Source organism: Nomascus leucogenys, chromosome 3 (assembly GCF_006542625.1).
Source record: "Nomascus leucogenys isolate Asia chromosome 3, Asia_NLE_v1, whole genome shotgun sequence".
Lineage (NCBI taxonomy): Eukaryota > Metazoa > Chordata > Mammalia > Primates > Hylobatidae > Nomascus > Nomascus leucogenys.
The window spans coordinates 59,458,710-59,701,269 of NC_044383.1; the positions used below are offsets into that span (position 1 = coordinate 59,458,710).

Consider the following 242,560-nt stretch of genomic DNA (forward strand, 5'->3'; position numbering starts at 1 on the left):
ATTCTACTACACTTTGAATCTAAAGTGATAAAACAAGTACTTGAAATCCAGTTTTCAGGGTCATCCTGGCTAGAGAAGGATACAGTCGTTTAGCTCTTTTTGTCATCAGAACTTGGCTATGCTTTTGGTCATCTACTTTCCTTTGGCTTCTATTTGTTTTCCAAACCTGGCTCTCCAGCCTTTCCATCAATTCTGTGAGCTACCTGATCCTCTTCCAATAAATTCTTTTTCTGTTTAGGTTGATCATAATTTTTTTTGTTGTTTGCAACCAAGAACTCTTACTGGTATAATTCAATGAGATTCATTCTCTAAAGTAAGAGTCAATAATACCATTTCAGATCATCGTTTCCTCTCCCCCATAACTGCACCCCATCTCCCACAATCTGAATTTGGAGGTGAATAGTGTGTGGTGGTTTCCCAGATAAATCAAATAAGTTACATTTGTTAGATTTTAAACCATGAACACAGATGTGCTTTTAAAAGTGTATTAAAATAAACAAAAACTAATCAACTATGATAAGAGCAATTTCCACTCAAATACTATTTATATGATTAAGAATGAGTCCTTTGATAAACCTGAAAATTATCCAAACTTTGAATATGCACATTTCAAACTCAGAGCCAAGATATAGGAATATAAAAAATGTGCTTGGCAAAAATATGTGGTGGCTAATTAATATATTTACATTTTCTAGTTATAATGCACTTGGGATATTAGTTTATAAAAATTTTGAGTACTTTCTAAAAAGTAAATAATTATCAATAGCAATCAAAATTATTTTAACTATAATAATATATACAAAAGATATAATTATAAAAATACAAAGGCTACAAGTTATACAATTAGGCTGGTCTATCTTATAAATAAAATATATACACCTCTAGTATTCTGAGAATAAGCAAAGGATTACAAGTGTTGTAGCTGTTCCTCCAGATAGCCATTTGTTCATTTATTAACACCAGGGGCAATAACACAACGCTAAAAATAAACATGCATCAATTGTACAATAAATACTTACAAAAACCTCTGTCTGTCACAATTAGTGAGTGCAAACAGAACTTCTACCCAACCTTAGTGCATTTTTATTTTCACAAGTAAAACAGAAAAGGAAAATAGTGAATTTAATGCTATTCAGCACCTTTTGTAAAGTCAAAAGACTCAACATCTCCATATATCAAAAACATTTGCATCTGTATCACCAAACATGTAAATTATTTTGTTCCATCTTTAACATGATTTTATTTACATTACTTTTTAGTTCAATAAATTTTAACAATATTTAAAAATTATCTAAATTCATAAAAGTATTTCATAAATTTCAACATTTAATTATTATGTACACATAAGGAAGTCCATGAAAAAAGTTAAAAGAAAATGTAGTCATAAAGTTCAAGCAACATTGCCAATTTAGCAAAAATCCCAACCAAATCAAGGCAGAGGCATTCAAACATTCAAAAATCTTTATCTGCTGCCAACATGAACAAGAACATTTCCAGTAATAAAAGTCAGTATGAGAAATAATGTGGAAATCACCAGTAGAAAATATATTTTAATAGGCATGACATATGTTTAAGCAACAGTAATGACTTTATAGAAAACTTTTATGACACTGTCATGTATGAACTACCTGGTTTGATTGTATGATAAAGGTGTATTTTAGAACTACAGAAGTTGATTTCAAAAAATATATTGTAGCAGCCATAATTTTATTTCCAGTTAAAACACAGTAAAACGTGAAAAGTAAAATTTATAATTAACTAAATAATACCCCCAGTATTAGAAAATGTTAAATCCCACGCTATTCTAGCAATAATGGTCTCTAATATAATGTGGTCTGATGTAAGAATTGTGGAAAGCCAATAATAAACAATCAGACATAGGTATGGGCTTAAAGTTTCACTGAATTACTTAGGTAGCAAAATATATGAAAAAGTAATAGAAAAGTAAAAAGATAAAATTAAAAAAATATTGCACAGCCACATTACCTAGAAAGTAAAGTTGATGTTTAAAAAGCACTAAACATGGATGATATAAATTATCTTCCATATAAAAAGTATAAATACTTCTTAGAACTTATCAGCATCTACATTTTAATATAATACATTATTTGAAACATTGTTGAATGAGGTAATTGTCCAGTCGCTAACAATGCTTTTATACTATTGGAAATATTTGAGGGCAGCAACCAGAAAGAATTTCTCTAAAAATATTTCCGAATCAAGAACAGCTATATGTGCAGCTCTCCCAATGAGTGAATCAGCTGTATTGGGCAATGCATTGATGACATTATAGCGAACCAAATTACAGTCCTTGCTTTGCAGAATGGGTCGAAGCAAGTTGTGGATCATTTCTGAATAGATCTGTCCTGTGGAACCAACAGAAAAAAGGAAAATTAATTCACATTAGTAACTGAAAATAAAAAAACTATGCCAATTTTTAGATAAGCTATAAAATTTAGTTACATTATTTCCATATAAAGCAGAAAAATGGCTCTTTTTAAAAAGGTTTAATTTTCCTCCAACTATCATTTTTGGGACTGTTTATAGAAAACATAAGTAATCACATTATCTAGTCAAGTGGAAATAACAAATTTATTATACATTATTCTTGAAATTTGATATATATATATTTTTTTGAGATGGAGTTTCACTCTTGTTGCCCAGGCTGGAGTGCAATGGCGTGGTCTCGGCTCACTGCAACCTCTGCCTCCCGGGTTCAAGCCATTCTCCTGTCTCAGCCTCCTGAGTAGCTGGGATTACAGGCATGCACCACCACATCCAGTTAATTTTTGTATTTTTAATAGAGTTGGGGGTTTCACCATGTTGGCCAGGCTGGTCTTGAATTCCTGGCCTCAGGCGATCCTCCCGCCTCAGGCTCCCAAAGTGCTGGGATTACAGGCGTGAGCCCCCACGCCCAGCTGAAATTTGGTATTTTTAACTCAAAGCAATGCCTATAACAAAGAAATAGTTTTCTTTAACGTTAAGTCACTTATAACTCATTAAACAATTATGAAAATAAGCTAGACATGGTAAGACATTTTGATAAGGCAAAATTATAAACTTGGCCTACAGCAAATACTTTAAAAATGTTTCTGTGGCAGTCAAAATTTCCAAATTATTTTAAGAAAGAACAGCAACCTCCTATAGTCAGATGAACAACGTAAGCTTGGCTCAAATAACATGATCTTTTGTTTGGTCTGTAGGTTTATTTAGTACTTGTGTTCCTCTCTCATTTTTGGCTCTTTTGTTTTGTTTTGTTTTTGGAGACAGGGTGTCACTCTGTTACCCAGTGCAGTGGCATGATCACAACTCACTGCAGCCTCCACATCACAGGCTCAAGTGATCCTTCCATCTTAACCCTCCCGAGTAGCTGGGACGACACAGGCGTGCACCACCATTTTAATTAGCCTAGCTGATTTTTTATTTTTGGTAGAATGGGGTCTTGCTATGTTGCCCAGGCTAGTTTCAGAGTCCTGGACTCAGGTGATCCTCCTGCCTCAGCCTCCCAAAGTGCTGGGATTACAGGCATGAGCCACTGCACCCAAACTATGTTTAGCTCATTCTTACAATGGATTTACTGAGGTCATACTAAGCACATAAAAGATAACGATTAGAATACATCCACATAAATGTATAAACTGCCTTCTATGGGGCAAAACATTGTTTACAATGCTTATGCATTACTATATACTAATAAATGAGTACTAACTGTCCATGGAACGTGTGAGCTTTACAGAGGTAAATATTAAATTTCAGAAGACAGGTAGGATGCTGCCTGAGGAATGACAAGAAGGGAAGAGTATACAGAAGCACAATCAGATATAGGAAAGAGAGGTGTTTAAGAGAAAGACTGACTTAATACATACTCATCAAAAAACTTTTTACTCCCACCTCTCCTCTTAGTTTTCATTGTGAGTCAGGTTGGATTTGTGGTTCCATGCTATTTTAAAAATATGTTAATACAGGAAGAAGTCTAAACATGTCTTCATCATTTGATTCCCCTTGTCCCACAATGTCACAGAACCTCACTGTTAAAATAAGGGACATTTATCTAGTTTCAGCTACTCATCTGAAGGTTAAGACTCTTCTGAATTTTTTCCTTAGGTGGACTCTAGCCTTTGCTAGAACAGAAGTTAAGAAAAGGTTACTTTGATGTCACAAATGTACAATAAAGGAGTACTTACCATGTACCAGGTACCATGTTAGGCATTGTCAATAGAAATGTGCTTAAGAGAGTTCTTGCCTTAAGGAGCTGTTCACCGTCACAATGTAGAAAAATAAAGGATTAAGAGTTTAAAATCAGCCTCATTCCAAAAACGGATCTGAGGCAATATTGAGAGGTAGGAGACCAGGGTTTTTTTTTTTTGAGACAGAGTTTCGTTCTTGTCTCCCAGGCTGCAGTGCAATAGCACGATCTCGGCTCACTGCAACCTCCCCCTCCCAGGTTCAAGCTATTCTTGTGCCTCAGCCTCTCAAGTAGCTGGGATTACAGGTACCCACCACCATGCCCAGCTAATTTTTGTATTTTTAGTAAAGACGGGGTTTCACCATGTTGGCCAGGCTGGTCTCGAACTCCTGACCTCAGGTGATCTGCCTGCCTCGGCCTCCCAAAGTGCTGGGATTACAGGCAGGAGCCACCACGCCCAGAGACCAGGTTCTTGACCTAAGTCTGTAATTAACTAACCGACTTCAGCTAAGCCACTTAGTATCTCTGGGCTTTAGTTATAAAATGAGTAAACAGGACTCAAGTTTCCTTCTGGCTCCAAATGGCTATACTTTAAATTTATTTTGTTATTCACAAATAGCAAAAGAAAAAATAAAGTCTTTATCATTTACTATCAGTGAACAGGGGCAAATCCTTGCTGCCACCTTTGCGTAAAAGTGAGGTACAGCAGAACATATGACAAGGATGACCACAATTGTCAATCCCAATAATTCAGAGGAAATCAAAGTATGAACTACTTCTGAGGCAGCAAAATGGAGAGTTTCGCATTTGTAATTAGATGAAAGAACTACTTCATTGGTAAAGGCAGTTCACGTGGCAGGTGAGAAGAATGGAAGAAGGATAGCTGTTAATATAAGCGGGTGGAAAGGAAGTTAACAGGAAAGAGAAGGGTGACAGATACGAGAGAAAGTGACTACAAGAAAAATTTTGGAAAGAGCTCATTAATACCTATAACTCTTTGAAATACTTTTATTCCATTACCTGACTGTTTGTCCTTTAAAGCTGTTTTACACATTTCAATGCGGGCAGAGTGATAAGGAACATAGCGATCCTGTAGGGATCCCACTAGCACAACATTTTTGAAATAATGAAGCCCTGTGAATAGAATATAATAAATTACAATGCAGTAGTTTACCAGATTTAAAACAAGTTATTAGTATCATATTAAGTGGCCAAAAAATAAATTTCCTTAGCAGTACTAAGTTTCTGACTTTGTCAATACTTGATAATCCTTTCCCCAAATTTCTATATGTTCTCTACAAAAAAACCCACTTCACTGTTATGTAGTCTTGATGCTGATATGAGAATGTGTGTTTGCACTGGGAGCAAGCACTGTTGCTCAGTGGTGTGGAGACAGGCGAGAAACAGAGTATGTGGACTAATGTTCTATAGAAAGTATTCCATGACATTCTTACCTTCCAAAAGGTATTCATCAATATTTAGGACTATTTCCAAAGAAACAAAATTATACTCTTCCATTAAAACAAACAAAACACCTCACAGGAAATCATTTAAAGCTGACTTTTTACTTTCTTTTCATTTATAACACTTGCTTAATATGATTTATATTTACTTTTTAAAAATTATTATTATTATTTTTTGAGATGGAGTCTCGCTTTGTTGCTCAGGCTGGAGTGCAGTGGCGCAATCTCAGCTCACTGCAACCTCTGCCTCCTGGGTTTACGTGATTCTCATGCCTCAGCCTCCTGAGTAGCTGGAATTACAGGTGTGGGCCACCACACCTGGCTAATTTTTGCATTTTCAGTAGAGACAGAGTTTCACCATATTGGCCAGGCTGGTCTTGAACTCCTGGCCTCAAAGTGATCTGCCCACCTCGGCCTCTCAAAATGCTGGGATTACAGAAATGAACCACTATGCCTGGCCTAAGGATCTTAATCTTGAGAAGAGTATGGATTCACACACAGCCAAGTGTGACCATATGATACTATCTATGCCAAAAATAAGGCCATCCTTAGATTATACCACTTTTTTGGGGGAGGTGACATTTTGAATGTATACAATCCTAAGGAGATAAATGAAATATCAAGTATCTATTATAGAAGTTAATTGAACATATATTTAAAATAATATTGTATAAAAATTAAGAAAAAATGACTCCCCCCCTTCATTCTCACATCTCGTGACACAATTCGACACTAATATCTTCATCATTACTAGTGCTACTTTGGGAATCATCTATGTGTCCTAGAGCACAGGTATTCATACATTTACCCCTGGAGTCATCTAAGACTCTCTATGGTGTAGATAGGTGTGTATAGCTTTAAGAAAACTGATTTCAAGGCTGGGCGAGGTGGCTCATGCCTGTAATCTCAGAACTTTGGGAGGTCAAGGGGGGAAAACTGCCTGAGCCCAAGAGTTTGAGACCAGCCTGGGCAACGAAGTGAGATCCTGTCTCTATGAAAATTAGCCAGGTGTGGTGCTGCATAACTGTAGTCTTACTCAGGAGGCTGAGGTGGGAGGACCCCTTGAGCCCAGGAGGTGCAGGCTGCAGTGAGCCATGGCTGTAGCACTGCACTCCAGCCCAGGTGACAGAGCAAGAGCTTGCCCTAAAAATAAAAAAGAAAATTGATTTCCAGATCCCAACCTCCAGATGTGTTTTTTTCTAAAAGTGACTTGACTTTCTCCCACTTTACAAGAGAAAGATATTATCTCTCCAATCTATTTCATATCTTATTAAGGTACATGGCCCTAGGGTATAAAAGTCTCTGGAAAAACCAAGCAAAATATAAAGTCTAACTTTTTCTGACAAAAAGTCAATTTGACTTGACTGTTTATGACAGTGAGAAATGGCTTTGCCAATTGGATTTTATGGCACACATTTCCTATAAATTGAATGAGCTAAATCTGTAATTCCAACAGAATGAGTTGAGATGTTATATTTTATGAAAATATAATTAATGGCTGGGTATGGTGGCTTACTCCTATAATCCCAGCACTTTGGGAGGCCGAGGGTGGATCACCTGAGGTCAGGAGTTCGAGACCAGCCTGGCCAACATGGCGAAACCCATCTCTACTAAAAATACAAAAAGTAGCCAGGCATGGTGGCAGCCACCTGTAATCCCAACTACTCAGGAGGCGGAGGCAGGAGAATCGCTTGAACCCAGGAGGCGGAGGTTGCAGTGAGCCGATATTACGCCACTGCACTCCTGCCTGGGTGACAGAAGAGACTCCATCTCAAAAAACAAAAACCAAAAAACCCCCCCAAAACCAAATAAATGAACCTGTACCTGGACCTTATACTCCTCTATTACCCATTTCTTGGCACAGTGTTGTAGCAAAATTCTTCATGAGTTTTCTATGTGTCTCCCTTCTCTTCCTTTCCTCCTGTTCTTTACCGAACCGATTCTCAGAAGTCTTTCTTACTAATTACTCCATGTAAATTGCTCTTTCAAGATCACCAATGACCTAGACAATGCTAAAAATTTAAGGATCAATTCTCAGGCCTCATCTTATTTGACCAAATTTTAATTCTACCTGGTAGCCTAAATTTGCATCTGAAGTACAATGGTTATTTCAGGCCAGTATGTCTTCTCCAAGTAAGTCCAAATAAAGTAACTGAGAAATCACCTTGTGTTAGTGATTTGAATATAAGGCAGCACTCTCTTTTCTGATGGGTAATTTTAGGAGAGAAAACAAAACTTTGTCTTCAGGCATACATGACATTTTATTCTTTACTCATCTATCTCTCTGCTTTTAATTATCATTTTTATATCTGCTCCTCAAATCTAAATTTCTGGACTGCTTTTCTTGCCACATAACTTGACACAAAGCTTTGTGTCACTTTAATACTCACTATTCCTAACACCAAATTCTATTTCCAAAATTTTGCTTGCTACCTTAAATTCATTATTCTATAAGCCTATTATTATTCTAGTCCAATGAGAAATATTGGCCACCTTTAATTACTAATTCCCTCATATATACTACATCATCAAGTTTGGCTTGCTTCATATGTAGTGTATGTTGCTTTCTCCTCTTACCAGTATCACTGCTATTCTCTACTTGCTGGTCTCATGACTTCCATTATACATTTCTTTCCTGAGAGTTTTATTTTATATGTTTCTTTCAAATTAAATTTTATTTTTAATTTTTTGGAAAAAATTTAAATTTATATCTGCTTCCTTTCTTAAAAAAAAAGATTTCATTGTAACGTTTAGAAAATTTCACATCCATTATAAAACTTCAGTTATGCAATATGTCTGGGAGGGATAAAAAAGTGACCATATCTTTATCTGTCCCTGTTTAAAGTATCGGATTAAATTTTTAAATTATAAAGTGTATGTCTTCCCTCAAAAAATATCAATATTGGCTCTCACATATTAAGGTCCACTCAATTTAGCTAAGTAGTCTATAACATAAAAATCTGGCCCTAACTTTTGGTGGGAACAAGGAACTTACCAAGTTGAGGCAGTCTAGTTGAGAAGAAAGGACACATTGGACTAGGGATCAGGAGACTGATTAGTTTAGGGTTAAAATGCTGTATCTCTGAGAATACCATTTTATTTCAGCATAGTATGGAACTATTGTTAATGAATGTAAACAAATCAACAGGTTGAAGGAGACCTTCCTATGGTGTGCAGTTATAGGTGGGTCCGGAAACTGATCTGGTTAGCTTTCTCAGATGACTGGGCATGGCTGAAGTCCCCAGGCTGGTCTCCTCTGCTGGGGGAGCAACATGGTTGGTTCACTGGTTTATCTAATAATGGCTTACCCAATTGTGCTTTAAAAATATAATCATTTGCTATTGATGCCTGATGTGAAAAAGGTTAGAAGAGGAGGCTGGGTTAAACTATTTTTAGTGCTCTATATTGAAAAAAAGATGTAAAATATTTTACTAATTTCTCTCCAAGTTAAAAAAAATTAAAAATATGTTAGTGCTTAGTGCTGAACACACAGTAGGCTCTCAAATATGTTGACTAACAACAGATTTGATTTTTAATAATCCTGTAAGTGGCTCCTGAAATGCGTATTTCTCAAGGGTTCTGGATAGGTGACATATAACTGTGTTCCCTCTCTCCCTACCCTTTTTTATTTTTAGAACTGAAGCAGTTTGGCTGGGTGCAGTGGCTCATGCCTGTAATCCTAGCACTTTGGGAGGCCGAGGCGGGTGGATCACAAGGTCAGGAATTTGAGACCAGCCTGGCCAATACGGTGAAACCCCGTCTCTACCAAAGATACAAAAAATTAGCTGGGCATGGTGGCGGGCACCTGTAATCCCAGCTACTTGGTAGGCTGAGGCAGGAAAATCGCTTGAACCCAGAAGGCGGAGGTTGCAGTGAGCCAAGATCACACCACTGTACTCCAGCCTGAGCAACAGAGCAAGACTCCACCTCCAAAAAAAAAAAAAAAAAAAAAAAAAAAACTTCAACTATTCCCCCTTTACTACCTCCTCTTGCCTTCCCCCTCGCCCCGCCGCCCCTGCTGCCATTCACTAAGGACACAGCTAACAGTTGTGTACAGGCATGCCTCATTTTTTTGCATTTTTCTTAACTGAGGTTTATACAAAGGGTTTATCAAAAGCAGAAACCAGACTCGATTGTATTTGGATTACTTATATAAGATACATTATGTATAAATTAGTGTCATTGATGTCTGTTCTTTCTGAAAATTCATAGTAATATAATATTTTGCCAGATGTTTGTTAGTATTGTTTACAACTCCAGAAGATTGTACACTTAAAAGGTTTAACTTTTTCAAATTCAGTATTTTGAAAGCAATCACAGTTTTATACAGGTATACCTTGTTTAACTGTACTTTACTTTACTGTGCTCTGCAGATATTATGTTTTTTACAAATTGAAGGTGGTAACCCTGCATTGATCAAGTCCATTGGCACCATTTTTCCAATAGTACATATTCACTTTGTGTCTCTGTGTCACATTTTGGTGATTCTTACAATATTCAAACTTTTTCATTATTTTTATATCTGTTATGGTGATCTGTGATCAGTGATCTTTGATGTTACTATTGGAATTGTTTTGCAATGCCATGAACCATGCCCATATAAGACAGTGAACTTATGGACTATGCTCTGACTGCTCCACCAACTGGCCATTTCCGGTCTCTCTCCCTCTCTCCTTGGGCCTCTCTAGTCCCTGAGACACAACTATATGGGAATTGGGCCGATCAATAGCCCCACAATGGCCTCTAAATGCTCACGTGAAAGGAAAAGTCGCATGGCTCTCACATTAATTATTTTTATTTTTTGAGACGGGGTCTCACTCTGACCCAGGCTACAGTGCAGTGGTGCAATCATGACTCATTGCGGCCACTACCTCCTGGGCTCAAGGGATCCTCCCACTTCAACCTCCCAAGTAGCTGAAACAACAGGTATGTGACAACACATTGGATTTTTTTTTTGTTTTTTTTGTAGAAATAGCTTCTCACTGTGTTGCCCAGGCTGATCTCAAACTCCTAGGATTCAGTGATTCCCAGCCTCGGCCTTGCAAATTTCTGGGATTACAGGCCTGAGCCACCATGTCTGGCTCTGTTTCTTACTTTAAATCAAAAGCTAGAAATGATTAAGCTTAGTGAGGAAGGCATATCAAAAGCCAAGACAGGCTGAAAAGCAGGCTTCTTGTGCCAAAGAGTTAGTCAAGATGTGAATGCAAAGGGAAAGTTCTTGAAGGAAATTAAAAGGGCTACTCAGTGAAAACGCAAATGATGAGACACCATAACAGTTTTATTGCTGATACGGAGAAGGTTTGGATGGTGTGGATGAAAGATCAAACCTGCTGCAATATTCCCTTAGCCAAAGCTTAATCCAGAGCAGGACCCTAACTCTTTTCAATTATCTCAAGGCCGAGAGAAGTGAAGAAGCTGCACAGAACAGCTGGAAGCTAGCAGAAGTTTAAGGAAAGATGTTGTCTCCATAACATAAAAGTGGAAGGTGAGGCAGCAAGTGCTGATGGAGAAGCTATGGCAAGTTATCTGCAAGATCTAGCTAAGGTATATGTTGACAAGACTACACTAAAAAGCAGATTTTCAATGTTGAAAAAATTGCCTTCTATCGAAAGAAGATGCCATCCATGACTTCATAGATAAAGAGGAATCAATGCCTGGCTTCAAAGCTTCAAAGGGCAAGCTGACTCTCTTGTTACGGATTAATGCAGTTGGGGCCTTGAAATCAATACTCATCATTCCTAAAATACTGGAGCCCTTAAGAATTATATGAAATCTACTCTGTGCTCTATTAATGGAACAACAAAGCCTGGACTACAGCACATCTGTTTACCGCATGGGTTACTGAATATTTTAAGCCCACAGTTGAGACCTACAACTCAGAAAAAAAGATTCCTTTCAAAATATTACTGCTCATTAACGATCCCCCTACTGAACCAAGACCTCTCATGGAGATATACATTAATCTCCTAGATTAATGATGTTTCCATGCGGGCTAACACAAAATCTATTCTGCAGCCCAAGTGATCCATTAGTTATTTTGACTTTCAAATCTTATTACTTAAATACATTTTGTAAGGTGATAGCTGCCATAAGTAGTGATTCCTCTGATAGATCTGAGCAAAGTAAAATGAAAACCTTTTGGAAAAAATTCACCATTACAGATGCCATTAAGAACATTCATGACTCATGGGAGGAGGTCAAATATCTACATGAACAGAAGTTTGGAAGAGGCTGATTCCAACCTTCATGGATAACTTTGAGGGGGTCAAGACTTCAGTGAAGAAAGTAACTGCAGATGTGGTGGAAATAGCAAGAGAACTAGAATTAGAAGTGGAGCCTGAAGATGTGACTGAATGGCTGCAATCTCATGATCAAACTTGAATAGATGAAGAGTTGCTTCTTATAGATGAACAGAGAAAGTGGTTTCTTGAGATGGAATCTATGCCTGGTAAAGATGCTGTGAACATTGTTGAAATGACAACAAAAGATTTGGAGTATTACATAAACTTAGTTGAAAAAGCAGTGGCAGGGTTTGAGAGGATTGATTCTGATTTTGAAAGAAGTTCTACTACAGGTAAAATACTATCAAACAGCATCATATGCTACAGAGATATCTTTTGTGAAAGGAAGAGTCAATTAATGCAGCAAACCTCATTGTTGTAATTTAAGAAATTGCCATAGCCACCTCTATCTTCAGCAACCACCACCCTAATTGGCAAAAACATTATGATTAGCTGAAGGCTCAGAAAATCATTAGCATTTTTAACAATAAAGTATTTTAAAGTTAAAGTATGCATACTTTTTTTTTAGACATAATGCTATTGCACACTCTTGACTATAGTATAGTGTAAATATAACTTTTACATGCCCTGGGAAACCAAAAAAATTCATGTGACTCACCTTTTTTTATGGTGATCTGGAACCAAATCCACAGTATCTCCAAGGCATGTCTGTATTTTGTTCCAAATTCCTTTCTTGGTATATACACAATTTATTTTTCATTTTAAAAATATAACTGAGATTATAGTAGTTATACTATTTTATGTCTTTTTTCACCTAATATTTTGGGGACAGCTTTTCATGTTTGTACAAATAAATTTATCTCATTCTTTTAACTACTACATGGAATTACCAGGAATAACTTTTAGTATGTCTCCTATTTCCCTAGCAAAGGACATTTATGTCCATTCCACTTCAGAAGGGAGGGGACATAAAAAAAGTATAACACTGCAATGAATAGCCTTTACCTAATTGTATGAGATTTCTGTAGGAAAAATCCCAAAAGTGGAATTGTTGAGTACATTCTTAAAATTCTGATAAATGTACTCTCCAAAAAGATAATAATATTTCTCCTTCCACCATTAATATATGAAGGTTTCTGTTTCACACACTCATCAATACTGTATAGCATCTGTTGAATTTTACCAACCTAATGGCAAAAATGATTAACTTATTGTTTATTGGCCTTCCATATATATATATATATTTTAATTTTTAATTTTATTTTTTGGTAGCTAACTGCCTCTTTTCTCTTTTGCCCATTTTTTTTCTGTTGGGTTGTTATGTATTAGGAACAGCAGTACACATTATACCACTCAGGCATAAACAATATTACATGTCACCTCCAGATGTGTGCTCTGTGAATTAATTATGTATTTGCCAGATTACATGATCATTAAAACTTCCTCACAAATTTCCCGATTAAGATTTTTAAAAGATTTCTGTATTTGTAAGAATAAAAGGCATTATATATTTCTAAATAAAATTATATTAAAGACATTATTCAAAATAGCTCTTTGCAGAGATTCTGATGTACTTCTCTAGAGAAACAACACTAAGGTGTGGAATTATTGCTTTAGACTGAGATCCCTGCAAGAAGTGTCTATGGCTCCTCATGTTCACGCAGCTCAGTGGAAGCAGGCAAAATCAGTAAAAATTAGTCAGAGGATTTCAAAGGTACCCTTTCACTCTCAGATTCCATGATGATAAAATAAATTTAAAAATTCTGATACTGACTAAATACACTATGTTGTTATACTTCTAAATGTGATTCTTACGACAGTATTGTACTTTAAAAATGCATTTTAAACTTGGTAACCAGTTTTCTAGTTATTCAAAAAAAGTGTATTAATACTGATATTGTGCTTTTGCACAGAAGGTTTGCTTTTTATATTAGCCAAGAACCAAGTTAGTTAAATATACTATGGCCCTTTTTGAACCTTTTGGCTTCAATTTCTTGTCTAGCAGTGTTGGCTACAGAAGGCAGAAACTCAAAGTGAAGCACAGCAAGCTCCAGAGGTGCAGTGCTGGTAGGAAATACAGCAGTACTTCATCTGAGTTTAAGTACAGCCAACAAAAATGTCTGAAGTCTATTTTGGGAGCTAATATTCTAGGTTTATCTTTTCTACACCTACCTTGATTCTAGCTCCTCAAAGACAACGTAGTTAACTAGTCTGTGGGTGAATACTTCACTGAGCCCCTCAAGTGGCTAATTATTTGTTGAACCTTTAATTTGGGAAAGTGACAAGATTTCCCTATTTATAGGATGACATGGTTTAACTAGAAAAATCTGTAAGTACGTTGTTACTTTTTACCAAGAAAAAGATTAAAATAAATCTTCCATATTGCTCTGGACTATATAATAATACGATTGATATATGAACACCTTAATTGAAACTTTCATCTTCATAATCTGAAGTCTTTCCAATTCTTCTGGCTACTCATTTGTTCTAAAACTTCAGAGTTTTAATGCAATTCACTTTGGGTCATTTTGTGTTTACTTTCTGGAACTGGCTAAAGCAGTGGTTCTAAACTGGTGATTTTCTGCTCCAAGGAATATTCTGCAGCATCTGAAGATATTTTTGGTTGTCACTGCTGAAGCTGGAAAAGTGTATGTGCTACCGGCATCTAGTGGGCAGAGGCCAGAGATACTGCTAAACATGCTACGATGTTCACGACAACCCCTGAAAACAAAGAATTCTCCAGCCCAGAATATCAACAGTGCTGAAGCTAAGAAAACTCTGTACTTTTAAAACTGACATATTCTTAACAATATTAAACTATGCTTATTTTTACTCATTTTAAATACATTTGAATGAATTTTCTTTCTAAAATAATGTTAGATGCTGGTTCTTTCCTGCACTTTCAGAAACAAAATATACATATTATTTACATATCAAAAGTGATACCTAAGATTAAATCCCTTTGTAACCTCCTGGATACAGAGTACTTTGTGCCACAGTAGGACAGCAGGAGCTTTAGTTAATTTCTATACATTATTTGTCAGAATTCAACAGCTGGTAAAAAGACTCTAAGCAGGTGTTTTTAGGAAGATCTTAAAATAAGGATATATTGTTTTTGAAATTCCAACAATGAATAGATTCTTTTTTGGCTATTTTGAGCCCTCATTATGGAATGTCAGAGTGGCCATGATTCCTCTCTCTGCTTTAGTAATATAATCTTGACTACTTCAACACTGCTGTCATCTAATGTCTATATATTATACATTTATTTTACTTTCCACATTGCTCTAGCTCCTTCATCTTTCTTTTCCCTGCTATTCAATGCTGAGATGCTTGTATGCCACCTGCAAATTATTTACATATTCTATTAGCAATCTGTAGAATACCATAGGTTTTGTCAAAAGTTGCTATAAAAATTTAATGAATGTTTATAATTGCAATTCTTTAATCAAAATAGATAATTTCCCTTTAAAAGTAACATTTCTGTAACCGTTTACCAGATCTATTGTGTTCACAAAAAAGGTAATTTCTCACCCAATAAATTTATGATTTTTATAAAAAATACAGTATTTCTCAATTGTTTTACAAAACACACAAATTATTTTAGGCTTTTAAAAAGCTTTCTTCATTTTAAAATAATGAACAGCTTTCAATAAAAGGAAAGCTATTAATTAATGATATGTTGCATAGAAAAAGACTGTTTCAAAAGGAAGACCCACAGAAGAGGCTTTGCTTAAATAAAAAAGGCAAAAGGGCAAATGGCTGGATTTTGATTTAGACAAATAATTTTAGGCTTTTCCAAAAGAACAGAAAATTCGCTGTTCAGAAGAAACTGAAGCAATAATCAAACCAGGGCATCCAAGACTGTAGCTTTAGAATAATAAAATATAAAAAAGAAATGATCACTTTTGATTGTTTTAAAACACTTGAGAATAGCATATTGGTTAAGTACTCTTTTTCTTTGTTCTATGTTTTCCTGTTTTATTTAACTTGTTTGCTGTGAATCTATATATTCTATTTTGTGAATAAAGTAATTATATGTAAATATACAGGCATAGCAACTTTCTAGGGATGGACTACTCATTTCTCACAATTCACTAGATATGCTCCCTCCGAAAAAAAACCCCAAAACCCAACACCCCACATGAAATAGTTCGAGAGACTTGTTTCAATCTCTACAACATTATAATTTTAAAATCAATTGAAATACTTGTTGATATTTAAAAGTGCTATTAGAAGTAGCTTTTAAAGTTCCTGAAAATGTATATTATCGGCTTAACATGATGCAGTGTGAACCATGCGCGAATGCTTACTGGCTTTTCATAAAGATAAGTGACCTCAGGCAAGTCATTCAATCTCTCTGTGTTTCAGTGTCCTCATCTGCAAAGTGGGGACAATATTCCTACCCTAGAGGGTTAAATAAGCTAATATGTATGTGTTTAAATCATACCTAGAACGTGGTAAATGTTACATGTGTATTAGCTATTATTATTTTTCCAGTATTTTAGTATTAACCAATGCATTAGTCACAATTACTAGAAAATGGTACTCTTTTTCTTTTTGAGATGGAGTCTTGCTCTGTTGCCCAGGCTGGAGTACAGTGGCAGGATCTTGGCTCACTGCAGCCTCCAACTCCTGGGTTCAAGCAATTCTCCTGCCTCAGCCTTCTGAGTAGCTGGGATTACAGGTGTGCGCCACCACGCTGGACTAATTTTTTTGTATTTTCAGTAGAGACAGGGTTTCACCATGTTGGCCAGACTAGTCTCAAACTCCTGACCTCAGGTGATCCACTCACCTCGGCCTTTCAAAGTGCTGGGATTACATGCATGAGCCACCATGCCCAGCCAGAGAATAGTACTCTTTAATGTTTTTTCCCAAAATGGATATTAATTCAATTCAGATATATACTAATAAACTTGTGAGTACAAAGAGAAATCTTAAAACATAAAAACAATTTTAAGTCATTCGAATAATTTTTATAGCTAGTAATATCAGCATTTAGATAAAGTTGTTAAAAAAATTTTCCTAAGATACATATTGTTTGTGTAAAAGTCAATTTCTATAATCTATAATACTAGTGGTTTGTTTTTTTTTTGAGACAGAGTTTCAGTCTTGTTGCCCAGGCTGGAGTGCAATGGTACGATCTTGGCTCACTGCATCCTACACCTCCCGGGTTCAAATGATTATCCTGCCTCAGCCTCCCTAGTAGCTAGGATTATAGGCACCAGCCACCATGCCTGGCTAATTTTTATATTTTTAGTAGAGATGGGGTTTCACCATGTTGGCCAGGCTGGTCTCGAACTCGTTTCCTCAGGTGATCCACCTGCCTCAGCCTCCCAAAGTACGGGGATTACAGGCGTGAGCCACTGTGCCTGGCACTAGTGGGCTTTATTTTTTTTAAGTTTTTGAGAAAAAGTCTGGCTCTATCCCCCATGCTGGAGTGTAGTGGCACAACCTCAGGTCACTGCAGCCTCCACATCCCTGGTTCAAGCAATTCTTGTGCCTCAGCCTCTGGAGTGGCTGGGATTACAGGTGCGCATTACCATGCCTAGCTAATTTTTGTATTTTTTGTAGAGATGGGGTTTCACCATGTTGCCCAGGCTGGTCTTCTTTTTTTTGGGATGGAGTTTTGCTCTTGTTGCCCAGGCTGGAGTGCAATGGCGAGATCTCGGTTCACTGCAACCTCTGCCTCCCAGGTTCAAGCGATTCTCCTGCCTCAGCCTCCCAAGTAGCTGGGATTACAGGCGTACACCACCAGGCCTGGCTAATTTTGTATTTTTAGTAGAGATGGGGTTTCTCCATGTTGGTCAGGATGGTCTCGAACTCCCGACTTCAGGTGATCTGCCTGCCTCAGCCTCCCAAAGTGCTGGGATTACAGGCGTGAGCCACCATGCCCGGTGTCCAGGCTGGTCTTAAACTCCTAAGCCCAAGCAATTCACCTGGCTCAGCCTCCCAAAGTGGAGAGATTACAAGTGTGAGCTACCGCACCTAGCTTATGATAGTAGTATTATTTTATTTAAGTCACTTCTTCATTTTTTTTTTTTTTTTTACCATTTACCATTTTTTTTTTACCATTTTTACCATTTACTAAACTTAGTAAACTTAGTGATTCTGAACTCTACAGAATCACTTTACACATATTATCTCATTTAATCCTTTTAATAATCTTATGAGATACTACTATTCTCATTTTACCAATAAGGAAACTGGAGTTTATTTAAATTAGGTAGCCTAGTCAGTGTTTGAACTATAACTAATACCTATGTGTGATGTCAGAGTTTGGTTCTTAACAGTTTTAGTCTAGTACAACCAGATCATGCATTATAAGGCAAATAATAAATTAACAACTTAAAAGAAAAAAATCGAACTAATCTTTACAGTTATATTTTCTTTACAGTTTAGATATTCTTATGTTGCTATTACTATTGCTAATTAAATTTTACTTTGTATAATGCTGTATAAAGACATAGACCTCAGGAACACTTACGTTCAGCTTTGCCTTTCACACATTTCCTAACTTGTCAGCAAAGGGTATGAACTCCATAGCTCCACACAATGGTTCTAGCTAATATTGTTTTTCTCACATGAGAAGTATATGCCATGTTTCATTTTGTAGGAATATCTTGTAATTTGATCAATCAAGTATATATTTCTGTATATTGTAAGAAACTTACCATTGATGCTTTGTATCACTACAAACAAAATCATAAAACTCAATCTATAAGACAATTTTCCTTTCACTGATTCTAATAGTAGACAGTACATGTAATAATCATTCCCAAATCTCTTTCTCATATTAAGAACAACATTTAAGGCAGAATCCTGAAAAAGCTAAAACAGGACTCAAAAGCAGTGGTATTTTCAATAACTACATCTATTAATATCAAATATTACAAGAGTAGAATGGAAGACATGGGTGATAGGAATGAGGATAAAAACAGATGTAGATTTAAATGGCCAGGGCTTAAGTTCACAAATTCAAGTAACTTCAGACTTAGAACTACCAGTCGCTGAATATATGGGCTAGATTTACATCTTATTATATAATATTTAAACTGTTTTTGAATATTGAAAATAATATTAAAAATATCATTGATTCATCTGTTAATTCAATCGGTGTACACTAGAAGAGCTATGGTACATACTGAATGTGTATGTGGGAAATGGGAACGAGTAGTCATGACAGATCCTACTTAAGGAAAGAAAGTTAAGACATAAAAATAACTGACATAAGATAAACTATAATGAGTATGGTAAAAGGTTGATATATAATGCTATGGAAGTTCAGAGATAATATTAACAATTTTGAGAATGGGAGGCAAAGAAGTGAGGTCAATCAAAGATGACCCTAAGGTGTTTCAAAGGAGTAATTGAGAGAACAGTACCATTAAAAAAAGGACAACAGGAGAAGCGGCCAAAGAAGACAGTATGTTCAGTTTTGGACATATTTAGTTTGATATGTAAATTGAAATGTCTAGCAGGCAAATGACGACTGAAATTCAATAATGAAATCAGTCCTGGAGACATAAGATTGGGGACATAAAAGCATATATGGGACAGCTACTTAGGAGGCTGAGATGGGAGAATTGCTTGATCCACGAGTTCAAGGCTGCAGTGAGCTATGACTGCGCCACTGCACTCCAGCCTGGGTGACAGCGTGAGACCCTGTCTCAAAAAACCCCAAAGGTATACAGGGAGTATTCTGAAAGTAGAGGAGCATTAAATCAGATAGGGCATCAAGAAAAGCTTTTGATAGCAGGTGGCATTAGAGTTTAATTTTAGAAGGTAAACAGAATTAGTTCTGAAAAGATGGGTAAACACATGAGGAGGTACAAAACACATGAGGTGATACAAAAACACAATACAAAAACACATGAGGTGATACAAAACCACGAGGTGATACAAAAAGCATGAGAAAATGCAAGCAATCAAAAACCATGAATAGCATGACCACAGCAAAGGGTGCGGGTGTGGGTGTGTGTGTGTAAGATAAAAAGAAAACAGAGAATCAGAGACCAGATTATAGAGGACTTGATGCCCTTATCCATGGAATTTAAACTTCACTGTGAATACCACAAAGCATCATGAAAGATTTTCAAATGAGACCAATATGGTTTGATATTAGATGGCCAATATAATCTATGGCTTCATTGGATGATCATTTCATCTAACGAGGAAGTGAGAATGGGGAGAAGGGGGTATACATGTGGCAGGGTAACCAGTTTGAACAATAATTTAAGTAAAAGTGATGAAGGCTGAACTAAGGCAGTGGCAAAGAAGAAGAAGAGAAGCATCCATCAGCCACTAAGAAGGTTAAATGTTTTAAAACTTGGCAATTCCGTAGATATGGGGTATAAATAAGAAAGGAGAGTCAAGAACAGTTTCTAAGCTTCTCACTAGGCAGATGGTGATGCCATTCCAGTAGATGCGGAATCCAGAGAAGTAATCACGGGACAGATGCACTGTCTGAAAACACCAGATTTGAAGCACCCATGAGACATCTCCGTGAAGATGCTAAGTAGGCCTCTAGGTGTGTAAGTCTAGAGCACAGCAAAGGACAAGCTAGAGATACATATTAATATTTGAGAGCTACCAATGGTAAAGATGGATATGGAATGATGCTGTCCAAGAAGAATGTACAGAGTGAGAAGAGCAGAAGACAGAGGCTAAAACACAAGAACAGCTTTCATAAAGGGGCAAGGAAAGAAAAAAAGCCCATATAGGAAGCAGAAAAAAAGCCAAGATGGAAAAAAACCAGGAGAGGTGGATCCCGCAAAAATGGAGAAAGGAAAGTATTTCAAGAAGGAGTTTTCAGTAGTCTTAAATGTCTTAATGTTCAAATAAAAGAAAAGAGATCACTGGATTTGGCAAGCTTCAGTGGAGTGGTGCAGATAGAAACCAAAAAAGTGAAAAAAAGGGGGGAGTAATGAAAGTGACTGTTCTCTTTCAAAAGGTTCAACCCTACCCCCCAACACTCTCAGAAAAAGGGGAAAGGGGGACAAGTACAGAATAAGAGATCAAGAGAAATATTTATTAAGATGGAAGAAATGGGAATAACTTTATCTATTAAAGGATTAATTACTGAAAAGGGAAAGAGTTTAAAGATACTGATGAGAAGGCATGAGTTTCAAAACGGAGAGGGTAATTATTCTTGAACAGATTATAAATCTTTCACTGAACTAAAAGGAATACATAGGTTAATTAATGTTGGTAGGTTGAAAGAAATGTCTTGAATTTCAAAGATAAAGTAGAACGCAAAAGCAAAGCTAACTGTGAGAAATGAAGGGAGCAGTGAAAATCTGAAGTTTGAGGAAAGGTGAAAATTTGGGAGTGTGTCTAAGGGAATAGGTAGGAAGCTAACTAGAGATAACTAGATAGGGACCCCATGGACCTACAGTGCTGCTGATTTTGCGTGTCTGTGTGATCTTTTTTGGAAGAGCTCAAAAGCTAGGTATAAAAACAGTAATACAGATTTGCAAGATGACTAGGATAGAAAAACAAAGAGTAATACATGAAAGACAAAAGTAATCCATGAAGTCTGAGACTTGAGTCAGGAAGGGAGTAAAACCATGAAGGGGAGGGAGACTTATGAAAATGTAGCAGGAATTGGCCAGGTACGGTGGCTCACGCCTGTAATCCCAGCACTTTGGGAGGCCAAGGCGGGCGGATCACAAGGTCAGGAGATCGAGACCATCCTGGCTACCACGGTGAAATCCCGTCTCTACTAAAAAATACAAAAAATTAGCGGGGCGTGGTGGCGGGCGCCTGTAGTCCCAGCTACTCGGGAGACTGAGGCAGAAGAATGGTGTGAACTCGGGAGGCGGAGCTTGCAGTGAGCCGAGATCGCACCACTGCACTCCAGCCTGGGCGACAGAGCGAGACTCCGTTTCAAAACAAAAAAAAAAAAAAAAAAAGAAAATGTAGCAGGAATCATAAATGAGTCTAAAAAGCAGATGAGAAGGGAGTGAGAGAAAAAGAAGGATAAGACATCACAGTAACAGAATGGAATGTTGGCTGAAATTTCAGGAGTACAGTGTAGCCATGGGTATGAGTTCAACATGGAGTGGAATGAAGGGACACTGGAGTTGAGAAAGGCATGCTGATGCATAATGAATTATCTAAAGGGTTGACTCATCAAATTACCAAAAATGATTCCAGATCTAAGTACGTTAAGATCCAAGAGGAGAATCTTTTCCCAAACATAATCATGTTACGAACATTTGTCAATGTCTTTTTTTTTTTTGAGACGGAGTCTTGTTGTGTCCCCCAGGTTGGAGTGCAGTGGTGCAATCTCAGCTCACCGCAAGCTCCACCTCCTGGGTTCACGCCATTCTCCTGCCTCAGCCTCCCGAGTAGCTGGAACTACAGGCACCCGCCAACACGCCCGGCTAATTTTTTGTATTTTTAGTAGAGACGGGGTTTCACCGTGTTAGCCAAGATGGTCTCGATCTCCTGACCTCGTGATCCGCCCGTCCTGGCCTCCCAAAGTGCTGGGATTACAGGCGTAAGCCACCGTGCCTGGCCTTTTTTTTTTTTGAGACGGAGTCTTGCTCTGTCTCTCAGCCTGGAGTGCAGTGGCATGATCTTGGCTCACTGCAAGCTCCGCCTCCCGGGTTCATGCCATTCTCCTGCCTCAGCCTTCCGAGTAGCTGGGACTACAGGCGCCCACCACCACGCCCGGCTAACTTTTTTGTATTTTTAGTAGAGACAGGGTTTCACCGTGTTAGCCAGGATGGTCTTGATCTCCTGACCTCGTGATCCGCCCGCCTCGGCCTCCCAAAGTGCTGGGATTACAGGAGTGAACCACCGCGCCCGGCCGTGTCAATGTCTTTTACTCTCCTGGGATAACCAGGAGGTCATTATATTAAAGAAGAATAGATGGTAGCACAGCTTGGATGATACAAGCCTCAAATAAAGTGGTTTTATATGACAGTGGAGGAGTAATGATTGCAATCAGAAATGGAAAGCAAGAGGGCTATTTTCCTTACTTTAGGTGGTACTTCGTAAACGAGGAACTGAGCTTCTATAGCAGGTATTAGCAAGACATGGCCTGTGAGATTTGGCTACTGCTGTTTTTGAATTAATAAAGTTTGTCTGAAACACAGTCATGCTCATTTGTTTCTGTATTTTCTGTGGTTGTTTTCATACTACAATGGTATTGTTAAGTAGTTGCAAAGAGATTGTATGGCTTACAAAGCCAAAATATTTACTATCTGGCCCTTTTAAAAAAAAAGTTTGCCAAACTCCACTCTATAACCGGGGGAGTGAAGACATCGGGGAGAGGAGGGGGAAAAAAAATCTGTTTCAGTTACGTCTCCACTTTCAGAAGTAAGCAGCGATAACATTCTTTGAAGAAAATAAAGGCAGTCTGTTCCCCTCAAATAAGGATTTCAAAGGACACTGGAAAAAATATGCTGGGAAGATGTATGAGGGTGAATTGAGGGAGATCATAAGGTCAGAAGTAAGGTTATTTATAGAGAGTAAAAATGGCAAAGGAGCAGTTGGGAACTTTAGGTTGTAAAAGCCTGGAATATATATGCAAGATGGGGAACATGTTTAATAATTAGTTGATAAGAAATAAGTAATAAGATTCATCCAGTAGTGAGAACTGTAGAAAGCATAATCATTAATAGTTTAGTTTCTGACACTTTCAGAAATGCTTGCTAGCCATATAATATAATATAATATGATATGATATGATATGATATGATATAATATAATATAATATAATATAATATGAAGGTAGAAAAACGTGGCAGTTTATAAAAAGGGGTAAGGATTGGGGTGGGAGACAGCTAGAACAGCGGGGATAGGACATGCAGAAACATGGTCTAAAAACAGAGACTAACAAAACTGGCACTGAATTACAAATGTTGAAATTCTTAGGGCAATTTCAAAGTAGCTGTGTAGCTCACAAAAGAGAAATACAGTCATGTGAAAAAGACTAAAGAAATCTCTTTCAACTGCTTAGTTTCAGTTGTGAGTTTGCTATTTCATTACTAGGAAATTACCGTAGAATGACACTTTTTTTTAATCACTAGAAAGACATGTTGATAATTTATTTGCTAAATGTTTATTTTTAAAAAAGTTTTCACATGTATATTTTCCAAACTGTTATTATATACTTACCTGCCTTGTTACTAAGCTTATATAAAAAAGTTTGGCGAGGGTCTGAGTGATCTCGACATGTCAGCTGCAAAAGCGAACCTGATTTTTTCCATTTCTGCATAAACCAGAGGCCTAGAGAGTCATATATGATATAGAAGTATGAAATGAAACATATAGAAACATATGCCAAGATTATTAATTTTAATATATATTTCACTTCAAAAGATGACATTGCCTAAATTAGCATTTTTGTTGGCTAATCAAAAATATATTTGGAAAGTATTTCCATGTTCCGATAACATTTATAAACATGCATGCTTAAGTTAATTATGAATTAATGGTGGTTGATGGACGGCTTGCTATTTCTATTTCATTCAGTAATGAAACAGATAATAGCATATGAAGAACAAACTGGAAAAATTATACCTTTCAATATATTTGTTCAAATGATAAAGAAGAAGATGAAGAAAAACTTCAAATACAGTAGTAGGTCAAATGCCTATGCAGAATGATCAGTCTATAATTACAGTTTAGTTATGACATAATAGACTAATTGCAAAGGGACATCTTAGAATGAAAAATTGTTTAATGTTTTCTAATAACAGCTGAATATCATTTGTTTTATATTAATTATTTTTTTATATTATCAGTAACCCATATTTAAATGCATCTTGCTCTTAAGGAAATTAAGCAAAATTTCAATCACTCAAGCTGGTTTTCAAGACTATGAAATATTCCTTTCCATTTTCATTGCTTCTAATATTAGGGAAACAGGAGAAAAGAGTGGGAAAACAATCCTTTAATTGGTTAAATCTGATAGCTGGAAACATATCTGGGAAAAAGTTTAGTGAAGAATGAAATTCAAAATACTACATTCGATTTATGTTGGGTTCTATTACACATTATTTAAGGACTTCATTTTTCTCATTTCCTCTTTTTCAAACTGTAAAAGTCTTGAACTGGCTGTATTTTTAAATCACCAACTTGATATGGGATACAGGAAAAATGGTATGGTTTGTCATTAAAAGGAAGTGGTAAAGGAAATAGAAATAAGATTTTCAGGGATCAGTGAAAAGAGACAGAGTTAAATAAAATTAATTCTCACAGTGGTAATCAATTGACTAACTTACAGATCATTTTTGCAAACATCTAAGGGAAAAACCAAGCCAAACAAAAGGCAAATCAAGGCTGGGTGCAGTGGCTCACGCCTGTAATCCTAGCACTTTGGGAGGCTGAGGCGGGAGGATCACGAGGTCAGGAGATTGAGACCATCCTGGCCAATATGGTGAAACCTCGTCTCTACTAAAAATACAAAAATTAGCTGGGTATGGTGGCGTATGCCTGTAATCCCAGCTACTCCGGAGGCTGAGGCAGGAGAATCGCTTGAACCAGGGAGTCAGAAGTTGCAGTGGGCCGAGATCGCGCCATTGCACTCCAGCCTGGCGACAGAGTGAGACTCTTGTCTTTAAAAAAAAAAAAAACAGAGTACCAAATATTTGCTGACGAGCATATAAATACTAATCAAATTTAGGGTCTTAACTTTCATATTAACTTCTTTAGAAATTCTGAATCACCTTCTTAAAAATTATATTCTCATATCTCTTTACTGTTTTCGAACCAAAATTAGCTAATATTCCATATAAAATGTTATAACTTTATAAAGTATTAAATGTAGGTGTTTGTTATCTGTTCAAGTAATGGGGTGACAAAATTGTTTATAAGATAAAACTTTACTAAAAATATTTAGAATTTAATAAAAAAAAGAAAAAAGTGCCCTTGTGAATTTTGACAAATACCATCTCAATATAAGAAGAGCCATTTTCCAAAATGACTTTTATCAACTTATTTCATGTGCATAACAAAACAGAAAATTAGCTACATTTTTTGTTTCACGAAATTTCCAGTATGTGACAAATTGGTTCTAAAATAAACACCAGAAAATACTAAGTTCATATTTTTCTCTCTATTCCATATTTTTAATACAGAACAATAAAACTTTTTACCTGTATTAACAAGAGCACTGCTGTTGTAGAGTGTACCAAGGTGAGGTCCAGAAAGAGACAGAAAGGTATGAAGTTTGTTGAGGTAATATTTAAACCTTGGCCTTGTAAGCACTGAACGAATTATTAAATTGCCCAATGAATGTCCAATAAAGCTTTAAGAGGAAAAAAAAAATTATTTTTCTCACAGCATTAGTTTTAGAAATAAAAATCAAAGCTGATCCACTATAAAATGGATGTGAATACTAACAATTTGAAAATTTCTAATGTTGTAAAAGTATAGTGATACTTTGAAATGATATACCACATTTTGAAGGAAAAAATGTGAGAATGTATAGAAGATCCTCATTATTACATAATTTAAATGTTTATAGAAACAACATATTAATCTGAAAACTTTTACTCATAGTTTGTAACTGCTTAGATATAAATACGTACTAAAGATAATAATATAATGACTAGATTACATATTTGCCTTCTTAGGTACATACACAAAATTATTTACTTATTAATTCATCATTTCAAACAAAATGATGAAATTGTATTTATAAAGGACAACTTGGAGAAATTATATATCTGTTTCTCTTACTCTCTGGTCTATACTTCAAAGATGGACAGTTTTTGACTAACAATATTTTCAAGGCATAGGTAAAATACGTGCATTTTCCTACTATAAATCTTCGATTATGCAAAAAGAATAATATTTATGTAGCTAGCACTTCACTTTTGTTATGAAATGGTTTAAATCAGTGGTCCCCAACCTTTTCGGCACCAGGGACCGGTTTCACGAGACAATCTTTCCACAAACAGGAGTTGTGGGGATGCTTTTGGGATGAAACTATTCCACCTCAGGCATTAGATTCTCATAAGGAACACACAGCCTAGATCCCTCGCATGCGCAGTTTAAAATAGGGTTCACAAATCTAATGCTCACCGATCATCTGACAGGAGGCTGAGCTCAGGTGGTAATGCTTGCTCACCCGCCCCAGTGCTCCTGCTGTGAGGTCTGGTTCCTAAGAGGCCACCGACAGGTACCAGTCTGTGGCCCAGGGTTTGGGGACCCCTGGTTTAAATCAAAAGAGCCTGTTTACTTACTGTTATTTTACAACAGATGGTATAAGATTCCCTGGGGACAATTAGCAGTGAAAGAAGAGAGCTTGAGAGCTGTCTAAACACTGGCTTACAGGTATATCTTGCGAGAAGCTCAGGACAAATTTCCCTCCCGAACTGAACTTCCTAAAGTAGTGGGGGTGGGAATTCTGATGGTAGCTGACAGTCTACAATCAACCAGATTACACTTTTGGAAAATGATTGATTATAACTGACAATCTAACCTGAAAGACAACACTTTTGAGGAGGAATAAATAAGTTGAAATATTATTTTTCTCATCATAAAATAATAAATGAATAAAAGCTAAACAAGATTTTAAGATCCATAAATGAATAATTACAACAAGAAAATAATCTCTTCTTCCAAACAACAAACCTGAACCTTCTCCCATATTTTAACAGAATTCTGTTTTTTAAAAAATGACTTTAGGTAAAAACTGCTTATCTCCTTCTTATTCCCTATACTTCAAGTTGGAAACAAACTGTCCAAAAGCTTACAGTATGCAGAACCAGCTTCTTCCTCTAACCTAGTTGGGATATGAATATAGTCAGTTTATTCTACCCTTTTTGAAACAAAGACTCTTCTCTCCTACATCTATTAACAAGATCTAATTATATAATGAAACTCATATTGGTGTAATCATCATGTCTTGCTTGTGGAAAACTGACTCACAAAAGTATACGGTAGTCATAAAATCTGGCTGGGCAAGATGGCACATGTCTGTAATCCCAGCACTTTGGGAGGCCAAGGTGAGAGGATCACTTGAGCTCAGGAGTTTGAGACCAGCCTGGGTAACACGGTGAAACTCCCATCTCTACAAAAATTAGCTGGACATGGATGGTGGTGCATGCCTGTAGTCCCAGCTACTTGGGGGGCTGAGGTGGGAGGATCGCCTGAGCCCAGGGGGTTGAGACTGCAGTGAGCTGAGATGGCGCCACTGCTCTCTAGCCTGGGTGACTGAGCAACACCCTGCCTCAAAAAAAAAAAAAAAAAAGTATACAAACTTTGAAAGTATTTTTGTTGCTTCATATACATATATGTAACTCACAGAGCCTACACTTCTTCCATTTAAAGTGTACAATTCAATGTTTTAAAATATATTCAGAGTTGTAACTCTCACTATGATCAATTTTAGAACCTTTTTTCCACCTCAAAAAGAAATCCTGTATCCTTTAGTTATCCCCACCATCCCTCATCTTCCCCAGTTCTAAGCAAACACTAACCTACTTTCTTCTCTACAGATAGGCTTTTTTGGACATTTCATATAAATCTTTCCCTAAAATCTTTCCTTTTTTTCACTGTAAATTAATTTGAGTTGTAGTCTCCTATATTTCAGAATAGGACAACCCTACCACAAATTCTGTTTAACTTTTCTATAATTCATGGAAATATAAAAATAAATTGCATAATATTAAAGAAGATACCTTATTTTTGAGACTGTTAGACTATATATCTGAATATACTGTATTATCTCATCCAAAAGACGATCAGTCATGCTATCGAAATCAGCAAAAGTATCATTCTAAAAAGAAAGCAAAGCACATACAGTATATTTGGGAATATGTATAATCACATGAAAAACTAACAATATAAACATTATTTTTAATTTAGGAACTGAAAATATGGTTAAGTCCAACATTTTTTAGAGAAGTTAGTGAGTAATAATTTTTATATTAAAATGAGCAAAGAGAGTAAATTTCTAGGGGAAAAAAAGGTTCAGTGTTCTTAAAATACTTGCATTGTTTGTTTAGCTCACTACCAGTATGAAACAGAAGATGTTTACAATGGTTTAATTAATGAAATATTTCTATAGAAATGTGAAATTCTAGAAATATTTCATACGTGGAGATCATAAGTCAAAATGTAAATCGGATATACATTTATATTAAATTTCATAAAATCAGAAAAATTATTTCTACTATTATAGGCATTTTGTAGTAAGGCAAAATTTAGGTAGAAACTGGTAAAAAATGTTTGTTTTCACTGAAAACACTGTCATATTGTACCTGATTTCTCTCAGACATAAGAAAATCAATTCTTCCCCCAGGCAGTCCAAGTTCAATGTAAGTTTTTACTAATCGGAGATCTGCACTGTTTCCTAAAAAATGAAAAATGATGTTTAAAGGATGAGATAAAGTAAAAGGTACAAGGTACACCATCATATATTTTTACAGTTTTTAGAGACAAGCTTATGGCCTATGCCATTTGTGAATAGACAACATACAATGAAATAGAGTTCTCAATTTTTACATCAAAGCTGATTTCTATTAGCCAGGCGATGTCAATTCAACAGTTTTTATTCTTTTTTCTTTCTTTTTTTTTTTTTGAGATGGAGTCTTGCTCTGTCTCCCAAGCTGGAGTGCAGTGGCACGATCTCGACTCACTGCAACCTCTGCCTCCCGGGTTTGAGTGATTGTCCTGCCTCAATCTCCCGAGTAGCTGGGACTACAGGTGCATCCCACCACCCCCAGCTAATATTTTGTATTTTTAGTAGAGATGGGGTTTCACCGTGTTAGCTAGGATGGTCTTGATCTCCTGACCTTGTGATCCGCCTGCCTTGGCGTCCCAAAGTGCTGGGATTACAGGCGAGAGCCACCGTGCCTGGCCGACAGTTTGTTTCTTAGGTGGTTTTGGTGGCTTTCACTTTTCTACCTAACAGTGTACTTATTTATCAAACTGTTAGCACATCACTTTGGTGACTCCTGGCTACAGCAGCTATAAATGGTGCCTTACCATCACCATTCTAGGTAATCATACAGCAAACTGTGAATGCATTTTAGATTTAATCCGTTGACCTTCCTTTGGTGATACCGGCACAGACTGAGAAAAATAAAAATCCATTTAATATCTAAGAAAGTTTATTTTAATAATTATTAACTCAAAAGGCATCTACCATATACTTACAATACAGATATAAGACACAAGTGTTTCTTCAAAAAGTTCATGGAAAATGCTTCATTAAAAAAACTACATATGGGTTTCAAAAATTTTTTACACCAAAATAAACACATACTAATTTGTTATAACATGTTTGAATAGAGTCTAGTTTGAGGCACTAAGAAGGATAAGAAATCAGTTTGAGGCCGGGCACGGTGGCTCACGCCTGTAATCCCAGCACTTTAGGAGGCTGTGGCAGGCGGATCATGAGGTCAGGAGATCAAGACCAGCCTGGCTAACACAGTGAAACCCTACTAAAAATACAAAAAATTAGCCGGGCGTGGTGGCAGACACCTGTAGTCCCAGCTACTCGGGAGGCTGAGGCAGGAGAATGGTCTGAACCTGGGAGGTGGAGCCTGCAGTGAGCCGAGATCGTGCCACTGCTGACAGAGTGAGATTCTGTCTCAAAAAAAAAAAAAAAAAAAAAAAGAAGTTTAAAAAGAAACCTTATCAAACAACATGGATTCTGCTAAAATGGAAGCAAGAACAAACATCAAACTTATGGTGAAGCTTCAGTGGAAGAATGGTGAAATAACGGAGGCTTTACAAAAAAGTTTATTGGGAAACGCCCCAAGGAAATCAGCAGTTTACAAATGGGTAACTTGCTTAAAGAAGGGAAAAAACAATGTTGAAGATGAAGCATACAGCAGTAGACCACCCACATCAATTTGTGAGGAAAAACTTCATTTTTTTCATGCCCTAATTAAAAAGGACTGACAATTAACAGCACAAACAATAGCTGACATCTTAGACATCTCAATTGGTTCAGCCTACAGAATTCTGACTGAAAAATTAAAGTTGAACAAACTTTCCACTCAATGGGTGTCAAAACCATTGTGCTCAAATTAGCTGCAGACAAGAGCAGAGCTTTCAATGGAAATATTAAACAAATGGTATCATTTCTTCAAAGAATTGTAACAGGAAATGAAACATGGCTTTACCAGTATGATCTTGAAGACAAAACACAATCAAACCAATGGCTATCAAGAGGTAGAAGTGGTCCAGTCAAAGCAAAAGTGGACCAGTTAAGAGCAAAGGTTGAGGCAACAGTGTTTTGGAATGCTCGAGGCATTTTGCTTCTTGACTTTCTGGAGGACCAAAGAATGATAATATCTGCTTATTATGAGAGTGTTTTGAGAAAATCAGCCAAAGCTTTAGCAGAAAAATGCCTGGAAAAGCTTCACCAGAGAGTCCTTCTCCATCATGACAATATTCCTACTTATTACTCTCATGAAGAGGGCAATTTTGATGGGAAATCATTAGGCATTCATCTTACAGTCCTGATTTGGTTCCTCTGACTACTTTGTTTTCTTATCTTAAAAACTCTGTAAAGGGGATCCATTTTTCTTTGGTTTAATGTGTAAAAAAGAAGGCATTGACATGACTAAATTCCCAGGACCCTCAGTTCTTGGAAATTTACTAGAATGGCTGTTATAATTGCTTACAAAAGTGTCTTGAACTAGACAGAGTTTACACTGAGAAATGAAGTTTCTATTTCTATTTTTATCTTTTAACTCCATTTTTCCACAATTTTTGTTTGTTTGTTTGAGATGGAGTCTCACTCTGTTGCCCAGGCTAGAGTGCAGCAGCTCAGTCTTGGCTCATTACAACCTCTGCCTCCTGGGTTCAAGTGATTCTCCTGCTTCAGCCTCCAAAGTAGCTGGGATTACAGGCATCCAGCACCATGCCTGGCAAATTTATTTTTCCACATTTTTTCTGAATTCCTCTCATATATAAATATAAAAATAATTATCTTCAAAAATAGTTTAGTGGATTCCTTTGGTTTACTAACAATATAAGCATGTCATTATCAAATGCTGAATTTTTATTTTACCTGATGTTTATCTTTTAGAATTTTATGATTTAATGCACTGACAGAGATAATTTATTCTTCATTTTAAAAGGCGTACCTCTAATATTCACCACAAACTCGAAATATATATGTTTAATCACATTAAGGAAACAGACTAATCCTATTGAGATCAAAGTTTTGTGCTTACTTGTAATAATTAGGAATGGATATTAAATTTTATAAAGTTTCTTACTTGATTTGCTGATGTAGGGTATTTTATTACTGAAATTCCTTATACTTACTTATCCTTCCATTCTGGGAAATAAACCTTATCTGTTATAGTAACTTACTCTAATATATTAATTCCAGGTGCTAGAGTTTCGTTAAATATATTTGAGTTCATTAAGTATTTTTTTTTTTTTTTTTTTGAGACGTAGTCTTAGTCTGTTGCCCAGGCTGGAGTGCAGTGGCATGATCTTGGCTCACTGCAAGCTCTGCCTCCCAGGTTCATGCCATTCTCCTGCCTCAGCCTCCGGAGTAGCTGGGACTACAGGCGCCCGCCACCACGCCCAGCTAATTTTTTTGTATTTTTAGTAGAGACGGGGTTTTACCGTGTTAGCCAGGATGGTCTCAATCTCCTGACCTTGTGATCCGCCCGCCTCGGCCTCCCAAAGTGCTGGGATTACAGGTGTGAGCCACCGTGCCTGGCCCATTAAGTATATTTATGTCAGATTGGTCTACTGTTGTTTGGGGGCAGGTGTTGGTGTGATATCTTTATTGGATTTGGTAACAAGGTTAGGTTAACTTTAAGGAATAAAATGGGCTGCTTTGTATCTTTTTCTCCATTGTTCTAGAACAATTTATGTAACACAGGGATAATTTGCTTCTTAAAATTTTTAAAAAAGAATTTGCCAGAGATTCTACTGGGTCCAGAAGTCTTTCTTGGGGGATAATTCTTTGAAAACTTTATTGTTTGGGGGGAGGGAAGAAAAGTTAGCACTGAGAATATTTTATTTCTTGGAAGTCTGGTTATTTTTTTTTTAAAGAAACATCTCCAATTTTATGACAATTTAGTACCATGGACATTTGTTTAATATTTTCATAATCCATAAAAATCTAGTTTGTTGCTATAGAATCTCATTATAATACAGTAATATTGCATTGTTCTAGAGATATTTGGCATCTTCTAACAGTTCCTACATCTAGAAAAAAACTGTTGAGTAACCAAAACAGCTGTCATAAAACCGCAGCACTAAAGCCAGGTACCTGTATTTAGAATTTAATTTTTATAACTTAATTAATGAAATTTTAACTTCTAGAAATACCGATTTTTCTAGCACACAAAGTTTAAAGCAGCTAGGTAAAAGGGAACCAGAAAGACTATCAAAGGGAGACAAAATAACTGCCATGAGGTGGCAGCTGGCAAAACCAACAATAAGAGAGAAGATAAAAAAAAAATTCCACTGAGTTCATGTCCTTTGCAGGGACATGGATGAAGCTGGAAATCATCATTCTCAGCAAACTAACACAGGAACAGAAACCCAAACACCACATGTTCTCACTTCTAAGTAGGAGTTGAACAATGAGAACAAACAGACACGGGGAGGGGAACATCACACACTGAGGCCTGTTGGGGGGTGGGGGACTAGGGGCGGGATAGCATTAGGAGAAATACCTAATGTAGATGACAGCAAACTACCATGGCACGTGTATACCTATGTAACAAACCTGCATGTTCTGCATATGTATCCCAGAATTTAAAGTATAATGAAAAAAAAAAAATCCCAAATTAAACAAAATGTTGGCACATAAGTGTCAGTTCCATGGAAAATTTACTTACGAAGGAATCTAATATTACACTTAGGATAAGTAAAATTAAGCATATTTCTGTTTCAGAATGCATTTAAGATTCAATTAATTTAAGCAATTAAAAAATCTTTTTTTAGTTCAAAGACTAAATGAAAGTAAATGAGATCTGTTAGGAAAAAAATATATTGAGTTGCTCTGGGTTACATCCATAGATGTCACATACCATCTAAACCGTGTACACAGACAATCAGATGTACTCCATCTTCAGAACCATCCTCTTCTTCTACGCTAAAATAAGGTACTGAGGATGCCAGCAGAGGAACTTCACTGTACATGAACCCAGGAAGTTTCAGTAGCTTCAGTTCTTCTTTTGCCTGAAGGAAGCTGAAGTAAAACACAAAAGATACTCTTTACTAAGGATCCTATTCAGTTGTTAGAACCCTCCTGAATTTAGAGAATTGTAGAAGTGGAAACCCAATAATATTTGGTTTTAAAACCATGAAAATATGTGGCATCACCTAAGTGATTTAGAAATCAGAGAGTAATTTTCTTTATTATTTGTAGTACATATTCTATCAAATACAATGAACACTTTAAACCTGAAATCACTTGAAAATATTCTTTTAAACTTGAAATCAACTAAGAAAACATTCTGAGTGAAGTTATACTTTCTGCAAAATTTAATACTGTATGCACAGAAAAGCTGGGAGAGGGACTGGAGAGGTGATAATCTGATGTTTATCCTGTAATGAAATCTTATCCCCTTTGCTCCTTTTTAATCTTGCATAAATGGAAGGGAAGGAGTGATTTACAAAATGTAACAGTGAGAATGGAGTTACAGTATTTAGCAGATTAGGTTATTTGTATTTTTCTCTAAAAATACCAATAAGAAGGAGCAGAACGAAGAGTGGAATGTGACTACATACAATTAGTGGTATATACTCGTTTGCAATGACTGACAATCTAACCAATTTGGGGATTGCAAACATCAAAAATTATTAACTAACATACATCATTTGGACTGATAAAGTGAAGCTGGAAGAGGAACCTGATGAACACTAAACTGAGTAGGATAAGCTAGGCGAAAATATTTGGAGTCTATATTAGAGATCATTGCTTTCTGATGACTCAGACAGTCTCAAGTAACCAGATGGTGATATAAACTTTATTTTCCCTGCATATTACAATTTTTTAATTGGCTATTGTTACCTCAGTGGTTTCACTAGCTTTAGACACTATGTATTTTAATTTCTGTGTATAAATCAGAATAATCTGGGAACTTTAAAAATCTCTATATATACATGCCCAGACCTCTTACCCCAAATATTATGACTCAGTCTGGCTGAGGCAACAGAATATTTTAAGAACCAGTACACGCTGGTAAACCTGTATCATCCCCAGATTTTTCTGGATATTTTACTGGTACATGAAATCTCAATTCTGGAAACCACTGACTTAGCTGAAGGCAATCAGCATCTGGTAAGTTTAAGAAGTTTCCACTACCCTGTTACTCATTTAACTAATATTATCCTTACTTCCTAGATAAACTCATAAAACTTGGCTTTTGTCTGGAAGTTAATGGAGGAGAAATGAGGGACTGATGAAAAAAGGGTTTTAAGCTCAATTATTCCATACTTCTAACACAAAACTACCATTGGAAAATCTGTATCAGGAATGTCTAGCCTGTAGAACAGCACGATCATTCAGGAACTATAGGTCTGTCTGGCCAAGGGTATATATATTATGTTCATTTCTCCATTTCGGATAGTCATCAAAGAAGCACTTTTTGTATTACAGAAACCAGACAACAAAATAGACACTCAATCCTTTAGCACTATCTATGATTTTATATATATGTATATATTTAGCAGCAGGTACTATTATGTTCCATTACTTACGCTTGTATTTGAGGTTTTGGTGAACTTTCATACCAGGAAATTGAAGAAGTGAAGTTGTAAGAAGTACTGCTTGGCTGCTTTGTAATGGCATCAAATTTACTTTTGGAAGAATATTTAACATTACAAGGAGACTCTCGTGGTGCAGATGGGAAGGACAAACAACCAGAAGTACAGACAGTAGGCATATTTATACCATCTCTCAGATAGTCACTGTTTATTTTTTCAGATTTTATAAGTCCTTCTTCCATTAGTTCATCTCTGCTTGTATAGTGAGCATTTATTGTTCCATCCAAAGCTGAATAATCTGTTTCTTCATAGTACCCATTTTGAACCATTTGTTGATCCTGCTCTTCCTCCTCATCCTCTTTATCCTGTTCCTGCTGAAGATTACTAATTTCTTTTTCAGAAGTTTCCTTCTGAGGGCTAAGCGCATTGCTGTAGCTAACAGCACATGTGTCAGAAATATCCGTACTGCTTTGAGAACCAAAATAATTTTCCACAAGCCCTTGCTTTACTATATCAGTACTGGCTGAAAAAGGATCACTTGTACCCAGATGAGTTTCACTTTCAACTGTAGGGATTTCTGAATACATCTGTTTGAGACTTAATACATCACTATTTTTTTTCATAGTTCTATCTTCACTAACATCTGTATTAGTAGAAATGGAACCTGAAACGACACAAGGAGTGCCTAAACAAATCAGTTTTGAATTTAATGTAATTGCTGTCCCTGTAGAGTTATTAGATTTATCAGGACTCTGGAAGCCTTTACACATAGTATCCAAGTTAGGTTTGGAGCTGCAACTACTTTTCACATCACTGGAAGTATCTTCATCTGAAAAAACAAATTGTAAAGGGTCTTTAATGCTTGAATTTAAGGAATGTATTGCTACAGTTTCATTGTCCAAGTTCCCTGAAAATACAACACTCTGCTGTTGCAAAGTGATACTTGACTTTTTAGTATCATCACATTTTGGTAAATCAGTCGTTCCTAGATTTAATACAGTTTTGCTATCATTTAGATGGCATTCAGGTACAACAGATTTCTTAGAATTTTCATCAGGTGACAGTTCATCATCAGAAGGTAGAGAGTTTATGGATGTCAAAGATGACTGTATTTCGCTTATAGCACTTGTACTCTCAGTACAATGATTTCCTAATGAAAATTTTACATTATAATCAGGTTTCATCAAAAGCTGAGGAAATAATCTTTCACTATTGTAAGGACCTTGCCCTTGCACAGTTTCAAAGACTAAATCAGTGTTTGGATGTGTCGCAAAAGAACTTGGTTCACTTTCAACACCTGAATCTGAAAATCTAGATGAGGCATATGTGGCATTAATATCTGGTAACTTAATTGTATCTCCACTTACTACAACATGATATTCTTTTGTAGAAGGGGCAGGTAGATTACTTCTTAATTTAGTTAATGATTCTCCAATAGAAAGACACTTTGCTTCTTGCAACGCTTCCTTTTCAAATGTTATTTCTATAGATTTAGATTTACCATTAGATTCTAAGGACTCAAAGTTGGGTAGTAAATTATCCACAAGCATTTCTTCTTGTCGAAGCTCTGTCCAAGGTCCTAGTTTGACAGTTATTTTCTCTCCACTGAAAGGATCTTTATTACTGGGCTTTATTTCAATTGTTCTAACTCCCAAAGATGGGGTTGTTTGATGATCATGGCAATCGTCTGATGACCTTCTGGATGCCAGATTGTGTTCCATTTGTGTAATTTCACTATCGTCCTGGGAGATATCAAGTTTACCTGAAATGGACAAATTTGCACAAAGATTTAGGTTGCCAGAGTTCAAAGGATCAAACTGGTCTGGTTGCATATTTTCAATATCTGGAGACTTTTGTTCAGTTCTCTCTGTATTAGTTGGCAAACAGCTAGCTTCCTTTTGACTTGTCTGTCTCATGTAGGTCTTTGGGTCAAAATTATATCCACATATTGTGGGATCCAGACCTTCCTTCTGACTATGTGAAGGATTGCCTTCAAAGCATTTAGTGAGATCATTTGATGCTGTACTTTTCAAACATTTGTAGCCTACCAAAACCACAGAATCCTTAGAGTTCTGTTTTATTAATTTTTTTGTGTTTTCAGATTTCATTGTTTTCATAAGCTTAGTAACCTTAACTTTGGATTTATTTGATTCTTCATTCTTTCCTTTTAGAGATTTTGTTAGCTGCTTTTCACCTTCTGTATACCAAATACTGGAGGCACCAGCAGGTCTGACTTTCAACTCTGGGCTAGAAAGTCCTGCTACAGAGCTTTCTTCAGTCTCATATTTATCCATTTTACTGGACTCTGATCTCTGAAGATTCTGAATTCCCATCCAGGGTGCATCTAAGTCTTTTATCCAAAGAAAAAAAGATTCAGGTTTAAAACAAAGTGTGAGAACTCAAATGATTAAGACTTCTTTTTCTAACTATAACTTTCTAATATCCTCAAACATAAATAAAACTAGAGAGGGAAAAAAACTATTCCACATTAGGGAATGGTTTTATGTATATTAGGAAGAATATACTGAAAACTATACACATAGCTTGTATATTTTAGTTAGATTACACTTACCTTCAGTAACTGAATCTAAATACCTATCTTCAAAGATTATAGGTAATGAATTGAGATCTCCATCTAATTCACTACATTCAATAGGTAAGGGTGGAAGAGAACTGCAGAAGGAAGTATTTTTGATAGCGGTGCACATCTGTAGATGACTCTGAGCACTGAAAAATATTTCTTAAGTCAGATTGTAATTTAGAAAAATTATACCCAACTCCCCTTTGTAGAATCTACCCTTTCCCCTTCCCTCTTCAATTCCTATCCCTCATCTGCAAGACATAACCTTCTTATGAAAGAGCTGCTTGGTCAGCGATAAAAACTGGTAAAATGAAAATGATAGTTTGTTGGCAATAAATTATTGACTTATTAAATTACAGACTGCTAATTATTTATAATTCCCATTATATTCTTCCATACTTTCTTATGTTATTTCAAAGTGAATTTCTATGCTTAATGTCTCAACTTCTAAATCTGCTGCAAATCGCATATAAGAGAAATACCAAAAGCTTAACTGCTTAATAATTATTTGATGATAGTGCTGGGAAAAAGACATGTTTCATTTCCACTGTTTCTACTTCACATATATTGACAAATAAAATTAACAGCTATTTTAAAACAAGATGTATAATTTTCTAATATAAAACAGTTAAAACAGAAAACCCTGTCTTATGGAAAATTTCAAACAAATCAAATAATAGTATAAAATACCCCACATATATACCTCCGAACTTCAACAGTTAACATATACCCTTTTTATCAGCACTCTCTACCTACCCTGATACTCTATTATTATTTACAGGATTCTTTTTGTGGTATAATTTATATGCATTAAAATATAAATCTTAGCTGTATGATTTTGACAAATGGATATATGATACAGAACCTTTCCATCTACTCAGATGGTTCCCTCATGTCTTCCCAATCCAGCCCAAGTCAATGCCAAGAAAACCATGTCCTGTCTTTTTTTCATCTTACTTTTGCCTGTTCTATAACTTCATATAAGTAGAATCATACAGTATTCAATTTTTAATGTCTAGCTTTTTTTGCTCAGCATAACATCCTCAAAATATTCTTTAATGCCAAAGAAAACCAGGACTAAATCTACTCAGTAGGAAAGATAGAAGGCATTTGTTCTGGATATTTTAATTGTAAATCATTTACAATTACAGAAGACAGTATATATGAAAATCTGTAATAAAAAAGGATGAACATAAGAAATTCTGACCTGTGAAAATGAAGACAGAATATGGCTAAATGGATGGCTACAGCCAAAGCTGCATGAGACTACCAAGATTATGGTAGATCTGATAAAAAGGGAGGGAGCAATACAGTGGATTATGCTTCTTTATACGTAAAGTATGGAACTTTAATGAAGTGACTAATAAGATGAAACCTAATTTGATTATAGATGGGATTTCTGAAATTCAAATTCTCCTAATTTCTTATATTGTTAATACTGCATATTCTGTCACTGATAAATTCTGAGACAGGTATCTCATGTAAAAGGAAATAATATCATTTTAATTTTGAATGTATACTACTCACTGAAGTTCCTGGTATGCAACGGCAGCTTCTCTTGGGTGCTCAAAACAAAAGAATGCCTCAGAAAATCTGCGTACCTAAAAAATTCCAAGAGAGTATTAATAACATGACGTATTTAAAAAGTCAATCTGGCATCTTATGGTAAGGAGAGAAACTGCCTCCATTAGGCCTTCCATAATCACCCGCCAGAATTAAACTTCCCTTCTCCCTCTTCAGTGTTGCCAATGTATTTTTGTACTACATGAAATAAATCTGGAAAGCATATATAAATATAAGCTATTATGATTACCACCATAGCCTTTACCACCTTTTATCTTAAAATAAATAATCTCCCCTCCTAAAGTGTAATGTTCTTTAGAAGAGAAGCTACGGGCCAGGCATGGTGCCTCACACCTGTAATCCCAGCACTCTGGGAGGCTGAGGTGGGTGGATTACCTGAGGTCAAGAGTTTGAGACCAGCCTGGCCAACATGGTGAAACCTCATCTCTACTAAAAACACAAAAATTAGTGGGGCATGGTGGCAGGCGCTTGTAATCCCAGCTACTCGGGAGGCTGAGGCAGGAGAATTGCTTGAACCCAGGAGGCAGGGGTTGCAGTGAGCCAAGATGGCGCCCTTGCACTCTAGCCTGGGCGACAAGAGTAAAACTCCCGTCTCAAAAAAAAAAAAAAAAAAAAAAAAGGCAAAGCTATGTTTTGATGACCTTTGCATACCCCCAAAACATGTATCTTGGCATATTACAGAATCAAGTACTTGGTAAATACATGTTGAATCTAGCTGAACATTTCTTCCATTATACTTGTATTTTAACTCTTTCATTTTTAATTATGAAATGAAACGCTTTGTCAGCTACTGGAGCAAAATTAGGCAACAGGAGCCGGAAAAGATGTCTTATTTGGACAGTACAGAGAGGAGAAATTTTATTACATCTACAATTATTTTCTAAACAAAGTAAGATCTAGGATTCTTTGGTTTTAAATGTCCAACAAATTAGAGACCTATTTTACTTGTCATCAATATCTGGCCAGGTGAATTTCTGACTTACTAAATTTGTTTCCCTAAGCAGATAAACCTGGGTCTTCAGACAAACAAGTCAATGAGGGAAGTGGGAAAAGAAGATATCAATGAGAAGGATGCATTCTGTGTCTTTACTTTCATATGTGGTCCAAATGCTTTTTTTTCCTCTCCAACATTAAAGGAAAGGTGAGAAAAAAATAACAGCCTGTCTGGCTGTCTATTAAGACGATTTCCTTTGGGGCTATAAAGCATGAAAAAAACGCATCTTTAAGTTATCTGGACTCCTGCAGTTGCAGCTGGACCTACAAAACTGGCGCTAGCTGCTTTTCCTTCTCTCTACCTTCTCTAAGTCCTACAATAATGATCATTTCTTGACAGTACTCTACCTCACAGTCTCCAAACTAAAAACTTTATTCTCATTCTTTGACTTAAACCACATAAAAACTCAATGTCAAATTGAATGATGAAGAAAAACAAAAAAAAACCTCTAGGATGATATTATCTTCATTTAATAGGTGAGGAAACAAAGACACAAAGAGGTTAATTATTTGGCCAAGATGACACAGCTATTAGGCGATAAACCTGTGATGCAAATGAAGACTTGAGAAACTCCAATTCTTGTGCTCCACTTACCTTTTCCTTTCTGCATTTAGACTCCTTGTTATCAGAAATCTTTCCTTTCTTGTATGCACCCAAATGAAGTTCTTTCTAAATTCACTCTCAGCATAATTATCATGCTGTAGCTATTACAACTAAGGGTATTAACTGTAGTGTGTGGCCATAACTAAGGTATGACTGCCAACTGATGGCAATACAGCTAATTTTCAGGCAAAAGTTTGACAGAAAAAAATTTTTAATTTACAAATTTAAACTTCAAATATGGGGAATATATATATTGCTGCTTTGTATATGTATGTATTTTGGTATGCATTTTTTATGTTTATAAAAAATGAATTTTGTGTGCCCAATTAAAAAAAAACTTATTTGGTAACATCACTTATTCAAAAGCTAGGAGGAAGACAGCCAAGCATTCAAAATAAGTATTTGTTAATGCTTCACAGAGTTAAATACTCCTGTATCTGTGTTCATTCTAATAATGCTGTTCAAATTGCTAACACAGTATTTATATTACAATTCTATACGTGTGCATTCAGATTAGATTCTAATCTTGAGTGCAGGGTCTATATCTGACAGATTATCTAATATCTATGTTACCTTGAAAAAAATAAGCACCTTGCAAATGTTTACTGAACAAATGTTTTTTTACGTCCTTGCACTAACTCATAGCAAAATACCATAAAATCGTTTCATTACAAAGCTGATTTATACTTACTAGTTGATACAATTGCACTTGGTTTCAGTTATTTGCTTTCCCAATCCACACCACATTAAAAGAGCAACTTAGACAAAGAAAAATGAAGAATTACAGAGGTAAGTACACAGGCAGTTACAAGAAATGATGAGAACGTGATGAAGAAATATCCATCCTTAAAAGAAAGCCTAGAATTCCCCTATAAAAGACCACACAAAATAAATAAAAAATTAATACTTGAGATCTTTTAATGGATATTCCAATATCCTGGCATTTTTAATAACATGGAATACCAGTGCATTAAAGTTGAGCACATTAAATAAAATTCACAACTAAATCATTATCATATATATATCATATATCATATCATACCTATACTAAAGTATGTTTAGTATAGGCATGCCTTGGAAATATTATGGGTTAGGGTCCAGACCACCACAATAAGGTGAATATTGCAATAAAGCAAGTCACATGAATTTTTTTCAGTTTCCCAGTGTGTATAAAAGTTATGTTTACACTATACTACAGTCTATTAAGTGTGCAATAGCATTATACCTTTTTTTAAAAAGCCAATGTTTATACTTTAAAAATATTTTATTGTTAAAAATGCTAATGATCATCTGAGCCTTCGGCTAGTTTTGCTGCTGGAAGGTCTTGCCTTGATATTGATAGCTGCTGATCAGGGTGGCTGTGGTGGCTATGGCAATTTCTCAAATTACAATAATGAAGTTTGCTGCGTCAATTGACTTCCTTTCACAAAAGATTTCTCTTTAGCATGTGATGCAGTTTAACAGCATTTTACCCAGAGTAGAACTTCAAAATTGAGTCAATCCTCTTGACCCCTGCCACTGCTTTTTCAACTAAGTTTATGTAATATTCCAAATCTTTTGTTGTCATTTCAACAATGTTCACAGCATCTTCACCAGGAGTAGATTCTATCTCAAGAAACCACTTTCTCTGTTCATCCATAAGAAGCAACTCTTCATCTGTTCAAGTTTGATAGTGAGATTGCAGCCATTCAGTCACATCTTCAGGCTCCACTTCTATTTCTAGTTCTCTTGCTATTTCCACCACATCTGCAGTTATTCTCTCCACTCATCTTGATCCTCTCAAAGTTACCTATGAGGGTTAGAATCAACCTCTTCCAAACTTCTGTTCATGTTGGTATTTTGACCTCCTTCCTTGAATCATGAATGTTCTTAATGGCATCTACAATGGTGATTTTTTTTCCCAAAAGTTTTCCTTTTGCCCAGATCCACCAGAGGAATCACCATCCGGGGCAGCCATTGCCTTACAAAATACATTTAAGTAATAAGGTTTGAAAGTCAAAATGACTCATGGATCACATGGGCTGAAGAATAGATTGTTGTGTTAGCCCACATGGAAACATCATTAATCTCCTTGTATATCTCCAGGAGAGGTCTTGGCTGAGTAGGTGCAATATTAATGAGCAATAATATTTTGAAAGGAATCTTTTTATTCTTAAACTGTAGGTCTCAACAGTGGGCTTAAAATATTTAGTAAACCACGCTGTAAACAGATGTGCTGTAATCTAGGATTTGTTGTTTTGTTAACAGTACAGAGTAGATTCAGCATAATTCTCAAGAGCTCTAGAATTTAGGAATGGTAAATGAGTATTGGCTTCAACTTCAAGGCACCAGTTACATTAGCTCCTAACAAGAGAGTCAGCCTGCCCTTTAAAGTCATGTACTGACTTCTCTTTTCTAGCTATGAAAGTCTTAGATGGCATTTTCTTCTACTAGAAGGCTGTTTTATCTCCATTGAAAATCTGTTGTTTAGTGCAGCCACCTTCATCAATTATTTTTGCTAGATCTTCTGGATAATATGCTGTAGCTTCTCCATCAGAACTTGCTGCCTTACCTCACACTTTTATGTTATGGAGACTTCCTGCCTTAAACCTCAACACCCAATCTCTGCTAGTTTCAAATTTTTCTTCTGTAGCTTCCTTACCTTTCAGTCTTCACAGAATTGAAAAGAGTTAGGACCCTGCTGTTGATTAGGCTTTGACTTATGGCATTGTTGTGGCTGGTTTGATCTTCTATCCAGACCACTCAACCTTTTCCCACATCACTACTAAGGCTGTTTCACTTTCTTATCATTCCATTAGAGAAGCATTTCAGTTTCCTTCAATAACTTTTCCTTTACATTCACAAGTTGGTTGTTTGGTGCAAGAGACCTACCTTGCAGTCTGTCTTGGCTTTCGACATGCCTTCTTCCCTAAGCTTAATCATCTCGAGCTTCTGATTTAAATTGAGAAACTTCCAACTTTTCCTCTCACATGAACACTTAGAGATCATTGCATATTAACTGGCCTAATTTAAATATTGCTGTTTCTCAGGGAATATGGAGACCCAAGTAGAGGAAGAGAGATGAAGGGAATGCTAGTTAGTGAAACAGTCAGAACAAACACAACATGTATTAAGTTCACTGTCATATATGGGCACTTCTGTGGTGCTTCAAAACAATTCAAAGAGTAACATCGAAGATTATGGTTAGAATATCTAAAGAAAAAAAATTACCTATTAAAGATCACACTACTGGCTGGGCATGGGGCTCATGCCTGTAATCCCACCACTTTGGGAGGCCGAGGCGGGTGGATCACCTGAGGGGAGGAGTTCGAGACCAGCCTGACAAACATGGTGAAACCCCGTCTCTACTAAAAATACAAAAATTAGCTGGACATAGTGGCGGGTGCCTATAATCTCAGCTAATTAGGAGGCTGAGGCAGGAGAATTGCTTGAACTGGGGAGGCAGAGGTTGCAGTGAGCCAAGATCGTGCCATTGCACTCCAGCCTGGGTGACAAGAGCGAAACTCCATCTAAAAAAAAAAAAAAAAAAAAAAAAGAAAGACGTGCACGCCACCATGCCTGGCTAATACTTGTATTTTTTGTAGAGATGAGGTTTCCCCATCTTGCCCAGGCTGGTCTTGAACTCCTGGGCTCAAGTGATCCACCCACCTCAGCCTCCCAAAATGTTAGCATTATTGGCGTAAGCCACCATCCCCCACCTAGATAGACTTATTTACTGGAAGTGCTGGACATGGTTTGTATATATACACATAAAGGTGATAAAATATTGTTTATGCTTATAGTTATAGTCAAATTGGAAGTCTGCCTAAACCTTGCAAAATATAAAAGTCTCAAATTATATACTATAAATAAGCAATATGTTCCCAGAAAGAAGTACTTTTACTTTATTTAGAAAATAGACATTCACATAGTTATACTCAAAGAATATCAGATCAAGTAGTTTAAGCAATAAATATCTCTTAAAAATGCAAACTTCATAATGTTTTGAGTAGATAATGCATCATTGTAAAGAGGTTCTTTAAGTGGAAAAGAATGGCTATACAAGCTATTCCTAACTTTTTCCCTCTACTAGAATACAAGTTCCATCAATACTGTTGAAAATAAGATTTTATGATATTAAAATCTCAATAAAAGCTAATAAGAATTCACTGACACTATGGTTTCCTTACTGGAAGGTAATGGGTCCACAACAGAATCTAGGATCCTGCTAATCCATATGGCAGCTTTAAAGTATAAATTTCAAAAACATGCTCCTTCTACAGGCAGATGCAACTAGACTCCAAGGAGGACAGGCCAAATTTCAGTTCCCACTCTTTCTAGCACAGTTATTCAGGGAATACCCTAACCCTGTTAATCACTTGCAGAACTTTTAAAAAGTTTCCTAGGTCTGGACCTCATTCAGCACTGATTTAAGTTCCCCAGGTAATTCAAATGTACAGCCGGGGCTGAAAACTTCTATTTTAATGTCAACTGAGACCACGAGAGTAGAATTACCCTCTTCCTTTTGCAAACAACTGTAAAACTGGTTAAAATACATGAAGCGACTTTTTCAAGCACTGAGGAACAAGCACTAGACAGGCAAAGCATCAGGAAAACATAATGTACAATTGAGATAAAATCAGCCAATAGAGAGAGACACCAAGATAATTGAGATGTTTGAATAAGTAGGCAATTTTTTAAAAAGTTACTTAATTTTTTTTTTACAGCAGTTTTAGGTTTACAGAAAAACTGATCAGAAAGTACGAAGTGTTTCCATATTGCCCTTCTTCCCCGCCCCTACACATCCAACTTCCCCTGTTATTTACATCTTGTGTTACTGTGGTACATTTGTTTCAACTGATGAACCAATATTAATATATCAATATTAAAGTCCATTATTTACATTAAGGTTCACTCTTGGTGTGGTACATGGGGCTTGAAAAATATATAATGACATGTATAAACCATTACAATATCATATAGAATATTTTTACTACCCCCCAAATCCCCTGTGCTCTACCTACCTGTCCCTCCCTGTGTCCCCCAGAGCCCCTGACAACCTAGATCTTTTTACTGTCACCATAGTTTCACTTTTTCCAGAATGTCATATAGTTGAAATCATACAGTATATGTAGATTTTTCAGGTTGGCTTCTTTCAGCCTGCAATATGCTTTCAAGGTTCCTCTATGTCTTTTCATGGCTTCACTGATCATTTCTTTTTATTGCTAAATAACATTCCACTGTATGAACGGACAACAGTTTGTTTGTCCAGTTACCTACTGAAGGACATCTTGGTTGCTTCCAAGTTTTGATGATTATGAATAAAGCTGCCATATGTGGAGGTTTTTGTGTGGACATAAATTTTCAATTCATTTGGGTAAACACCAACGGGTGTGATAGCTGGACTATAGGATGAGAATATGTTCAGTTTTGTAAGAAACTACCAAAGTGTCTTCCAAAGTGGCCATCCTATTTTGTGTTCCTACCAGGAATGAATGGGAGTTCCTGTTGCTCCACATCTCACCAACATTTGCTGTTGTCAGTGTTTTGGATTATAGCCATTCTTATAGGTATACAGTGGTTATCTTGTTTTAATTTGTAATCCTCTAATAACATATGATAACAGATATTTTATTTCCCCCATACAGAAGGCTAGAGTTGGATTTTTCTCTTCCTCCCAGGTCAGTGAAGCTCTGGTAAGATAGTTTCTACTGAGGCACATTTTGTTAAGGACAGAATGTTCTGGATGTATTTCAAAATGGCTACATTCCCTCCCCACCATCTGAAAGTATAAGGGCTTTTCTGCAATTGTCACTGAAAGAAATTGGGAAGGCTCTTGGAAGTGAAAGTCATGAAAAAGTATGGGATCCCCTAAGACCCCCCTCACCCCTGCCAGGAGTTTTTGACTCATCTGTCCATACTGAGTCTCCAGGAATTCATCAATTAGAAGTTTTCCTATTGCAGGACTGGCTACAGTGGTGATTTCTGTTCATAGGTTTTTGTTCCATTAAGATGGGATTCTCTGTAATTGGCTATCTGACTCACCAATTTTGGGGACAGGAGTTTGCCTGTGATCCTAATTCTCTGATAAATCTAAGAAGAGTTGTTATTTTTCAGTTCTCTCAGCTTTTTTCTGGTTAGGATGGGAGTAACAACTTCCAAAGCTCTTACATGCTGGCTCAGAAACTAGAATTCTAAGCAAGCACTTTTAAACAATGATTATAAATTGCCCAATGACTGAAAGAAGCTGGTCATAAACAGTAAACAGACAGGGCTTCTCAGCATAAAAATGGAACTATTATATGTGAAGAGAACCAAATGGAAATTTAAGAAGTAAAATATATAATATCTTAAGTGAAATTTTACTAGATGAGATTAAGAGCAGATTAGTCACTACAGAAAAGAGTTAATGAATCTGAAGATAGAATAACAGAAATTATTCAGTCTGAAGAACACAGAGGATAAACTGCTGAAAAACAAGAGTATCAAATGATATAACATACATATAATTAGAGTACCAGAGGGAGAAGAGACGGAAAGAAATGGGGCAGAAAATATATCTGAAGATATAATAGCAAATCTCTTTAAAACTGATAAAAATAACCTAGAGCCCCAAGAATGTCAGCAAATCCTAAGCAAGATAAAGACAAAAAAACCAAACAACAACAAAAACAATAAAAACTGCAACAAGGCATATCATAGTCAAACTGCTGGAAAACAAAGACAAGGAGAAAAATCCTAAAGGCAGCCAGAGGGGAAAAACAGTATAAATAACTGACTTTTTAATCAGACTACAGAGGCCAGAAGATAATGGTACTTTTTAAAGTACTCAAACAGAGGGGGAAAACCGTCAGTCCAAGGTTAAATAACGCTATTGACCAACTTGAGCTGATTGAGATTTATAGAATACTCTACCTAAAAAATTTAGCAAAGCAATAAAGTATAAGCTCAATATGCAAAAATCAATTATACTTCTACATCCTAGTAGCAACCATTTGGAAAACAAAATTTAAAAACCATGTATAATAGTATCAGATAATATAAAATGCTTATGAGTAAACTCAAGGCATAAAAACTACAAAAGCAGGTTTTAGAGAAATTGAAGGTCTAAATAAATGGGAAGCTAGATAGAAAGCTATGTCATGTCCACAAATTGTCTGAATCAATATGGTTAAGGAGGTAATTTTCCCTAAATTGAGCTATAGATTTTACTTAATGTAAACCGAAATCCCAAGAGGATTAAAAAAAAAATTGACATGATTTAAAATTTTCTGTGGAGGAAAGATTTTCCAATAAAAACCAGAAAACCTGCTAGACAAATTCTAAAAGAGCTGTTAAAACTTGATTTAAAATTTATATAGAATTGCAACAGATCTAGAATAGCCAAAACAATCTCAAAAAAGAAGAAAACCTTGGAGGACTTATGGCATTACCTGGCTGCAAGACTTAGTATAATATTATAACAATAAAGTTAGTGTGGTATTTATTAACATAGAGATGTATAACAGGCCAATGCAGCAGGAAAAAAGGTCAAGAAATAGACTCATGCTTATTAGTCAATTGATTTTCAACAAAGATTTTAAGGCAATTCAATAGAGTAAGAAAAGTGTTTTCAATAAATGATGTCAAAAACCTGAACAGAAAAAAAAAAGAAAGAATCTTGACCCATACACCTCAAACCAAATTAAAAAATTAATTCAAGATGACCCATGGTCCTAAATGTAAGATCTATAATTCTAATGCTCTCTAAAGCAAATACAGAATAATATTTTTCATGACTTGGGCAAAGATTTCTTAGGACATGAAAGCACTAAACATAAAAGAAAAAAGATAAATTGTACTTAGATATTCTCATCAAAATATATCACTGAGAAAATGAAAATATAAACCTCAGGCTAGGAGAATTTAATAAATATATTTGACAATGGATCCATAACTAGAATATATATAAATAATCTTAATAAGTCAGTAATAAAATGGCAACTTAATTTAACATTTTACAAAACTGAAGTCATAACAAAAACCCTCAATATCAGGAGTCAGCAGAAAAATGCAAAATAAAGCCATAATGAAATTCCACTTTACCCCTACTATAGTAGTTAAAGACTGACGACACCAAACAATACAAGCATGTGGAGCAACTGAAACTCTCATACATTAAGGTTAGGAGTTTAAAACTGTATAGCCATTTTGGAAAAAAAAATGATTCTTTATTAAGTTAAAGATAAATCTACCCAATGACCAAGCAATTTTACTCCTATGAATGTAAGCAATAGAAATAAAATCCTATGTTCACAAAAAATATCTGTAGAAGAATGTTCATAGCATCTTTACTCAGAAGTGTTAAGGGGAACAGATAAATGAATTCTGGTATACGATACCATAAAATACTACTCAACAATAAAGAGAAATGAACTACAAATATATACAACATGGGCTAATCTAAAAGAAATTATGTTGACTGAAGCAAATGAAAATTCTATTTCTAATCAAGACAGTAGGAATTGACCGAAAAGCAGCACAAAGTCATTTTGTGAAGTAATGAAATAATTTTCTTGAAGTATTGAGTAGTTTTCAAAATATGTTATAATGATAATTCAATAAGTTCATATAGTCATGCTCCACATAATGACGTTTAAGACAATGATGGATCGCATATAGGATGGTCTCCCTTAAAATTACAATACCATATTTTTACTGTACTTTTTCTATGTTTAGATAGGCTTAGATACACAAATACCACTGTGTTGCAACACAGTATTCAGTACAGTCACATGCTGTACAGGTTTGTCACGTAGGAGTAACAGGCTGTATTATCTAGTTTAGGTGTGTAGCAGGCTATGCTATCTAGCTTTGGGTAGTGTATTCTATGATGTTCTATAGTATATTCTATGATGTTCACACAATGATGAAATCATCTAACAAAGCATTTTCCAGAAAGTATCCTAATCATTAACTAACACAAGACTGTATAAGTGTTTATACAACCTAGATCTCCTGAATATAAAGTTTCTGGGCTTTAGCCTCTCTGAGGACTCTCAATTTTTTAAAAAATCAAATATATCCTGATATCAGGCATGAGAATCTATGGTAACATAGATATACACTAATTAAATTGAGATTAGAAATCCTTTTCTCTCCCCCTTACCATGTGGATTTTTTCCATTGCATGTAATAATTATTCCAAGAAAACTGTATTAGTAGCAGATATAAGCACAATAGTTTCTCTCAAGGGTTACATTATATCTTTAAAATTTTTTATCATGACGATAACTGCGGAATATATCTATCTTAATTTACAGGATTTCTTTTACTAGGGGAAAAATAAATTTAAGATTTTTCCTGCTGCCCTGATGTCCTGTGCACCAAAGAACATTATCAACAGAGTTAAAAAGCAACTCATAGAATAGAAGAAAACATTTGCAAATTATGTATCAGATAAGGGCCTAGTTACCAGAATATATAAGTAAAACTCAACAACAAAAAGACAAACGACCCAATTAAAATATGGGGAAAGGACCTGAATATACATTTCTCCAAAGGAGATACACAAATGGTCAATAAGCATATGAAAACGTGTCCAAGGTCACTAGTCATTAGGGTACTGCAAATCAAAGCTACAATGAAAATACCATCTCACCCTTAGTAGGTTGGCCATGATAAAAACCCCAAAACAAAAAGCAAGAATATAACAAGTGTTTGTGAGTATATGAAAAAATTAGAATCCTTGTACATTGCTGGTGGGAATGTAAGGTGGTACAGCTGCTGTGGAAAACAGTTTGGATGTTCCTCAAAAAGTTAAACATAAAATTACCATATGACTCAGCAATTCCACTCCTAGGTATATACCCCAAATAACTAAAAACAGGTATTCAAACAAATATTTGTATACAAATTTCATACCAGCAACTATTCATAGTAAGTAGTCAACAGGTAGAAAGAATTTAAATGTCTATCAATGACAAACAGATAAAATAATGTAGTATATCCATACAATGTAATTTTGCTACAAAAATAAATCATTATATGGATACATGTAAAACATGGATGAAAGTTGGTACATTATTCTAAGTGAAAGAAACCAGCTACAAAATGTTGTATGATTACATTTATATGAAACCTCTAAGATCAGTAAATGAGACTAGCGGTTGCCAGGGAATGGGGAAAGGGGACTTGGGAGTGATTCCTTAATGTGTACAGGGTTTCCTTTCGGAGTGATGAAAATGTCTTGGAATAAGACAGAGGTGATGGTTACACAACACTGTGACTATATTAAATGCCACTGAATTGTATACATTAAAATTGTTAATGGTTAATTTGTGTTACGTAAAATCTGTTACCCTCAAAATTTGTTATCCCCACCCGCCCCCCAACAAAATTAAATCTTAGGAAACAGTTACCTATATATATCATATTACATAACATCTATGCCTTGAATCTTCTACTTTGGTGGTGCTGTCAATAAATGTTTTGATTTCCAAGCTATTAGACCATCGGCAGCATACTTAATGTTCTACAGTATTTTTTTATGATTAATTCCAGTGAATGCAGCAAATGGCATGTTCTCTTTAAATTCAACTGGAAAAAAAATCCAAAACTATATTTTATACCACCAAGTTGACACTGAAAACTATGTTTGAGATTGTATTTCTTTTTGCTTGTAAAACATAAACAGTATAGCAAACCAGCGTCATAATAAACGGTATTCTAATGTTATAAGTTTGTACTACTATTTTGTTTGAAGTCTTAATTTACTTCATTTTTAATACTTTGCAAATTCATGGGAAAGAGATGAAATGTGGAAATATCAGGTCTGCATCTACTGCCTGGGTTCCCATCCAGTCACTACCATGTACAAGTCATGCAACTTTGGCTAAGTTATTTCACCTTTCTATAACCTCAATATTTCTTTTATAAAATGGGAATGACAAAATATTTACTTCATGAGATTATAATGATGATTAAATGAGTTAACATTTATAAAGCAATTAGTGCCTTACACAGATAATAACTGCTATACACATGTTTATTAAGTAAAAATACAAATAAATTACGATGGTCCTTCCATAAACATTCTGTGGGAAAAACAAACAAAACCAAGAGCACAATATAGTCTATCCATCTAAGAAGGTCTCATTTCAATTTTTAGATGAATTCTTGGGCTTATAGGCAGTGGTCCTGGAAGAATCACTGTAATTTCAATAAAGCATTAGTAACAAACCTGTTGCTATGAACTCAAAAACATAAACAGGCAACTACAAGGTGGGAGAGAAGTTAGTCAAAGAATAAAAGAAGCTAACCTCATAGAAGCAGAGTTCCATTTTATAGTTCAAGGAACGACACAATTTTTTTTTTTAATAGAGACAAGATTTCACTATGTTGCCCAGGCTGGTTGTAAACTCCCAGCCTCAAGTGATCCTCCCACATCCACCTTCCAAAGTGCTGGGATTACAAGTGTGAGCCACTGTGCCCAGCCAGGAAAGACATGTTAATGTGATGAATTTAAATGAGCAATATTACAGAATACTAAGTAACTGAATAGCAGAGTCACCATATCAACTTGGATTTTTTTTGCTCTAGGTTAGAACCATAAATAACAGTGCCGGCATTTTAAGTAAAGCCATATGTTTCCAAAAGGCCCTGCTTCCACACAAGCATAAGCTTAAAATTCGTTTTCTTCATGAGTAAGGAATTCTTTTCTGTATCTAAGATATATTAATACTTCACATACAGAAATATGTAAAACACAGTTAAACCCTTTGACGCTTTAGTATGCTATTTGATAGGGTTGCACCAGATACACTTATATTGAAATATCATTTGCTGTTCACCTGCAATCCAAATTTAACTGGGCATTCTGCATTTCATCTGGCAACCCTATGTATTTGGTTTCAGGATCTTTATTTATAAACATTTGGCATGATAGAACTAAAGATTTACATAAGCTGATGGTTAACATGTCTCTGAAAGAGTGTGAACTCAACTTTTACTTTGTCTGACTCCACTAACCCTAACAAAAGCTTGGTTAGGGCGGCAATGCTAGCACAAAGCACAAAATCTGGCTCTCTGATCTGCAAACTGAATATATTATCTCCCTAATATTGGACTTATAATTCCAGACACAAGTTACAATCAATATTAAATATGGCATCTTCGATGTTATAATGGGAAGCATTATAACACAACAAGAAGCATCTTTGGAAGCCCTAGCAATAAAGATCAGTAAAATTATTGAGGAAATAAACTGCAGTGAAAGCAAGTTCTCTATAAGACACAGTGTTGAGAGACAATTCTTCATGTGTCTCTTGCATTTCTGAAAGGCTTTTGAGCAGAAATCCTGACTGTCTTTGTTACAGACTATCTTTTCAAGGATGCTCGTATTAGGGAAAAGCCTGGGGAAACAGAGATATGTCTCCCTTTGGAGCAAAGAACAGGTTCACTTACAGCACTGGTAGATAAAGCTTGCTGTCCATTATAAAATATTTTAGATCCCTAAGCACAGAGTTTTTCTCCTGTATTGCAAGCCACTAGTGTGAACCTGGCCTTTTTTATGTTGAGCTGTGGAAATCTGGGCTCAAGGAAAGAGAACAAATGATAATACTACCATTAATAAGGTCCTTTGTCTCATGTTTTCTGCTGCTATACATGAATCAATCTATGGTAGGCTAACTTGTTAGCATGTAATTAGGAGCGCAAAATCTCAAGATTCTTTACAGTTCTTGACACATAAAATTCAGGATGATTTCAGATTCTTTTTTGCTTTTTATATAAGTTGTCCCACTTGATCATTCCATTTTAGTTTGAAATGACAAAGACATTATTCACTTACCATAAATATATTTTATCTTTTTAATTAGTATGGGTCATCTGTAACTATTCACACACAATAGTCTCTATGATGTAGCACGAATGTGTACGGCATATGACTACAGAAGCTCAACAAGTTTGGATGCCTTTTTGCCAAAAATTTGAAAACCTGAACTTAATATTAAATAATATTAATATTAAATAATATAGTTGAACCAGTATAAAATTAATTTATTAAATTGTTCTTTCCAAGTATGGATTTACATTTCCTCCTTTTAGTCCAACTCTTTGCTTCATAATTTGCTTTCACACCAATAAGGAGACTTCATATCAGAGGTTTATTTCTGCGACTTCGCTCAATTGTGCTGCTTCTGAATTCGTTATCAGACAGCCTACATACTTTATTGTAGCTAAGTCTCTCCCTGTACAAACACTGAATGACCTTTAGACTACTTTAGTTCCTGTAGGCTTAGCACTGTATTCTCAGAAGAATAAGATATTTTATTAGCAAGGTTCCTCTTGAATTGCGTAAATGAGAGCCAGATAACACAGTATGCTACCATGTCCACAGTTTTTGTGATACCCTGCAGGGAAGGGCAAAGCTTATTCCTGCTTGAGTAACATTAGGACATTTTCTTATTTTGTGTTTATTATCCTTCCATGATCCATTTAGGAATTAAAATAGGCCCTATCTTGGTATCTGGAATGGGGTGAGAAAAGGGAAGCTCTAGGTAAAATTCCAAAGTTTATCTTTGGTATTCTAGTTTTCCACAAACCTGATTTTTGTCTTAGTTCCCTTTCTTTGTCCCTTCTTCTCAAAGTTGTGTTCACCAGCTGCTCTTTTAAGTTTACCTTCTTGTTCCTATTCCACCCAGAATAGCTTCTTTCCCATTGAATATCAAGCTATAAAGTTGCCTCTAATCCTTGCAACCATTCTCTTCCCAGAACTTCCATTCAGGTGACACAAACAGAACAATTTAATGGAACTATAATGTTTCTCTAGTAAAACATAGTTTTTAAAAAAAATACCCTGTCTGCTTGCAGGAACTAAATAAAAACATATTAAAAAAAAAAAGAAAAAACAAAATAAAAAAGAGAGAAAAAAAAATACCCTGAAGATTACCTTCCCCATGTAAAACTATTTCTTGCTACTGGCCTTTACTTCTACTGGTCACTAAAAATAACCTTCAAACAGACTTTTATTTTGTGGAAGAGGTATCAGCTCTCCTCTTAGCTTTATAATGTAGGGGTTGGCAAACTACAGACTGAGAACCAAATCTGGCCCAACACCTGTTTTTGTAAATAAAACTTTATTGAAACACAGCCACATTCACTTACTCATATACCGTCCATGGCTGCTTTCATGTTACAACAGAGTTGAGTAGTTCAGACAAAGATGTGTGGCTCCCAAGGCCCAAAATGTTTACCATTTGGTCCTTAACAGAAAAAGTTGATTCTTGTTCTACAGCATAGAAAATTGGGTCGCTGGTTGTGTATTCTGACATACTTTTCAAGAAAACTTTGCCTGAGTTATTGGTATGCATTCACCTCACCTCTCTATAGAGGTGGACTGGCTTTCAAGTCTTGTCAGAATCCTAAATTTCCAAAAAAAGAATGTCAGTGAGATCCTTTAATGCTTATCAATGTCACTTTAATTTACCCTGAAAACTGGCTACCTTTCTGATACTATTGCCATAATTCATTGTTGTTCAAAATCTTGGTAGTGAGAAATGATGTTCCTGAAAATTGCGGAAAAAAACATATTCCATTCATTATGCTATTCATTCTAAATTGCTACATTAAGATGATGCCAGACCATTGGTAAGTTGAATACAGTGATTACGCTATTTTATTCATTGTAGAATCCTTTTTATTTAGCCCTTTAGAGAAGATGATTGACCTTTATTAAAGAAATTCTAAGAAAAAGTCCTATAAAACAACAGTATTTGATACATGGATCCTGTTTACTACAATATAGCAAAAATAATGAAACAAAACAAAACACACAGGGAGAAAATCAACACCAACAAAAATTGCTTTTTCGAAAAGACAAATAAAATAACAAACTTCTGGTGAGACAATTCAAGAAAAAAAGAGTGAAGGCACAAACAACTAGAAACTAGAATGAAATCAGGAATGAAACTAGAAAACATTAGATATTGTAGATATTAAAAAGATAATTGAAGAATACTATGAACTACTTGATCATAAATTAAAAAACTCAGAATGGGCAAACTCCTCGAAAAATAGAATTTACCAAAACTGATAGAAAAAAAAAATGTAGTATCCCCCCAATACTGTGCCATCTTAATCAAATCACTGGGAAATATAATACAAACCCAAACTGAAGAATAGTTCACAAACTTACTGGCCAATACTCTTCAAAAAAGTCAAGGTCATGCAAAGATAAGGAATTAGTCCAGATTAAATGAGTAAAGGAACGTGAAAACTGAATTCAATGTGTTCCTGAATTTGATCTTGGAAAAAGTTGTTATGCAAAACATTTGTAAGATGATTGGTAAACCTTAAATATGGGCCATACATTAAATATCAATATGGTATCAATATAAGAAGATCAGTGTATTGGTTAACTTAAGAGAATGTCCTTATTCTTAGGATATATATGCTGAAGTATTTAATGATAAAAGAATACTATGTCTATAATTATCATATTGTTCAGGAAAAACAATGTATGTAAGTATATATGTATGCATATATTTATATGTGCATCCACCTACAAAAAAGAGGCAATGATAAAGCAAATGTGCCAAAATGCTAATTTGTGATTCTGATGAAAATTATATAGAAGTACTCTGCACTACCTTTTTTTATTTTTTTTGAGATGGAGTTTCACTCTTGTTGCCTAGGCTGGAGTGCAGTGGTGTGATCTCAGCTCACTGCAACCTCCACCTCTACCACCTGCCTCAGCCTCCCAAGTAGCTGGGATTACAGGCACTCACCACCACGCCTGTATAATTTTTGTATTTTTAGTAGAGATGGGGTTTCACTATGTTGGCCAGGCTCGTCTTGAACTCCTGACCTCAGGTGATCCACCTGCCTCGGCCTCCCAAAGTGCTGGGATTACAGGTGTGAGCCACTGCTCCTGGCCAACTTTTTAAAGTCTTCTGTAAGTTTCTGATTATACTTTAGAAGCTTTAGAGTTTTGCCTTTCACATTTAAATCTTCAATCCACTTGGAACTGAATTTTATTTAATATTTACCACATGGATACCCAATTGTCTCAAACATCATTTATGGAAAAATCTCCATCTTTTACACCGATCCACATATGTTACGTCCAAAAATGGCTATGTCCATGTCTGGCCTTTCTCTTAGTTTCCTTCTACTCTAAAATTAAGACCTCCAGTTCATTAAGAAACAATATAAAGTCTGTGGGGTGGGGGGAGGGGGGAGGGACAGCATTAGGAGATATACCTAATGCTAAATGACGAGTTAATGGGTGCAGCAAAACAACATGGCACATGGATACATATGTAACAAATCTGCACATTGTGCACATGTACCCTAAAACCTAAAGTATAATAATAAAAAATAAAAAAAAATAAAAAAAGAACTTAAAAAAAAAGAAACAATATAAAGTCAATGAAAACAATAAACCATGAAATGAGAGAGGATCTGTTAGTAAAAACACATAACAAAAGACAGAAAAGTATCAGAAATAAAGAGGAAAAAGCAATCTTATTAGAAATAGGCAAAACATTAGAACAGGCACTTCATACGGAGCAAACCTACATAACCAATAATCACACAAAGCAGTGCTCAACTGCATGGGTAATCAGAGAAATGCAAATTAAAGCCACAATAATATACCATTTCACATCCATCAGTTTGGCAAAGTTTAAAAAGGTTGCCAGTATCAAGAGTTGGAGAGTGTGTGGGGTAACAAACTGTGCTGGTGGGAGTAAAAATTGGTACAACTCTGAAAACTGTCACATTAGCTAGTAAAATTGAAGTTATGTATAACCTATGACTCAGCAATTTCCCTCACAGGTAAGTATTTCAGAGAAACTGGTATGCCAGGACATATACACAAGAATGTTCATAGCAGCTTGGTTTGTAATAGCCACAAGTTAGAAGTAATCCAAGAATCTATCAACAGTAGAATGGATAAACAAATGAGGGTATATTCAAATGGAGATATATTACAGCAATGATAATGAACAATCTACAGGTACTGTCAAAAAAGATGGATTAATATCCTAACGTCTTGAGTGAAAAAGCAAGATAGAGAAGAATACTACTGTACAATTTCATCTATATAGAATTCAGTAACAGGTGGAAACAACCTCTACTATTTAGTGTGCATACATAGGTGATAAAACTAAAACAGAAGGAACTCATCATCACAAAAGACAGTATAGTGATTACTTCTAAGTATTAGGAAGGGTATGGTAATTGGAAAAGACACAGAGAGAACATCTATAGTGTTGAGAGTGTTCTACTTCTTGATCTGGATAATAACCGAAAGGCTGTATGCTTTAATTATTTGATAAAATGTGCCTGTTTTATGCATTTTCTGACTTTGATTATGTTGTTTTATAATTAAGAAAATTTTTTTAAAAAGGAAAAAAATTAATGATGTTTGGAGGAACTCCTAGTACGTAAAGTAAAATCAGGGTGCATGCAGAGTATATAAGGAAATAAGATGGAAAGATAGTTATTTAACAGTAAACCCTCTTGAGATGCTATACAATAAAATTACATAGAAATACCTGCATAATGTCCACACTAGGTCTATAGTAAACATATATGTGTAATGTGTGGACTGCCCCCTCCATCCTGCTAAGTTTATAATACACATTCCTATATTAGGTCAGTGATAGAAGAAGGGAAGGAAAAGGAGAAGAGGGAGATATAAGTTTGAGATAGCACGCTAGTTCCTGATTCCTGCCCCTAATGAGGCTTGGCTATTAATTCCTATTCTTAGGTTCCAGGGGCTATTCTGTATCATATATTTTCCTATTTTACTTACTTTTAGGTGGTTTTTCTTAGCAGCAGGGATTGTGATTGAAATAGGTCATATGCTTAACTGTATTGTTCCATTCATTCTATTATTAATTTTGGAAGTCAAACAATAACATTATGATAAATGCCTCTTTTCTGATTTATCAATATATAGGTAAAAATCAGGTTTGTTTTCATAAAAATTTTCTAAAGGTAAATAATACTCATTACAATGCTCTAAAATCACTCCTCTTTAACTTACCCTCAAAGTATGGTGCTCTTGTGCTAATAATATTCTTAGTTCTTCGTGTAGCGTTATAACTTCCAGAAACTGTCCCCATAAGGCCATCAAAAGTGAGCAAAGTTGTGCAAGATTCATATTTATAAGTTCTGCCAGTTCATCAGGATTCTCTATTTTCTGAGATGAAAAGAAAAAAAATTTCACTATTTCCCAAGATTTAATGTAACATACTTAAATATAATGTTATTGAGAATATTAATACAAAGGCAAATTTGTGGTTTAAAAAAAGAAATGTGCATTTGTATGTGCATGCAAATGTGTAGAGACAAAGATCAATTGACAATGGTTTTTTACTTACCTGATAGTTACTGAAGGAATTTTCAACAACTTAACCAATATTTCAATATCTAAGATGTCTTGTTAACTGAAATAATGTCAATTGTAAACTAAAATTAAAAATTAGGATGCTACAGAGAATGATCAGCTTCTAACACCAAAATACTGGGAATTTTAAACACAGTGTTCAAGTAATGATGAGAGTTATAATTGTTTTGAAAGATAATAAATTCTTAAGATTTTTCTCCCAATTAGCTAAGAAAAATACTTAAAATATCTATGACTCCTTAGAAAAAATTGTGATACTTTCTGAAGTAGTCCTTTTCTCTCACTCCTATATTCTTAGGTTCTACTTCACTTGTGAGTAATCCTTTTACAGAATTGTCAAACACTTATTTTTCTTCATTTCTAACAATTCACTCGCTTGCTATTTATTGAACACATTTTAAATGCTAATGGCCTAGACTCTAGAGATACAAAAATTAATGTGAGAAGTTCACGGTCTAGTGAGGGGAGAAAAGCAGGTAAACAAACTATTATAAAATACTGTTATTAGGACATGATCCAAAGATGGCCGAATAGGAACAGCTCCGGTCTGCAGCTCCCAGTGACACCATCGCAGAAGGTGGGCGATTTCTGCATTTCCAACCGAGGTACCCAGTTCATTGCATTGGCACTGGTTAGGCAGTGAGTCCAACCCACGGAGGGTGAGTAGAAGCAGGGTGGGGCGTTGCTTCACCTGGGAAGTACGAGAAGCCAGGGGACCTCCCTCTCCCAGCCAAGCAAAGCCATGAGGGCTGTGCTACCCGGCCAAATCACTATGCTTTTCCCACAGTTTTTGCAATCTGCAGATCAGGAGGTTCCCTCATGTGCCTACACCACCAGGACCCTGGGTTACAAGCACAAAACTGGGCAGCTGTTTGGAAAGACACTGAGCTAGCTGCAGGAGTTTTTTTCATACCCCAGTGGTGCCTGGAACCCCAGCGAGACAGAACCGCTCACTCCCCTGCAAAGGAGGCTGAAGCCAGGGAACCAGGTGGTCTCTCTCAGGGGGTCCCTCTCCCATGGAGCCCAGCAAGCTAGGAATCACTGGCTTGAAATTCTCGCTGCCAGCACAGCAGTCTGAAGCCAACTGGGCAAGATCAAGCTTGGTAGGGGAGGGGTGTCCGCCATTACTGAGGCTTTAGTAGGCAGTTTTCCACTGATACTGCTAAGGAGGCCGGAAGTTTTAGACTGGGCAGAACTCACCACAGTGCACTGAAGCAGCTGTGGCCAGACTGCTTCTCTAGATTCCTCCTCACTGGGCAGGGCATCGCTGAAGGAAGGGTAACAGCCCCAGTCAGGGGCTTACAGATAAACTCCCATCTCCCTGGGACAGAGCCCCTGGGGGAAGGGGCAGCTGTGGGTGCAGCTTCAGCGTATTTAATCATTCCTGCCTGCTGGCTCTAAAGAGAGCAGCTGATCCTGACAAAAGGGATTCTCCGAGCACAGTGCACCAGCTCTGCTAAGGGACAGACTGCCTCCTCAAGTGGGTCCCTGACACCCGTGCCTTCTGACTGGGAGAGAACTCCCAACAGGGGTCGACAGACACCTCATACAAGAGGGCTCTGGGTGGTGTCAGGATGGTGTCCCTCTGGGACGACGCTTCCAGAGGAAGGAGCAGGCAGCAATCTTTGCTGTTGTGCAGCCTCCGCTGGTGATACCCAGGCAAACAGGGCCTGGAGTGGACCTCCAATAAACTGCAACAGACCTGCAGCAGAGGGGCCTTACTGTTAGAAGAAAAACTAACAAACAGAAAACAAAAACATCAACATCAACATAAAGGACCCCCACACAAAAGCGCCATCCAAAGGCCATCAGCCTCAAAGATTAAAGGTAGATAAATCCATGAAGATGAGGAAAAACCAGTGCAAAAGTGCTGAAAATTCCCAAATCCAAAATGCCTCTTCTCCAAATGACTGCAACTCCTCTCCAGCAAGGATGCAAAACTGGACGGAGAATGAGACTGACGAACTGACAGAAGTAGGCTTCAGAGGTGGGTAATAACAAACTCCTCTGAGCTGAAGGAGCATGTTCTAACCCAATGCCAGGAAGCTAAGAACCTTGATAAAAGGTTACAGGAACTGCTAACAAGAATAACCAGTTTAGAGAGGAACATAAATAACCCAATGGAGTTGAAAAAACAACACGAGAACTTCATGAAGCATACACAAATATCAATAGCCGAATCGATGAAGTTGAAGAAAGGATATCAGAGACTGAAGATCAACTTACTGAAATAAGGCATGAAGATAAGATTAGAGAAAAAAAAATTGAAAAAGGAATGAACAAAGCCTCCAAAAAACGTGGGACTATGTAAAAAGACCAAACCTACGATTGGTATACCCGAAAGTGATGGGGAGAATGGAACCAAAATGGAAAACACACTTCAGGATTTTATCCAGGAGAACTTCCCCTAACCTAGCATGACAGGCCAACATTCAAACTCTGGAAATACAGAGAACAGCACTAAAATACTCCTCAGGAAGAGCAACCCCAAGAACACATAATCTTCAGATTCTCCAAGGTTGAAATGAAGGAAAAAATGGTAAGGGCAGCCAGAGAGAAAGGTCAGGTTACCTACAAAGGGAAGCCCAGCAGAATAATAGCAGAGCTCTCTGCAGAAACCCTATAAGCCAGAAGAGAGTGGGGGGCCAATATTCAACATTCTCGAAAGAAAAGCATTTTCAACCCAGAATTTCATATCCAACCAAAAAGCTTCATAAGTGAAGGAGAAATAAAATCCTTTACAGACAAGGAAATGCTGAGGGATTTTGTCAGCAGGCCTGCCTTACAAGAGCTCCTGAAGGAAGCAATAAATATGTAAAGGAAAAATGGTACCAGCCACTGTAAAAACACACCAAAATATAAAGACCAATGATACTATGAAGAAACAGCATCGACTAATGGGCAAAATAACCAGCTAGTACCATGATGACAAGATCAAATTAACAGATAACAATATTAACCTTAAATGTAAATAGACTAAATGCCCCAATTAAAAACACAGACTGGCAAATTGGATAAGGAGTCAAGACCCATTGGTGTGCTGTATTCAAGAGACCCATCTTATGTGCAAAGACACATATAGGCTCAAAATAAAGGGATGGAGGAATATTTACCAAGCAAGTGGAAAACAACCAAACAAATAAACAAACAGCAGAAGATGCAATCCTAGTCTGATAAAACAGACTGTAAACCAACAAACATAAAAAAAGACAAAGAAGGGCATTACATAATGGTAAAGGGATCAATTCAACAAGAAGAGCTAACTATCCTAAATATATATGCACCCAATACAGGAGAACCCAGATTTATAAAGCAAGTTATTAGAGACCTATAAAGAGACTTAGACTCCCACACAATAATAGTAGGAGTCTTTAACACCCCACTGTCAATGTTAGAAAGATCAACGAGACAGGCAATTAACAAGGATATTCAGGACTTGAATTCAGCTCTGGACCAAGTGGACCTAATAGACATCTACAGAACTCTTCACCCCAAATCAACACAATATACATTCTTCTCAGTGCCACACAGCACTTATTCTAAAATCGATTACATAATTGGAAGTAAACACTCCTCAGCAAATGCAAAAGAATGGAAATCATAATAAACAGTCTCTCAGACCACAGTGCAATCAAATGAGAACTCAGGATTAAGAAACTCACTCAAAGCTGCAGAACTACGTGGAAACTGAACAACCTGCTCCTGAATGACTACTGGGTAAACAACGAAATTAAGGCAGAAACAAAGAAGTTCTCTGAAACCAATGAGAACAAAGAGACAGTGTACCAGAATCTCTGGGACACAGCTAAAGCAGTGTTAACAGGGAAATTTACAGCACTAAATGCCCACATCAGAAAACTGAAAAGATCTAAAATCGACACTGTAACATCACAATTAAAAGAATTACAGAAGCAAGAGCAAACAAATTCAAAAGCTAGCAGAAGACAAGAAATAACTAAAATCAGACCAGAACTGAAGGAGATAGAGACATGAAAAACCTTTAAAGAAAATCAATGAATCCAGGAGCTGGTTTTTCTGAAAAGATTAACAAAATAGGTACACCACTAGCGAGACTAATAAAGAAGAAAAGAGAGAAGAATCAAATAGACACAATAAAAAATGATAAAGGGGATATCACCACTGACCCCACAGAAATACAAACTACCATCAGAGAATACTATAAACACCTCTACACAAACAAACTAGAAAATCTGGAAGAAATGGATAAATTCCTGGACACACACAGCCTCCCAAGAGTAAACCAGGAAGATGCTGAATCCCTGAATAGGCCAAAAACAAAGTCTGAAATTGAGGCAGTAATTTATAGCCTACCAACCAAAAAAAGCCCAGGACCAGACAGATTTACAGCCGAATTCTACCAGAGGTACAAAGAGGGGCTAGCACCATTCCTTCTGAAACTATTCCAAACAATGGAAAAGTAGGGACTCCTGCCTAACTCATTTTATGAGGCCAGCATCATCCTGATACCAAAACCTGGCAGAGACATAACAAAAAAAGAAAATTTCAGGCCAATATCTCCAATGAACATCGATGAGAAAATCCTCAATAAACTACTGGCAAACCTAATCCAGCAGCACATCAAAAAGATTATCCACCACGATCAAGTTGGCTTCATCCCTGGGATGCAAGGCTGGTTCAACATATGCAAATCAATAAATGTAATCCATAAACCACACGATTATCTCAATAGATGCAGAAAAGGCCTTTGCTAAAATTTAACATCCCTTCATGTTAAGAACTCTCAATAAAGTAGGTATTGATGGAATGTATCTCAAAATAATAAGAGCTATTTATGACAAACCCACAGCCAATATCATACTAAATGGGCAAAAGCTGAAAGCATTCCCTTTGAAAACTGGCACAAGACAAGGATGCCCTCTCTCACCCCTCCTATTCAAGGTAGTATTGGAAGTACTGGCCAGGGCAATCAGGCAAGAGAAAGAAAGAAAAGGTATTCAAATAGGAAGAGAGGGTGGAGCCAAGATGGCCGAATAGGAACAGCTCCGGTCTCCAGCTCCCAGCCCGGGCGACACAGAAGACTGGTGATTTCTGCATTTCTGCTTGAGGTACCGGTTTCTTCTCACTAGGGAGTGCCAAACAGTGGGTGCAGGACAGTTGGTGAAGCGCACCGTGCGCGAGCCGAAGCAGGGCGAGGCACTGCCTCACTCGGGAAGCGCAAGGGGTCAGGGAGTTCCCTTTCCTAGTCAAAGAAAGGGGTAACAGACGGCACCTGGATAATCGGGTCAGTCCCACCCTCATACTGCGCTTTCCCAACGGGCCTGGAAAACGGCACACTAGGAGATTGTGTCCCGCATCTGGCTCGGAGGGTCCTATGCCCACGGAGTCTCGCTGATTGCTAGCACAGCAGTCTGAGATCAAGCTGCAAGGCGGCAGTGAGGCTGGGGGAGGGGCGCCCGCCATTGCCCAGGCTTGCTTAGGTAAACAAAGCAGCCAGGAAGCTCGAACTGGGTGGAGCCCACCACAGCTCAAGGAGGCCTGTCTGCCTCTGTAGGTTCCACCTCTGGAGGCAGGGCACAGACAAACAAAAACTCAGCAGGAAATTCTGGAGACTTAAATGTCCCTGTTGGACTGACAGCATTGAAGAGAGTAGTGGTTCTCCCAGCACGCAGCTGGAGATCTGAGAACGGACAGACTGCCTCCTAAAGTGGGTCCCTCACCCCTGAGCAGCCTAACTGGGAGGCACCCCCCAGTAGGGACAGACTGACACCTCACTTGGCCGGGTACTCCTCTGAGACAAAACTTCCAGAGGAACTATCAGACAGCTGAATTTGTGGTCTCACGAAAATCCGCTGTTCTGCAGCCACCGCTGCTGACACCCAGCCAAACAGGGTCTGGAGTGGACCTCTAGTAAACTCCAACAGACCTGCAGCTGAGGGTCCTGTCTGGTAGAAGGAAAACTAACAAACAGACAGGACATCCACACCAAAAACCCATCTGTACATCACCATCATCAAAGACCAAAGGTAGATAAAACCACAAAGATGGGGAAAAAACAGAGCAGAAAAACTGGAAACTCTAAAAAGCAGAGCACCTCTCCTCCTCCAAAGGAACGCAGTTCCTCACCAGCAACGGAACAAAGCTGGATGGAGGATGACTTTGACGAGTTGAGAGAAGAAGGCTTCAGACGATCAAACTACTCTGAGCTACGGGAGGAAATTCAAAACAATAGCAAAGAAGTTAAAAACTTTGAAAAAAAATTAGAAGAATGGATAACTAGAATAACCAATGGAGAGAAGGGCTTAAAGGAGATGATGGAGCTGAAAGCCAAGTTTCGAGAACTACGTGAAGATTGCAGAAGCCTCAGTAGCAGATGCGATCAACTGGAAGAGAGCGTATTGCTGATGGAAGATGAAATGAATGAAATGAAGCGAGAAGGGAAGTCTAGAGAAAAAAGAATAAAAATAAATGAACAAAGCCTCCAAGAAATTTGGGACTACGTGAAACGACCAAACCTACTTCTGATTGGTGTACCTGAAAATGACAGGGAGAATGGAACCAAGTTGGAAAACACTCTGCAAGATATTATCCAGGAGAACTTCCCCAATCTAGCAAGGCAGGCCAACATTCAGATTCAGGAAATACAGAGAACGCCACAAAGATACTCCTCGAGAAGAGCAACTCCAAGACACATAATTGTCAGATTCACCAAAGTTGAAATGAAAGAAAAAATGTTAAGGGCAGCCAGAGAGAAAGGTCGGGTTACCCACAAAGGGAAGCCCATCAGACTAACAGCTGATCTCTCGGCAGAAACTCTACAAGCCAGAAGAGAGTGGGGGCCGATATTCAACATTCTTAAAGAAAAGAATTTTCAACCCAGAATTTCCTATCCAGCCAAACTAAGCTTCATAAGTGAAGGAGAAATAAAATACTTTACAGACAAGCAAATGCTGAGTGATTTTGTCACCACCAGGCCTGCCCTAAAAGAGCTCCTGAAGGAAGCACTAAACATGAAAAGGAACAACCGGTACCAGCCACTGCAAAAACATGCCAAATTGTAAAGACAATCGAGGCTAGGAGGAAACTGCATCAACTAATGAGCAAAATAACCAACTAACATCATAATGACAGGATCAGATTCACACATAACAATATTAACGTTAAATGTAAATGGGCTAAATGGTCCAATTAAAAGACACAGACTGGCAAACTGGATAAGGAGTCAGGACCCATCAGTGTGCTGTATTCAGGAAACCCATCTCACGTGCAGAGACACACATAGACTCAAAATAAAGGGATGGAGGAAGATCTATCAAGCAAATGGAAAACAAAAAAAGGCAGGGGTTGCAATCCTAGTCTCTGATAAAATAGACTTTAAACCAACAAAGATCAAAAGAGACAAAGAAGGCCATTACATAATGGTAAAGGGATCAATTCAACAAGAAGAGCTAACGATCCTAAATATATATGCACCCAACACAGGAGCACCCAGATTCATAAAGCAAGTCCTCAGTGACCTACAAAGGGACTTAAACTCCCACACAATAATAATGGGAGGTTTTTTTTTTTTTTTTTTTTTTTGAGACGGAGTCTTGCTCTGTCACCCAGGCTGGAGTGCAGTGGCGCGATCTCGGCTCACTGCAAGCTCCGCCTCCCGGGTTCACGCCATTCTCCTGCCTCAGCCTCTCCGAGTAGCTGGGACTACAGGCGCCCGCCACCACGTCCGGCTAATTTTTTGTATTTTTAGTAGAGACGGGGTTTCACTGTGGTCTCGATCTCCTGACCTCGTGATCCGCCCGCCTCGGCCTCCCAAAGTGCTGGGATTACAAGCGTGAGCCACCGCGCCTAATGGGAGGTTTTAACACCCCACTGTCAACATTAGACAGATCATCGAGACAGAAAGTTAACAAGGATATCCAGGAATTGAACTCAGCTCTAAACAAAGTGGACCTAATAGACATCTACAGAACTCTCCACCACGAATCAACAGAATATACATTTTTTTCAGCACCACACCACACCTATTCCAAAATTGACCACATAGTTGGAAGTAAAGCTCTCCTCAGCAAATGTAAAAGAACAGAAATTATAACAAACTGTCTGTCAGAACACAGTGCAATCAAACTAGAACTCAGGATTAAAAAACTCACTCAAAACCGCTCAACTACATGGAAACTGAACAACCTGCTCCTGAATGACTATTGGGTACATAATGAAATGAAGGCAGAAATAAAGATGTTCTTTGAAACCAACGAGAACAAAGACACAACATACCAGAATCTCTGGGACACATTCAAAGCAGTGTGTAGAGGGAAATTTATAGCACTAAATGCCCACAAGAGAAAGCAGGAAAGATCCAAAATTGACACCCTAACATCACAATTAAAAGAACTAGAAAAGCAAGAGCAAACACATTCAAAAGCTAGTAGAAGGCTAGAAATAACTAAAATCAGACCAGAACTGAAGGAAATAGAGACACAAAAAACCCTTCAAAAAATTAATGAATCCAGGAGCTGGTTTTTTGAGAAGATCAACAAAACTGATAGACCGCTAGCAAGACTAATAAAGAAGAAAAGAGAGAAGAATCGAATAGATGCAATAAAAAATGAAAAAGGGGATATCACCACCGATCCCACAGAAATACAATCTACCATCAGAGAATACTACAAACACCTCTATGCAAATAAACTAGAAAATCTAGAAGAGATGGATAAATTCCTCGACAAATACACCCTCCCAAGACTAAATCAGGAAGAAGTCGAATCTCTGAATAGACCAATAACAGGTTCTGAAATTGTGGCAATAATCAATAGCTTACCAACCAAAAAGAGTCCAGGACCTGATGGATTCACAGCTGAATTCTACCAGAGGTACAAGGAGGAACTGGTACCATTCCTTCTGAAACTATTCCAATCGATAGAAAAAGAGGGAATCCTCCCTAACACATTTTATGAAGCCAGTATCGTCCTGATACCAAAGCCAGGCAGAGACACAACCAAAAAAGAGAATTTTAGACCAATATCCTTGATGAACATTGATGCAAAAATCCTCAATAAAATACTGGCAAACCGAATCCAGCAGCACATCAAAAAGCTTATACACCACGATCAAGTGGGCTTCATCCCTGGGATGCAAGGCTGGTTCAACATACGCAAATCAATAAATGTAATCCAGCATACAAACAGAACCAAAGACAAAAACCACATGATTATCTCAACAGATGCAGAAAAGGCCTTTGATAAAATTCAACAACCCTTCATGCTAAAAACTCTCAATAAATTAGGTATTGATGGGACGTATCTCAAAATAATAAGAGCTATATACGACAAACCCACAGCCAATATCATACTGAATGGGCAAAAACTGGAAGCATTCCCTCTGAAAACTGGCACAAGACAGGGATGCCCTCTCTCACCACTCCTATTCAACATAGTGCTGGAAGTTCTGGCCAGAGCAATCAGGCAGGAGAAGGAAATAAAGGGTATTCAATTAGGAAAAGAGGAAGTCAAACTGTCCCTGTTTGCAGATGACATGATTGTATATCTAGAAAACCCCATTGTCTCAGCCCAAAATCTCCTTAAGCTGATTAGCAACTTCAGCAAAGTCTCAGGATACAAAATCAATGTACAAAAATCACAAGCATTCTTGTACACCAATCACAGACAAACAGAGAGCCAAATCATGAGTGAACTCCCATTCACAGTTGCTTCAAAGAGAATAAAATACCTAGGAATCCAACTTACAAGGGATGTGAAGGACCTCTTCAAGGAGAACTACAAACCACTGCTCAATGAAATAAAAGAGGATACAAACAAATGGAAGAACATTCCATGCTCATGGGTTGGAAGAATCAATATCGTGAAAATGGCCATACTGCCCAAAGTAATTTATAGATTCAATGCCATCCCCATCAAGCTACCAATGACTTTCTTCACAGAATTGGAAAAAACTACTTTAAAGTTCATATGGAACCAAAAAAGAGCCCGCATCGCCAAGTCAATCCTAAGCCAAAAGAACAAAGCTGGAGGCATCACCTTACCTGACTTCAAACTATACTACAAGGCTACAGTAACCAAAACAGCATGGTACTGGTACCACAACAGAGATATAGATCAATGGAACAGAACAGAGCCCTCAGAAATGATGCCACATATCTACAACTGTCTGATCTTTGACAAACCTGACAAAAACAAGAAATGGGGAAAGGATTCCCTATTTAATAAATGGTGCTGGGAAAACTGGCTAGCCATATGTAGAAAGCTGAAACTGGATCCCTTCCTTACACCTTATACAAAAATTAGTTCAAGATGGATTAAAGACTTAAATGTTAGACCTAAAACCATTAAAATCCTACAAGAAAACCTAGGCAATACCATTCAGGACATAGGCATGGGCAAGGACTTCATGTCTAAAACACCAAAAGCAATGGCAACAAAAGCCAAAATTGACAAATGGGATCTAATTAAACTAAAGAGCTTCTGCACAGCAAAAGAAACTACCGTCAGAGTGAACAGGCAACCTACAGAATGGGAGAAAATTTTTGCAACCTACTCATCTGACAAAGGGCTAATATCCAGAATCTACAATGAACTCAAACAAATTTACAAGAAAAAAACAAACAACACCATCAAAAGGTGGGCAAAGGACATGAACAGACACTTCTCAAAAGAAGACATTTATGCAGCCAAAAAACACATGAAGAAATCCTCATCATCACTGGCCATCAGAGAAATGCAAATCAAAACCACAGTGAGATATCATCTCACACCAGTTAGAATGGCCATCATTAAAAAAACAGGAAACAACAGGTGCTGGAGAGGATGTGGAGAAATAGGAACACTTTTACACTGTTGGTGGGACTGTAAACTAGCTCAACCATTGTGGAAGTCAGTGTGGCGATTCCTCAGGGATCTAGAACTAGAAATACCATTTGACCCAGCCATCCCATTACTGGGTATATACCCAAAGGACTATAAATCATGCTGCTATAAAGACACGTGCACACGTATGTTTACTGCGGCACTATTCACAATAGCAAAGAGTTGGAACCAACCCAAATGTCCAACAACGATAGACTGGATTAAGAAAATGTGGCACATATACACCATGGAATACTATGCAGCCATAAAAAATGATTAGTTTGTGTCCTTTGTAGGGACATGGATGAAACTGGAAAACATCATTCTCAGTAAACTATCGCAAGGACAAAAAACCAAACACCGCATGTTCTCACTCATAGGTGGGAATTGAACAATGAGAACTCATGGACACAGGAAGGGGAACATCACATTCCAGGGACTGTTGTGGGGTGGGGGGAGTGGGGAGGGACAGCATTAGGAGATATACCTAATGCTAAATGACGAGTTAATGGGTGCAGGAAATCAACATGGCACATGGATACATATGTAACAAACCTGCACATTGTGCACATGTACCCTAAAACCTAAAGTATAATAAAAACAAAAAAAACAAACAAAAAAAACAAATAGGAAGAGAGGAAGTCAAATCAAGTCAAAGACATGATCGTCTATTTAGAAAACCCCATCATCTCAGCCCAAAATCTCCTTAAGCTGATAAGCAACTTCAGCAACTCTCAGGATACAAAATCAATGTGCAAATATCACAAGCATTCCTATACATCAATAATAGACAGAGCGCCAAATCATGAGTGAATTCCCATTCACAATTGCTAAGAAGAGAATAAAAAACCTAGGAATCCAACTTGCAAGGGATGTGAAGGACTTCTTCAAGGAGAAATACAAACCACTGCCCAAGGAAATAAGAGAGGACACAGACAAATGGAAAAACATTCCATGCTCATGGATAGGAAGAATCAATATTCTATCTATACTGCCCAAAGTAATTTATAGATTCAATGCTATCCCCATCAAGATACTATTGACTTTCTTCACAGAATTAGAAAAAACTACTTTAAATTTCATATGGAACCAAAAAAGAGCCTGTATAGCCAAGACAATCCTAAGCAAAAAGAACAAAGCTGGAGGCATAACGCTACCAGACTTCAAACTACACTACAAGGCTACAGTAACCAAAACAGCATGGTACTGGTACCAAAACAGATACATAGACCAATGGAACAGAACAGAGGCCTCAGAAATATCACCACACATCTACAACCATCTGATCTTTGACAAATCTGACCAAAAAAAAAAAAAAAAAAGCAATGGGGAAAGGATTCCCTATTTAATAAATTTAGTACTGGGAAAACTGGCTAGCCATATGCAGAAAACTGAAACTGGACCCCTTCCTTACACCTTATACAAAATTAACTCAGGATGGATTAAAGACTTAAATATAAGAACTAAAACCATAAAAACTACAAGAAAATCTAGGCAATGCCATTCAGGACATAGGCATGATGGGCAAAGACTTCATGACTAAAACACCAAAAGCAATGGGAACAAAAGCCAAAATTGACAAATGGGATCTAATTAAACTAAAGAGCTTCTGCACAGCAGAAGAAACTCTCATCAGAGTGAACAGGCAACCTACAGAATGGGAGAAAATTTTTGCAATCTATCCATCTGACAGAGGGCTAATATCCAGAATCTACAAGGAACTTAAACAAATTTACCAGAAAAAAACAACCCTATTGAAAAGTGGACAAAGGATATGAACAGACACGTCTCAAAAGAAGACATTTATGTGGCCAACAAACATATGAAAAAAAGCTTATCATCACTGGTCACTAGAGAAATGTAAATCAAACCCACAATGAGATACCATCTCACGCCAGTTAGAATGGCAATCATTAAAGAGTCAGGAAACAACCAATGCTGGAGAGGATGTGTAGAAATAGAAACACTTTTACACTACTGGTGGGAGTGTAAATTAGTTCAACCATTGTGGAAGACAGTGTGGTAATTCCTCAAGGATCTAGAACCAGAAATATCACTTGACCCAGCAATTCCATTACTGGGTTTATACCCAAAGGATTATAAATCATGCTACTATAAAGATACATGCACACGTATGTTTATTGCAGCACTATTCACAACAGCAAAGACTTGGAACTAACCCAAATGCCCATCAACAATAGACTGGGTAAAGAAAATGTGGCACATATACACCATGGAATACTATGCAGCCATAAAAAAGGACAAGTTCATGTCCTTTGCAGGGACATGGATGAAGCTGGAAACCATCATTCTCGGCAAACTAACAAAGGAACAGAAAACCAAACACCGCATGTTCTCACTCATAAGTGGGAGCTGAACAATGAGAACACACGGACACAGGACGGGGAACATCACACACCAGGGCCTGTTGGGGGGTGAGGGGCTAGGGGAAGGATAGCATTACGAAAAATACCTAATGTAGACGACGGGTTGGTGGGTGCAGCAAACCACCATGGCACGTGTATACCTATGTAACAAACCTGCACGTTCTGAACATGTATCCCATAACTTAAAGTATAATAAAAATAAAAAATAAAATAAAATATATTTCTCTGTGTGTGTGTGTATCCTCAAAGGCTGCTTAGCACATGTGATACTGCTACTCTCAGTTTATTTTTATTTCTTTTTAAATACTGCAATTCAGCAGGCTTTTCCTCCCCAACTCGAATCACACTTTCATTTACCTTGCCTAACTCAGAGAAGATGCTAAACAAAAATTAAACAAAATTATTAAGAAGGGGAGGAATTATGATCATGTCCTATTCACTTTTGTGACTCTAGTTACTGGTTCACAGTAGTAATTCAATTAATAGTTACTGAGTGAATAAATGAGTGAATGAGAAGTTACACTCTTCAGATAAGAAAAAAACCTTCCAGAATTCATAAAAAACATTTACATGTTTACAGAATTTATGGAAAATATTTACATTTTTATGAAAAAGAGCTCCCATAATTTATGGAAAAGGTTTATAAATACCAGAAGCCGGAATGGAAGCTAACAGTCACGATATAATGAATAAAGATTCATCAACATATGATGAATTTCCTGCTGTGTTTTTTTCCCAAGAGATGGTTTTATATATGTAGCAGAAATGAAGCTAACAAGTTTTTCATGTCTCTTTTAAGAATATGGACTTTAAAATATAAGCTGACATAAGCTGAAACTTGCATTATTATTGTCCCCAAGGAGGGTTTTAATGGAGTTTAGAAAAAGAAGAGTTGGATAAGTATTTGAGAGTAATTAAATAGCATTGTATAAGACATGAAACACTTTACTTAGCATAGTCTATACAAAAGTAGAAACAATTCTCTGGCCTTTAACCCAGACTAATAAATAAATAAATAAAGTATGCAACTCTCTTTTTATTCTTCCTGAGAGCAAGGTTATCTAGATACCTAGTACTTATTAATTTTATTCCCTAGGGATCATGATACCGCAGTTCTGAAAGAGAAAACTTTAGTACTCTCATCGTTGGAAAAGCATCCTTGAAGCACAGATAAACTATTTCTCTGGTTTTCACAAATCTCTTGTAATAAATACCAAAATAAATAATAATAGAATTAAGTTTGGCAAGATCTCTTATATATATAAATGTAGGAATAAGATTTTACATTTGTGTATTTTTCTTTTCTTTTTTTAAACTTGAGACAAGGTCTCATTACATGGCCCAGGCTGGAGTGCAGTGGCTACTCAAAGGTATGAATACAGTCTCAACTCCTGGACTCAGGCAGTACTCCCACCTCAGTTTCCTGAGTAGCTGGGACTACAGGTGTGTGCCACTGTGTCTGGCTATATTTGTGTTTTTTTCAAATCACATTATCTTATATATATATTTTCCCACAACATTCACTGATCTTGTTTGATTGCAAAATGCTGCTTTACTTAGAAAATGTGGGAAAACAAAAAAAGATGAAAAAAGTTCATTTCAGTGTACCGGCTTCAAGTTTTTTTCAATTATATACATAAAGCAAAAGCTAAAATAATATACAGTTTCATACAATTTTCACTGAATATAATACAGTATGAACATTTTCCTACTTCATCAAACACTTGCTTAAAACATCTTTTTTTTTTTTTTTTTTTGAGACAGAGTCTCACTCTGTCGCCCAGGCTGGAGTGCAATGGCGTGACCTTGGCTCACTGCAACCTCTGCCTCCTGGGTTCAAGCGATTCTCCCTGCCTCAGCCTCCCAAGTAGCTGGGATTACAGGTGCCCGCCACCACGCCCGGCTAATTTTTGTATTTTTAGTAGAGATGTGGTTTCGCCACGTTGGCCAGACTGGTCTCCAACTCTTGCCCTCAGGTGATCCACCTGCCTCAGCTTCCCAAAGTGCCGGGATTACAGGCGTGAGCCACCGCACCCAGCCAAAAACATCATTTTTAAGGCTGTATAACTTAGATTACAAGTATCCCATAATTTGTTTAACTATTCTACCATTGGGCATTTATTAAACATTTTTACAATATTATGGATCTTCACATGAACCTCTGTTTAGCTTCTGGTATACACTAAGAAGAGATATTTTTCTGGCCGTGGATACATACTGCCAAACTAATCCCTGAAAAAGATATACAAGGTATGAGAATTTGTATCTCACCACGTCTCAAGAAGCACAAGTTATAGGTTGTTGATGTTAAAGTTTATGACATCCATTTACATACTGAAATTTAAATATGTATATCTAAAAAATTTATTAGCAATACATGGATACATATGTGTTATTTTTAAACATTTAATATAGATGCATATAAAGAAAATTCCCCCTTACAAACCTTATTCTCCATGCCACTTTTTTTCTGTATTACTGTTAAAAGCTTGGAATATACAGATCCTTTCAAATATTTCATATGTAATCACATAAACACAATAAAATACACAAACAGCTTTTTAGTTTTAACATACTATATGAAATCATATTATTCATGTTTATTTTTTTCAATTAATATATCTTGAAGAGTTTTCAGCATGCAAACAGTACCTAGCATCATGGATTAATAAATATTTTCTGAATTAAATAATTCATGACAATTTCATAGAGATCCACCTAATGCTTTTAAATGGCTACATGGGAATTGATAATAATTAACGATGTAATTCCTTATATTTGTGCACATTTATGAGTATTTTTGTAGAACAGATTATCAAATAAAAACTGCTGTGCAGATTTGATAACTGTGCAATATGTAAGTGTTTTAAAAATACATTGATGCACTAATGTTAAAAAATACTGTGCCAATTTATACCATCACCAACAGGGTATGCAGATGCTAGTTTCACTACACTCTTACAAAGAACGAAGATCAGTAGTCACTTTCATTCTTGCAAATTTCATAGGCAAAAAAATAACCTATTAGAATCTGCATTCCCCTGGTTTCCAGTAAGAATGAGTATCATTTCAGGAGCTAAATTATTCTGCTAAGAATTTGTTATTTGTACACTGCCTCATTGTATCCTTTTTTTTTTTTTTTTACAAGGGTGTTGTTTTAAAATTGATACGTGAGAGCATGTTATATATATAATGAGCACTGACCATTAGCCTGTTTTAAATATTGCAAATATTCTCTTCCAGTCTATACTTTGCTTTCAAATTTATAGTATATTTTGTTACAAAGAAATTTCAAATCATCAATGTCTTATTTTGTCCCTTAGGTTTTTATTGGTCTTTAAAAAACTTATCTTTTTGAAAATTGTCTGAGGGAGTGATTTCATATCCCAAGATCAGATTGTTTATATTTATATATATATATATGTAATTTTTTTCTTCCTAATTTCTCTGGACCCTTAAGTCTTCAGTCCACTTAGAACTGCTGCTATAGCATGGCATGACGTTAACTTTACCACAATATTTATAGACCCTGATGTTACTGATATTTTATCATATACTTAGTTATTAAACATAATAGTGACTATTTTAGGGCTGTTTAATTCCACTGACTTTTTATTCTTTTAGAGAAATCCTACCTTATTTCCTTTCATTATTATTATTTTACATATATTTTAGTATCCAGTTGAGCGAGTCTTTCTACATTTGTATTATTTTAAAATTACATTATTTTTAAAAAAAGTTTTTCTTAGCCATCTTTACATTTCTTGAAATGATTTTAAAAACAAGCTTAAATTTCCAGTGGGATTTTGGTTTGGACTCATTAAAATGATTGACTGGAGTAAAATTGGTATCTTTTAGTGTTTATCTACAGGAGTATCGTATGTATATTTATCCAAATTTTCTTTAATAGCTCAGTGAAACACTGCAGATGATTTCATATTAACTGCACACATCTTAAGATTATTTTTAAATATTTAATGTTCTTTTGAGCAATTATAAGAACATTAGTGACTTTTTTAAAGAAAATATCTTACTTGAACTGCAGAGAAAACCTCTAGGACAGTATACAAAACTGATGTATCCTGCATATGTATAATTTTCTAAGGAGAATACCTTTTTGAATAGGTCTAGTCCTCATTCAAATTTATATCCAAAAGTATATCCAAACCAAATACATATTTTTGTTTGATTCACACCTCTGATTTCTTCCGTTAATGTAGCTGACCAAGAGTGAATGCATAGTGAAACATGCATTTAAATAGTTAAAGCATTTAGTTTCTCAGAAAAAGAAAGGCAAATATATCCAATATAATTGCAAGAGTGAACTGAAAAAATGATCTGAGAAGCAAATTGATCTACTGAAATAAAACAAATTTTCATTTTTAAACAGTATCATTTTACAAATTTAAGTGATGTTTTAAAAATGTGTCCAGAAATTGAGTGAACAGAAGAAAATGTACAGTTTCATCAGTTAATTTTCTTTGCTATTTCATTTATATGAAGAATAATATACTTTTTAAAAGGTAAGTTAACTTCATGCTGAAGCCAAATGAATTTTGACCAACAAAGTTGTGGTTCTACCATGATCAACCATTTTATCTTTGCATTTTAGGAACTATAAATACTTTTAAGTTTTCATAGACAAAATATTTAGAATAGGAAACAGAAACCACTCAAATAACTTGATAATGTGAATATAAAAAATCCAAGTACCTTAACTTCTTCACATAGTTCAGTAAGTCGAGCTTCTACATCCATTTCCTCTGGAAGGAGTAAAGAGTAGAGGAAATATTCCAATGTTAGATATTTAATTTATATACATAAAATTCCCATAAAAAACTGAAAATTAAGAATGATCTGGACTGTATTCAATGAATTAAATTTCAAGGTAACATTTTCATAAACATATTAATTACATAGGTAATGTGATTATTAAATTCTACATTCTGATAAATATCATTTTTTAGTTTTCACAAGAGTTAACACTGTCAAGGAAATATTAACTATATACATAAAGTAACTTGCACAACTGTCACAGAAAAGACCAACCATATAATTAGATTTTACTGTATTTCATATAATTTCCAGTACAGTTTATTATTTTGTGTTATATGTACATATGCCTTGCTTTCTTGTGTTTTACAAAAGCTATTCCTAAAATGCTCAAGTAAAATTAATTTTTATAACGGAAACATTTAAAACATACCTGGGGTGTAGGCTATTTAATAAAAATGAATGTCAAGATCCTTTAATAGAATGTTAGTTCCTAATACATTTGTTTTTCTATAAAATATTCTTAAACTGAGGCAGATATTTGCCATACAGTTCTGATTTACTTAATGTATGCTATAATCATCTATAAAGAGGTGCACAAATTTACAATTAAAATGGTAATATTTACCAGGAAAAACAGAAACTAACAAAATATAAAGATTTATAAATTATTTATTTTTGGCAGGGAAGAATTACACTAAGGTCTGAAATATCTTTACATACACTTAATTTTTAAGTAGAAATCAAACAGGTCTTTTAAAAGAACTGTAACAGCATAGTTACAATCATACAAAATTTCCATAATCTTGTTGTGAAAGAGTTTAATTGATCTTTCTCACACAAAGGCAAGAACACATTCTGTAACATCCCTGAATTCACTCATCAGCTGACTAATTTGTAAGACAGACTGAATGTTTACTACATGATAAAAATGATAAATATTTAAATTTGTTTAAAAAAGCAATCAAAATAATATGGTACAAACACAACCACAGTATAATTGTTAGAGTGGGGAGACGGCCAGATGTGAGCAGGCAAGGGAGCCTCCGGGCAAAGAAGTCCTGGAGATGCTGCCCACTGACAGCAAAAAGGACAGTGGCTATATTGGCTATACCTGGCCTTGTGGTTGGGCTCCCGCGACCCTGAAGCATGTGCACTCCTCCAATAACTCACCCTAGAGTGGTCTTTTGCTCATTATAATAGTAAAAAACACACCCGTAGGTGGAGATTTTAAATGCTAACGAGACAAGCAACATGTGTACTAGCATGTACAACTACAGAGCATGTATGCCCAAGGGGATCACCTAAAACATGATTGCAAGTGACACCTCCTCATGCCCTTTCATGAATAATCATGTATTCTTCATACAGTCCCCCAGCACTGACTGCTGCTGGCTCACTCTCTCCAGAAGCTTGCTCTGCTTTATCTTTCAGAGTATGCTACTGTCTCTTTAAATAAATTCTGCTACTTAACCCTTGCTGCGTGTCTCTTGGCTGAATTCTTCCTTCAACAAGAATCAAGGACACTGTACCCCTCCCAGTAACATAAACAACAAATACTCTGTTGTTAACTAAAAATCAGTGGAACAGATACATTTCATAACTCACAAAATATACAAGTAAAATTTTATTTAGATATTGATATATACCAAAAAATAGATCACTAATTTGGCCAACTTGTTGGTAACTAAAGAAATTTGCAATGATTTCACAAATCATTTCACTGTCAGATAAACCAGTGGCTTCTAATATTGGGTTTTCCAAAACTAAAAAACCAGCAACAGACTCTGCATTAAAGCCACCACTCCTATAGGCCAACATCTGTTTTCACATTACTCATGATCTTTTCCTGTGATAGAAAAAAATCAGTAAAATTAGTCTTAGAAATTACATATTCTATCTCTGATTTTTAAAAATTTGAAAATCAGCTTTTGAGAGTTGTGACACATTTTTCTAATGTTTACACAGAAGAACCTAACTGCATAAATGGGTATGTTTGCATTATAGCTACTGAGAGCTACTTCAGTGCAAACAATATCTTTTTTTTTTTTTTGGGACGGAGTCTTGCTGTGTCCCCCAGGTTGGAGTGCAGTGGCGCGATCTCAGCTCACTGCAAGCTCCGCCTCCTGGGTTCATGCCATTCTCCCGCCTCAGCCTTCCGAGTAGCTGGGACTACAGGCGCCCGCCAACATGCCCGGCTAATTTTTTGTATTTTTAGTAGAAATGGGGTTTCACCGTGTTAGCCAAGAGATGGTCTCAATCTCCTGACCTTGTGATCCACCCGTCTCGGCCTCCCAAAGTGCTGGGATTACAGGTGTGAGCCACCGCGCCCGGCCGCAAACAATATCTTAAAGAATGTTTAAAAGCATAATTTAACTTTAAAATCTTAGTACTGAAAATAATTTCAAAATCACTTAGATTTTTAAGGGAGTTTAAAATCCTATTTTAATTATTTTTTCTTTTTAAAGTGTCATATATAACAGACCCGTGAGCAACACAGGTTTGATCTACACAGGTGCATTTATACACAAGTATTTTTCAATAAATATTTTGGAAAGAATATGAAACTTGCAAACTACGTAGTCTAGAAATATTGAAAAAATTAAGAAAGATGACTATGTCATGATTGCATAAAAACATGTAGATACTGGTCTTTTTATGTATTAATCAACTGTTCATGTTATCTGTAAGGCTTTCAGTCAATAGTAGGCCATTAGTTGGTAAGTACCAGAGGAGTCAAAAGTTACAGGTATATTTTTAACTGTACAGGGGTCAGTGCCCCAATTCTGGTGTTATTCAAGGGTATACTGTATATCCATTTATACAATTTTATAGAAATGTATAAATGTGATGATTATCATATTTTTGGGGGGGGCTTGGCTCCTATTACTAATCCAAGGTTACAGTCTAGAGCATATCCTTCCATATTTTTCAAATATAATATACATACACACATATGAGTTTTGGAGTCACTGTTTTATAAAAATAGGATTGCACTTTGCACATTTTTTTGCATCTTGCTTTTTTTTCTCTCAGATTACCCCACAGTATTCTGGTACCTGGCACTAAAGCATTTTTTAAGATGACTACACAGTATTCCTTGATGTGGGTGCATCATGATATATTCTGTATTCCACTCTTTGCCCAAATAATGGGCATTGATCTTTGTTCATACTGTTTTGCCACTAAGAACAATACTGCAATAAACATGCTTGTAGCTGTATCTTTACATACTAGCTAGTATGTTATTTCTATGATACAGGTGAACAGAAGTGGGGATGCTAGGTCAAAGGGTACATGTATCTAATATTTTTTTCTAAATCTATCCATTCATTCAACAAATATTTGTAACACAGCTCAGACAATGGCAATACAATGTTAGGTTTAAGGATAAAAGATATCTCAACAAAAGTGTTAACTAACTTCACTATGTTTTAGTTTTGAAAATTAAGTATTTTTCTACTCAACCAAGATCTGGCCCATTTTTTAAAAATAGATCTTATTACATTAAACTGCATTCTGTAAAATTATTTAGAATGCTCACATGTAAACTGATAGGCTGGCAACAAAATAGTTTCAATTAGAAGTATATTTTAATTGCTAAAAAAATGCTAAAATGTCATAAACGGCCACAGTTTCATACTATGAATTCTTTAATTTTACAGTAACTTTATATGAGAATATAATACTATGTTCCAGAAAGAATGACAATAAATTTTCAACTCTTCTTTTTCCTTCCTGACAAGAAAATTAGTTTCTCTTAACAGTCTTAGTGAAAATTAACATAACTCAAATATTTCTGAGTTAGTTTTCACCTGAGAAATGTTGAGATAGATTTTGGCTTTTTAACTTCCTTCATTTCATATCTCTGAAAATTGGGAAAATAAATATTTTATTCCACTTTTTGATTCCTACAGCTTTTCATAATTTTTAAAAAAATTGTGATGGTTTATTGAATGCAAAGTGAAAACTTTTAATATACTTATAGATAACAAACTATTGCTATTCAAGAAAAGTCTAACATATATATGAAAATGTATAATAAAATAATGAGATCAGAACATTTCCTTTACCATGTATAACATATCCAGAGAGTGGTGATTTGATGTTATTTTGCTTTTTAAATGTAGAATGACAAAAAATAAATGTAAATTGACTAAAACAAACAAACAAACAATACAACCCAGATCCTGATAGGATATTTCTCTTCTCTATTTCTTTTTTTAAAGCTTTTTTTTTTTTTGAGATGGGAGTCTGATTCTGTTGCCCAGGCTGGAGTGCAGTGGCACGATCTTGGCTCACTGCAACCTTCGCCTTCCAGGTTCAAGCAATTCTCCTGCCTCAGCCTCCCATCTCTTCTCTATTTCTGCAGTGCAGAAAACTAGGTTTAGTTTTTTTTGAGGCAGAGTTTTGCTTTTGTTGCCTAGGCTGGAGTGCAATGGCGCAATCTCGGCTCACTGCAATCTCCACTGCCCAGGTTTAAGCAATTGTGCCTCAGCCTCCGAGTAGCTGGGATTACAGATATGCGCCACCACACCCGGCTAATTTTGTATTTTTAGTAGAGACAGGGTTTCATTATGTTGGTCAGGCTAGTCTCCAACTTCTGACCTCAGGTGATCTGCCCACCTTGGCCTCCCAAAGTGCTGGGATTACAGGCGTGAGTCACCGCACCTGGCCTGGTTTAGTTTTAAAATCACATTTCATTATCACTAGGCCTAGCCAAAGATAAAATAACTGAGCAAATTTAAGGCGATGTCATTAAACCAACAAATTGTAGTAATAATCGTGGTTTTGAAAAAGTGCTCTTCACAGAAACATGAAAAAAGCCAGAGAGTTTTGTATTTACCGTTTCCAGATTTAAGTAAAAACTTCAATATTACAAATTAATTAGGAAATTAACCAAAATTTATCTACAAACCAAACTGATTTTAAAGGTAAGTTCTTCAGAATGGTGGAAACATACTATATTATTAAATATCTATTTATGAAATCTGATGCTAATTTAAAGCAAAATTTCATACTAATTAATTAAAAGGGATCATTTACTTAAGCTATTTGTAAACGTACCTAGATGGTTGTCTTTCTGTGTTCGTAGCTGTTTTCTTCTGAGAAGACGCTCATATAGGAGCTGCATGTTGGCCTTGGCTAGTCATAAGGATTGCACACAGCACTAGTTACTATACTCCTTTCACAACAAAACTTACTAGAATTTTCCATCTTGTTAATAATAGACTTAGTGTTGATCTGATAGTGCAGTTAGTTAGTTAGCTTATCAAAATTACAAATGATGTACATTCAAGTATATATTTCTTTGGTTTTTTAATTTAAATGTATGTGCCACTCAACATTTCATAATCCAATATGTTTTAATTAATTAGACTCAGAATTTTAGGTTGGCAGGGATCTCAGTTAACTCCCTGCTGTTACAAGTGTAGATACTGGGGTTCAGATAGGCTATATGACTTGCCCAAACCTAATTCCAGAACTCCTGACTCTCATGTTCAGTAACAGCTCCTTGCACCAAACCAATGTTTAATTATATGTCATCAGAAAATGTACATCATTCATCTAGGAGAAAAGAGAAAGGCAAAAAAGCAGAAAGGAACTCAGGGCGTTATTTTAAAAGAAGGAACATGTTTTAGAAAAGTTTTCAAAGCATAGTCAAGTTTAAGAAGTTTAAATATATGCTTATTTGAAAACTCAATGAAAGTGGTAAGTAATAGAAGGAAATATTCTTTAATCAAGAACTACTCTGTATCCATTTATTAAAACTGGTGAATATAGTGGTGTTTGGTCAATAGTCCATTATAGAAATATATTAGTGTTCACAATTTTATTTTGCTAGAATAAAAATAAAAGACATTGATAGTTTAGAATATGTAACAAATACTTTTATTTTTAATAGTTAATAGTATTTTTAGATGTTTTCTTACAAGATGCATTCAAGAATAAACTAAAATTCACAATAAAGAGAAAGGAAAATAAAAACCGTAAAGTTTAAGAACACCGCAATATATTACCAATATTTATTGAAGATGAATCTTGATTTTAAAAATCCCTAGGAAACTGTTAAGCTTTATGTTGATGCCTATACTTTTTCAAGTAACAATGAAAACTGTATTGTGCTATTTCATTCATTCATTCGAGAAATATATTTTAAGTAAATCTATGTGTAAGGTACTAGTAATTTTATTTCTATCATATACTTATTTAAAACTGAAGTCTGGGTTTGCTTTAGAATTTTATTTTCTGATAAAATATTTTAAGCAAATAATTTGGAATAAAGTCGACATTCATTTTGTAATTAACTTCTGAAATTAAATATAAGGGCACTTTTATTATGATACTTTCTATATTACATCTATAAGCCCAAAGTAATATACACGACATAAAAGCCATCCTCACCAAAGAGAAAGTTGAAAATCTCATGAATACATGATCATGCTGAAGCTAGACTGATAAATTAACAATAATTGCTAACACTGTCTAACCCCAACACCCAGGCTGTGGACTGGTACTTGTCTGTGGCCTGTTAGGAACTGGGCTGCACAGCAGGAGGTGAGCGGCAGGCAAGCAAGCACTGCTTCCTGAGCTCTGCCTCCTGTGGGATCAGCAGCGGCATTAGATTCTCATACGAGCATGAACGCTATTGCGAACTGTGCATGTGAGGGATCTAGGTTGCATGCTCCTTACGAGAATCTAACTAATGCCTCATGATCTGAGGTGGAATAGTTTCATCCTGAAACAATCCCTTCCCCCAATCCCTGGAAAAATTGTCTCCCAAGAAACTGGTCCCTGGTGCCAAAAAGGTTGGGGACTGCTGGTCTAAGCTATTTGAAATAAACATTTGCCTTTAAAAGGAGAAATGTTGTTATTTAATTACTAATTATAAATTTTATCAATAAACATACTTCCTTTTAGAGAGGATTTTTTCTAAGTTAAAATGTGGTTCATAGGTTTTTCTTTGTAAAGACGACATGTTACATCTACTTTAACATTATATGCAGATGGACATCTTCCTTATACAGGTATTTATAAGCCCATCTCATATATTAAAACCCCAAGAAGCCCCATTTTGCTGGGTGAATTTCTCCTTCCTATCCCAATGCTGAGCTGATTTCTTAATACTGTTGCTGCGAGAGGAGAGGGAACAGGAGAAATCAAAGTTCCTTAAAGGCAGGGACCTATTCTTTCCTCAGCACCTAGCACAGTAACTGACACAGGAGGTGCTCATTAAAAGCCCAAGGGAAGTACACTGTTAAGAAGTATTGTTCCTAGAGATCCTTTACACCCTTTTTCTTTTGGATAATCTCACCTTTGCTTCCTGACACAGGTACCACATCTGATTCCCTTCAATCTCCATACCATGTGAATGGAAACCACTCTGTGTTTGTAGGCTCAAAGTAAGTAAGTGACAGAAATGGTTCCAAATGTGCACTCCTGAACATAAGATAATGCCTCCTTGAATCTACTGTAGTATTCCACATCAAAGCTATTAACACGTTTTTGTTTTTTTTTGTAGAAATGACATTACACATGGATTTTAAGCTTTACATCACTACTTTTCATCACACTATTTTTCAGGCACATGATATTGTCCTTCATTAATATGGTAGCATAATAGTTTTGTGGTTTGGTCATTAAACCTAACTAAAATTTGTTTTTGATTTCCAAACCATCAATAAAGATATTTGAAACATAACTTTCCATTAATTGAGGATAAGTGATAGCCTAAATTAGCTCTATTCTGTAAATGATTCATTCTCAAAAGAGAACATTTTTAAAAATTTACATTTGAGGTAGTAGCCTTCTATAGAATTTTCCTAAGGGAAACAGGAATTCTAAGAACATAAAGTAGCAAGGAAAATAGAGACTGTTTCAGAGAATAATAATCAGAAGATTGTCTTTTCCACACTACCATTTTTGTTTTGAGAATGAATACATGGTCAAAAAAGAATAAACACATTTTCCTATTGCTTATCTATGAAACCATTAGGATTACTGAATCAAGAATTTTAAACAGTCAATTTAGTGATACCTATGTCTAGTCAAGAAAGTGTGAGCTGAACTGACTGAATAGTAGACTTAATTAATTAAATGCACTTGAGTAGTTGCTGATAGTGGCACAACAGCCAGCATTTTCTCACAGCTGAATTTAAGTGGGGTAGAAATTCTTACACTTTCTTGCAATTCCTCTGTAATCCAATATAATTTTTTAAGTAGTCTGATTAGTCTCAAACCCAAGAACTATGTTCAGGAACAGTGACTACTTTAGGGAGTGGACTAATATTGTTAAAAGACTGAAATCTTTGAGGAACAAAGGAATAAAGTAAGAATATTGATTCACTAAATTTTAAAAGGCAATTTATGATTTATTGAAAAACATAATTATAAAACAATATATTCTAAAGAAATTAAAATATATTTTTATAAGCCATTAGCCAATATTTGAAAATAAAAGCTAATAAAACTGATATAAAAAGTCTGAATAAGAACTTATTTTGCCAATCCCCATAATTTACCTTCTGTGAAATAATGCATTTAAAGCATTTTGCAAACTACAAATGGCAGACAAAATCAAGGCAATATGATTTTTTATTATGCACTACAAATATATACAGGTATTACTTTTGAATGAAACCTGAAGTTTGATTTTTTAAAACAATTTCAATGATTTTAAAAATGTTAAAATACTAAGTAACGTTATTATTCCCTAAAATAATATAAAAGGAATTTGAGATCTGAGATAACTATTATAAAATCAAATGTAAACAAAAATGCCCTAAGTACCTACAATCTGATTAGACTGTAAAATATTCGGAAGTATGGATTTAATTTACCTTCCTATGATTCTGCAGATAATTACATTTGCTTTCTAGCATGTTTTTGGGTTATATTTTAGGAGGAACAGTATATTGACATGTTTTTTTAAAAGACTCATTTCACATTTAGCACCAAGAAGTTATTTTTTAGTATTCTGAAAAACATTTTTAAATTGCAAAAAGTGATTATCAAGGTAGAAAAAGATGGAATTGAGAGAGAAGTAAAGTGAAGCACACAAACACTGTAGTTTTAGTATAGAAGAACTATGGCAAAGCTGATAGCTAGCAATATAAGACTGAAGAGAATGATTTGAACTGTAGGATAGGTCTTGCTACTTTTAACATACCCAGTTCTAGTTTCTGACAAGAAGGAATCTCTTCTGTTACTGTAATGAAGTAGCTGTGCAATCCCTTGAAGGCTAGCAGCAAAGTGGCACAAAGTGTATAATGAAAACGATAGGCATGATGTAGGAAGGAGTCTGCAATGATGAAGCTACAACCCTAAACAAAAAACAGATGTAGGATACAGAGTGTCAGTAATACAAAATGTTATATTTGAAACTTGGAAAATAAAGAAAAAATAACCATCTGTCAACTAAATTTATTCTAATACATATAAAAAATTTGGTAATATTTGAGAGTTGTTTATACAATAAACTTAAACATGAAATGTGGCCCTAGTAATTTCTGTTACAGTGGATTTTTATAACAAGTAGATTAAATTATTATTTTTGATAGCATGGTATGTAACATTTACACTGAAGGACAGACACTCAGCTTTTATAGTATGTCCCCTTTTCTAATAATAGCTGTACTTGTACCACTCTTTTTTTTTTTTTTTAAATTTCTTTTTTTTAGATATAGAGTCTCAGTTTGTCACCCAGGCTGGAGTGAAGTGACATGATTGCAGCTCACTGCAGTCTCAACCTTCTGTGCTCAAGTGATTCACCTGCCTCAGGCTCCCTAGCAGTTGGGACTACAGACATGTGACACCATTATTTTTTGTAGAGGTGGGGTCTTGCTATGTTGCTCAGGCTGGTATCAAACTCTTGGCCTCAAGCAATCCTCCAGACTAAGCCTCCCAAAGTGTTGTGATTTCAGGCATGAGCCACCACGCCTGGCCTGTGCAACTCTACGCTGGGTCTCAGCTCTGGCAATTGTTCTTTAAAGGCTCCTTTGGAATGATTCTACCAGTTCTGTTGGACCAAGGGGTGACAGTAACAAGTTAAAGGGCACAGGCTCTCGAAGATGTCTATCCACTAAATCTGGTAACATTTTGAAGTATCATGTTAGTTTTCGTAATAGACAATTAGAACCAAATGATTTTTAAGATCATATTTAATTAGATCTATAAGTTGCTAAGCTGAAATAATTAAAAAAATATAACATTCACAGATAAAATAGTTAAAAACACTTCTTTTAAAATAAGGAAAAGATTTATAAACATATTCAGTTCTTACATCTGGTGATAACTGTTTTGTGTAGTTAATACCAAAGACCACACTTTCAAGAGTAGGAATCACGGAATCTTTGTTTTGTGCTGGTGCATTTCTATTTAACCAAGTTGTCTTCACAGGGCGAGGAAAGCTGGAGGAAGAAGTATTATATTATTACTGTCATAAGAGTCTATTTGAATGTAAGTTAAATATTTACAAAGGAAAATCTTATAGGAATAGAACAGCAAGAGTTTTGCAAGTTTATAAGTTCAAAAGTACTCCTAAAGTAATTTTAAAAAATAATTTGAATAATCATGAAAAAATAAAATGAATATTAAAAAATTAGGGCTAGATGTTTGACATTGCTTGCTGTAATTATACTTCTGGAAGTCTCAAAGAACATCAAAGATAAAACATGGTGGGATTTAGAGTAGCTAAACAACAAATGAAAGCCAAGTTTGAATTTGGAAATCCTGATGTCAGAACTGGTTACCAAATTTACAACGTTAACACTTAATCAAATACGAATGCTATTCACAGAAATAAAGAGCTCGCATGTAAATGTAGAAAAAGAAAAATTACTAAATCTACCCGATGCCTCTGTTTCCCAAAAATAAGTTTCTTTCCCTTAATTCTCTTTACTAAAAGGCTATAAGCTCTATTAAAATAATTTTTATTATTCAAGACCCGAGCAGCTAGAACTACAGTCATGTGCCACCATGCTTGGCTAATTTTTATTTTTTGTAGAGGTGAGGTCTTGCTATGTTGCTCAGGCTGGTCTCAAACTCCTGGCCTCAAGCAATCCTCCAGCCTCCAGCTTCAAGGCACCATCAATTACATATTATATGAATTACTTCTGTTAGTATTAACATTTATATTCCATAGAGGAAGAAGCATATTTCTGTTAGAATGTTGAAAAATCATACACAATTATATTTGAGATAAAGTAGGCCAAAGCATTTGAACTGTCTGATAGTTTGGCAAAAGGGAACAGACAGAAAAGAAAAATAATGTTGCCATAAGCAGAGTGCAGGTTTTGTTTGCAAAATCCATTTGCTTTGCAAAAGTAAAATGTCTATATCCCAGCAAAGAAGGGAGTCTCAAATAAGTGGTAAATTCCACTTGCTACAATGTGTTTTTCAGAATTGTCATAAAAGTTGTACTTAAAAAATTCAAATATAAGAACAGTTCAAATAAAAAACAAGCAAAGAAAGAAATCCTAAGCCACTTACTTTAAGTAACTGATATAACGTCTATAGATTGGGTTGATCATAAAAATTGTTTTAAACAAAAATGAAAATTTAAAAGATAATGTTATAAATTAAAAATTTTTCAATGATTGGATAAAAAAACCCATCAATAATAAAACTTCAGGAAAAACTTGTTGAAGAATATAGAGTAGGAAATGTTACACTTAGACATGACCCCTTTATCAGCACACCACCAGCAAAAAGCTTCCCCTTCCCCTTTCCTTGCTTTCCTTTTCCGACCTTTTATTTATAGGTAGAGAAAGGCTGGTAAACATGCTGCTGCTTTTACAGCGAAGTTCTAGCAGCAAGAGAGTGTTAGATATAAGGGCCCATGGCAGCTAGGTAAAGAACAGCAACCTCAGCTGTTACAGGCATATTGTTTTCTTTTCTGGTCACTAACCAGAGCCAACAGTTAATCCTCTTGGCTTCTGATTCTGAGCCAAAAATTTCTTCTTCCAGTAAATGGTCTCTAGGAGATGAGCTGCCCCTTTCTCCTATTAGTCTGTGGCAAAAATTGCTGCATTGCAAGAGGAAGCACATATTTAACTCACTACAATGGTGATGTGAATATCCACTCTATTTAATTAGGGCCTTAAAAAGCAACATTAATAACCTGAGCTAACCTCCTATGAATTGTTTGTGCATTTTTCAGGAGAGAAACACAGCTAGTTTTATGAAGATAATCTTGGTAAGTCTTAAAAAGAAATAGTTAAAACAGTTTAATTAGGGGTTCTTCTTAAAACTACAAAAAGAAGAGATTTAGAAAACTAGAGTAACACATTTTATAAACAGATAAACATTTAGCATTAAAACCAAACACAAAATCATACAAAAGCAATACTGTATATTATTTAAAAGTTATATTTCAAAAAACACACTTTGTTAGAAAAGTTTCATTCACACATTCTATTTCAGAAAATCTTCCAAAAAATTTTTAAGTTTATAATAAAATTACGTATGTAATAAAAAACAGCTTCCTGTTTATAAAAGCTATAATAACTTAGCACAACCTCTCAAAGGCCTAGGAGGTAAGAAAAAGAGAGCAAAACTACCAGTTACAGATCTTTCTATAGAATAAAGAAGGCAAAACAAGTCATCAGGAGAAATGTATGTCTTCCTGGCCTGGTGCTCTAAAAGGAACTAGGTCAAGGTGATCTACATGTAAGAGATGAGAGAGCAACAGAATGAAAGACGTTTTCAATTAGTTTTTAAAACAATGTAAAGATATGCCATAGGAGGTTATCACCTGTGGTCAATATGTTAAACTGTGTTGGGCTTCCATAAATTCTGAGGGTGATTTTGCAAAATGATTTACTTAGTTTTCTGATAAATCAGTTTACCATCATATCCCTTAAGCATCATCCCTAATATCATTTGTCAGAATCAGATGTACATCAGAAATTGTAGACAGTTTAGAAATCAAATAAAATTGGAGACTTTCATATAATTTACTGATTTGAAGCATCCATCTGCTGCCCATACTACAAGGATGATGTTGTAAAAACTGAAGACCTTGTATTGTATTTTTACGTTAACGAAAGAAATCTGTCTACCCATGGAAGTGAACAGAAAAAAATAATTATCTCAATGCATTTATTATGATCCAGAATATTATATACCTTTGAACTAATGGTACATGATATAGTTTTAAAAGGCTGAGTAAAAATTCATAAAATTGGTTAATGACTTGGAAAGCAAGTATCACTGTATGATGTACAGTTAAGCAGATAAAATTAGCCTATCTGGGTAAGAGGCAAAGAAAAAATAAGAAAAAATTCACATACTTTTCCAGAGTAATTATAGTATAACATGGCACAAAACATTGCTACAGAATAAACAATGTTGTGTGGTTATTTCCAGATTGTATTTTTTCTTTGTTAACTTATTTGGGATTGACAAAGATGGCTTCATATTTCTGTAATAAAAAAGTTATCAAGCCAAAGTTCCCATACTCTTGAATTTTACTATAAATTTTAAAAGTCCTTATTATTTCAGTTATCTTTAGCAAAGTACACATTTTCACTATAAAAATAAAAAAACGCTACATTAATAAGGCTCTCATGTTGAATTGTAATCCTCAATGTTGGAACGCGGCCTGGTGGGAGGTGATTAGATCAGGGGGACAGATTTCTCATGAATGGTTTAGCACCATTCCTCTTGGTACTGTCCTCATGATAGTGAGTGAGTTCTCATGAGATCTAGTTATTTAAAAGTGTGTAGCAACTCCCCCTGACTCTTTTGCTCCTGCTCCAGCCATGTGAGATGCCTGCTCCCCCTTTGATTTCTGCCATTGATTGTAAGTTTCCTGAGGCCTTCCCAGAAGTTAAGCAGATGCCAGCATCATGCTTCCTGTACAGCCTGAAGAACCATGACCCAATTAAACCTCTTTTCTTTATAAATTGCTCAGACTCAGGTATTTCTTTATTGCAGTGTAAGAATGGCTTAATACAAAAATATTAGTCAAATTTACCTTATTAGTGGCTGGTGTAGTGCAACCAATGATGCATGAACTGTAACAGACACAACAGAAAGGTGGAAGTAATCAAACATAACATTAACATGATGATGAAGGCCTCTATGGGGGCTAAAGTGCAGCTTCAATGTTCGGCTACTTATTAGTTGCAAGGCATTCAGATCATCTGCCCTGTAAAAAGGAACACTTAGCATGTAAGTATGAAATATTTAGTAAAGGCCAATATATTATACAGTAGTTGAAACTATAAAAACTATTTACTTAATTACTTTTTAAAAATTTCGAATGAGAGTAATTTTTAAAGCATCATATTTGCATTAGAAAGCAATGTGAAACATACCAATTGAGAAAATAATCAGATCCCACCTATTGTTTTCTATCAGTCCATGATATGATCTATTTTTTCACTAATATCCCTATAAAATGAATCCTTTGTGATACTTCAGGAATTAATCTCATCTTAAAATTTTACCCCATAGAGAATACTGTTTATTACAAGGCTGCAGTACAACATAGGTCAAATACTATTATAATAAATCCCAAAGGATATTTCAAATTATTTTTACTCTACAAAATTTTATTAAGTGCTGCTCAAAAATAAACAGGTCATTGCTTATTTTAAAAAGCAAAACATATCTTATTGAAGATATTTAGTATATCATTAGATTTATACATACTAAAAATGTGAAATAATGCCATGAAAATTATATCCAATTATACTTAAAAAAATTCCATCCATACATTATAACTATCTACAGGTAATGAACTACCTACTCATTTCAGCTTATTCCACTTAAATAATTCTGACTTGGTTAAAAAAAGACTTCACAAAATTCTTTGTAATGAGAAGTATTACAGAGGAACAGTAGCTACCATATAGTGAAGAGGACATCTAAAGTAGGCCTTTCAGTAATGTGACTTTTTAGTTACTTATCCCACAAGCAGTCTGAATTTATATATCATTTTTGAGAATTGTTCCTAAAACTACATTTGAGATGGGGAAGAAACCCTGCATAAATAAAATTGTTAAGTGAATCTCTGACTCTTGTTTTAAATGAACACAAGCAAAATTTGTTCATAAAACATATGACTGCATGTCCAGGTGTGTGGGTAAGTTGGAGGTAGCCAATCCTAAAACTTCCTCAAGGGCTCTGGAAATTAATGAACTAGAACAACTGTCAAGTGCACATCATCAGTCTTGATAACTCTCAGAATATCAACAAAGTCCTACCTAAAGAAAGCATCACTGATGCCATCAAGAAAGATTAGCCAGTGATACAGTGGAAAAGAGCCCATTCACATTTAAATGCCTCATGGTAGTGGTATTACATTAACAGTGCAATTTCTAGCAGCTAGGAAAAATTGTTCCATATTTCTTTAACTTGTCTGGTTTTGTTATCTGGAGCTCATGGATTCGGCATGGGCACAATAGAGCTGGCCTAATCATTCTCATGGTTTCCCCAGAAAACACAAGTAGTTCAAGACAAGATAGGGATAGGACGAATTTTAAGAAGAAAATGGGCAATCTAATAATAACAAATAACAGTCATAAGTGCCTAAAGGTTTTTTAATTGATTAGCTACTTACGAATAATCTCCATCTGTGAAGTGCAGATCCAAGGATAATAGAAAATTCATTTCCTCAAGGGTTTCTTCAATCTGAAAAGAAATTACACTATGAGATACTTTTTGAAATTTTATAGAAAGTTAGAAATAACACCTTGAGGCATTACAAAAAATATTTACATAAATAAATATGAAGAGATGTTTACCTTTCTTTCATCCAATAGCATTTTTACTTTGAAGATCATAACATCATTTAAAACAACCTCTTCATTTTTGTACAAAATTTGAAATGTTTTACTGCAAATTAGAGAATCATGAACTGAGGCTGGAAAGGCTAAAGTCATACCTAAAACAGATAAGATATGTAATTGACAGATAAAAGTAAAATATAACCCAAGCAAATTAACACTTGTACTTTAAAATACTATATGTTTGATTATATTACTATAGTGTCATTATCAATTTATACTGCAGTATTGGAACATTTCTGAAAGTTTACTTATTTCTATGATTAGAAAATAAATAAGTACATTATTAGTATTGTAAAATTACTGCATGACATCTTAATCTGAAAGGCAAATGAGGAAATATCGAAGCAGAAATTTTAGAGTGAACAACTGATCTGTATATCACGTTTAAGAGCAATTTAGTTTCCCATAGCTGAATAGTAAAGAATTCGGTTGGCCTTTGTACTGGTTGCTAGGAGTTCAGCTCTAAACACTTGGAATAAAGAATTTGGCTGGCCTTTGTCTCCAGTTTCTGAGAAGTAGCCTCTAAATCCTTGGTGGCCCCTAGTTTATGCTAAAGAGATGACTCAGGATGGGGGCTGGCCACATCACTAAGACCAGCCATGTGATTAGAGAGTTGAGCTTTGAGCCTAGTGATAAAACCTCAATATCCAGAGAGGGGAGAACAGCTAAACACTGAGTGACATGGGTGATGATTCAGTCAGTCATGCTTACATAAGGAAATATCAATAAAAATTCTGAACACTGAAGTTTGGGTGAGCTTCCCTGGTTGGCAATACTCTGCATATCATCACATACTGGATGTTCGAGAGGAGGGAAGTTAACGCGTCCTGACTTAATGGGGAGAAAATAATGGAAGCTTCACCTCTGGGACTCTCTCAGATCAACCCTATACAGGTTCTGATTTGAATCCTTTTGCTGTAATAAAGCTGTAATAATAAGTACAGCACTATGCTGAGTTTGGTGAGTTGTTCTACTGAATTATCAAACATGAGGGAATAATGGGAACCCCCAAATTTGTAGCCAGCTCTTCACAACTGTGGGTAGCTTGCAGACCACTAAACTCATGGCTGACGTGAGGGGAGTCTTGTGGAGGACTATGTCCTTACCATTTGAAGTTTGGTTTTTATCTCTGGGTCATTGATGTCACTCCAACAGCCTACCTGCTGTTATGATTTTATTACCCTGTGCTCCAGAAATAACAGTTGAAACTAGAGAAAAAAAGAAAAAAGAAAAAGAAAAAGAAACTAGAGACCAAGGTGGGTTTGGAGCTCAAAATGGGATATAAGACTCCAACTGGAGTCATGAGGATGTCCACATAAGCTGGTGGATGTCAGTCAAAGGCAGGGTGCCTCTGCAGGCCAGGGAGCGCAGGGTCCAAATGCCCATATGAAATCCACATGGGGTGGTGGCCTGATGTCAGAGCCTGTGTGGAGTGAGGAGGGCAGCCAAGAATAAAGTGTCAGAACCTGAGCAGGATGAGGAGGCAACCTAAGTGCAGTGGTGACTTTGAGTAAGGTATTGGGAGCCCAAGCAGGATGAATAGGGCAACTACAAGGGAAGGCACCTCAGGCTGGGGGGTTGGAACCCAAGTTAGATGGAGAGAGTGTCTTTACAGAGGAGCAGCCTGGTACAGGGTGTGTAGGAATCTGAAAGGGATAAAAAGACTTCATATGGGGGTGGGAGTCAAGAAGGGGGTGGGCAGCAGCAGCAGCTTGACACACTACTGGAATCCAAGTGAAGTGAGGAAAAGGAGCTCCTGGCACAAGGCATTACTGAAGTCAAGTGGGGAAAGGAGGGGGTCCACATAAGGGAGTAACCTTGCATAAGGTGAAGCCCAACTACTTCAAGGAGACCATCTATGTGGGAGAAGAAGCAGTGACAGGAAATTGGCACATATAAGGGACTGATCAAATAAGGAAACATATTAAAGGATAAGGGGAGCCAGTTTTCTTACCTATCAGGGAAAGGATGTACACATATGGAAAGGAGATACAAATACAGAATGAGTCCCATGGTACTGGACTGAAACTGAGAGTACTGATATGAACTTATGGTTTTCATCATATATTTAGATAAAGACATGTAAATTTGCATATGTATGTGTAAGTGTATAGGTGTATACAATGTACTTACTATCTTTGTCCACTCAAATGGCCTGGGAGTAGCCCAACCACAAATGTTAGTCTTTAGTACTATTCTCCACTGAAAGGATCCACGGCTTTGTAGAAATGGTTGGTTCCAAAGCTGGGGCACAGACAAGTCTGGACCATCTTTTTTATACCAGAAAGTAAGGAAGTGATTAGAGAACGTGGGGACACAACAAAAGGTCATAGAAGCTAGTTGGAAGAGAATGCCCCGGCCATATCTGGGACAAAGTGAGCATCAAAATAAATTATGACAGTAGTGGATTAACATCCATTGAGTAAAAAGAAATCTGTAAGTCCATACTGATATAAATAAATAAGTGAACGAAAAAATCTGAAGTTTAAGAAACAAGAGACATTAACTGCAAAGTGAAAAAGAGTAACGTTACAGTGGAGAAGCTGGGAAGAGAGCACCTTAATTAAGTGATCCAAGTTAACATTATTAGGAATTGGACAAATAGAAACCACGTATCACCTAATAGGATGTAACAAGAACAACAAGCATCACTTCTGAGATATTCCTGTCAAAAACACATAAAATGAATCTAATCACAAGGAAATTGTAAACCCATGCAAACTGAAGAACATTCTAAAAAATAATAGGTTTGTAGTCTCCACAAAAGTGTCAGGGTGATGAAAGTCAAGAAAAGACTGAGGAACTGCTCTAGGATGAAGGAGACTAAAGAGACATAACAATTAATTACAATATATGATTTGGAACTAGATCATTTTGCTAGAAAGGACTTTACTGGGACAACCAGCAAAACTTGAACGGGGCTAAGGATAAGATGACAGTAACGTGTCAGTGTTAGTTTCTTGATTTTGATGGGTGTATTGGGGTTATGCAGAAGAATATTCTTTAGAAAAAAATAATGCACTAAAATATTTGGGATGATGGAGCAATCATATTGGCAAATTACTCTTACATGGTTCAGGAAAAAAAGTTCTTTATAATGTACTAGCAACTTTTAAGTTTGAGATGCTTCAGGAAATATATACTTAAAGGGAAACCAAGCAGACCAGAAACTTGACTTCTGAGTATGTTAAAAAGCTGAGAAGGGAAAGAAATTTTCCTCAATAAAAGTAAATTTTGTTGAAAGCACCCAGGTAATGTGAGGTGAGAATCCACTGCCTAAAGGTTTCTCTATTGCTCTTCCCTGAAGATGCTGCATCTCTCTCAATACTTCCATGTAACTTCTACCTCTGGGCCTGGAGCTTCTTTGTTGCTTACTGATGCTTTGAGACATTCTTTGTCTCTCCTCCCTAAAACCACTTATACCACTGGCTTTGAATCTCCTGTGATCAGACAGTACAGTACCACTCACTTTCTTGCCATTTTTGTACTCTATAAACCCTGGGAAGCCTTCATTTCTTGAAGGCTTTATTTCCTAATTTAAGGTCACTTTTTCAAAAACTAGTCTAGCCATAACTCTTGAACTCAATAGCTATGTAGGTAAACCTAATATTTGATCTCCTGGGTTCCTTTTCTCCTCTTTTTAAGTGTTCTTGCTCTCTAACCCTCTTCAGCTCCTCACTCTCCAGACTTTTATATTACCAGTGACTGCAATCCACCTGTAATTTGAATTTCTTCTTTTAAATTTCCAACTTTTAAGTTCAAAGGTACATGTGCAGGATGTGCAAGTTTGTTACACTGGCAAATGTGTGCATGGTGGTTTGCTGCACACATCATCCCATCCCCCAGGTATCAGGCCCAGCATCCACTAGGTATTCTTCCTGATCCTCTCCCTCCTCCCACCCCCTACCCTCCAACAGGCCCCAGTGTGTGTCATTCTCCCGGATATATTCATGTGTTCTCATTATTTAGCTCCCACTCATAAGTGAGAACATGTGTAATGTTTGTTGTAATGTGAATTTCAATCAACCTCTCCTCTCATACTTCCACCTGTCTTTCTAGTTCATACCCTCTGAGACCACAAGTTCAATAATCCTTTGACCACATTTAGGAGTAGATTCCATGAACCCTACTCCTTTTCATTATCCCCTTACTTTCTCTTAATTCTTTTTTTCCTTACCCATCTTAAATCCTATGATCCATCATTATAATACACTCTTGCATACAACCTATTAAGGATATGCTACCCTTGCTTTGTCATATTGACCTGGATAAATCCCAACTCCAGCTCTCTGCCCAATCCATACTTGTACCCACAAACTGGGAGAAAAATAAATAGCTATCTTGACTGGCTATACTTTAAATTCATGACCATTAATTTCAAGTGGGTCATTAGTGCTGCCTAGAAATCATACTGTTATGTTCCAAATCCATTTTATCCCCATATTCTTAGAAGACTATTTCATAAATTATTTTCTCTCCTCAAACCTAGCCTTCAGTCTCACTGATAAATTTGTTTCTTATTTCATGAGAAAATAAAAATAATCAGAAGTTCTGTAAGCTCTACTACTGGATCTACCTGCAGATGCACCTAGACAAACTCCCTATTTCTCTGCTCCCCTTTCAGGCAAAACTCAAAAGTCTTTGCTATTTAGTGTGTTTGATTCATCTCCCATTCTCTCTTCAGCTCACTGTGTGATAGCCAGCCTCTAAAATGGCCTCCAGTGATTCTCTTCCTGGTATTCACACTATTGCACAACCTCCTACAAAGGACCAGGGTTGATCTATGTGATAGAAGTGATAGTAGGGACTGGGCGCGGTGGCTCACGCCTATAATTCCAACACTTTGGGAGGCTGAGGCGAGCAGATCACTTGGGGTCAGGAGTTTGAAACCAGCCTGGCCAACATGGAGAAGTCCTGTCTCTAGTAAAAATACAAAAATTAGGTGGGTGTGGTGGTGGCCAACTGTAATCCCAGCTACTTGGGAGGCTGAGGCAGGAGAACTGCTTGAACCTGGGAGGTGGAGGTTGCAGAGTGAGCCGAGATTGTGCCAGTGCACTTCAGCTTGGGCAACAGGGTGAAACTCCATCTCCAAAGAAAAAGAAGTAATAGTAGGATTTGTGTGAATACAGCAGAAGTAATTGATTATAACCTAATGAGAGATCCTGAGTCAGAGGCATGCAGCTAAATTTCTGACACACAGAAACGGTGAGATAATGTTTGTTGTTTTAAACTAAGTTATGGGATAAATTTTTACATAGCAATAATTCATACTCTAATCAGACTTTAGCCCATATAACTGTTCTTATCAAAACGACTAAAGATTTCTGCTTTGCTAAATCCAAAGGTCAACTCTCAAACCTCATCTTACTTGACTTATAATCAGTATCTAACATAGATACTATGATCCATCATATAATATGCATTCTCTCATTCTGATTCTTTTGTTGTTTTTTTTTTCTACTTTTTTTTGAGACAGAGTCTTACTCTGTGCCCAGGCTATAGTGCAGTGGCACTTATCTTGGCTCAGTGCAGTCTCGACCTCCAGAGCTCAAGCAATCCTCTCACCTCAGCCAAGCTAATTTATTTTTTATTTTTTGTAGAGATGAGGTCTCATTATGTTGCCTATTCTCTCATTCTTGATACACTTCTTAAATGTAGCTTTCTGGACATCACACTCTTCTAGTTCTAATCCTACCTCATGGGCCACCCCTTTTCCATCTCTTTTTTTTGCAGGGGGGTGGGGGTGCTGTTTTTTTCTCATCAAGAAGCAGCATAGTGCAGTGGTTAGGAACATAGATTGTGAAGCCAGACTGGCTAGGTTTTAGTCCTGGTTCTGCCACTTACTAGATCTGTGAACTTTGTTCATTCTTCTTTTCTATGCCTCACAACCAATTCTTCAGTAAACCCATTGGTTCTATCAACAATACTAAAAATGATCTGACAGAAAAAAGAAGGCTGCCTTTAGGAATGCTCTAAAGGAATTCTCATGCCAGATAAGAAGTTGTATACAAAATCAGTAATTTCAAATTGCTGTGAATGATTTCAGTGAAAGTTGCCTATATCCTCAACTGACATCAATATTTTAAGCTTTAAAAAAGAAATACCAGTGACTTACATATAATAAACTTTGTCTTAATTTTATTCTCAAACTAGAAGCAACAGGCAACAGATGTGCAACTTCCTAGTCATTCATTCACTCATCCAATCAACAAATATTTACTGAATACTTACTATGTATCAGGTATTCTCTAGGTGTTCGGGATACACAGTAAAATGAAAGAGATAAAAATCTCCGACCTCATAGAGCTTACATCCTAACGGAGTGGTGTGATAGAGAATAAACATAGTAAGTAAATGACAGAATACATTTGAAAGTTGTAAGTATTAAGTGCTATGGAGAAAAATAAAGAAAGGAAAGAGGGATGAGAAAGATAGCAATTTTAAACAGAAAAGCCAGGCAATGCTTTCTTGAGAAGGGAACCTATCAGCAAAGAAGAAAACTGATTCCTGTGTTCTTTCCCCTACTACATGCCACTAGGTCGCTGTCCCCTCCTTCACCCTAGCAGAAGTCTGGAAGTTTATTCTCTGAAGAGAATAAAAGTCCTCTGAACTAAAAATCACCTGGCAAAACTGAGAGAGCATGAATATACGAGCATAGGCATATTGAATACTAAGTGCAGAGATTCCAGAATTGTTCTCTACTGGGCTCCTAGAAGCCTGTCAGCTAGATTCTTACTCTCTAGGAAGAAGACAGACAAGAGTCTTCTATGGCATTTCAAGAACTATAAAATCTTAGATTTTACCAAACTTGCAACCTAACAAGCTAGCCTGCCACAGTTTCATAGATGTTGGCAGAAGACACAAAACTCTTGGGTCAAAGACAAAAGGTTTGATTATGCACAGCATAGCAAGCAGCATGAACTTCTTGTTCATGTTAGTTTCCCTTGTAGTCACTCTTCCAAGTCCCATGGGAGTGACATGGAGGCAGGCCAGGTGGATACCATGCATGTGGTGGGTTTTTGGTCACAACTACGGAACCCTAAGCTTAGGAAGCCTCTGTCTTTTATAAGGGTAGCTATAAGAAAACCTATGTAACTTTTGCACTGTCTATTATACTGGAAAGTAAATAAATGTACTGTATGTTCTAGACAGAAACACTGTCTATAACTTCCAAAGCTGTTCATTGCACACATATCCTTAAAAAGATGGTCTGTAAACAGAAGGCTTTCAGTGTCTCTGCTCATAAAATGTTTCTCTCTTCTCAGAAACATGAGAAACCACAGAGAAGAATTCTCAATGATATATACAGTATAATCTCAGATTCTTCACAGTTCTTGACATGGGGAATCGAATGAATTCAATGAAAAATAACTATCAATACTGACTTCAAAGATTCCTTAGACAAATGGCTCACCATTGCCCTAAAATGAAGCTCAGACAAGTCCCCTGTATGCTCTCAGAATTTCCCATCAGCCTTCCTTTCAGTCATGTTTAGACAACTGAGGCCTATCAAATATCAGGAGACTTTTAACATGTTTAAGTTAGAGACTAAAACAAAGAGAAAAAAAGTAACATACGAAAAATTTTTTTAAAAAAGAATACTGTTCTTAGAGAAGATATTACATTCATGAAACAGGAAAACATTGTTATAGCAAAGGAACACTCAGACAAAAGAGCACTTGGATTTTAAAATGAAGAGAGAAGCAATGAAAGAGAGGGAAGGAGAGAAGAAAAGGAGAAAAGAAGGAGAAAGGGAGTGGGAGAGAGAATAAGAGGGTAAAAGACAGAAAGCACAAATGCAAATAGCTCAAAAAAGGGTTAAAAATAGAGGTGAAGAAATACCATAGTAGAGCAATAAGAGAACGGGAAAAAGGAGAAGAAAAAAACTAAAACTTAAGAAAGCCAGTAAAGATGATCCACCTTGTAAACAAAAATTCCAAAAAGAAAGAACAAAGAAAACAGATGGGAGATAATTATTAACAAATTAAGAAATTTCTCAGAACTGAAGTACTCAAAGACCCAAGGTACAGCATTACGTGCCATCAGAACCCCAGTTACCAAGAGGATATTCTACCAGATTCTTGGGAAAAACATCACATAGAAGACTAAAAATCAGTCTTTTTTTTATGGAGAAAAAAATAAGATTAGTAACCAGAATGGCTTTGGAACTCTTCACAGCAATGCTGCAAACCAAAAGATAATGGAGTAATATTTTCAAAATTCCAAAGAAAAAAGATTTCCAACCTAGAATTCTATACTTAGCTAAACTTCCAAACAACTGTTAAGGGTAGAATGAAAAGATTTTTAGACGCCGAAGGCTTCAAAATATTTATTTCCCATGCCACTTTTCTCAACAAGTTAACTATTTATAGGCTCTACGAAACTGAGAGAATAAACCAAGAAAGAGAAAAAATAGATGTTAGGAAATAAGAGATTCAACATAGAAGAGACGCAAAGGGAATGCCTAGGAAGATGGTGAAGGAAGATCCCAAACAGATCCTCTTGCTTAGATATACAGTGACCAATGTAGTTTGGATTTGTGTGCCATAAAAGATGGATATGTTAACATCCTTGCTGCTAGGGTACCAACTTTAACCTGAGGACAGATTAAAAGCTTGGCTAGATTTCTTTTCAGTGCTTGGCTTATTTGAAGGTGTACTAATGAAGTTTCTTGCCTAGATCATCTGATGATACTATTTTCACTTCACAGAAGTTTTCTGCTTTGGCCTGCTCCTGAGAGTTGGAGGAGGGCAATGTTAAGTTTAGATGCAAATCAGTCTGTTCCATATGTTAGATATCCAATATTTTATCACATTACAATCTTGCCAGAAGCCCTGAAAGTGGTAAACTCTCAGTTTTACACAATTCACTCTTGACCTTGCCCAAGAACATCTCCAAAGGGAGTCTTAAAACCTTTCAGGTATAAAGAAGCATACCATAACCCAGAGACTATGTTCAACTTTTCTTCTGGGAGACTTCTTTTAATAATAGCAATATTTACGCTATCTTACACAGCTGGGTTTGTGCTTGCCACTCAATTTTTTTCAAACTGAACCAGATATTTCCTTGGAATATATTCATACTGACAAAATACATTCATAATGATAAAACTATAAATAAAGCAAAAGAATAATTAACACAAACGTCAAGAGGGGTATACAGGAGGATTTTACAGTACTAGTAATGTTCTATTTCTTAAATGAAAGGTTGGGTACCTGGGTGTTCATTTTATTATTTAATAAAATAATGTGTTATGTAATCTTCAAAAAATGTGCAATACATTTCACAATACAAAGTTACACATTCATTATATAGCTGCTTTGTGCCATGGATTGTTCTCAGCTAAGTGGACTGAACAAAAAAACCAACCATCTTCCCTGACCTCACCTAATTCTGTAAATTACATCTACAATAAGTGTACAAAAGACAGAGTGCTATACCATCTTACAATATGGGGGTGAACTTAGGCTGTGAAACCAGGAAAGGCTTTGTTGACAACATAGCATTTGAATTGAAACACCATGAAAAAGAGTCAAATGAAGATATAAGGGAAGAGCCTTTCAGGAGGAAGAAATGGAGATTTCTTGAAGGCAAGGACCTTGTCTCATTTATTTCTTACTTCATATTAGTATTATGAACATGATCAGCACTTATGGATGTGGAGAAACTGAAACTCTTGTGTACTGTTGGTGAAAACGTGAAACAGTATAGCTGCTGTGGAAAATACTATGGGGGTTCCTCAAAAAATTAAAAATAGAACGACTGGCCACACACAGTGTGTGGCTCACGCCTGTTATCTAAGCACTTTAGGAGGCCAAGGCAGGAGGAACAGTTGAGTCCAGGAGTTCAAGCCCAGCCTGGGCAACAAAGTTAGGCTCCATATGTACAAAACATATGTGACTCACGGGGCTGAGGTAGGAGGACTACTTAAGCTCGAGATCGAGGGCAGTGAGCCATGATCACACCCCTGCACTCCAGCCTGGGTGACAGAGCGAGACCCTGTCTCAAAAAATAAAAATAATAAAAGTAGAGCTACTACATAACCCAGCATGTCACTTCTAGTTATTTATCCAGAAGAACTGATAAAAGAGGGTCAAAGAGATGTTTGCACACTCACATTCATTGAAGCATTATTCATAATAGTCAAGAGGTGGAAACAACCTAAATGTCTATCTACAAATTAATGGATAAAGAAAATGTGGTATGTACATATTAAAGAATATTATTCAGCCTTAGAAAAGAAAATCCTGTCATAGCTACAACGTGGAACAACCTTAAGGACATTATGCTAGGTGAAATAAGCCAGTCACAGAAAAGCAAATACTGCATGACTCCACTTATATGAGGTATCGAAAGCAGTCAAACTCATAGAAACAGAAAGCAGAATGTGGGTTGAGAGGGGGTAGGAAAATGGGGAGTTGCTGTTCAATGGTATAGAATTTCAGTTATTCAAGATAACAAAATTTTAGGTCAGGCGTGATGGCTCATGCCTATAATCCCAGCACTTTGGGAGGCCAAGGCGGGTAGATCACTTGAGGTCAGGAGTTTGTGACCAGCCTGGCCAACATGGTGAAACCCCATCTCTACTAAAAAAAAAAAAAAAAAAAAAAAAAAAAAAAAAAAAAAAAATTGGTCAGGCATGGTGGTGCATGCCTATAATCCCAGCTACTCGGGAGTCTGAGGTGGGAGAACTGCTTGAACTGGGAAGACAGAGGTTGCAGTGAGCCGAGATCACACCACTGCACTTCAGCCTGGGTGACAAAGTGAAACTGTCTCAAAAAAAATAAATAAAAGAAAAATAACTGAAATACTGTTTTGTTATTCCTTTTTACACTTTAATGTTATTATCAAACTGAAGGGTCTGGGAAACAAGAAGACCTAAACGTGTATGCTAAGATTACTGTCTTGAATCTGAAACTTTGTTTTCTAATATTTGCTAGATGATAACAACTCCATTAAGTCAGAAACCACATTAATCTTTTTCACTGCTTTAATTTAGGACTGAGCACTTAGGTTTCACACATAATAGGCAATCATAAAGTATTTATTTAATAAATGAATGTTCGTCTAACTTCTTAATTTAATACCCTATTTCCTTGTTCAAATGACTTGATTTTTATTTTGCCCATCAGTTATCTGCTAACACAAACATTCAGATCTATAGTTTTAAAGACTTGAGATAATTACAGGCTTCTAAATGCTTACATTCAATCATGATAATTTACATTTTATTTCTATCACTATCTGCATTTCCATTTCCTTTGGTTAAACAGTTAGCACTGGTATCTTTCATTTATTTTGTGAACAAGTGACTATTCATTCAACCATAATTTATTAAGTCTCTCAAGTATTGGGAACTAAGAGACATGAACATAAGTAAGAACTCTGCCCATTTTCAGAGCTCCCAGTCTAGTTTGGATAGAAACATTCAATAAATAATTGCAGTACAATGTGATAATCTCTTAACTGCCTATTTCAGCAAGCCAAAGCAAATGGCAATCTAACACTATCTTTTAAACCAGGTAAAAAGACAATTAAAGGGCAATGACAGAAGCTGTTGAATCTGAGGAAAGCAAAATGGAGGCTTGCCAAATGACTTCCATTTTGTAATCTATGCAGTTTAATTGAAGGACCTAACTTTATGGTGAGTTTTCCATTTATGGCTGTTGAGATTATTCAATTACTGATAACAGTAAAGGATTAGTGACATAATATGAAACGTCTCTAGCTCCTTTTCCTCATTTTTTTAAAGCACTGTTCTTTAATGGTGATTAATGTTTGTTTTAGTAGAATCCCATTTCTGAGAAAAAATTATAACAACATAAGCTAAGAGAGGTACGCAGAAAGTGCTATGGGCCAGGAGTAGTGGCTCATACCTGTAATCCTAGCACTTTGGGAGGCAGAGGTGAGAAGACTGCTTGAGGCCAAGAGTTTGAGACCAGCCTGGGCAACATAGTAAGAATCTCGTCTCTACAAATTTTTTTTTTTTTTTAATTAGCCCAGTGTGGTGGCATGCGCCTGTAGTCCCAGCTACTGTGAGAGGCTGATGTGGGATTATCACTTGAGCCCAGGTGTTCAAGGCTACAGTGAACTATGATCACACCACTGCACTCCAGCCTAGGTGACAGAGCAAGACCCTATCTCAAAAAAAAAAAAAGAAAAAGAGGTATGACAGCAAGGCAAAGGAAACATCTAACTGCTTAGGGGAGTTACCTACGGTTTTAAAAAGGAGGTAATAAGGAGAGGAGAGGAGAGCATGCACAAAATATGAGCAAATAGAACCCATCAAACCTGAGAAACTGAAAGTGGTTCCATGGAATCCACAAGGAGAATGGTGGGAAACAAAATTCGACATGTAGGATAGGATCAAATCATGAAAAATCTTAACACAGCAGAACTATCCCAACATTTCAGTGGCTCTCAAAGGAAGGCCCTGAAAAGCTGGTGGCTGAGCAAAGCTTAAGGAGACAACTAATAGAGGAGAAAGATATGGTTCTGCTAACAGCACTTCAGAATATTTGAAGCTTTATTCCAAGTAGCTAATTAACCACTGCCAAAATAAAGTAACTGGGACAATCTTTCCTTACTTTTATAACTAGCCCTTATTTCCAGCCTTCCTTTCTCCTTGATGTTAACTTTTTGAAACTGCTATCACCTACCTAAAAGCTGGGTGGTAGCATATAGGAAGAAAAATGAAATACATATATACACACACAAAGAATATTATCCAAGACAGAGAAGTGGCCTTAGAAAAAACCTGGTCAAATATCAATAACTGCATTTTTTTTTTTTTTAACCAACCTGGGTTGATTTCTTGTAAGTCTAAATGCTTATCTAGTTGTAAAGCTTATATCAAAATGGAGAACTTTTTTTTATTAAGACCTTCCCCACACATTATCATTTGAATTTTTGTGAAATTTCCCTTTTTTCCTCCATTTCAATCTTATTAGTACTAATACTGGCTACCAAATACTGTGTGCTGGGCACTGTGCTTTATGGAAATCATTATTAATCATTTTGGCAACCTTATATTGTAGGGATTAATATATACATTTTACAGACACCAAGGTTCTGATAATCTGCCCAGAAATCAAATGCCACAGCTGTTTGTGCCACAGCCTGTGCTTGGCCATCAATGTCACACTGATAAGCTATTTCAAACATATGTGTTCTCTCATATACACCACAGAACTCCAACACTAGTAAGGAACAGCTACCTCATCAGAGAGAAAAGATGGAAAGGAGCTATAAAAAAAGTTAAACCATATCATTCAACTAACCTGTCTACATGTAGAGTGAATTATTGAAAACTAAGAAGGAAATTACATATAAATGGCTTTTTCTTAGACTGTTTTTCCTTATATCAAGCTGGTTCTGAGATCCTAGAGTCCACCTTATTTCAGCATTTTAACTACTGGGGCAATTTAGGACAGAAAGGGAGGGCAAGACACAGGGAAAAGATATCTACTGAGCATGGTACTAGATCTCTTTATACAATTTTCTAATTTAGTTTTTACATAAACACTGTGAGAAGGATTATATCTATCACACTGATAAGGAAAGAAAGACTCAAATAAATGAAATAATTTGCTTAAGACCAAATAGTGAGTGGCAGAACAAGATTTGAAACTAGTTATGCCCAAATTAAAACACATTCCACAGATGAAGCTAGCTTTATAAGAATAGAAATGCAGTCCCAGGTACCTAGATTTCCATGATGTATTATATAAATTTAGGGATCTTTCAGGAGTTTTCCTCTTCTCTTCAGTTCTTCCTTCTTGCTCTTGGTCATACTAGTTCATGTTTCCTATCTCATAAATAGTTTTATTGGTTTTCAGAAAAATATGAAATTTTAAAATTATACTTATTAACATGAAATGTTATCCTATGCACTTCATTACTTGCTATATAATAGAAATTATACATAACACAGAAAAATTATGTTTCAGTTCTTTACATAAAATGGTTCATAGCATGAGTCAAAACATGACTGTTTTCCATTATTCCTTGTATCTCTAGAACTCAATATTTAACACATTGAGGTATATAACATAAAAGGTATACAGCCCTTTACAGTCTAAGTACTTTCAGTTATTTAATGCACAACAACCCTGTGAAGCAGGTAATACACTGCACAGGGGAGAAACTGAAGCTCAAGGAGGTTAAGTGAGTTTTCCCAGGTAGCACAGTAGGAAGACAGACTCCTGATTCCAAGTCACTATCAGAGCTGCATCTCTGAATTAACAGTTTCTAAACTACATTAAGATTTATCTATCTATAGGCTTGGCGTGGTGGCTTATGCCTGTAATCCCAGCACTCTGGGAGGCTGAGGCAGTGGATCACTTGAGGTGAGGAATTTGAGACCAGCCTGGCCAACCTGATGAAACCCCATCTTTACTAAAAATACAAAAATCAGTCAGGTGTGGTGGTGCGTGCCTGTAATCCCAGATACTCGGGAGGCTGAGGCAGGAGAATTTCTTGAGTCCGGGAGGCGGAGGTTGCAGTGAGCCAAGATGCCCCCATTGTGAGACTCTACTTAAAAAAAAAAAAAAAAAGATAGCTATCTAGATAGATAGATAGATAGATAGATAGATCTTCTATCTATCTCTTCTTCTCTTAAATTCTTCCTTCTTGCTCTTGGTCACACTAGTTCATGTTTCCCATCTCATAAATGGTTTTATTGGTTTTCAGAAAAATATTCTTAGCTAGCTATCTAACAGTGATCCACATCAATACCAAAGTAACTAGACCTGCCTTAATTGTTTAACTGGACACTTATGATCTTCCTTATTTATGTTGGATAGTCATTTCAATTCTAGAAACCCTTTCCTTCTTGTGTTACCACCAAAGTGCAAATACTTGTTTTCAATCTTTAGAATCAACCAATAGACAACAGACAAAAGATTTAACTAGTTACAAAACAGGATATGAATGTCAGCAACCTTGATAATTCCAACAGAGGTTGGAAAGTAGAAAGACAGAAAATTTGAAAAGAAAAACATGGTAGGACTGTTTATATCCTTATTTCAAAATAAGGAGTCTGCCATGATCACTGAAGTGGAAAATGGAGCTTTAAATATACTGTTTGAAGCTACAGAGACTGGTCAGAAACACATATGAGAATAACAGTATCTCTTTTAAAAGATTGGGGGAGAGGAAACGAGGAAATGGTGTAAATAAGATAAACAGTCTTCTTATCATAACTGGAAGTCCATTGACAATGTCCATATGGAGGTAACCACAAGGACTAGAGACATGGATAAAAGTTGTTACATCTAGAAAACAAGCTACAGTTTTTACTACAAGTCTTTCTGGACTAACTGATCTTTGTTGTTATTGTTGTTGAGACGGAGTCTCACACTGTCGCCCAGGCTGGAGTGCAGTGATGTGATCTTGGCTTACTGCAACCTCCACCTCCCAGGTTTAAGCGATTCTCCTGCCTCAGCCTCCCAAGTAGCGGGAATTACAGGCACCCGCCACCACGCCTGGCTAATTTTTTTTTTGCATTTTTAGTAGAGACGGAGTTATGTTGGTCAGGCTGGTCTCGAACTCCTGACCTCGTGATCCGCCCACCTCAGCCTCCCAAAGTGCTGTGATTACAGGCGTGAGCCTCTGCGCCTGGTGACTAATTGATCTTTTAACCATATGCTGTATATTATTTTGATAAAAAAATTTTTTTCCAGAAAAAAAGATGGATGAATATTAAAAAGCAAACTAAACAAAATACATTTAATCTTAATAATACTATCATTACTAGGATGTCATTATTTAAACTTTTTATGAAAACTGCATAATATTTCAAACTGGAGCCAGATTCCTAAAACCAGCAATGACTTTTCTGTTGTAAAAGTCTATGAATGCTTTTCTTACCAATCAATTTTCAATAGTTCCATAAATACTCATTGTCTTTCACGACTGATGTTATTGCAGATGACAGCTATTTCCTGACTCAAACCTCTCACAAGCATAATCTTGTGCTGGAAATAATTTAAATGTACGGCAATAAGCTGTATCATACCATCTAATTCCCATCCCATTCAACCTGCTCCACTGTAACTCACAGACAGAAATCAATTTTAAACTATTTTTCCTAAAAGTTTTCTCAAAATATACAGAAGGTATATGAATTACGGTAAAATTCAGTGCTGGAAGGAAAAGGTATTAAGATGAAAGTACAAATCAAAGTTAAAAGAAAAATAGAGGAGGTAATAAAAGGCATAGAGAAAAATCCAAGTCCTTAAAAGAAAAAACGAATTTTTAAGGAACAGACGTAAAAAATTAACACAAAGGATAAAAGAAAATTATCCTATATAAAGCTATTCATGTTCAAGGATAAGACTAGAAATCAATGATATGTATTTATTAAAAGTTAGTTAAATACATGGGAGCAATTTCTTGAGGCAGAAAAGGATACCTTTCCTTGATAATTTACTAATAGTAAAAAGATACACACTGTAAGAACTCGTTAGTACTACTGTAAAATGAAATTTTGAGAAGGATATAGAAGGCAGAAACAATATCTCAAAGATTGTAATAAGTTGGCGGCCTTCTTTGCCTTGTTTTTTCAGATTGCTGGGGAGGAAATGCATCTAGACAGAAGAACACTATTTTGGTTCAAACTAACACTTATGAGACTCATGTCATAAGTCACCACATCCCATCAATCACTATCCTCTATAATATTCATATTAATTTAACATTTAACAAGATAGAGGCTATTCTGGGGTAAACTGGCAGGAAATACTTGATACCTTACCAGATTTACCTTATCACAGGTGCCCAGAGGATGAAACAACATTCAAAAGCTATGGAAAACGACCTATACATACAAGGTAATCATGTTGGGAATAGTGTCAGGCAGGGGAAAAACAGCGTGTCTCACAATTTGCTCAGAGCCGCTTTATTGGAAAGGCTTTGCACATATCTTTGCAAACCACAAACAAGAAAAACAAGTTATCATAAATTAGAGAAATAAAAATAAAATACATTAATATAATATTTGAAATATGAAAGATCTTGAGAAGTCATATTTGTTAGCACATTTCAGACATGACAGATAAAAGTTTGCTATTTTGAAAGAGAATGAGAAAAAAGGGTGAAAGAGATTTTATGTATTTCTTTCTTCTTCTGTCCAAAATCTGGTTCTTGTGCTTGCTATTTTGGCTGCTATCATTTAACTAAAAGTATGTAATCTTCTGAAAATCTCTGGTATAATGCTATTAAAAAATACACAGAGATAATGTTTTCACATATGTGAGATTTTCACATATTATATAATATGGAAGCCTATCATTTTCAAACTCAGGCTTCCCTTTTATAGACTGGTGTCTGCCACAAACTATTTATTTTTAAAAGATATTTCCTTTAAATATACTAGTAAACCATCAGATCACTACATTTCATAGTCTATTATATGCAACTGATAGTATCAGAACCTAGAAACTTAATTGGCAGCAGCAATGATTAAATCTAGGCATAACTAAGAAAAAAAAATTAAGTACCCAGGAAAAGGCTAAGAGAAGGTACTCTATTTGGGCATCTCTGGCACAGTTTGTCATGTCAAAATAACATTACTTTGTAAATAACATTAATTATATGTAATATTTCTGCCATACCAATGACCTAGAGATTGAATTATAACTTCTGTTAATTTTTATAAAGATAAATCCTTTCCAACCAGTATTTAGTTGATGAAGAATAGTGATCATGGAACTTGGTTCAAATAGGGTTGTCCATGAAATAAATTCATTTTTATCTTTTCTAGAATATTTTTTTCTCTCAAAAGACAAAGAAGGGACTGAGCAGCTATAAAATGTCCACTTTTCTGGTGAGTAAAACTGACAACGTTGAACAAACATACTCATTTGGAAAATAAAATGTCAGATGGAAGACGTTTCTTGTGTAAGATGAGGCTAAATACAAATATCACAATATTCACATTGTTAATGCACAGATTAGGTGTAACCTAATAAAGGCTGAATGATTTCATGCCCTGAAACTATGTACGGAAAGAATCTTGACTGAGTCTGTAGCACCACCCTGTCACTATCAAATAAAATAATAAATGAACACTCACTAGATCTAAAAGCTCAGTTGCTGCAGTAAATAGTCATTGACAGAAAATGTATCAGTCATGTATTTAGCTCATAAATTACTAAAGACAAAACACTCAAAAAACCTTGGAAAAACATCTGTAAGATGTGACATGCTATGAAAACACAGAAAGGACATTTCCTTGTTGCCATACAGCACATCTGTGTTCTTTAAAACATAGCATCCACTCTGAGTTATCAGGATAAAAACTGTTCTCAAAGGTCCAGAAGTTGCTGAATGACACACCTGACTTTAGATCACTGCAATGAATAGATTCTGAGGTTCCTGCCCAGAGTCATAATTCTAAACTATTGTTAACCAAGATAATGCCACTACCACACCAGAAAAGGTGCTCCTGACTGAACTGTAATACAAGTAGCAGCAAGCACAGTCACTCAAGGGCCACTGGACTAGGAAGAGTAATCAGGGGTTACTGTTAAATCTTTTCACAATTTATTTCTGATGCCCTTCCTTATCCTCAGCTCACAAGTTTCAATAAGCAGAGGTAAAGAAATGTTTCCATAAAGTTAGGGCAAGGTAACTTATTACTGAAAGAGGAAGTTACTTGAGGAGTAAGTTAACATTATGAAGAAAATAGTCTTTAATGAAACACATCAACTAAATTAAATACTGTGACACTTAATTACATCCTTTACACCAACCTAAAAATCTAACCAACAAGATTTTATTTTCAAATGATACTTTTGTCCACCAGTCATTATTCCCAAAGAATAATTCTGACATTCAAAATCTTTCTTGGAATTGATTTGTAATAACTAAGCACAGTTAAAATTTCCAGTCCTCTGAGGTAATTATTTGGAATCTGCAAAAAACAAAGTAGAAACAATTCTCTGTATGATACAGAGAAATGCTAAATGATTAATGATTAACTCAATGATTTAAAATGTTTCATTTGTAAATGTAAAGAATTTCTAAATCTATTCTTTCAGAAAAGCAATAATGAAAGAATGGAGAAATCATGCCTGACATAACAAGGAGATAGTTGGGTTTGATACAAGTAAGACTATATAGTAACTGAAATTTAGAAATCAGCAAATGTTTTCTTCTAGCATACTTCCTTTTGGTCTTTGAATCAATCATTTGCTGAGAACTTACAATTTATCTGGTTTTGTCTGTTTTCTACCATTTCCCCATTTCTCTTTCAAGAATTATCTTTTTTCTCCATTGATTAGATTTTTCTGGGTTAAACTGACTAATTTCACATCCAAACATTTAAAAAGTAATGTTACCTCATTAATTCCATATTAAAATGAAACAAAATATAAAAATCTTAACTTCCGTACAAATTATGAACTCAATCTCAAAAAATCTCTCAGGTTCTCATACAAGGACAACTTTATTGGTCAAGAATCAATATTCAGGCCGGGCGTGGCTGAGGCGGGTGGACCACGAGGTCAAGAGATCATGACCATCCTGGCCAACACGGTGAAACCCCGTCTCTACTAAAAATACAAAAATTAGCTGGGTGTGGTGGTGCACGCCTGTAGTCCCAGCTACTTGGGAGGCTGAGACAGGAGAATTGCTTGAACCCGGGAGGCGGAGGTTGCAGTGAGCCGAGATCGCGCCACTGCACTCCAGCCTGGCTATAGGACAAGATTCCCTTTCAAAAGAAATGAATTAATATTCATAGGTTTGACATTATTTCTCTCGAAACTTTAATAATAAGGAACGAACATATCTTTAAAATTTATTACTTAAAAGTGGTTAGACTATTTAACCTTGCAGAATATATGTCAAGTATCTTGCTATCTTGAAAGATACCTCACAAACTAAAATCTGAGGATTTTCTCAACTGGCAACTTTAGGAGATAAAACTGAGCTAGAAATCTAGTCTACTGGATCCAAGGATGTTCAAAAGAGTACACCAAATCTGTCATGTCATGTCAGCTTGTTTTATTACCTCTATGTTTCCTGAAAGTAGACTTACAAAAGATGATCTGGTATGGCAATAATATATACATTGACATGTATGCCAAGCCAGGAATAAATTCTTTTTCATTTCAAGATGAATGAATATACAAAATATATATATATACACACATATACATGTATATATACGTGTGTGTGTGTGTGTGTGTGTATTTGTCATAAGCAACAGACCTCTGTGAGTATTTTAATAGTCTTCAGGAAGATAAACTCTACACTATATATAATTCATTAAAATTTAACATTAGTCTCAGTATACAAAATCAATGTGCAAAAATCACAAGCATTCCTATACACCAATAACAGACAAACAGAGAGCCAAATCATGAGTGAACTCCCATTCACAATTGCTTCAAACAGAATAAAATACCTAGGAATCCAACTTACGAGGGATGTGAAGGACCTCTTCAAGGAGAACTACAAACCATTGCTCAACTAAATAAAAGAGGAGACAAACAAATGGAAAACATTCCATGCTCATGGATAGGAAGAATCAATATTGTGAAAATGGCCATACTGCCCAAGGTAATTTATAGATTCAATGCCATCCCCATCAAGCTAACAATGACTTTCTCCACAGAATTGGAAAAAACTACTTTAAAGCTCATATGGAACCAAAAAAGAGCCTGTACTGCCAAAACAATCCTAAGCAAAAAGAACAAAGCTGGAGACATCATGCTACCTGACTTCAAACTATAATACAAGGCTACAGTAACCCAAACAGCATGGTACTGGTACCAAAACACCATGGCATTGGTACCAAAACAGAGAGATAGACCAATGGAACAGAACAGAGGCCTCAGAAGTAATACTACACATCTACAACCATCTGATCTTTGACAAACCTGACAAAAACAAGAAATGGGGAAAGGATTCCCTATTTAACAAATGGTGCTGGGAAAACTGGCTAGCCATATGTAGAAAGCTGAAACTGGACCCCTTCCTTATACCTTATATGAAAATTAATTCAAGATGGATTAAAGACTTAAATGTTAGATCTAAAACCATACAAACCCTAGAAGAAAACCTAGGCAATACCATTCAGGACATGGGCATGGGCAAGGACTTCATGACTAAAACACCAAAAGCAATGGCAACAAAAGCCAAAATTGACAAATGGGATCTAATTAAACTAAAGAGCTTCTGCACAGCAAAAGAAACTGCCATCAGAGTGAACAGGCAACCTACAGAATTGGAGAATATTCTTGCAATCTACCCATCTGACAAAGGGCTAATATGCAGAATCTACAAAGAACTTAAACAAATTTACAAGAAAAAAATCAAACAACCTCATCAAAAAGTGGGCCAAGGATATGAATAGACACTTTTCAAAAGAAGACATTTATGCAGCTAACAGACATATGAAAAAATGCTCATCATCACTGGTCATCAGAAAAATGCAAACCAAAACCACAATGAGTCACACCAGTTAGAATGGTGATATTAAAAAATCTGGAAACAACAGGTGCTAGAGAGGATGTGGAGAAATAGGAACACTTTTACACTGTTGGTGGGAGTGTAAATTAGTTCAATCATTATGGAAGACACTGTGGTGATTCCTCAAGGATTTAGAACTAGAAATATCATTTGACCCAGCGATCTCATTACTGGGTATATACCCAAAGGATTATAAATCATGCTACTACAAAGACACATGCACACGTATGTTTATTGCGGCACTATTCACAATAGCAAAGACTTGGAACCAACCCAAATGAACACCAATGATAGACTGGATTAAGAAAACGTGACACATATACACCATGGAATACTATGCAGCCATAAAAATGGATGAGTTAATGTCCTTTGTAGGGACATGGATGAAGCTGGAAACCATCATTCTCAGCAAACAATCGCAAGGACAGAAAACCAAACACCGCACGTTCTCACTCATAGGTGGGAAATGAACAATGAGAACACTTGGACACAGGGTGGGGAACATCACACACTGGGGCCTGTTGTGGGGTGGGGGGATGGGGGAGGAATAGCATTAGGAGAAATACCTAATGTAAATGACAAATTAATGGGTGCAGCAAACCAACATGGCACATGTATACATATGTAAACAAACCTGCATGTTGTGCACATGTATCCTAGAACTTAAAGTATAATAATAAAAAATAAAAATAAAAAATTTAACATTAACCAACATTTTAGTATCCATAGTATGATAAAAAGATAATCCTAAACACTTCAAATACCCAACAAGTTTTTTAAAATTTCAAAATGGACTGAATTATGCTCAGCATAGCTCTAGTGTTAGGTGTATTTTATTATTTTTGTGATGCTTTAAAAACTAGTAATTCATATTAGGCTTACATAATAACTCTTTAGAATGTTTAACTGGTTCATTTTCTAACTACATGTAATGAAACAGCATATATTGCATTGAGAAAGCTGAAAAATGACCACTAATTATGTCAGGGCCACCAGTTTTAACTTAATCTCTTTAATGCTGGTGTCTCTCCTCAGAATATGAGTAACTAACAAAGCTGCTGTAACATGTCTATTTCATACCTTCCTACATTGCCTTTTGGCTCTGTTTCATAATTAGAGAACCTAATCCAGAAAAAAAAAATTGGTTTAAAAAATGTCCTCAAAATGCATACCATAAAACTTTATCATAAAACACCTTTATAAACCTAAGTCAAATTGTATGTTCCCATTTACTGCGTATCTTTTTAGATAGCATCTTATATGATATAATGGATACCAATCCTATGTTTGTTTTCATGAAACTTTAATATACATTCTTTGATGTGCTCATTGTAAGAAATCTAAGAAGGAGACAGAGTATCTATAATCAAGTCTGTTTTACTGAGGCCCCAAATATATTTCTTATAATGGTTATCATAATGATGTTATTTGGTATCTTATATCTATAATGAAAAAAATTTATTAAAAGTTATTGACCATTAAAATGTTGTTTCAGATTATTTTTTAAATTTGAACGTATTCCTTGGCTTACCTGTTGCATGCAACAAACTAGCTTCTACTCTGTGGGGAATTCTTGATGGAATTTTCATAGAAGCACGAATCTGGTAAAAACTAAAGTAAAATAAATAAGGAAGTTATTTCAAAACATATTTAAAAATATGCAATGCCCCAACTTCCACATTTGTATCCGTATTAAAATAATAAAGTTGGCCTAATTATATCAGTCTCTCATAACATTTACTATTGTTGGAAAAAAAAATCAGACTTACATATCAAATATAAGCATGGCATAAAACCAACAGAGAAACCCAGTATATATAAAGATAAATGAAGGAAACAGATACAATACATATAATATTTCTTACTTTGTATGTGATAGCAACCTGTGGAAATAGAAAAGCATCTAAGAACTTCATTGTTTCATTTGGCTCATTCTTTTCTTTTATAAAATAAAAAGATAATTACTTATAATGTAATTTTGAGAAAATATAAGATCCATTATACATAGTTTTTAAAAACTAGACTCTATAAATGACAAAATGAAGATATCAGTTGGTTTAAAGAATTCTGTTTTTCTTTTTCAAGGTCAGAGCTATGTGTTTATGTACTTTTACTTATTTATTCTAAAAGATTTTTGAAATAGCATACATATATTTAAAAATCTACCAAACATTAGTAATAACTTTAAGAAAAAGATGATTATGAGGTAAAAACTATAATATGACTGTCTTATAACATCATCACACTACAAATTTGTGTATGTAATGGAGGATACATACACCTATACACACAAAATTACCAAAAGTTCAATCAACATTATAAATTAGGGATAAGTTTAGATATATACTGAGGAGGTGAATATTTAATGTTTGTTTTTCTTCAATAATATCCTAGAGAGTAGTTTCAGATATTAAATTTGCAAATAATGCAAAGATTAAAAATATAAATATATTAATTACTATTATTCTAGGAAGGTGTCATCTTGGAAAGGATATATCATCAGATCGCAAAGAGTAAATGAAAGGTCAGTCAAATTTGGAACATTAAAAGTCACAATATGGCTTTAAAGGGGCATGAGAAAACTCCATAAAGTTAGATGACTTAAGATTAAGATGAGGACTGCTTGAAAACATGAGAAAACTGTGAAAAAAAATCGAAGCGGAATCAGCGGGAACCTTGAAACCAGGGGAAAGCAAAGTTTTCTAGGAACTCTTCAACTTCCCATGTCGAGGGTTTTGACTAAAGATCAAGCAAAATATTGCTATTTTAAAATATATAGGTATACGATATAAAAGCAAATTAATACTAAACAGTAGTACATGCTTCAATTTAAACTTCCTCCACATAGAGACCATGTCTTATTCATAGCGTACATTCACAATCCTTGGTTTACACACAGTTAAGTGTTCAATATGTGTTTGCCAAAATTTGGAGACACTTAAACAAAAGTCTGCATTTATCTGGCATCATTTTTCACAGAAATAGAAAATACAATACAATACTAAAATTTGTATGGGACCACAAAATACTGTGAATAGTCAAAGCAATCTTGAGCAAAAAGAACAAAGTGGCCAGACATGGTGGCTCACGCCTGTAATTCCAACACTTTGGGAGGCCAAGGCAGGTGGATCACTTGAGGTCAGGAGTTCAAGACCTGCCTGGCCAACATGGTGAAACCCCATCTCTACTAAAAAGACAAAAAATTAGCCAGGCCTGGTGGCATGTGCCTGTGGTCCCAGCTACTAGGGAGGCTGAGGCATGAGAATTGCTTGAATCTAGGAGGTAGAGTTTGCAGTGAGCTGAGATCACACCACTGTACTAACAGCCTGAGAGACAGAGTGAGACTCTGACTCAAAAAAAAAAAAAAAAAAAAACTAAAAGGGTCACACTCCCTGAGTTCAAAATAATATATTTCCAAGCAATTGTAATCAAAACAGCATGGTACCAGCATAAAAACAAACACATCAACCAATGCAACAGGACAGAATTCCAGAAATAAACCCACCCATTTATTGTCAGTTTGTTTTTGACAAAGGTGCCAAGAATACACAATGAAGAAAGGACAGTTTCTTCAATAAATGGTGTGGGGAAAAGTGGATATCCTCAGGCAGAAGAGTGAAATTAGATCCTTATCTCATACCATATACAAAATCGACTCAAATGGATTAAAGATTTATACATAAGACCTGAAACTGTAAAAACCACTAGAAGAAAACACAAGGGGAAAGCTCCATCACATTGTTCTGAGCTATGATTTCTTGGATATAACCCCAAAAGCATAGGCAACAAAAGCAAACATAGACAAATAAGATTATGCCAAATTAAAAAGCTTCTGCAGAGCAAAAGAAACAACAGAGTGAAGAAACAACCCACAGATTGGGAAAAAAATGTTTAAATATTTGCAAACCATACATCTGATAAGGAACTAATATCCAAAATACATAAGGAATTCAAACAACTCAACTTCAAGAAAACAAATAACCAAATTAAAAAATGGGCAAAGTGCATGAATAAACATTTCTCAAAAGAAGACATATGAATGGCTAACAGATATGTAAAAAATGCTCAACATCTCCATTTCTCAGGGAAATGCAAATCAATACCATAAGAATCACCCACATCCGTCAGAATGGCTATTATCAAAAAGAAAACAGAAAAGATAGTGTTGGTGAGGATGTGGAGAAAAAGGAACCATTGCACACTATTGGTGAGAATGTAAATTAGCACAGCCATTATGGAAAACATTATAGAGGTTCCTCAAAAAACTAAAAATAGAGTTACCATATGATCCAGCAATTCCACTACTGGCTATATATTTAAAGAACTGGAATCAGTATATTAGAAAGATACCTGCCCTCCCATGTTCACTACAGCATTATTCACAATAGCTAAGATAATGGAAGCAACCTTAGTGTTTATCAATGGATGACTAGATAATGAATAGCAAAAGTAGTATATATATACAACAGAATACTACACATAACCTTAAAAAATAAGAAAATTCTGTCATTTGCAACAACATGAATGAACCTGGAGGGCATTATGCGAAGTGAAATAAGCCAGGCACAGAAAGACAAATAATGTATAATGTCACTTATATGTAGAATCTAAAAATCTTGAACTCATAGAAGTAGAGAATAGAATGATATTTACCAGAAGCTGGGAGTTGGGGGTTGGGAAAAGAGGAGATGTTAGTCAAAGAGTACAAAGTTGCAGTTGGACAGGAGTAGTAAGTTTTAGTGATCTATTGCACTGCATGGTGACCACAGTTAATAATAATGTATTGTATATCTCAGAATTCCTAAAAGAATAGATTTAAAATGTTCTCACCACAAAAAAAGTAGGTGAGGTGATAAATATGTTAATTAGCTTGATTTAATACATATATCCAAACATTACATTGTACTCCATATATACAATTTTTAAATTGTCAAAAAATTTTTTAAAATATGAAAAGAGAGCCAACTCTCTGTTAGAATGTACCAGGGAAAGCCCATTCTATATTAACCATTTTGAGCGAAGAAACCTGTTGGGAACAGGCCTCCCAAAATCTGGCCATTAAACTGGCTCCAAAACTGGCCATTAACAAAATCTCTGCAGCAATGTGACATGTGATGGCCATAACACCCACACTGGAAGGTTGTGGGTTTACCAGAATGAGGGCAAGAAACACCTGGCCCACCCAGGGTGGAAAACTGCTTAAAGGCGTTCTTACACCACAAACAATAGCATGAGCGATCTGTGCCTTAAGGACATGCTCCTGCTGCAGATAACTAGCCCAACCCATCCCTTTATTTCGGCCCATCCCTTTGTTTCCCATAAGGGATACTTTTAGTTAATCTAATATCTATAGAAACAATGCTAATGACTGGCTTGCTGTTAATAAATACGTGGGTAAATCTTTGTTCGGGGCTCTCAGCTCTGAAGGCTGTGAGAACCCTGATTTCCCACTCCACACCTCTATATTTCTGTGTGTGTGTCTTTAATTCCTCTAGCACTGCTGGGTTAGGGTCTCCCCGACCGAGCTGGTCTTGGCAAGTGGCGTCCATCATGGGGGCTTGAATCCAGGTAGAAGGGTCACTGGAGCAACGGTTGGAGAACGTGGAACGAAGCTGGAGGACACTCGAGTACTCTTAAAGCCATCCCATGGTGAGTAAGAAGGGGAGCTCGGAAGCAACAGGGTAACAATGGCACAAGTGTGGGCTCTGGTTCGTTCCACCTTGGAACATTTTCACACTAATGATGAGGAGGAAGGAGAGTACAACGAAGTAAAAGAAGAGGTTACAGAGCAGGTTTGTTTGCCAGCTAAAGCAGCAAAGGAGGGAGAGGTTCATGTCTACCCTTCTGCATCCCCTCATTATTATTTTAAAGAAAAAGAGTGGCCTGACCCTCCAGATCTTTCTTTTCCAGAGGACACTGGGCGAAAAGTAGTTGCCCCAGTGACTGTTCGAGCAGCGCCTCAAATGACCGCTCTTAGTTTTATTCAGGCAGGAATTCAGCAAGCTAGATGAGAGGGTGATTTAGAGGCTTGGCAGTTCCCTGTTAGAATACACCCCCCACAGATCAACAGGGAAATATTATAGCTACATTTGAGCCTTTTCCTTTTAAATTCGGGAAAGCACATTTAGTTGATTATATCAAGGCCTGCGATGGTATCGGAGGTAATCTGCATAAGGCTACTCTGCTAGCACAGACAATAGCAGGACTGAGTGGATAAAGGAAATACTCCATTTCCTGGAGCTTGTCTTAACTGTGGGAAGCATGGTCATACTAAAAAAGAATGTAGAAAAAATCAGCGAGTCAGGCTGCCAGATAGGTGAAAAAAGAAAACTGCTGAGTCTGAAATATGTCCAAAATGTAAAAAAGGAAAACATTGGGCTAATCAATGTCACAATGGGAACCCGATTTCGGGAAACGCCATGAGGGGCCCGTCCTGGACCCCATTCCAAACTGGGGCATTTCCAGCTCAGACCATTCCCTCACCCCTGTACAATGTCTGTCCTCCACCACAGCTGGTAGTGCTGCAGCAGTAGATTTATGCTGCACAAAAGCTGTGAGCCTTCTGCCTGGGGAACCCCTGCAAAAGGTCCCAATAGGAGTCTGTGGACCCTTGCCAGCGGGGACGACAGGATTACTTCTAGGCAGGTCTTGTTTAAATTTAAAAGGGGTACAAATACATACAGGAGTCATTGATTCAGATTACGATGGGGAAATTCAAATTGTTGTATCTACTTCTGTTCCCTGGAAAGCAGAGCCAGGAGTGAGAATAGCACAGCTCCTGATTGTGCCATATGTGGGAATGGGAAAAAGTGAAACTAAACAAACAGGAGGATTTGGAAGCACAAATAAACAAGGCAAAGGCAGCTTACTGGGTAAATCAAATTACTGATAAACGTCATACCTGTGAAATAACTATTCAGGGAAAGAAATTTAAAGGTTTGGTAGACACAGGAGTGGACATTTCAGTCGTTTCTCTACAGCACTGACTGTCCACGTGGCCAATTCAACCTGCTCAATTTAACATAGTTGGAATTGGTAAAGCCCCTGAAGTATATCAAAGTGGTTATATTTTGCATTGTGAAGGGCCCGATGGACAACCTGGGACTATTCAACCAATTATAACTTCTGTACCTATACATTTATGGAGGAGAGATTTATTACAACAATGAGGAGCACAAGTTCTAATTCCAGAACAATTATATAGCCCTCAAAGTCAACATATGATGCATGAAATGGGGTATGTCCCTGATATGGGACTAGAAAAAAATCTGCAAGGTTGGAAAACCTGTCACAATGAGTAATTTAATGGTACCTATGATAGCGGTGATCACCACTGCCATGAGTATTCCTTCAACAAGGGCTGACACAGAGAACAATTATCCTTATTGGGCATATTTATCAATCTTGGTTGGTAATAATGCCTTAATGTAATCACTCTATGATGCAGTTACACATGCTTTCTGATCTCAGTATTTACAATAAATCTGCTCCTATAATCAAGGCATTCCACCCTCAAAAACCTTTCTGTAAACAAAATTGAACCTGGCCAGAAAAAAATGAACTTACTTGTTTAGAAAGATTGAATTGCAGAACAGGCAGAGGTGCTGCACAACGATTCCTATGGAATCATTATTGATTGATCCCCTAAGGGGATGTTTAGCTTGAATTGCACCTCTCAGTCTGCGTGCCACAGTCACACTATGTTCAGATGGTCTGAACAAAACAGTCAGATGGTAGAAATGATAAGAAGTATGGCAAGAGTTCCTACTATCTGGAATCATGGCGGTATAGTGGCACCTCAATCTCAAATTATATGGCCTGTTGTAGAAGCTAAACATTAAGGATTTGTGGAAACTATTAATGGCTCTTAATAAGATCAAAATTTGGGAAAGAATAAAAAAAGCATCTAGAAGGACACTCTACAAACTTGTCTTTGGATATTGCAAAATTAAAAGAACAAATATTTAAAGCATCCCAGGCACACCTGACCTTAATGCCAGGAACTGGAGTGCTTGAAGGAGCTGCAGACAGATTAGCAGCTAGTAACCCATTAAAATGGATAAAAACACTTGGAAGCTCTGTGATTTCAATGATGATCGTGCTTTTAATCTGTGTTGTTTGTCTCTGTATAGTCTGCAGATGCAGATCCTGACTCCCACAAGTAGCTCACCGTGACAAAGCTGCCTTTGCTTTTATCGCTTTGCAAATCAAATAAGAGGGACATGTTGGGAAGAGCCCCCCCCCCACCCCCCTCAGAATCTGGCCATTAAACTGGCCCCAAAACTGGCCATAAACAAAATCTCTGCAGCATTGTGACATGTTCATGATGGCTGTAACGCCCATGCTGGAAGGTTGTGGGTTTACTGGAATGAGGGCAAGGAACATCCGGCCCACCCAGGGTGGAAAACCGCTTAAAAGTGTTCTTAAACCACAAACAATAGCATGAGCAATCCATGCCTTAAGGACATGTTCCTGCTGCAGATAACTAGCCAAACCCATTCCTTTATTTTGGCCCATCCCTTTGTTTCCCATAACGGATACTTTTAGTTAATCTAATATCTATAGAAACAATGCTAATGACTGGCTTGCTGTTAATAAACACGTGGGTAAATCTTTGTTTGGGGCTCTCAGCTCTGAAGGCTGTGAGATCCCTGATTTCCCACTCCACACCTCTGTATTTTTGTGTGTGTCTTTAATTCCTCTAGCGCCGTTAGGGTTAGGGTCTCCCTGACCGAGCTGGTCTTGGCAGAAACCGTATCTAAATATTCCATACCAATGGTCAACAGCTTTCTTAAAGGGCTTGACAATAAAAACATTTTTACTCTGTGGGCCACAGTCTCTGTTGTGACTACTCATTCCTGCTGCTGAGCAAAAGCAGCCATAAACAAAGTAAGTAAATGGGCGTGGCTGGGTTTGGTCCAGTAATAAGCCAGATTTGGTCCAAAGGCTGCAGTTTTTCCATCCCTGTTTATGTATTCCCACAATTAGCACCATGATAGTATCTCACCTAACATTAGATGAAAAAATATGTCTTTAGTTAAAGAATATGCACACTATGATTTGCTTTCTAATTAGATTTTCTGGTAATTATAATTTTAAAATAGAACATGGAAGGATAAAAAACAGAAAAAGTAAAATGCTTTTAAAGCAGCCTATCATAAAATGTGTGATCACTGATTCTGCAGAATGTTATAAGATGCTATGTCAATAAAGTGTTAAAAATTTTTTTAATCTCCACATTTAATGTATACTACTAGAACATCATATAGTAATTTACATTCCCTGAATACCATTTGTTCATCACTTATTGAAGATCTATGTGATAGGTGTTAGAAATACAGCAAAAGAAACACTAAAAGCAAATATACACATTATTTTAAATAAAGTTCATCTGATATTTATGAAAGCAGTCTACTACTGTAAATACATTTTTAATTAAAATTATTGCTACTTTAAAAGATATAAAATTTTTTAGATAAATAAATTTTTTTCTTTTATTCTTTCTCTTATTGAGACAGGTCTCACTCTGTTACCCAGGCTGAAGTACAGTGGTGCAACCATGGCTCACTGCAGCCTCGACTTCCTGGGCTTAAGCAATCCTCCTGTCTCAGCCTCCCGAGTAGCTCGAACCCACAGGTGTACCAGGTTATCTTTTTTTCTTTTTTTTGAGACAGAGACTAACTCTGTCACCCAGGCTGGAGTGTAGTGGCATGATCTCTGCTCAATGCAACTGTACCACCCAGGTTCAAGCAATTCTCATGCCTCAGCCCCTGGAGTAGCTGGGATTACAGGCATGTGCCACCAAGCCTGGCTAATTTTTGTATTTTTAGCAGAGACAGGGTTTCCCCATATTGGCCAGGCTAGTCTCAAACTCCTGATCTGAAGTGATCTGCCTGCCTCCCTCCCAAAGCGCTGGGATTATAGGCGTGAGCCACTGCAGCCAGCCCAAAAATTTAAAATGTGGATAAGTTAGCTATTTTTAAAAACAAAATATGAAGTAAGAGATAAAAAAATTCAAAAATCAAAGAATAAAACACTTCCATTTTAAGAGCTGTGGTGGGCTAGGTTATTCAGAACAACCTCTTGCTAAAATACAATGTCAGGTAAAGTATAAAAAGTATATCTGTAAAATTACTGAAAAGCTGACAAGATAGTATGGAATTACCAAGGAAAATTTAAAGGAAGGCAAAATTATAGTGAATTAGGCAAAGCAATTAAGCTGCTTTTGTTCTGGGGCCATCTGTTGATATATTCCAGAAAACCTTAACTGAGAAGAAAATTGAGATGAAAAAGACCAATCAACCAATAGAAAGATGAAAAAAAGGTATGATTAAACAGTTTACAGAAAAAGAAATGCAAATGACTCTAAATATGCAAAAAGAGTTCAATTTCACTTATAATTTTAAAAACTATAAATTTCCACTACAAAAATATATCCATTCTCAACTATCAGACTGACAGAAATCCAACAATTTAACAAAATATAGTCAGTCTTCATTCAACAACAGGAATACATTCTGAGAAAGGCATCCTTAGATTGATTTCGCCACTGTGCGAACAATATAGTGTACTTACACAAACCTGCTGGTTATACTACACACATAGACTATATCATACAGCCCATTGCTGCTAAGCTACAAATCTGCAGCATATGTTACTGTACTGCATACTGCAGGCAATTATAACACAATAGTAGGTATCTGTGTATCTAAACATAGAAAAAGTAATGTATTGCACTATGAGGTTACCAAAGCTACTACCATCAAGAGGTGATGGGAATTTTCCACCTCCATTATAATCTTATTGGACTCCTGTCATATTTGCGGTCTGTCACTGACCAAAATGTAGTTAAAAGGCACATGGGTGTAATATGGTGGCAAGCATATGGGCAAACGGGAATTCTACCACAGCACTAGTGAGATCAAAAAATGGCACAACCCCATATGGAATGTAATTTGGCAAAAAAAAGAGCAAAAACAAGTGTCATTTACCCTTTGCCTTAACATCCCACTTTTAAGAAGATATCCCAAAGATAATCTGGCAAAAATACTAAATGATATATGCAGATTGTAGTATTAATTGCAATAGCAACTGCAATATTGTAGTATTAACTGCAATGGGAAAATGGAAGACAAAAACAAAATGTCCAACAGGAGACTCGTTGAATAAACTATGGTACAACTATACAATCGTGTAAAATGCAGTTGTAACAGGGAATGTGAAAGATCTCTTAGATTTTTGTAAATTTAAATTTGGTGGTTTAATCTAAAGGTTTGATTATATACTTCCTATAGCACTGTATCAAAGGACATATAATGTCTGGCTGTCTCTTTTTTTGTGTGATATGATGGATTCAGGTGTTACCACCCGAATACTAATCACTCACACTTAGAGAAGTGACCTCTAAGATATACTTTTAAACAACAAAAGCAGGGTACAGAGTGTATGTATCCTATGCTACCTTTGTGTAAGATGGAAGGGTATGACTATATATTTATTTGCCTCTATTTTCAAAAGAAAAAAATAAAAGGATATACCAAAAACTAATAAAAATAAAATGGTTACCTATGAGATGAGGAGAAAGAAGGGACAGAGATCAAAACAAGATCTATCTCAATATAGTGGACTTTACAGAGTTTTGACTTTGGACCCATGTAAATTTTTTATATAATTACAAAACAAAGAAAACGTTAATCCCTAAACAACCCTAAAACAAATAAACTTTATGTGTATCTACTTGATTGCAATTCCACAGAGAATTACTTCAAGTGATTTTTAAAACACAGTATTTTGACTGCTTATTCCTCATGGGATATATCTTGGCAAAAAAAAAAAAAAACCATGAAGAAATTTTAAATATTTATGGTCTTGGTGGTAATGTCGTTAGTATTATTTTGAAACTATTCTATATAGAAATGTCCACACACATACATAAAGTAAGTAATGATCTACATTACTAGGAACCAAGATTTTTGCTATAAGTAAAAAGAGACACAAACATAAAATTAAAAAAGTAAAATCCTTGTAAACTTAAACTGGAATTGGAAATATCAGTATACATTAATGATGTATTTTCCTTATAAAAATGTATTTGTGGTGGAGCATGGTGACTCATGCCTGTAATCCCAGCACTTTGGGAGGCCAAGGCAGGTGGATCACGAGGTCAGGAGCACGAGACCAGCCTGGCCAACATGGTGACACCCCATCTCTACTAAAAATACAAAAATTAGCCAGGTGTGGTAGTGGGCACCTGTTATCCCAGCTACTCGGGAGGCTGAGGCAGGAGAATCACTTGAACCCAGGAGACAGAGGTTGCAGTGAGCTGAGACGGCGCCAATGCACTCCGGCCTGGGTGACAGAGTGAGACTCCATCTCAAAAAAAAAAAAAGTATTTGCTAATGCTGTTAACTGAAAGGACTTAGAAGAAATGACCCCAAAATGTGTACCTTTAGTATATGCATTATGATTTCTAAGTACTATTTCCTAATAAAAGGAACCAGGGCTCCTTGGCTGACTCCAGATCTGGATCAAAGAATGTACAAGAGTCTGCAACACCTAATTATAATAGAAAACAAGAAAACTATCAAACACTGCTTAGACTGTCCTGTGGGAAATTCAGAGAAACCAACCTGAAGGGCTCCCTCTAAGCATCAGAAAGGATAGTGACACAATATTTTCTTTCTTTTTTGAGACAGGGTCTTACATTGCCACCCAGACTGGAGTACAGTGGCGCGATCTCAGCTTACAGCAATCTCCACCTCTGAGTCTCAAGCGATTCTCCCGTCTCAGCCTCCAGAGTAGCTGGGATTATAGGTGCGTGCCACCGGCTAATTTTTGCATTTTTAGTAGAGACGGGTTTTCACAATGTTGGCCAGGCTGGTCTCAAACTCCTGACCTCAGGTGATCCACCTGCCTCGGCCTCCCAAAGTGCTGGGATAACAGATGTGAGCCACCGCACCCAGCTGACAGTGACACAATATTATCAGCAAATATGTTGAAAATCCATGACTTCATATTGGCACAAAACAAAAAGTGATTATATGTGTAATATGGTACGGCAACAACAAAATATTCTGAATACAAGTAACTAAGGAGAAATAATAAAACATTTATTATGTATTTTCTGTGTAAACTATATGTCAGAATAACCAAATAGTTAATGAGGCAAAATTCTTCACAGAATTCCAGCTAATAAATGCATAAGGAATAACAGAATTTGGATATCTCCATTTTTTTTTTTGAGACAGCTTTCCTGCAAACTTCTGAAGATGTTGTTTCATTATTTCAGCATCTTAAGTAATACTAAGAAAAAGTTTGAGACCAGACTCTTATTTCTTTGTAGGTAAAATCTTTTAAAACTGAATACTTACAGAATTATTTTATTTTTTATATGTAAAAAAAGCTCTTATTGCCCAGGCTGGAGTGCAATGGTGCAATCTCAGCTCACTGCAACCTCTGCCTCCCAGGTTCAAGCAATTCTCCTGCTTCAGACTCCTGAGTAGCTGGGATTACAGGTGCCCACCACCATGCCCAGCTAATTTTTTGTATTTTTAGTAGAGATGGGGTTTCACCATGTTGGCCAGGCTGGTCTTGAACTCCTGACCTCAGGTGATCTACCCGCTTCAGCCTCTCAGAGTGCTGGGATTACAAGTGTAAGCCACCGTGCCCAGCCCTGGATATCTCCATTTTATAACCTCTAGTAAAATAATGACTCTGGGTAAAGATCATCAATGGGTACCATCAATTAAGTGCTAGGGAACTGTTTAATGGGTCCATTAGGTTGATACAACACCTGAATCGATCACATCACAAAAAAGAGAAAACCAGAAATTACATGTCCTCTGATGCAATGCAATAGGAAGTACATAGCATCACTTGAGGATTCGTCTCAAAAACAATTGGAATTTAATCAATCCTTTAGATTAAACCATCAATTTTAAATTTTGGAAAATGTAAGAGACATCCTAACCAAATGCAAGCTATGAATTTTGGGGTGAATATTGATTCAAACAAATAATTAAGAACACACTTATGAGATGACTGAGGGACTGTGTACACTAACTGGATTATTTGATATCAAGGAATTATTTTAAACATTTATTTAAGTACAATAATGATTTTACAAATATGTTGAAAACAGAAGTCCTTATCTGTTGGAGATACATACTGAAAAAACAGCTGGGGAGAACAACAGGTGAAATAGGAAGAAAAAACTTTGATAACTGAGGCTAGGTGATAGGTGTGTGCTTACTATACTTTTATGTTTGAAACTTTCCATTAAAGAAACAAAAGTTAGCTCTAGATTGGTAATGCCCTAAGAGCCTGGCAAAAGTGAATGTCCTCTTGAAGAATAAGCCTGAAATACTGGCAAAGATCAGAACATGAAACAAAAGACTATAGGAGAGCAAATGAAGAGCAGACATAGAAAATACAAAATATGAAATAATGAACATAATCACAAATAAATCAGCCATTACATTAAATATAAATGGATTAAATGTTCCACTTAAAACACAAAAAGTGCCCTAGAAAATGAAAAAGATAAATCCCATTATATGTTGTTTGCAATTAATATAGAATACAAGGAAAGAGAAAGGCTGAAAGTGAAATAATCAAAAAAGGTATATCTTATAAATATTAACTAAAAGAAAGCTGATGTTATAATACTAGACAAAATAGTTCAAAGCAAAAAGCTACTAGGATATAAACAGGGTCTTTTCATAATGATAAAAGGTTCAATTCACTAAATACAATAGTCCCACCTTACACTCAGGTGATAAACTCCAAGACCACCAGTGGAAGACTAAAACCTCAGATAGTACTGAACCTGACTGCCATCAATCAGAACATGTTTCTGGGTTCATGTCTCCCACCTACAAACTTAATAGCTTTTCCATCAATTTTTTTTTTAGATCTTGCTCAGTCATCCAGGCTAGGCTGGTGCAACCATAGCTCATCGCAGCCTTCAACTCCTGGACTCAAGCGACTCTCCCACCTCTCAGCCTCCTGAGTAGCTGGGACTACAGGCAAGCACCACCATGTCCAGCTAGCTGTTTGTTTGTTTTTATAATTTTTTTGGTAGATAGGGCCTCACCATATTGTTGCCCAGGCTGGTCTCAAGCTCCTGGGTTCAAGAGATCCTCCCACCTCAGCTTCCCAAAGTACTGGGATTATAGGCATAAGCCCACTGTACCCTGCTGTCTTTTCCATCTTAAGCACTTATCATGCACTGTGGCTATAACTTGCTATTTGAGGTGCAGCAGCAAAACTAGCATGAATTTTTTTCCTTCTTCACAACGTTACAGATAATTCATTCTTACCACAGATTTTAGCAACCTCTGCATAGGAGATTTTTTTTTTCCTAAAGTCGAGAACTTTTGACTTTTCCCTTAAGGGAAGCACTTTACAGCTTCTCTCTGGTGAATCCAAATTGCCAGCAACACTACTCTTGCACTCTTGGGCCACTATTAAATAACATAAGGGTTACCTGAAACAAGCACTGTGATACTATGACAGTTGATCTCATAACCAACACCAGGTACTAAGTGACTAATTGGCTGGTGGTATATGCAACATAGATATGCTGGACAAAAGAATGATTTTTGTCCTGAGAGGGACGAAGAGGGACGTGTATGATTTCATCCTGCTATTCAGAATGGTGTGCAATTTAAAAACTATGAATTGTTTCTAGAATTTTCCATTTAATGTTTTCAGACTGAGGTGGACTGCGGGTAACTGAAACCACAGAAAGTAAAACTACTTAAGGGAGGATTACTGTAAGTATTTTAAATTTGTAGGCATTTATTTTCAAAATATGAGATATGTCTTTTATGAACAGAAAATTATTGGACTTAAATCCTGCAAGTCTGTCTTTGAACAAGACAACTTAAATTTATGAGTTTTATAGTCAGAATGGTTTTGAATGTTTCTACTTGTCATTGTATTCTGTATTTTCTGTTTTTGCTACTACTCTCTTTTTCCATTCTTCCTTTTGCTATGTTGACTCTGGCTGATTTGTTTCTTTTTTTCAATAACCACATATAATCTCTCATTTTATCAGACAGTAACTAAAAGTTTCTCGAAAAAATGAATATATGGTATAAGTATCTACAGAAAGAATGATTATTTTTCTTGCTTTTTATGAAAGAAATTTCACAATTCCTCCATCATTCTCCTGTTCCATGTTTTATTAATAAATCTAGAGAAATAAAGCAACTCACTAATCTCTTCAAAATGGAAATTGTTTTTCAAAGAGCCTAACATTTACTTTTGTAAAATTTAGTTTTTTGACTTATTTCAATAACTTTAGCAAGTTTCAAAGCCTATTTTCTACAACTTCACTAATTCCAAGTTCTGAATTTTTACTCTCTCCCATCTTGCTCTGGAACATATCACAAGTAATCTATTCAGAATGAGTAAACAGAAAGTACATTTTCTGAGACTCTATTTTCTCATAGTATCTCCCTATTGTTACAAAAAGATAAAATACTTGGGTCACTATAACTTTCCTGCAAACTTCTGAAGATGTTGTTTCATTATTTCAGGATCTTAAGTAATACTAAGAAAAAGTTTGAGACCAGACTCTTATTTCTTTGTAGGTAAAATCTTTTAAAACTGAATACTTACAGAATTATTTAATTTTTTATATGTAAACTTTTATCCCAATATATTCTTTTAAAATCCATTCTTCAATTTTGCCAAGAAAACAACAAGCCCACTTGTTGTTTCCCCAAAAAAGGTCTTTATTAATATGAAGAAAGGTCTATACTTACTGTCTGATTATCTAGCCAATTTATTGGTTACCTCTTTGAGTACATATTGTTATTTACAGGTGGAACTCTAAGATCCATATGGATAGCCCCTGGGTTAAGTACTACTCAACCATAAGTAAATTTATCCTTATGCAAATTGTTTCATAAGTCACATATTGAAGTTACAGAGATGCAGAAAACTTTTCATTAATATAGAAACACAGTATTATATATGTAGTTAATAAATATACAAATTTGTTTCATGTTTCTTTTCCCATTGAGGTTTGCCCTGCATTTAAGTCATGTAATTTATGTTTTGATTTTCATATAGACATTTCTCATAATAACACTTAGTCCTTTAAAGCTAGTTAATTGACAGCATTAAGTAAATACTAAATCTTTTTTGGTTTTCGGTAGTAGTTTTTTTTTTTTTCACAGTTAATTTGATCTCCTCTATTTATTTATACTTTAAAAACATATGTGTTCAAAGCCAGTAATGGCAGACTGTTGGGATATTCAATTACTATTGGCCCCATCATTCACTGTTATGATCCATTATAATGATCCTTCAAAGAGTGCAGACATCCTTTCTCACCTAAAGAATGGTGAAACTAAAAACAAAATGAGTTTCCAGTTTTAAAAACAAAAAGAAGAATACACATTGGCAATTATGATTTTCACAACTATTTTTTTCATATCTCCAACATCAAATTATAAAATCTTCTAGAAAAGCAGAACTCACTAGCCTCTTAAATCCAATACCCTTGTACTCCATTTGTAAACTGCTGATTCAGACTAAATGTACCCCTATACCATAGCACAGATTAAAAAATGAGTAAAGGTCACAGCTAACATAACAAGAAATATTTATATTCCAATAGTTGACATAAATTGTTGTGAGAAAACAAATTGCAGAGTATTGAGAAGGTCTGATTCTTAAAACTGAGAAACCAATTAACTTCTTATCCAGTATTCTCAGTCCTTATCTCTTACTGAAGACAGACAATTTCAGACAGTTTTGAAGGCCTTATGAAAAATTTGAGGTAGTTTCTTGTGAGCGCCAATCACCAATGCTGAATCAGAAGTCCTCAATTCCTGAACTTTTTTTTTTCTTTTTTTTTGAGACACAATCTTGTTCTTGTCACCCAGGCTGGAGTGCAGTGGCATGATCTCAGCTCACTGCAACCTCTGCCTCCTGGGTTCAAGTGATTCTCCTGCCTCAGCCTCCCAAGTAGTTGGGACTACAGGCACCCACCACCATGGCTGGCTAATTTTTGTACTTTTAGTAGAGAGGGGGTTTCACCAGGTTGGCCAGGTTGGTCTCAAACTCCTGACCTCAGGTGATCAGCCTGCTTCGGCCTCCCAAAGTGCTGGGATCACAGGGCGTGAGCCACCACACCCGGCAAATTCATGAACTTTAAGAATACAACACATACATGACATTATAGACAAGGAATCACTTTTTTCAAAAGTTGTAATCAGTTGGAATAAAACAAAATTCAGCTGAAAATTTCTGACTCTTAGCTGATAGTCCTTTTAAATCAAACTACAAATCTTCCATAAGTTTAACAACCTCAGAATCATAAACAAAAGGGATTTAAGATAATTTTGTTAAAAACCGTGTTACAGGGTGTGGTGGCGCATGCCTGTAATCCCAGCTAATCAGGAGGCTGAGGCAGGAGAATTGCTTGATCTAGGGAGGTGGAGGTTGCGATGAGCCGAGATTGCACCACTGCACTCCAGCCTGGGCAACAAGAGCGAAACTCCATCTCAAAAAAACAAAAAACAAACAAAAAAAACTGTGTTGTATCAAACCTGGTTTACAGGGTTCTACAGAGGTTTTCCAAAAGGATTTAAGCGGCTCACACTTGTAATCCCAGCACTGTGGGAGGCCGAGGTGGGCGGATCACGAGGTCAGGAGATCGAGACCACGGTGAAACCCCGTCTCTACTAAAAATACAAAAAATTAGCCGGGCGAGGTGGCAGGCGCCTGTAGTCCCAGCTACTCGGAGAGGCTGAGGCAGGAGAATGGCGTGAACCTGGGAGGCGGAGCTTGCAGTGAGCTGAGATTGCGCCACTGCACTCCAGCCTGGGCGACAGAGTGAGACTCTGTCTCAAAAAAAAAAAAAAAAAAAAAAAAAAAAAAGGATTTAAGTTCCATGGTTTTGTGATGTTACTAAAATTTAAGAATGTAATTTCTAGGCCAGGTGCAGTCACTCACACCTGTAATCCCAGCACTTTGGGAGGCCGAGGAGGGCAGATCACCTAAGGTCAGGAGTTTGAGACCAGCCTGGCCAAGAGGGCAAAACGCAACCTCTACTAAAAGCATAACAATTAGCTGGGCGTGGTGGCAGGCACCTGTAATCCCAGCTATTCAGGAGGCTGAGACAGGCAGAACTGCTTGAACCCACAAGGTAGAGGTTGCAGTGAGCCAAGATCACGCCACTGCACTCCAGCCTGGGGAACAGAGTGATACTCCATCTTAAACACACACACACACACACAAACACACACACATATGTATATATATAATTTCTAAATCTATATCCTTACTTTTCTCCATTTCCAAATCATAATATGTTCTTTATAGTAGCTTATCTTATGACAAGGAAATGGTGGCAGTATATGATTAAGAAAAGTAGGCCGGGCGCGGTGGCTCACGCTTGTAATCCCAGCACTTTGGGAGGCCGAGGAGGGCGGATCACGAGGTCAGGAGATCGAGACCACGGTGAAACCCCGTCTCTATTAAAAATACAAAAAAATTAGCAGGGCGTGGTGGCGGGCGCCTGTAGTCCCAGCTACTCGGAGAGGCTGAGGCAGGAGAATGGCGTGAACCCGGGAGGCGGAGCTTGCAGTGAGCCGAGATCACACCACTGCACTCCTGCCTGGGTGACAGAGCAAGACTCCGTCTCAAAAAAAAAAAAAAAAAAAAAAAAAGAAAAGTAATAGTAGCTACAGGTATTCAATTAACTGTTCTATAGTAATCCAGATAAATAAAGAACAAAGTACCACTTTCAACTTCTGTCTCCAACAGTATTTTCCTCACTACTTAACTTATTAGTAGTAGCATGCTGGATTATTGACTGTTTCAACAATATGTGGAAACAAATCAAACTGATAACATTTCACTTGCAAAGTCTGATAAAAGATTAAAGCATAGCACTTTGTGAAAGTTCTTCTAAATATCTTCTAAATATTTGCTGCTTTTCAAAATGAATGAAACCCAACTCCATTCAAGACGCCATTGCTAATATTCTAAAGCTGTACTACAAATGTGGAACACAGACTGGTGCATTTTTGTGAAATGGTTGTTACCAATCTGCAGTAAAATAAAGTAAATCAACTGTATTGCAAAGCACACTATTTTAGCTGACTTTTTTTTGGTAGCAAAATTTAATGAAGAAAGCAGCATTCATTTCCATTCTGGCAACAGTGCTTCATCCTGAATCAGTCACAAACCATCTGCAGACAAGCTACTGAGAATAGCACTGACCTAAAGCATTTTAGAAAAAGATACTTTAACAATTTTGCAATCATCTCCAAACAAAGAAAAAATTTCCCCCACTTTAAAACCTAATTGAAATTTACTACAACCACAATTTAATTCCATCCTCTTATCCTTTATGCCAATGAGAACAGGTGTTCAAATAGCAATGTTTCTGTATCTATTTAAAGGGCAATATTTCCTTCTCCTTTGGAGTCCTCTTGACAAATGTATTTTGAATGAAGTTATTGGGAAGTCTATTATCTTGTAATTAGATACTCCTAATATAATACAAATCTTAAGAGAATTTATATTACTCATTTATAAGACATACATCATATTTAATAGCATCATATTTATGATCAGTGCTTTACAATTTTGACTTCATTTTCAGAGTTTAAAAATCCACTCTATTAAACAAAATGATAGAATAGAGTAAAATTAAAATAAAACTAGTTTTTCTTTAGATTGTTAGTATCTGAGCTTTCTGTTTACCATTAGGGCAAAACAATGTAATTATAGTAAAAATTAATTATCATGTAAATACGTTAGTAATCTGTTTATTCCTTTCTGAAGGCAAGCACAGATTTTTTAAAATAACTTTTTTTAACATTGACTAACCTATTACACCCAATAAGTCTAAGCAAAAATACAATTTTCTAATTCAATTAAAGCTAAGAGTTGTTAAGCCCAGCCTAGCCTGTTAGAGGATGAGAGATTATGTGGAGGAGAGCTGAGGAGTCCCAACCAAGGCCATCTTGGACCAATCAGTCCACAGCTGATCATAAATGCTTGGACAAGCTTTGATGACATCAGCCAAGCTCCAACCTAGAGACTCATTAGAAACAACAAATGTTTGCTGCTTTAAGTTACTTTAAAAAAAAAAAAAGTTAAGACTTACTTAAGGAATATTTGATTATTACAAGGATGGCCATATGTCCTGGTTTGCCTGAAGCCATCCTGGTTTTCATTTGTCTGGGCCTATTATTAACAATGCCTCCTTTCATGTTAAAAAGTATCTTGAAGGCCAGGGGCAGTGGCTCATGCCTGTAATCCCAGCACTTTGGGAGGCCGAGGCAGGTGGATCATGAGGTCAGGAGATCAAGACCATCCTGGCTAACATGGTGAAACCTCGTCTTTACTAAAAATACAAAAAATTAGCTGGGCTTGGTGGCGGGCGCCTGTATTCTCAGCTACTCGGGAGGCTGAGGCAGGAGAATGGTGTGAACCCGGGAGGCGGAGCTTGCAGTGAGCCGAGATCAAGCCACTGCACTCCAGCCTGGGCAACAGAGCAAAGACTCTGTCTCGAAAAAAAAAAAAAAAAAAAAAAGTATCTTGATTTGGTCAATAAGTTATACGGACATCCTAGCATAACAGGGTGTTTAAAAACTTATTTTTGTAACTTATATTACTTATACCATTTATAAGCTGTATAAGTTTTTAAACTAGATGCTTTATATTGTCCTTTTAACTCTAAAAACAGTCCCTACAATTCAGACAAATTAAAAAGAAAAATTATTATGCTAATTAAGTTATAACCTTAAATATGGCAGTATAAGTACTTCTGAATTGTAGGTGTATTTTAGGATACTAAAGAGAATTATAGGGAAAAAAAGTCAATGTCTTCCTTTATATTTAAAAAAAGTTAGAAAATCTAAGGGAAGAAAATATTTTAATCAGAAAAAACAGAGATATAATCAATTTATCTATAAATAATCCAATGCAATGAGATAAGCACTAAAGCAAAGCAATCTATTTTTCTGTTCTTATTTCATGTCTTATTTATTTCCCATACTCTGTTAAGTACAACACAATTTTAAAGGATCACCTTAGGTAGGGGGCCATAAAGAAGTAAGGATGTCTATTTATGAACAATGTTTTGTTAAGCTCATTATAAAGAATGGTCTTCAAGAAAGACAGAAAGTTGCAAAGGGCCACGAAAACATATTCTCACAGATGAACAGGAAAAGCACTTTACTTAAATTTAATTTTGCTCTTCTATAAGTTATTTTTCAAGTGTAATAATAATGTAGGTCCTTTTCCTGCTTAGATCTAGTTTTTAACATGAAAGATAAAAATGAACTATCATAGTAATAAATCTTTTATAAGTAGTCATAAGAGAGAGATGCTCTTTAGTATCTTTACAGAAGTACAGCAGGTAGAGATTAAGTATACATCTATTTTTTCCATTGTCAGAAAATTTTAATTTATTTTTCTAGAGGAAGAATAAAAAACTGAGGTTAATGGCTAAAAGAATGTGTTTGTGAATATTAAGTTATTACATTTCTATCATTTCTATCCTCTATTCTTTAGAACACATTTATAGCATTGATTGTTAATACACAACACTGTGTTAAAATTGTATGAGGTAAAACTTAACATGACTTTATTGAGCAAGGTGATTTCACATCATGACTTTTTTATCTAAAGAGTAACATTGTTTTACTTGGAAAGAACAATTTTACATGTTGATACTATGTTTATATTACACATTAAAATATTTTATATTATAATTTTATAATGATATATTTTATATATAGGTCAGAGGACACTACATATATTTGAAAAATATTTTATACAGTAGTTAATGGTTTCCAAATAATCATTTTTTTCATGAATACAACTTAAGCAAGCAATGTGTTTTCTAGCTAGTCTTCAAATCTAACTCCAATACTGAATTGCTTTTTACATGTTTAGCTTGTCGAAATCATGCTGTTAAAAACAAACCTATAAAATGTAACCTGTAGATTGATTTTAAAAATGTCACTGATATTTTGCTCCTCCTTACTATTCAGACCTCTTACAATGTGACTCCCATTAAGAAGTGGAGTGTAGTTGCCCACCTTTTAAATGTGGGCTGGCCTTACTTATGACTTGCTTTGGCCAGTATCTTGTGGTAGAGGTAACAGTGCATCAGTTCCAAGCCTAGATGATACGAGGTCTGCTTGCATGGTTTCTCTCTTCTTTGGACCCATGCCTTGTCCATGAGAATAAGCTGCAGGATGACAGACTGTGAAACAGAACTGAGACTGCCCAGCTGAGGTCACTCTGCATCCAGCTAGTGCCCGGCCAATCTGCCATCTGACTGTGCATTCATGAAGTGAGCCCAGCAAAGATGAGCCAAGCCACCCCAGATCAGTAGAACCATTCAGATGATCCACAGACTTAGGAGCAAAAATAAATGTTTATTGCCATAATGCCATTGAGGCTTTGTGTTTGTGGTTAGCTGCATTATTGTGACAATAAATAATACAGAAATCGATACCTAGAAGTGGTGTGTGCCGTAACAAAAACTTAAAATAAGTGGCATTAATTCTGGGGCCAAACTAACAGTTACAGCTACAAATGGTGGAAAAATAATGAGGAAACTATAGGAGACGAGGAAAATGGTAACCATGTTATGGAGTGATGTAATATGCTATCTTACACTAACCTGGAATAATTCAGACAATGTATCTAAGAAACTTTTGGACTTAGCAAATTAATTTCCAAGCAGAATACTAAAAACGCCAACTGCTTGCTCCTAGCTAAGTATAATAAGGTTCTGCAAGATAGAGATGAACTAAAGAAAGAGCTAGTCATTTTACAAGCAGAATCTAGAAGAAATCTAGAGCAACTAGAACTTGCTGGGTTGGAAAATAAAACTGTTTCATCTGTAGTCTCCTGAAAATAAAACAAAGCCCATGAACAAAGATCAACTCAAGGATGTAGCTGTAGCTTCCTTTCTTAAGATCACTAAAAGAATTAAGATGTAAGCAGACATTCTCAGCATGACAAAAGGATTTTTAGAAAGTTGATGGGCATGATCCCACAGAATTCTAATCCCCAAGTAGCAGTGATTGGTAGATATGCTATCTAGTGAGCAAGCATGTCTCAAAAACAACTGTGGCTGTGGGCTTTAAAGCATGGAATAAACTTATCAGCCATATGGAAAGTACACAAAGTTTTTTAAGTGAATTGTACTGGCCAAAAAGCCACCAGCCTGACTCCTGACCTCGCATTGTGACTTGCTTGGCCAATGGAATGCAGTGGAAGTAACAGTGTGTGAATTTAAGGAGACTTGCATCTTCTGCTCTCTTTCTGTTTTTGTTTTTTTAGATAGAGTCTCACTCTGTCGCCCAGGCTAGAGTGCAGTGGCACCGTGTCAGCTCACTGAAACCTACGTCTCCTGGGTTCAAGCGATTCTTCTGCCTCAGCCTCCCAAGTAGCTGGGATTACAGGTGTCCACCACCACACCTGGGTAAATTTTATATTTTTAGTAGAGACGGGGTTTCACCATGTTGGCCAGGTTGGTCTCGAACTCCTGAAGTCTGGTGATCTGCCCACCCTGGCCTCCAAAAGTGCTGGGATTACAGGCGTGAGCCACCGCATCTGGCCTTCTGCTCTCTATCTCAGACTCTTGTCTCCACCATGAGAACAAGTCTGGGCTGGCCTGCTAAGGAATGAGAGACCATACAGAGCAGACCACAGCACAGGCACAGCTGTTTTTATTTTTTCAACAAGATGGCAAAGTCAAGGCAAAAAAAATAGAGAATCTCTTGCTCTACTTCTTCTGTTAGTCCCACTGCCACCAGTCTTTGTATAGATCTCCAGATTTATATCTTGAGTTACTATCAAGTGCTTCTAGACTGTTTCCTAGGTTTCTATTTCTTCTACACAACCATCAGTCTAATGTATCATAATATCCATCGTGTTAGTGCTTATTGTAATAATAGTGATAAAATTTTATCCTTACTTAGAAACTATTGATGGTTACCTAAATCCCTAGTGTCAACTCTTCTCTAGACATTAAAGTCTTCCACAAATACAACCTTGCCATTCTTTACTACCTTTCTTCTGTAATTCTCCTAGAAAATACCCAATTTCCTAAATGTTCTTTTTTTTTAATTTTTATTTTTTTTAATGTTCCTTGAGATGGAGTCTTGCTCTGTCACCCAGGCTGGAGTGCACTAGCACAATCTTGGCTCCCTGCAACCTCCATCTCCTGAGTTCAAGTGATTCTCCTGCCTCAGACTCCTAAGTAGCTGGGATTACAGGCGTGCACCACCACGCCCGGCTAATTTTTGTATTTTTAGTAGAGATAGGATTTCACCGTGTTGGCCAGGCAGGTCTCAAACTCCTGACCTCTGGTGATCTGCCCGCCTCAGCCTCCCAAAGTGCTGGGATTACAGGTGTGAGCCACTACACCTGGCCCCTAATTATTCTTAAAAATAACATGTTCATTTCTATTTCCAACACTTGATTCATGTGGCTGTATTGAATCATGCTGTTCTCTTCTATAAATATGATCTTTCACTTTATACTTTGCCTATCCAAGTCTTAGCCATACTTTGATCTTAGCCCTCCATAATGCCTTTTCTAACATACTAAATCAGAAAGACGTTTTTCTGTTGATTCCTAGAGCACCTCTTACATATACTTATTGATCTTACCCAAAGGCCAAGAAGTTATTAAATTGCTTTATGGGTACCATTGATAAAGATGATTGTTACAGTGTTTTCGTGAAATAGTGAAAAGATGAAAACAAATGAAATACCCAACAGTGAGTGACTGTTAAATTATAACATGTCACAGTGTAATAGTTAATAATTAAAAATGATATTATAAAACTATATTCACTGATACAGAAAAACCAAGTGAAATAAGCTTCATCATGTATGCTTTGTATTTCTATTTAGTTGCTTTGTATGCATGTCTTATTTTTTCCCATTATACTATAAGATTTTAAAGAGCAAAAATTAGACCTTATACATTTACAGTAAAGTCCTCTCAAGGCTCACTACAAATTCATAAACACAGGTTCAGTATATCCAGCATTATCATTAAATTCATGTGAATAATCCCAAAATATCTATTTAATAAATAAAATTTATATGAGAAAATAATTACTTGAATATAGTTCATTGTTTTCCTTATATATGCTGGAATAAAAATATGTAATTAAATTTAAATTTAAACTGTACATCTTATGCAAAATATATCATTTTCACAATAAAGTACATACCCTCTCTGAAACAAATCCACATTGTAGAACTTGTTTAGCTCCACAGAGAATTCTACCATTGCTTGAACTTCAGTCATTTTTAATTTATACCCAGAAGACTATTCTGATAACAGCACCTTTGTTAAGGAAAGGGAAAAAAAAATCATGAGAAGCATAATAAAAATGCCAACTTATAAAAATACTATTATTTATACATATTTTAGAATATGATACACAGGCAGAAAATAAAAACAAATTATTTTACTGTACTTAACAACCTAACCCAACTAAATAGGACCAGAATGTACACTAAGTTGCACTACTCACTATAATTTAAGATTGTCCTGTCAGAATGCTTTTTCTAAGATTTGTTACCCTTGATGACATTTATGTGATAATAAATAATACAACGTATTGCTAAAAGAAACTCAACTTTATCTCTTATAGATAGTAACTTTTTTAAACAATGAAGATATTTAATTATTCTCTTCTTGTGCTACACTGCACATATAAGTAACTCCAGAGTCAAAAAAAAAAAAAGAATTAACACTCTTCAATCCCCAGTTAAGCCGATGAAAGGTTTTTCTTTAAGTGAAGAAAAAATTCTTAAATCACTTTTCACTTTTAAATTTAAAAAGAGAAAGACATTTTTTCCTTTATTACAAATTCTAAATTATTCAATTGCAAAGAAGTTGAAGAAAAGAAAATAGACAAGCACAAATAGAAAACATTCACAATTCCATCCACTGAAATACACACTTTGGTACGTTCTTCATGTGTGTGCATTTGTAAAATTTTTTAATAGTGGGATCAAACCACATGTACATTTTATCATCTGCTTATTTCACTTAATTATTCAGTGAACATATATGTCAATAAATGTAGTTTTACAATATTAATTTTTTTTTTTTTTTTTTTTGAGACAGAGTCTCACTCTGTCACCCAGGCTGGAGTGCAGTGGTGCGCTCTTAGCTCACTGCAACCCCCACCTCCGGGGTTTAAGCCATTCTCCTGCCTCAGCCTTCTGAGTAGCTGGGACTATAGGTGTGCACTGCCATGCTCAGCTAATTTTTGTATTTTTAGTAGAGACAGGGTTTCGCCATGTTGGCCAGGCTGGTCTTGAACTCCTGGCCTCAAGTGATCTGCTCACCTCAGCCTCCCAAAGTGCTGGGATTACAGGCATGAGCCACCGCGCCTGGCCATTAATTGTTAACTATGGCACTGGGAACATGTTATAATTAAACAATCCCCTATTGTTGGGTGATTTCAGTAGTTTCCATTTTTTTACTATTTAAAAAAGTTATAACAATCATCCTTATCAACAGTACATATTTTAAAAATAACTTCTTGGACTGTTAAGAAAGATAAGTGTAGAAAGCAATTTAGAGTAAGAAAGTGTTGGAAGACAATTCTTCACAAACCTCTCATGTTTCTGCACGTCTCACAAGCAGAGACATAGACAGCCTTTGTTCCAGACTATCTTTTCAAGGATGTTTGTATAATGAACAATCTTACAAGTCACAGATAGTGTCTTATACTAGAACAAAGGGCAGATTTGTTTACTGTTCTATATAATACAGATAAAGCCTCCCTCCAGGAAAAAAGTCAGGCAGGTTTATTGTCCATTCTAAAAGACTCAGGTTTCCATAATTCAGGGTTCTTCTCCTGTAACACAACCTACTCACATACAGGTGTCACCTGGTACTCTGGCTAGAGCTATGAGCATAAACGATCCTTGACCTTGATCCATGACTCTCACGTCCTGCCAACATCCATGGCACCGTGGCAGACTAACTTGTTAGCTTGCAAGTGGGGTAAAATCTCAGACCCTTCCCAATTCTTGAATCAGTTCTTCATAGAAATTTGGTAAATATTCGAATCTATTAAGAATTAAGTGCAAAAAAAGTTATATTCTTACCTCTGCTTTTCAAAGCCTCATTTTTAACATTATTAAATAACCAATCTTGTACTTCCAGTTACTGATTCCCGTTGTTAAAAATACACCGTTCCCCCTATGAAAAAAAAAAGTAACATCTCAAACCAAATAGTAGACATAAAAAAGTCTATCTTAAGGAAGCCTATGTTTTGTTACTATTTTCAATTTATATAAAAGATGTATGTCCTTCGAAGGCTTATGAATAAGTTTTAGAGATTTTTTTAATTCACAATTTCAATATCAACATTAACTATTGTATCTCTATTAAAGATTCACTTACATATAATTCGAAGTACAATAACAAATAGAGTACTTTCTTAGTTCAGTAGGAACACTCATGAATACCCAAAACATTATAAGCTCATTAATTTTTAAGAGGTGGAACTCACCATTTTAAAGTAACTCCCTGAGTAGGTATATATGTATGTGTGTGTATGTATGCATATATGTATGTATGTGTGTATAAAGAACTATTTAAAATATTTTGACACAATGATTGCTTCAATGTGCTATGGATAGTTTTCCTCACATTTCAAATACTGCTTAAATTTTAAAAAAATCTATCTTTTGTCCTTGGTATAATTATTTTAAGTACTAAAAATGTTGGAATAAAGACCATGTTCACTCTTTGACACAGTTTTTCTTCTCTCCATTATAAAGATGTAGACTTTACCAGCTCCCATAACTGCTATTTTAAACTTTAATAAACATATCAAAAGATTTTATGGTAACTATTTCTAAGATCACACAATGCTATCTTTATATAAGATATTCCCCATTTTGTGGAAATGATGTCGAAGATCGCTTCTCCTGTTTCTTATGTGCAGGGTTTAGATTATGTTCTGGTTTTGATTCTGAGTAAAGTTTGGCCAAGTCTCTATGCCTTAACTTACTCAGGTATAAAATGGGTATTTGTTCATTCAAACATTTATTGAACACCTACTATAGGCTAGGAATTGTAGTAAGTATGAGGTATAGCTAAGTTCTTGATCTCAAAAGTTAACTAGCCCTCAGGAAGAGGTATACTCTGTGTGTGTGTGTGTGTGTGTGTAATATATATTTTATAAATATATAAATATATATTAGATATATAGAATATATATATGAATAGCATAATGCTTAAAATGTAGGTTTGGGATTTGGGTCCAGATAGCACCCACACCACCTAACTCAGTGAGCTGTCCTTTTCCTTAATATAGAAATTAATATCAGAATTAAGATACTGCTATAACAAAATCCTAAAACATGGTACCAGCTTAGTAATTAGGTAGTAGGCAAAACGAAAACATACTACCACGATACTAATAACCACTGTTATGTGGAAATAAAACAATTGATTAAACTGTTGCCTACAATAATCTGCAAAACTAGTGCCCATAAAAAGCCCATAGCCCCAGAAAAAGTAGATGAAAAAATGCCACAATACCAGGTGTTGGTGGTTCTTTGCTATGTGTAATCAAGCAAGAATTGGCTAGTTTGTGAGCAAAGATGGAAAGAAACAAGGCCGCTTAAATGTGGGGCCTTGCAGCCAATACCCCATATCAGGTTTAGTGCCTTGCTCAAAGGAATTCTTGACAAAACAAAGGAATCCAGCTCCGCAGTTAAGATTAGATTAAGGATTCTGCCATCCCACCAACACTTGTTTCAAATAGTTTTAAGATAGTGACCATTAAAATGAGGGATAAGGATGTGCTTCATTAAAATGAGGCCATCAAAAGATGTTGGGTGCATAGACAGAAATAAATAAGGCAGACTTAAGAATCACATCCAGAAAATAACTTTGGTGTAGTTACTGGCACAGAGAACTGAATGGAGAGAAACGTATAAGAATCCTATTATGTTTCTGACGGAATAGTATTTGTCAAATAAATTATAAGCTAGGGTGCAAAAGCTCGTGACTGTGTAACTTGCAAGCTGGCAAACCTGCAGTAGCAAGAAGCAGGCTATGAAAACTGAATAGCCTTCAAAGTGGGCAAACTTTCAACATCAACTTCAGATGTGGCCATAGAGGTTAATGTAAGGAAGAAACACCCAGACAGCAAAGACAGGGATCTTAATGCAATGAATATTGGCATTCATTCTTACCAGAAAGCAGAACCAAGGATATTAACCCACTGCAAGGGCATGAGATCTTCATCATTCTCATGAAAAGAGTTTTCTCATTGTTTATTTTCCCAAATGGGAGATTTTATTACTGTTTTCCTGTTTCTGATCCACTATAATATGTTGGGTATATGTGGGAGGGATGGAGGAGGAGTAGATAACTGTGATTTGTTTATAGATCACTGGACTTGCAGATCTGAAAGTACTGTGCCTCTCAGTGAGCTTGGATTAATGCAACTAATGGATGTACTATGGGTTGTCTCCCTTGAAGAAGAAATATAGGAATACTACCAATAGGTAAGATGAAGGCCAAAGTGGTAGACTGCTTGTCACGTCTGTTTTCCCTTCTTTTTAGCGAAATGGTCACCCAGCCTGAGACTATATTTCCCAACCTCCCTTGATGTCAAGTGATCCTATCCATGGAATGTAAACTGAAGCGAAACATGTAATATCTGCTTCACTTGTTTAAAAGGAAATTCTTTGCTCTGGACTTCATCTGCTTCCCTTTTTCTTACAGGCTGGAATACCAACTTGACAGTGTCCCTAGTTTTGATCGCATAGATTAGGATCAAGTCCTCAAGAACAGTAAAGCAAAAAAATGGACAAATTCTGGATTACTGAATGTCTTCCCTACCTAGGCTGCTCAGACTTTTATGTCTCGTAACTCTTTGTTACAGCAGCTATACCTACTCTATACCCTAACTAATATATTCCCCCTCTTCAGGCTATTTTCAAAAAACCAGCTTTTGTCTGTCTCCTCTGTTCCAAACCCTCTGTGGCTTCCAATCTTACTGTCTTAAAATGGCTTATAAAATTATATGATGTAATCTGAATCTTCTCTGACTTCATCTCCTACAATTCTCCTCACTCCCATCATACTTATTTCCTTTTTACTCTTTGAACACATGAAATATATTCCTGCCTCAGGGCCTCTGCACTTGTTGTTCCCTGGAACATTCTTCTCTCCAGATATCCACATGACTCACTCCTTCACTTCCCTCTGGCCTTGACTCAAATACCAGCTTCCCAATTAGGCCTTTTCTGGCTGCACTATCAAAAATATTAATTCTCTATTCCTGGCACACCGTATCTATTTAGTCCTTTATTTTTTCCTCAGCACTTATCTCCACCTAACATACTAAATATTTTACTTATTAGTCTTTAATGTTTCTCCTTCACTAAAATGAAAGTTCCATGAAGGCAGGACATTCTGACTACTCTGTTCAATGCTATATTCCTATTGCCTGGCACACAGTACTCAACTTAATATTTAAGGAACAATAAATTAGCATTGAAGATTCCATAAATAGTAACTGTTATTACTTGTCTCCTATTGAAACTCAACCATTATTACACTGATATACTGAAAGCAGAAATATGCATGAACAAATTTTGGTGATAAAATTCCTTTATCAGTATAAGTTCAAGGCCTGTTTGCAGTTTCTTCCACTCCTACTCTTGTATCCTGTTGTGCTTTTTGTTCTGTTGTTGCTGCCTAATTTCCTTTAATCTACCCCCTTTGTATTGATTATCCCCTAAATAGAAACATACATGTACAGATATATACATAATGATGCTGATAAATCTGTTTTCCACTACCTCTCCTCTGCCTAAAAGAAGGAATATTTTTATTTTTGTGGTAGAAGAAAAAATACAAAGACAGGACTAAAGAAAAAGAAGAGCAGGCAAAAGAGAGAAAGGGAAAAAAATTTCAGAGGACTGTTGAAAGGAGTCAAAGGGGATCTGTCTGATCCTCTTCTTATAAACTACTTGTTTTCCAGCTACAGAGAGCAATGGCTACTTATCTCCAGTCAGTTCTTGCTGGCATAACACTATCAGGGTTTTCTAAATTTTCGAGAGGTAGTTGGAAGTTTTTGTCCCTAAAGGTGAAATCTCCCTAATTTTAGATGCCACCAACTAGTTATAAAAACAAAACAAACTGTGTATTTCAAACAAAATTCAACAACAGAGCAAATTCATTCTGTGGACTAACAGTGCAAAATCTCTGGCTTACACAGATTCTTAACGCCACTTTATGAACCAAAAAAACTCAGGTCTGTCCTCTCAAGAAGTTGCAGAAAGAGCTTTTTTCCTTTTACCCAGACGATGCATGGCAGATTCTCCATTGCAAGGAACTCTCTGTACCAACAAGAAGCTAAGAGTTTCACGACCCTCCTGCACAGTCTGCTGGCTGGTTTGGAACCTGTTACTTTAAACCTATGCCTTTGAAACGATTGGAATCAGCTGACTTACTGGAGATTGAATTGTTCATTCTGTTCTACTGGCCCTGGCAAAGTGGCATAACACTGAAATCATCTGGAGGTCTACTCAAATGGGGCTCCTTACTAGGTCATATCCTAGGTCACTAAGAGAGAATCCAGCCAAGTAAACTACAAACACCAATCCAAAAAAGCTAGAGGGGGATCCCAAACAGGAAATGACTCTGAAACTAAGTGAGAAACTTACGTGAAAAGCCCTTAGAGACAAGAAGGGATTTGATTTCTCTCCCAATCAAACCTGATAGGGTAAACAATCTGACAACTACCTTATTAATACCTTGGGGAAAGTTAGCTTACTCTCAAAGAAACAAACTTACTGATTAATCTGAAAGACATCCTTGGTCCTCTAGAGTTGCTCTGTGCAACATGGTGGCCGTTGTAACATGTGTCCACTGAATGAGTGAAACGTGACCACTGTGACTGAAAAACTGAATTTTAAATTTTATTTAATTTTAAATTAATTTGAATTTAAATCCAAACATAAAAGCAGTGTAAAATATTTTTCCATTAAACATAGCTTTATCATTTTGATGGAATTACATTTTACCTTAATTGTTAAAAATGTAGAACACTAAAAAAAAGTAGTGTGGGCCAGGCGTGGTGGCTCACACCTATAATCCCAGCACTTTGGGAGGCTGAGACAGGCAGACTGCTTTAGCTCAGGAGTTCGAGACCAGCCTGGGCAACATGGCAAAACCCTGTCTCCATATAAAATACAAAAATTAGCTGGGTGTGGTAGTGCACACTTGTGGTCCTAGCTACTCGGAAAGCTGAGGTGGGAGGACTGCTTGAGCCCAGGAGGTTGAGGCTGCAGTGAGCTGAGATTGCACCACACACTCCAGCCTGGGCGGCACAGCAAGACTCTCCAAAAACAAACAAAAAAAAAGTAGTGTGTGCTGAGGTATGCTGTGGTAAGTATAAAGTATACAAAGAATTTCAAAGACTTAGTACAAAAAAGAACATAAATATCTCATTAATATGTTTTTAAAATATTTATCACATCTTGAAATAATGTTTTGAAAATATGGATTAAATTACTATTAAAATTCATTTTACTTGTTTATTTTTAATTTTTTAAATGTGGTTATTAGAAAAATTTAAATTATACATCTCACATATTTCTACTGGATAGCATAGTCTAGGAATACCAAGCCATCCCTTTAACTGCTGGAGTGTATAGTTAACTCCTTCAAATATAATACTAAGTACATAAAACCATACAAAGTTCCTAAGACTATAGGGATCTTTGCTCCCATCAGATCAGCTGAGTTACATCCAATATCCACAAAGGAGAGTCCAGGCATGGATATCTGGAAAAATGTGGGAGACGTTCCTGCACCATCCACAGTGATCCTAAAACAACAGCTAACTACCTTGTACATAGTCAAAATTCATGAGTGCTTCAGAACCTAAAAGAGGAAATGGGCACATCCGAAACTAAGAGTCACAGGTCCCTCAAGATGGACTGGAGACCACAGGGAATGATCAGATTCTCTCACAGAAATCATGAAACAGCCTTGACTCCTGAATTACGAACCCACAGATGCCCTGAGGATGTTCTTTCTCCTAAGCTAGAGGGTAAAGAAGTTGAACAAATTGGAGATTCCAGACACTCCCTTTTGTCACTCTAAGGAAAAACGGTACTACTTCCATAAACTATGGAATTTAGCACATCATCAATAACCAAGTATGTACCTGTTAACAACTGCCAATCTTTAAAAATAAAATGTGAACCTACTGTGTTGTTTCACTTTATTTCTTCTGAAAAACCTAGACCTGCCTAATCACTTATGCTTTGTAACTTTTCTGAAAAACCATTGAGTCCATTAAGAATGATTTCTTCTACATCACCATTCTGCTTATTATTCCTCTTTCTTTCTTTTAATTAAGAGAGGGTTTCGCTCTGTTGCCCAGGCTGGTCTTGAACTCCTGGCCTCAAGAGATCCTCCTGCCTCAGCCTCCCAAAATGCTAGAATTACAGGCATGAGCCACCACACCCCACCTTATTCCTAGTCATCTCTAAACCTTCTTTCTGACAAACAACTCATGGAAAAACACTTCAAATCTATATGCCCTCATCTCCATCCATTTATTTAAATGCACACATGTACATATAAAAAACTCAATGTTAAGCACTTTTTCCTCAATACCTAGAATCAAAGCAAAGGAAATCTTTGTCTTTTCTATCCCCTAAACAGCCCTCACAACAAGGATTTAATGTAAACAAAATAAAGATTTTATTTAATGTAAACAAAATAAAAATATAAAACAGAAAATTAAGGATTAACTAAAGATATAGGTGTAACTCTTACATTTCCTTTCAGTGTCAACTCGTGGCAAACAAAAGGAATATCTGTTTTACAAACTGAATGCTGCAGTGTCTGTTTCACTGTGTATGAATATTAACTAATGTTCACACATTAGTTATGTACTAATTAGAAAATTCCAGTACATTAGAACTGCTGCTTCTCAAGGAAGCTTGCACTTCTTCAAAGCCAGGTCATTTTATTTGGTACATCTATCTAGTACATTAGAAAAGTCTAATAGAGTGCTAGTCCACAGTTCACCAGCATTCTACTAGACTTTTCACAGAAGTCTGACATTTAAAAAAGAAATCTGTTTGATTTGGGATTTAAGCACTCAATTATACTCTTACTACATAGTCTAAAATTAAAGAGATAAAAACTAAGTATTTATATAGCAATTTTTGTCTGTGGTGGCCCTAAGCATGTTTAAATGATTAGGGCTTGCTTTGCTATTGAGAGATTACTGGGAGGCCACTTTTATTATCCATACTTTACAGCTGGAGACACTGAGATACACAGGTTAAGTGGGTTCTACAAACTAATGTCACCAGTCATCATAAGAGCTCATATCTTCTGACTAGAAATTCTAGTCTTCTGCCTGCTGTCCACCACAAATCCCTATTTATAAGAGCACAGGAACCAACTCACTAAAAATACCAGCAAGAATTTGTAGGCATTTACTTTTTTTAAATGAATGTTTACCTAAAAATAAAAAGACCTGGCTTTGAAGGAAGTGCAAGCTTCCTTGAGAAGCAGCAGTTTCTCTATTTGCATTTGAAAAATCATTTTTAAAAAGTCTTAAAAGCTGATGAGTGCATCACCTCTTACCATACACAACAATTGCTAGTTCTTCTCAAAGAAGTGTGGTTTGATGACACCAGAGCCTCCTAGCTTTACTTTAAATCACTTTGAATAAGGAACTACACTTTTTTTTTTTGCCTTGGTATTTCCCTTCTTAAAACAGAAACAGAAAACTTAATTCCTACCTGACACAGATAACATAAGGAAGAATTTGTTTGTGGACTGCTTTGAGATTCCAGAACCAAATACATAATCCAGTTGATCTTCAACCCTACAATAAAGACAAACTTCACTAAACATAATTGCTTCAGCAGATGCCTTCAGAATAAGATACTATACCATTATTTATGGAAAGAGAAGTTTTATTTAAGTCAAATCTTGATCACAATGCAATGGAGGAAAAAAATTACAAAACCGTTTAGAAAGTTCTTTTGCTCAATTAAAAAATTTAATACTTCTCACGTATGTCTCCTATAAGCACACTAATTCTAAAGGTAGCAGAAATTGTATGCATTTATTAGAGAACAGAGACTCTCAGGAAAATTATGCAATCAATTGCAATAGCAAATGTATAAAACAAATTAATAATATATTTTATAAAAGAAATTCTGTTAAATTTCATTTAAGATTAGTTCTTGGACAGCTACACCTAATGGAGGACAAGAAAATTTCCAAATTTTAAGTGTATGTTTGTAGGTCAACCTTTAACAAGTCTTAATCCATTATAGTTTCATGAAGTCTGTCCTCAAGTTGCTTTTCCAGGCATGTCAGGTAAACATAATTCTTAAAAATTAAAGCTTTAATCAGTAAGTGTAACCTATTTATTGCTACTGTCACTCTTTTGATGATACTTCCACCAACCGGTAAATAAAGAAGAAATGTTATTAAACTGGAAGATGAACTAGAAATATTGAGTGGATACCTAGCTTAGGCAGAAAGCAGCAAGGACTAGAAGGGTATGTCACAAAGAAGTCTTCAGAGAGTTAATAAAAAGTAAAACAAATGGAATGAAGTTAAGAGGCTTGACTTATACAAATGGGGGGGAGGGTGGAAGAGTTTTGGTGGGGAAAAAATTAAGATTAGAGACTCACTGGGTGCAGAATGTTAAAGGACGTGAGGATAGGGGCCATTAGACAGAAAGCGATGAAGCAGGGTACCAAAGAAAAGCGAAGGGAGTGAGGGTTTCCGAAGGTAAGATGGGGCATGGAATGAACTCCAGTGCAAAGCGATGCTAAAGCAAAACACAATCGGCAACTAACAAAAAGGGAACCAGGAGGAAGTACCGAAAGGAGGTGGATGAGAGGAAAATAAAACCAAGGAAGAAATTATGGAGGTAACAAGAGTGAGAAACCTGGTCGGCCAGGGTAAGGAGCTCCGGACAGGGAAGGGCCAGGCTAGGGATGGAAGCACAGAGATACGCTGCTTCCCAAAGAGGGACCACCTGGGCAAAAAGACACGTGGGAGGCGCGGGATGAAAAAGCAGAACCGCGAAAGCGGGTAAAGGAGGGACAGAGCGACGAAGATGGAGCAGGGGTGAAGGACAAACACGCTAGGCGCGAGGTTCAGGAAGACGGGTCCAGGGAAGCGCGCAGGGGCAGGGGCGGCCACGGGCACCGGGAGAGCAGCGCGCCGCGGCCCCTCGCCTCCCTCAGAGCGCTCCGCACCGCCGTCCCCACCGACCTTCAGCGGGGCCGGGGCCAGGCTCCGACCGCCAGCAGTCGGGTGAGAGGCCGCGGCGGGCGAACGGCGGACGAAGAGGAGGCCGCTTCCTTCCTGGCCCCTGGGAAAGAGGGACGGAGGGAGGGGTCGTGGGTGTCGGGAGCCGGGGGAGCCAGAGGGGACAGTAAGGGGGTTACCTCTCGCCCGGCTCGGCCTCTTCCCCCGCCTGTCGGACGGAGGAGCTCGTTGTCCAGCTCGAAGAAGACGGCCCTAACCGGGTCAGCACCATCCCGCCCCGGGCCCCCTCACAACGCCATCACAGCAACCGCAAACACCGCAACCGCGGAGCCGGTTCGTCACCACGGCTCGGCTACTGGCCCAGCGCGGCCAGCGAGCATGCGCAGTCGCCCCAGTCCCGAGGGAGCCCCGGCCAGCCGGCTATACCTGCGATCAACAGGTCCCCGGCCGCACGGCCCCGCCCCCGGCCTCTCTCACCTCCTCCTCCCGCCTCTTCCCTCCCCTCTCTGAGGCTAGGCCCCGCCCCTTCAAGCTCCGTGCCCCGCCCTTCAGGAGCTTCAGCTGCGCTTCCAGCTCCAGCGCCAACTGAGATTTCGAGAGATTTGTCCGCCCTACCAGGCTCCTGTTCCCAAGTTCCCGCGAGAATGGGAGGTTTGCGTCAATAAAGAGCGCCCGTCAAGAAAAGGGGCTCGCCTGTGGGTTTAAGGGATGGAACTTGGAGGTGGTTGAAAAGTAGGGAGCAAGAAGGGGGCAAAAACACAGAGTTCGAGAACTTTAGCCGTTTTTCTGACAATGTTGTTTCTCCTTTTCTCTCTTTAGCTCCTCCGTGCAGTCCCGGGTAGACAGCCCGGTTCCTGCACTAGTCGATTGTGCAGTAGGAAAGGAGGCTGCAGGGGATCTGCGCTGGGGTAGGACAGCTGCCTTTCGGGACCCAGTGCTTGCATCTTGGGAGATGTGGGTGCTGATCTGGTTGTTTCTCGGTTTATGACGCCAAAAAGGGCGGGAGGGGGCTGGTGAAGTGAAGCCTTTCGCTAATATATTCCATTAACAGAAGCCCACGAAGGATCATTGATTTATTTCACTCTTCCCTGTTTCTGAACCTTATCTGGCAAAAACTTTTGTGGTGCATAAAGTTCAGTATGTTGCTAAAGCTGAGTTAATGAAAGGAAAATTTCAGCTGCGACTCGTGTGTTAAAGATGAATCTAGGATGGATAGTGGTGTTGGTTGCACAACAATGAATGGATGTAATGCTACTGAACTGTGCACTTAAAAATGGTTAAAATGGCAAATTTTCTGTTATGTATATTTTACCACAATAAGAATGAATTAGAAGGGAAAAGCTTTGTGCATTCATTTGAAAGTATTGATGATGTAACCTAGGCCATTTAGGGGACAGGTTTTGAATATATCTTTGTACCAGTTGTGTGTGTGTGTGTGTGTGTGTGTGTGTGTATGTGAGACAGAGCATTGCTCCGTCACCCAGGCTGGAGTGCAGTAATGTGATCTCGGCTCACTGCAACCTCCGCCTCCGGAGTTCAAGCAATTCTCCTGTCTCAGCCTCCCTAGTAGCTGGGACTACAGGCGCACGCCACCACGCCCGACTACTTTTTGTATTGTTAGTAGAGACGTGGTCTCATCATATTGGTCAGGCTGGTTTCGAACTCCTGACCTTAGGTGATCCACCCGCCTTGGCCTTCCAAAGTGCTGGGATTACAGGCCTAAGACACTGTGCCCGGCTTGTACCAGTTTTTACATGATTGGGTGTCCCCTTATCCTGTGAACCAATCTATTTGCATTTGTATGAATGGCCTGCTTTCCTGATTTCTAATTTGTCCCTTCTTTTATAGCCCTATACCATTTTACTGTCCTTGCTAAACAGGCTTTTATTGCTTGTTTTGTGACTTGAACTTTAGCCTCAAAATTGGAAAGGCTTTTTCTGTTTTTTTAGTTCCAGCCATGTCTTAGGAGAATATAGTAAACAACCAATTATTTGTATTTCCACGTCCGTGCATCCCTAAAACACACAGCGTGCCAGGATTCTTTCCCTGTTCCATGTTCTTTTTATTCAAATCACATTGTTAACTCATCTGCTATGTGCCAGGCAGTGTGCTAATCTTGGAAGATACCAACATGAATGAAAAAGAACTTGGGTGGAGTGTTTGCATTATTACCCTATGATGTAATGTGTATAGTGCAGAGATAAATGCACAGGGAGCTACTGAAGCTCAGAAGAAGCATTAATCCAACTTTGGGAAGAGGTCATGGGTCAGGAAAAACTTCCAGGAGAAAATGATTCCAGAGAGTTGAAGTGGGATGTCTTGTGGTGGCGGTTGGGAGGAGTAAAGGGAAAAGGATTGCTTGAACAGAAGCTGTACAGTAAGAAACTGGTCTTTGTGCTGAACTAAAACTAAGACTTCTATGCCACTGTTTGGGGATGTGAGGCTGGAGAGGTTGACAAGGATCATGGTGAGCCTTTAAAAAAGTCAAATCAGTTCAACCATTATATATGTATTTTTATTGCTTGTTAGATGTTTGCCAAATACTGTGCTAGTTACTGAGGGATATAATGAAGGTTAAGGGTCAGTCTAAAATCTCAGAGTTTGCCATCTAGCAGGGGTAGACAAGCATGTAAAAACAAAAACAAAACAAGTTCTCTACTGAGTTAAAATTGGGGTAGGTACAGGGTTGTCTGGGAACCCAGAAGAGGAGCACTTAACTAACCTAGAGATTTAGCAAGACTTCCTGGTAATTATCTATTGATGGAAGAATATAAAATAATCTCTTAAAGAAATAAGAAAATTCACCTGGGGGTGCGGCGGCTTACTCCTGTAATCCTGGCACTTTGGGAAGCCGAGGCAGGCGGATCACTTGAGGTCAGGAATTTGAGACCAGCCTGGGTTTAGTAGAGAAACCCCATCTCTACTAAAAATAAAAAAATTACCGGGCGTGGTGGCAGGCGCCTGTAATCCCAGCTACTCCAGAGGCTGAGGCATGGGAATCGCTCGAATCTGGGAGGTGGAGGTTGCAGTGAGCCGAGATCGTGCCACTGCATTCCAGCCTGGGCGACAGAGTGAGACTCCATCGCAAAAAAAACCAAAACAAACAGCAACAACAACAACAAAAACAATAAGAAATAAGAAAATTTATGGCATCTACTGAGGTACAGACTACTAGAGAGTATAGCACACTGATCTAATTGTCAGATTACCTGGTTCTAATTCTAGAGTCTACAGTATACTGTGTTATCTTGAGAGTCTCTTACCTTCTCTAGGTCTGTTTTCTCTCACATATAAGAAGATAATCACATTATATAGAATTTGAATTCCTTTAGAAATTTGTCTAGAAATTTCCTGATTCTAAATTTACTTCCCATATTTATCTTCCCAAGTTTCATGTCACCCATTATGCTGCTAATAAACAGTTTTGTGTCACATTTAATGTACATTAACATTTTATGTTATATGTGTCCTTTTCAATCTATGTTGTGCTCAAGGAATGTAAGATTTGGAATCCTTTCTATCTTGTAATTGGTTTACATAATTTAACTTTGGCATAGAGTGTTTATGAATGTTTGCTAAGCCCTTCTAACTGTGGAGTATTCTCTTAATCCAAAGATTAGGTTATCTCTCCCTTTCTTGGTTGCACAACATTGATTCAGCTAAAGATTGAGACAGTAGAAGAAATGAATGTTGTAAATTTAAAAATAGCCTCATGAAGGTCGGGCGCAGAGGCTCATGCCTGTAATCCCAGCACTTTGGGAGGCCAAGGTGGGTGGATCACGAGGTCAGGAGTTCGAGACCAGCCTGGCCAACATAGTGAAACCCTGTCTCTACCAAAAATACAAAAATTAGCCAGGCGTGGTGGTGGGTGCCTGTAATCACAGCTACTTGGGAGGCTGAGGGAGGAGAATCACTTGAATCCTGGAGGCAGAGGTTGCAGTGAGCCGAGATTGCACCATTGCACTCCAGCCTGGGCAGCAGAGCAAGACTGCATCTCAAAAAAAAAAAAAGAAAGAAAAAAAATAGCCTCATGAAGGAAGTCTCATATTTGTCAGATGCTAAACATTAATTTACTAAAGAAAAAATAAGCTGGCTTTTTCCTTACTGGGCTTTATGATTTTTAAAATATTCCTGTTGTAAGTATGGTCATTATTTGAAAATTAAAAATGAGATATAGTCAAAGTTATTCTACAACTATATATATATATATACACATACACACACATATTTTAATTTCAACTTTTATTTTAGATATAGAAGGTATATGTGCAGATTTGTTACAGGAGTATATTGTACCCAGGTAGTGAGCATAGTACCCAACAAGTAGTTTTTCAACCCACACTCCACTGCCTCCCTTCCTCCTCTAGTAGTCCATAGTGTCTACTGTTCCCATGTTTATATCGAACACAGCTATATTTGATGCTTCCCTTTTTTTAGTTTCCTGTCCATTCCATTTCCATGTCTTGTCTGACCTTTCTTTCAAAATATTTTCTCTGTTTCAAAATGCTTCTGTAGTCCAAGGAAAAGTCAAACTTGAACAAAAAGAGGAACATCTCTTCTGGTGAGACTGGAGAAAAGGATTTCAGGTACAATGTGAATGGAAATTAATGTAATTTGTAGATTTTAAATCTACATTTTACAGCAAAAACAAAAAAAGTTGAGTAAAACTCAAACTACTATAATATCTTTTAGTTTTCTGATACTAGTAACAGTAGATAACATCTTGAACCTTTATCATCTGCTGAGTGCTAGTCTTAATATACATTATTTCTGCTCCTTATAACAAAATTTCAACGCAGTAGGCATTATCCATTTCTCTTTGTAGTTTTATGTATGTTTACTTCATGTATTTTGACATGCTTTTATTAAGTGCATAATTGTTTAGGATAGTTAGGTCTTCTCAATGAATTTATATGAATAATTCATCATTATGAAATGGCCTTCATTTTCCTGAGTGAAATTTTTTGCTCTGAAATCTACTTAGTATTATATTAATAGTCATTTCAACTTTATTTTGATTTATGTTACTATGATAAAGAGTTTCCTATCTTTTTACTTTTAACCTACTTTTGTCTTTATGTTTAAAGTGGATTTCTTGGAGATCTCAATTTGGCTTGTAATTGAAATGTTTATGCCACTTGTACTTAATGTATATATGGATGTTTTGGTTTAGATGTATCATCTTGTTGCTTGTTTTCTATTTGTACTATCTGTTCTTTTCCCCTCTTTTATTCTTTTCTTAAACTTATTTTGCATTAATATTTTTTAATGATTCAATTTTATCTCCTTTGTTGGCTTATTAGCAATTGCTCTTTTTATGGTATTTCGGAGGTTATTTTAAGGTTTATCATTTACAGTTTTTGCTTATCAAGATCCAGTGTCAAGTGTATTACATACCTTACATGTATTAAAAAACCCTACAACGCTATACTTCCATTTTCCATTCCCATGCTTTGTGCTGTTGTCATACATTTTATTTCTACATGTGTTATAAACCTCACAATGCATTTTTTGCTTTAAATTGTCAATTATTTTTAAAAGACATTTAAATATATGATAAATTCTTTCGTATTTTCCCACATAGTTATCATTTCCATTGCTCTTTATGTTTTAGTGTTGACTTAGATTCTCATCTGGTATTGTTTTGTTCTTGACATTTAACACTTCTTAGGATGTAGGTGTGCTAGTGATGTATACTTTCTGCTTCTGCATGTTTTAAAATGTCATTACTGTACCTTTCTTTTTGAAAGGTATCTTCATAGGGCATAGAATTCTAGAGTGACTTTTTTTCCCAATATTTTAAAGATGCTGCTTCACTGTGTTCTTGCATTGTTTCCAACAAGAAATCTGCTGTTATCTTTATTTTAATTCCTAGTTGTGTAACGTGGCTTTTTTTCTCCCTTCTGTCTGCTTTTAAAATCTTTTCTTCATTTAAAAAAGCAGTTTGACCATAATGTGCCCTGGTATAATTTTCTTCACTTTTTTAATGCTTCAGGTTTGTTGGTTCATGGATCTATGGGTTTAGACTTTTCACCAAATTTTGGAATATTTTTGGCTATTATATTTTCAAATATTTTTTCATTTCCTTTGGGAACTATAATTATGCATATATTAGACAGCTTATAGTAGTCCTATAACTTACTCAAGCTCTGTTCTTTTTTCTTTAGTGTTTTGTTTTCTCTGTGTTTCATTTTGGATAGTTTCTATTGCTATGTCTTCAAGTTCACTTTTCTTCTACTTGCCTGCTCTGCTATTAATCGTATTCAACGTATTTTCCATTTCAGACATTGTAGATTTACCCTCTAGAACAGGAGATAGCAAAATATGACCCGTGGACTATTATCCCTTGGCCCCTTTTTTGTATAGTCCATGAGCTTGGAATGATTTTACATTTTAAAAAGTTTTCGTAAGAAAGAATACTTTAAGTGGCCTGCAAAGCCTGAAATATTTACTTTCTGACTCTTTATAAATAACGTTTGCTGACCTTAACTCTAGAATTTTATGTCTTTTTTGTAGTACCCATGTTTCTATTTTACATGTTCAATGTTTCCTCTAGTTTCTTGAATATATGATATAATTATGACTGTTAATGTCCTTGTACATGAATCCTTATCTTGTCACCTTTATCATTTCTGGGTCAATGTCAATGGGTTGGGTTTTTCCCCTTATGATGGGTTATATTTTCCCCTTTCTTTGAATTCCAAATAATTTCTGCTTCAATGGCCAACATAAATTTTGCTTTGCTGGTTTTTGACATTTTTGTATTCCTGTAAATATTCTTAAACTTGTCATGGGGTGCAGTTAAGTCACTTGGAAACAGTTTGAATCTTTCAGATCTTGCTTTTATGCTTTGGTACATGGGACAAGAGCAGCATTTAGTCTAGGGTCGATTTTTCCCTAATATGAGGCACAACTCTGTGAGTATTCCATGATGTCTTGTTAATTATGACATTTTCCACTCTCTTTGGTAGGAAGAGGCATTATATCCAACCCTGTATGAACACTTGGAATTGTTTGCAATAATTCTTTTCAAGTGTTTCTCCCAGCTTCAGATAGAATTTGTACATAAATGCACTTTTCATTACCCAGCTGAAGATTCATGGGAGATCTGCGGATCTTTGGAATTCTCTATGTAGCTGTTACCACTCCTCTCTACTCCACCCTGCAAACGTTACCTACCATGGCCTCCTCTGACTTCAGGTTTTTCTCAACTCAGAGATGACCAGGCTTTGTCTGGGTTCCTCTCCCTGATCCACAACATAGATACTTTCTCCATGCAGTAAATTAGAGCAATTATAGAACTTCTCTTATTTTCTTTCTCAGGCATTATTGTCTTTCCTTGCCTGATAGACTTTTTCTAGAAAAGGATTATATATATACATACATACATATATGTATGTATCAAGATACATATATCTATATATCTACATATGTATGTATCTACATGTATGTATGTTCTATACATATACGTATATGTACATAGATACATATACGTACATGTATCTACATAGATATATATGTATACATGTATCTACATAGATATATATGTATCTACATATATATATATACGTATTTTTCATTTGATTTTTTTAAAGGCCCTTCACAATTTAGCACCTACCTACCTTTCCCATCTTAACCTTTGCCTTAGCTAAACCGATCGTATTTCAGTCTTGGCACTTTGGCTCACTTTCTACCCCTGCCTAAGATTCCTTCTACCTTCTCATGCACAGTGCTACAGGACTTAGATAACACAGATTTCCAGTCTCTTAGAATCAAAATAGGGGTATCTTCCAATTTCTTAGAGAATTTTTACTTTAGGCAGGGTGTGGTGCCTCATGTCTGTAATCCTAGCACTTTGAGAGGCCGAGGCAGGCAGATTGCCTGAGCCCAGGAGTTTGAGACCAGCCTAGGCAACATGGCGAAACCCCATCTACTAAAAATACAAAAAGTTAGCCAGGCGTGGTGATGCACAACTGTAGTCCCAGCTACTCAGGAGGCTGAGGCATGAGAATTGCTTGAACCCAGGAGATGGAGGTTGAAGTGAGCCAAGATCATGCCACTTCACTCCGGCCTGGACGACAGAGCGAGTGAGACTCTGTCTCCAAAAAGAAGAAAAAAAAAAAAAAGAATTTTTACTTTAGATTGTTCTTACCGTAGTATTAGAATAGCAAAGTAGAAGGGATTAAAGATTAAAATATATTTTTTCAAAAACTCTCCTTTCTCTCAAAGATATTTTTATAAATTAGAGAAGACTTGGGCTGGACTATATCTAATTGCAGAAAATAATTGCTATTTCATATTGTTTGGGGAGGTCTATTCTTCTACCTGTCAATGTGGTAAAATGAAAAGACTATTAATAATTTGGGGAATTGGATTCAAACTCTAGTGCTGTCCCTAAACTGTATGAATCTAAGCAAGACATGTTAATCACCTGAGTCCTCAGTTTCTTCTGTGTTGTGAAAAAGGTGCTAATGTCATAGGCTCCATCATCTGTGATTCTCCTGTTTTAAGATAACCTTGTCAGTTCTAATTAGTTTACTGCTTTCATTTCTTTCAATATGCCTTTGATATTTTCTCAGGATATTTCATTAAGCAGGAGAGGATGAGTGAAGTAGATTTTGGGCCCAGTTTGGTCTGCTCAATTCTTTACAAGCTGTCAGTCTAGAAGCTGAATATTTTGTCTATCGTGCTTGTGTTTTTGAGATCGTCACAAATGCTTCACGTATACTCTCTTGGCTAAAAAGGTATTAATCTTAAATTGAGTGTTTCTGGGTTATATATTATATAAAAGTTTCTTTGAGGCAGAGAACATCTTTTACTCTTCTTTCTATCTGCCAGAGTGCTTTGCACAAAGCAGGCTCCAATTAAAGATACTTTATACTCTCATGTACCTTATCTCATTTATGAAACAATTTATTAAGAATGCATGTTAAGATAATAATTAAAATTCTGAGCCTTTAGGAAAAAAATCCAGATATAACCCACTTACCTTTTTTATCTTTAAAGAGTTAGTTTATTATTTTTGGTCTTGCTAGACACAGTAAAATAAAGATAAATAAAGTAAAATAAAGGGTAATAAAATTATGCCCTTTCTGAAATCAGTTTCATGAGTCCTTTAAACAAATTAATAGTTTGCCTTTCTTACATGTAGGCAGAGAGCATAAAATTTAATGTTAGATGATTTTTAAATTATAATGAAGATACTATTATTTGCTCACCTTTCCCTTTATCTCCACAAGACAAATAACAAACAGATCTTTAACATACCTGGACTGGAATGTTCTGTTATGACTGATACGAACAGTCATTTCTCTAAAACTATATTTTATTTTCCTGATAATAACAAGGCGTAATGTCAGCCTTTCTTTTTTTTTTAGTTTACTCTAAATGTCTTCTGCTACCAGTTTATGCCCTTCCAAGCCATCCTCTATACTGCTGAGTGATTTTTATAAAATGTAAATTTTATTATGTTATCATGCTTAGGATTAAAATTCTTTGGTGGCTGTCTAGGGTCAAGTGCACATATCTTAGCAAAGCTTATAAAGGCTTATAATGTCTGCATCTGGGATGGAAGTAACTTTGGCAGAGGGAAATAAAGGGTTCTGGAGCAAATGGAACCAGGAGGAGAGTATGAATAGGATGGCTTGAGGAAGCTTTTCCAGAGATGAGGACTACAATTGCTTTCTAGTGGGCATCAAGGTTGATATTTAGATAAGAGTATTTCCAAAGTATCAAAACAATGAGACAGATAAAAAATGAAAAGGAGTTATATGTAAGAAGTAGAACTCCCCTTTATGTAGTGGGTCTGTACGTGTGTGTGTGTGTGTAGGGACAGTTTGGTGGCTTAAAGGAATTAGAGCTGGACAAGAATGAACCTTCACAATCTGTCCCCTGCTAACATCTCCAACCCCCTTACTCACTCCCTAAAGTCCAGTCTTCTGAATGCATTATGCCTTTCTCTCCTTTGCCTCGAAACCTTCACAAGTGGTATCCTCTCTTCTAAGACTCAGGTTCTTTCTTCCTGAAACTTTTCTTGGATGTGTCCGCCACTTGGCCATAGCCTGGTTAATTGCTTTCTTTCTGTGTTGTCATAACATTCCATTCACATCTCCCTCATCACACTCATATACTCACGATATTCTGTCCCCCAAAACCAGATATGTGTTTCTTGAGGTCATGCTGTGTCTCTTGTTCATTTTTTAATCCCAAATACTCATCACAGTTTTGGCAGATAAAAATCAATATGTTACTATTGAATGAAGGAGTTTATAAGTTCCTAATCAGTTAATTAACTAATTAATTACTCTTGTGGCTCAAACCAAAGTTTGTTACTCTCTCACCTTTCGTTCTGATCCTGTCTTTCACCTCTTGACTCCCCTTTTTTGGTCTGTTGCAGACCAGTGTCTTCATGCCATTTCAGTTCTCCATAGTCCTACATTCCACCATCCTACTCTCTTTCCCTGCCTATACAAACCCCAGCTCCAAAAGTGGTGATTCGGTTCTATCAGTGAGATTTGGGAAATTGAAACCAAGGTATGAATGATGCTTAACCACTGCCCAAGATATTTGCTTTTCTGTTTAAAATTAATTTTACTGTAAAAATAATACATGCTTATTTTGGGCAAGGTAAATAAATATTTAACAATTATTTACTTGTAGGCACTGAGAGAATACAGCAATGGAAGGGTGGGGAGGCAAAAATCTGCTATCATGGAGTTTAAGTTCTAATGGAAGGTGACACCAAACAAAGGAGATAGGTATATAGTAAATTAAAAGGTAATAAGTGCTACATTCCTGTGTGTGTGTGGGGTGGGGGGGGGAGGGAAATGGGCAGATAGTTTATCATTTTAATTGATATGTTGCTGAACTATAAGGCTACATTTTTATCAGATACAGGAAGAACTGTACATCATTGTCACTTGGAGATCCTGTATTTTGAGCTGGGCATAGTGACTGGCTGGGATTTTGAATTGTCTCTTTTGAGAAGGAGGTTAGCTCTGTGTAGGAAGAAGAATAAAAAAGACTATGTGATAACCAGTAGAATAGGTTCAGCAGAAACTGGCTAACTGTTCACCAAACTCAGTTTTTCATCTGGTACACAGAGAGATTACATTTCCCAGCCTTTTTTGCAGTTAGAAGCAACAATATACTAAGTTCTAATTAGTGGGATGTTAGTGGAAGTAATGAGTGCCACTTAAAATGTCCCATGTATGTTCCCCTTTTGTTCCCTGTTTGCTGGTTAGATGCTAATTCTCAGGGCAGCCTGAGAAACTATGTATTGAAGATGGTAGAGGCTCCATCAGCCTGAGTATCTTGATCTTGAAGACAGTACCTCACACATCGCACTCTGAAATCATGCTCTCCTCACCTCCATGAAACTGCCACTAGTTGAACAACAGAGGAATAAGAAATCAACATATTTTATTAAACCACAGAATTTATAAGTTATAGCGGCTAGTGTTCCCTTGACTAATACGATAAATAATATTCTTTATTATGTTTGAGAGACATCCATCTACTTCTAGTAGACTGTGGGTGTTTTAAAAATGAGGAATTGGCATTAAATGTATTAGGTACCTTTTGATATCTATTTTTATTTTCTCGTCTGACATAAATGCCACATGGTTATGTCTAGTGTTCTAGATTAAACTATCCTTTAATTTCATGAGAGGAAAATTTCCTTGGTGGAACAGATTTTTCTTTTAATATTTATTTTGTTTGTTTGTTTGATTTTTGTTTTGAGACAGGGTCTCGCTCTGTCGCCCAGGCTGGAGTGCAATAGCGTGATCTCGGCTAATTGCATCCTGGGCTCAAACTGATCCTCCTGCCTCAGCCTCCCAAGTAACAGGGACTACAGGCATGTGCCACCATGCCTGGCTAATTTTTGTGTTTTTTGTAGAGACAGGGTTTCACCCTGTTGCCTGGGTTGGTCTTGAACTTCTGGACTCAAGGATCTGCCTGCCTCAGCCTCCCAGAGTGCTGGGATTATAGGCATGAGCCACCACTCCCAGCCTTAATATATTTTTGAATTTGATTTGGCAGATTGTATTTGACATTACTTCATCTATATCCATAAATGCTATTTTGTTTAATTTCCTTTCCTTTCCTTTTACTTCTTTCTCTTCTTCCTCAAGTAGTCTCCCTTGGTTTTTTTGTTTTGTTTTGCTTTTGTCAGCTGTTGATATCAGATTTGTAAACCTGATCAAATCAATTTGGAAGTTTTTTTCTTTTTAGTTATATCACATGGTATTTTAAAAGAATTTGTTGTTAAAAACCATCTTGCTCTATAGTCCTTTTATATTTTCCCAGAAAAAGATTATGTTTTCAGATAGGCTTCTACCTAGCATATATTCTTTTTATTATTTCCGGTTTTCCCTGTGAATTCAGATACAAAGTTGGAAAATAAGGTTCCCTAGGGTATAATCAAGGTAAGGATAATGTCCAGAAGTTCTGCATAGGTAATGATCCATGTTTTTATAAATATATTTCTATGTAAAATATTCTAAACATATGTGAAAAGATAAGAATAATGAACACTTGAGCCACCACAACCCATCTTTGTCAAATGTGAACACTGTCTTTTTTTTTTTAACTTTATAACTTTCAGTAGGATCTGCTTTTGGAACTGAATCTTGATGCTGCCTATGTTATGAATTTTAGCTATGTTTTGATACAGTTATTTCTCATTGTCTTGGAATGATTACTTTGAAAGTTTCATCATGTGATTTTTTTTAAAAATGGTAAAATTTAATATCAAATCAAGTTATTGTATATATGTCATATATATGTATTATACATATAAAACACTAACTGTAAGGCTACATGCTAGTCACATTAGTTTTCTTTTAATTCCTTACTATATAGGCAATACAACATACTTGCCATTAGCTCTGGCTCTTCAAAAATAACAAAACCTAATTTAATAGTCTGTAAAAATAAATGCAATGAAATCATCTAAATTTGGGCTCAGCTGTGCAACTCTGGGAATGTTACTGTCCTAAATTTCTTTATTTGTTGATATGGTTTGGCTGTGTCTCCACCCAAATCTCATCTTGAATAGTAACTCCCACTATTTCCATATTTCGTGGGAGGGACCCAGTGGGAGGTAAATGAATCATGGGGATGGGTCTTTCCTGTGCTATTCTCATGATAGTGAATAAGTCTCACGAGATCTAGTGGTTTTAAAAACAGGAGTTTCCTTGCACAAGCTCTCTCTCTCTTTTTTTTTTTTTTTGAGACGGCGTCTTGTTCTGTCACCCAGGCTGGAGTGCAATGGTGTGATCTCGGCTCACTACAACCTCTGCCTCCCAGGTTCAAGCGATTCTCCAACCTCAGCCTCCTGAGTAGCTGGGGTTACAAAAGCCTGTCACCATGCCCAGCTAATTTTTGTATTTTTAGTAGAGACAGCGTTTCACCATGTTGGTCAGGCTGGTCTCAAACTCCTGACCTCATGATCCACCTGCCTCAGCCTCCCAAAGTGCTGGGATTACAGGTGTGAGCCACCGTGCCCAGCCAGCTCTCTCTTTTTGCCTGCTGCCATTCATGTAAGATGTGACTTGCTCCTCCTTGCCTTCTGCCATGATTGTGAGGCCTCCCCAGCCATGTGGAACTGTAAGTCCACTAAACCCTTTTTCCTGTATAAATTTCACCCCTCGGGTGTGTCTTTATCAGCAGCATGAAAACGGACTAATAAATCAGTAAAATGGTGAAATAACGCAACATTATGGAGTTGTTGTGAGCAAAAGCATGTAAGGTGCTTGGTTTAGCACCTATTACATAGTAAGAATTCAATACAAATTTATTTTTTTATTTTAGAAACAATATTTTCCTAAAGAAGATTAAATTTTTTTATGTCTTGGCATTTAGAAAATTAACTCTGTTCATGTTGTTTTATGAATTAGTAGTATCCTCACCTTCCAAGTAGATAAGAACCTATTATTTTTGCTCCTGTGAAAAAGCAGAGGTGCCTAACTTGCTGTGTCTCTTCACATCTCCCCCCTCTTCCTCCCCTCCAAGTTCTTTGGATCAACTGGAGAGAGGGGTGTCACAGAAGTTTTATCACTTGGCATTGTCATACCACAGTCTACTATAAGGAAAACATACCAGTGAACCAGTGAGTCTGGTCTTTTAGTAGAGAGAAGGGCATATGGTCACAATTTCTCTACCAGATGGAAGAGGAGTGGCTTAGTTTTCAGTTTTGTTTAATCACCATAGACTTTCACTTCAGATTTCCCACTTTCTCAATCCCAAAGTAGGATGCTGCTTTGTGCTTGATGGTAACAGCTCACAGACTCATCAGAATTGAAATGAACAAGTATTTATTTATCTTTTATAACAAGTAAGGCAATGTTGCTTAAAGGAAAACAAACAAACATAAAAGATTCCGTTGACAATGCATTTTTTCATCTGTTCGGCACAATGCTTTTGTCATAATGGAGATGTGATAGCAAACTTTCCAGGACATTCAGTCTTCAGCAGCAGCACTTAGGGCAGATGACTGGCTGCTGCGATGTGAATACAAGAATGCCTGACTCACCAAATAATTTCCTAGAATAGTTAGCTGGGTGGAGACTCACCAAGTTAATAACTAAACCCAACCCCCAAGTCTATTGGCAAAGGACATATTTGAGCTTAATGACTGTATACACCCAGAAAGATAAAGGAGGCTTTGAGATCCTGCTTGGTAGACTGGGAAGAGGAAAATGACTCATTAGGTACCTGGAACACTGAATGGCCTGCACTGGAAATATTTTGAAAGGCGAGTTGAAGTACTAAACCAGTCTTTCAGAGGCTATACCATATCAAGCCTGAGACAGATGATGATTCAATAAATGACATTTAAAAGAGAGAAAATGTGCAACAGAAACGTAGGGCAGAACAAGTAATCTCTGCGTTATGAACAGGTGAGTCAAAAGCTGTGCTGGCTTAGAAAATGAAAAACTAGTTAAACACCTCCACAACTTAAAAACATTTTCTACTTAACTATAACGTTAAATGACCTAAGGTATATGAAGCATCTATCCCAGTGTCTGGCTGACATATGGTGTCACTCGATATACTTTTCTTCCTTTCATTTCTGATCTTTGCTTTTTTTGATTTGTTTGTTTAAGAGAAAAAAGTACTTTAAGATGATATTGCTGTCTAGTTTCATGTAAGTCCATATTTTGAAGATATTAGTGTCTAAAGTCTAGCACTGTTGGTTTTACTATTAACAATAAACAAACATGACAGGAAATTTAGTCATCTGTATCAAACATCTGTCATGTGGTTCAGAAATTATTTTGGGGCAACATTTTGGAATGAAGACTTAGCTCGCTTTGGTATACTCATGACTTTGTTGAAACAGTACACATAGCAAAAATATAAATTTTAAAAGTATCACTGGTAACTCCATGTAGTTATTCATTTTTAAATGCTAAACTATGAGTATTGATATTTTAAGTTTGGATCTGATTTTTCTGGTCCTTTCCCTGAGAAAATAAATGATGCTTTGAAATATTAGTGAATTAGAGCAACTTTTCAACTTTTCCACAATAGATTATTCCTCAGGCTAGAAAAAAATTGATTCCACAAATACCACTCAAAGTCATTTCATTCTGAATCAGGATAACAAACACTCTCATACATAAAATCAAATATATAAGAAATGAACAATCTAAAATATATGGATGCCTCTTTTTCAGCACTATCCAGTCACCTATTGCATGTTTTCTTAAAGTGTATATTCAATCATTCTGTATATTTAGAACTTCATTAAACTTTGAGATAACCTCAAAATATATTTTGTCATCAACATTTAATCATGTATCTCTCACTTAATGAGGTTTTTACTGAATCAAGGTTTTTCTTTTCTAGAATATGTTAGTATCACTATCTTCTAGGACAAAATATCAGTAAAAAATTCATGAGGATTTACTTGACTGAGCATATGTGGAATTTTTAAGGCTGGATTTTAACTCTTTCGAGAACTCACCTTCTTATTTTGTATGCTTTCTGCCTCTGTGCTCCAACAAACACTGTTTGGGGCAAGTTTAACCTCAATAGATACAACCTTGTTGTTGGGCCAGTCCGTCTACCGACAGGACGTAACTTGTAAGAAGGAGAGGCACTGGTGTGCGAGAAAGATTGCAGCTGGCAGCTGAGAGACAGGTCTGCCACTTCCCTTCCCTTTGCTTTGCTACCAAATCTATGTGTGCCTCAGAAGTAGGCCATGTAACTCAGGAGTGTCAGGAGCTGTGACTGATACCAGGCTCTTTGTAAGGAAGAGGTGGTGCTCCCCAAAGGAGGAGCAAAGAAAGAATGGTCTGAAGACTTCAAATGCTTGGCAACCTTATTTTTTTTTACCTAGGGCCAGCATTTGTATGAATATGGGTGCATGTGTGAATTTGTATACAGGAAGGAACTAGCATTGTGAAATGACCCCAAACACGACTGGTCAGTCTGCCTCCCTTTGAAAAACAACAATAAAGAAAAAAACTACTTTGAATAATCTTATAACAGGAAATAACACAATGGAAACTGGAGAATTTTGATGTGGAAAAATCTAAGCACCTAGAACAATAGAGGCTAAGTAATTAAAATACTGTGCATATATAATTGAAGTTGAAAATAAAGGGAATTTTAGGCACCCAGTTTAGTTTACTAGGCAGCAAGTAAGGTAATGAAAGTATGAGTCACCCATTTGCTAGGTTTTCAAACATCACAGATTTTTAGTACTCTCATCTTCAAGTATAATTGTAACCCTTACTCTCTTTGGATTGCAACTTTCTTCAGATCATAGTAAAGAATTGACAAAGGATTGATTGCATACGTTTCAGAAAAAATACGTACTGGTAATTTTAAAAATCTATTTTAATAGTAAAGATGAATGGGTTATTGCAGAATTAAAAAGGCTTATGTATCATATTTTACTTTAGTCAGATTAGAGTAAGTTTCTCCTACTATTATGAAGTAGAGATGTCATGTATGTGACTAGTTATTAGACAGCCATCAGATTATTGTGATAAATACATACCTACATGTAACCTAGATCATTACAGGAAGAAGTTACTGAAGTAATAATACACCACAGAAACAATACCATGATGATAAGTGTTAAGGAATGAAGTTCTTTCCCTATGAATTCTAACTAATTCATTATTTTCACAGTCTATCTCATTTCAAGACCGGTACTTCCGTTTTAGACATAGGACACCTGGGTTGTCTGATCATAAACTCTTTCTCCAGTGGCCTTTGGCCTTTTAAGTAGATCTGTTTTGTTTTGGCAAAGAAAAAAGAAAGGAGGAAGTGAGGAGGAGGGACTTGAAGATGTGCTACTGCTGGAAACAAATTTTGATTTTCTAGTTTTGCTTGGTGGGAAGCCTACCTGTCATTTGTACTACTCTTCCACAGTTAGTGTGTTTGAGCAACTTAAAGTTCAGTGGCATCTCCTCATAGACTCATTGTTCAGAGTTTGTTTATTGTGAAGAACTTGCTTTTAACAGTTTATTTATAAAATGCTCCTTACTATTCTTATATTAATTCTTTACATCACTTTATTCTTCATTCTCACTTCCTTTGTTTGCCTCAGTTTGATTCATTATCCTTCAGTCGTTCAAATATCCTTCATTATTCAAATCGCTGCTTTACTGACCCATTCTCTAAACATATTTTTTATATTGACAACTGACTCCTTGGAAAGAGTGAAAATAAATATACTATCTATTAGGGAGCTTTACTAATAATCCTATAATGCTTTGTGAATAATGATTAAGATATTTAATCAACTGTATCTTTGAAGTGATCATTGATGAGATTGCTTATTTATACTCAAAACAATGAAACAAACTACTTAAAGTTGAATAAAAATGCATTTATCTACATGAACTACTTGCAATAATTAATTCTAAAATGTCTATTAGGCTAGTAGTACATTGTATGAGAATTTTAAGCCATATTCAGATCGGGAGTAAGAAATATTTTAGACTTTTGTTCTAAGTATGAAAACTCAGGTATTAGCCTGATGTTTCTTTGACTCAGCCTTGTACTTTATATAGCTTGTTCTATATTCAGTTAGGCAATCTTTTAGAGTAGCTGAAAGGATATTAAAACAATATCTTTCAGTTTTGCTTTTCTTTTCCAGTAACTAGCTTCCATGTTAATCAGCATATTCAAGCTTCCTTCTCATTAGTTTTTAAGAATTCTAGGAAATACTTTCCATGGCATGTTGTGAGAGATTTTATTATAGGATTAAAATCCTTTCAGCAAACAATAGGCACACATGAGGCAGGGTCCAGGTATTCTGTCTTATAAGCCAACACTACACTTTAGGTAACTCTAGAAATGGACTACATTTAATTATTTTCTACTTTGTTTTTATGGCAAAAGCAGCCATGTCAAACATTTTTCATACCATATCTTACCTCAGATTCTCTACCTTGTTTCGGGACAGTGGAAAAGCTGCTGGAAAAAATTGCAAAAACAATTTTTTGACTTGAGTTCATATCTTTCATTCAATGTCTGCTGGGCCCTCAATGTAATTTTTTTTTTTTTTTTTTGAGAGGGGTCATCCTTCTATCATTAACTACTCCTAATCTTCACTGCCACACAGAGTTTCCATATTTAGCAACAGATGGCTTTGCTTTTACCTTATAGATGAGGCCAAAGCACCAGGTAGGTGAAATGTTCTCGTATCAGTTCGAACCCTGACAGCGTGCCAACAGACAATACGAGGCGATGTGGAGCAACATGCTGTTTCAATGAGCACCTGGGTGCAGGCATGCTGAGGCCTAAAATGGCATCAGCACCAAATGAGGATGGGGCAGGGGTTTTATAGTCTCCTGTAAACAGGAAGTGCCTCAGTCTGATGTAACTGCTACGCGGTACCTGGATGGCCTCTCTCTCGGTCTTCACATGGTACATATCTTCTGGCCAGCTCTCTTCCTGCTTCTGCTATCTTGCTGACGCATGCTGCTAGCACAAGTGGCCTTGCACCTTGGGACTGGGCCTGAGGAGGGCGGAGTTATTCATTCCCTTAAGCTTTCAGGCCCCAGGGAGAATCTTTCAGTAGGAGCTCTTTCAGCTTTACCAACTACAGTCTACACACTTACCTGCTTCCACGCACACCCTTATCGTTCTCTTTCTCAGTGGAAAAAATGTGCTTCCCTTGGCAAAGGCCAACCTGTTCATCTGTGCTCCTGAACACAGCCTCTCCAATGTACTTGTTATATATATATCTGTGTGTGTGTGTGTGTATATATACACAACTATATATGCATATACATATATACAACTGTATATGTGTGTGTGTATATATACACAAATATTTATGTATATACATATGTATATATTTCCCCCCCACCATGGGGTCTTGCCATTTTGCCCAAGCTGGTCTTGAACTCCTGAGCTCAAGTGATCCACTCACCTTGGGCTCCCAAAGTGCTGAGATTACAGGCATGAGCCACTGTGCCCAGCCTGTCCTTGTGCCTTTGATTCATCATTTAACTTCTCCTTCTTTATTTTTCCACTGGTCCTTTGTCACAGGCCTTAGTCTTCTGCCAGCTGATAAATGGGAATGTTCCACAGGTTCAGTTCTCACCCTTTTTCTTCTTTCATTGTGTACATCACAAAGGAGATCTTATCCACATTCATGGCCTCTGCACACACATTAAAGTCATGTACACCTGCCTTCAGCCCTAGGTGAACTCTAGGAGCCCACAGGACCTCTCTACCTATCTTCTCAAAGATAAGTCAATCTTAACATGTTCAAAATGAATCCATTATAATTGATGTATTAGTCTGTTCTCACACCACTAATAAAGACATACCCAAGACTGGATAATTTATAATGGAAAGAGGTTTAATTGACTCACAGTTCAGCATGGCTGGGAGGCCTCAGGAAACTTACAATCATGGCAGAAGGGGAAGCAAACATGTCCTTCTTCACATGGTGGCAGCAAGAAGTGCAGAGCGATGGTGGAGAGCCCCTTATGAAACCACTAGATCTCGTGAGAACTAATTCACTATCACGAGAATAGGATGGGGGAAACCATCCTCATGATTCAATTATCTCCACCTGGTCCTTCCCACGACACATGGGAATTATGGGAACTACAGTTCAAGATGAGGTTTGGATGGGGACTATATTGACTGAGAATAAAAAAAAATCATTTCTTCTGTATTCCCCTTGTTCTGTATTCTCTCTATAGTGAATGGCATTATGATTGTCACATCCTGAAACCTAGGAATCAACTCGTGTCTTCTCTGTCTCTTACTCTCTCACCTTCAGAGAATCACCAAGCTCTGTTGAACTTAATAATAATTAACAATGCTGAATATGGAAAGGCATTTTTAAAGAAGACTAAATGTATTTTCTCAATTTTCACAGTCACTGTGTTATGTGGGTGGCTAATATCTCCATTTTAAACTTAAGAAAATGGAGGCACCGAGAGGCAAAATAACTTGCTTTGGTCACACAGGTAATAAAGGGCAGGGATGGGATCCAAATCTAGGCAGTTTACAGCGCTGGCCTCTTAACAACCATACCATGGTCGGCTTACTAAATGCCAGGATCTTAAATACCTCTTCAGTTCATTTCCTCCTATTTCTCATTTTGGTAGACTTGGTTCATGTGCTTCTTATTTTCTGCTGTGTAACTTCTTACAACCTGCTGCTCTAAATCCATTTTTAAGATATCTTACTAATTAACCTTCATCAACATTTTCAGGATATTGGCTAAGCTATGTCTTTGTAATCTATAGATTTGAGATTTTGTTTCAAGAAAATTATATTCAATTATATATTTGGATTTTTCCCATTCCATATATTATTTTCTTCCACGACAGTGATTATTTGTTTAATGTCCATACCACCTCCTTTCTTATTTTATCTCTGTTCTTTTCCAATTCATTTTATGTTATTTACTCAAGGCTATTCTTTTTGTCCTAAACTGTATTTTTATCCATATCTATGTCTTAACCATTTGTTGACTCTAATGAGAATTTCACCTCTGTAATAATTTCATCTTATGTTTCTATTCATCTTTGAGCTCCACAGACCCACTTTTTATCTCCTGTTCTTGCTTCATCTCTCTTTTGATCGATCTCTTGTTATTCTTTCAGGATAATTTTTTTTTTTTTTAAGGAAAGCCAAGTTGCCTTTAGTTTCTTTGAGTCTTGGGAGAACTGTTTGTTTGAAATTGGCCTATTTTTCTATGAGTAGGTCCTGAAATTTTGTGTTCTTCATTTGCGTTTTGTTTCTTTTTTTCTCCTATGTATTTTTTCTTTACTGTCTAACTTCTACCAGGGAAATGGATGTTTCAGAAAGAATTAAAGATAAAGACAAGTGATAATTTCTGAAATTAAAAAATAAATGTATACAAGTTTTGAGAGAGAATTTTATAAATTCCTTAATCTTTCCTACTTAACATACCCAGGGCTGAGCCTGGATGACCTAGAATATAGAGTTCTACCGTAGTATAGAAAGGATGTCCCTTCAGTCAATGGTAGTGAACTCAGAAAGCTTGCTTTCCAACCGGGAAGGAAGACAGGATGTAGGGAAAGTTAAAGAAAAGCTTGTCTATTTTTCTAGGAATAAAAGGGGAAGGGGAGAGAAGAAAGAGAGAGAAGGAAGAGATTCAGGAAAGATGTGTTTCAGTTTTACATGTGCTAATTAAGTGAGGGCAGAACAGGCCAAGGACTTTTATTTCTGTTTCCTATTTTGGAGTTTGAGAGGAGCTTAACTCTCAGACATCCCTGAAGAAATCTGGAGTGTGGCTACATTGTCTTGGAGACATAGCAGAATCAGGTATTTGGAGGTTCTTAAGTTTAATTTCCCTGCTGTCTTAGTTTGTGTCCCTCCAGAGACAGACCTGTGGCAATGAGTGGAAAGGGTTTTGTTTGGGATATGTTCCCAGTAGATAATGTGGAAGTTAAACAGAAGGGAAGAAAACCAATAAAGGTGTGTTATCACATTATCACTGTGGGCAGTTGGAGTCTGATCCTGCTGGGGAACTCTGGGGGACAGTTTACAACACTTACTTCCAGTTTATCCCAGTTATTGGTTGACAACTGCTCCCGAGAAACACTAATACCTTGGTATTTTCAGCCTGTTGTGTGTTCAGACTGAGTAGTCACTGATGGCCAGAGAAAGCCTTCAGGCAAAAAATTGAGGCATTGGCAGGTGAAGGGCTGGTGTATATGGAAATGGCAATTGTTGAAGAAATATTGGCAGTGCCCTGAAAGTATATGATATACATGGTCTGACTGCTGTCACGGTATACTGAATATATAGCATTTAAAATGAATGAAGTAGAGATACATTTATTGATGTGATAAATCTCAAAAGTACAATAATGAATGAAGAAAAGTTATTGAAGAATGCTACCACATGATTTCATTTATATAAAGCTTAAAAACAGGTAAACCAAACAATATGCATGATTATATGTATCATACCTGTGGTAAAGCTGCAAAGAAAAGCATGGAATGATATTCACAAAATTCAGTGTAGCATTTGCCTTTTATGGGGCAGAAAGGGAAATGAAGGTTTTGGTTATGTTCTATTTCTTAAGCTGTATGGTAGGTAAATGGGTGTTTGTTTTATTGTTATTCTTTAAACTATACATATAAATTATACTTTCTTGTTTGTATATTTCATTAAAGTAATCTAATTAATCTAAAAGAGGCATATTAACGTTAGGTCCCTTTTCTTACTTCAGAAAATAAATCACAGGAAATTGTAAGCATTTTAACAATTCACTTGCATGGAAACAGCTGAATACCAAACTCGAACTCAGTCACCAACTCTGATACCAAATTGTTTTTATTTTAAGTTTCTAATATTATATAACTTAAATAATGCAATACACCTAGACACACCAAAGCAGTCCTATCTAGGTGTCAAAATACTGCTAGTCAATTCTAATAATGGAGTAATAAACCACAGTCATGGACTATATTTCCATCCTTTAATATTTTGGCTAGAGTTTTAATTTAGTCTCTAGGTGGAACATACATAGATCAAACTAGATCAAGGGATATTCTCAAAGTGGCAAAATGACAACCTTCAACTTCTTAAAACTCAGAAATCACTCTTCTCCCCGTGAGGATGTATATTATTTCTCCATATGTGGTTGGAACCATAGAAACCATGGTTGAAAACATTGTTGGGACAAACAAGCATGACTATTTTTAAGACTCTGATGATTTTGGATATAATCAGCACTGAACTAGTAAGTCATGTAATTAGGTTGATGATCTATTTAATGTCTAATGGATCCTGGCAACTTCTGATCAAATGCCTTTCAATTAAACAACACAACAGCTCCAGGGCATGAGTCCTCTGTGTCGGTACACAAATGGATATTTACATAGACCCACTGTGCAGCTGAATTCTATTATCTTAGTAGTCCACGCAGAAAGACAACCAAATATCTATAATAGGAATGTTGAGTAACTCCTTTCAGCTTTATCTACTAAATGTGTCTTTTAAAAATCTTTTTAAAACTTTGTGAAATACAGTATATATAATAGAAATGCACAAAACAACCAAAAAAATTGGCACCTTATTCTAAAGGCAACACCCATTTAACCACCACCCAAGTCAATAAGTAAAACAAGGCTAGCACCCTTTTAGGCCCTCATGTGCCTTTCCTCTGGGCAAACCCCTCGGTACCCTTCAGAGGGAACCACTACCCTGGTGTTTTTGTTTTCTCGGAAGACAAGGGGAAGGGGAGAGAACAGAGAGAATTCCTGAATTCCTGGCTTTGCTTTATAGTTTTGCTGCCTAACTATGCATTCCCAAGCAATATAGTTTAGTTTTGCCTGTATTTAACTTTTATAAATAGAATCATAGTATTTATGTTACTGTGTCTTGCTTCTTTTGCCCAATATTATATTCCATTAGATTCATCCATGTTACCCTACATAAGTGTTCTCCTTAAGCTTGTAAATGTTTCTTACATGATCTAGCTGCCATGTTTTGCAATTTCTGCAGCACTCTAGGGATGGGAGGTATCAATAATTCTACTTTGGTGTGTATGTAATTGTAATTAGCCTGGCCCATTGTAATTAGCTTGGCCCTTCCACCATATGATAATACTTAAAAAAATTATAGAATGTATTGAGGATATACCATGTTCTAGGATTGTATGAAGCACTGTTCGTGTGCTATTGCTGTACTCAAGATCATGCTGCCTAGTATATAGTTTTAGCATACCTTTTTATAGACAAGAAACTGAAATTCAGAAAGAAAAAGTAAATTCAGAGTGTAGCCTTTCTGATATTTCATTATTAGGAACACTTTTTTTTTTTTTAACTATTTTAGTCATGTTAAGGGAGTGAGTAAACTTACCATCTTATAGTAATATTTTTCCATCTCACAAGCTCTTGGTATTTTGCTCTAATGATCCATTGGTGCTTGCATACAGATAAGAATCTGAAATTCAGAAAGATGAAGGTAACAGCTTTAACAGCCTTTCTTGTATTATTCCCACAGTGCTTACTTCCTTCTGTCTGTGGCATCTATAGAATATTGTCCGTGAACTTCTTTTCACGGGAGTAATAGACAGGTGACCTCTCATATTGTAGGAATCCAGAAGGGCAGTCTAAACAGTAAGGGTGTAAGCATGGGAAGAGCACAGAACTAAGGATTAGGCTGCATCAGTTCTACACTTGATTGTCATTATCCAGCTAAGTGACCTTGAGTAAGTCACTTACCCTGTCTGGGGCTCAGTTTCATCATGTATAAGTGAGGGTGTTGGTCAGTAATTTTCAAACAAGTTCAAAGACTATCTTGAGTTCTTGTTTTAAATGCAGGTTTCTGAGCCTCATTGAAACCTCCCAGCCTGGGAATTTGTGTATTTAACAAGCTCCCTAAGAGATTCTGATGCTCACCATAAGTGAGACCTCATGGAGTAGGTAGTGGCCCAAGCCCCACTGGTTTTAAAATTCTAAGATTAAATTTGAAGTTCTGGAACTTCAGGGTTTTTCATCAGAGCTACGGGCCTACTTATTTCAGAGTTCTGTGAGTTTTGTTAATAGAAGGAAATGCAAAGTCATTAAACTTCATGATGCTAAATAAACACTGGTTATCATTGCTATGAGCAAACAGCAATAGCACAGGTTGAGGATGCTAGTTATCAAAATAGCTTGGGATTGTTTGATGTTCATGAACTAATAAAAATAAAATACTGCCCGTGTGAAATTATGTCCACGTCATTAAAACTATTAATACAATGTTGCAGGAAAAAGCAGCTTAGTCTCTCTACAAGACATAGCAGTATGAGTACAGCTAACAATGGATAATATGTAGAGTGCCATGCAGTCTTATTAGGTAAATTAAGTAGCTGTAGTCTCAAAACAACTTTAAAAGTCAGCTCATTTAATTACAAAATATGCTAAATATATCACCCAACAGATTGGAGACAGTCTGGTTGGCTGATTTATTTTTACTTTGATATTACATTTCTTACATGTTTAAAAAATTATTTTGTGACTATTTAGGGAGGAAAAAAGTCTCCTTGTGTAACATTTAGTACTTTCCTGGGTCTATTCTTTATATTCTGAGGAACTGGAGTCACTCAATTAATTACTATAATGTTTTGTATTTTCTTTTTCACAGGAATAACTAACCTCATATTTGTAACCATTCTGCTTTTTGCCACCCAACATACCCTGCAGTGGCTCTCAAACCTGTACCTGAGGAAAGTGGTCCACTCCCACCAGTGAGAAGACTCACAGGGAGGCAGGGATTCCTAGCTAGAGGGTATAGCCATTGAAGGAGATAAAAACGGAATCTCCTGGAGTGTGTGTCATTTCAAAAAGCTCCCCAGGTATTTTTCCATAGTGCTCCAATTGCAAAGCTGAGTCCAAAACTCGTCAATCAGCATCGTTTTCATATTGAATAATAGGTTAGAAACCTTAATACAGGAGTCGTTTATCCTGTATAAACTAGATGTTAGTATCTGAAGTAAACAGAGAACTTCACTATCAAAAGTATGTGAATGATTGGTCAAGAGTGATACTAGATTCAATATTATATGTTTATTAATTTCTATGTTAATATAGACCTTATAATTTATTTTCTTAACCAGTTTCCCCTTCTTGTTTCCCTTCTCCCTTCTTTCTAGCCGAGATAAGGTAAGATAGATAAAATCGTTTAGTAATTATTCTTAATTCCTCCCCCTCCTCCTCTTCTATAAAAGGCTTGTGAGTTGATTCTTGAAGGCCAGCTGAGGTTGATTACCTGAGAAAAGTCAGATGGTTTATCAGTCAGAAGGGAGAGCATACTCAATGACTTGGACAGTGAGAAGTCCATCTTGGCTAAAGCATGGAAGGAGATGGTTATGGAATATCTAAGGAGAACCAGTCTCGGCTTGGTCAGATGTCAGGCTGAAGAGGGAATAAGAGTAAATGAGGAACTCTAGAAGTTTTTTGAGCGACTTAATGACATGAGGTAACTGGTGTTCTAGAAAATTAGTCGGGCAGCAGGAGGGAGGATTGCTTGGAGAGAAGAGCAAAAAGAAGTAGGGAGGGTCGTTGGGAAGATGGAAACAGGTCTGAGACAAAGAAGTCTTGACAGCACTTGAGCAACTGAAGAAAAGGGAGGAAGGGTGAGTTTTGAAAATAATTTGAATCAAATATCAATAGGACATATTTGCTGTTGGATTGCGAGAATAGGGAGAAGATAAAGACTCAAGATCTTCAATCTGGGCCTCTTCCCTCTATCGTGCATCCTTCACATATTGCCATTTTCTCTCTGTTCCTAACTGCCAAACTTCTTGAAAGAGTTGTTCTCACTTACTGTGTTCACAATCTTACATCTGTCTCACCACTTTAATGAAATGGTTCTGGAAAAGGTCATAGATGACTTAACTTATAAATGGAGTGGCCTCTTTTCAGTCCTCATTCTCTTAGCACCCTGTGGAGCATTTGGGAATATTGACTTCTCTCTTCATCCTAAAACATTTGCTTCCATGGGCTTTTATAACGTTGCACCTACTTGTCTCTTCTCCCACACCTCTGATTACTTTTTAAAATCTTTGAATGGCTCTTCTCATTCTGTTAACACCTTATATATGTGGGTCCTCAGAATTTTATTCTTTTTTTTTTTTTTTTTGTCTGAGACCGGGTCTTGCTCTGTCACCCAACCTGGAGTGCAGTGGTGTGATCTTGGCTCACTGCAACCTCTGCCTCCCAGGTTCAAGTGATTCTCCTGCCTTAGCCTCCTGAGTAGCTGGGATTACAGGCATGTGCCACCACACCTGGCTAATTTTTGTATTTTTTTGGTAGAGATGGGATTTCACCACGTTGGCCAGGCTGGTCTCAAACCTCTGACCACAAGTGATCCACCCGCCTCGGCCTTGCAAAATGCTGGGATTACAGGCGTGAGCCACCGCGCCCGGCCCAGAATTTTATTCTTACTCTTCTTATCACCTCATTCCCTGAATCCCCCACACCACTGCCAAATTCTAAGTCATCAACTCCTATAACTTTGCCTATCATTTACAGCAAATCCCAAAATTACAGCTTATGCCCAAATGGCTCTCCTGAAGTATAGACTTGTAGTTTCCATTGCCTTCTGAATGTCTCTACTTGGATGACTCATAATCATTTCAAAATCACGATGTTCAAAACCGAATTTCATATATCCTCCACCCACACAAAAAACAACAAAACCTACTTTTCCTTCTCCATTTCCTATCTCAGTTAATGATATTGCTCTCCAATTATTTGACTAAGCTAAATCTGTCCATGCTTCTCCATTAAACACCCGTATATGGTTTGTTTTGTGTTATCCTTTTGACCCTCCATACTCTGTATCTACTGCCATTGCCTTTTTCCAGGTCTATGTAGTTTCCCACTGAGACTCCTCCTAACTCATCCCAGTTCATCTAGTTGCTCTACACTCTAATCCATCTTCCACATCATCACCAGAGATATTTTTCTAAAATAAATCTGATGATTTTACTCTTCTTCTTACAAATAGACTGCAATCTCCTTGGCCTTGGGGGGAAATCTAAATGTCTCCTCAAGGCATTCATGGGATGATCTGACTTGAACTGGCCTTTCCAGACTTATCTCCCAACAATGCTCAAATGCTCAGTCTCTGCTTCATTTGTGTTAAATGATTGTGTCACTCTCTTTCCTGGCTCTGTGACTTTGCACATCTCATTCCTTCAATTTTTCCCCTGAATTCTTCCTAATAAATGTCTATTCTCTTGTCAATTAGCAAGACACAGGAAACCTGAAATCATCTGAGCATTCAGATTTAAGGGGATTAATTTGTATGTTACACACATAGTATCACTGTAAATTAACTTTGAACCAATTTATTAATTTACAATGAAATGTATAATTCTAGCAATTTTTTTTTTTGAGACAGGGACTTGCTCTGTTGCCCAGGCTGGAGTACAGTCACATGATCATAGCTCACTGCAGCAGTGACTTCCCAGGTTCAAGAGATCCTCCCACTTCAGCCTCCCAAGTAGCTGGGACTATAGGCATTCACCACGACACTTGACTAGTCTTTTAAAAATCATTGCTTATTTTTAGTAGAGACAAGGTTTCACTATGTTGTCCAGGCTGGTCTTGAACTCTTGGGCTCAAGTGATCCTTTTGTCTTGGCCTCCCAAAGTGTCAAGCAAATTTTAAAGTTTACACTTTTAACTGAAAATGAAATAAATAACCTAAATGTAATACCTAAAACCATAAAACTCCTAGAAGAAAACATAGGGAAAAATCTCCTTGACATCGACCTTGGCATTGATTTCTTGGCTATCACACCAAAAGCTCAGGCTATAAAAGTAAAAATAAATACATTAGACTACATTAAACTAAAAAGCTGTAGAGCAAAGGAAACAGTCAACAAAATGAAAAGGCAATCCGTAGATTGGGAAAAAATATTTGCAAGCCATATATTTGATACAGGGTTAATATCCAAAATTTATAAAGAACTTATGCAACTCAAAAGCAAGAAAACATATAAGCTGATTTAAAAATGGGCAAAGTACCTGAATAGACATTTCTCCAAAGAAGACACAAAAATGGCCAAGAGGTCTACGAAAAGGTATTCAACATCACTAATCATCAAGGAAATCCAAATCAAAATCACTATGAGATGTCATCTCACATCTGATAGGATAGTTATTAACAAAAAGTCAAGAGATAACAAGTGTTGGCAAGGGTGTGAAGAAAAGGGAACTTTTGCACATTGTTGGTTGGAATGTAAATTGGTACAACCATTATGGAAAACAATATGGATGTTCCTAAATAAATAAAAAATGGAATTACCATATGGCCCAGCAATCCCTCTTTCGGGGTATATACACAACAGAAATGAAAGCACTACCTCTTAAAGATATCTACACTCCCATGTTCATTGCAGTATTATTCATAATAGCCAGGATATGAAAACAACCTAGGTGTCTGTCAGCAGATGAATAGATAAAGAAACTGTGGTATATGTTTATACAATAGAATATTATTCAGCCTTAAAAAAGGAGGAGATCCTGCCATTTCCCACAACATGGATGGACCTGGTAAGTGAAACAAGCCAGACAAAACAATAGAAAAATATTGCATGATTTCACTTATATGTGGAATCTTAAAAAAAAATGGTCAAATATGTGGAGATTGAAACTAAAACAGTGGCTACTAGGCTCAGGTGGAGGGGAGAAAATTGGGAGATGCAGGTTTAAAGTTCTTAATAGATAGTAGCAGATATGTAGGCTGACCAAGTCTAAAGGTCTAATATATAGCATGAAGACTATATTAAATAATGGTGCATTCTATTCAACATTTTTGCTAAATGAGTAGATTATAGCTGCTCTTGCCACAGGAGGGAAAGGTGGGTAACTATGTGAGATGATGGATATGTTAATTTGTTTTACTATAGTAACCATTTTACTGTACATATGTATCTCATAACATCATGCTGTATACCTTAAATATGCACAATAAAATTTATTCTAAAAATTTTTTTTGAGACAAGGTCTTGCTCTGTCACCCAGGCTGGAGTGCAGGGGTGTGAACATGGCTCACTGCCGCCTTGACTTCCTGAGCTCCAGCGATCCCCCTGCTTCAGCCTCCTGAGTAGATGGGACTACAGGCTTGTGTCACCATGCCTGGCTCATTTTTAAATTTTTTGTAGAGACAAAAATCTCCTTATACTGCCCAAGCTGGTCTCAAACTTTTGGGCTCAAGTGATCCTCCTCGTTCAGCCCCCAAAGTGGTAGGATTACAGGTATAAGCCACCATGTCCATACCTCAACATTTTAAAAAAGAAGAAAAACTGTTTATGGTTGCTACTATGGGAACTTGCTTCTTACAGGAAAATCTCCATGGGAAGTGACATTACACTTAAGTTATTAATTGGGCATAGATCAGCGTAAGAGAACTAAGTCGGATGATCCTCATGGCCCACCAAGCCAGGAAAGCCTCATCATTCATCAGTGTTATAAGAAGGTATATGTCAAGGAGGCAGACTATGAAAACATAGCTAGGATTTTGTCTATTGGGGATAATTCTAGAGATAGACTAGAAAAGTCATTGCTCTCTTTTTCTAGAATGCAGAACAAACTGTGTCCCTCTGGTCCCACATTCTCTGCTTATAGTCATGAAACCAGAACTTCCCAGGTTTATTTAGCTCTACAGTCATGCGTCCCTTAACGACAGGAATACATTCTGAGAAATGCATTTGTTAGGTGACTTCCTTGTGTGAACACCATAGAGTGTACTTACACAAACCTAGATGGTATAGCCTACTATATGCCTAGGCTATAGGTATAGTCTATTGCTTGTAGGCTACAAATCTGTATAGTATGTTACTCTACTGAATACTGTAAGCAATTGTAACACAATGGTAACTGCATCTAAACATATGTAAACATAGAAAAAGTACAATACAAATAAGGTATAAAAGATAAAAAATGGGCCAGGCATGGTGGTTCACACCTGTAATCCCAGCACTTTGGGAGGCCAAGGCAGGAGGATCACTTGAGGTCAGGAGTTCGAGACCAGCCTGGCCAATGTAGTGAAACCCCATCTCTACTAAAAATAGAAAACTTAGCCAGGTGTTGTGGCAGGTGCCTGTAATCTCAGCTACTTGGGAGACTGAGGCAGGAGAATCACTTGAGCCAAAGAGGTGGAGGTTGCAGTAAGCCAAGATCGCACCACTGCACGCTACTCCAACCTGGGTGACAGAATGAGACTCTGGGGAAAAAAAAAAAAGATAAAAAAAAGTACACCTATATAGGGCACTTACCATGAATGGAACATGCAGGACTGCCAGTTGCTGTGGGGGATTGAGGGGGTGAATGGTGAATGAATGTGAAGATCTAGGACATTACTGCTTACTACTGTGGACTTTATAAACACTGTACACTTAGGCTTCACAAATTTATTTAAATTTTTTTCTTCAATAATTAAACTTAGCTTACTGTAATTTTATTGCTTTATAAACTTTTTAATTTTAAACTTTTTGACCCTTTTGTAATAATCCTTAGCTTAAACACACATTGTATAGCTGTACAAAAACATTTTTTTATATCCTTATCCTATAAACTTTTTTCTATTTTAACTTTTTTTGATTTTTTACTTTTTACACTTTTTAAAAATTAAAAATGAAGACACAGAGACACACATTAGCTGGGGCCTACACAGGGTCAGGATCATCAATATCACTGTCTTTCACCTCCACATCCTGTCCCATAAGCTCTTCAGGGGCAATAGTGTGCATGGAGCTGTCATCTCCTGTGGTAACAATGTCTCCTTCTGGGATACCTCCTGAAGGACCTGACTGATGTTGTTTTATAGTTAACATTTTGTTTTAACCTCATCCCTGGTGGTACATAAACTTTAAAAAATACATATATATAAGTAAATGGAGTACACTTTAACAATAAAAAGCGTAGTGTAGCAAATACATAAACTAGTAACACAGTTACACTGCACATAATTGTATGTGTTATGCTTTTTTTTTTTTTTAAGAGATGGAGTCTGGCTCTGTCGCCCAGGCTGGAGTGCAGTGGTGTGATTTCGGCTCACTGCCAACCTCCGCCGCCTGGGTTCAAACGATTCTCTTGCCTCAGCCTCCTGAGTAGCTAGGACAACAGTGCACGCCACCACGCCTGGCTAATTTTTTTGTATTTTTTTCTTGTTTAGTAGAGACCAGGTTTCACCATGTTGGCCAGGCTGTTCTCAAACTCCTAACTTAAGGCGATCCACCTGCCTCAGCCTCCCAAAGTGCTGGGATTACAGGTGTGAGCCACCGCGACCGGCCATAATGTTATACTTTTATAAGACTGGCAGCACAAGATTTGTTTATACCAGCATCATCACAAACTTGTAAGTAATGTGTTACGCACTACAATTTCACAATGGCTATTGTAATCGCCCAGTGGGTTCGCCTTGCCTGCTGCCTAGACAGAACTGATTTATCGAGACAAGGGATTTGCAATGGAGAAAGAGTAATTCACACAGAGCTGCTGTGCAGGGGACTGGAGTTTTATTATTACTCAAATCAGTCTCCCCAAACATTCAGGGATCAGAGTTTTTAAAGCTAATTTGACGGGTAGGGCCTTGGGAAGTGGGGAGTGCTGAATGGTCAGGTTGGAAATGGAATCATAGGGGGTTGAAGTTAGGTTTTTTAAATGTCTTCTGTTCCTGGGTGAGATGGCAGGACTGGTTGGCCCAGATTACTGGTCTGGGTGGTGTCAGCTGATCCATCGAGTGCAGGGTCTGCAACATATCTCAAGCCCTGATCTTAGGTTTTACAATATTGATGTTATCCCCAGGAGCAATTTGGGGAGGTTCAGACTCTTGGAGCCAGAGGCTGTGTGACCCCCTGGGGAGGTTCAGACTCGTGGACCCAGAGGCTGCATGACCCCCAAACTGCAATTTCCAATCTTGTAGCTAATTTGGTAGTCCTGTGAAGGCAGACTGGACCCCAGGCAAGAAGGGGGTCTTTTCAGGAAAGGGCTGTTACCAGTTTTGTTTCAGAGTCAAACCATGAACTGAATTCCTTCTCAAAGTTCCTTGCTCAGGAATGAACAAGGACAGCTTAGGGGTTAGAAGCAAGATAGAGTTGGTTAGGTCTGATCTCTTTCACTGTCATAATCTCCTCAGTTACAATCTTGCAAAGGCAGTTTCACTATGACATCACTGAGTGATAGTTTTTCAGGTCCATTATAATCTCATGGGGCCACAGTCATATATACAGTTGGCCATTGACTGTAACATTGTTGTGTGGCACATGACCATAATTATAAATTTAGTCACTGTAATTGCAAAGTAGCTGGTTGATTTTCCTGCCTGCCCACCTCAGGAATTTGTAAGAATACTTAGCTGGATCCATGCATAAGGCTTGGTCATCGCTCTATGGTATAATCAGCTGCAGCCTTCAGGACCCAGTATTTCCAAAGAGATGCAGCTCCAATTTGGAATTCTCCCACCCATGTATTGATGGAATTGCACGTCTACCACCTAATGACTAGGGTCACTATCATTTCTTGCCTGAAGTACAGCATCTGACAGGTCTCCCTTAGTCCACCTCTGCCCTCCTACAGTCCCAGGGGAAGAGTTCATGCTGCAGTTTGAGACTGAAAAGTAGGCTACAGGCAAAATGCTTTCTTCCTCCGTGGATACTCAGTCTGTTTTCTTTTAAGGCCTTCACCTAAGCGGAGTAGGCCCACACACCTTATGAGGGATGATCTGCTTTATTCTAAATCTACTGTTTACATAATAATAACATCCATAAAATACCTTCACAGGAGACTCTGGGTATTTGCCCTAGTCCAGTCAGCCCATAAAATTAACCATTACAGTTCCTCACCTTTGGTTTGTCTGGCCCTTCTCTTCATCTGGGACCTATGGAGAGCTGTTCGTGGAGCTGAATGTTGCTGGTAGCTTGTGTTGAACATTGTGGTTGATTTTATTTTTTCTGTAGCAGATACACGTACAGAAGCTAATAACTAACTTACTAGTTAATGGATTGCTAACTTGTTTCTACTTTAGCTTATTACTCAGTCCTTTCTGATCAATAGCTTATTATTGTTCCCATAGCGATGAACTCTTAACAGTCTCATATACTTTTTGAATGGATAAAGACTTGTTTAACTACACATAAGAAACACTTTAGGTTAAAAATATACATTTGAGGCTGGGTGTGATGGCTCATGCCTGTAATCCCAGCACTTTGGGAGGCTGAGGTGGGAGAATGACTTGAGGCCAGGAGTTTGAGACTAGTCTTGGCAAAATGATGAAACCCTGTCTCTACCAAAAATACACAAATTAGCTGGGTATAGTGGTGCATGCCCATAATCCCAGCTACTCGGGAGGCTGAGGTAGGAGAATCGCTTGAGCATTGGAGGTGGAGGTTGTGATAAGCCGAGGTCGCACCACTGCACTGCAGCCTCGGCAACTGAGGGAAACTGTCTCAAAACAAACAAACAAAAAAAAAAAAAAAAAAGAAGAAGAAGTAAAATATACATTCAAAATTATTTCACCAAAAGTTATCTGAGGTTTAACAACAACAACAATAAGAAAGTATTTTGGATTTGACTAGAAAGCAGGTATTTTTTGCTCCACTATTTGCTATCCAGGTTTTCAACAGCATACTTAAAATTTTAATTTCTGAAGTACTGTTCTTCTTATTGTTATGCTTGAAAATTGCTGTTATCTGAGCAGTTGTTGGTTGGTTATTAACTCTTTTGATTATAGCCTAGTGGAGGCCAAGGTCATGGGTTCAATTTTCACATAGTCCAGTTAGCCCCACTTGCTTTGGGGCCTGCAGCATCTCTCCTAGACTGTCTCTAGCCACTGTGCAAATGAACGTATTGGACCCACAGGGCACTGTAAAAGAATGAATAAATGTGTGCAAATCTGTAGTTATTTGTGGAAAATCAATTAGAAGTTCATACACCCTATTTACAGTATTCAGTAATGTGCACAGAAAAATGGGGAATAAGAGTGCTTTTAAATTGATATCTTCACTCATTTATTTGTGTTTTTCCTTTCAAAAACAGAAGAAAAATACTCCAAGGGAAATCTCTCTTCTAGTCTTTCTCCTAGACATTTTGAAGATTTTCCTAACATTCTATATACATTTTTAAAGAGGGACCTTTCATTTTAGTACCAAAATGATCTCTCAAATTTTCCTTCGGAATACCTTCAATGAGGTAAGGAGGATGTCTGTAAGGCACATGGAAATAAATATGATTTTACCTTGTACTTCTAGAACATTTTCGGTTAGGTTATGATTTTGAAAAGGTTTAAAATATCTAGCACACAAGCAAGTGAATTTCTCATTCTTTTTCTTTCCTTTAATTTTTTTTTTGAAAGTAATGTTTTAAAAGTGTGATTAGTATTCTGATAAATGGTTGGGATGTTTTTGGTTCAATGTTAGAAATTTCAGTTATGTATTGAATAACTTAGGGTGGTTTGAATGGGGTGATTAAGAAATGACGAGAGGGACAACTATTTGATACATCAATCTTCGGTTGTGCCTTAACAGCAATTCTTAGAACAGGTCGCCTGTCATTTGTTGTTTCCTTTTTGTCCACAGCTAATTTTTTGCAATAGAGGCACCTCAGACTTTAAGGGTTTGAAGCTCCTTATCAGCACTACTGCTTCAGCTAATCTCTTACCAGCTTTCCTGACAGGGACAGCTTTTCAGATTTTATCAAGGTTGGGTGAGAAAGAGCCCAGGACTGTTCATCTTTTGTTGAGAACTGAACTCTAAGGGAATCTAGAATTATTTAATTATGCCATTGGGCAGTATGTGGATAAATCTTATTCCTTCTCATTTCAATAAAACAGCTGATGGTAAAGACTTGTTAAAGTTTTGTGTCAGAATTTGGTAGCATGAATTTGTAAACTTTTAGCCATGACTTCCATAGGTTCACAGGTTGTCAAACTGGGTAACATCACATCCCTATATTTTGCAACTATTTTCACATTAGCACAGTTTCTTATGCAGCTTTTTCTTTTTTCATTCTTAAGTGTTTGTTCAATATTTTTCTAAATAATTAAAAAGTATGTTTAATGATATAAGTATTTCATGTAAAAAAAAAGCAGACATTATAGATGAAGCCCAAGTCCCCGTTGACCACTCATGTAGCTTTTCCGGAGGTAATCACAGTTATTATCAGCTGGTGTGTCTTCCCCGGCCTTTTCTTCATGTAGTCATATACACATATGTATAGGGCATACCTACATAGGAATACAGTATGTGTGTGAACATACAGTTAAAAATGTATCGTTTTGTCCTTGTTTCTATTTTAGATCTTTTAGTGCCCAGAATATCTATTGTTTGAGTTTTGCTACACTTAGTTATATTTATCCATGGATTTTGTCACATTCCAGACTCCCTTTTTCTTATCAGGTTCTCACACATTTCCAGTGACAGACCTTCACAATTTCTTTTTGTTTTGGTTCTACAATATAGCACAATATGATAATGTAACTTTCATATACTTCATCTTATCACTATACATATTCTAATGTCAGCTAGAAAATTAGTGATAGTACGAGCAATATTGGCCAGGAAAAAAAAAGCCTTTTCTTGTAGTTTTGATCATGAAAGTTTTTTTAAGTGTTCATGGAATACCAGTTAGGGATTTTTGGAAAGAGGAGATACAATTTTTAAACTCCTTCCCTTTCCATGAGTCACAGAGGGTTTAATGACCTTGATGGTCTCGAGCTATCTTGGAAGATTCATACTCTGAGACATAATCTTGTTTCATTGAATGGAAGATAGGTCAGTTGGTCAACAATATCCACCAATGGCCCTCTATAGCCAGGCTTTAGATTTGTTCCTAATAAAAGTTGAGTTAAAGTCAGGTATTTGTAAATGGCATTACATGTTGAATGGAGTAGGGGATTGTTTCAGCCAGGACTTCTGGTTGCAAAACACCCACCCAAACCATTAGATTGTTGAATTCTAAGTCTGCATGCTCTCTTGTTTCTATGTTTTGGTCTTCCACTATCTGTCTGTATACCGGTCTGGTCTTTCCCGTCTCCTGACTTGCTACAGTTTCTTTTCCCCATAACTGCAGCAGGTACTTGGCTTTGTTTACCTTGGTATGGTTTCAAGTTCTCTCTCCATGACCTGTCAGTTCCAGAACCTAACACTAGTGGGCTCTCTTTGTCTTTGCTTTATCAACGCTTTTATCTACTAATAAACTAGCCGGCAATCCTGGTCCAATCACGTATGTGTTGGGGGTAGGGAATGAAATTACATGGTACAAACATGGATGTCTGGGCTGGTTCCTTGGGTGAGATTATAGGTAAAGGTAGTTGTATTCGTCTGTTCTCATGTTGCTAATAAAGAGATACCTGAGACCATGTAATTTATAAAGGAAAGAGGTTTAATGGACTCACAGTTCCACATGGCTGGGGAGGCCTCACAATCATGGTGGAAGACAGAGGAAGAGCAAAGCGACATCTTAGATGCTGGCAGGCAAGAGAGCTTCTGTAGGGGAACTCCCCTTTATAAAACCATCAGATCTCACGAGATTTATTCACTATCAGGAGAACAGCATGGGAAAAACCTGCCCCCAAGACACAGTTACCTCCCACCGGGTCTCTCCCACCACACGTGGGGATTATTACAATTCAAAGTGAGTTGTGGGGGACGGGACACAGAGCCAAACCTTATCAGTAGTTTTCAGAGAAGGGGCTCTGGATGGGGCAAGTAATCCCAGACACATTTACCACTAGGGACACACTCAATTATTTAAGCGAAAAGCACGTTGGTGAACGTGGCAAGATAGTTGATTTTTGTTTTCTTGGAAAGAATAACTCTGTCTTTCCTCCTGTGCATAGCACATTGGTACAATAAACTATGTATCATTCACAGCACAGGCATGGTGTGACTAAAATTATTGGAATGCAGAAACTGATGTGATGATGATAAAATTCTCCGTGGCGATGAGATGGAGAAGAAGAGGAAGAGAGGAAGCAGAGTTTTTCTTTTAATTTCAATAATGTTAGGAAATTTGCAATTTCTATTTTGCAAAAATAGAAGTATGAATTATGTTTTACAGTGTAAGTACCTGGCTTCATGAATCTAACTCTTCCTCTTTCTCACCTGTATATATGACACTTCAACAAGCTCTCTTGGTTCTACCTGTAAAATATATCTTGAATTACTTCTCACCATATTCACTGGCAGGATTATTTTTTGCTTAAAATTCTCTAATGTTTACCCAAAGTGATTAGATTAATAACCAAACTCCTTATTGTGATGGACAAGAGCTTATGCGAAGCCTATTGTCCAGACTTCATCTCCACCACTCTGACCCTCATCTACTATGTTCCATCACCTATCTCTATCTCTTCCTCCAACAGCTAGGCTCATTCTCACCTCCACGTGTTTTCACTTGCTGTTCCCTCTACCTAGAACTCCTTTTTCCCAGATCTTCACATAGCTCACTCCTTCTCATGTTTTTGGTATGGGTCCAAATATTACTTTCACATAGAGACCTTTGCTGACTCTCTGAGCCAAAGTAGCCCTTTCCCTCTCATACTCTTTATTTAATCATCCTTTTGAATTTTCTTCATAGCTTTTTCACCACCAAAAATGTTCTTATTCTATTTTTAGATACCTGTATTTCTTATCTCAGTCTATTCACTCTCAAGAAGGTCCACGTTTGCAAGAACATTGTCTTGTTTATTGATGAATCTCCAATGCCTAGGATAATGTCTAGTTCATAACCAGCACTCTAAATATTTGCTGAATGAATGAATAAAAGAACAAACGATGAATGCTGTCATGCTTCACATTCTGTTATGCTGTTTACAGTTGTATGTACATTTGTAGTAACATATTGGGTGGGGAACACATTTTTGAAATGGGGGATCTTATGTGCCCCTGAACCTCCTCAGTGTGTTACCATTATAAATACAAATCCTGTCTACTTATCTAGAGACACCTGTGTTAGGTCTTCACAGGGTAATTTAACACAATCCATATTGTCTTCGGATGACACCATAAAGAGGCCAGCAACATTGTTTTTGGAGTCAGATCTGGGCTTCAGCACGGGTTCCACAGCATACTAATTTTGCCACTCTAGGCCATTAGCTTAACCAGACATAAAGTACCTGTACAATGTTCAATAATTGGTGTTAATTGTTATGATCCTCACATTGTATAACTTTTCTTAAGTAAGTTGATGACACATTTTGTATATCATGTGTGGTTGCTACCAGCAGATTGGTTAGTTTGAGAGACAGCACTGATGAGAAATGTTAAAAAAAAAAAAGGTTCCAGGTAAATTGGACCACTTAGCCAGATGCTTTTTCAATATATGTAGTCTTCTAAACAAGTTTTCTTACATTAACAACTTTTATCAAGAAGCAAATAGACATCAACAAGCATTTAGTAAATTTACTAGTGTCCTGTATTATGAAATCTCAGAATTTTGTAGTTGGTAAATAAAATATATGAAGCAAAATGGAGGTAGAGATACGTAACTTGATTTTTGAAAACAAAAATTAAACAGGTTTGTGTGTTTATTCATTTATCAACATTTTATTGCATATCTACTGATGCTAGGCATAGAGTTGTATTGAAATCACAAACTTATTTGAAATGTGGATAAGCTTTTTGATGTGCTGCTGGATTCGGTTTGCCAGTATTTTATTGAGGATTTTTGCATCAATGTTCATCAAGGATATTGGTCTGAAATTCTCTTTTTTGGTTATGTCTCTGCCAGGCTTTGATATCAGGATGATGCTGGCCTCATAAAATGTGTTAGGGAGGATTCCCTCTTTTTCTGTCGATTGGAATAGTTTCAGAAGGAATGGTACCAATTCCTCCTTGTACCTCTGGTAGAATTCAGCTGTGAATCTATCAGGTCCTGGACTCTTTTTGGTTGGTAAGCTATTGATTATTGCCACAATTTCAGAACCTGTTATTGGTCTATTCAGAGATTCAACTTCTTCCTGGTTTAGTCTTGGGAGGGTGTATTTGTCGAGGAATTTATCCATTTCTTCTAGATTTTCTAGTTTATTTGCATAGAGGTGTTTGTAGTATTCTCTGATGGTAGATTGTATTTCTGTGGGATCGGTGGTGATATCCCCTTTTTCATTTTTTATTGCATCTATTTGATTCTTCTCTCTTTTCCTCTTCATTAGTCTTGCTAGCAGTCTATCAATTTTGTTGATCTTTTCAAAAAACCAGCTCCTGGATTCATTAATTTTTTGAAGGGTTTTTTGTGTCTCTATTTCCTTCAGTTCTGCTCTGATTTTAGTTATTTCTAGCCTTCTGCTAGCTTTTGAATGTGTTTGCTCTTGCTTTTCTAGTTCTTTTAATTGTGATGTTAGGGTGTCAATTCTGGATCTTTCCTGCTTTCTCTTGTGGGCATTTAGTGCTATAAATTTCCCTCTACACACTGCTTTGAATGTGTCCCAGAGATTCTGGTATGTTGTGTCTTTGTTCTCGTTGGTTTCAAAGAACATCTTTATTTCTGCCTTCATTTCATTATGTACCCAATAGTCATTCAGGAGCAGGGTGTTCAGTTTCCATGTAGTTGAGCGGTTTTGAGTGAGTTTCTTAATCCTGAGGTCTAGTTTGATTGCACTGTGGTCTGAGAGACAGTTTGTTATAATTTCTGTTCTTTTACATTTGCTGAGGAGAGCTTTACTTCCAACTATGTGGTCAATTTTGGAATAGGTGTGGTGTGGTGCTGAAAAAAATGTATATTCTGTTGATTTGGGGTGCAGAGTTCTGTAGATGTCTATTGGTCCACTTTGTGCAGAGCTGAGTTCAATTCCTGGATATCCTTGTTAACTTTCTGTCTCGTTGATCTGTCTAATGTTGACAGTGGGGTGTTAAAATCTCATTTTTATTGTGTGGGAGTTTAAGTCCCTTTGTAGGTCACTCAGGACTTGCTTTATGAATCTCGGTGCTCCAGTGTTGGGTGCATATATATTTAGGATAGTTAGCTCTTCTTGTTGAATTGATCCCTTTACCATTATGTAATGGCCTCCTTTGTCTCTTTTGATCTTTGTTGGTTTAAAGTCTGTTTTATCAGAGACTAGGATTGCAACCCCTGCCTTTTTTTGTTTTCCATTTGCTTGATAGATCTTCCTCCATCCCTTTATTTTGAGTCTATGTGTGTCTCTGCACGTGAGATGGGTTTCCTGAATACAGCACACTGATGGGTCCTGAATCCTTATCCAGTTTGCCAGTCTGTGTCTTTTAATTGGAGCATTTAGCCCATTTACATTTAACGTTAATATTGTTATGTGTGAATCTGATCCTGTCATTATGATGTTCGCGGGTTATTTTGCTCATTAGTTGATGCAGTTTCTTCCTAGCCTTGATGGTCTTTACAATTTGGCATGTTTTTGCAGGGGCCGGTACCAGTTGTTCCTTTCCATGTTTAGTGCTTCCTTCAGGAGCTCTTTTAGGGCAGGCCTGGTGGTGACAAAATCACTCAGCGTTTGTTTGTCTGTAAAGTATTTTATTTCTCCTTCACTTATGAAGCTTAGTTTGGCTGGATATGAAATTCTGGGTTGAAAATTCTTTAAGAATGTTGAATATCGGCCCCCACTCTCTTCTGGCTTGTAGAGTTTCTGCCAAGAGATCAGCTGTCAGTCTGATGGGCTTCCCTTTGTGGGTAACCCGACCTTTCTCTCTGGCTGCCCTTAACATTTTTTCCTTCATTTCAACTTTGGTGAATCTGACAATTATGTGTCTTGGAGTTGCTCTTCTTGAGGAGTATCTTTGTGGCATTCTCTCTATTTCCTGAATCTGAATGTTGGCCTGCCTTGCTAGATTGGGGAAGTTCTCCTGGATAATATCTTGCAGAGTGTTTTCCAACTTGTTTCCATTCTCCCCGTCATTTTCAGGTACACCAATCAGACATATTTGGTCTTTTCACATAGTCCCAAATTTCTTGGAGGCTTTGTTCGTTTCTTTTTATTCTTTTCTCTCTAAACTTCCCTTCTCACTTCATTTCATTCATTTCATCTTCCATCAGCAATACCCTTTCTTCCAGTTGATTGCATTGGCTACTGAGGCTTCTGCAATCTTCACGTAGTTCTCGATACTTGGCTTTCAGCTCCGTCAGCTCCTTTAAGCCCTTCTCTCCATTGGTTATTCTAGTTATCCATTCGTCTAATTTTTTTTCAAAGTTTTTAACTTCTTTGCTATTGTTTTGAATTTCCTCCTGTAGCTCGGAGTAGTTCGATCATCTGAAGCCTTCTTCTCTCAACTCGTCAAAGTCATTCTCCATCTAGCTTTGTTCCGTTGCTGGTGAGGAACTGCGTTCCTTTGGAGGAGGAGAGGTGCTCTGCTTTTTAGAGTTTCCAGTTTTTCTGCTCTGTTTTTTCCCCATCTTTGTGGTTTTATCTACTTTTGGTCTTTGATGATGGTGATATACAGATGGGTTTTTGGTGTGGATGTCCTTTCTGTTTGTTAGTTTTCCTTCTACCAGACAGGACCCTCAGCTGCAGGTCTGTTGGAGTTTGCTAGAGGTCCACTCCAGACCCTGTCTGGCTGAGTGTCAGCAGCGGTGGCTGCAGAACAGCGGATTTTCCTGAGACCACAAATTCAGCTGTCTGATAGTTCCTCTGGAAGTTTTGTCTCAGAGAAGTACCCGGCCGAGTGAGGTGTCAGTCTGTCCCTACTGGGGGGTGCCTCCCAGTGAGGCTGCTCGGGGGTCAGGGACCCACTTTAGGAGGCAGTCTGTCCGTTCTCAGATCTCCAGCTGCATGCTGGGAGAACCACTGCTCTCTTCAAAGCTGTCAGTCAGACAGGGACATTTAAGTCTGCAGAGGTTCCTGCTGAATTTTTGTCTGTGCCCTGCCCCCAGAGGTGGAGCCTACAGAGGCAGGCAGGCCTCCTTGAGCTGTGGTGGGCTCCACCCAGTTCGAGCTTCCTGGCTGCTTTGTTTACCTAAGCAAGCCTGGGCAATGGCGGGCGCCCCCCCCCAGCCTCGCTGCCACCTTGCAGTTTGATCTGAGGCTGCTGTGCTAGCAATCAGCGAGACTCCGTGGGCATAGGACCCTCCGAGCCAGGTGTGGGACACAATCTCCTGGTGTGCCGTTTTCCAGGCCCGTTGGAAAAGCGCAGTATTAGGGTGGGACTGACCCGATTTTCCAGGTGCCGTCTGTTACCCCTTTCTTTGACTAGGAAAGGGAACTCCCTGACCCCTTGCGCTTCCCGAGTGAGGCAATGCCTCGCCCTGCTTCGGCTCGCGCACAGTGCGCTTCACCGGCTGTCCTGCACCCACTGTTTGGCACTCCCTAGTGAGATGAACCTGGTACCTCAAACAGAAATGCAGAAATCACCCGTCTTCTGTGTCGCTCAGGCTGGGAGCTGTAGACCGGAGCTTTTCGTATTCGGCCATCTTGGCTCCACCAGCAATCAAACTCTTATAAGAAAACATAGGAGTAAATCTTAGTGACTTTGGGTTAGACAATAGTTTCTTAGATACGACACCAAAAGCAAAGGTGACCAAAAAAGTGGTGAATTAAACGATGTACAATTTTTTAAAAAGTTTGTCCTACAGAGGATGCCATTAAGAAAGTGAAAAGACAATCCACAGCACAGGAATAATATTTGGAAACCATGTGTCTGATAAGAGATTGATATTCAGAATACACAAAGAACTCATAGAACTCAATAATAAAAAGACGAACAACCCAGTTACAAATAGGCAAAGGATTTGAATAGATATTTCTTTAAAGAAAATATACAAATGACCAGTGAGCACATGAAAAGATGGTTTATATCATCAGGCATTGGGGAAGTGCAAGTCAAAGCCACAGTGAAATACCATTTCCCACCCTCTAGGATGGCAATAAAAAACAAACAAACAAACAAACACAAAAACCCCAGAAATAGTAAATGTTGCCAAGGAGAAATAGATAAATTGAGATGTTTGTACGTTGCTGGTGGGAATGTAAAAGGTGGAGCTGTTGTGAAAGTTAAACAGAATTACCAATAACCCAGTAATGCCACTCCTAGGTATGTACTCCAAAATTTGAAAACAAGTTCAAACAGATACCTGTACACCAAATGTTTATAGTAGTATGATTCATAATAGCCAAAAAGTGGAAACAATCCAAATGTTCAGCTGATTAATGAACAAGGAAAATGTGGGATATCTATACATTGGAATATTTTCAGCCCTAAGAAGGAATGAAGTTCTGATACATTACTGAAACATGGATAAATCTTGAAAACATTATGCTAAATGAACAAAATCAGTCACAAAAGACCATATATTGTATGATTCTATTTATATGAAATATCCAGAATAGGCAAGTCCATAGAGACACCAAATAGACGAGAGGTTGCTGATGGGGTGGGACAGGGAGGGGATGGATATGACAGCCAATAGACACAGGGATTCTTTCAAGGGGGACAAAAATGTCCTGACATTATGGTGATGGTTGTACAACCCTGTGACTATACTAGCAAGCACTGAATTGTGCACTTTGAATGGTTGGATTTTATGGTATATAAATTTCATCTCAATAAAGCTGTTAAAAATGTTATTTGGAATGAAAATTAGCATGAATATTTATCAATAAAAAGCTAAATTTAAGGCATTTAAATTGCTCAATAGGTCACCAGATGTTTTCAATTTAAATTCAACTGATTTTTAATCTGTAAGTGTATGCTCCTAATAGTTGCATGCATATATTTACCTGTGTTCATTCCAAAAGTGGGGAAAGGGGGAATCACTGGTTTTAATCCTTCCCTATTCTGTGGTAATTTTTTCATAGCTAAAAATGGATAAATTTCAAGGAAAATATTTTTTACCACCAATTTTCTTCACTGTTCCCATGTATGACAAATTATAAAATTCTTGTATTCTAAACTTTCATATGGAAAACTTAAATATGGTATAGGGAAATATTATTTATTTATTCTTCTTCTTATCCTCTTTGACCCAAGGTAATATAAACTTTTCTTCTCTATGTCCACCATACAAAGATTCTGTGTTTTGTGTTTTGCTTAAACTACTTTTAAGCCAAGGCTGAGTCTCCAAGTCTATGCCATCTAGTGGCAAGATTGAAGAAATGCTGGTTTCTTTCCTAGCTTTAAATAAATATACAAATGTTGGCAGATGTCCAAGAAATGTTAAGAACTATCAGCAAATTAGTGACTAATCTTTATGTTTACTCTTTAATTCAAGGCAGTGATATATGTGTTTACATAAAGTTTTTATGACTTTATCAATCTTGTATTTTTTTCAAGTTGGCTGCCTGAAATCTAAAACCTAGGAATTCGGCCGGGCGCGGTGGCTCACGCTTGTAATCCCAGCACTTTGGGAGGCCGAGGCGGGCGGATCACGAGGTCAGGAGATCGAGACCACGGTGAAACCCCGTCTCTACTAAAAATACAAAAACTTGGCCGGGCGTGGTGGCGGGCGCCTGTAGTCCCAGCTAATCGGAGAGGCTGAGGCAGGAGAATGGTGTGAACCCGGGAGGTGGAGCTTGCAGTGAGCCGAGATCGCGCCACTGCACTCCAGCCTGGGTGAAAGAGCAAGACTCCGTCTCAAAAAAAAAAAAAAAAAAAAAAAAACCTAGGAATTCAAGACATACTAATTTATTGCTAGTTTCTAACCACTTACAATTGAAGCAGGCGAGATTTTACAAAAATATTTCTGTTTTCAGTGTAAACAGAAGATAATTGAATAATTTATTATTTTTTCCAGTAATATTAACTACATTCAATCTTAAATTCTGATATGTATGTATATCAAATATTGGTTATATTCACTGTTTTAAATTAAACTTTAATTAATTGAATATAATTTTCCACATTTATATAATGATAGATCTGCATACCATGGGTTTATTTGTATGACTGATGAAATTATGTCTGTCACATTCAAAGCCAAAAACAGTCTGTCCCATTCCTTCCTTAGAATATGTAAAATCCAATATTGGTAATGTCTTTATCTACTGACAACATTGTAATGAAGCCATTTTTACACCGTTTTGTAATAAGCATATTGTATTACTCAGAATATGTCACGCTTACTTCAGAGTGATCTACTTTGATCAAATTGTCAGCATAAAACTTGCTTTGGGTCAGCTGGTTTTATTCAGTGGCAGAAAAATACTATTTTAAAAAATAAAAGTGGAACGTACCCAAGGTAAGTTTAAAGGTGAAATAAAGTACAATTATTTAAAATAGAAATGAGGTGATTCGATTGTGGACTCAGCTCACTTCTGAGTAAATGTTAACTTACTTTAAAAAAAGTTATGTCAGACATGTAGGCAACATGTTCAGTAATATCTTGGATAGGGACTTAAATAAACGCAGCTTCTGGATACTCAGCTGCAGCATTTATAGTCAAATGAACCAAAATCTTATTACTGTGTATGAATTTAGAGAGGATGAGCTTAAACCTTAATCCTCAATAAATCATGCTGTTTGGAATGGACACTGGCAAACTATGAATCTTTCCATCACTTTAGAAAATAGATTAGCATATGTGCGTGTTTGTAAATTATTAATGTGTTCATTCTTAACAGGGCTGCACAGGGGTGGAGATGGGGAGGACAGTGAAAATAGCATGTTTGATGCATCATCTTTTTGTCTAAATGCCATTGATTAAGGGCTGCCATGTTTAATTATTACTAATATTCTCCACAATCCTAAAATTATAGACTGCTAGGTGAGAACCTAAAGGAGGGAACTTAAAGAAGTCAACAAATCTGTCCCTGATATTTGTGGGTTCAGTAGCATTCTGGAGGTAAGAACCTCTTTGTTTTGTTAGCAAACCTCAACTCATGGCTACACGAACTAGCCTGGGGACTGACATAGCAAACCCTTTGTCCATACGAAGACAATGTGCCTGTTTTCACTTTTGTCTCATTTGTGTACATATTAGCCTATTCTTTGGATGTGATTAATCATCATCTCCCCAGTTTTGATAAATTTCCAGTGGAAGTTTCCTGGACATCCACACGGGAAGTAATATTCTAATTTTCTCAGAAAGACCTACACAATTTTCCCTTTTGAGGTCTAGATATCATAATCTAGTCCCTAGAATGCCAGGGCCAGACCAGCTGGCTAAACTAACTCCAACCCAGAAATCTGTATAAATAAGGACTGTGAAAAAAAAAAAAGTGAAAAATGTAGGACTATAGAGAAAATGAAATGTTAGGTCTCGTAATGGAAATCTGTGACTTCCATTGAGGCTATTTTTTGAAAATCTGTAAAGGGAAGAATTTCCCTTAGGAATGAGTATAGAAGGAAAGAAGCAGATGTCCTTGAATTGTCTGTTTGAATATGTTCTTTATTAATGAGATAAAAAGAGGAAATTCAGGAAAGGACTCAAGTGTTAACTGAGAAGTTGTGAAAAAGTCCAGGAGAGACAGTTGTCTTTGAAGCCAAACCAGAGTACAAAGCAGGAAGAGTTGTTAACAGTTCAGAGAAACATGCAGAGGCCAAAAGGGAAAGAACAGAGAAGTCACTGGTTTTGAGTACAAGATTCCTGTCCAAAAGATGGGGCCAACGTAGTCGTTACTGCTTGGCGACAGAAGGGGGCAGCAGAGAGCTGGAAGGGTGGCCTGGTTGAATCAAAAAGTCAATTCAGCAGATCAGAATGCTAGGTTGAAGCTAGGAGAGTCAGAAAGCCTCCCAGTGAGTGTTATAGAAGTGCCAGATGGGCTGATTAAGTGGTTAAGGCCTGCAGAGGAAGCTACCAGCACAGTTTTCTAGCCCTAGAAAGCCTTTCTTTAAAAGACCATTCAAATACTCACTTTAGCATGGCTGGGGGATGAATGGCTCAGGTCCTAAGAAAGCAAGCAGACTAGTACTTCTTCCAGAACTTTTATGCATATTCATCTATATTAAGGGTGCAACACCATAGTGATGTTAATAGTGGCAAATAAACTGCTGCCTTTCTATTGGTCGCTTGTGAATATCATCAGGCTTCCATATAGGCACCTCTCATCATTCAGTATTATCTCTTTTTGAAAAATTTATTTATTTATCTGGGATGGAGTCTCACTCTGTTGCCCAGGCTCGAGTGCAGTGGTGCGATCTCAGCTCACTGCAACCTCCACCTCCGGTGGAGTGAGTCTCCTGCCTAGGCTCCCAAGTAGCTGGGATTATAGGCACCCGCCACCATGCCCAGCTAATTTTTGTATTTTTAGTAGAGATGGGGTTTCACCATGTTGTCCAGGCTGGTCTCACACTCCTGACCTCAAGTGATCTGTCTGCCTCGGCCTTCCAAAGTGCTGAGAATACAGCATGAGCCACCATGCCCAGCCCATTCAGTATTATATCTGAATGTCATACTTGACATTGATTTTGGCATGACTACTGCTGAACTTCCATCTGCCTCATTTCAACATAATTTCACAAGCAAGGCTAAATGATTTAAGTACTCCAAAAGGAATCTTTTCATTAGTTGTGGCCAATGCTTTTGTCATACTAGTTCCTGGAAGTGTGATGAACAACAGCATCATTTAGACCAAGATCAAGTCCATGCTAGTGAGCTAAGGTAAGGAAGAGGAGGGCCGTAGTGCTAGAAAAGGAGGGTTTAGCCTCTTTATATTCTGTGAAGTGCAGCACTTCTTAGCTACATAGATTAACTATTTCATTTTGTCTGCCAGGAATGGGCAGCTGTGGCTTAATCATTGACTGAAGCCAGAGGAAGTTGAAGGCCCTGTAGGTGGTGGTTGGTTTGTTGTTGATGGATCTACTGGATGCTTATTGAGTTCTACTAGCAGTGGTGCACTTGAACCAGCTTATACTAACTTCTGAGAACCAATCGTTAGCATCTCCATTATACCACAGTGGTAGCTTGAAATCAGCCACAGAAGCATATTTACACTATAGAAATTGGAAAACCCTACAGATGAGCTCCCCGTTCCATTCCTTCCCTGCATACTGGCTGTTAAACATTTGCCAGCACACCACTGGCTATGCAACAAGTACAATGCTAGACCCCTATTCTGTCATTGGCAGAGATAATAGTATTACCTCATTCTTTTTATGTCTTCTTTCATTTTTTTCTTATTAGAACATTCAAAGATGTTCAGTATTATAAACTATTAAAGTGAAAAGTTACCATTTTCCCACCTACCCTCCGACTTTATAGTCATTGGATGTTGTGTGTGTATGTGTGTTCCTGAATGCCCTACTTCTAATATGAGGCCAAATGGTTTGAATCTGGTGTCAGAGCTGGCTGTGTGGCACACAGGCAACTTCAAACAAAGTAGATTAGTGGACAAGAAATCTAGCGTTGACTTTGCCCTTAGTTCATTTGGGTGAGACAAATCTTCCCCAAGACCTAGTTACTTAGAGGGGCTTTGTCTAGCAAACTCCAGTTACTTCTGCTCTAAAATTCTGAGTTACATATGTAATTTTCTTTTGGACTGTCAAGTATCTAAATACTTAGGGAGAGTATCAGTCATCATCTCTAAATAATTTGCTCCAAGCCTCCATTTATGCTAAATCACTTTTTGTTCTCCCAAACATGCTATGTCAAGACTCTGGGCCTTTGCATTGAATGTTCCCTTTTATGGAATGTCCTGCCCTCCCTTCTGTCCATCTGACAAAATCCTACTCCTCTTTGAAGGGTCAACCTTATATGTGACCAGCTTTGTAAAGCCTTCCAGGACTCTCTCAGCAGACTTTAGTGTCTCGTGTCCCTCTGCTGTTTCTTGGAGTCCCGGCAGCTCTCTCCCACTGAACTGACACCATTGAAGACTGTGTAGAAATGAATCTGGGTCTATGTATGGGTACTCCAGAGAATTCCTACAGGCCCCATCTCTTCTTTATCCTCTTGAATCCATTTGCTCTTTCTAGTTTGGCTGAGCTTTGGATTCTGTTTCTGCCTGATTTTTCACTTCTCTGCTCTTCACTCTCCTTTGGACTTGATGTGTTAGAGGATCTCTGTGGATGTTACTTTTGTTACATTTTGTTCCTGAGCTCTCAGGACCCTTTCTCTCATCCCAGTCTGATACCTTTCTCCAATTCCTGAAATATCAAGCCCAGCCATAGACCTAGTTTCTCACCTGCTTGAGAGGGGAGTTCTGATAAGAGTTTGGAAATACCTTAGGGAGGAGGCTATTCTTTCATCTATGTGTCCTGAGTGCCTATAATCGTGTTTGGAACACAGAAGTGTTCAATGAATGTTTGTTGAATGAATAAATAAATGTATAGGATGAGGAGAACTTACCCACCTAAGGACCTGACTTAGCGGATGAGAGTGAAATGCAAGCTTGATCTCACCTCTTGAATGCTGGTCATTGAGCTTAAATTTTGCCCTAAAGATGGATGATTGTCAGCCTTTTGTAGGACCTCAAGAAGGATTTGAAGAAACTAGATATTTTTACCAGCAAAATAATTCACAGCACACAAAGGATTGCACAGAATTTCAGTGCTTTCAGAAATCCTCTGGAAACCTTTTCGTGAACGCCAGGTAAATATCCCCTGTTATATACATTGAGGAGGCATTAAAAGTTTTTAAATCTGGGAATGACATGATGAAGATGATGCTTTAAGGAGGTATTTAGTATAGACAGGGGCTGGGAACTCTGAAGAGCTAGGAATTCTGGGTGTAACGTGATGTGGGGCTTGAATAGAGTGTGAGACAGTGTGAGTGAAAGAAGGGGGCAGATACGAGATATTCGAAAGGAAGGAGAGGGGGCTTGATTATTAACTGTATGAAAACCAGTAGATAATTGTTCAGTACTCTTGAAATAAGATCCCTGAAGATGCTAAAGTCTGATCTGTTGATAAGATAACTGACACAAAACCCATCACCTGTTTTTAAAGAGTGATATTGTCACATATAAAATAAATTAATATTTCCAAATCTGTTGAGGGATTTATTGGGAACAGTAAGTTTGCATGGCTACATGTCCACTGACCTGGTCCCTGTGGGTTTGGGAATTTAGTGGGAGGGAGCAGAAGTAGAAGGAGAGTGCATCTTACAACTTAACAAAAATTTTAAACTGGTAACTTTCCCTTCCTCCCTCTATCCCTCCTTTTCTTATTTTCTTCCTATCTATTTAATATAAGGCAGAACATATTTTTCTGTAAATTATGTTTTTACAACCTTTTTTTTTTCAAATGCTATGTATCTTTTTCTTCTATTTGATGCTCAATTCAAACAAAATCTCTTTCTGTAAAACCTATGCATAATACTGTTGGACTTTTATTGAGTTCAGGTTGGTAAGCTCTCTCATACCTCAGTAATTCCCAATCTGAATGTATGATATTGCTAGTGTGCATGGAGCATGAATAACTCTGTCTAGTACTGCACTAAAAACATGTAAGATTTAGAAGATATCAGGCTTAGCATTAATTAAGAATAGGTATTACATGTGGCCTGTAGGGATAAAGCCGAATAAATTTAAGCGTGTGAGAGAAGATTAATATAAGCTCAGTCATTTGGAAATTCCTTTGATTACACTTCTATCAGAAGGTGGCTAAAAATGGTCCATTTTGCTGCTTATTACATTTTCTGCAACTTTCAATCATTTCCCCCTTCTGTTTTTTGGTTTCTTCTCCCATTTCACTTTCCTTTGCTCTTGTCTCTGAGCAAAGACACCTTCTAAGATGTATCTCTTCATTTGAGTCCTTAATCTCAACCTTTCACTTCTCTTCATGAGAACAGATCCATCTATTAGCTGCCCTCTTTCTTGCATTGACTGTTTCTTTACTGGTTCCTTCTCGACTATTTATAAGCAAGCTCACACAACTTGTTATTCTTTCATACAATCACTCTCTCTTCTTCCTTTCTCTGTTCAGATATCTCCAGTGTAGCCCATTCTTTGCCTCCTGTGCCTCACTTCTGGATCTATTTTTGTATTAATCACAATAGGCTAGATTATGCCATAATAACAAAAAACTGCTGAGCTCTCAATGGCTTAATGAAACAGAGACATATCTCCCTTTATATTGCAGTCTGCTGCAGGCTGGCCTGGTAGCTCTCCTACACCACTTCCCTTCCAGCGGCAACCCAGGGGCCAGGCTGCATCCAGCTTAACACTGCCATGTTGGAGTTGAGTGCTTTGTTTTTAACCAGCTAGCCTTAGGAGAGAGTCAACATGCAGAGGTCACACTTGATTTATTTTATTTTATTTTATTTTATTTTATTATACTTTAAGTTTTAGGGTACATGTGCACAATGTGCAGGTTTGTTACATATGTATACATGTGCCATGTTGGTTTGCTGCACCCATTAACTCGTCATTTAGCATTAGGTGTATCTCCTAATACTATCTCTCCCCCCTCCCCCAACCCCAGAACAGTCCCCGGAGTGTGATGTTCCCCTTCCTGTGTCCATGTGTTCTCATTGTTCAATTCCCACCTATGAGTGAGAACATGTGGAGTCACACTTGATTTTAACTGCTAGCCCAGGAGGGACACCTCATCTCCCCTACATTCCATTGGTGAGAACATGGAAATTTGATGAACACTACTGGTTTTGATATCGGCCACTCTTTCCATTTGTTCAATATCATATTTCTGCTCCTATGGATACAACGATAGAGGCAGGAGGCAGAGAAATTCTAGGCAGAAAGGGCGGGTCCCTAGCAAAAGCCCCACCCTCCAGCCGAAAAGCCTGAAACCGCAGCCCGAAGTGAGAACTTACATTCCCGTTTTCCTACTTGAATGTTGCCTTTTCCAAAACCACTCATTGCCTGCCCTGCCCTCCGTCCTGGGCTTATGAAAAACCTCATGCCCAGCTGACAGAGAGAGGAGAAGCAGCTGGACATCAGAGACTACAGCTGGATGTCAGGGAGAAGCGGCTTGATTCCAGAGGGACAGCTTGACCGTGTACCTTGGGAGAAGAATCTGGTTGGAGACTCCTGGACTTCAGGAGAAGATTACCTTCCAGCTCTGTCCCCTTTTCAGCTCCCCTTCCCACTGACAGCCATGCCCATCGGCAATAAAATTTCCCACATTTACGATCCTTCAATTTGTTCGTGTGACCCCGTTCTTCCTGTGGACGCCACAGAAGAACTCAGGAACCACAAGTACAGATACAAAATGCTGTCACACTGACCCTTTGCCCTCTCTGGCAGAAGGCAGCTGCCTCACACGAAAAGGTAGAGGGTCCACTGAGCTGTTAACACTTAAGCTGTCTGTGGACAGCAGCGCTAAAAGAGCACTGTAACAGTCCCTCTGGGACTTCAGGGGTCACAGGTACCCTCCCAGATGTTGCTGTTGGGGCCTGCACAGACTTTGCTCCTGCTGACACCCAAAAGTGCTTGCCTCGGCTCCTGCACCTGCTCACCTGCATGTGCCCTCCCACGAGGGGTGGAGCGCAGTGGGTCCAAGTAAGTGGAATTTGCCACTGTCAGCACTGAAGTGGCTGGCTAGTTTCAGCGCCCGGGCACACCAGTTCCCACCTTATTCGCTTGCATGCTCCCTCCTGCAAGGAGTTGAGAACTGCAGGCTGAGGAAACAAGGCACCCCCTTCGTGAGTCCCATGAAGGGGCCAGGGAAATATCCTGCTTCACTACCTCTTTGAAAGAGTGAAATAACACACAATGGCCTGGCTACCTCCACATCCTTCAGGATGCAGCTGACTAGAGGTTTGGAAAGAAAGGACATGAATATAAATTGAATACTGTATAAGGTCTAAAATATTAAACTGACCTAGACTTAACTGGATTTTTTAATATTCGAAGTCACCAGAAAGCTATGGGATCTACCCGAGATGTTGTAAGGGGTCAGGAAAGGGAGATTTGACAAAGTCAGTCCGAAGGCAGTGAGTGGGAAGAAAATAAAACCATTTTATGGTTGTCCCTTATTGAGTTCAAGATAATCCAATATGAAACCTGCATTTAGTTTACAGAATAATGAAAAATATCATTAGATATAAATAAAAGCATATATTTTTCATTGTTAGATTTAAGCCGTATGAGGAAACAAAAATTAATAAAGTTATTCTTTTGTCTGTGAATAAGCTTAAACAATGCCGTTATTCAGTTTAGATAACACAAAAGGGAACTTAATCACATTTTAAATTACATTCAAAGATAGAGCTTCTAAAAATAATTGAAGTTTGGTGAATGTCTTTCTGCTAAGAGTGCTGTGAAACTCTCATAATTAGATTAATGTGGTTAATCGCCCTGGAGTATTACAGTGAGTGTGAATCAGCCCTAATAATAAAGTACATTACATCTAAACAAACTAAATGCCTTTTAATGTACTCTCAATGACCTCCTGAGTGAAGTTTTCAAATTTTTATAAAATTTCATCCACGCTTTTAACTTCTAGGGGCTTGAGCATGAATTATGATTCAAAGACAGAGTTTGATTAATAATGTATGGCTGTGGATAATTAAAAAGAACTCTTCCTTTACGGAAAAAAACACTTTAGGTATGAAGGCAGTGTCTCAGATAATGTTCAGAGGGCAGAAACATGCCTGATATTTCATATCAACTCTCTCCTTTCTGAAGTCATCTCACTACTCTTGGGAAACGACTTGGTTTTTAAAGATTGCTGGAGAAAAGGATTTCAACATCCCAGTTTAACCATCCTTCCTGCTACAAGTAAAATTGTACATTATTAATTATACTGAACATTCTTCATTATGTATTTCTTAAAGTTAAGCCTGTTACATTCTTATAATCTTTCTTATTTATTACTTATTTGTATAAATTCTTTTGTTGGCTTTTTTTTTTTTTTTTTTTGAGATAGGGTCTCACTCTGTCACCCAGGCTGGACTGCAGTGGCGTGATCTTGGCTCACTGCAACCTCTGCCTCCCAGGTTCAAGTGATTCTCATACCTCAGCCTCCCAAGTAGCCAGGATTACAGGTGTGTACCACCATGCTTGGCTAATTTTTTTGTATTTGTCATAGATACAGGATTTTACCATGTTGACCAGGCTGGTCTCAAACTTCTGGCCTCAAGTGATCCACCTGCCTCAGCCTCCCAAAGTGCTGGGATTACAGGCATGAGCCACCACGTCCGGCCATTTGTATAAATTCTCTATACATAAATCATTTAAAATCCCTTTTCCCCTCTGGAAGACACAGACTTTATTTATTATGAAATAGCTAATTTTGGGGATCTAAAATAAGGTCTGGCTTGGAAAACTATTTATATGATTTTAAATGTAAGAGAACCCTACGAGGATATATATGACACCAACTAATCTTACAGAGCTTAAAGAACTCAGAAAGTTCACTTGGTTAGTGGGAAAGCTAGGAATCAACTGATTTTCAAGCCAGTGCTTTGTGCCTTATATTGTAATTTCTCCATTGTGTGTGCACCTTTTTATGTACAGAGTTGATGGAAAGGCTAATACAGAGTCTAAAAAAGTGAGATTAGTAGCAATAAAAAGTATTATAGACAAGTGGCTTAGAGGATAAAGACAAAGTAAAATCCAAATTATTGTTTATAATTATGCACTAATTTGTTTATTTAATTGATATCTGTTTTAACCACTAACTTGTAAGCTCCAAGAAAGTATTAATTACATTTTAAGTTATACCTTGATAACAGGCATACATACAGCTGTCCTTTTAAAAAGAGACATTTAATTTAGCAACTTATAACTCAGCTTTAAATATTTTCTCTAAGGAGTGTCAATGTATTGGCAATTTCATAGATTATTTCCAAGGTGTGAATTTTGTGAACTCTTCTTTTCATCAAGTCATCCTTTAAAGTAATTACTGAACTTTATATATATCTAAATGTCAACAAAAGGGCAGCATTTTTAATACTCTCTTGAATTTCTGATACTGTGCTTCATTCATCTGAATTGAAAGACAAGGTTGTCAGAAAATCTGTAAACTGTTTCCATACAAATCCCTAAGTACTGTGAATAGTGCCTCTGTCCAACTTTTTTTTCTTTTTTCTTTTTTTTTTAAATTATACTTTAAGTTCTAAGGTACATGTGCACAACGTGCAGGTTTGTTACATATGTATACACGTGCCATGTTGGTGTGCTGCACCCATTAACTCATCATTTACATTAGGTATATCTCCTAATGCCTTCCCTCCCCCCTCCCCCTACCCCACGGCAGGCCCTGGTGTGTGATGTTCCCCTTCCTGTGTCCAAATGTTCTCATTGTTCAATTCCCACCTATGAGTGAGAACATGTGGTGTTTGGTTTTTTTGTCCTTGCAATAGTTTGCTGAGAATGATGGTTTCCAGCTTCATCCAGGTCTCTACAAAGGACATGAACTCATCATTTTTTATGGCTGCATAGTATTCCATGGTGTATATGTGCCACATTTTCTTAATCCAGTTTATCATTGATGGACATTTGGGTTGGTTCCAAGTCTTTGCTATTGTGAATAGTGCCACAATAAACATACGTGTGCATGTGTCTTTATAGTAGCATGATTTATAATCCTTTGGGTGTATATACCCAGTAATAGGATGGCTGGGTCAAATGGTATTTCTAGTTCTAGATCCCTGAGGAATCGCTGCATTGTCTTCCACTATGGTTGAACTAGTTTACAGTCCCACCAACAGTGTAAAAGTGTTCCTATTTCTCCACATCCTCTCCAGCACCTGCTATTTCCTGACTTTTTAATGATGGCCATTCTAACTGGTGTGAGATGGTATCTCATTGTGGTTTTGATTTGCATTTCTCTGATGGCCAGTGATAATGAGCATTTTTCATGTGTCTGTTGGCTGCATAGATGTCTTCTTTTGAAAGGTGTCTGTTCATATCCTTTGCCCATTTTTTGATGGGGTTGTTTTTTTCTTGTAAATTTGTTTGAGTTCTTTGTAGATTCTGGATATTAGCCCTTTGTCAGATGAGTAGATTGCAAAAATTGTCTCCCATTCTGTAGGTTGCCTGTTTACTCTGATGGCAGTTTCTTTTGCTGTGCAGAAGCTCTTTAGTTTAATTAGATCCCATTCATCAATTTTGGCTTTCGTTGCCATTGCTTTTACTGGAGGTACAAGGAGGAGCTGGTTCCATTCCTTCTGAAACTATTCCAATCAATAGAAACAGAGGGAATCCTCCATAACTCATTTTATGAGGCCAACATCATCCTGATACCAAAGTCTGGCAGAGACACAACAAAAAAAGAGAATTTTAAGCCAATATCCCTGATGAACATCAATGCAAAAATCCTCAATAAAATACTGGCAAACCAAATCCAGCAGCATCAAAAAGCTTATCCACCATGATCAAGTGGGCTTCATCCCTGGGATGCAAGGCTGGTTCAACATATGCAAATCAATAAACGTAATCCAGCATATAAACAGAACCAAAGATAAAAACTACATGATTATCTCAATAGATGCAGAAAAGGCCTTTGACAAAATTCAACAACGCTTCATGCTAAAAACTCTCAATAAATTAGGTATTGATGGGACGTATCTCAAAATAATAAGAGCTATTTATGACAAACCCACAGCCAATTTCATACTGAATGGGCAAAAACTGGAAGCATTCCCTTTGAAAACTGGCACAAGACAGGGATGCCCTCTCTCACCACTCCTATTCAACATAGTGTTGGAAGTTCTGGCCAGGGCAATCAGGCAAGAGAAAGAAATAAAGTGTATTCAATTAGGAAAAGAGGAAGTCAAATTGTCCCTGTTTGCAGATGACATGATTGTATATTTAGGAAACCCCATAGTCTCAGCCCAAAATCTCCTTAAGCTGATAAGCAACTTCAGCAAAGTCTTGGGATACAAAATCAGTGTGCAAAAATCACAATCATTCTTATACACCAATATCAGACGAACAGAGAGCCAAATCATGAGTGAACTCCCATTCACAATTGCTTCAAAGAGAATAAAATACCTAGGAATCCAACTTACAAGGGATGTGAAGGACCTCTTCAAGGAGAACTACAAACCACTACTCAATGAAATAAAAGAGGACACAAACAAATGGAAGAACATTCCATGCTCATGGATAGGAAGAATCAATATTGTGAAAATGGCCATACTGCCCAAGGTAATTTATAGATTCAATGCCATCCCCATCAAGCTACCAATGACTTTCTTCACAGAATTGGAAAAAAACTACTTTAAAGTTCATATGGAACCAAAAAAGAGCCCGCATTGCCAAGACAATCCTAGGCTAAAAGAACAAAGCTGGAGGCATCATGCTGCCTGACTTCAAACTATACTACAAAGCTACAGTAACCAAAACAGCATGGTACTGGTACCAAAACAGAGATATAGACCAATGGAACAGAACAGAGCCCTCAGAAATAATACCACACATCTACAGCCATCTGATCTTTGACAAACCTGACAAAAACAAGAAATGGGGAAAGGATTCCCTACTTAATAAATGGTGCTGGGAAAACTGGCTAGCCATATGTAGAAAGCTGAAACTGGATCTCTTCCTTACACCTTATACAAAAATTAATTCAAGATGGATTAAAGACTTAAATGTTAGACCTAAAACCATAAAAACCCTAGAAGAAAACCTAGGCAATACCATTCAGGACATAGGCATGGGCAAGGACTTCATGTCTAAAACACCAAAAGCAATGGCAATAATTGCATCACTTTAAAGTAGACAAGTGAATCAATGAGACACCTTATAAACTGGGAGTGAGTTTGATGAAACTGTCTATTGATGTCTTTCACTGATGGCTCATTCAACCTGCAATTGGTCCCACTCTGAAGTTTAAGAGATAATTGAAGGAAGGTGTTATTCCAAATGAATTATGGACTTTTTGTGTTTTTTTTTTCACTTGGTTTTCTTTATTTTACATTTTAAAAGAATTCACTAATATAGTCTCATTGTAAAAAGTTAAATAGAACAGCAGCTACAGAACAAAAACTAATTTTTTCCTTAATAATTTTATTAGTAATTATACTTGGCCATAACAAAATACCATAGACTGAATGGCTTAAATAATAGAAATACATTTTTTTTCACAATTCTAGGGGCTAAAAGTCTGAGATTAGGGTGCCAGCATAGTCAGGTTCTGTCGAGTGCTCTCTTTCTCCCTTGTAGACGGCCAGCTGCCTTCTCACTGTGTTCTCACATGGTGGACAGAGATGGCAAGATCTCTCTTCTCATAAGGACACTAATTGCACCATGAGGGCCCCACACTCATGACCTCATTTAAACCTAATCACCTCCCAAAGGCCATCTCTCCAAATAACATCACATTAATGGCTTCAGCATATGAAGTTTTGAGGGACACAATTCTGCCCATAGCAATAACATTGACAAATATTTGCATAGTATATGCTAATTTATAGATCGCATATTATGCCAAGATCTGTCTTAAGCAATTGTGCATGCACACATACATTTTATAGATGAGGAAACAGAGATGTAGAGAAAACACACAGCTGGGAAGTGGCAGAGCCAAAACTTAAATTTAGAAGGTTTGGTGACAAAGTATACACCCTTGAGCACTACTCCATAAAGCTTCCCTATAGCCCTCCTCAGAGGTTAACACTGCCAAGTGGTGTACATTCTTCTAGGCCTATTTATAGACCTTTATTTTTGCTCTGTTTTTGGTCACTAAATTCATCGGGAGACTAATGTTGTAGCAAGTGGCATATAAAACAGGGTTTGCTGAGTCTTCTGGACTGCTTCTCCATCTAATTGTCTCATTAATGCTACCAAGACTCCAGATTTCAAACAAACAGTACTTCATCATGGAAGCCACCCTGAATCTCCAACTCCTTCATTCTAAAAAGGAAGAAAATGAGATCCATAAAAGTTAATTAATGTCCTCCTAAGAGGCATCCTTGCTCTTTCTTGTCAGAGTTAGGACTAGAATTCAGACCTCTTGATTTAGCCGAGAGCTCTTTTTCAGCAACCCATTTTGATCTTCTGGGACACGAACTCACCACTTATGACTCAAGGGAGAAACTCATAAGAGTACTGCTGTCTTGCGATTTGGCCAATCTTGGAGAAGTACATTTTAAATCTTAAATCTGTGAACTGATTATTCTAAAAAGGAGCAGCAAATAATAGAGGGAATGCCAGCTTTCAGCATAAGCACAAAATAAATTTTTGAAATTCCTTCTGTGAAAGACAAAGCCATTTAAAATGATCTTTTGATTATAATTTACATGAAAGTATGGGATTATTATTATTATACTATTAGAAAGACAGTGAGGATCAACTCCTTTAAATGATTTTAATCTCTGGATGTGAATATGTATCAGATGCTCATTGCTGCTGTAACAAATTGTCACAAACTCAGCAATTTAAAATAACGAAATGTATTTCACTATTATATAGGTCAGAAGTCTGGTAGGCTCAGCTGGCTTTTCTGCTCTGGGTACCACCATTGCACAATTTGCACCATTGCACTCCAACCTGGGTGACAAGAGTGAAACTCCAATGGTACAATCTCAGCTCACTGCAACTTCTGCTTCCCCAGTTCAAGAGATTCTCCTGCCTCAGCCTCCCAATAGCTGGGATTACAGGCACCTGCCACCATGCCCAGGGTATTGTTTTTTTTTTGTTTTTTTGTTTGTTTGTTTGTGTGTGTGTGTGTGTGTGTGTGTTTACTAGAGATGGGGTTTCACCATGTTGGCCAGGCTGGTCTCAAACTCCTGACCCCAGGTGATCCGCCCACCTTGGCCTCCCAAAGTGCTGGTATTACAAGTGTGAGCCACCACGCCCAGCCTTATATCCCTATTTTAAATGTCCATAACTGTAATCACATTGGCAAAGTCCCTTCCGTTTTACAATGTAAAGTAACTGTTTTTCTGGAAATTAGGACATGGAAGTCTTTGGAGAGGATGGTGGTGGTGGTAATTATTCTGCTTACCACAGTCCACCTATGGCCCTTAAAGATTCATGTCTATTTCATATACAAAATACATTTATTTCATCCCAAGATCACCAAAGTTCTCATCCCATTACAGTATCAATTTAAGTTCAAAATCTCATCTAAATTCCATGAACTCTAAAATCTCAAATCTAATCACCCAAATAATCTAAATTATATGTAGGTAGAATCTGGGTATAATCTTTCTTGAAGCACAGTTCCTCTCAATCTTTGCACCTGTAAAACTAAAAAAAAAAAAAAAAAAAGTTATCTGCTCCAAACATACAACAGCGGGACAGGCATAGGATAACACTTACAGATATTCACATTCAAAAAGGGAGAAAGATGGGAGAATAAAAGGAATCACTGGTTCTAAGCAATTAAAAAACCCAGCCAGGCAAACTCCATTGGATTTCAAGACCTGGGGAAAAAAAATCCTCTGTGGTTGTTGATTCTTCCCTCTGAGTCACACTTTTTTATTTAGGAAAGGCAACACATGTTCGCAACAGAGTAGTTTTATCAGCCCGTGTCTTAGTCCATTCAGATGCTATAATAAAAAGACCATATCCTGGGTGACTTACAAACAATAGAAATCTATTTCTTATAGCTCTGGAGGCTGGAAAGTCCAAGATCAATACACAGGCAGGTTTAGTGTCTGGTGAGGGGCTATTGCTTATAGACGACATCTTTTTTGCTGTATCCTCACATGGTGGAAGGGCAAGGCAGGCTCTGAGGTCTCTTTTATATGGGCAGTAATCCTATTCATTAAGGTTCTGCCTTCATGACCAAATGCCCTCCCCAAAGGTCCCACCTCCTAACACTATTGCCTTGGGGATTAGGATTTTAACATAAATTTTGAAGGGACACATATGTTCAGACCATAGCAGTCTGTTTTCTGCAGGTAGAATTTTTATGCACTGACAGTTTCTTAAAATTTTGTACTCTCCATCTCTTTCAGTCCCAGCTGGCAGAATTTCTGTTGTCTTAATATTCTTAGGAACTTTGTGAGTCTCCCATGTATGTCATGGGATTCACCTTGTACACAGATCTTTCCTAGATAATCTCATCTTTATTTATGGCTTCTGTTGAGATGGCCGAGGAGATTGATCTGTCACACTTTTGATCTCTTCAAGTAGCCTTTTTTGTAACTAAATATTACAACCTTTTGAGTTTTCTGAGGTATTACCAAAAGGTTTTACAGACACATCCTGGGCTCTTTTTCTATAACATGACTTCCTGACAGTGAATCTCTTAATTTTAGTCTGTTTCCATTTAAATAGGTGTAGAATTTATAAAATCACCAAGTATTGGTTTCTTTTTAATAGGTCCTCCCTCAATTTCCCTCTCTCATCTTTCATTTTACTATAAGCAGCAAGAAAAACCAGGTCACACCTTCACCATGTTGCTTGAAAATTTCCTCAGCTAAATGACCAGATTTGTCACTTACAAAGTCTGCCTTCAGTATAACTGCAGAACACAATATATATAAGCTTTCTGCTTCTATATAACAAGGATTCTCCTTCCTGCAGTCTGCAATATTGGTTTCTCATTTTCTTCTCAGAGATCACCAGAGCATCCTTCAAGTCCACATTTCTACTAATAACCTATTCAAGGTAATCTAGGCTTTTTCTACCATGCTCCTAAACATTTTTAGTATCGCCACCCATCGCTTGATTATGAAGCTATTTCCACATGGTTAGGTATTTGTTATAGCAGTACCTCATTCCTGGTAACAGAATCAGTATATATATATATATATATATTTTTTTTTTTTTTTTTGACAAAATCAAAGTCTCTTTTGCCATGTAATAAAACATTCACAGGTTCTGGAGATTAGAGCGTGAAAATCTTTGGGGGATCATTATTCTGTCCACCACAGAATCCCACAAATCTCCCAAGACATGGCTAAGAACAGGGAAGGAGGTGGGAACTGAAATAAAAATAGTCTCTAGGAGCCAAAGGAAATTGGGAAGGATTCAGTAGAGTTTATGGTCCTCAGTTTCAGAGTAATTCCACAGGCTAGAGGCTGAGAGGACTGAGCAACCTCTCAGCCGACTAACAAGTCCAGAAAGGCCTTTCTGGTTTGAATAATGAACACAAGGAAGGTAAGTCTAGGCAGCAAAGAAGCTCAAGTGAAAAAAAAAGCCTCTATCTTTAGTCATTATAAATGCATCTGATCAGGAGTTTGACAGTGAGAGTAGGGAGATAGGGCAGCCCCTGCCCTCTAACCCGGCAGCTTGATAGAAGTAGCAGACACCAACATGTAAATCATATTAAGATAGGCTGTGATACCTAAATAGAAGACTTCTGAATCCCGGAAGAGTGTGCAGGAATCTATTTAAGGACGCTGCCATTTCCATCTGCTATAATTTAAATTACTTTGAAGTGTGATATTTAAACTTTTACTAGAAAATTAATCAAAGAATCTCATTCATTTCAGTTTGCTTTTCTGTGGCGTTGGCTCACAAGTACAGAAATGTGATCAGATACCATATTTAGTTTAGCACTTAAGTCAAGGTTACAAGGCTCTCTTAAGTATATATACTGATGTTAGTGTGTTCATCATCATTTTCCTGCCCTGATGGCTTGCTTTCTAAATGGGACTCATTTCAAATCCTTTCCACAGGGAGAAATAAAAGTAATTTAGAATTTAAAACAAGCCAGTATCTAGTAGTTCACACAACATGTTTAAGCAGGAAGCTAAATCTTAAATTAACAAAATTTATTCCAGTTATCAAGAAATTGGCCCTAGGCCATAGTGATAACTGAAAGGTTTCTTTTGTTTTGTTTTTCATTTTGTTTTTGGTGGTGAAATAAAGATTGTGGTCAGGTAATTTTCTGCTTAATTTCTTACCATTGTCCCCCTTGTAAAGCTCTGTGTGTGTGTGTGTGTGTGTGTGTGTGTGGTGGAGAGAGAGAAAGAGAGAGAGAGACAGTTGGCCTCCCTCTTGGCCGGCCTTCCTTCTTTCCTTCCTTCCTTCCTTCCTTCCCTTCCTCCTTCCCTCCCTCTTTCTATTTTTTTTTTTTTTTTTTTTTTTTTTTTGCTCTGTTGCCCAGGCTGGAATGCAGTGGTGCCATCATGACTCACTGCAGCCTTGACCTTCCCTAGGCTCAAGCAATCCTCTTGCCTCAGCACCCTGAATCAGCTGGGACTACAGGTGTGTGCCACTATGCCCGGCTAATTTTTAAAAATTTTTTGAGGAAATGGGGTCTCAGGATGGTCTCAAACTCTTGGGCTCAAGCAATTCTCCAGCCTCAGCCTCCCCAAGTGCTGGGATTACAGGTGTGCGCCACTGCACCTGGCCAATTTTTCTTATTTATGTTTTTGCTAAAGAGGTAGTCCTTAATATTTTTATGTGCTGGTACTTACTTCTCGGTAACGACTCTATCCCAGAACGCCATTTAGTCTTACATGGGACTGACTTTTCTTTATTATGCTATGATTATCTGGGACAGTGTAGAACAAATCAGGGAAGTGGGGAGTGTGTCTTTTGGCTTACCTAAACACATACTGTTTAATTTTCTTATCATTCCTAAGGGCTGGCATACCTACATTTCCTATCATATGCTACAAATTTCTTCCTGGAGTTCATATTATTGCACTAAATTTCATCAGGAAAACATTAGTATAGAATCTTTACAGCAGTACTGTTCAATAAAACTTTCTGGGGCAATAGAAGTGCACTGTAATCTGTCACAAACAGTTTGGGCCCAGATTCCACGTTGAAGGCACAGGCTTCAGAGATTTAAGACTCTTGAGCACTGGTTAGTGTGCTATTGGGAAGTCATAAGTCTCACCTGGGGCCACTTGTCATTTGCTTCTCACCCTGTGGCAGGGCCTCTTTTGTCAGTGTCCCCTAGTCACCTCCAGCCTACAGGCCCATCTTGCCTGGTGGCAGGAGCTGCAGATGACTTGAAAGCACAAGAAGGTAATGATAAATTTTTTAAAGTTGTTTGCATAATGAGGTGAGAGGTGACCTTTCCTTATATAGGTACCCCACCACTGAAACTTCAGTCGGTTCTATTAATCATGAGTGGACTTTTATTTGGGGGGGAATTGAAAGTTGATAAAAGCTTGGATTTTTTGTTAAAATTGATGCCTAGTGAATTAAAGACACACTTGTAGATGTGGAAATCATCTGGGTCCTAGGATGGGCTTTGGACTTGCACAGATCAGGGCAATTTTAACTAGAACTCAAGGAATAGGGAAACTTCAGTTACCAGCTGGGTTATACATGTTAGCATACTAAGTGTTTAAATGTCACTATCAAAACCTTTACCATCAGACACTGGTGTTAGCTGAAAGTTCAGATCAACAGAAGAATTATCCCTTGCAGATAATTCTGCACAATGTAATCTGTGCCCTTCTGAGAGACAGCTCCAGACACTCTAATCCAATTTGTGAAGATTTGGGAAAACCAGATAGTGATCATCTTCCTGCTGTCTCTAAATATAATTCCAACCTTCATACCATTTCTCTCTTTCTTTCTTTGACTGCCTTACTCTTACTCCAGTCTGTGCTTGAAAATGACCCAAAGTGAAATTACATTCTCTGCCAGAGGTAAGCTATTAATTAGAACTAACTGCTCATTAAAGGGAGCCTGCTGATGGAGCAGCCATGGTGGAGTAACTACACTTCGCCATGTCTTTGAAATCACATTGGCAATTTAGTATAAAATATTCCAGAAAATTTACACTTCAAACCCTGAAGGTTTGTTTTCTTTTCATGATCTGCGAGCAGGCATCTGGGAGCAAGGACCTGCTACTTGCTTGCTTTTAGACAACTACACTGCTTTATATTTAAAGCAGCTTTAAATATAAAGTAGGTTCTGAGTTTTTAATTTCTCACTGAAATAAAAACATTTTGCTTCTTCCTCTGACCTACTTAGACTTTACCAAGCAGACACTGCTGGAAAAACAAGAACTTTCCTTGTCTGCTGTTAAGATGCCAGAAAAATGATGAAAAGAGCACAGTAAGTCCATTTATAAAATAAAATCGTTTTAAGCCACCACCAACAGCAGTCTAATTCAGACTTTCCAGACTTCATAAATTTCTGTAAATTTGCAGAAGCATTTTTGTAACATGTTAAAAAATTCTCCAAACTCTTAGATTCTACATGTTTTTCATTTGGAACCACATTTAAGATATAAATAGAAAAGGAGTTAATATGTATGTAGGAGTTACTGGTTTATTTGAATTTCACATTAAGAAATCATTTGAAATGTGTAAAATTGTGGCTACAAATATGTTGTTTTTAGAGCTGGGGTATACCATTGATGGGCTCAGCATATCTTGAAATAATTGGAAACAGGATTTCCTGTAGTGATATATTTGTTCTTTTTTTTTTTTTTTTTTTTTGAGATGGAGTCTTGCTCTGTCACCAGGCTGGAGTGCAGTGGCACCATCTCAGCTCACTGCAACCTCTGCCTCCTGGGTTCAAGCGATTCTCCTGCCTCAGCCTCCCGAGTATCTGGGATTACAGGCACCTGCCTCCATGCCTGGCTAATTTTTCGTATTTTTAGTAGAGACGGGGTCTCACTATATTAGCCAGGGTGATCTTGATCTCCTGACCTCAGGATCCGCCCGCCTTGGCCTCCCAAAGTGCTGGGATTACAGGCGTGAGCCACTGCGCCCGCCAGTGATACATTTGTTCTAACTAACTTTCTTGTGCTACCAGGTACCAAAAATAAGAGAGTAAAACCATAATAAAAAAGACAAGGTAAATACATATTCATATAGACTTTTTTTTGCTAAGGCTTCAGCTGAGAAAAAGAAAAGTTGGCAGACTGTGTTAAGATGAATCCCATGTGCTCTATAAATCTTGATGGAATCACTCAAGGTTTGAAATTTTTAAAATTTTGCTGTTGAACAAATTTGACTTGACTCAAAATTATTTGCTCACCTTATAAATCATTATAACTTCAGTATATTTTCCCAATATTTCCTGTAAGTTACAAAAATTTATTTGTTTCAACATTGTTTTGATAATAATTTAATAATAGCATTTAACATGTATTGAGTGCTTCCATGTGATGGGCATATACTAAGCAATTTTACACATTAGTTCATTTAATTCTCATAAAAATCCCATACAATAGTATTATTAGTGGGCGAAATTGGTTTTGTGAGGTTAGGTAACTTGAGCATGTGGCTGGTAAATTGTGTAACTGGTATATAATAATAACAATTGCTAAGATTTATTTAACATATAATTTAACACACTGAATCTTGACATCAACCCAACAACACGAGAAGAATAATAAAGTAGTGAAATGTGAAACCAGAGTTTGAACCTCAGCAGTTTGACCCCAGCTCTGTGAGTATTCAGTTATTAAATAGCATTGTTCAAAATGGTAGCTACTAGCCACATGCTATAATTTAAATTTAAATTAATTAACATTTTAAAGAAATTTAGCTCTTTAGTCACTAACTACATTCAAGTGCTCAATACCCATATATAGCTAGTAGGTACCATATTGAACAACACAGATTACAGTGCACTTCTATCATCACAGAAAGTTGTATTGAACAGTACTGCTCTCAATATTCTATACTAATGTTTTTCTGGTGAAATTTTAGTGAAATAATGTGAACTCCAGGAAAAAATTTGGGAAACACTTGAATTTTTTGACAGTACATGAACTAATTATCATTTGGGGTGAACTTATTTTACTGATGGCTCATCTCATTATTTTTATTATGTTTATCATAAATTTCAAGAAAGAAACATTTCTGATCCAGTTCCTTAGTTTGGGGGATTCTCCTTAGTTTATTTATTATTATTATTATTGTTTTAAGAAGGAGTTTCACTCTTGTTGACCAGGATGGAGTGCAATGGTGCGATCTTGGTTCACCGCAACCTCTGCCTCCTGGGTTCAAGCGATTCTCCTGCCTCAGCCTCCCAAGTAGCTGGGACTACAGGCGTGCGCCACGATGCCTGGCTAATTTTTGTATTTTTAGTAGAGATGGGATTTCACCATCTTGGCCAGGCTGGTCTCGAACTCCTGACCTCGTGATCCACCCTCCTCGGCCTCCCAAAGTGTTGGGATTACAGGTATGAGCCACCGCGCCAGGCTTATTATTATTTTTGAGACAGTCTCACTCTGTTGCCCAGAGTGGAGTGCAGTAGTGCGATCTTGGCTCACTGCAACCTCTGCCTCCTGGGTTCAAGTAATTCTTCTGCCTCAGCCTCCCAAGTATCTGAGACTAGAGGCACATGCCACCATGCCCAGCTAATTTTTGTATTTTTAGTAGAGACAGGGTTTCACTATATTGGCCAGGCTGGTCTCAAACTCCTGACCTCATGATCTGTCTGCCTTGGCCTCCCAAAGTGCTGGGATTACAGGCATGAGCCACTGCACCTGGCCTCTCTTTAGTTTATTATTTATGTATTTGCTATTTTTTTTTTTAATTGAAATGGAATCTCACTTTGTCGCCCAGGCTGGAGTGCAGTGACGTGATCTCAGCTCACTGCAACCTCCGCCTCTTGGATTCAAGCCATTCTCTGGCCTCAGTCTCCCCAGTAGCTGGGATTATAGGCACCCACCACCACGCCCTGCTAATTTTTTGTATTTTTAGTAGACACAGGGTTTCACCGTCTTGTTCAGGCCGGTCTCAAACTCCTGACATCAAGTGATCCATCAGCCTAGGCCTCTCAAAGCACTGGGATTACAGGCGTGAGCCACCGCACCTGGCAGGATTCTCCTTATTTTCAATCTGTGACTTCCTTTGCAAGAACTACATAACTCCTAGTAACTTTCCACTTGGAACTACTAAGTGGTTAAAATATTTTCAAGGAGACAAGAGATATAAAAGAGTATTAGAAATCTACTCTAAAAATTAGAAATTTTTTCTGATACATATATTTACAGGCTTTTCTTCTAAGGAGAATAACACTGTTGAAATGAACCAGTTCCCCCACCTTGCATTATCACTGTTGTGTAGTCATTTGAAATATAATCTTCTGCACTTCCTGGGAGGAAGCTCAAGGGGGCAAGGCAGGCTGCCATCTTGGCTGTCTCACAGCCCTTGCTGCTCTTGCCTTCACGTTCTGGAAAGTGCCTGGAGATTAGGGACTAGCATGGACTCTAGCACAGTGCAGCCACCACATGGAAAAGTGGCCAGACTGTTTTCCACATGGGTCCCCAATACCGCTTCTCATCACTGGTCGGGGCCTCCTGACCTGGGACTCCAGCCACCCCCTACCAGGGCTCTAGGGCTGGTACCAGCTCTGCACTTCCCTGGGACAGAGCTCCCAGAAGGAGAAGATGGCTGCCATTTCTGCTGTCTCACAGACCTTGCCACTTTTGCCCTCAGGTGCTGGAGGGTGCACGGTGATTAGGAACTGGTGTGGATCCCCAGTGCAGCACAACTGCTTCACAGAAAAGTGTCTGTGTGTCCGGAGTTGGTTCCTTCCCATAGGTTCATTCGTGGTCTCGCTGACTTCAAGAATGGAGCTGTGGACCTTTGCAGTGAGTGTTATAGCTCTTAAAGATGGCATGGACACAAAGAGTGAGCAGCAGCAAGATTTATTGTGAAGAGTGAAAGAACAAAGCTTCCACAGCATGGAAGGGGACCCGAGTGGGTTGCCGCTGCTGGCTGGGGTGGCCAGCATGTATTCCCTTATTTGTCCCCACCCTTGTCTTGCTGATTGGTCCATTTTACAGAGTGCTGATTGGTCTATTTTACAAACCTCTAGCTAGCTACAGAGCGCTGATTGGTGTGTTTTTACAGAGCACCAATTGGTGCATTTTACAAACCTCTAGCTAGCTACAGAGTGCTGATTGGTGTATTTTACAATCCTAGCTACAGAGCGCTGATTGGTGCATTTTACAATCCTCTTGTAAGACAGAAAAGTTCTTCAAGTCCTCACTTGACCCAGGAAGTCCAGCTGGCTTCACCTCTCATCTGGACTGTTCTTCACTGGGTCCCTGTCCCTGCTTCTCCTCACTGGGCAGGTCCTCCTGACCTGGGACTCCCGCATAACTACTCTGCCCTGCCTGCACACTTCAGTCAGAGGCAGCTCTGCATTTCTCTAAGGAGGAAATCCCAGAGTCAACCCACAACCCCTCCACCATTGCACCTGTAATGGTACCACCCTAACCACCCTCAGGCTAAGGAAGGAACAAAGGGCTTAGTTCCTGCGCTGGGACCTCCTGCACTCTGCAGCCCCCTGCACTCTGCAGCCCCCATCCAGAGTCCTGTCTCTCTTCTCTGTGAACCCCCACCCTCAACTCTTCACCAGGTAGGGCCCCTGGGTCAGGACTGCAGATCAGTCGCCCCAACCACAGCTGAGGATGCCCACTGGGAGTGGCTCTGAGTTTCCCAGAGGAGGGGCTCCTAGAGGGAACCAACAGCCCCTCTGCCACAGCAATGGTTCTGCCTCTGCTGCCCTCCATCTGGGGAAGAAACAAAGAGCCTGAGGCCTTCACCTGCACTTTCAGCACACCACAGTCACCATCAGAAGAAGAGCCCAGTCTCTCCTCCCTGTGAGCCCTCCACCCCCTCCTCTTCACCAAGTGGAGCCCCAAACTCAGGCCAGCAATGCAGCCAACCCACCCCCTGGCTGAACACTCCCATTGGCAGTGGTTCTGTTTCTCTGAGGTAGAATTCCCAGAGGTAACTGAAAGGCCCTTTGCCACTGCCGCTGCTGTGGTACTTCTCTTGCTTCTCTCAGACTAAGGAAGGAGCAGAGACCCCAAGTGCTTCAACCACACCTTCAGTAAGCTGAAGTTGCCCTAAAGAGAAGAGGCCAGTCTGTATCCCTCCAGGACCCACCTGCTCTCCCTGCTCATCACTAGCAGGGCCTCCCCTTGCCCTTGGGTCCAAAGTGCAGTGGCCCCATCCTGGGCTGATCACACTGATTGATAGAGGCTCCGCCTCAGAAAGAGGTGTGAGCCTCTTGTCAAAAGACAAGTGAAAGACCCTCTGCCACAGCCACTGCTAAGGTCCCTTCACCTGCTGCCTCCAAGCTTGAGAAGAAACAGAAAGTTTGAACTCACCCCAGAATTGTAATGTGCAGCCCAGGAGTGCCAAGCCGAGATATGCAGCCAGCACTCAAGTGGGAGAGGAGACCACCCATTCACAGCACTGAGAGAAAGCCCAGCTGCAATCCTGATGAAATACAGAGAACTCATGTGGCTAAGCAAGAGCCTACCTACCAGCCATTGCACTTAAGCACCACCTACTGGATCACAGTCCAAAACTTCAACACCAATAACACTTGGCTAACATACCCTCTTGTGAAACCAGTGACAAGAATTCAGCTACAAATAAAGACTCTGCACAAAGACTTGGACCTCTGAAAACATCCAGAAAAGAAGTCTATTGGCTGTACTCAATATACATTGCAGTTAAAGGAACACCAGTGCACACAGTTGAGAAAGAACCAGTGTAAGAACTCTGGCAACTCAAAAAGCCAGAGTGTCTTCTTTCCTCCAAATGAATGCACTAGTTCTCCAGCAAGCATTCTTAACTAGGCTGAAATGATGGAAATAGAATTCAGAATATGAATAGGAAGAAAGATCATTGAGATTCAGGAAAAAGTAAAAACCCAATCCAAGAAATGTAAGGATTATAATAAAATGATACAGGAACTGATAGTTGAAATGGCCATTATAAAAAAGAACCAAATTGATCAGATAGAGCTGAAAGACACATGACAAGAATTTCATAATGCAATCACAATTATTAACAGAAGACTAGACCAAGCTGAGAAAAGAATCTCAGTGCTTGAAGACCAGCTCTCTGAAATAACTCAGTCAGACAAAAACAAAGAAAAAAGCATAAAAAAGAATGAACAAAACCTTTGAGTAATATGAGATTATGTAAAGAGACCAAACCTGTGACTCCTTGGCATCTCTGAAAGAGATGGGGAGAAAGCAAACAACTTGGAAAACATATTTCAGGATATCATCTAGCTAGGATATCCCAACCTCGTTAGAGAGCCCAATATTCAAATTCAAGAAATTCAGAAAACTCCTGTGAGCTAGTACATGAGAAGAACATCCCCAAGACACGTAATCATCAGATTCTCCAAGGTTGAAATGATAGAAAAAATGTTAAAGGCAGCTAGAGAGAAAGGGTAGGTCACCTACCAAAAGAATCCTGTTAGACTAACAGCAGACCTTTCAGCAGAAACCCTACAAGCCAGAAGAGATTGGGGGCCTAGATTCAGCATTCTTAAATAAAAGAATTTTCAATGAAGAATTTGATATCCAACCAAACTAAGCTTCATAAGTGAAAGAGAAGTAAGATTCTTCTCAGACAAGCAAATGCTGATGGAATTTGTTACCACCAGGCCTACTTTATGAGAGGTCCTAAAAGGAGTACTAAATATGGAAAGAAAAGACCGTTACCAGCCACTACAAAAATACACTTAAGTACACAGACCAGTGACATTATAAAGCAACCACACAAACAAGGCTGTGTAGTAACCAGCTAACAGCACAATGACAGGATCAAATCCACATATATCAATAGTGACCATGAATGTAAATGGGCTAAATGCCTCAATTAAAGGGCACAGAGTGGCAAGCTGGATAAAGAAGCAAGGCCCAATGATATACGGTCTTCAAGAGACCCATTTCACATGCAACACCTATATGCTGAAAATAAAAGGATGGAGAAAAATATACTAAGCAAATGGAAAACAGAAAAAAGCAGGAGTTGCTATCCTAATTTCAGACAAAACAGACTTTAAACCAACAAAGATAAAGAAAAGAAGGGCATTACATAATGGTAAAGGGTTCAATTCTGCAAGAAGACCTAATTATCCTAAATATATATGCACCAAACACAGGAGCATCCAGACTCATAAAGCAAGTTGTTAGAGACCTGTGAAGAGACTTACATTCACAGACTATAATAGTGGTAGACTCCAGTTCCCCTCTCACAGTATTAGACAGGTCATAAAGGCAGAAAATTAACAAAGATATTCAGGATGTGAAGTTGGCACTTGACCAAATGACCTAATAGACATCCACAGAACTCTCCACCCAAAAACAATAGATTATACATTCTCACCTGAACATGACACATACTCTAAAATAGACTACGCAATTGGAAATAAAACTATCCTTAGCAAATTAAAAAAAAAAACCCAAAATCATACCAACCACATGCTCAGACCATAGTGCAATAAAAATAGAAATCAATACTAAGAAAATCACTCAAAACTATACAATTACATGGAAATTGAACAACCTGCTCCTGAATGACTTTTGGATAAACAGCAAAATTAGGTCAGACATCAATAAATGTTTTAAATACATGAGAACAGAGATACAACACACCAGAATCTCTGAGACACAGCTAAGGCAGTGTTACGAGGGAAGTTTATAGCATTAAACACTCACATCAAAAAGTTAGAAAGATCTAAAATTAACAACCTAACATTACAACTAGAGGAACTACAGAAATAAGAGCAAACCAATCCCAAAGCTAGCAAAAGACAAGAAATAACCAAAATCAGAGCTGAATTGAAGGAAATGTGAAAAACCATACAAAAGAACAATGAATCCAGGAGTTAGTTCTTTGAAAAAATTAATAAGAAAAATAGACTAGTATCTAGAATAATAATGAAAAAAAGAGCAAAGATCCAAATAAAAACAATTAGAAATGACAAAGGGGACATTACCACTTATCCTACAGAAATACAAAAACCCTCAGAGACCACTATAAACACCTCTATGCACACAAACTAGAAAATCCAGAAGAATGGACAAATTCCTGGACATAGACAACCTCTGAAGACTGAACCAGGAAGAAATTGAATCCCTGAACAGACCAGTAATGAATTCCAAAATGGAAGCAGCAATAAAAAGCCTACCAACCAAAAAATGTCCAGGACAAGATGCAGCCAAATTCTACCAGATGCGTAAAGAAGAGCTGGTACTATTCCTACTGAAACTATTCCAAAAAACTCATTCTATGAGATCAGCATCATCCTGATACCAAAACCTAGCAGAGACACAACAAAAAGAGAAAACTTCATGCCAATATTCTTGATGAACATAGATGCAAAAATTCTCAATAAAACACTAGAAAACTGAATCCAGCAGCACATCAAAAACCTAATCACCATTATCAAGTAGGCTTTATCCCTGGGATGCAAGGGTGATTAACATATGCAAATCAATAAATGTGACTAATCAACATAAACAGGAAAAAACCAAAAACCATGATTATCTCAATAGATGCAAAAAAGGCTTTTGATAAAATCTGACATTGCTTCATGTTAAAAACTCTCAATAAACTAGGTGTTGAAGGAACACACTTCAAAATGCTAAGAGCCATCTATGGCAAACCCCCAACCAACATCATACTGAATGGGCAAAAGCTGGAAGCATTCCTTTTGAAAACTGGAAGAAGACAAGGATGTTCTCTCTCACCCCTCTTATTCAACATAGTACTGGAAGTTCTGGCCAGAGCAATTTAGTCAGGAGAAATAAATAGAAGGTATCCAAATAGGAAGAGAGGAAGTCAAGCTATCTCTGTTTACAGACAATATGATTTTATATCTTGAAAAGCCCCTAGTCTCTACCCAAAAGCACCTTGATCTTAGAAACAACTTCAGCAAAGTTTCAGGATATAAAATTAATGTATAAAGGTCAGTAGCATTCTCATACACCAACAACATCCAAGCCAAGAGCCAAATCAGGAAAGCAATCCCATTTACAATTGCCACAAAAAGAATAAAATACCTAGTAATACAGCTAACCAGGGAGGTGAAAGATCTTCAAGAGGAGAATTACAAACACTGCTCAAAGAAATAAGAAATGACACAAACGAATGAAAAAACATTCCATGCTCATGGATAGTGATATGGTTTGGCTGTGTCCCCACCCAAAATCTCATCTTGAATTGTAATCTGAATTGTAAGCCCTGTGTGTTGGGGGAGGGACCCTCATGGGAGGTGATTAGATCATGGAGGTTGTTCCCTCATGCTGTTCTCATGATAGTGAGTGAGTTCTCATGAGATCTGATCCCTTTATAAGGGGTTATTCCCCACTTCACTCTGCACTTCTCTCTCCTGCTGCCATGTGAAGAAGGAAGTGTTTGCTTCTCCTTCTGCCATGATTGTAAGTTTCCTGAGGCCTCCCCAGCCATGCAGAATTGTGAGTCAATTAAACCTCTTTCCTTAATAAATTACCCAGTAACAGGGAGTTCTTTATAGCAGCATGAAAATGGACTAATACAGTAAATTGGTAGCTCAGAGAGTGGGGTGCTGCCATAAAGATAACCCAAAATGTGGAAGAAACTTTGGAATTGGGTAGCAGGCAGACATTGGGGCAGTTTGGAGTGCTCAAAAGAATATAGAAAGATGTAGGAAAGTTTGGAACTGCCTAAAGACTTGTTGAATGGTTTTGGCCAAAATGCTGATAGTGATATGGACAATAAAGTTCAGGCTGAGGTGGTCTCAGATGGAGATGAGGAACTTCTTGGAACTGGAGTAAAGGTCACTCTTGGTATGCCTTAACAAAGAGACTGGTGGCATTTTGCCCCTGCCCTAGGGATCTGTGGAACTTTGAACTTGAGGGAAATGATTTAGGGTATCTAGCAAAAGAAACTTCTAAGCAACAAAGCATTATAGAGGTGACAGAGCATACAAGTTTGGAAAATTTGTAGCCTGAGGCTGCAGTAGAAAAGAAAAACCCATTTTTGGGGGGAGAAATTAAATCTGACTGCAGAAATGTGCATAAGTAACTAGGAGCCAAATGTTGATTGCCAAAGACAATGGGGAAAATGTCTCCAGGGCATGTCACAGACCTTCACAGCAGCTGGAGGCCTAGGAGGGAAAAATGATTTTGTGGGCCAGGGCGAGGGCCCCATTGCTGTGTGCAGACTTGGGACTTGGTGCCCTGAGTTCCAGCTGCTCCAGCCATGCCTAAAAGGGCCAAGGTACAACTCAGGCCATTGCTTCAAAGGGTGCAAGCCCAGGCCTTGGTAGCTTCTAAGTGGTGTAGAGCCTGTGGGCACACGGAAGTCAAGAAGTGAGGTTTTGGAATCTTCACCTAGATTTCAGAGGATGTATGGAAACACCTGGATGTCCAGGCAGAAGTTTGCTGTAGAGGCAGAGTCCTCATGGAGAACCTCTGCTAGGGCAGTGCAGAAAGGAAATGTGGGATCTGAGACCCTACACGGAGTCCCCACTGGGGCACTGCCTAATGGAGCTGTGAGAAGAGGGCCACTGTCTTCCAGACCCCAGGATGGTAGATCCAGCAACTTGCACCATGTGCCTGGAAAAGCTGCAGGCACTCAACACCAGCCCATGAAAGCAGCCAGGAGGCAGGCTGTGCTCTGCAAAGCCACAGGGGTGGAGCTACCCAAGGCATGGGAGTCCACTTCTTGCATCAGTGACCTGAGTGTGAGGCATGGAGTCAAAGGAGATCATTTTGGACCTTTAAGGTTTAGTGGCTGCCTTATTAGATTTTGGACTTGCATGGGGCCTGTAGCCCCTTGTTTTGTCCAATTTCTCCCATTTGGGATGGGTGTATTTAACCAATGCCTGTACCCCCACTGTATCTAGGAAGTAACTAACTTGCTTTTGATTTTACACTCTCATAGGTGGAAGGGACTTGACTTGTCTCAGATGAGACTTTGGACTTGGACTTTTGGGCTAATGCTGGAATGAGTTAAGACTTTGAGGAACTATTGGAAAGGCAGGATTATTTTTTGAAATGTGAGGACATGAGATTTGGGAAGGGCCAGGCACAAAATGATATGGTTTGGCTGTGTCCCCACTCAAAATCTCACCTTGAACTGTAAACTAAATTGTAATCCCCACATGTCAGGGGAGGGATCTTGTGGGAGGTGATTAGATCATGGGGGGCGGTTCCCCCATGCTGTTCTCATGATAGTGAGTGAGTTCTCGTGATATCTGACAGTTTTATAATGGGCTTTCCCCCCTTCACTCTGCACTTCTCTCTCCTGCTGCCATGTGAGAAACATGTTTGCTTTCCCTTCTGCCATGATTTTAAGTTTCCTAAGGCCTCCCCAGCCATGTGGAACTGTGAGTCAATTAAACCTCTTTCCTTTATAAATTACCCAGTCTCCAAGAGTTCTTTATAGCAGTGTGAGAATAAACTAATACAGATAGAAAGACTTAATATTGTTAAAATGGCCATACTGCCCAAAGCAATTTACAGATTCAGTGCTTTCCCTATCAAACTACCAATGACATCCTTCACAGAACTAGAAAAAACTATTTTAAAATTCATATTGAAACAAAAAAGAGCCAAAATAGCCAAGGCAATTCTTTTTTTTTTTTTTTTTTGAGACAGAGTTTTGCTCTTTCACCCAGGCTGGAGTGCAGTGGTGCGATCTTGCCTCACTGCAACCTCTGCCTCCCAGGTTAAAGTTATTCTCCTGCCTCAGCCTCCTTAGTAGCTAGGACTACAGGTGCGAGCCACCATGCCAGGCTAACTTTTGTATTTTTAGTAGAGATGGGGTTTCACCATGTTGGTCAGGTTGGTCTTGAACTCCTGACCTCATGATCCGCCTGTCTTGGCCTCCCAAAGTGCTGGGATTACAGGCATGAGCCACCACACCCAGCCTAGCCAAGGCAATTCTAAGCAAAAAGAACAAGGCTGGAGGCATCCCATTACCCAACTTCAAGCTATACTATAAGGCTACAATAAAACAGCATGGTACTGGTGCAAAAACAGTTACATAGACCAATGGAGCAGAATAGAGAGCCCGGAAATGATTCTGCATACCTACAACCACCTGATCTTTAACCAAGCTGACAAAAACAAGCAATGGCGAAAGGACTTCAATCAATATATGACTCTGGGATAACTGAGTAGCCATATGCTGAAGACTGAAACTGGACCCCTTCCTTAAACCATATACAAAAATCAACTCAAGATGGATTAAAGACTTAAATGTAAAACCTAAAACTATAAAAACCCTGAAAGATAACCTAAGATATACCATTCTGGACATAGGACCTGGCAAAGATTTCATGCTGAAAACACCAAAAGCAATTGTTGCAAAAACAAAAATTAACAAGTGGGACCTAATTAAACTAAAGAGCTTCTGCATAGCAAAAGAAACTATCAACAGAGTAAACAAACAACCTACAGAATGATAGAAAATATTTGCAAAGTATGCATCCAACAAAAGTCTAAAATCCAGAATCTATTTGGAATTTATACAAATTTACAAGCAAAAAGCAAACAACCCCATTAGAAATCAGGCAAAGGATATGAATAGAACCTTTTCAAAAGAAGACATACATGCAACAAACAGGCATATGAAAAAAATCTCAACATCACTAATTATTAGAGAAATGGAAATCAAAACCACAATGAGGTACTACCTTATACTAATCGGAGTGGCTATGATAAAAAAAAAAAAGCAAATGCTGATGAGGTTGCAGAGAAAAGGATACTTTTATACGCTGTTGGTGGGAGTGTAAATTAGTTCAGCCATTGTAGAAAGCAGTGTGGTGATTCCTCAAAGAACTTGAAAGAGAATTACCATTTGACCCAGCAATCTCATTATTGGGTGAGTACCCAAGGGGATATAAATCCTTCTACCATAAGGACAAATGCATGCATATGTTTATCTTAGCACTATTCACAATAGCAAAGACATGGAATCAACCTAAATGCCCATCAACTGTAGACTGGATTAAAAGAATGTGGTACATATACACCATGGAATACTACACAGCCATAAAAAAGGAGATCATGTCCTTTGCAGCAATATGGTTGGAGCTGGAGGCCATTATCCTTAGCAAACTAATGCAGGAACAGAAAATTAAATACTGCACACTTTCATTTGTAAGTGGAAGCTAAACAATGAAAATACATGGACACAAAGAGGGGAACAACATACACCAGGGCCTACTTGAGGGTGAAGGGTGGGAGGAGGGAGAGGATCAGAAAAAAATACCTATTGAATACTATACTTACTACCTGGGTGATAAAATAATCTGTATGCCAAACCCCTGTGACATGCAGTTTGCCTATATAACAAACCTGAACACCTAGGTACCCTTGAACCTAAAATAAAAGTAAAAAAAATTTAAAAAGGAAATATAACCTTGTCTTTTCTAAATGGCATATGTTGTTCTATAATAATGTTGTTTACAGAATAAAATAATCAATGAAGAATTTTCCTAGCTTGAATATCTTTCTATTTCCATGTACAGATGGTCCTTGGCTTACAATGGTTTGACTTAGAATTTTTTTGACTTTATGATGGTACAAAAACAATATGCATTTGGCAGAAACTGTACTTTATGTATCATATAACCATTCTATTTTTTCACTTTCAGTACAGTACTCAATAAATTACATGAGATATTCAACACTTCATCATAAAATAGGCTTTGTTTTAGATGATTTTGCCCCATGTTAGGCTAATGTAAGTGTTCAGAGCACATTTACAGTAGGCCAGGCTAAGCTATGATGTTCTGTAGCTTAAATATATTAAATGCATTTTCAATTTAATGTATTTTTAACTTATGATGGGTTTATTGGAATGGAACTGTATCACAAGTCAGGGAGCATCTGTGTATCTAAGTTGGATTCTTTGCCATTGATTTCTTGATTTTAAAATAATTAAATAAAAGGAGAAAATGCAGCTCATTACCTAAATGCTGACATTCTGGGTATCTGTTGGATTACTTCTAATTTATGAAGGTTTTCTGAATGATAATTTTAGAATTGATTGGCTGTATTTCAGATGGAGAACTGTTTCTATGGCAACATATTGGGTTTACAGACTGAAAGACTATTCCAAACAGCATTAACTAAAATTGCACATAAACAGAATGAAACACATTAAAAAACAAAGAGAAATGCTAGAGCAGGCTGAACCCAAACCCAGTTGCCTGTAATGATTTTCATCACCTATAGATTGTCCTACATATTCCTGGAAGCGATCAGTTTCATAGTCAATATGTGCTCTCTGAGGGGAGAGGCCTCCTTATCAGGGCAGTAACAGAGTCCCAGTACCAGTTAGATAAGGCAGTTGTTACTGGTAGATTATCTATGGGAGCAACCTGCCAGAGGATATGAGCTAGACACATGAGTCAGAGGCGAATCTAAGATCTGGGGCTATGAGCAAGTAGTTCAGAATGAGGAATGGGCTCAAAACGGAGAAATTGCTGAGGAGCAAAAAAAAAAAAAAAAAGAAAGAAAAAGGGGAAATTTGGGATTGGAATGGAAAACATGGAGTTTTGAGGTTAGTTCTGTGCTAAGCTTCAGTTGGAAATCTTCAAAGAAAGAATCATGAACCACATATCTTTGTGTGGAGTTTCACTGGCTGGTTAGTGTTGGGAGACAATTCTCTATGGGTCCTTTAAGTTTCTGCACATCTTATGCTCAGAGATACTGACTTTTTTTTTTCCAGATTATTTTTTCGAGGATGTCTGTATAGTGAACAGCCTAAGAAGGTAGCAACAGTGTCTTTATCTTGAGCAAAGTAAAATTTGTTTACTCTCCATTGTAATAAAAGTGTCTACTTCCAGAGCGAGGCCTAACAGGCTTACTCCCCATTATAAAAGATTTGGACTTGAGGTGGCTGGCAAGATGGCAGAATAAGAAGAGCTCCGGTCTGCAGCTCCCAGCGAGATCGACACAGAAGGCAGGTGATTTCTGCACTTCCAACTGAGGTACCTGGCTCATCTCATTGGGACTGGTTAGACAGTGGTGCAACCCATGGAGGGCGAGCTGAAGCAGGGTCGGGTGTCGCCTCACCAGGGAAGCACAAGGGGTTGGGGAACTCCCTCCCATAGCCAAGGGAAGCCGTGAGGGACTGTGCTGTGAGGGACCGTGCATTCTGGCCCAGATACTACGCTTTTCTCGCAGTCTTCGCAACCCACAGACCAGGAGATTCCCTTGGGTGTACACCACCAGGGCCCTGGGTTTCAAGCACAAAACTGGGTGGCCGTTTGGGCAGACACCGAGCTAGCTGCAGGAGTTTTTTTTTTTCATACCCCTGTGGCACCTGGAATGCCAACAAGACAGAACCGTTCACTCCCCTGGAAAGGGGGATGAAGCCAGGAAGCCAAGTGGTCTAGCTCAGCAGATCCCACCCCCATGGAGCCCAGCAAGCTGAGATCCACTGGCTTGAAATTCTAGCTGCCAGCACAGCAGTCTGAAGTCAACCTGGGATGCTCAAGCTTGGTGGGGGGAGGGTCGTCGGCCATTACTGAGGCTTAAATAGGTGGTTTTCCCCTCACAGAGTAAACAAAGCCACAGGAAGTTTGAACTGGGCAGAGCCCACTGCAGCTCAGCAAAGCTGCTGTAGCCAGACTGCCTCTCTAGATTACTCCTCTCTGGGCAGGGCATCTCTGAAAGAAAGGCAGCATCCCCAGTCAGGGGCTTACAGATAAAGCTCCCAAATCCCTGGGACACAGCACCTGGGGGAAGGGGTGGCTGTGGGTGCAGCTTCGGCAGACTTAAACGTTCCTGCCTGCTGGCTCTGATGAGAGCAGCAGATCTCCCAGCACAGTGCTCAAGCTCTATTAAGGGAAAGACTGCCTCCTCAAGTGGGTCCCTGACCCCCGTGCCTCCTGACTGGGAGACACCTCCCAGCAGGGGTCAACAGACACTTCATAGAGGAGAGCTCTGGCTGGCATCTGGCGGGTGCCCCTCTGAGAGAAAGCTTCCAGAGAAAGAAACAAGCTGCAGTCTTTGCTGTTCTGCAGCATCTGCTGGTGATACCCAGGCAAACAGGGTCTGGAGTGGACCTCCAGCAAACTCCAGCAGACCTGCAGCAGAGGGGCCTGACTCTTAGAAGGAAAACAACAAACAGAAACAAGTAGCATCAACATCAACAAAAATGACGTCCACACAAAAACTGTATCTGAAGGTCACCAACATTAAAGACCAAAGGTAGGTAAATCCATGAAGATGGGGAAAAACCAGCACAAAAAGGCTGAAAATTCCAAAAATCAGAACACCTCTTCTCTTCCAAAGGATCACAAATCTTCACCAGTAAGGGAACAAAACTGGACAGAGAATGAGTTTGACAAGTTGACAGAAGTAGGCTTCAGAAGGTGGGTAATAACAAACTCCTCCGAGCTAAAGGAGCATGTTCTAACCCAATGCAAGGAATCTAAGAACCTTGAAAAAAGGTTAGAGGAAGGGCTAACTAGAATAACTAGTTTAGAGAAGAACATAAATGACCCGATGGAGCTGAAAAACACAGGACGAGAACTTCATGAAGCATACACAAGTATCAATAGCTGAATCGATCAAGTGGAAGAAAGGATATCAGAGATCGAAGATCAACTTAATGAAATGAAGCATGAAGACAAGAATAGAGAAAAAAGAATGAAAAGGAGTGAACAAAGCTTCCCAGAGTATGAAACTATGTGAAAAGACCAAACCTACATTTGATTGGTGTACCTGAAAGTGATGGGGAGAATGGAACCAAGTTGGAAAACACTCTTCAGGATATTTTCCAGGAGAACATCCCCAACCTAGCAAGACAGGCCAACATTCAAATTCAGGAAATACAGAGAACAGCACAAAAATACCCCTCGAGAAGAGCAACCCCAAGACACACAGTTGTCAGATTCACCAAGGTTGAAATGAAGGAAAAAATGTTAAGGGCAGCAAGAGAGAAAGGTTGGGTTACCCACAAAGGGAAGGCCAACAGACTAACAGCAGATCTCTGCAGAAACCCTAGAAGCCAGAAGAGAGTGGGGGCCAATATACAACATTCTTAAAGAAAAGAATTTTCAACCCAGAATTTCATATCCAGCCAAAGTAAGCTTCACAAGTGAAAGAGAAATAAAATCCTTTACAGACAAGCAAATGCTGAGAGTTTCTGTCACCACCAGGCCTGCCTAAAAAGAGGTCCTGAAGGAAGCAATAAATATGGAAAGGAAAAACCGGTACCAGCCACTGCAAAAACATACCAAATTGTAAAGACCATCGACACCAGAAAGAAACTGCATCAACTAATGGGCAAAATAACCAGCTAGCATCATAATGACCGAATCAAATTCACATATAACAATATTAACCTTAAATGTAAATGAGCTAAATGCCCCAATTAAAAGACATAGATTGGCAAATTGGATAAAGGGTCAAGCCATCGGTGTGCTGTTTTCAGGAGACCCTTCTCATGTGCAAAGACACACATAGGCTCAAAATAAAGGGATGGAGGAATATTTACCAAGCAAAAAGAAAAAAAAAAAGCAGGGGTTGCAATCCTAGTCTCTGATAAAACAGACTTTAAACCAACAAAGATCAAAAAGACAAAGAAGGGCATTATATAATGGTAAAGGGATCAATTCAACAAGAAGAGCTAACTATCCGAAATATATATGCAACCAGTACAGGAGCACCCAGATTCATAAAGCAAGTTCTTAGAGACCTACAAAGAGACTTAGACTCCCACACAATAATAGTAGAAGACGTTAACACCCCACTGTCAATATTAGACAGACCAACGAGACAGAAAATTAACAAGGATATTCAGGACCTGAACTCAGCTGTGGACCAAGCAGACCTAATAAACATCTACAAAACTCTCCACCCCAAATCAATAGAATATACATTCTTTTCAGCACCACATCACACTTATTCTAAAATTGACAACTTAATTGGAAGTAAAACACTCCTCAGCAAATGCAAAAGAATGGAAATCATAACAATCTCTCAGACCACAGTGCAATCAAATTAGAACTCAGGGTTAAAAAACTCACTCAAAACCGCACGACTCATGGAAACTGAACAACCTGCTCCTGAATGACTACTGGGTAAATAACGAAATTAAGGCAGAAATAAATAAGTTATTTGAAACCAATGAGAGCAAAGACACAACGTACCAGAATCTCCGGGACACAGCTAAAGCAATGTTTATAGGTAAATTTATAGCACTGAATGCCAACAGGAGAAAGCAGGAAAGATCTAAAATCGACACCCTAACATCACAATTAAAAGAACTAGAGAAGCAGGAGCAAACAAATTCAAACACTAGCAGAAGACAAGGAATAACCAAGATCAGAACTGAAGGAGATAGAGACAGGAAAAACCCTTCAAAAAAATCAATGAATCCACGAGCTGATTTTTTGAAGAGATTAACAAAATAGACCACTAGCCAGACTAATAAAGAAGAAAAGAGAGAAGAATCAAAGAGACACAATAAAAAATGATAAAGGGGATATCACTGATCCCACAGACATACAAACTACCATCAGAGAATACTATAAACACCTTTATGCAAATAAACTAGAAAATCTAGAAGAAATGAATAAATTCCTGGACACATACACCCTCCCAAATCTAAACCAGAAAGAAGTCGAGTCCCTGAATACACCAATAACAAGGTCTGAAATTGAGGCAGTAATTAATAGCCTACCAACCAAAAAAAGCCCCAGACCAGACGGATTCACAGCCGAATTCTACCAGAGGTAAAAAGAGCAGCTGGTACCATTCCTTGTGAAACTGTTCCAAAGAATAGAAAAAGAAGGACTCCTCCCTCACTCGTTTTATGAAGCCAGCATCATCTTGATATCAAAGCCTGGCAGAGACACAACAAAAAAAGAAAATTTCAGGCCAATATCCCTGATGAACATTGATGTGAAAGTCCTCAAAAAAATACTGGCAAACCGAATCCAGCAAGACATCAAAAGGCTTATCCACCACGATCAAGTCAGCTTCATCCCTGGGATACGAGGCTGGTTCAACATACGTAAGTCAATAAATATAATCCATCCATCAAATAAGCAGAACAAATGACAAAAACCACATGATGATCTCAATAGATGCAGCAAAGGACTTCGATAAAATTCAACACCCTTCATGCTAAAAACTCTCTATAAACTAGGTATTGACAGAATGTATCTCAAAATAATAAGACCTATTTATGACAAACCCACAGCCAACATCACACTGAATGGTTAAAAGCTGTAAGTATTCCCTTTGAAAACTGGCACAAAACAAAGATGCCTTCTCTCACCACTCCTATTCAACCATAGTATTGGAAGTTATGGCCAGGGCAGTCAGGCAAGAGAAAGAAATAAAAGGTATTCAAATAGGAAGAGAGGAGTTCAATTTTTCTCTGTTTGAAGATGACATGATTGTATATTTAGAAAACCCCATCTTCTCAGCCCCAAATCTCCTTAAGCTGATAAGCAACTTCAGCAATGTCTCAGGATACAAAATCAATGTGCAAATATCACAAGCATTCCTATACACCAATAATAGACAGAGAGCCAAATCATGAGTGAAATCCCATTCACAATTGCTATAAAGAGAATAAAATACCTAGGAATACAACTTACAATGGTTGTGAAGGACCTCTTCAAGAAGAGCTACAAACCACTGCCTAAGGAAAAAGGAGAGGACACAAACAAATGGAAAAACATTTCATGCTCATGGATAGGAAGAATCAATATTGTGAAAATGGCCATACTGCCCAAAGTAATTTATAGATTCAATGCTGTCCCCATCAAGCTACCATTGACTTTCTCCACAGAATTAGAAAAAACTACTTTAAATTTCATATAGAACCAAAAAAGAGCCCAGGTAGCCAAGACAATCCTAAGCCAAAAGAACAAAGCTGGAGGCATTATGCTACCTGACTTCAAATTATACTACAAGGCTACAGTAACCAAAACAGCATGTTACTGGTAACAAAACAGATATATAGACCAATGGAACAGAACAGAGGCCTCGGAACTAATGCCTACACATCTACAACAATCTGATCTTCGACAAACCTGACAAAAACAAGCAATGGGGAAAGAATTCCCTATTTAATAAATGGTGTTGGGAAAACGGGTTAGCCATATGCAGAAAACTGATACTGGACCCCTTCCTTACACCTTTTACAAAAATTAACTCGAGGTGGTTTAAAGACTTAAATATAAGACCTAAAACCATAAAAACCCTACAAGAAAACCTGGGCAGTACCATTCAGGACATAGGCATGGGCGAAGACTTCATGACTAAAACATGAAAAGCAATTGCAACAAAAGCCAAAACTGACAAATGGGATCTAATTAAACTAAAGAGCTTCTGCACAGCAAAAGAAACTATCATCAGAGTGAACAGGCAACCTACAGAATGGGAGAAAATTTTTGCAATCTATCCATCTGACAAAGGGCTAATATCCAGAAACTACAAGGAACTTAAACAAATTTACAAGAAATAAACAACCCCATCAAAAAGTGGGCAAAAGTTGGGAACAGACAGACACTTCTCAAAAGAAGACATTTATGTGGCCAACAAACATATGAAAAAAAGCTCATCATCACTGGTCATCAGAGAAATGCAAATCAAAATCACAATGATATACCATCTCATGCCAGTTAGAATGGTGATCATTAAAATGTCGGGAAAAAACTGATGCTGGAGAGGATGCGGCTAAATAGGAATGCTTTAACACTGTTGGTGGAAGTGTAAATTAGCTCAATCATTGTGGAAGACAGTGTGGCAATTTCTCAAGGATCTAGAACGAGAAATACCATTTGACCCAGCAATCCCATTACTGGGTATATACCCAGAGGATTATAAATCATTCTACTATAAAGACACATGCACACCTATGTTTATTGGAGCACTATTTACTATAGCAAAGACTTGGAACCAACCCAAATGCCCAAAAGTGATAGATTGGATGAAGAAAATGTGGCACATATACGCCATGGAATACTATGGAGCCATGAAAAGGATGAGTTCATGTCCTTTGCAGGGACATGGATGAAGCTGGAAACCATCATTGTCAGCAAACTAACACAGGAAGAGAAAACCAAATGCCACATGTTCTCACTCATAAGTGGGAGCTGAACAATGAGAACACATGGACACAGGGAGGGGATCATCACACACTGGGGCCTGCAGGGGAGTGAGGGGCTAGGGGAGGGATAGCCTTAGGAGAAATACCTAATGTAGATGATGGGTTGATGGGTGCAGCAAACCACCATGGCATGTATACCTATTTAACAAACCTGCACATTCTGCACATGTATTCCAGAACTTAAAGTATAATAAAAAATAAAATAAAATAAAATAATTAGTGTCACTAACCAAAAAAAAAAAAAAAATTGGTCTTGCTAAACTTTCCTGCAACATACCCTCCTATATGTGCAAGTATAACTTGGTCTTTTTGACATTACCCTGTGGGAACTGGGGCTCAGGGGATTGGCAGGAGTGCTTATACTCTGACTACATCTATGAGTAATAACCTGTCATTTGCCTCTGACCCAGGAATCTTGTGTCTTCACCCAGCGCCTGTAAACCTGTGGTAGGATATAATGTTAGCTTGCAAGTAGGGTAAAATCTCAGATCCTTCACAGTTCTCAACAGTCAGTATAGCTTGGAAATGATCATCTCCTTTGCTCAAGTATGGAAATACTTTAAAAGATAATATTATCACCTAAAGCCCAAATAAAAACTGGACTTCAGGGCCAGGTGCAGTGGCTCACTCTGTAATCCTAGCACTTTGGGAGGCTGAGGTGGGTGTATTACGTGAGGTCAGGAGTTTGAGACCAGTCTGGCCAATGTGGCGAAACCCGTTTCTTTTTTTCCTTTTTCTTTTTTTTTTTTTTTTTTTTTTGAGATGGAGTCTCGCTCTGTTGCCCAGGCTGGTGTGCAGTGGTATGATCTCGGCTCACTGCAAGCTCTGCTTCCCGGGTTCATGCCATTCTCCTGCCTCAAGCCTCCCGAGTAGCTGGGACTACAGGCACCCGCCACCACGCCTGGCATTTTTTTTTTTGTATTTTTAGTAGAGACGGGGTTTCCCCGTGTTAGCCAGGATGGTCTCTATCTCCTGACCTCGTGATCGGCCCGTCTCAGCCTCCCAAAGTGCTGGGATTACAGGCGTGAACCACTGCCCCCGGCGGCGAAACCCCGTTTCTACTAAAAATAAAAAAATTAGCTGGGTGTGATGGCCTGTGCCTGTGGTGCCAGCTACATGGGAGGCTGAGGTAGGAGAATCGCTTGAATCAGGGAGAGGGAGGTTGCAATGAGCCAAGATCGCGCCACTGCACTCCAGCCTGGGTGATAGAGACTCAATCTCAAAAAAAAAAAAAAAAAGCCAAAAAACTGGACTTCAATTTCCCTAAGTTCCCGCCACTGCAGGAGAGGTGTCGGGAGTGAGTAGAGCTCTTGATCATTTTGACTAGATTTCTAGTCCATTATAAAAGATCTCTGGCTCTCCTGTTTCCCAATATCTCTAGTTTAAGGGGTAGAGAGATATAATCTGTAATTATACATATGTGTTGGCTTGCACTGGATTTTGTATTTAGTAATAGTGCCTAGTTTTACCCTTTTTGTTGTGTTTGTATATTTATGCAAAAGCATCGTATAAGCATTTTGTCAATTTGTTTAGATGGCTTCATCAGTAGGCTATACTCTGTCACATGGATACTGACATCTACTTTGAACTGGATTTTTCCACCCTTCCTTAGATGTGGCTGTTGTGAACTGCCATTCAATACATATTATGTACCTTGCCTGGGTGTGATAATGTGTTTTACAAGCCCCTCCTACAAGATTGTTATGACACATTAATATTCAGGATATGGAGAAGATATTTACATGACAACAGAGAAAGATGAGAATTTTAATTATAAAGTCAAAACTCTTATGCAACAAGAAAGAAACATTATTAGATTCCAAAATTATTTCCTGTTTTGTCCCCTTGCAGAGGAACAAAACAGATCTGATTCACAATTTGCTGCTAGCAGATATAACATATTTTGAGAATCTTTCAACCTGATTTCAACTTGTTTTGCCATTGGTGAAAATTTCAAAGCACTGGATCCAAGATTCTTACCAGTTTATCCCTCCTCCGACCGCACCTCACCCAACACCATCACAATTTATAAGTTTCTAAAAACAAAATGCCTGTAAAGTTTCTAAAAAATGGAAATGGTAAAAACCAACTTCTCCACTCAGCAACTAGCTGGAGAGTTATTTGTTTTGTTCCCTTTCAAGTTCCTGTGTAACAATGTGACCTTTTAAAAAACACACAAATTAGCAGTTTTAATTTGCAGTTTCATTCATACTACAGAAATATGGGAATTCTAATAGCATGGGCAATTATCTTGCCCATCTTTGCCCCATCTTATCTTGCTAGTGTATAATGATTGATGTAGAAAAGAGCATAGGTAAATAGGAAACATGACCTATAACTTATAATTACACTTGTGTTGGTTTGCACTGAATTTGTATTTAGAATTAGTGCCTAGCTTTTAACTGTTTGAATTGAGTTTTTTTGCAAAGAATTATTTTATTTCAGAGAGTCTTTTATGTTTATATGGCTTAATTTATATCACTATTCGGAAGGTTCGTGTGTTTTTCATAAGTTCCCAGAATAAAGTGAAACTTGCATGTTATTTTTTTAAATTGAGAATGAAGCAAAATATAGCCAAGGAAGGAATACATCTGCATATTTAATGGCCAAATAAATAAATATAATACAACCACTAAGATTTCCAGGAGTTTACAGTTACTGCAGTGATACAATTTGATTTGTTTTCTTTCAGGTTATTCTTTTCTACTTTTTCCTCTGATAGAGCAGTTGAAGCAGTTAAAAGGATTTCTTAAAAAATCTGACAACACTGCAGATTTATGCTGAATACATACAGTATCTAATTTAAAGTAAAAGGAACTAAACTTTTTTTTCCTCACTTTTGATTCTTAATATTCTTTATCAGCTGGTTGAAGAGTTCCTAGCTCTGACTGTTCATGCTCGCAAATACAAGTTAAAAATACTGTGAGAGTTCATTTAATTTCCACTTAAAATTCACAGGGAGTCATGCCTGTTACCAGGAAACACTGTACTTCTTTTAGAGAATATCTAATCCAGAGAGGCTAAATTATATCCATTACACTCTATCATGGCTAGTTGGTAAAAGCTGCCAAGGAATACCTTAGCTATTTTTGATGAGTACAACACTTCAGTGGTGTCTCATTTCCATACTGACATAAGGGCTAAACCGGCTTTCTTCAGAAAAACACCTTACAAAAATCTCTGAAGTGTGCTATGCCTAGATCTTCCTTGAGAAAAAGATATTGTAGAGAGGAAGGAAACTCCAGATATCCCAAGACATGTTACTAAACTTTTTTGCAGAAGATTTCAATAGTATTTGGTAAACTGCAATATCAGAAACTTTGGGTATAATTGAGACCCTGACAATTTTAGAGCTGATTATTGATTCTGTCACTTGTAAATCTGGTGGTCTGACCACACCTAACAGTATTCAAAAATTTTTAAAAGTCACTGAACAACCTTAAGATGGGGTGAAGTAAGAGCACACATTTAAAAAAAATAATTAAAGGTCAGCACCAAAAAGTCTGTCTCTGCTATTCTGCTGAGAGTTTCATATGGAGATGGCAGTAGCTGTCACCTATTGTCAAGACTCACTCTCATGAATTCTGATGGACATCAATTCCTTTTCTTCATGTGTAGCTACTAGAAGGAAATCTCCTTTGGAATGCATCTTTCTGAGGATCCAGTGAAGGCAGCAGGCAATAGGACGAACGTATAGGGAGACATTAGGAGCATATAAGAAAATCAAGTAAAAAGCAGCAGACATGAGTTTCTTTAGCAATATCCTTGAAATTATGTTAGTTCAAAAATATTAGCTGGTTTAATTCAGATATAAATGTATGCTGAGGATCTGCATAGTTAGGATTTAAATTAT

The 242,560-nt window shown here is 37.4% G+C and overlaps 1 protein-coding gene, 1 long non-coding RNA gene and 1 other non-coding gene across 14 annotated transcripts; 1 reads left to right on the forward strand and 2 right to left on the reverse strand.

The window, feature by feature from the left end:
- Positions 1-916: 916 nt before the first annotated feature.
- Positions 917-152,760, reverse strand: FAM135A (family with sequence similarity 135 member A). 12 transcript variants are annotated; one of them, XM_030809401.1, is made up of 24 exons: positions 152,462-152,760; positions 150,791-150,876; positions 143,099-143,192; positions 141,202-141,317; positions 116,494-116,573; positions 93,441-93,580; positions 93,257-93,327; positions 91,667-91,840; positions 87,971-88,097; positions 86,858-87,011; positions 82,756-82,833; positions 77,629-77,678; positions 59,328-59,483; positions 39,661-39,734; positions 38,125-38,279; positions 37,054-37,314; positions 35,547-36,381; positions 33,872-34,032; positions 29,117-29,208; positions 28,535-28,632; positions 26,003-26,154; positions 24,021-24,131; positions 5,207-5,320; positions 917-2,366 (listed from the first exon to the last, which is right to left on the reverse strand). In XM_030809401.1, exons 4-24 carry the CDS (start codon positions 141,276-141,278, stop codon positions 2,161-2,163), a joined length of 3,366 nt encoding a protein of 1,121 aa, XP_030665261.1. In that variant the 5' UTR covers positions 141,279-141,317; positions 143,099-143,192; positions 150,791-150,876; positions 152,462-152,760; the 3' UTR covers positions 917-2,160. The 12 variants fall into 12 exon arrangements, with proteins under 12 accessions (XP_030665261.1, XP_030665262.1, XP_030665259.1 ...); XM_030809397.1 differs by adding an exon at positions 26,934-27,062 and having other exon boundaries at positions 920-2,366; positions 35,547-37,314; XM_030809392.1 differs by adding an exon at positions 26,934-27,062 and having other exon boundaries at positions 920-2,366; positions 35,547-37,902.
- On the reverse strand, positions 48,574-48,636 carry LOC115834545. Its single transcript, XR_004029487.1, has one exon. It is a non-coding gene; the product is annotated as a U7 small nuclear RNA (small nuclear RNA).
- Positions 152,761-152,928: 168 nt separating the features above from the next.
- LOC101175911 lies at positions 152,929-153,335 on the forward strand. Its single transcript, XR_004029308.1, has 2 exons — positions 152,929-153,003; positions 153,102-153,335. It is a non-coding gene; the product is annotated as an uncharacterized LOC101175911 (long non-coding RNA).
- Positions 153,336-242,560: the final 89,225 nt, after the last annotated feature.

Bases quoted from the DNA above. Each gene is read 5' to 3' on its own strand.
- FAM135A (XM_030809392.1), bottom strand. From the start codon at position 141,278: ATGACTGAAGTTCAAGCAATGGTAGAATTCTCTGTGGAGCTAAACAAG. The intron at 91,841-93,256 runs GTAAGTAGCTAA...TCCTTTTTACAG, and splicing joins TTCACAGATGGAGATTATTC to GGCAGATGATCTGAATGCCT. The intron at 29,209-33,871 runs GTATGTGACATC...TTCATTTTTTAG, and splicing joins CTGTGTACACGGTTTAGATG to GAAACAGTGCAGATCTCCGA.